General features: G+C 40.3%; 4 protein-coding genes and 1 long non-coding RNA gene across 9 annotated transcripts; 4 read left to right on the plus strand and 1 right to left on the minus strand.

The window, feature by feature from the left end:
- Window positions 1-9,586: 9,586 nt before the first annotated feature.
- LOC147309824 (uncharacterized) lies at window positions 9,587-129,445 on the plus strand. Its single transcript, XM_086269959.1, has 7 exons — window positions 9,587-10,381; window positions 29,159-29,345; window positions 92,641-92,754; window positions 95,204-95,278; window positions 119,182-119,313; window positions 126,985-127,177; window positions 128,719-129,445. Exons 1-7 carry the CDS (start codon window positions 9,587-9,589, stop codon window positions 128,924-128,926), a joined length of 1,704 nt encoding a protein of 567 aa, XP_086126085.1. The 3' UTR covers window positions 128,927-129,445.
- On the plus strand, window positions 53,034-56,398 carry LOC147309825 (uncharacterized). 3 transcript variants are annotated; one of them, XR_015125880.1, is made up of 5 exons: window positions 53,034-53,132; window positions 53,828-53,893; window positions 54,244-54,399; window positions 54,852-54,944; window positions 55,242-56,398. It is a non-coding gene; the product is annotated as an uncharacterized LOC147309825 (long non-coding RNA). The 3 variants fall into 3 exon arrangements; XR_015125881.1 differs by lacking the exon at window positions 53,034-53,132 and adding an exon at window positions 53,149-53,288; XR_015125879.1 differs by lacking the exon at window positions 53,034-53,132 and having other exon boundaries at window positions 53,145-53,893; window positions 55,242-56,397.
- Window positions 108,996-111,637, plus strand: LOC147309826 (uncharacterized). The gene is made up of 2 exons (XM_086269835.1): window positions 108,996-110,396; window positions 110,693-111,637. The coding sequence occupies exons 1-2, from the start codon at window positions 108,996-108,998 to the stop codon at window positions 111,209-111,211; spliced, it is 1,920 nt and encodes a 639-aa protein (XP_086125961.1). The 3' UTR covers window positions 111,212-111,637.
- A 60-nt stretch (window positions 129,446-129,505) lies between the features above and the next one.
- Window positions 129,506-227,990, plus strand: pik3r3b (phosphoinositide-3-kinase, regulatory subunit 3b (gamma)). Of its 3 annotated transcripts, none has more exons than XM_086270137.1 (9): window positions 129,506-129,573; window positions 213,389-213,524; window positions 214,605-214,703; window positions 217,058-217,238; window positions 217,717-217,842; window positions 217,959-218,278; window positions 218,832-218,906; window positions 219,042-219,212; window positions 220,524-227,990. In XM_086270137.1, the coding sequence occupies exons 2-9, from the start codon at window positions 213,436-213,438 to the stop codon at window positions 220,720-220,722; spliced, it is 1,260 nt and encodes a 419-aa protein (XP_086126263.1). In that variant the 5' UTR covers window positions 129,506-129,573; window positions 213,389-213,435; the 3' UTR covers window positions 220,723-227,990. The 3 variants fall into 3 exon arrangements, with proteins under 3 accessions (XP_086126263.1, XP_086126261.1, XP_086126262.1); XM_086270135.1 differs by lacking the exon at window positions 129,506-129,573 and adding an exon at window positions 204,240-204,773; XM_086270136.1 differs by lacking the exon at window positions 129,506-129,573 and adding an exon at window positions 207,866-207,922.
- LOC147309828 (uncharacterized) lies at window positions 155,759-156,449 on the minus strand. The gene has a single exon (XM_086270138.1). It carries the CDS (start codon window positions 156,374-156,376, stop codon window positions 155,759-155,761), a length of 618 nt encoding a protein of 205 aa, XP_086126264.1. The 5' UTR covers window positions 156,377-156,449.
- Window positions 227,991-252,658: the final 24,668 nt, after the last annotated feature.

Consider the following 252,658-nt stretch of genomic DNA (forward strand, 5'->3'; position numbering starts at 1 on the left):
TTTATGTTAAAATTTCACAGTTAGAGTCTTAAGGAAAACTGTCAAATTCAACAATGAATTTATAACAGATTATTAAATATGCTCTTGAAAAGGCTAACTGGAGCAAGGTCAAGACAAACCTGGAAAAGGGTTTCATATTGGAAGCATTTTTGCATCGGTAATTCTCTGGGAGTCTGTCAAAGATAGACATAATATTTAGTGGAGGACAGGTGGTTGAAAACGGTGGTCGAGAAAAGGCAATTTCCTTGCATTTAGCATAGGATATAAGTTGTGAATTTAAAATGCTTTGTGTGTGTGTGTGTGTGTGTGTGTGTGTGTGTGTGTGTGTGTGTGTGTGTGTGTGTGTGTGTGTGTGTGTGGGTGAAGACGGAAGACAACTAACTTAGGATGTATTTAAAGCCATGAGGCACTGTCTCTGTGTCAAGCAAGTGTCTATAGGACTGCGCAAAGAAAACTCCTCACAACTGATCAGAGACATTTGTATCCACACAATGAATATAAAGAAGCTTGTGTATACACACACACACACACACACACACACACACACACACACACACACACACACACACACACACACACACACACACACACAAATCCTATTTATATAAATTAATACCTTTGTAACATTTAGTACTTTAGTCATTTAATTTTCAAAATAAACACAAAAATTAGCACTTACTAATCAGGATTAGTTGGGAACACTGCCATGGTTGCAATGACGGATTAGAGTATGAGGAAGAAATGTACTGATGTGTAGTGGAATTATTTTTTGATACACACAAAGCAGGTTTATCTATTCAGGTACGCTAGAAGGTGGAAAACATGTTCCATCCATTGTTGTCAGCCATGCATACAGTTACTTGGGGGGCATACAGACTACTCAGTACAATTCTGAGTTGCTGCAAACATCAGAAAAATGGACTAGTCCACCACATAATTCTTTCACTTTTATTTTCAAAGTGTCTTTGAATTCAACTGTTGTAGGTTGATCATTTTCATTTCCATCAAACAATATGACATCCTTTTGTTCACACATTACCCTGTCCATATCAGTACAGATAGCCCGCATGATTTTTCCTATTGAGATCTGATGTGTTTTCAAAATGTTCCTTTAATTTTTTATTTTTTTGGTCTCCAGTTATTCAGACTTGGAATAAAACTTGTTAAAAACAACAATTGTATAGCACGGGCTGAGTTAGAATTAGAGCCTTAACTAATGATGATCTTTATCTGTGTGTGTGTGTGTGTATATATATATATATATATATATATATATATATATATATATATATATATATATATATATATATATTAGGGGTGCAACGATACACAAAATTCACGGTTCGGTTCGATACTTTGGTGTCACGGTTCGATATTTTTTCGATACAAAAAAAAATGTTCATGTCTTTTTAATTTGTCATTTATTAAAATTATAAATATATATTTTAACTCAAAAGTACAGTTTTTAAATTTAACCCTAACCCTTGTGGGTGCTTTTTATTTTGACAGCGAATGCGCACCTGCGGACCACTTATGTGCAGCCCTGGTTATTTAGCTCGTCATATTGCAGCCACAGAAATTCTTTTGTCCATGAAACCATAAAGCTGCACTTTCTTTTCGCCTTATAGTCTGATTTGTCATAACTTTTCCGTTTTGTGGTAAGCTTTTCTTTGGCTGTCACTTCTTCACCCTGACCTGTCTTATTTGGCTCAGCAGAACTAAAATATATATCCTGCTGCTTTTACACACGCACTCACATAAGCTCAGCGATTCTCTGCGCGATCAACCTCTCACATGTTTAAGCTGCGGGAGATTTCACTTGTCATGTTTGCATAGTAAGCTAACGATTAATAAGACGATGTCAGAGGAATTGGTGCACAAATTATCATCACTCACAGATCAGTGCTGTCGCTCTCTATACACAGTTCGCGCGATTGCAAAGTGAAAGCAAAAAAACAAGCGCAAATTCAAACGCGATTTCAATATGTCACATATTGACAGTGGCTCACCGATGCCAATGACATAATTACCCAGCTACATTTCTGAAAGAATGCAAAAGCATTGACATATATTTTTCCTTCCTACAATAGCCCGACGGGAAGGGAAGAGATAGATTTTGGTAGCCCGACTGAAAAAATCGCTAGCCCCGGGACGTCGGGCTAGCGATATTGCAAGCCCTGTATCTGATTGAGGAATCACTCATCTTTGGAAAAGAGAGTTTATTACAGAGAAATGTCTCTTTCCAAAATAAAAGCTATACTATCCGCTTCTTCTGGGCTATATTCTCAGCAGCATAAGGAGAATCATGTGCTAACAGCTGTCTAAATGACTCGACTAAAGTTAGTAGCATGCCCTTTTGTTTTTGTCTTTGCACTAGGATGATGTCGGCGTAAATGTGCAGTCATATTCGTTGTGTTCCCACTAGTGCTTTCAGGTTAATCTCGTTGAAATGACCTTAACGCCACAACACGGCAAATCTCCGTTAACGAGCTACCGCCGATCGCCCCGTGCATGGGGCTAGATGGCCAACACGTTAACGAGCTAACTGCGCTAGCACACTAGTTCCCACCCATGTAATTGAGCATTGCGTGGCACATCCAACATACTGTTTTACTTTAGTCCATGACTCGCTTACCTTCAGGGTCATACGTCACATGAAAACCAAAATAATTCCAAACGCCAGATCTGAATAAGGGTGGGGGAGGTCCATGTGTCTTGCTAGCTTGCCCTGCGCTCTTCCTTCTGACTATGCTGTCTGTGTTGAGCGCTCAGTGGATCTGCGCTCGACAGTGCAGCCTAGGCGGAGTAGTCGAACGCAGATTCACTGAGCGCTCAACACAGACAGCATCGTCAGAAGGAAAGTTGATAAAATAAATTGCAAATGTTGTATTGTTCGATACATATGCGTACCGAACCGAAAGCACTGTATCGAACGGTTCAATATCGATACGAATATCGTTGCACCCCTAATATATATATATATATATATTAGGGGTGCAACGATACACAAAATTCACGGTTCGGTTCGATACTTTGGTGTCACGGTTTGATATTTTTTCGATACAAAAAAATGTTCATGCCTTTTTAATTTGTCATTTATTAAAATTATACATTTATATTTTAACTCAAAAGTACAGTTTTTAAATTTAATGTTGCTGAAACAACTAAGTCATAAAAAAATAAATCTATCTGATCGAGAAATCACTCATCTTTGGAAAAAGAGAGTTTATTACAGAGAAATGTAGCATGCGTGCTTGTTGTTTTTGTCTGCTTCCACTTGTATTTGCACTAAGATGATGTCGGCGTAAATGTGCAGTCATATTTGTTATGTTCCCACTAGTGCTGTCAGCGTTAATCTCGTTGAAATGACTTTAACACCACAACTACCGTGGTTCGCCCCGTGCATGGGGCTAGACAGCGTCAACACGTTAACGAGCTAACTGCGCTAACGCACTAGTTCCCACCAATGTAATTGAGCATTGCGTGGCACATCCGACATACTGTTTTACTTTTGTCCATGACTCGCTTACCTTCAGGGTCATACGTCACATGAAGACCAAAATAGTTCTGAATGAGGGTGGGGGAGGTTCAATTTCGGGTAGCGTTGAGGCAGTTGCCATGTTGCAACGAGCTTAGCTTCTGTCTCGCTAGCTTGCGCTGCGCTCAGTGGATCTGCACTTGACAGTGCAGCCTAGGCGGATAAGTCGAATGCTTTTTCTTGGATAAAGTAAATCAGATTTTACCATTATTATTTCACCGGGTGTCCAAATTCAGAGGCTGCATCCACATGAGGACCCGGCCTTTGCGATCTAAGTGGGCCGGGTCCTCCAAAAGCCGGGTAGGCCGGAAGTGAGCGACTGTGAAATTGGACGGTCTAGCCTTCAGAATTACGTCAGGAGCTCTCTTGGTGGAGTGAAACTCTGCCGTCTGCTCCTCGCTATCTAAAGTATAACCAGACGCTGGCGTAAATTCTTGACCATCTCACACTTCTGTTTAATCAGTTCTCTGTTTTACGTTTATTCAGCTGTGTGAAAACCCTGGAGGAACCCTCCCGAGGGATTAATAAAGTTTTATTTAATCTAAAATAATCTAATAACTTTAATCTCAGCCAAACCGATGTACTCACGAACAAATAAAACGCTGAAAAAAGCCAAACAATAACATTTTTAGGTTATCTAAGTGCTTATCCCACATAACCTCTCCACTCTGCTATTTTAAATTTGTCTTATGCTTTTATGATTGTGTAAACTGTTTACTTTCATGTTGCTTTTATTATTCTACCTTGTGCAGTGTCCTTGAGTGTTCTGAAAGGTGCTTTAAAATAAAATGTATTATTATTATTATTATTATTATTATTATTATTATTATTATGTTTAACCTGAGTAGCGAAAGACAGCGGGGGTTTGAGAACGATGTGCCGGGAGTTTGCTGTTCTCGTCGGCTCAGATATTTGAAGTTTACACAGCTACATTCTTGCCTGAAAATATGTTAAACGTTTATTTTACAACTCAGAACGAGTAATAAGAGCAATATTAAAACTAAGTAGCTGCAGCCAATGTTGGAAACTGGAATTGGCTGGGCCACGCTATGCGTTCTGGGATATTGTTTTTCAATTTTGTTGTTCAGGTGGAAAATCAGGAGAAATTCTGGAGAATGTTGGCTCCGGAAGATGTTCGGGAGGGGCACTGAAATTCAGGATTCTCACGGAAAAATCAGGAGGATTCACATGTATGCAACCTAGTCTTGCTGTCTTGGTTGACTGCTCGGTCTACCAGTAGCTGGTGTTTTGCGTCTGTAGCATTCTTGCACCTTCTTTGTCGCACCTTTCTGCAGCTGTGATAGTTGGCTAACCTCCCTCTGTGCTACCTTGATTTTGGCCTCTAGTCTTGTTCACTGCATATAACAAACAAACAAACAAAAAGGAAGAAAACATGCTCCAGTGGCTGAATCAAATTGTTAATTTATTGTTTGGAAAAAAAATCTGATGCATTTTCTCTCAGCATTTCACCTCTGGGGTTCCACCTGTGATCTCTATTTTTTAATGAATAAGGGGGCTCTGCTTTCAACTAGAGAAAAACAACAACATGAAAATAAACATTTAGGTCAATGTTACCAGCTTTTTGTGTGTTCTAACGAGGTTTATTGTTGTTTACATCAACTCTATCATATTTCTTTTTATTTCAAGATTAATCTCAGTCTCTCTCCTCTTCTCTGTTACTCTTTGTAAATTACTATATGAGCCGATTTCAGTCAGTGTTTAGTTATTTTCACCCCCTCACCCTAATGTTCAGATGATGTTAGCTCTTTGTTGGGTGTAAAGGAGTGTGTTATTCATCCATATAGGATTCATATAAAGAACTGAATGTATAAGTCTGATGGTGCATGAATAATGTAAAATTTACACATTCATTATTGATTGAATGTTGCATCATTTTAGGCTTAAAGGCAGGGAGGGGGCAGCTGAAATGGGAGGCTGGTGAAAGGACCATGCAGTCCAGTTTCATGACATGTTTTTTGATGTGCAGCCTACTCTTCTTTAATCAATCCCTCCATACTGAGCTCCACTTTCATTTGATCGTTTTCCCTTGACCTCCTACTGTGCTCTCGCCTTGCCTCTCCTCCCTCCTCTCTCCATCTATTCAGCCTTTCATTGCCTCATCTTTCTATAGTTGCTCTATACCATCTAACTGGGTGAAGATGGAGGGGGTAAAGGGGAATGAGAGAAGCGATGGAGAATGTTTCTCAGTTGAGTGACTTGTCTGTCACATAAAATAGCTGAGATAAGTAGTGACCATATACACATATACGCAAACTCACAACAGCAGTAGTAGTAAACATTAGTTGGCTTGGTGTGTGTGTGTGTCCGTGTGTGCGTGCGTCCGTGTGCGTGAGAGAGAGAGAGAGTGTGTGAGAGAGTATATTTTAAAATGAAAAGATGAGGTCTTTCTTTTACAGACAACAGACATTGTATTACAGGAGCCCCTGTTCATAATCAGAAGTGTTAACACTTACAGCCTAGCCAATTGTGTCTCATGCATAAGGTGTCTTAAAACCAAAGCAGGCATTTCTATGAATACTTTGAACACACTGGTGTCCAAATCTAAAATTAATTTGCTTTAAAAGACTACAAAATCGGGTTTTATTATGGTGAGTACTTAATATGGACAACCTCTAGGATGTATGCGTCACACCAGCATCTATAAGAAATATAAACCAGCTGTCAAAACAAGAAGAGATGCCAGATGAAGACAACCAGCTAAAGGGGGAGTAGCATCCCTGAGGTTTTCCAGGACTTTATTAAAAGACATTTTCTGAGACAAACAATTATGATATGTTATGATGTGTTCACTATACCATACACTCAGACTGCATTCGTGACAGATAAACACCAAGAACACAGCCAGAACTTCATCCCACTATCTCAAAAACCATGACATTCATCACCAGGAAGAGGTGACCGTCCAGTTGTGCAAGAGAAGAATTTGATGCAAAAGCTATGGTGCTATTTCAGAAGTGTGAAAGGCTTAAAATCCAAAATTGTGGTCCTTTATCAGGTCAAGGACCACCTTGCCAAACAAAAGAACCATAAGTATATTACTTATAACTTATGCACAGGTTCAGTGAGGAAGAAATGTCATCACTCATCTGCCTGTTTTCCTGAATGCTAGGCAACTTTTTCCTTCTTTACATCACTACCGCTTTCCAGTTTCAGTACTGACATCATTACCATAGTACAATCAGCTTCCTGCAAGCCTCCTTTGAGCCAATAAGCCTCCACTTTACTTGGTTTAAATCTGTGCTCTGTGTCATTCTGCCTTTTAGACTCTCATTCGTGATACCCCCTCCTCCCCTTCATAGCCACCTGAGTCAGAGCTCCCTCTAACCCTGGGTCTTCATCTTCACCAACACAAATGTCTGGACTCCACATGACTCTGTCCTAAATCCCCCAATGCTGGGATTACATTCTGCCATGATGGATCATCAGAGTCTAATTGCCAAATATATTATTTCTCTATATATATCATGTTCAAGTGACCTCTCTTTATTGAATTGTCTGACAGTCTCAAAGAAAAGGCATGAAGCTACACAACAGGCAGCACTGCATATTTTATTTGGCAAGATTTACATCAGAAGCCCTTCCAGATGCAAAACAAAAGAAAATTTGTACTTTCTTCGGAATTTAATCAGCTACCTTTCACTTGCTAAGTGACCATGTAAACCATCACACTATGGAGTAATTTAAATAAGATGTAAAAATCTTAAAAGTTCAGTCAGGTCACACAGACCTGGCTGAACTATCAGTCAGCTCGTACCTTTACATGCATCCAGTTGCGAAACAGTTGCTGAACATCTGCCAGCCACGCAGCCTTTCATGCTGTGTCTGACTAAACCAATATCAGCTGTTTTATCACTGTTCTCCCAGCCGCCCATTTTCCATTTGTGTATTCACTTGAAAACGTTAGGAACCGAGCCAAACTGCCAAATATAAATGACTGAAAATATAAACATGATCTTTTTTTTTTTTTATCTTCTTTTGACTATAGTGTTCCTGGCAAAACTGCAGATGTCCCTTTATGTTCACTAGACAAGCACTACCAGCACAGCCTGGTAAAAATAAATACATTTTTTCTCTTCTTTTATAAATACTAATCCATTGTCGTGATTGTGTACGTGACGAATAAAGCGTGTTTGTTTGTTTTTGTTTGTTTGTAGCCACATAATTTGTTAACATGCAGTACGTAGATTGCAGCACTAGAGGATTGTCCAGCGACACTGAAAATGTGAGCCCTTTGTCACACAGTTCACAAAGATTTCATTCAGAACTTTAATGAATTCATGGAGATCACATGGCTGAAATGAGCACAATCTCCTCTTAACATTTGACTTCAAGATCAGGAGATGCCTACAAAAGAAACCTACTAGAATGCAGCTGTTCAAGTTACTGATTTCATTTTCAAAATGGTGCTCAATGAACATTTTGTTCCATCAATCTCTTGCATATTATATTAAAAAGCCTTAATATGTAGAATACAATAGTATAAAGCAATCCCACTGGGGGGAATGTAGACATGGATTTTGTTAACTAATGATAAGGTACTCTAAATGGCAGCATGAAAGGTCAAAAACTTCATATTTATGGGTATTACCATGTAGGTCTATAGAGACTCGTGTGTTTCAAATGAGATTTAATTCATGCTTGGCTTGTAATCTAAATGTCAAGCTCACATTTTACACTGCCATCCGCTAGGCTGGAAACTCATGAATCGCTATTTCTTAACATCTACAGATGTATGCATTTTTAGACTAAGATCTGGGCCAGCCTTGATTTGAATTGACACGCTCCACATTTGAAGGGAGAGGGAAAAAGGCAGGGGGGAAAGTGATGAGATATTAACTGAAAACCCCTTCACTTTTCACCAGTTTTGGAGTCCTGTGATTGAGTCCCGCACCTAACAATTCATGACAGTATCTAAGTTTCATGAGGTTGTTGGGGACTATTTGTAAATATAAAATAATAATTTCAAATCTTTTCCCAGAAAACCATGTAAGTAAGAGACAATCCACATGGACAGCAAAGGGAAAAAGCATTTTTTTAAATGCTGAGTCTAGTTCAAGAGATGGATTTTTTTTTTTTAAAGGGAAGATAACTGACTGACATTTTTATAAATGTGACAGTGAAGTATGTTGAAGTGAAATTGCATTTCGTTGCCCTGTACCTGTGCATGTGCAATGACAATAAAGTTGAATTCTATTCTATTCTATTCTAAATACATTGTGAAGTCAGTGCTGCTGCTGAACTTTAGGCTCACAGTCAGTTTTTGATTTGAACAACCTCTGCTCTGCCATCATCACAGTGTCTGTCCCTGAAACACCCTGCAGGACACAGCTATTCATCACAACTGACACAGACACATGCTCAGAGAGAGGGAGAGAGAAATACACACAAAGACTTCAGTCTCTCAGTCACATGACTACCAGCCTGGTACAGGATCAGTCTGTTACCAAAGCCTCTTCTTCAATCTCCTGTTCACAGGCAGCTTTATTTTCTTAGGCATGCTTGTTTTCTCAGTGGTTTTGTGAACCTGAACATGTTTCTGTGTTTAAACAGTAGCAGCATGGCCTCATAGAAATATGTTTACCACTTTGTTTCCAGACTGAATATTTCCACAACAACTGGACTGACTGCCTTACTAGTTTGTTTTAAGAAACATGTGTTTTCTTGATGATCAATACCTTTCAAATCAATTCAGTTTTATTTATACAGCACCAAATCACAACAACAGTCACCTCAAGGCTCTTTATATTGTAAGGTAGACCCTACAATAATACATACAGAGGAAAAAAGACAACAATCATATGGCCCCCTATGAGCAAGCACTTTGGCAACAGTGCGAAGGAAAAACTCCCTTTTAACAGGAAGAAACCTCCAGCAGAACCAAGCTCAAGGACTTCCGGTAATGGCGGCAAAGTGAGGAGACCCGTGCTTCGCGAGCTCAGTTGTTTTTTCTTCTTTAAATACTCTCTATAAATCCAAATAGAACTTACGTTTAATATAGCTAGCTTGGGATCATAAGAGAACGCTATCATGCCTAAAAAATTTAACAAAGACAAACAAAAAACTACGTTTGAGGCACAAGATGAAAGCGGGGTGGAGGAAGGGCAGATAGACGCTATGCATGAACACGAACAAGAAAAACAACCGGCAAATTCAGATATGCCTTCTACCTTGGACTTATTGAACGCTATTCGTTTGTTCAAGCAAGAGTTCCATACTGAAATGGGCGGAATTATGTCAGCAATAGGAGCTGTTCAAGTTGATATACAAAAATGTGGAGGGCGAATTGACGAGGCTGAAAAAAGAATCTCCAACGCGGAGGACGAAATCACCTTATTGAAAAATGATATGGAAAGTCTTGAAAGACAGGCTAAATTTCTTTCCAAAAAGGTGGAGGACTTGGAAGGAAGAAGTCGGCGTAATAATATTTGGATCCTCGGCATTCCTGAAAAAGAAGAAGGTACAGATCCACGGTCTTTCATGGAGAAGTTTATATCGGATACTTTGAAAATTCCCCCTCCTGTCCTGGAAAGAGCGCATAGGATAAATACAAGGCAAAGCTCCATTGCAAACCGATCGAGAGCCTTTATAATTAAGTGCTTAAGCTACAGAGATCGAGAAGGCATTATGAAAGCCGCTAGGACAATAAAGGAATTGTCGTATAAGGACAACAAGATAGCCTTCCTGCCGGACCTACCTGCAGAGACATATAGACAACAGCGCCAGTATGATGGTGTGAGGAAGAAGCTGCGGGAGATTGGATTATGGAAACACAGGATCATTTACCCGGCGAGGTTGCTTTTGACCAACGAGGAACGTACGCAGGTATTCGATACTCCAGCGGACGTGGACGTCTACATTAAGAGCCTTGAACAAGCACAAAATGCTTGATAAGGCATATGATGGTAGATCAATAACTCTGCTCTAACTATATTTACGCACTCTAATGGAAAGAACAATTTACTATATTGCCAAAGGATTACTACATAATGCTGGGCTAGACATTGGCTATTTTGTTTTCTTAATAAGAGTTACTAGTAGTTTCACTTACTGTGTTAAATATGGGAGAGTTAAAACTTGATAAGGTGGATTTATTTCTATTGTTAATATGTATATATATATTTTTCTTTTTTTTTTTCTTTTTTTTTAATGTAACAACTGTTGCTAAACGCGGGTAATTAGTTCCTCGGCCTAGAGTGGTCATGTTTCAAGAAGAGAACGGAAGTATTTTTGGGGTTAAGGGATACCTGTATGTTCGTATTCAGGCTGGGGTGTGGGAAGGGTTGCTCTCTCAAATCGATAAATGCTCAACATGGTATAATATCTTTCTTTTTTTTTTTTTCTTTGTGTATATATATATGTGTATTTAGTTAATAGTATAGGTTAATAGAAGTGAATATACATGACAGAAGTCTTGATTGACTGTGCTTCTTGGAATTGTAGAGGTTTGCGCACGTTAGTAAAAATAAAACAAGTCACTAGTAGGATTAAGAATTTAAAGGCCAAAATAGTGTTTCTACAAGAAACTCATATGCTAGATAGTGAGACAAATAGAATGAAACGTAGATGGCCAGGTCAAATATTTTCAGCGCCCTACTCCTCCAATTCCAGGGGCGTCATGATAATGATTCATAAATCTATACCTTTTCAAGTTGAGCACGTGCTTAAGGATAGTAATGGACGTTTTCTAATAATACAAGGTAATCTACTCTCCACTAGACTAAATTTAATTAATATTTATGGCCCAAATGAAGATAATCCAAACTTTTATAGCAATTTATTTCTTAAAATCTCAGACTTGCAAGGTAAATGTATAATTGCTGGGGACTTAAATTGTGCTCTGAATCCACAGAAGGATAAATCCTCAGGCATGGATAATACTCACAATAGAACACGAAAGGTGATCAAACAATTCATGAAGGAGTTAAATTTAAGTGATATATGGCGAGATCAAAATCCAACCAAGTTACAATATTCTTGCTGGTCAGGTACACATAAAGCGTACTCTAGAATAGATTACTTCTTGGTATCAAATGAGTTGGTTCATTTTATAAAAGATTGCCAGTATAAGGAAATAGTAATTTCGGACCATTCAGTCGTTACTTTGACTCTCATAGAACCAAAACTGATCAAGACTCGATTTGAATGGAGGTTTCAACTGAAGTGGATGCAGGATAAACAGTTTCTTGAGTTTTTAGGCAAGCAAATTAATGAATACTTTGAACATAACTCAGATCAAACATCGGCAAGTGTAAGATGGGAAGCCTTTAAAGCATACTTAAGAGGGCAAATTATAAGCTATACTAGTAATAAAACAAGAGAAAGAAATCAAAGGATAAAATATCTGGAAGTAAGAATAAAAAAGTTAGAAGAGATTAGCTTTCAATCAGGTCAAAACAATGAGTATATTGTAAAAGAATTATTACTATTGAGAACGCAATATAATGAAATGACAAGTGAAAAAGCAGCTGTTAATTTATTGAGATTAAAGCAACAATTCTATGACCAAGGTGAAAAACCCAGCAAACTCCTGGCATGGCGTATAAAAAAGATGGAATCTGAAAAGGCAATTACAAAATTAGAAAATTCAAATGGTAATACTATAGTAGACCCATTAGAGATAAATAATGCATTTAAAAGATTTTATGAAACGCTATATAACTCTGAACTCAATAATGTAACTAGAATGCAATCTTTATTTCTAGATAAACTTGAAATACCAAAAATTTCAGAAAAAGACAAAGTAAATGTTGATAGGCAAATTAGTATACATGAAATTATAGATGCAATAAACTCCTTAAATGCTGGCAAAACAGCTGGTCCAGATGGATTGCCAATTGACCTTTACAAATATTTTAAAGATAAATTAGCACAGCCCCTCTTAGATATGTATATAGAATGTTTTAATAATGGCAATCTTACTGACTCATTAAGGAAGTCCCTGATAATACTGCTTCCTAAACCTGGAAAACTAAATAATAAGTGTGAAAATATGCGTCCTATAAGCTTAATCAATACAGACACTAAAATTATTTGTAAAATTTTTGCTAAAAGATTAGAAAGTATTCTTCCAGTTATTATAGGGGATGATCAAAATGGATTTGTTAAACATAGACAGGGTTTTCATAATGTAAGACGAGTTTTAAACATTCTTCATAATCAAAGTGAGCAGGACGATACAGCCATTCTTTCGCTTGACGCGGAGAAGGCTTTTGATAGAATTGAGCGGTCATATCTTTTTGATGTCATTGTTAGATTTGGGTTTGGAAAGGTATTTCTGCATTGGATCAAGCTATTACATTGTCACTCTGTGGCTCAGGTTAAGACAAATGAGATAATCTCTGAACAATTTGATATTAAAAGAGGGTGCCCGCAGGGTTCACCCTTATCTCCACTTTTATTCCTTTTAGCTATTGAACCTCTGGCAATAGCTGTTAGAAACAGCGGACAGATACAAGGTGTTAGGATTGGTAGAAAGGAACATAGAATTGCTTTATTTGCTGATGATATCATAATATTTTTAAAGCAATTAAAAAATTCTGTGCCCGCTGTAAAGGATTTATTAGATCAGTTTGGGGTTTTCTCAGGGTATAAAGTTAATGTAACAAAATCATCATTAATGTTACTTAATCAAGGGTACAATCAAAACGTAAATCAGAATGTATCTGGCTTTACTGTTAACTCTGAATTCATCTATCTAGGTATTAAAATAGTTCCTTCATTAAAAGATGTGGTGGTACTTAACTATAATATAATACTACAGAAAATTTCCAAAGATTTGGAGCGTTGGATAAGTCTACCACTATCTATTATTGGAAGGATAAGTGTTCTTAAAATGAATGTATTACCTAGACTGTTGTATATGTTTCAAAATGTCCCACTGGCTCCTCCTGTTGGATTATTTACTAAATTAACATCACTAATCAGAGAGTTTATCTGGAACAAGAAGCAGCCTCGTATTCGTTTGTCTTTGTTGTACCTTCCCTTTGATACAGGGGGGTTGAAATGCCCCAACTTTTACTGGTACTATTTGGCTATTCAATTAAGGACAATAAGATTTTATTTTTCATCCCAAAATACCCCGTCATGGGTGGGGATGGAAGCAAATGCTCTTAAAATGCCATTAAATTTGTACTTATATTCTGCGAAATCCAAACAGTTAAAGAAAGAAACAAATAATCCTATAGTTCAAAACATGATTGAAGTCTGGTTTACAATAGAAGAAATGATGAATATTAAGAACAATCTCTCTCAGTTTAGCCCCATCTGGGGAAATGCCTTATTTGTACCAGGAAAGTTGGATGCAGGGTTTCAGGATTGGGCAGTAAAAGGTGTTAAGAAAGTGGGTGATCTGTTTTGTGATGGAGTAATGGTCTCATTTGAGGATTTAGTCTCAAAATTTCAAATCCCCCAAAAACACTTTTTTAAGTATTTACAAATTAGAAGCTTTATTTCATCTATGCAAAATAAATCCCTTAATTTTCCCCAGTTAAGTAAGCTAGAGGAGTTTATGGTGAAAAAAGGTGGTAATAAAGGCTTAATTTCAACATTTTATAATTGGATTGTTTCTGCCTCTTCAGAAACATCAGTTTCTAAGTTGGAAGCTTGGAGAAAGGACCTAAATATTAATATTTCTGAGGAGACATGGAAGTTAATTTGCTTAAAAGCACAAAAACAATCGATTAACAGTAACTTAAAATTACTACAATACAATTGGATCATGCAAACATATGTAACACCGGTGAAACTGAATAAATATAATAATAGAATACCAGATACATGTTTTAAATGTGGAGAAGCCCGTGGAACATTTTTTCATTGTATATGGGAATGTAGAATTGTTTGTGCCTTTTGGCAGGAGGTGATGAACAAAATAAACCAAATTTTAAATAAAAAGATCACTTTGGATGTAGAAATGATGCTACTACAAGTGTATCCTAAAAATATTAAATTAACAACCTATCAAATTAAGTTTATGGATTATTGTACATTACAGGCAAAACGTATGATTGCAATAAATTGGAAAACATCAGTTCCTCCTGCTATTGGCGCTTGGATAAACTCCTTGACACAGTGTATGGAAATGGAAAGGATTACGTACTTTCTGAAAAATAAGTTAATATATTTTGATGAAATTTGGAAGCCATTTAAAAAATTTTTAAAAGTAGTAAATATAGAACAACTTATGTAGGAGAGTGGAGTAGGAGGAAATTGTTTAGCATGTGCATGCTATTTTTTATTGTTTATTCCTATTGATTATATTTTCTTATTTCTTTTTTTTTTGTTTGTTTTTTTTTCTTGAATTATGTATAAATGCCACATATGGTACAATTGTATATATATTTCATGTGAGCTTGTTCTTTTTTTTCTTTGTTCGGAAGAGAGCAGAGTGGGAGGTGAGGGTGGGGGAAAAGGGTTTCTATTACAACAGCATATTATTGGAAACTACCTTTGTATGTTGTTGGAAAAGTAATAAAAATATTAAAAAAAAAAAAAAAAAAAAAAAAAAGAACCAAGCTCAAGGACAGGCGGCCGGTTGGGGTGAGAGAAGGAAGACAGGAGAAAAGACATCCTGTAGAAGAGAGCCCAAGATTACTCTGGTGGACTCTGGAGCTCTTTTGTCTAGGGCCATCAGCTGAATTCACACTCATCCAGTGAAACTTTTCAGTACTTTCTTGATGCTTAATGATTGCAGATTTTACTTCAAGCATGCGTGGTCCCACGAAATGAAAGCTGTTGATTTTAATAAATCATGAGGATAATATTTTAAGTTCAGGGTAGAAGTTAATCAGGGAATTGCTATGAAATTTCAAAAGCACTCAACGTTTAACACTGCACTCTTTTGGCATGTTATGAACTAAAACTTGATGATGCAGTGTGAGAATGTTGCAAATCTTGATATATTCTACTATTTAATTCCCTACATTATTTTTCCATGTTCCATGTTCACCTGGTCAGAAAGGTGTTCTTTCAGTTTTCAGGTTTCCTTGAGTGATGTGCAACCCACCTAACAGACTGTTTCCACCACCAGGTTCAATTGTGAGCTCTGAGGTTTTCCAAGTATAATTGGAGATAAAGTATTGGAATTTCAGGAGCGGGAACATGCCTCCAAACACTTAACTTCTTCACTTCTGTTTGGTACAAGGGCATCTGCTAGGCCCGGGTGCTGCCACCAGTCCCCTTCGAGGCCTTCCTCAAACCACAGCTCGATTCACGTCCAAGCCTTTCACCTTTATGTACTAATCCACTAGCTGGGCCCACATCCTAATTTTATGTTTGACAGCGTTTTAGTAGGTAAAGGTGAATGGCTTGGACATGAATTGAGCTGCGGTTTGAGGAAGGCCTTGAATGGGACTGGCGGCGGCTCCCAGGCCTGGCAGATCCCCATGTGGGCGATCGTGGCTCAAGAGTTAGGAGTTCGCCTTGTAATCGGAATGTTGCCAGTTCGAGCCCCGGCTTGGACAGTCTCGGTCGTTGTGTCCTTGGGCAAGACACTTCACCCGTTGCCTACTGGTGGTGGTCAGAGGGCCCGGTGGCGCCAGTGTCCGGCAGCCTCGCCTCTGTCAGTGCGCCCCAGGGTGGCTGTGGCTACAATGTAGCTTGCCATCACCAGTGTGTGAATGGGTGGATGACTGGATATGTAAAGCGCTTTGGGGTCCTTAGGGACTAGTAAAGCGCTATATAAATACAGGCCATTTACCATTTAAATAGAATTGAAAAGGGGAGGTAAGGTGGGGCACGTAAACGAGAATGAGCAGCTTGTAGGGCTGGGGGAACCTGTATAGATGAGAACCAGAAGGAGCATGTATGGAGGCGTGGTCCTGCTCCTGAAATTCCAATACTTAATCTCCAAAACGCTGCCAAACATAAAATGAGGACTTGGGCCCAGCTAGTGAAAAATGCTTCTTGGATTAAACATTTACTTACAATATAAAGTCAAAACACCGAACAACACTGTAAGTTACAAGGTACTGTAAGTTATCTGGACCCTGTGAGGCCCCTATGGAACAGACTTGCTATTGAAAATCTTTTGGATACCTAATAAGACTGGAATCTCGGGTGTGTGGAATCTGAGCTGTAGCTCTTTGTCATGTTGCTTAAACTGGTCATGAGCAGTTTTTGCAGAGTGGTGCATGTGCCACACTGCGCTGCTGGTAGAGTGCTTGCCTGACTAACAATGGGTAAACTGTGGGTAACTTCGAGCTTCAATTCATGCTGACTTGAGAGACATCGGTTATAAAGTTTTTTTAAAGCCATTAAGGGTATTTTATAGGAAAGTATTTAAAACTGGTAGATTCTTTAATAACTGTGGCGGGGCGTGGTTTGTAGCGAGGCTGCGGGGGAGGCTGACACACCTGAGCTCGATCAGCTCATCACACCTCCCCTATATTAAACATGCTGGGTCCTGAGGTTGATGTTGTTGTTGTGTGTAGGACACAGCTGAAAATCTAATGCCATCTCTAAGAAGTCATTGTCTATCTTTCCATATTAGCCCTGTGATGGACTAGAGACCTTTCCAGGGTGTTCCCTGTCCCATGCCTGTCTATGTCCTAAGTTGGAAGCAAGTAAGAAAATAGATGGATGTTCAGTGAGCGATATAGATGTACTTAACATGATATTGATGTGGATGCTTTTAATGCTGTATCAGGAATGTCATATTTTATACAGGCTTGAGTGGTTCTGTTATTATTTTTTACTGTATGCTGTAACTTTACAGTTGTTGCCCAGATTAGCTCTCCCGCTGAAACTGAGATGCACTAACACCCCCCACTACATGTACTGGATATACATCTGTATATGTAAACACATCCTTTCATTATAACTATACAATATTAATTGATTCACAGTACTAAACAAAATATATAATCACACAACTGTCTGGAAGGATCTATGCAGCACTGCAGCTGCTGTGTTCTTCTGGATGGATGCAAACTGCATTTCGTTGCCCTGTACCTGTGCATGTGCAATGACAATAAAGTTGAATTCTATTCTATTCTATTCTTTGCCATATTGAATGAAGATATGTAATGAAATTCAACACTGCAAATCAGTATCTTGTTCATCAACAACTAAAGTAAAAGTTAAAAAGAACACTGAGAGCTGAAAGCAGAGAAAGTTTGCCTTCAAAGTAAAAAGGCTTTTGGAAGCGTGTTGATAAATTGGTTGGTAAATTTATGGAGACCTTTATTGAATACATAAACCAAAAGCCTACACATTCAACAAACTTCGTCTTTCCTCCGTATTTTCCCTCTTCTCAAATTTAGTGTCATTCTAATCTTTCCATTTATCTCAGTTTAGTGTACCTAAGGCCATCTTCACTTTATTTATGGCTGTATTCACTGAAGTTATCGCTCAGCAACATGTGGCCTCTGATTTAATTTCTGTGCAGTGTAATGTGATTTAAGAGCTTTCTGAGGTGATACTTCTAATGCAAATGAAACAATAAAGCACAGCATGCAGATATTGAATGAAGTAGAGTGTTTTCTTGCAATAATGTACCTCTGTGATGACTGCAGCATCACAGTGCAGTGATCCACTGATCCATAGTGATGTCACTCCTCATCTTTTTCTTTCGTCTGCAGGTTTAATTTTTCTTTTGTTAGGGAGGTTTGTGGCACAGACTGGGGAAAGTGCTTGAATGATAAATGGGGGAGAGTAAAGGATAAAGAGAGAAAAAAATATTCTGGAAAATATTAGGCCAGCCTCTGTACGCAGCAACACTGTGCCAGCACTACACCTGTGCTCTATGACATCGACCTCCCTCTCCTCTCCTCTCCTGGCTTGCCTGTCATTAATTTCTCATGACTCTCACATCCTAAAAGCATGGTGAACATGTAGTACATGTAGGCATTCCAGTGTCATCTCTCATTTCGTATTTTAGTCAGAAGTCAGAGCCTAAGATGAGGAATACTGGAGGAGTATTTGTCATGCAGTCACCAGTGACGAGAGTCTCAAAAATTGGTCATAATGAGCATACGTACAAGAATTTGTGTATGTGTGTTTCTTCTTTTCTCCTCTTGTGTCAGTTATTGTTTTGTTCTATAAAAATACAAATTTGATTTAAAAAAAAATCCTAGTTTAGTGGAGCTGTCCAAGATTTCCCTTTCATCCCATGATCCCTGTGATAGGCTGCAGGGATAAGTTGGATAAATTGGATGGTTGAAAATTGGATGGTAAAAAAAAGAGGGGGGTGGGGGGGGGGATGTGTTATAAACAAATGTGTTACTACAAAATGTTAAAAACTAGGAATATATATCAAGATATAAACCGATTACTGACTACAAACTTAAGATGAAACTATAAACTATAAACTAAAGGTAAGCCAACACTGAGACTGTCACGGGCTGCGATGGCAGACCATGGAGTTGCAGTGAAAGTAGGGCCCAAACACGAGACTTTTAGTGAAGGACAGTGGATTTACTGACAGGGGGTGGAAAACACACAACTATATACAAAATCCAGGTACTGTGGTCCTGTGGCGATTCTCCCTGAATCCCACACAGTGCAGATGTCCGTGAAAGGTGAAAAGTGGCGACTCCAAAAAACTCCTATTCCCACACCGTGACTTCAAAACACACTCCGCTCCAGATTCCTGGTAACACAAACACATTAAGGTTAGCAGGAAATCTATTATCTCGAAGGTTTATACAGAAGTCCAGCGTCGGCCTCAGCTCAGCTGCAGTCTTTAATACCGCTCCCTTGACGAGCGTAATCTGCTGCAGCTGGCAGAGGAGGACGAGCGGCAGGTGTCTCTAGAGCAGAAACAGCCAGCGAACCAAAACATCCAGAAACTCACACGGAGAAACCAGGAGAAAAAAGGAGAGAAAACCAAAACACCACACGGAAAATATAAACATAAACATACACTAAAATATATGAGCCCTGGGTCCCTAGACCCAGGCAATGACAGAGACAAAGACTGAAAATACAGAAACACAAACAAACCAGACACGGGTACACAACTGGTGAAACAGACATGGATGGACTTGGGAGACTGAAGGTAAACAGACACAAAGATGCTGAAGACAGAACATGGAGATGAGACTAACAAACTAACTAACAAACTCAGAGGCACTGGAAAAATAATATACTCAGGATCTAGATCATAAATTATTTCATAATATTTATGTGAGTCTGTGTGTTAAGAAACCTTGGATTAAGCTGGACCACTTGGTCTGCACTCACAGCCTTCAGCAAAACTCACACACAATCCCACAAATTAAACTATGTAATCCTCGGTGGTTCATCTGAAATTGAACCAAAGCTTAGCCTGAGGTTTGCTACTAAGCCCATTGTTTCTATATATTTACATTCTTCCTGCTCCTGCCTTTAACTTTCTGCAAATTCAATGCACATGTTTGCTTGTGATAAGAAAACCAAACGTTCCCTGCAGCAATATGAGGAATAATTGGATTGACAAAAGAGTCTCCAAGCGTAGCAGAGGATGGATGTGCCGAGCAAATATGTGTGGTAAATGTTCCTGGCCTGCCAATGAGCTCTTGACCTGTATTGCTCACAGAAGCATATCCTAACATATGGCACAGAAAGGACTTGTATAAATTAGATATGTGTGCATGTGGCTTGAAGGGTCTGCCTGGAATTGCAGTGCCTGTTAAGGCATCTCATTACATTTACAAACGTGTGCTATGGCAAAGTCACAATGTGCGTTAACATTCACTTGTGAGGACACAATTCCAAATTCAGATCACTGGAATCACTGCAAGGGTCACGGCTAAGAAGCAAAGGCCACCTAACACATCAGTTGTCACACACACAATGAGTCTGTGTGAGTGAACTCTGACCCTGTCACATTGCTTTGGCAACAAAGGTTTGAACCCTGCTGCAGTTGTTGCTAAGCTAATTGTTGAGGTACTCATTAGGTTTTTGAGGGAGTGTTGATGAAGGAAGCAATGGAGCAGCGAAGTGATGTGAGTCACAACAACCTTTCACTAAAATTAGCATGATGTCTTTTTCTGCCATGCAGTTGTGAAAACTGTTTTTCATTCTTTATCATTTTCTGTTTGACAGAGTATATCTCAGTATATTACAGTTTCTTTAACCAATATGAAACATCATGTGCTGTAATATAGTGTCCCTTTATATAACATGTCATTTTTTCTTTTTTCTGTCCTTTTGCAATATTTTGTCGACATCAAAAAAGGAGTCTAGAAATTCTCTTACAAGACTAATCAAAAACATTTGTCACACAAGTTTTAGATCATTAACCAAATTTTTATATTAGACAAAGATAACCCAAATGCCATTTTATATCCAAAAACTGTCTCAACCTACCTGTCCCTGTGTGAAAAGTAGGGCTGAACGATTATGGAAAATAATCTAATTGCGATTTTTTGCCCCAATATTGCGATTGCGATTGGATATGCGATTATTTTTTAAGGTCTTTGTCTTCTGTATTATTAAACAAAGACAAGCAATACATCATATAGTATGGCCAATACTATATTACATTAATTTTAAACTGTTCTTTCCTGGAAGACAGACCTCTGTTATGATGACATGAGGTGATGCATGAATTGATGACTGACATTTTTATTTAACTTCTTCAATCACAACAGTATATTTGAACATACACAATAGTTTATTTTTAGCTTACAAACATCTGAGCATAAAGTGCTGACAAGGAACCCTGGTGTAAACATTAAAATGAAAGTCAGTACAATGTGCAGATTGCAGAAATATACATAAAAAAAATCAGTGGCTTTACCACACTCAGTTTTTCGACAAACTACTAGACAGTCATTCAATTAAAAAATAATATTAAATAAATAAAACTAATAAATAAAAAATACACACATCTTACTGATCTCTGCAGTCAGTAACATTACACATAAAGTGCAAACATAATAGCAATTGTATAAACACACACACAAACACGCCTTTAAAATTTAAAGGCGTGAAATTGGACGGTCTAGCCTTCTGAATCAGAAGGCTAGTTCTGATTAGCGTCACCGCTGTCTCGGTGGAGTTTAATAAACTCGGCCGTCTGCTTCTTGCTATCTAAAATATAACCAGACACTGGTGTAAATTCTCGACTGTCTCATACTTCTGTTTAATAAGTTTTCTGTTTGACGTTTAGTCAGCTGTGTGAAAACCAAGGAGGAACCCACCCGGGGGATTAATAAAGTTTTATTTTATCTAATCTAATAACTTTAATCTCAGCCAAACCGATTTACTCACGAACAAACAAAACACTGAAAAAAGCCCAACAATAACATTTTTAGGTTGTCTAAGTGACTTATATATCAACACGTTCTCACTCCCAAAGCGTAACATTTTACGCTACGTGACAAATCGTCACCATATTACGTTTTCGGCTACCCACCACGTTCCTAAATGACGACCTCGGAAAAAAGAGGAAATATGAGAACCATCTGGACTGAATCTACACATGTTCACTCTTTTTCTTCAAATCGCTTAGAAACACGCTATTTAACACCATTACAGTCCTGGTTAAGGTCAGGAATAAGGTTATGGTCAGGGCTAGGGATAAGGTTAGGTTTAGGGCTGGAATACAGGGCTGGAACGTCTATTACCGCGGGAGCGTCATTGCACTGGATTCCAGCCATAACCCGCCGCGTACCATAAGAACGCCGAAGGTCTCCTTTCGCGTTCCTCAGGAACGCCGCGGGATGTGACAAAACGTCGACATGTTACGCCTCGGGAGTGAGAACGCTCTGTATATATTACGTTTAACCCGAGCAGCGAAACTCCGCGGTGATCTGAAAATGATGTGCCGGGAGTTGTGCCGTTCTCGGCCGCATCAGTAACCCTCGAGCTCCCGGCTAGCTGTCGAGCTGGTGGGTAGCAGACGCCTCTGAAAACGTCGAAGCACTTTTGCAAATATGGGATATCTTGATAAACCGAGCAGATATTTGATGTTTACACAACTACTTTCTCGCCTGAAAATATGTTAAAAGTTTATTTTGTGACCCTGAAAGATTAGTATGAGTAATTTTAAAACTTAGTAGCGGCCGGCATTGCTGGAAACTGGAGTTTGGCTGGGCCGCGCTATGAATTCTGGGATATGGTAGTAATTTGGACAGCCTTCGGCGCGTCGCTGTGACGTAATCGGTCTACAAATGCGGCCTCAGGAGGATGCAGCCCATGAATTTGGACATGTCCAGAATATAATCGCAGCCTTTGCGGTTAGAAAATTGCACTTGATCATGTCGCGATATTATCGCAAATGCGATATATCGTTCAGCCCTAGTGAAAAGGTAATTAGACAATAATTAATTTAACTGGGACTGCCACAGCATCATACGTGACAGTGACAAATATGCAAAAAACTAACAAATTTTTACAGTATTTTTTGGGCAGGAGAGATACTTATATTCACTGTTTCTGGAGCACTGAAAAAAGTGACCCTAACATCCAGTCAGGATCTCATAAATGCCTCAGTTATTCTGCTCGCAAAAAGAGATGTGACATCCAGAGAGGCTGGATTTCAGTTAGAATATAGGGATGGGTGTGCTCTATCACCCACACCCAGGCGTGTTTAGAATGGATTATGAACAGACCTAAATACATGAGTTCTTTGCAAGAGACCCAGCACCTACCACATACAGACTGGTTGATCTCAGAGGCGAGTTAGTAAAACTCATATTTTATGAGCCAGAATTACAACATTGCTGACAAAAACAGTACTTTTAAAATTTTTAAAACATTTTCCAGAAAAAAAGTGAGATGGAAAATGTTAGTATGGTTAGGCTGGCCTTCCCAATTTAAATTGTGGATCCCTATCAAAGATTATATAAATATATGTCATAGGGTGTGGGTAGTGCCAGTTAATTTACTATAGACCCAAAGAAGAATTATTATTTTATTTTTATGTCAGATTGCCTTCTTCAACACATGTTCAGTTAAATACAATTTCTGGAATTATGTCACAAGTTCAGCAAAGACTGTTGTTCTGAACAAGCCATGGAATGTGAGAATTACTAAATGTCAGTACACTATATACTATATACACTTCCAATCAAAAGTTTAACACCACTTGAAAAATGGCAAAAAAAAAAAATCTTATTTTGCATGGTTGGATCTTAAGAAGGTCCTAAATAGAGCTTCAACATGTAACAAGAGGACATGGGAGTGAGAGAAAACATTTTTTGGGCATGCAATTTTTTTGATGTTTTCTACGCGCTACAGTGGAGGGGGCGCCATAATTGTCTGGGGTGCTTTTTCCTTCAATGGAACAATGGAGCTTCAGGAGGTGCAGGGGCATCAAATGGCCACTGGCTATGTCCAGATGTTGCAGAGAGCATCACTCACGACTGAGGGCCCTCGTCCATGTGGTAACGACTGGGTTTTTCAATAGACCAACGCTACAACACATAATGCCCACAGGACAAGGGACTTCTTCCAGGAGAATAACATCACTTGTCTGGACCATCCTGCGTGTTCCCCTGATCTGAATCCAATTGAGAACCTTTGGTGATGGATGGCAGGGGAAGTTTACAAAAATGGACAACAGTTCCAGACAGTAGATGCCCTTCGTGTGGCCGTCTTCACCACTTGGAGAAATGTTCCCACTCACCTCATGGAAATGCTTGCATCAAGCATGCTGCAACAAATTTTTGAAGTGATCCACAATAACGTTGGAGCTACGTTGGAGTTGACTGTGCTGTGATTTTGATCTGGTCAGTTAAGCAGTAGAGGGGGTTGTTAATCAATTTTATCTGCTTTAGTGTTAAAAAAATTAACACTAGGTGCACTAAAGGGGCAACAACAAGACAACCTCAAAATAGGTTTTTATATGTGGAGGCCATAGATATTTTTTTCTCCTCCTCATCTTTTCAAAATACTTGTTCCCACTAGTTTTGCATTTGGCAGGGTCCACGTCACTACTCCTAGCATGAGGTGATACCCAGACCACACAAAGGTTGCAAAGCTAGTCCAACGCCTCCTGAATGGTACATTAACACCATGGCCAGAAGATTTTCTGTGTCTCCCAGTACAGTTTCAAGAGCATGGAGGAGATTCCAAGAGATAGACAGTACGACTAGGAGAGTTGGACAGGGCTTTAGTAGATTCAAAAGCAGATACTGGTCCTGGTATCTGGACCAGTATCTGTTTTTTTATGCAAGGAAGAACAAAAACAACCAGTAGATACTGGAATTCAACAATTCCCACTTGACAGGGTTTGGTTTTCTTTTACTCAATAATTAAATGCTGTAGCTCTGGTTTTCTTCAGCAAATAAATCATTTGTGTTGGTTTGTTCATAACCCTTCTAAAAATGCCTCAGGGCGAAGGTGGTGCTGTGGTTTTTCTCTAATGTTTATTTATTGTTTCAAATCAAAGAATTTTACAATACTACTGAGTCTGGCGTCCACCATCCAGATGTTGTATGACCACAGAAAGAGCCAGATGGTAAGGATAAATTGATCGGTCTAGTATTGTCATTAGCTCATCACCCTGATCTGCTTAGAAAAATTTAGGGGAGCTCAAACTGCAGTTATTTTGTAACTCATTTGGATGATTTGTTTTAAAAGCCATAACATAATGCTTAGGATACTTCTGCCAAGCAATCCTCAGCAGATGGATAGTGGTGATTTTGATGTTGTTTACAGTTTCCTCAAAGAGCTCTTCAGCATAATTCACTTCTGCAGGTCTGGGTGCATCCTGTAAATCACATGGAGGTGGAGTCTCGAATAACAGTGCCAGAGAGGCGGGCTTGGGAGGAAATAAAGCTAAGTGTTCCATCTGCCCTGATTGCAAAATGAACCATACGCCCACAATTTTTGAAGTATGCTGTTGTCTATCTCTCCACTCAGTAGTCAGAGTGTTTAATGATTTCCAGCCTACACATGGCAGAAGGCAAGTCTTCACATCACAAATGAAATGAAACAAGATATTTTCCAATTCTCTCATTACATTGTCAACCTTGCTAAACAAGCAATGCATTACCCTCCAGCCTGCCCACTGAATAAGTTCTTAAACCTAGAAACATGTTTATCAAGGGTGAGAGATCATGGGCTTAACTCCATTTTTCAAGACCTTGGACTGCAATTACACTTTCCCTGTCTTTACACAGACTCAAAAACAAATTAATCACCAGACCAGTTAAAATAATCATCCTTCACTCAGTAAAGCTCAGCCGCCAATGGGCAAAAAAAACTTTCTTATTACATAAGCATGTAATATCATGCTTATATAATCTGTCAAATTTAATCCAGGGCAACTAGCCACTATCTTCACTCGGGGAATCCGGCTTTGTTCTCATAAAAATTATCTTCCTACTGATTGGCTTGTGTGTATGAGAAAGAAGAAAAAGAAGAAGGGATACGCTTAACAGCCACAAAAAGACCCTCATCCAAGCACTGAGATATAAGAGATTAAATGCTTGTATAATCTTGGGTTTTTCTCTGTGAGGGTATTAATCAGTTCTGTCGTTTTCCATTTTTAGTTCTGAATAAATGTCACAAATATGAATCAGATGATGCCATGAAATGAGTTTTCATGTTTTTATGAGTTTTGAATTTAGTCTTGATAGTCATCTGTCGATATGATGCATGTAACCCATCTGAAGGTATAACAGACACATTTATGTATACATTGAGTGTGTGTGTATATGGAGAGACGAGAACTGTCAAGATAGACAACCACTTCTGTAGCCCTCCACCGATCAGGCCTGTATATTAGAGTGACCAGAGAGAAGACACTCCTCAGTAAAAGGCGAAACGGCCCACCTGGAGTTTGTCAGCAGAGATTTTGCTGGAGATACTTCAAGGACAGAAGGACCATGACAAAAGAAACCATGTGTGAACATTAGGGATTGGAATTCCATTAACAATAATGCTTATCATTTCAATTCCTTATCGATTCTCTTATTGATTGTCATTGGGTTCTCATTGGCTCCGTTTTGAGAGAATTTATTGCCAAGCAGCAATAAATAAATTACATTCATGCAAATTAATTGCATACTGTGGGTCAAATGTTTTTGCATGTTTGTCGATATTTGTTGATATTTACCCTCTTATTTGTAATCAGTGTTGGAGTTGTTACTCAAAAAGTGCAAAAAGTCATTATTGAACATATTACAGAGAGCACTTTTCTCAAAAGTAATGCAGTACATTACTTAATTACTCACAGGAAAAGTAATTTGTTACACTACTCGTTAAATTACTTTTATGTTACTCTGTAAAATAGCTGAAACACTGTCTCATAACCACATTTTAACAATATAACCTAAGGCTACTACTCCACACACCAACACAAATCTCTAGTGAGGACATGCATTTCTAAAATCTTTCTCTTAGTAGAATACAAAGCTGACCATGCAAAGTAAAGTTGAAAACTACACTCCACACACACAAAAAAAAACCCCGATTGCCACAGTAATTCTACTTGAACAGGTAGAATCTGCTTGTTACCTGTTGAAGTTCAGAGTCTGGCTGCTGGGCGGCAACTCAGCCACTCGGCATTTACTCGGCGTTCACTCTGGGTTCTTGGCTATCTTAGTGTTAGCATGCTGTTTGGGCAGATGCTTGCAAAGAACCGAAGTTGTGTTAGCAGCATAATGCAATTGTTTCTGCCCTGGAAGCAGTTTTCAACTTTACCATTTATCTCGTCCTTTTGTGTAATACAGATAACTGTCCATATCCAAACTTTAGACTGCGTTACTATTTCGTCCTCTGACACGCGAACTGAAATCAGCAGGTTGTAATGCGAGTGCAAAAACTGATAAGAGGCAGGCAGGCTAACAATTCCAAGAAATTGGATTACTTGGTAGTCCAGTAGTCCAGTAGATTCCCATTCCTAGTGAACGCATCCACTTAACACACTGTTTGCTGCTACAACTACACATGTTTCTTTTCCAAATATTTATTTATAAGTGACTTATGTATGTATGTATGTATATATTGTACTATTCTTAGTTAGCGTATTGTCTGTCTTGTCTTAATGTTGGTTTAAAGTGGAGCACTGTAACAAAAAATAATTTCCCCCAGGGATCAATAAAGTATTCTGATTCTGATTCTGATGATTCTGATGAGCCATCTTCTATTGGCCAAAGCTCATTTAAATTGTAATCACAGAGGAAAGGAAGCATGGAGGAGGAGATGTTATGGTATAGGAGTGGTCACTTAATTAGCATATACATATGCAGCAACATTTCATTCCATCTTTCTACATGGCAATAAAACAAAAGCCACCTCCAGGGTTTTTCATAGACTGTTTTTGCCATATAATTCTTTGATTGTTTGTCCTGGGGCTTTTTTTTTGTTTGCTCGCCAGCACTTTCTGCTTGGAATGCTTCATCCACTTTAGACAACAGTATGCAGTAAAAACCATGGCGCAAATTATATATCATTTCTCTAGTTTTACTTGGCATAGTTTCAAGTCCGCACTTTAGAGTTGAAGTGAAGACTCATGAAGGCTGCATCTTGCTGCTACATCATCTTAAATCTGTCACGGACACGCTGGCCTGTCTGACGACTCCAGAAGGTTAAAGATATAAAGACCTGGATAAGCCCTAAATTTCCTGCGTCTAAATTTAGATAAAACTGTGGTTATTATTTTCAGCCCTAAAAATCTTAGCAGTATGGTCTAACCAGATGCTTACTCAAGATTTGTTTATATATATATTTATATTGTATTTATATAGAGTCATTTTTGACCAGGATGTGAACTTCAATGTGCATATTAAATAAATATGTAGTTTGGCTATGCCATGGAACAAGACTTTTGGACTGCCTCTCATTCTCATTCTTGTTCTGAATCTGGAAAACTATCAGGTGAAAAAGTAGGGAAAGGCAGTGGTGCACGTACTGATTGGACACGGTGAGGACATACTTGGTAGTGGAAGGAATACTTCAAGGTGTTCCGCCTCATGGTTAAACCGTTCTCATGGTTAAAGAATAGATTTACTTTATATCTCCTTTTAAACATCGTCTCAGAACGGGATAGAGGCAAGTAGAATATATCAAATGCACTATCCCACCCAAAACCAAACCCCAAGAACAAAGCAGGTAAAATGGCAAAACTAAACCAGTTTTTAAAATCAACCATACATATGTGCACGTGTGTTTGCATGTGTGCATAACATACATATACACACACACACACACGCACTTTTCTATCGTCCTATTTTGCTGACCTCTGCAGGAATAATCTGTCTTTTTGCAGTATGGAGTGCTCTCCATCTCTACCCTGGAAATGTGCGCACCTGATGACGCAGCAATCTCTGGCTCTCTGTTGCTGCGTCATTTGTGCATCAGACTACAAACAAAGCTGCGCTGCCGTTCTCCATCACGCATGCCTCTATCTTCTGTTTTACTTATTCATTCATTCCTAAAATGCGAACTCGGCATTCGGACACCTGCAGACTCGCACTGGACGTCCCACAGTTGTTACATAATTCATGCTTTTTGGCATCTCCACAATTCCCATCTAATCTTAACTCTCAGTAACATTATAATGACAGACGCAAAAAAAAACAAAAAACAAAAAAACAAAACAAAACCTATATGGGATTCGTTATTTTGCTGCAGTTGCTGCGTCTGTGCGCCGCACCGACCCGTCCCGTCTCGGCCGCTCACTGGCATATTTTACAAGGCGGAGGAGGGCTTTACTGACATCAGCACTGCCGCTCTCTACGACACAGAGCATGCTGCCTGTCTTCTGACCAGCCAACGCCATCAACTTATCCTTCAGTCGGGGCTTTGATTATTTGGGTCGCTCTGTGGGTTTTCAGGTACTGGCGAAGCTTAACAGTTCGCGCACCGAGCCATCAGTGGAAGGGGAGAGTTCCTCTGTGCAGTTTCAGTGGTGAGTTTGGGGCGTGTTTGTGGGAAGCCGACAGCAGGGCAGACTAGAGCATGGCGAACTTCATATTCGCCTAGTCATGCTTCTTGTAACTGGTAATATTTAGGGTTCATCAGCCTGCAAACAGAATGGTGTGAGATATGCGTTTTATTTAAAATATTATTACATTTTGATTATTTTTTATTTATTCAAACTGACCCTCAGGCAGATATTGTAATTTTTTTTATTATTATTTCTCTAGTGCAAAAAACATGTGTCAATATATTCTTGGTTTAAAATTCTAACATGCTGGATTAAAAACAATACATTTGTTGACAATCTAACTCCATTTTAAGTTTGTAGGAGTGTCAGTCTGCGTCAGATGGTTACGCAGACAAGAAAGTAGAGGCAGCAGGATCTCATATAGAAGAGTGTACACAGAGGCACTCTGTAAAGAAAGCCAAATTCTGCAGTGCAGTGGATTTCCTCAGGTGTGTGTGTATGTGTGTGAGTGTGTATATGTGTGTGGCTTCCAAGTAGACTGATTACCATCAGGAGAAAATATCTACACTCTGGGATTTCATCTAAAGGTCTGGCAAAAGTTGGACACCCTTCAGTTTCCAGACTGCCTGGTGTCCCGAAACAATCTTGTCTTTTGTCTTTTCAAATCACAGACACTGTGTGTTGGGTAATCTGCCTTTCTGAATATTTGGATTGTAAAAGCACGCAAGCCTCAGACTGGGTCCCTGTGACTGACAGGTGAATTACTGTGGATTTTTAAGGAACTGTGTGGATATCCAAATCAGGAAAGACCAGCCGACTGTTCAGTTCACCACAATTGAGGAAGTTTTGGATAAAGAACTTTGGACCTTTTCTTTAAGGGGTTATGGGTCTAATTGCACCTCAGGGATAGGATTTTGAACAGATGTATTTCAATTGGTTCATCTCAGTGAGCATGGCAGAGCAAATCTCAGGTGGCATCCCATGAATCCCAGGTTTAGAGCGAGAACCATTTTCACCTCAGGTATTCTGAATTAACTGAGTTTTCATTTAGTACTATTTAATTTCACTTTTAATACAAAAAAATCTCAGGTGACATCAATAGGTTTAGCTTTGTACCTTCCTGTGAACTCTTGTTGCTATGGCATCTCACAGCTTCCAGTACCGGGCGCTTTTTGAATATGAGCGTGAGCATGGGGATGATATCAGTCTCCAGCCAGGCGACCTGCTCACTGTTCTGAAGGCCACACTGATGACAGCAGTGGGGCTGGAGTACCAGGAGGGGGATGAGCGGAGTCCCAAAGGTTGGTTGCATGGGATTAATGAGAGGACCAAGGAGAAGGGAAACTTTCCAGGGACATTTGTAGAGTATGTTGGGGTGGTCACAGTTGGCCCTGCTGTGGATAAATCCTGGTCCTGACCTGTACCCCCAACTCCAGGGGGGAAACAGACAATGGTGGGACCTCAGCCTCCTGGAGGAGCTGCTGCTTTTGGTAAGTTCAGTTTGAGTTTGCATCGATGAGATCAACTTGATCCTTGGGTTTTCTGTTGAAATCTTTTTATTGGCTTATCAGTTCGAACGTAATATAACAGAGCTCAAGCAAAGAAAAAAACCAGACCACTTTCTCAGTTTTATTAACAAGGTTGCCAATGATACCACCACACATGGGTAGTGTTTGGATTTGGTTGACACTACAAGACCCAAAAGGGGCTAACCAGGGGTGAAAGTGGAGAGAGTGATCATTTATAGAAAAACATCAAGAGGGTTTTTGTTTGCTGCAGCTTGGTATTGCTTTAGGAGAAAACCAACGTATACTTTAAAACTCTACAGATATCGTTTATCCTGCTCATTCTTGTCCAGTTATAGCCTAAGTAGAATCTGCTTTTTTGTAGAATTCAACTGGCTAAATTGATAAAGAGAAGTCAAACTCAAAGCCACAGGAACAGTACAGGCCAGCTGATTATAGCCTGTCTTGTTTTTGAGTGAGTCATTTCAACCCTCTGCATCACTGCACCACACCAAATCCCACTTTAACCTGTAGCGCTAAATTGGCAATGAGGTTTTGGCAAACATTTTTAAAGAACAGATAAAGAAGAAAAATGTGGTACGAAATAGTAGATGTTGGACTGGTAAAGTATGTTTGGCATAGTGAAATTAGATGCCACAGTACAAACAAAGACAAAATATACAAAATCAAATACTACTGCAGCCATCAAAGTCTTGTGTTAAAGTCTTTCAAAAAAAATAAACCAAAAGAACCTCTATTTAAAACTCTGCATAGATTGGAAGACAATTTACAGTTGGGAATGATCTGAAAGTAATGTTGATTAAAATGCCTATCCTTTGTTTGGACTCATGTTCTTGATAATCCCTTGAGTAGGGAAAACTGGGTAGTTTTAGGTTCCTGCTGGTTCAATTTAAGGCCAGAAAAGCAACCATCAAACCATCAAATGGGAAGGTTACTTTCAGTTTTCACATCTTGTGTTTCTAAGGCTCAGGGTGAGAGGTTGCTAGTGGGTCATATATGATTCTTCAACAGTTTTACAAAACACTAAAACTTTCGTCCAGATAATTATAGTTGCATGATGTTACTGATGTTATTTGTTACTACTGCAAGCATGCGTCCTGCATGCATGCACATATAAGAATCGTGTAAGACCTAAACATTTATCAGCAGTTTGCAAAAAACAGTCATTTGTTAAGTGCTACTGTGTGTAAGCTTGCAAATCATTTGTTTGTAATGAACTGTAAAAATGGCATTGAGCAAGTGTAGGTCCAGACTGCATAGTGCAGTGGTGTTAATAACCTCTATTATTTCACAATGCATTGCATATGAGCAGGAAAATATATTTTGTATTTTTGTTAGCAGTAACCTCATTTTCAACTAATTCTATATATTCATTCCATTAGACTGGGTTGCATTTGTTCAGATTTTTTGCTGAACTTGATCCTTCAGCTGTAGTCCAGCTAGACTTGTCTTAAACCTGTTCTGTGTAAATTCTACCAGACCCAAGTAGCTTCTCTTTCTCTGTCAGCTATGTGAATACTTGATAAAGTGTGTTAGTCGTGATGGAATGCATTTTCTGGAAGCTAATATGATTTCATTGAAGTTTTCTGCATCTTTTATTTTGTTAGATAACCGATTAATTCCTATGAACATATTTTGGACAGTTACAACTGTTTTTAGTTTTCCATTAGTTGAGGCCTTATTTTAATGGTCATGCTATGTTATGCTACCTATGATTAATTATGATTACTTCTCCATCCTACATTCATCATTGCATACATGCACTACTTTGCATTTGGTGATTCATTCCCTGACTCTGATTCCAGATAGAAGACTGACTTAATACTTAGAACTAATGTGCTCGCTATGTGTATCCAGTATAAGTGGATTTTTTTTATGGTTTATTTAGGATTGAGCACAAACATGCAATAATGAGGACTACAGGGACTTGAGCCTAAAAATCTGAAAAGCACTGGGAAACAGATCTGCCCTACATAAAAAAGCTATTATGAGCCCTGCAGGCTTTGTTTTATAGAGGGTTGGGTGATTAGCTCCATTTTAGTCTTGGCTGTCTGATGCATAGTTTGTTCAGATCTGCTGTGTTTATGGCTTTTTATTTGCTAAACAGGTCAGATGCAAAACAATGGTTTCTCCTTGCCTTCCTCTGCTGACTCCTGGCTGCTTTTAATTGTCTGCTTGCTGATTCTTTTATGAGTCTTAGTCTTACAAAAGTAACATTCATGTTGTTCTCGTCTTGAGTACCTGTAAATGTGTTGGTCATGTCCATCTACCCCTGCTCTTTACAATGATCAATGATGATGATATGGTGCCTGTAACATCCTTCAGCATTACCTGAATGGTGGTGGGTTAGTGAAGGTCTGGGGAGGAATATCCATGAGCACAGACCTTTACAGGCTAGACAGTGGCACCCTGACGCTTGGGAATTGGGATGAAATTCTTGGACTCACTGTTAGACCCTATAGTGCACGGCGGTGTGCGACAGCTGTGAGAGTAAGGAGACACATCCCGGAGGATGAAGGAATTGATACCACCGATTGCCCACCACCCCTTCACACACACACACACACACACACACACACACACACACACACACACACACACACACATGCAAACACACGCAGAAACAATTGCTTGACCTAAATCCAATAGAACACCTCTAGGACATTATGTTTAGAACACAAGCAGTTTGGGGGGAGTGGCTATACAAATATACAGTTTTGATTTGATGCAATGAATTTTTGGCAAAAGAGACTAATCTGCTGCTTTATATTTCTTCACTTTGATTTTTGGGGTGTTTCTGAATTCATCGCTCTGTATGTTGGTCATTCTCATTCCCATCAAACATCCTTTTGTTCATAACATATTACGCAGTCCCTTATGAGTATAGATCTCCAGCATGATTTTTTTTCCCATTAAGAACTGATGTCTTTTTAAGAGGTGTGTGTACATTTTCCATTTTTCCTGAAGGGGAGGGATGGGAACATTATTATGACAAATAGAGACAAGAGATAAGAAAAAACCGTTGAGGTCATCAGAGTTCACTCTGGAGCTCACAGACGTAATCACATGCTGCACTCTCCTCTGCTGTGATAAGGCAGCTCATGTCTTATCTGTAGATGAGCCCTATAGCATCCTATGCTCTGTTCCTCTCTTATGTAAATGAGGGATGCAGTTAGATGCAAACTAGAAGATTAGATATCGTCAGTTTGTTCAGAGGCTTTGATCAGAAGAATTTGGTCAAGTAGAGCAAATTTGACACAACACCCTCACACCCTCAGTTTCATCACCACAGCAAGATCTAAGAAAAACTTTGAAGGTTCATAGAGAGAAACACCCCCACATAGCAAGCAGGTCTGGCCCGGTTCTGGTATCAAGCTGGCACTTCTGACTGACTGGTGTCATGGCAGGGTGTATGTCAACCAGATGTGGGCCAGGTCTGGCAATGATGGCACTATTTATGTCCCTATTTTCCTACTTTAGTTAGAAGACCCAAATGCCATGTTACAATACTATACTGCTATGGTGGCTAATGTTTCAAACGCAGGTTTGACAGGTTTGTGAGTGTACACTTTATCCAAAACCTAGTGAGGGTTTACTCAAGTTTACCACTAAGTGGCTGTGGCTCAGGAGGTAGAGCAGGTCACCTGCTGATCAGAAGGTTAGTGGTGTGATCCCTGGCTCCACCTGTCTGCATGTCAAGTATGAATGTAATTAGGAAGCACTCAGTTTAGAGAAAGTGTGTGATTGGGGGAATGTGGCATATTGTATTGAGTAATCTGGGAGAGTACAAAAGCCCTATGCAAGAATCAGTTAATTCTCTGTCTGAGCAGTTTTGTCATCTTACTTTTGCAGTATTATGCACATGTTCTTATTACATGGCTTGATTAAAGTACTCATTAGGCTGACATCTGGAGCCAGCTCAGGGCCAGCAGTGTGTCTGCAACTGGCCTGTGGCTGCACACACCTTACACATGGCCCACATACCACAAACAATGACGGCCCTTTGGTGGCCCAGATCTGGTTTGCCAGATGTGGACCACACATGGGCCAACACAAGGCCAGTTGCAGACACACCGGTGGTCCTTCGCACATCTGGCAAACCAGATCTGGGCCACCAAAGGGCCGTCATTTTTTGCGGTATGTGGCCATGTGTAATCACACTGCGTGGGCCAGATCCAGACCATACCAATTTTCCTATGTGGGACTGTATTTTCATAGTTCATTATCATTTGTTGTAGAGCACTGCATTCTCAAATTACTGGTTTACTTGTGGTTCCTAGTGTATTTATTGTTGGAGTCTCTCTGTATTACTGTAGGGTGTTTACCTTAGAATATAAAGTGCCTTGAGTCAGTTGTTGTGATTTGGTTATATAAAGCAAGTTGATTCCTATTGAATTGAAGTTTTGTATGCTGAAGCTGGCTGTTGTTCACAAAACTGGTTTCAGGAAACACATTTCAACAAATCTTTTTAAGAAGTATTTATTTTTACTGGCGAGGGAGCGAATTTATCTCAGCCTGTAACTCTTTAGTTTGAGAAAAAAAATACACCTTTTAGGCAACACAGTGATGCTTTGTTTGAATTTTTAATTTGTTGTAGTGCATTAGTTAGCTCCATCTCCATCCACCCATTGAATGGGATATGATGTAGTGCTGCATGAGAGTTGTGCTGAAATGATCAGCATCTTAACTCTTTGAGGAGTAGACAGTTTGAAAGTTACTATTGTCTTCTCCTTTGGCCCTTGGTCAGTATGTCAGAATGTGTAATGTCGGTGTGTATCTAGTCAGCCCCACTCAACTGCGACCATCGATTCAGATGTGGGTCTCATAAAAGGTTTTATTCACAGGGTTTGGCTTCCTTTTCATCTTGTCTTTTGATTTTCCAAGTAGATATGTAGAAGGCATCAGGTGAGCCATCAGCTAATGTGGGCTGGGACTGAGATCATTTGATCTTCTGATATTGTGCAAATAGACAATCAGCACGAGAGTCCAGTCTTCCAGGAGGTAGGTTGATTATTATACTGTACGTGCAGCTCCTGAAATTGTTCAACCAATATTTCTTTTCTTTTTTTTAGAGCAGAAGTACTGTGAGTACTTTAACTGTGGGTATTTTACTGAATGACAGAACAATGCTAAAATTTAAAGCACACAGAACAGGAGCAGGCTGGCTCATAAAAAGCTGGCAAGGAAATGATTGGAGTGGAATGATGATGTCAATGATTTTGACAGTGTGAGAAAGAGGAAGTGATATAAAGAATAAGAACTAACAGCCTGATCATACAGGAAAAGCAAACAGTTGAGTGATTGCAGATCTTCTTCCTACAACTTACACATAAGCTTCATGAAGCTACACAGAAGCAGTCTGCAAAGCCCTACAATCACAGAGATGGAGCTGCTCATGGCTCAGTGAGGCTAGGAAAATGGTGTCCCAGGGAAACTGTTGTCAATAAGCTTTTATTTTACTCGGTATCTAATTGGGCTTAGAATTACTTTGTTTGCTCAATAATCTTCTCTTCCCCAAGCAAAGAACCATGATAGACCAGAGGCTCTCCCTCCCATTCTACTTTAAATACTCTAGGAACAACAAGTAGGCCTGCAGAGCGAGAGCGAAGTGCTCTAATAGGGTGATATGGTACTACAAGGTCATTAAGATATGATGGGGTCTGATTATTTAAGACCTTGTATGTGAGGAGCAGGATTTTGAATTCAATTCTGGATTTAACAGGAAGCCAATGAAGGGAAGCCAAAACAGGAGAAATATGCTCTCTCTTTCTAGTCCCTGTCAGTACTCTTGCTGCAGCATTTTGGATTAGCTGAAGGCTTTTCAGTGAGTTTTTTGGACATCCTGATAATAATGAATTACAGTCGTCCAGCCTGGAAGTAATAAATGCATGAACTAGTTTTTCAGCGTCACTCTGAGACAGGATATTTCTAATTTTAAAGATGTTGCGCAAATGGAAGAAAGCAGTCTTATATATTTGTTTAATATGTGCGCTGAAGGACATGTCCTGGTCAAAAATGACTCCAAGGTTCCTCACAGTGTTACTGGAGGCCAAGGTAATGCCATCCAGAGTAAGAATCTGGTTAGATACCATATTTCTAAGATTTTCAGGGCCGAGTACAATAACCTCAGTTTTATCTGAATTAAGAAGCAGAAAGTTAGCGGTCATCCAGGTCTTTATGTCTTTAAGACATTCTTGCAGTTTAACTAATTGGTGTGTGTTATCTGGCTTCATGGACAGATAGAGCTGGGTGTCATCAGCATAGCAGTGAAAATGTATGCTATGTCTTCTAATGATGCTGCCTAAGGGAAGCATGTATAATGTAAACAGAATTGGTCCTAGCACTGAACCCTGTGGAACTCCATAATTAACCTTAGTGTGTGAAGAGGACTCTCCATTTACATGCACAAATTGGAGTCTATTAGATAGATATGATGCAAACCACTGCAATGCAGTACCTGTAATACCTACAGCATGTTCTAATCGCTCTAATAGGATATTATGGTCAACAGTATCGAATGCTGCTGAGAAGCTGGGAAGAAATACATTTGAAATAATTATTGTGAAAGTAGAACAGTCAAAGCCTGTTTCACAGCGCCACACTGCTTCAATTAAGTCCATAGCTTCACCTCCTCAGCTCTGCTTTTCAGGCCTTAAACTGTTCAACTGGCCTTTTCTACTCTGGATTTCACTCTTTATTGGCCCTGATTGGTTCTCCATAATCTGGACTCTGTCAGCTAGGTTTCCGTTGCTGCTCAGACAAGGCAGGTTTTGCTGGTTTTCCACGTATTCAGTCGCCAATTGAATTGAATTGAATTGAATTGAATCTTTATTTTAAACATGTTAAAAAATCATCAGTCTGACCTGCTGTGCTCTGGTTCAAAATCCCATTTCGTCCAAGGAGCAATTATTCATCTTTTATCTAACTACAGTCTTCAATGTTTATTTATCAGCTAGCTTTGGCATATGCTACAGCAGCCTTCATGTTAATGTTAATTTTTGGCTCTCTTCCACACGATGTCTTTTGTTCTCCCTTCGTCCCCTCACTCGAACAGGTCATAGCAGATGACCACCCCTTCCTGAGCCTAGTTTTTCCTGGAGGTTTCTTCCTGTTAAAGGGGAGTTTTTCCTTCCCACAGTCGCCAAAGCGCTTTTACATAGGGAGTCATATAATTGTTGGGGTTTTCTCTGTTGTATTATTGTAGGCTCTACCTTACAATATAAAGCACCTTGAGGCAACTGTTGTTGTGATGAGGCACTGTACAAATAAAATAAAATCGAAAATAATAAAATGAGGGGGAGGAGGCCCCGGGGCAGACCCAGGACACGCTGGAGAGATTATATCTCTCGGCTGGCCTGGGAACGCCTTGGTATTCCCCCGGAGAAGCTGGAGGAGGTGGCTGGGGAGAGGGAGGTCTGGGCCTCTTTGCTTAGGCTGCTGCCCTCGCAACCCGGCCCCGGATAAAGCGGATGAAGATGGATGGATGGATGGATAAAATGTTAAATTGTATGCAAACAATCCAGTGGGCCCCTGTATTGAGTTTACATTCATACATTTCTGTGGGTCAGAATGACGTCCTCTGTGGTTTTACGTAAAAGTGGTCAACTGTTTTTTTCTTTTGATCCCACACATCCCCAAATTTAGTATTTGATTAATAAGCCCCTAAATGTATATGGTTTTAATTTACAGAGCTGCAGGATTTTTAAAATGCAAATGAAAATTAAAAATAAATAAATAAAAATGAACCCCTTGGTGCTTCTAGTGTTTTAATCTCTTAAATTTAAGTAATAGTGCTTTCTTTAAATGCTGAATTCAATGACTTGCATATACATCGTCTAATGAAAATGTATCAACTTCTTTAGTTTTGCTGTCATTTTGAGGTTAATAGCTTTAATTACATTTTTATAAAGAAAAAAATGCCCTTCCAGTTTTCTATACAGGGTCAGTATTAGAGAGTGTATTCCATGCTGTCATGAGCCAAACCTTCACCTGTAAATCTTGCTCCTCCCTGAACCATGTGCAGCGACTCATGACCAGCTTTTATGTTTAAAACCCAATGAAGGCATGCAAATTGTTCTGACCTGCTTTCTCTCTTATATCCTCCCCATTCTCAGCATGTTTATGGAAGCCTATAAAATCACACACAATTTTATGGCCTTCTCTTCCTCTCTGCATTTGAATACCCCTAAAATGTCTTGATAAAATGGGGAACAGCTCATTTGACTGCTTCAATTTCAGTAACTGGGGGTGTTGTAAAAAATAATTTAAGCTGGGGCAGTAATGCATTTCAGCATTTGATGCATGGCATTAAAACAGCTCCAAGTTACAGCAGTAATATTAATGAGCAACTTCCAAAGGCTATTACAATGCATTATTCACACAGTGCATCTTTTCTTCATTTATTATTGATACTCAACGTTAGAATTTTATTAACATTCAGCAACAGAATATTTTAGAGCAGTCTGTGACTAATATCTGTTTTTCTACATTTGTCAGTGTGTATTGTTTATTTTGTCCTTTATTTTTCTTGAAACTTTAACAGTGAAAAAAGTGAATATGAGTGTGAATGCTTGTCTGTCTCTGTGTTAGCCCTGCATCAGATTGGCAATCTGTCCATTGTGAACCCTGCCTCTCGCCCTATGTAGCTGAGATAGCCTCCAGTCCCCCCATTACGACTCTGATAATCAAATAGGAACTTAACTGGCAACGCTGAAAAGGTTTTCTTAGCAGTCATTAGTCAGCAGGCAACAGCAGGACACCAAAAACTGCTCCCTGATCTTAAAGGTTAATGAGCAAAGTGAATACTTCACTCCCTCCTCACACTTCACTCCCATTAGTGAGATACAGAGTTAAATGGACAGTACAAAAAAAAGCCTTAAACAGCAAAATACTAGCATGACCTTCATACTATATCAGTTCACTTTGCAGCATCCAAGCTTAACTGTAATGCAATAAAGTTAATGAGTCACGCATTCAGTGGTTCATATCAGACAGTTAATCAGATCTAGGCTTGTTTTGTTTTTTGTTTTCAAATGACAGTCACACTAGGAAAAACTGCAGTTGAGACCAATCACCTCCACTCATGACCAAAATTACTATATGACCTACAATGAACCTGAGATTTGGTTGCCTTTGAAATAGTTACTCCAAAGATGGGGACTCGGTCTACAACCACTAGCAGTCAGCTGCCATCTTCAAAGTCACTTTATGCCCATTAAGATGGACATAAAGTGGCAGCAACATGGAGTCAGTCTGCTATCAGTAATTTTCTAACTGAATGTTGTCAAGCTGCCAGTTACATGCATCTGTTTTGTGATAACACAGTGATTAACTGTGAAAGTCAACAAAAGTAGGGAATTTTCTTTCCACAAATAGTGACATACACTATACTTTCAAAAGTATTCACTTATCTGCCTTCACATGAATATGAACTTAAGCGACATCCCATTCTTAACCCATAGGGATATAACAGTACATACAACATAAGGTTGGGGACACCTGCAATCAGCTGAGTCATGAAATGTTTCTCCCACTCAAAATGCTCCATCCAGATGAACAGAACCAACACTTTTGGGATTAAACTTCTAACAATTACTGAGTCACAGCAAACAAAGGTGTTTGAGTTGTTCTGTTTAAGCTACATGACAAATAGGGCAATTTTCAGAAGCAGTGAGATGTTACTTTTGAAACTGAGTCTTGTACATTTTGGAATTACACTTTTTTTTTTGTACCTTTGGGTAATCTAAACAGATAATATTCTAGAAAAAGTTGGATATGAAACCTCTTAGATCTAATTCTTTATTCATAGTTTTCATGTGACTTGAGAGGTACTGGGACATGACCACATGGGCAGCCAAACAGTACTGCACTATCTACTCTACTTTCTGCAGTCCATCCTATGTATGTTCATAGAAGTTAACAAAATCCAATATTTACCTTTGCTTTAAAGAGAAACTATTTGTTGTTCTCCATCTCCCACACCATTCAGATTGAAAAATACATGTAGCTGTACTTTCATTGCTGGCTTCAACCTGGCAGTACACTGTAAAAAAAAAGTGCTGTTTTTACAGGAAAACGCTGGCAGCTGGGGTTACCAGGGACTTCCTGTAAAAAATACAGCAGCACAGTATATCGCTTTACAGATGCAATATGTAAATTGATTTACAGTGAATGAAACTCACATTAAAACTGTTAAGTCTACAGAAAAAAGAAGTTAATTTCACACATTAATGCGTAATAAATAGACTATTTCCTGTATCTTTTACAAGTAATAAATGCTTATTGTGGATCCATAAATTGTAAAATTAACAGGGAAATATCGAACAAAAAACTAATTTAAAATGGTAGAACAACGGTGAAACTGTGCATATTAAATGGAGCTGCTCTGTATATTATACATAAAATCTATTACTATGCTGTATATTTTATGTTTTAATGTAAAATTTTAACCATAAACCAGCAAATTTATTACTGCTACGCCCACATCCAAACATGCAAAAATCTTGAGAAAACACAAGAGAGAAAAATATCACTTCTGGGAAATTTATTTTGCAGCCAGATTAGCCAAATGACAGCAAGTGGATGCATTTTTTCCAACTAACACAATATGCAAGGCACACAGCAACTACACAATTCAATCAAAATATAGGCTATAAAAGCTGTGGAATATTCCTGCAAAGCAAGAACCATGTTCATGAAACAAGCATTTGTTAGACCCTCCACCAGAAAAAGTTAAATAACCTGTTAAGCCTTTAAAACAAAAAACACATATTGTTCCAAAAATGATCATAATCACCATGCAACACAACACGCACCCTGCTGTCACCACAACCATGGCCTTGGTCAGAAAACACATCAGGAAAACCACGTGGTGAAACAAACCTACACATGTGGTCTAGAAACACTGCAGTAGCAGCATGTTTTGTTTTTTTTAATTTTTATAAAGAACATTCCTTCAAAGCAAGAACATCTTCATGAATTGGCTTCATGCATTCGACCAGTAAAAGGTTTCAGTACACATTGTGGAACAAAATTAACAAAGTAAAACTAACAGTCCACTAACAGAGAGTCAAGATTTAGGCGTAGCGCCACTCATGGTCGGCGAGATCCTGAATCAGGGTGAGGACTCGAGGGTTCACACTGAGACGACGCTTTGAGTTTTTGTTCTCTACTTTGGTTCCTTTTTCTGGGTTTATGGAGAAGAAACACCTGTAGAATAAAAATCATATAAAAGTTTATTAAGCATTTTTATAATTGATCAGTTAAAATACAAGTACAAAGTAAAAATTAAGTATATACACATATATATACACACAGTCATGGCCATGACCACGTTCAAGACGAAGTATAACCAAAATGCTGTGGGGAAGTGAACAATGCATGGTCAAAAGTATTGGCACCCTTCACGAGTGTCTTTTGCAGTGATATGTCACACTTTAGCATTTTTAAAATCCAAAACAAAGGTTACAGGTAGTCAGACGTCAGCTGACGCTTGGTCTAGCCCTGAGTCTCGGTCAGGCTTGGACCCGGATTCAGACTGTTATTTTATTTAACAAAACACACACACACACACACGCACACACACACAAAGAAAACAAAACAAAATCCTGCATGGCTGCTCTTTCTTCTAAAGGGATCTCGTCTGTGTGGTCTGAGTCAGTCTGATGTTTTCTTTTTCTTATTTTGGGTGTTGAAGTGCGCCTTACATTTTCAATTCTGTTCTGCAACTGTTTGACAAGTGAAAGGTAGCCTGCGCCAACAATATCACCCTCTATTAAATCTAGCAGAGAATTGGGATATTTTGCCACCATTTTTTTGCAACGTCAATTGAATGTTTTCTACCTACATGAGGGCATTTTTCCATCATCTCAGTCACAACAATCCGGACCATTTGCCTCCTCAGTTTTGGGCGAGGCCCTTTCACAGAAAATCACATACAGTTCATACACTTGATGGAGCAGGGTATGGATCAGGTAACACTTATATTAATGTTAAACTATTTACAGTGAGAAGTGAGCTATTAGTTGGACATTATTTTGCCACAATACTATGCTTTAGTGGAATGACTCTGTATCCTTCAAGAATGTATGATACCAAAGGATAGAAATCAGGCAGGTCATTAATGTTGATACACTGTAACCCAAGACTGTCCTTTGTCACAGAATACAGATGGTATTCTGAGAGGAAGATGCCTTTGTGGATATCCATTAGAACATACACAGATGTGTCATTTTGAATCAAGATGAGTAGAAGTTCACCAAACTCCATACACTCGTCATTTCTGTACACAAGAAACTGTTCCTTCTTATATGCAGTGCCCTTGTACTGAATGTCTGTGGTAACTGTGGTATTGCTTTCTGAAAAAGCTAACTCCCTGACTGCATGCTGAATAGTGTCATTGTAGAGGTTGGGATAAAACACACAGCTCTCCTTCACCTGCAGCAGTTCACGGCATTCTTGCCCTGCTAAAAGATAAGCCTGATACATCTGATGACGTGTTGACAAAGTTTGACAAATATTTTTGAAGCTTTTCAAGTGTCTGGCACATCTTTTTGTCATGGTCCTGGGTCGGTGACCCAGTGTTTTTGGTTATGTACTTTTACTTTTGATAGTTTTGTATTTTCTAGCATTTAGTGGTGTTCCCTCTGGTTGATGTCTTCCCTGCTTGTGCATTTCCTTAGTGTAGTAAGTCTCTGTGTTTAGTCCGCGTCTTTGAGTCTGTGTCATTACGTGTATGTGTTTCCTGTTTTACTTTGAAGGGCTCTGTCTTATGTCAGTGTGTTCTGTTTACGTTTCCCCTGCCTTGTCAGTTATCATGTATTCCAGGTGTGTTCCCCTCCTGTTTCCCATCCCCTGATTCCTGGCATGTGTATTTATAGTGTGTGTTACCGTGTCCTCGTTGCTGGTTCGTCTGTGTTGTTTCCCCTCGGTCTCCCTGCATGTATTTCCCCGGACCTCCCTGCACCGTCATTCCTGGTTTGTGTGTTAGTTTACCCAGTTTAGGTTTCAGTTTCATGTTCCTAGCGCCTTTGTTGTTTGCATTTTTGTTGTTAATAAACACTCACCTGCACCAGAGCTGCCGCCTTTTGGTCCTATATATATTCCACACGGCTTGCCCCCGCAAACCGTGACAGAACGAACCAGCCACCATGGACCCAGCGGCAGTCAATCCGTCCGAGGAGCTCCAGGATGACATCGGCTACAATGTGGAGATCCTCCTCGGGCTGTGGCTGGAGAATCCTCCGCACGAGCTTCGCCTCGCCGTGGAAGGTCGGCTACAACGGCTCTTTTCCGGCCTGCCATGGCTACTAAATTCACTTCCTCTGACCATACAGGCTTTTCTCCGGCACACACCCCACCTTCTCTCAGCCACTCCTGCCTCGCTGCCCGACTCGCCGGATGTGATCTTGCCCGGCCCGTCGGAGCCGTCTGCGGGGAGGAGACGCCGATCGCGCCGCAAGCGCGCCACCCCACAGCTGGATGTTCGGACATCTAATTCGCCGGCTGTGGTGAATGAGGACTGTTTTCCATTTGCGGACTGTATGACTGTTCATTCAGGGGCGGTGTTCTGTGCGGCAGATGACTTTGTGAACAGCATATCAGCTCCCCCGCAGCCAATCTTAGCCCAGTTAGCTCCCCCGCAGCCAGTGCCACCCTCAGCTCAGTCTCCAGTGCCACCCTCAGCTCAGTCTCCAGTGCCACTCTCAGCTCAGTCTCCAGTGCCACCCTCAGCTCAGTCTCCAGTGCCACCCTCAGCTCAGTCTCCAGTGCCACCCTCAGCTCAGTCTCCAGTGCCGCCTGTAGCGCAGGCCCCAGTAGCTCCAGTGCCGCCTGTAGCGCAGGCCCCAGTAGCTCCAGTGCCGCCTGTAGCGCAGGCCCCAGTAGCTCCAGTGCCGCCTGTAGCGCAGGCCCCAGTAGCTCCAGTGCCGCCTGTAGCGCAGGCCCCAGTAGCTCCAGTGCCGCCTGTAGCGCAGGCCCCAGTAGCTCCAGTGCCGCCTGTAGCGCAGGCCCCAGTAGCTCCAGTGCCGCCTGTAGCGCAGGCCCCAGTAGCTCCAGTGCCGCCTGTAGCGCAGGCCCCAGTAGCTCCAGTGCCGCCTGTAGCGCAGGCCCCAGTAGCTCCAGTGCCGCCTGTAGCGCAGGCCCCAGTAGCTCCAGTGCCGCCTGTAGCGCAGGCCCCAGTAGCTCCAGTGCCGCCTGTCGCGCAGGCCCCAGTAGCTCCAGTGCCGCCTGTCGCGCAGGCCCCAGTAGCTCCAGTGCCGCCTGTCGCGCAGGCCCCAGTAGCTCCAGTGCCGCCTGTCGCGCAGGCCCCAGTAGCTCCAGTGCCGCCTGTCGCGCAGGCCCCAGTAGCTCCAGTGCCGCCTGTCGCGCAGGCCCCAGTAGCTCTGGCTCCAGCATTACCGGTTCCACCCGTTCACTCCGTGCAGGGAGAAGGCCTAAGTCCTACTCAAGGTGCTTTTCATGATTCAGCCGCCATTGGCACTGTTTGCCGCTCCAGGGCTTCCCCAGAGGCTAGGTCCCAGTCCTCAGCTGATTCTGGACCCCTGGAGTTTAAGCAGCCACCTGGGAAGTGCCCCGTGTCAGTGCTGTCTGAGCAGGGCCAGTGCTCAGCACAGCACCCATTTCCTTCATGTCTGCCAGTGGACTCCATGCCTGCTGGCTTTGTGATGGCTTCCGCTGGAGGGTCCGAGGGACTGCTCCGGCCTTCGTCTCGTGTCTCCGCTGGAGGGTCCGACGGACCGCTCCGGTCTTTGTTTCCTGTTTCCGCTGGGGGGCCCGAGGAGCCCGTCCAGCAGCCTTCCTCGTCAGCTGGTGGTTCCGGAGAACCACACCAGCCTCATGCCTCGTCGGCTGGAGGGTCCGAGGGGCCCGTTCAGCCTCCTGTCTCCGCTGGAGGGTCCGAGGGGCCCGTTCAGCAACCTTCCTCGTCAGCTGGGGGTTCAGGAGAACCGCACCAGCACCATGCCACATCAGCTGGAGGGCCCGAGGAGCCCATCCAGCCACCATCTGCTACGCCAGCTCCAGCCTGTGCTTCGTCAGCTGCAGCTCCAGCCTGTGCTTCGTCAGCTGCAGCTCCAGCCTGTGCTTCGTCAGCTGCAGCTCCAGCCTGTGCTTCGTCAGCTGCAGCTCCAGCCTGTGCTTCGTCAGCTGCAGCTCCAGCCTGTGCTTCGTCAGCTGCAGCTCCAGCCTGTGCTTCGTCAGCTGCAGCTCCAGCCTGTGCTTCGTCAGCTGCGGCCTCAGAGCCTTCGTCAGCTGCGGCCTCAGAGCCTTCGTCAGCTGCGGCCTCAGAGCCTTCGTCAGCTGCGGCCTCAGAGCCTTCGTCAGCTGCGGCCTCAGAGCCTTCGTCAGCTGCGGCCTCATCAGAGCCTTCGTCCTCGTCTGGTCCGGCCTCATCAGAGCCTTCGTCCTCGTCTGGTCCGGCCTCATCAGAGCCTTCGTCCTCGTCTGGTCCGGCCTCATCAGAGCCTTCGTCCTCGTCTGGTCCGGCCTCATCAGAGCCTTCGTCCTCGTCTGGTCCGGCCTCATCAGAGCCTTCGTCCTCGTCTGGTCCGGCCTCATCAGAGCCTTCGTCCTCGTCTGGTCCGGCCTCATCAGAGTCTTCGTCCTCGTCTGGCCCACCTGCCTCTGCCTGTGCTTCTGCTACGCCTGGTCCAGCCTCTGCCTGTGCTTCTGCTACGCCTGGTCCAGCCTCTGCCTGTGCTCCTGTTACGCCTGGTCCTGCCTCTGCTTCAGCGTCGCCTGGTCCTGTGCCCTCCAAGCCTCGGCCGGTGCGCCTGACACTTGGGCGCCGCCGCTGCCTTCCGCGCGGCCAGCCCCCTGATCGCCATCGCCTGAGTGGCCGCCGCTGCCTTCCGCACGGCCGGCCCCCGGACCGCCATCGCCTGAGTGGCCGCCGCTGCCTTCCGCACGGCCGGCCCCCGGACCGCCATCGCCTGAGTGGCCGCCGCTGCCTTCCGCGCGGCCAGCCCCCTGATCGCCATCGCCTGAGTGGCCGCCGCTGCCTTCCGCACGGCCGGCCCCCGGACCGCCATCGCCTGAGTGGCCGCCGCTGCCTTCCGCACGGCCGGCCCCCGGACCGCCATCGCCTGAGTGGCCGCCGCTGCCTTCCGCACGGCCGGCCCCCGGACCGCCATCGCCTGAGTGGCTGCCTTCCGCACGGCCGGCCCCCGGACCGCCATCGCCTGAGTGGCTGCCTTCCGCACGGCCGGCCCCCGGACCGCCATCGCCTGAGTGGCCGCCGTTGCCGTCCGCACGGCCGGCCTCCCGAACTGTATCCACGTCGTTGCCGTCCGCACGGTCGGCCCCCCGAACTGTTTTGGACTCCTGTGCTGTCGGCCCCCTGGCCGGCCCCCCCGAACCGTTTTGGACTCCTGTGCTGTCGGCCCCCTGGCCGGCCCCCTGAACTGTTTTGGACTCCTGTGCTGTCGGCCCCCTGGACTCTTCTGTTTTGGACTGTTTTTTTTTTTTTTTCCTGTGTTTTGGTGTGCTTCGTTTCTTTTGGTTTTGGGCTCGTTTTTTGTTTTTGTCTTTTGGCCTTCTGGTGCTCCGGTTTTGTTTTGCTTCGAGCCCTCCTTCCTGGGCCCCCGCCGCCCGCCCTGGTCGGGTTGTTTTCTGTTTTTTCTGGCTGTTTTTTTTTTTTTCTTGTTGGGCTGTCTGGAGCCAGCCTTTGAGGGGGGGGTACTGTCATGGTCCTGGGTCGGTGACCCAGTGTTTTTGGTTATGTACTTTTACTTTTGATAGTTTTGTATTTTCTAGCATTTAGTGGTGTTCCCTCTGGTTGATGTCTTCCCTGCTTGTGCATTTCCTTAGTGTAGTAAGTCTCTGTGTTTAGTCCGCGTCTTTGAGTCTGTGTCATTACGTGTATGTGTTTCCTGTTTTACTTTGAAGGGCTCTGTCTTATGTCAGTGTGTTCTGTTTACGTTTCCCCTGCCTTGTCAGTTATCATGTATTCCAGGTGTGTTCCCCTCCTGTTTCCCATCCCCTGATTCCTGGCATGTGTATTTATAGTGTGTGTTACCGTGTCCTCGTTGCTGGTTCGTCTGTGTTGTTTCCCCTCGGTCTCCCTGCATGTATTTCCCCGGACCTCCCTGCACCGTCATTCCTGGTTTGTGTGTTAGTTTACCCAGTTTAGGTTTCAGTTTCATGTTCCTAGCGCCTTTGTTGTTTGCATTTTTGTTGTTAATAAACACTCACCTGCACCAGAGCTGCCGCCTTTTGGTCCTATATATATTCCACACGGCTTGCCCCCGCAAACCGTGACACTTTTAAAGTAACTGTGTTTACATTCAAAAGAGGGACATTTCTCCATGCCCTTAGCGGAAATGCAAATTATATTTCAGCACAATATGTATACACAGAACAACCCTAGGTCTCTGTAAGGTAGATGTGTTGTGTGTTTGTTACCTCTTACCATGCTCACCAAGTGTTTAAAGTCCTTCCAGCATCTAATACATGAGAACACACTAAGTGAGGGTGTTTGATTAGACAGAACAAATGTGTGTGTTTGGGGAGTTAGATGAGTTTAAGGACACAGGTCTGAGTTTACACAGTGTCCAAGTGTAGAGTGGACAGTTCTTTCTTCAGGGTGGAGAGGAAGGAGACTTCATTTCATGGCTAAAACTGACAGCCAGTTCATGGAGATATATTACATGCCTGAGGCTGATTTCTTCCTGCTTGAAATGTCTTCTCCTTCTTTTAGCCAGTCCCTTTAGTGGTCGGCATCATCTGCCTCTATCTCACCTTATCCCTAGTATCTTCCACTGTCGCATCAACACTGTATGTCCTCTTTGGCTACATTCATGAACCTTCTTTTTCTCACACTCAGCGTCCTTTATTGTCTACTATCCTCCCTCTGTATAGGTCCAAACCATCCAAAGCTTATCTCTCTAACTTATCTCCAAGGAGCTTAATCTAAGCTGTCCCTCTGATATACTAATTTCTAATCCTGCCCATTCTGGTCACTTTCAGTGAAAATCTGAGCATCTTTAATTCTATCACTTCCAGTTTGGTATCTTGTCTTTTTATCCCTTAGCCATAAAAGGCTGGTGTGGTGGCCGAAAACATTAGAGCACTTATGCAAATATGTGATGTCTTGACAAATCAAGCAGATATTTGAAGTTTACACAGCACCATTCTCGCATGAAAATATCTTAAAAGTTTATTTTGTGACCCAGAAAGAGTAATATTTCAAACTCCGCCACGCTGTGTTCCTCCGCCACTGCCTCGTTTGAGTTTTGGACAAAATGGATTCTGGGATATTGCATTTCGTCATTTTGAGCTGATTGGAGACCAAAGCAGCCAATCAGATTTTTTTGCATCCAAGTCTGTGATTGGCTGGTTTTGTGACACAAATATAACGGTGTACAGAAAGAGTTGAACGCGCACGGGCAGAAATGTTGAGAGCGCGAGCAACACATTGCGAGCAAGCGCAAATTCAAAAACTGAGCGAGAGGGGCTGCTATTGTGCGTGTGTGTGGATAATAGCAAACACTGAAATACATTTTTTGCACGCAGCAATGAATTTTGTTCACTCAAATGTAGCTTTTCTTCGCTCAAAATAAATTTCTCCTCAAAATGCAACACTTGCACCTACAAATTTTTTTTACATGGCTCAATTTGTTTTTACGTGCGCTCCGAATAGTGGCACAAAAATAACGCCATACTCAGAGATGATCCCTGATGTCATTCTACCACCACATTAACCTATCTGTCATTCCTACTACTTATCCCAGCACTGCTTCACTGTCCTCATATATGCCCTGCACCAGCAGCATACATTCATCACAAAAAATACAAATCTTTCTGACCTTTTCTATTTCTCCACCAAGACTCTCAAATCAGTCATTGCATCTGTAGTACTCTTTCTCAGCTGAAACACTATGGTTTCATCCAGTGTACGTTTCTGGACCATGTTGGTGAAGATGTCTGTACTTACTACTTACTTACTATACATTTCTCAGAGACCCTCTCACGCTCCAAAATTGTGTTAAACAGTCTGGTCAAAAAGTCCATTCTCCTTTCTCCTACACATCTCTATAACACCATATTTATGCAATCTGGATTACTTAACACTTCCTCCAAACTAATGCTCTGCTCTTCCGTTTTCCTTTCTCTCTCATTTTCATTATTCATCAGCTCCTCAAAGTACTCCTTCCACCTTTGCAAAACACTGCCTTCATTAGTTAGCACATTTCCATTTCTGTCATTAATCACCCTAACTTCCCGCCTTTGTCAGTTATATTTTCTTTCTTTCTATTTTTTTCAACCAGCAGGAGTTGTCGTAACAGCAAGGATAGATCCTAACTTCATATTTTTTACTTTGTGTGATTCAACAAATTAGATGATCCATATCCAGAAAAATTCTATGTAGGCAATAAACAGTAGATATGCACAAATTTATTTATGAACCATCTATATTAGTGTTTCACACACAAATCTGGTTATAAATACTTTTAGCTTTTTTGAAATAAAAATTAGAAGACTTCAAATAATCTGTATGAACAAATTATTAGATAACAAATTATTAATAATAATTTAATCTTAAATGAAAGGCTTTCTATAGAGAGTGGAGAGTAACATTCTGTAGAGACAGTCTAATGTTTTATTAATGAAAGAACTCACAGATGAGACATATTTACAGTCTAGGCACTAGTTTTAGTTATTCCACTTTCTTTCTTCTCCTGTGTTTCTGAGGAGTTTTTTTTCCCCCACAGACTTGGTTTAACATCGTTGGTTCTGTTGTACTCCAGGGTAAAGCTGAACTGCCCCTGAACTGCCCCTGCCTCATTATGCCAGCTTTGAAACACACACACACAGACACACAATAATGCTTAGCTCATGCAGCCAAGTGATGTGTGTCTCTTTCATATCACTGCTCTTCTATTCCACCATTTTACCCTCATCTTTACTACTTATTCTTTCTTGTGTTGGAGAGAGAAATGCGTCTGCCTGAGCAGATTCTCAGTATATTTTACTGATTTATGGTGAGATGTCCAAAAGTTTCTGGCAAGTTCTTTTATCTGGCAAATACACATTTTTATACAGTTGTGCCCGTGGATGATGATCTTTGCAACTGACAAGCATCAGCGTGAATGTACTGAATTTGATGTGAATCTCATTGACTGTCCTATTTTTTATTATTGAACAAATGAACATGATTCCACAGGGGAAGCAAAACTAAACACACTGAAAATGGAAACACGAGACTGTCAAAATAAAACAGGAAACATAATGACGCGAAGACTGTGACAACAGCTTTACAATATGACATAAAAAACGCAGACATGAAACACATAAGACTAAATTCAAACTCAAATTCAAATTTTATTTGTCACATACACAGTACAACATTTAGTGAAATGCTTGTGTCCGAGCTGTGGACAGGCTGCAGACGTATCTGCGCCATTCCAGGCCTTGGTGTTATCATGGAGGGTCTAGCCAGGACCCTGGGGAGACAGAATGATACACAAGGAGAGGGACATGGAAACGAGGGACAGACATAACTAAAAATCAGACATAGAGGACAAGCGACTTACACAGGAAACAGAAAATAACACATAAAAAGGGAGCATGGATGAAACTTTAAACAAAACCCAAGTAAGACAAACAAATAATAACACTAGAACTTACCATTACTCTAATGCATCATAAGAAGTCAGACATACGAAATAAACTCAAAATGCTATTGTGTGCACCCATTTTTCCATCTGTTGCAAAATTTGGTTAAAGTGGTCATTATCTCAAAATGGATCTCCTGAGTGTCAGTTAATCTGATTGAATAATTAGACAGATATAAAAAAAATACTAAAATAAAATAAAAAATACTAAATTGACAAATTTAAATAACATTAATATGTGCACATCCTGGCAAGAGATCTAGGTTAGAATTTCCCCCAAAAATCAAGATCTCTACTGTGAGTCCAGAGATATTCAGTGGTATTCTGCCCCTGACTGACAGAGCGATTGCCTTGTCTTTGTTAGCTTTCTGCTCCTTACTTGCACTGTTGCACACGTCCATTACAACCCTGGGGCGATCGTGGCTCAAGAGTTGGGAGTTCGCCTTGTAATCGGAAGGTTGCCGGTTCGAGCCCCGGCTTGGACAGTCTCGGTCGTTGTGTCCTTGGGCAAGACACTTCACCCGTTGCCTACTGGTGGTGGTCAGAGGGCCCGGTGGTGCCAGTGTCCGGCAGCCTCGCCTCTGTCAGTGCGCCCCAGGGTGGCTGTGGCTACATTGTAGCTTGCCATCACCAATGTGTGTGTGAATGGGTGGATGACAGGTTGTGTAAAGCGCTTTGGGGTCCTTAGGGACTAGAAAAGCGCTATACAAATACAGGCCATTTACCATTTGAGCAGTCTGACCCCATTTCTCACTTTTCCTCACTCATTACCTCCATCTTTCTGTGCAGCTGTCTCTTTCATTCTTCCCTCCTCTGCTCCATTATTCAGTTCTGCTGTGCTTTCTGTCTTTAACCCAGTTTTGTTGTTTTTCATCATTTAGCCTCGACCTTCCTCTCTGTCACTCTGTCTACTCATTTTCTCTTTACACAGGAAAATCATAAAAAATAGCATACAGTGCTCTCCACCTGTTATATAGATAACATTTAAAATCGAAAGATGCTTTTTGGGGTAGATACATGTTTGTTGCATGGGGTCTCTTTTTCTATATTTGGTTGCATTCATTTGTGAATTTGTCACCCTGCATTTGAAGACCCATGCATCTTGGGCTGTGTGCCTGCTCACTGAGTACATGAGAAATTCAATTACATGCTGTTTCAGAACACACACACACACACACACACACACACACACACACACACACACACACACAGAGTATAAACACTTTAAAGCTCTCTGGTTCACCTCCTTCTAGTTGAACTCCTCCTTACTTTTCTTGTTTAATAAAACACCATTCTACTATAGCACTGCCTCTAAAGGAACACTCAAAAAAATGAATGAGGTGGATTGTTCAGTGTATATTAATTATTTATTTTCATTTTACTTAAAATATATGTTTTTGTTAAGTTAACATATGTTTTTCTAATCAAGTCTACGTAATTGTGTCTATTATTCAACGTACATAATACTAATGTGTTACTTGATCGCATAACATTTAAGTCAATTAGGATCGATATACCTTGTATATCCACAAGGAGGCAGTAATGCAAAAACAGTTGTAATGAAACCGCGCAGAACAAGAAGGTTTCACGGCTTGTGCCTGCTCATGCGCAAGACTTCAAATTTAACTGAAAAAGGCTGTTTTGGCGCCAAGCTACTGTTTCTTTGAGAGGTAAGACCACTTTTTTTTTTGACTATGTTGTGTAGTATCTATATGTCCAGCATGGTTATATTTTGCGTTTGTCTTACAAGACATGTTTTATCGTTTGCGTGCGCTTGTTTTACATTAGTTTTACTGGGTCCTGGACATGCTTATTTTGTGGACTGTGTAAGAAACATTTTTATTGTTTTTTGTTTTATTAAGGGATTAGCTACAGGGGTTCATGGGGTTATTCTTTCAAGGGGTTATTTTTCCATTTGCTTTCTTGGGATTCCTTTTCTGTAATCCGAGAGTCGGAAATATCGAATAGGATAGCAAGGATAGCATAAAGTGACATTTAAAATCCAAAAAGTCAAGGGCGAAAGCCACTGTGACACCATTGTTCTGCTCTATCAGTAATCTGTATTATGTAAAAATGGTCTGTAAATACAGCATGTTTCCTAGCGGAGTTATACATATCAATGTAGTTATAAATTACAGTTTGTGAAAGTACACACTTAATTTTTTTAATAAAATTATTCAAGACATATGAGTGGACAGACAATGGAGGTCGACAGACCTGGTGATAATTGCTTCTATAGAAAGTTAGCACATGGCAGTGTCAATCTCTTGCTTTTCTTCTGAGTAGTATTTTATTTAGTTGTAATTCAAACAATAATTTGCTTTGCTTAAGTAATGAATTTCTTGTTTTACTTTATAAATCTCAGATCCTGCCTTTACCTGCTCCCTCCTATACTGATGTGGTGTATGTGGTATTGCTGAGCTTGTATGTGGTATGTGAACTGTTATACTTTTAAAAACAAAACTGTTTTATAAGTTAAGTTTTCTTTTGTGACCCATCCCATGCCCCTGTTATTTCTTCTCCACATCTGAACCATGGTAAAGGTTGCAGTTCAAGGGCCTGAGGCATGAAATTCTTTTCAGATCAGCTGTGATCAATATTTTTTGGAACTTGATAAATAACAATAAAAGCTGTAATGGCTCCATTAGCATTTTGTGTAAATGTTTGTGTTAAAATTATAGCTTTAATGAGGTCTTTCTACATTAGTTTTAGTTTGTATATGTGTACATATAGTATGTATATTTACAGTACAGTATGTTGTGTTTGTTGACATATTTTCAGGTGGAAGCAGAATATGTGAGGATTACTACTGCTGCACATGTTCCAAGGCTTTTTACACAACTTGACCAATACACTGACCAGCTCATAAAAGTCTTCAAGAAAAAAGGAGGCGTTGCAGGGAAGAAAATTAGACAAACTTTGGCCCCAGCCACACAGGTGCGTTATTCTGTTGGTAGCAAAATATTATGGCTAATAAGATCATTTTCAAATTTAAACAGCTAGTGTATGGTAGCTGCACAGTGCACTTACATTTATATTAAGCAAGACAAAGTTTGGTACTCAAAACGTTGGAAAATTTAAATTACCTAAACATATGTAAAATCTGATCCCTTGATTTAGGTTAAACCAGAAGTGAATGTTTTTATGTTATGTTTTGAATGCAAAAAAGATGATGTATTAGTTTGTCTTTACCTCCATTATGGACATATATAATGTGGTGGAAACCCTGCCCAACAGGTTAACTATTCATGTCCATGTGATGATTAGTTGGTCTTGTGTACATGTCTATCTGTGCAGTGGCTATGTCATTCATTTTGCGTATAATGTGAGTTTCTGTCATCCTAAAGTATTTCTGTTTTCTCTTCCTGTATCTCTGCCACTCTCTACAGAAGGAAACTATTGAAAAGGGGAGGGAGTGTGTCCTCAGGGCACTACCTTTTTACCTGAATGAAGACCCAAGCATCCTCTTCAAAGAATAATTGGTTGGTAATTTTAGTTTAGTTTTTTATCTGTATTAAACCAAATTTTGAATAACTAATGTTGTTGCATGTTGTAATGTTGTTGTTGTTGTAATTTGCATGGAACCTGTTTAAATGTTTTGGGAAATCTTTTTGTATACCCAAACTATTTATATTTATCGTTGAATCTGTAGTCTGAAATAGTGGCGCACTGGGGTGCATGTTCCTAATATTGTGTTTACGTCATTAAAGGGTAGCTTTGGCCCTTTTTCTTTCTTTTTTTAAAATTGGATGCCATTTTTCTATGTTTTTGTGTCTAAGCTACAGCTGTTCAGAGGGAGCTGGAACAAATTACCCTTGCTATCTTTACCATCGAAAGAGCTGATGCCAGCACTCCTCCAGCCGATGTGGGTATAACCATCTAGTGTGTCTTGCATGACCTGGAAGACCTGGCCTCTGCATGTGCACTCTTAATGGGTGGAATATATGCACTGAATCTCAGTTAACCTCAAGACTGAAAGCTTTCTTTGAAGTACTTCAGAAGCTCTTCCTTCATCTGTATGTCAGCAGACTCTTGACCAAGGTACAGTTGCTCAAGAATACACTGAATGAATAAGCCAACCTTTAATTTGGATGATGAATGTTCTGTCAGATGGACAGAAGTTTTTCGGAGGCTGAATGGGAATAAAATGGTAATTTGTAAATGACAGATAACGGGAAAATTACATTTAAGAGAAATTTAGAACATTTTGAAAAGTTTGTAAACTACTACAATTTGAGAGATTTTACTGTTGTGGGGGGGCTAGTAAGAGACAATCAAAAGTATTGAGATTTAAAGGATTCAATTGAGAGATGATCAGAATGTTGTGACGTCATACTTTTGCGACTTCGGGAAAAACCGGCGTAAAACAAAAAACTGTACTTAAGCTGCGTGAAACCGCCTCTGTCCGCCGATCAACTGACCCTAACCCTAACCGTAACCCTTTAATAAACAGTAAGCAGAATTGATATTGTCCTTGCAACATTGGAATTTCATAAATGCACGAATGGCTTGGCGCGCAAAAGAATAACGTCACAACAATGTGATTGGTCACTTGCAATGTTGAACCTGGAACAACATTTTCATGATGGTCTGGGAACAACACCAACACGAGGATATCAGATCATCCAAGTTGGGAATGCAGGATGAATGTATATTTTGTGGACTTTTAAAGACGAACAATTGTTTCCATGTTAAAATGTTTACATCTGAAGTTTTTTGCCCAAACACTGGTAAAATAAATGTTGACAGTGGCAAGTGTTAAATGGTTACTGCTGTGCTGTTGCAAAAAAACTGAACGCTGACAAGCTGTTTTATTGTTAGACCATAATGTTGGCATGTTTTGTTAAAGTTTTATTTGGGATGGTGATGTGATTTTCTTTGATTGCTAATATCAGTGGACTATTTATTATTATTATTATTATTATTATTGTTGTTGTTGTTGTTGTTGTTGTTGTTGTTGTTGTTGTTGTTACTTTTTTTTTTTTTTAATTGTGGCTGTTGAGGTGGACACTTCACTTTGCATTGTTAAAGGAAAGCACTTCATTGGCATTGTGTTACTGGACTGACCCTAAGCAATCATTGCAAATAGCAACTTTGCTATCCATTTTAGACACTAAAAGAAAAAAACACTCACAGACCTTACTAGCATCACATGTGCATAACTCAAGTGTCATCTTATCAATGTGTTATGTGATCTTCAATGCGTTTTTTTTTCCTTCTATTTCTGGTAGATACAGACATTTAATTTAAAGTCTTGATGTTGCATCTGTCTACATACTGTTAATTACTAACCCTAATGAGCTGTTGTGTTTTATTTTGGACTGGGTTTACACTAATGCTCACTGAATGTGTTGGCAATAAAAGAAATTTTAAAAAATAAGTTGGATGTACTTAATTCATTTGTGTGGAACCTGTTGACAAAATAGATTTATGTAAAACTAATTAATAAAGCACAAGGTGGCTGAAAATATAATATTTGAATTAATCTAACTTAAATTTAACATTTTACTGCCACAAATAAGAAATGTGTTGAAGTAACTAATCTAAACTATCTAACCTGAAAATATATCATCTATGTTCATACAACATAACTTGATTTAGTTAGTCTTAAATATGTCTTGTTAATCTTAAGTAGTTTTTTTTTAAATTAGATGAACTAAAGATTTTTGCTTTAAACTAACATAATTCAATTTCGTGGAACCTGTTGACAAAATAATTTTAAAGTCAACGTTTCATTTTTTTGAGTGAATCACTCTCTTTTGTATCCTTTTCTTCTTCAATTCTCCCTTGCCCTCTTATCTAATCTTACCTCCAAGTTGTTTTCTCTATGGGAAATTTTGTTATATATCCCACATATTATATATCTTTAGAGTATTTCGAAAGCCCCCTATGCTCACTTTTTCCTCTCTTCCTTCCAATGCTGCTGTTACTCATGATTGTATTTCTCATTTTCCCCTGTATTCAATTGTAGAAATAATAACCAGACTTGACTTGCTTTTAGAACTGAAAAAGGCAGCAGCAATAAATAAATAAAAACGCTTTGAACCCCATGAGAGCAGTGTCTTTGTGTCTCCCTCACTCACATATCATTCATTCCACGTCTTTCAGTGTTTTTGATCTGTGGGTAATTCCAAAATTAATGCTTGAGTGATTTTTTTTTTTTATCATGACCTTCATGGATCTGGGTGGAAACCATCACACTTCCATTCCAGTGAGAGGCTTGATGACAGTGCCGATAGCCCCGTGCTCATGGCAGACAGCAAATCTCCTCAAATCCAGAGTCAGTTAAGGGTGATGTTTCGCTCAAAAGAGTCCAGAAACACAGCTAAAACTCTAAAAACTTGACAGCAGAGAGACAAAGAAAATGAGAAAGATATTAGAAAGGGATTGACATGAGAGAAGATCTTCATGGACTAAAAATGCTCAACTCCTGCTCTCCACAACAGGGCCCATCACTATCAAATACTAGAGTAAGTAAGCGGGAGATGACAGGAGCGTGACGAGGACAGAGGAACTATCGCTTGCTGCAATCACTGTCACAGTGAGAGTCAGGAATAAAGAATAAAAGTGTCAGAGCCCACTAGATGCAGGGTTAAAATTGCTGTCTTTAAACAGTCACAGAGTGTCAGAGTAGTATTTGTCTTCTAAAGGCCTTTTTTCACTTCTTTTCTAGCTTCTGCCTTTTACTTCACAGTCTCAAAGTTGTGGAAATAACCACAATAAATTATAGTGTTTTAGGAGTAATTAGTATTCTTTTACTTTATTCTTTTTATATAATAGATGCTTCTTTTTAATACAGATTTATATTTTGGATATTATTTTTATTTTAATGTACTAAATATATTCTGTTATTAAATTCTGTTGTCACATCAAATGATTCTCATAGGAAAGACGTGTGGTTGTCTCAGCATGTTTGTTTTGTGTTTATTATTATTTTCAGAAATAAATGAACAAAAAAGTGAAACTCTAGTAGCTGAATGTTTTGTCAGAAACTGTTAACACAATATAACTTGCATCCATGCATTTTCTTTGCTTACTGCCTGTACACCATGGATCGATTGCCAGTCACTACCAATACAAGTTACACTTTCAAGGTACACACAGTGAGCCCACAGGTACAGAGATAACATACAAACTACAGAGAGGTCCAGGCATTTCTATAAACCATTCAGAACACAGTTTGTTTCCTTGGACTCTTTAGACAAAGAAATCTGCCCAATCCAGCATTAAAAAACAAGCAGGGCCCAACCAGACCAGCAGCTTGTCAAACTGGTGCATTGAATAAGCAAACTGTTAGACTTCATTTATCTTGTGTTAGTCTACACAGAACTTTATAGACTAATGTCTGTGGAGGTTCTCAGTCATCCAGGTCATTGTAGTCTAACGAGCTTGGAAAGAAAAGCGTCTGGACTTCTTTAAGTTGCTTAAAGACGTTTCGTGTCTCATCTAAGAAGCTTCTTCAGTTCTAAGGTCAAATGGTGAAGACTGCCAAATTTAAGCCCTGTGGGAGTGTCCCACAGAGGGACAATGTCAAGGTAGACTAATCTTCAAACTAATCTGTCTTCATGTCTAGAACTAGTGAGACTGGTCTATTACTCCAATCTCCAGTATAGCAACCAATTTGTTTTGAATCACTTTTTTGTCTTCAGGTAACCTGTAGGGCTGTGAATACACCGTCACACCTGGGAAAGTTTCAGTGTGGTGTCATAGAGGGTGGTATGGCCTGGCAGTGAAGAGAGCAAATTGCTCTCTGGGCTGGCGTTTCATAGCCACCTAAAAGGTGTGAGGCGGAGATATCAAAAATGTTTTGAATTTGGCACGTCAGGCCTCAACTTTGTGTAGCAATTCAATAAAATTTTATTTATTTAGTGCCAAATCACAACAGCAGTCACCTCAAGGTGCTTTATATTGTACAGTAGATACAGAGAAAAACCCAACAATCATATGACCCCCTATGAGGAAGCACTTTGGCGACAGTGGGAAGGAAAAAAATTCCTTTTAACAGGAAGAAACCTTTCGGCAGAACCAGGCTCAGGGAGGGGCGGGGCCATCTGCTGCGACCGGTTGGGGTGAGAGAAGGAAAACAGGATGAAAGACATGCTGTGGAAGAGAGACAGCACCACCTCATAATCCACATTTCCCACTTACCATACAACCACAAAGAGTCCTTGCCAATTGATGACTTTGAGTTAGAAGAAGGAAGTATTACAAGTCCTTTGGCTCCTGGTGTGAATTGTCTGTGTCTAACCCCTCTGTTAGGTACTGCTGATGTTCCAGGGCCTGGAGCAAATTCTCCTTTGATGATTTTACCAGTGTGTGAAATTTTGTGCTCTGGTCCAGTACACACTGAATATTGTTTTTACCTGGACTTGGACCTTCCTCCCAGCTGTCTTTAAGCACATCCCTCTTATGGTTTCCTGCCAGACAGCACTTTGAAGGGAGAAATCAACAATATTCAACATTTGGACACCACGGCTCCAGCTGCTAGGCCCAAGGCTGGAGCCCACCAAAACAACTCCCTGATAACGACTGTGTGATGACTATTCTTCCCGTCCCATGAAGGCCACCTGGGTTGGCTGGCAGACTGTTTACTTAGACTGATAGAGCGAAGGACACTGTCTCCGCTGAACTATGGACACGCACACACATACACATACACATACACCGATAGGCACTCACTCATCCCCCCTCCCTTTCCAACGCCTTCGATGCTTGTTTCCGGCGAGGGAACACGGCGGGTCTGTGTGCCGCGCTGGAATGATAACACCTGCGTGGTGTGCTTGGACCAAGTCAGCAGAGTCCAGCTGTTGCCAGTAAGGTTACACGGGGTTCTTTTTATGTACTTCTGAACTGCAAGCATCATGGTTTTCGTGGAGTATGAAGTAAATCATGGTCATTTATAGTGGCTTTTAGCTTAGAAGACTGTCCTCAATACATAACTACAAGGACTTGAGAATGACTCAACAATGAACTATAGCTTCATCTTACTTTACATTAAGGACTTTTGGCTATTTTTGCAATGTAACTCACTGAAGAATGATATCTCTTCATGCCTGCGATGCTGCTTGAAAAGTTATGTAATATCTTTCCCATTCCTTTCTCTATCCTAAAAGCTCTCTTCATGTAATCTCTTCCTCTCCAATACACGCACACACACACACACAGAGACAGACAAACAAACACTTTGTCAGTGCAGCTTTGGTGGCTGAAAGCTTTTTTCTGAATCTTGCTGCACCAGTAGCGCATTTTCCCTCTCAAAGAAGAACGTGGCTGCCACAAAAGATCAAACACACTGGCTCATTCCTGCAACGCTGGCAAGAAGCCAGTGGTGGGTGGTGGTGTGGTGGGGGTTTTGGAGGACACGAAACAGCCTGGTAGTATCCAGGCATAAGACTGGTATAAAAATGTGTGTCTGTGCAGTGTTGAGCTTTAAGCCTGCAGGAGAGAATGCCACAATGATTAGGATTGCAGTTTAAATTTAGAAATGTAGAAATGGGGAACCTGCTCCCTGGTGGTTCGTAGTTTTTTCATTCGGCTGAAACCAAAGCAGATAACTTCCAAAAATGGTACAGAGGGGCTGTGGCCCAGTTTCAGGGATTTAATCACAGACACAGCTATGCATGTTGCTGAATTCAACACAGGGATTTTGGGGGTGGGTTGGAAGAAGAATTATTGAAGTCTGGGAGCAATGAAAGTGAGAAAAAAAAATCAAAGACAAACTCAAGTGTGAGAAACCAGGGCAAAGCAACACAGAATCTTAATTGTCACAGTTAGTACTATCCCCACTTGTCTTCTTTGGATACGCTTTGCTGGGCTTTAGAATTGGGGAACCTATACATAAGCTTGTCTTTACTGTCTTTTATTTAGTTTTACTTCCCCCCTTTCTTAATAATAATATATTACTTTAATTTATATTGTAAAAGGTAAGAATTCTCCAATAATACAGAGAAAACAGAGACAACCCCAACAATCAGATGACCCCCTATAAGCAAGACAGTGGGAAGGAAAAGCTCCCTTTTAACAGGAAGAAACCTCTGTGATCAGAGTTATTTTCTAATAGTTTTTTATTTTTCATTTAATTCTAATTTTAGTTTGTTGTCAGTTTATTTTCTGTAAGTTACCCAGACAATATTTAGTTTTCAGTTAAAAAGTTTCAGTCTTGTTTTAATGTCAGTTTTAGTTTTTTTTTAGTTTAGTTTAGTTTTTTTTTATTGTTACCATATGGAGAGCTTATGCCATGTGTGGAGGTTTGGGAGAATTAGCACAGGTGTAAACAATAAAAACAAACACTTTTTGACATACTTTTTGAAAGCAGTTGACTCGTAGTCCTGTAGACATTCAGAGTCTCAGGCAGTTGTGGCAGTTGTCATTGTCACGGAGCAACAAACATGCATACATAGATACACAGGCAACACCTGAAGTTGGTAATTCCCATCTGTTCATTGTGATAGTATGGTATTAGCACAGAGCTAAACCTTAGAAAATCCTGGTTTATCGCATCCCACATTATCCTCAAGTGCACACAGATGTTTAGACAGACACAGCAGTCACTGCAATTGTCTTCAGTGGAGGTAAGATCTGGGGGTGGGGGATCAAGTCAGCTCGGTGGTTTATGTTTCTAACCACATAACATAGATATCAATAAATACTGGACGCTAATAAATAACATTAAAAAAAGGAAAGTAATAAAGGCTGTTGTAAAAACCACGGCACTCATCAAAATAGCAAAACAAACACACAAAAACATTTTCTTCTACTATATTTGGCAGATATTTCTCACGTAAAGCATACCAATGAAAAAAGGAGGATTATATCCTCAAATCCAAAATACAATTATAATTTGCAATATTTTTGCAGGAAATGTTATATATCGATACTAATACTTTTAGTCTTGGAAAATACATTCATTCACCAAAAGCAAATGATGCAGAAAAATATTTTAGTCTACAACCAAATTGTGATTATATCGCTGCAAAGACTCAACATTCTCGACATTGAGCAGCTGTTGCAGCAATGTTCACTAACAATGGAGGCATTAAATCAGTCAGCACAGGATTGTGTTTTTGTGTTCATCGGGAATTGCCAGACGGAGACGGTGAATGAGTTAAGCTTTTCAAAAGTAAACTAATCTGGTTTTTAATTAGCCAGGCACAACGTTAAGCTGAAGATAATTTCACTATCATTTCTTGAACCCCCCTCAATTAATTAGTTACCTGCCCCTCTTTTTAAATTTTCTAATCTAATAAATATTTGCAGTCTGTAGTTTTGCTTAGTGATGGCAGAAGCATTTAATCACACACACAGACACAGAGCTCAAAGGTGACATGATATTGTCCAGTTTTCTGTTTAATGCAGCTTAGCTCAGATCAGCTTTCTGCTGTTGCTTTTTAAATTGGATTAATGATTGAAAGAAGTTCTATTTATAAAAACTGCTGATGCAGGTCATGGGCTGACAGTGCAATGCTCAAATCCTACATTCCCACCTTCCCTGGAGTATGTCACAGTCTGATGGCTTCCTATACAGGTGGGGGTAGCACTGATTAGATACCATTAAGGTAACTACAGCTAACATCTATTGACCGCAGGCCAACTGTAATGCTAGGTTTTCTCCTCTATTTATGTGTGTGTGTGTGTGTTTGTATGATAGATGGGGGGATTAAATGTCTTCACATAGCCATATTGTTGGGACCCACCTCCATGTTTTGGTTTTGCTATAAAGACGCCAACTAAGGTTAAGACAAACTTTAAGATGTTTTGTAGCTAAATTTAGTAATAGTGAAATTCATGTTTATCAGGTGATTTAAATACACCACAATATATATCGGTCTGACAGAGACAAATCAGGAGAATATTATTATCATTATTATTCCATTTCTTTAACTAATTTATTAATTAATTGTAACGCCAGGCTGCACCTATTTTTCAACGTCTGCTCAATGTCTAGTGTAAACGTCCATAGGACCTCCGTGTATGGGCTATTTATAGTCTAAATGTGGTTGTTGTGGACGTCTTTTCAAAGTCAAACTTACACTCATTTTAGATGTCGTCTTTATAATGGTTTTACATCTATAGGCTCTGTAATCCCATGTCTTCAGAGGGTGGAGGGCGCATGTTTTCTTTACAGAAATAGTTATGTGTTAAAGAATAATGCACCCAGTCCAAACTTCAAATGTTGAACATTGCATTCAAAGAGAAGAATATGATGAGAGAAATAATAATAATGGATTGGATTTATATAGCGCTTTTCAAGGCACCCAAAGTGCTGTACAATACCACTATTCATTCACACACTGGTGGAGGCAAGCTACGGTTGTAGCCACAGCTGCCCTGGGGCAGACTGACAGAAGCGAGGCTGCCATATCGCGCCATCGGCCCCTCTGGCCAACACCAGTAGGCGGGAGGGTAAAGTGTCTTGCCCAAGGACACAACGACCAGGACAGAGAGCCCGGGGATCTAACCGGTGACCTTCCGGTTACAGATCCGCTTCCCAACCCCCTGAGCCATGGTCGCCCCGCTACGTTTATGTTAAATAACAATTTAACATAAACCAGTGACACACACAGTGATAATGGCCGAAACACCCGATGAATCCAAGGTCCACTACTGACGATGTGTCCCAAATTTTAAAATGATAATCTAGATCAGATCTCTAATCCCTAAACCTAACCAAGGAAGGAAAATGGCAGATTAGCCTGGGTAAAAGACCGAAAGTTGAGGCACACGACGCTGTGTGCTGCTGGCAATATTTCTGGGCTGCCTTTCCTCATAACAGCCATCCCTCAAGAGTCTCTCCATCTAAAGCAATGCATTATCAGGGACCATAACATGTAGTCCTTTTTACTGAATCGGATTGAAGTCTAGGTTGTGTCATGGTTGGACATCCAAATTGTGGACTAAGTTTGGACATCATGTAGGTGTCCAGAATTGGTCATGGACCACCTGACCCAATATAGATATGATCTGCATGTCTATCCGACATCCATTGTTTAGTGGGTATTCTCTTCGACAATACACACTGCCTGAATCAAACTGTGTGATTTGCCTTCAGTTGATGTAGATCAGATGTAGATAAAATCAGGCCTGATTCTGAGTTATCTACATCAGCGTGGAACACATTTGCATAATATACACATTGTGAAGCTTGTTGCTCTTTTTAGTTACTTTCCTTAAGGCCAAGTCTAAAAGGCCAAATCTAAAAGACTTGGCCTTGAATGAAGTACACAAATGCTGTATTTTTGGCATGAAGTTTAAACACCAGTTTTCATACACTCCTGGCATCTAAGGAACTGATGATCTAGTTGATTAGTATTAGTTTTGATGGCAACAACCTTACAATAACTGCACATTCCTTGGTGATGGCTTCTTAATAGGGTTATTTGGCTAATTAGTTTTGATCATTTGCCAAGGTTTCACAATAATCTCAAAACAGCAGTAGAACTACTTTTGACTGTCCTTTGCCACAACACATATCTCTGCATGTTTTGATTTTTACACCAGATGTCCTTCCTGATATAACCCCAAAGAGAGTTTTGTCTCCTGCTGGAATCTGAAACTAATATAATGTGCTTTTATGTTGCCATGTGTTCTATAGTTACACTTCATTAACAAAATGTGATTTTTCTTTTCTTTTTTTAAATTAATTTATTTTTTGATGGCATGGTGGGGCAGTGGTTAGCACTGTTGTCTCAAAGCAAGAATGTGCTTGATTCAAATCCACCATCTGGCACAGCCCTTTCTGTGTGGAGTTTGTATTTTCTCTGTGGGTACTGTGGCTTCCTCCCACAGTACAAAGAGACAGTAAGTGGGCTTAGATTAACTCATAAATTGCCCAAAGGTGGGAGTGTAATAGGTTGTCCATCTTTCTGTGTTAGCCCTGTGGTGGACTTGTGAGCTATACAAGGTATATCCCATCTATTCCCCTATACCTGTTGGGATAGCCTCCACTCCCTTTTTATTCTTAGACAATGAAAATTCCTGGTTCCTGGAATAGGACTTTCTTGCTGAGCCTAGACCCGAGCAGCTTAGCTGCTTACCAGAAGAGCCTGAATAGAAAACAACTGAACTTCCTTAAGTTTTTTAAACATATTTCATGTATCATCCAGGAGGCTTCTTCAGTTCTAAAATCAAAAGGTGGAGAACACCAGTTTATATTACTCTACATTATCAGCTCTTACTTGCATGAACAGCATTCTCATAATGCATGGCACTGGTGATGTCATGATCTCAAGCTGTATATAGTTAACTGCATTTTTTAACTGCCTACAAGGTATTGAACAAAAATCTGCTGTTGTCACATCTCTCTCTCTCTTATTGTTATTAAACCAGGTCTTTCCTATTAATATTCAGGAATGAATCAGTATGTCTCCTAAATGATTCTTCATCTTTGATGTTATTTTCTGACATTTAAAAGATGTGATGAGGGTATACCATGTGCAGTGTTGGGGAGTAACGGAATACATGTACCAGCATTACATATTTAAAATACAAAGTATGAGCAACTGTATTCCATTACAGTTACCGTTTAAAAAGGTGGTATTCAGAATACAGTTACTTTGTTGAAATAAATGGATTACATGGCGGTTATTTCCAGTTTCATATGTTAGGCTATGCCCTATTTTTGGTAATTCCACACCGGTGGAAACCCAAACAAAACATGCAATAAGAGGCTCTAATGCCTGTGTCTCAATCTCGCACCCCATGTCACCTCTACTTGCGGCACAATGACGTGAAGAAATATCTTTTTTTAATTATTCAAAAAATGATTTAATATGAAGGCAATAGGCAGAGTGTTACAGGTATAGCCCTGAATAATGTAGCCTCATGGGCAGTGCAGTCCGTACTGCTACGTTATGTGTCTGTGAGCGCGAGGGGAGGAGAAAAAGGAGAATCTAAAAGTACGACTTGTCATCAAGCAGAAACGGGAGATGGAAGCATGTAAATATAATAATAACCACTGCAGCCGAAAACAGTGCCTGACGAGCCCAGTTGTAAGTAAGCTATTAAGACTAGAGATGGACCGATCCGATATTACGTATCGGTATCGGTCCGATACTGACCTAAATTACTGGATCGGATATCGGAGAAAAATAAAAAATGTAATCCGATCCATTAAATATCACGAAAGCAGCTCACAAAACTTGCGACACGCTGTAACTCACCTCAGAACGTTAGCACGTCGGAGCAGTATGCATCACGTGATAGAGCGGCTGTGGCATGCAGGACCGGTCGGTGGTCTGGATAGCATTTGGAGCTTCGCTAGCAACCCGGCATTTCATCTCCGACAAAGTTATCCCGAGAGAAGTAAAGCAAGTGTGTAAGTCCATCTCTGAATGTTTGTAAAGCATTCCTGCATTAAGCTTAACAAGCGACTGCCTCTTCTTGCTGCTACTTCAATCATGAAACTGCTTAATGATCAGCTGATCGGCTTTTCTGTCACGAGTCCGTGTCTCTAGTTTGCTTTTGGCCCACTTTGCACCAGAAAGAGGAAACCAGCGGATAAACAACAGCAGCACGTTTAAGCTCTATAAGCTGTTGTTAGAATTTATTTAATATTACTTTCTACTCCAGGATCTTTTTCTACGTAGCTGACGCTGGTAACTGTGCAGGGGCGGATCTAGCAAAGTTTAGCCAGGGGGGCCGATAGGGCATTAACAGGGAAAAGGGGGCACAAAGACATACTTTTCTTTCTTATTCTCATTTAAAATGTCTAGCTTTTAATAAATAATTATCTGACACCCAAAGTTTTAATTTGATGCAAAATGAATAGAAGTCCATTACTGTATATAGTGACTATTAAGTCTAATATATATATACTGTATATACCCTAGTAAGCTATAGTACTTTTTCCTTTGGGAAGGTACCATCTGTGCAGTCTGCAATTTTGTTGAAGAAAGATGTTGAATCTATTTAATATTTCTTGAAAAATAATTGATTTCTGTGCATTTTTTTTCACACTGCATCAAATTAAGGTTGATTACGTCGATTAAGCATCATGAGGTGGAGCGTGAGGGGTGGTTCCCTATTTTTTATTTATTTATTTTTGTTGTTGCTGGGAGTTGGAACCCTATTAGTTAGGTTGCTTAATATTTATGCTAAGTACTCTTTAAAATACCAGAATAGGGAGGATGGTGCAGGTTTAAATTTATTAGATTGATCAGTATTGCTGAACTATGAAATATTTTTTTTTGCATACAGGTATAACAGAATAGCTTTAGTGTAGTTGTTGTTTTAAACTTGAGTATGAACTTATACAAAATGCAGCAAGATATTTAAAAAACAGCTTTGTTGATTAAAAAACACTATATCGGATTCATATCGGTATCGGCAGATATCCAAATTTATGATATCGGTATCGGTATCGGACATAAAAAAGTGGTATCGTGCCATCTCTAATTAAGACTCGACTGTACATTGTGTTTGTGTTTTCCTCTGAAACAATAAGTTCTTTGGAGCTTCTTTTCTTCTGTCTCTCGCTAGCAAAGTTGACCCAGAGAACAAAGTAAAGCTAGTTTTCAGCTACGAGCCCGACACGGAGCCCGACACGGAACCCGAGGTATTAGCCAGAGGTCCCTTTACTACGGTTCAGAGCCGCGGACCTGTTTTATACATGCATGGAATAGTTTTCTATACGAGATCGCTGCAAAAAGTGCAGCCTTACCTAATGTCCACCCTACTGTTACTCATTTTATATTAAGATTTAAAAATCTAGTTGCTATTGGTATGGTGAGTAACCTTCAGTAATAGTAATAAATCACACAGCAATAGTAAATTCATGTAGTTGTCAAAAGCATGATAATATATTAAGTAATCCAAAGTATTCAGAATACGTTACTCTCATTGAGTAACTTAACGGAATACGTTACAAAATACATTTTAGGGCATTTATTCTGTAATCTGTAGTGGAATACATTTTAAAAATAACCTTCCCTATACTGACCATGTGACGGCATATGGTGTTTATGTGATTTTCCTTTAGGTGGGAGGATTTGTTGTTTGGTTGTTTTTTTCTTTATTCTGAAAGGGCAGCAGTGTTTCTTGATATCTTATCAGTCAGTCAGCATGTGTCATGCTTTCATATATTGGAATTCACAGTATTTCCAAATAGATAAGCAATGCAGTCTGAGCTTTTGGTTTATCTCACATAGGTAACCCTGTCTGAGACACACACGCATACACATACACACACACACATACACATATGCAGGATAGAGCATGGAAATCAAATTACTGTTAAGTGTTTCCTGAAAAATACTTTGTGAATTTATATGCCTGTGGTAGCACTTCACGTTCCCCACATTACATGTATGTTTATGAATATGTGGGCGTGTTTCTATATATTTAATTTATATGTAAATAAGGAATGGCATCTGCAGTGGGCACACACATTAATTGCAGAGATGTCTGCTAGCATGCGATGTCTCAGTGGGTTTGACGTCACGGAAAAAGATTTGTGTGTGTGTGTGTGTGTGTGTCTGCGCGCTACACAGAGATAGAGGACAGAGCAAATAGGTTTGTGTTCACCAAGTCCAATTAATGTTATCAGTTATGCAGCACAGTCTTAACAAAAGGAACTGCTCTGGAATATTTAACCCTCTCAGGCTCAAATTGAGTTTTTGTTGCTAATGCACAAAAGAATACCTGCAGTGGTACTTCTGAGTAAAAAATACTCATAAAATATGTATGTGGGGTAATCAGGTTGTTAGCTTTTAACTGTTGCAAATCTGCAACGCCTGCCTTGAGAGGGTTAACAAGCTGGTTGACTAATGCCTATGTGTACCGAGACTTGTGCTTTATTGCAAAACCGGACAATGGCTGTTTTTAGTTGATATTTTTGGCTGATATTGGCCTACAACAGATATAGTTCTCAACAGCTGTACTGTTAAGAAAGAAAAAGCAAAAGCAATGACAAAATAAACAAATAAACAAATACTTTTTTATTGTTACCTTGTACAGGACATTACATAGAAAGATAGGGGGAACATGTCTGAACAGAGGCTGTCTTCGCAGTAAGATGGTAAATACAAGGATATCAGCAGACATTAAAGCTCCCTTGCACTCTGTATTCAAACCTGCCCCATCAGATGGCCTACTTTTGCTAAAGGATTAAAACATAAAGGAATTTGTAAGACTGTCTTATTTTAATACTTTGTGAAAATAAATAACTAATCAGTATAATCAGCTGCCTCTTCAGTGTTATGGAACCGAACCACTTCTCCACTTGCCACAGGATGTGGTTAGCTCATTTTTCTACTCATCTCTAGATCAGAAAAATTGCTATAAACTGTAGTCCAAGACTATGGAATTGGAGTTTGTAAAGAATGGTGACATTGATCACAGTTAGGGCTGCTCGATTATGGCAAAAATGATAATCACGATTATTTTCACTGAAATTGAGATCTCGATTATTTGACGATATTTATTTAACAATAACAATGTATTGAATAATGACTTTAAAGATTGTCAAAAAATAATATAAAATAGTGTGCAAATACTGATAACAGTGCAAATGCTTGCAATATAAAAAATAAATAAAAAATGTAAACATCTATGTTTAGTGAACTTTGCAGTGTTGCTCTGTGGTGCAGCTAAGACACCGTAGCAAAGTTTACACACTATGTCTACTTGATCCACGTCTGACTCCGCGAACCCATAATGTTTCCAAACCACTGAAGTTTTTTTTTTACCTCTGTTTTCAACCAACGGCAGTCACTCTCCTCTCCAAATAACTTCTGCTTAGCTTTCCGAGCTTCCCTCGGGTCCTCTTAATTGTTGTGACACATGTTCGAAATGCAGAGAGGTGCGCGAGAGTAAAGCATGAGGGAGGGGCTAATAATCGGCTCAGTCATTTTTAATGATCGTTGAAAGCCCAGATCGTAATCGAGATTAAAATTCGATTAATTGAGCAGCCCTAATCACAGTAATAGAAATGTGGACGGTGTGCCAGGAGACACAGCGGGGGGGAAAAGGCCAGAGTTAGCTGTTTAGCAGTGTCCTATCAGATTAGGACCAAAAGGTTTTACGGATCAGCCCGTGTTTCCATCATTTCCAAACAATACTGTGAGGTGTAAAGAGACCTACTTTATAAATCACATTTATTGATATTCGTACACATGCATGTGATCTGTATGAGATTCTACTGTATGTATGAATCACATATACAGTAAGCCACTATTTGGAAACTCAAACATGCAGGTCTCCATAGACAGTGCTGTCTGAGCATTTTTGATCATGCAAATATCCATGTAAGTGTCATAAGTAGTTGCATGTATATTTATGCAGACATTATGTGTGGGGAGGCTAGTTGGTGGGTCTGTGCGCATTTATCTTTTCCCCGCTGCCACTTAAGAGGCAACACAGAGACAAAGCTCTAACTCGAGTGCTTTGATAAGGTTTAAACAGAAATTATGACTAATATCAGGAGTGCACTTCCTTCTGACCCTTCACCATTGAGTTTGGCATGGGATGAAAATATGAAGCTGGGAGTAGAGGTCTGCGCGGGAATGTTTTTTTAGTCCCGCTCCCGCCCGCTCCCGCAAGGTTTTGTACCGCACCCGACCGCTCCCGCTGTATATTCAGTCTTTGTTCACCCGCTGCCCGCTTAGAATAATTTTCTACCCGACCCGACCGTTCCCGCTAAATTTAGATCTGGTTTCCAAAATCTCACATTTAAATGGGGTACCACCAAAAAATAGAGATAACAGATAAAACTGCAGGTTGTGCAATGATTGTATTTATTTTTCTTAAACAAGATGCATTTATCTGTCAACATGCAACATTTATCTTTTAACATGGAAAACGTGTTGCAAAAATAAAATAAATAAAAACGAATACAGCATTGTGGCCTACTTGTTATTTTTATGTAAAATACAAACGTAACATTTTTCTGTCAACACAGTAGGGAAAGTGTCGCGAAAAAAAAAAAAAGTCACTTAAAATTGTAAACAAAAGAACAAAATAGTTGGCCACTGCGAAATTAAATGGTTGTTTAAACTATCAGTTTAACGAAAAAATGTCCCAATGTCGAATTCAAGGTCTCTCCTACAAAAGAAAATATGCATATATAAATACAACAATAAACGACATCTCAAAATTATAAACTATTAATCAAATGAACGAAACTTACTTAAAAAATCCAAATTATTTTAAATTTCCATGCAGGAAAAGAATGTCACTGACTGATGAGGGTTTCAGTACTGAACGTCTCTCCTCCAAAATCCGACCACAAAGGCTGAATGCTCTCTCGGAAGGTGCACTCGTTGCCGGGATGCAGAGGACAAATCTTGCAAGGTTGCTCAGGGCAGGGAACTGGGAACTGTTGGAATTCCACCACTGCAAAATGTTTTGTTGACTTGATAATTCAAGTTTCATGGTCCTGTACTCCTGAATCTGAACATCTAGTGATTTTGATCCACATGATTCTTCCTCTTCCTCCCAATCTGAAAATTTATGAAGAACAGTAGGCCTTTTGGCAGGTGTTGGTTCAACATCCTCATCATGTGCATGATCAAACTTTAAATCTTCGATCATCTCCTTGACTCCCTGTATCACATTCTGTCGCCCTCTTTCATCTAACATTCTCAGACCTCGCAGATTTGGTGTCAGAAAGGTTGCTATTTTATAAAGCATGTGAACAGAATGGGATGAAGTGCTGTCTGCTGACAGTAATTCTTTCAGCCGTGTTACACAGACGGTTGCAATTTCAGAGAGCAGAGGGTCTTTTGTGGCTGATGTACAGTGCTCAATTAATCGCACAGACCACGGAAGAACAAGTGAGGCACTGGGAGCTGTGTTATCAGTTTCCAAGTCGTCAGTTGCCTCTTTGAAGGGTTTTAGGAATGATACTAGTAACTTAAGAGTACTGATGCTAATGCGTCCGATCTTGTCATAATTATTGCTCTCAGTCAGCACAGATGCAATGTCTTCGTACTGTTCCAAGACAGAATTTAACATGTCAAAGTTAGAGTTCCATCGTGTCTCTATGGATTGTTTCAGTGACTTTTTAAGCTTGCCCTGCTGTCCTGAGTGTTTGAAATATGTAACCAACTTTTTAACATCAGTCAGAAGGCTAGCGATCTCTGGAGACTTTTCGATTATGGCAGTACCAAACGCACTGGAGAGAGTCACGTTTAGTATGTGCGCTGTGCAGTTTAGCCTCGTGTATTCTCGTAAGGCACTGATCATGTTGGCTCCACGATCTGTGACAAAAATAATCTTTTTGCCCATGTCTGTCGCATCAATGCCAAACACTCTGAGATTCTGCAGCAGGTGCCTTCGAATGTTTTCACCTGTCTTTGAGGTGCTTGGGTCAAAAGGGGCAGCAAAAAGCACTCTTGAATGTAGCTCAGATTGCTCATTAACGTAATGGATGGTTGCAGACAAAAAGGACGTTTTTCGATATGTTTCTGTCCATATGTCTGCTGTAACAGCGCATCCAAACTTTGATATTGTTGCAGTGATTTCCTCCACAACATGTTTACGTAGACTCTGAGCCCTCATTTCAACATTTCTTGACACCGTTGTGGGGTGTGGTAGTATCTCACAGACATCGAATTTTCCTATTCTTGCTGCTGTGTCGACCAAATGTTGGGCCAGCTGTGTGAAGCCTTTTCCAGAGATGGTATCATACGGTCGAATGTCTTGGCAAACAAACTGAACACATTTGTCTCTGGTTTCTTTTTTAAACTTCTCTGGCACCAGCAAAGATTTAGTAAATGCCAGTTTTGTTTGCCCCTTTGTGATGGGACATGAGTGCCGCCTTAAACCTGAGGTTCCAGTCTTGTGACTGCAACTTTGAGGCATTTATCGCATTGTACAAAGGGTAATTTTTTTCCATTTGCGTCTATGACGCATGAAAAAGACTCCCATACATCAGACTTGCCTGATGTGGGTTTCCTTAAAGTAAACTGACCGTTGTCTAATCCCAGCTGAACGTCCTTCAAGGAAATTGCATCTTCAGTTTGCTCTGCCATGTTGGTAAAGCGCGCTCTGATGCAGGTGATGCGCGCACAGAGTCACAGACTGTGCAAGTAAAATGCACGTGCAAAAAGCACTGATCCATGCGCTCAGTGCGTGTAACAGGCGTGAGCACTGGCTGTACCAGTGCTCAATTAGAATGAGGAAATCACAGATATGCTGTTCCGAAAAAATGTCGGGCACGCTATATTTTCAGACCGCCCGCTCCCGTTCAAATTACACCAGAGTTACCGACCGCTACCGCATTTTATTTGGAAATTTATTCCCGCGCCGCAAGAAATCTGGTCGGGTCCCGCGGCTCACGCGGGACAGCCGCGGGAATGCAGACCTCTAGCTGGGAGTAACAGCTATATAATACAACAATTAAAAACGTTTTTTCCTTACTTATTCAAAATATTGTCTGAGCTTATTTGTTTGCTTGTGTTAATTAAATTAATTAATTAACTGGATGGGTGAAAAAACTTCTTGGAATTCTTGGGATCTGGAAATATCTTCATAACAATGTTGTGTTTCTTAAATTACTCCTCAGTTTTCTATATACATATCAAAAAGAAACATCTTATTATCCAAGAGCTTTAAGCCCACAGCTGTTCACCAGGGAGTTTCACATGGTTGCTTCTCTGTCCATTAACTTTTAACGAGTTCAGATCACACACTCTGCATATCTTCAATTATATTAAAGAGCTAATTGCATTTTCCCTCTAACTTTGTTTAAGGAGAACCTTGAAATTCTGCCCAAAAAAGGTTTTAGTATTAGCAATCCCACTGCAAGGCAGAGTTGATTATTGGTTTTATTTTAATCCACCCAGCCACAGGGGATCACAAGGCAAGTGTCATCATAATACAGTAAATTTTCAGGTCCCGGAATAGCAATGACCTCCTCCAGTTTTATTGGCCATTTGGGTGCTGGTGGAAATTGCTAGTGCTGGTTGAAGAGAAAGGAAGAGGAGAGCCCATATGGAAAAGAAATAGTAAAAACATATATGATTTACTCATGAAAGTGGCCACTTTCTCATTACTTTCATATATTTTTTTAGTAAGTATACAAAACATACAAGTTTCATTATATAATTTTTCAAGGGATCTTATATGTGTTTTCACTCTTGTATGCTTTTCATACAAGTTTCATAGAAGACAGATAAAAACTTTATAAGATTTATATATATCTTTTCCATATGGGGGGCAGACGTGTTAGGAGGCAGTATGAGACAAAGAAAAGCAAAAGTGTGGACATTTTAAGGAGTTTGGCTCGCCTCTTCAGTTGCAGTTGAAAGAAGCTCTAAATACTTCTTAACAAGACATTTTGGACAATTTCATGATCCCAATTTTGTGGGAACAGTTTGGGGATACCCCTTCCCTGTTCCAACACGACTGCCTACCAGTGCACAAAGGAAGCTCCATAAATGCATAGATGAGCAAGTTTGGTGAACTTAACTGACCTGCATAGAGTCTTGACCTCAACTGGTCAGAGTACCTTTGGAATGAATTAGAGTGGGTTGCCAATTAGAGTGCAAGTCAAGCCATCTCGTCCAACATCAGTGTCTGACCTCACAAATGTGCTTCTGCAAGAATGATCAAAATTTCCAATAAACACAATCCTGAACCATTTGAAAAGCCGTCCCAGAAGAACTGAAGCTTTTAGAGCTGCAAAGGTTGAGCTGACATCATATTAAACCCTATGGATTAATAATAAAATGTCACTCAAGTTAATATGCGTCTGTGTGAGCGAATATTTTCTGCTTGTCTCAGATCCATAATATATAACTTTGAAATGTCTGTCAAAATGATGCAAATAATGAATCTCAAAAATATCATCAGTCTCTGATTCTTCCAGTATATAACACTCACTTGAATAAATACCCAACATTAGATGGAATGCAGAAAAACAAGGGCACGTGCATTTGTGGATGTGACGCAGTTACTGTGTGACTTAAATACTCGGTAAAGATGGGTCAACTCTGCAGGAAAAGACCATATGTAAACCAGCAATATTACTGCTGCATTTTCTAGCCACCACTGTGCCATCCTACACAAATGTCACACATTTTAAGTATGATAGGTAGTAAATAATGTTTTTAGTGCAAGAATGATAGTAGACACATATTTTACATATATTAGAATATGAACAAAAATCCCCATTAAAGTTTTTTTTTAAGAAAGCCTGGTTGAGGAAATATGTTTTATAGTTTCTGTGCTTCTGTATCTGACCCTCATAGATACAGAAACTCTCCCTCCACCAACACTTTGATCTCACTGTGCAGCATTGTGCTCTGACTCTTAGTCTAACTCTCCCTAACAGTTCTCACTAAGGTAGAGGCAACTCGTCTTAGTCAGAGGTGCCTGCCATCACCTACTCCTGGCCTCCTTATTGCTGTCTCGGAAAAGATGGGCTCCTTTCTGATGAAGTTCATCCATTTTTCATGTTGCTCGCTTCCTGCCTATGTCGCATGCATGCTTCCCGACACATTGGCTAACCATTATAAAAATTAGATGTCTGGGGTCTTGTGCTTCCAGAAACATTACCAGACTTGGGCAAACATACAGTGATTCGATTTAAGTTGAACATATATCAGAGGAAAAATGGAGTGAAGATAATCAGTTAGCACAGTGGTTCCCAAACTGTTTTTGCTAGGCCCCCCTTTTGTTTTACAAGAAAAATGTTTCCCCCCCCGTATCGCGCATGCACAACCACATCCTCCAACCACACCCACCCATATTTTGCTCAATTGCGGTTTCTTTCACACCTCAAAAATGTAGTAAACAATTAAGCAAATACAAGTAACCTGCAATAAATTACAGGTAGTAAGAAAGTAAACTACTAACTCTATTACGTTACGTCCGCACCTACACGGGTATTTTTGAAAACGCAGCTGTTTCGTCCACACGTAAACGGCGTTTCAAATCACCAAAAACGGAGATTTTTTAAAACTCTTTTTTTTCCATTTACGTGTGGACGAGGAATAGAGTTTGTCAAGCAACATTAAAGGTATGTTCCTTTTTTCACGTCACGCTGTGCGCCACGTTGTTGTTTACATGAGATGAATTGCAGAATGGCAGATAGAGACAAAATACTGTTAATCTTACTGTCTTCAGGTTTTACACGCTTACATATAGACATGCAGTTACTGTCCCTCCATTTAGAAAGGCAGAGGCGTCACGGTGTGATTATTTTTACTGTATGTGTAATAATGTTCAACATTGCTATCAGTGCATTTTTCAAAAAATGTCTCTCTGTGCAAAATGGGTTTAAAAACATAAACAACTGTAGGATACTGTTTGCCCGTGATTTGAACAGCCCAGCGCTGCTCCCCACACAGGGAAAACCAGTTCTGCAGGGGAGACCTACTTTCACACTTGTGCAGGTGAAGCCAAAGGGAAGATATGCTTCACCATATTTTCTAGTCTTTGGCTTAGAATGAAGTGGGTTTGGAAACATATTCAGCGATGCTTCATCTCCTGCTTTGCATTTCTATGGGCACCCTGTGCTAGCAGTGTCCAAGCGTTTTGTTTTTTCTTCCCCCCCTTTTCATACCGCGCCCCCCCCTGGGGGTGGGCCCCACACTTTGGGAAGGTCTGAGTTAGCATATTGTTGAATATAGAGCATGTTATAGATTTTCTTTAACATGAATTAAAGCCTAAGTAAATTCAACATGTGTTTGGCTTGTTTAAGTAACCTTTTGACTCAGATAGAAAAACAATACATTAGTGAATTTTTAAAGCTTGACAGATGATTCACTTCCTGGTCTATTTTCTTGTAACTAATATATTGTGAACCTTCCTTTGTCTTAACTTGCCGAGTCATGAACTCTTGTAGCTAAATAATTTGAAACAGCAGCGCTTTGGTGAGAATTATATGCAAATACAAAAACTGTTATGGTGTTTGGAGACAGACAAAGAGATGAAGAATTCACTTAATTAACATAAACATTAAAATTAGCTATGGTAAGTGTTTCACTTTAGAAGAATACTAACATGGTGATTTGCACTGTACTCAGACATCTATGCTTTGGTTGCGCGCACTGGACACTGGGCCTCAAGTGTTTCTTAATCTGTGTGTAATTCATGTGTACAAACACGTCATGCACAAATCTGTTATTTATCAATATTTATTAAAAATGCATTTAAAGAAATAAAAGTACTAAATCGAAAGGTGCAGGTTTTAACCGCTATCCATCCTCCCCTTATCTGAGGCCAGGTTGTGGGGGAAGCCTGATAATCTGAGAAGTCCAGACCTCCCTCTCTCCAGCTACCTCCTCATCTTATCCAGGGGAACACCGAGGCATTCCAAGGTCAGCTGAGAGATATAATCTCTCCAGCGTGTCCTGGGTCTGCCCTGCAGCCTCCTCTCAGTAAGACATGCCAGGATCACCTCACCCAGGAAGCAAAACCTCAACTTGCTCCTTTTGATGTGGAATAGTAGCGGCTCTACTCTGAGTTACTCTCAAACTCTTTGCCCTATTTCTAAGGGAGAGGCCAGCCACTCTTTGGAGAAAGCTTATTTCCACCACTATTTTTAAATAGTTCTCACTCCTAGAAACACTTTGGAATGCTGCACCTCTTCCTTGTTGGACCTCAGACAATTGTATTTATTTTTCTACACTCAGACTTTCTCCTTTTCGCTTGCCTTTGCAGTGCAGGTTTCTTTATTACAGTATTGTCACCAATTTCTCTACTTTAGCTGGAGATAAATGCATTTCCTATAGAAATAATGGGGGTGTGGAATGTAGATCTTATGGCTTAGGCTCGTACACACATTTCATGAATCCAATGGGAATCCTGTGCAAAAACTCAGTTTTTGAGCAGGTTAAGAACATTAGTCAATGTGGCCCATTGGACCAGAAGTCTTGTAGTTTGTTAAGATTCTACTTTGTAACTAAAGTCAGGCTGCAGTGTACTTTTTCATAAAGAAAAGGATAGCAAGCCATATTTTTTTCAGTCATTTTCTAATTGTGATGTGACGAAGAGCAATATGTTAACAGAACCCTGTAGAGACTAAAATGCATTAATACATGGAAATGCTCTAGACCAGCAAACTGCCAGAATCTCTGCTTTAATAGGTTTGCTGATGATCGATTAATTAAGTGCACTTGATTAGCAGCTATTTTCTCTCTTAATTTCCATAGAAGCTGGAACGATGCACATATTTTTTTACAGGATTGCATAGATTCATGTGAACATATTCCCTTTCATGTGGCTGTATATTCATGTCATCAGAGTATGTTTTTGAAGTTGTTGGACCCTTAGTTGATATATTTGTAGAAATGACATGGGAGGTGAGGAGGAAACATGGGATGGGGCATTTTATATATCATGCACATGTTTTTAACTATTTCTAGCCTCTTGCAGATGCAGTACCTTGTTGTCATTCATAGTATGATGACTAAATCATCATAGGTGGCAACCCTAACTCTATGTTTTCAAGAACGGCAACATTTTATTCTTTGTTGCCTGTTAGATAAACATCAGAATTACATATTATGATTACTTAGTGTTAGAGTCAAAGGTTTAAGGTCAATATTCGCTTGATGTGGTAAACTTTGTTAAACTAGTACTGAATTTAATTTATAATGAACACTGACCAAAAATTAAAGCAACATAATAACATAAACAATGTGAACTTCAGTTCAATTCAGTTTTACTTGTATAGCATTAATCACAATAGTCACCCCAAGGTGCTCTATTTTGTAAGGTAAAGACCCTCCAATAATACATAATGTTAAAAATGTGATGACATAAGTGAAAAGGGCAAATGTTAAACATCTGTCATAGGTGACAGCTGAGAGGACTAACCTCTTAAAGTCCATCAGTGATCATCATTGAAGTCTATTCATTTATGAAATGTTCATCTTCTACTGTTGTTTATTGGGTGGACAACATTGGGTGTGTGTGTGTTCGATGGACACTGACCCCAGAATTGCAAAGGATGCCGTCCATCAGTTCATAAGAAAGCCATATGTTGTGTGCCTCTGTGTGCTGGTGTGATTGTGGTCTTCCTGTGTATACAGAGGCTTTCCAGGAACCCAGAGGTGCTCAGGGTTAATGGATGGACCCCCATGCTTCCATGCTTCCTGCTGACAGCAAGTTAATAACCATAGAATCACAGTCACAAACACACAGTTATACATAGGCAGGTAAGTGGGTAGGCTGAAGGATAGTGGGACACTGTGGCTGCTGATGGGAGAGAGAAATCAAGTAAAAGGAAGGGAGAGTGGTGAGTGACAGTGGTAGCAACACTATTGTTGTTACTCTTTTTGTCTCCATTACCATATATGTCAATATAGGTAGGCAATGAAACTTGGCTGAATTACTTATGAACATGAAATGCTCAAATGAATTGCATTTATTCCATTATATGCTACATTTACTGCAAGTTTTGTAAATAGCGTGATTTTGGTGCATAACATGATGCAGGTTCAGGATTTTTTTACACTAAATAATGACTGATACTGCAGATGACTAATACTTGACCACTGGTGCATTAAGTAGATATTTTGTTTTTGAATTTATTATCAGGATATTGCATTTTTATACCATGGGGAATATGCAATAATATATGATAAATTATATAATATCAAAACCAATGATAGATAACTAGGGGGACAAAGCCACCTGGATCTCACCCATTGGTTACTGACCATTGCTAAACTGTATGGATACAAACTCATACAGAACTATAGACTGATAAAAACAAAAAAACACTCCCAAAACTGAAGCAGAACTTGAGTACAAGACCTCTGAAGTGTATCAGAAGCTACATAGTTGAGCAGATGTCTGACAGAAAGATCGGTGCTAATGGTTTTAATTATCAGACATCACCCCATTGACACAGATACTCAAACACCCATTCTCGTAAGACAGAGACATTTCAATGGTGTGCTGTAATCTGTTTCTCCGTGTCTTTCTTCCTCTCTTTCACTTAAATGTCATTTGCACTATGTCAGCATTAAAATCAGGTCTTAGGGAATGTGACATTAGTGATGATAAATGAGTTACATGTATCATTAATCACTCAGCTGAAAGGTGTGAAGAGAGACTGAGAAAGAGGCAGCGAGAAAGATGAACGAGAGCGACAGTTCTTTCTTGTGTTCCTTTGTCCTAGGTTTGATTTTCAAGCCAGGGTGGGGATGATTTACGCTTGGACATACTGAAAAACCTACAATCAAAATGACAAAGTCAAATTAGTGTGAAGCTTCCAGCACCCAGGGAATAATTGCATTCAATCATGAATTCCATTGTGTTGTCTGTTGAAAATCACTGGCAGTAATTATGCTCTCAGCATCAGCACACTGAGCCAATTAGTCATTTCAGCATCAACGGCCTACATGTGCGTCTACATCTGCCTTTGGCTTATACTACATTGCGTCTTGCTGCTGAGTGTCTTTGATGGAGTGGTTAGCATTTTTATCTCTGATTGCTCAGACACTCAGCAAAACAGTATTAACTACAGAGCTTTATGTCATGACTACATTTCCAGTTTGTCTACTTATATCTTTTTTTTTTTGTCTGCTTATATCGAGAATTTATATTGTGATTAAAATACTCTCAAAAATCATGTGTTTCGATGGACATCATGATTGTGCTCTTTAGTGATGGTCATCTTGTCATTTTACGTCACATTTACTGTCTAAGGACAGCGCTACCTAGCAGTCTCTGCTTATGAGAGTGATTGATAGGGCTTAAAAAAATGCCCTTTTATGTTGGTGGAATCAAAAATGATATGGAGACATGACATTTGGTTGTTTAAGAAGAGAGGGACGTTTTAGGAGAGAGAGAGAGAAAGACAGCAGAAAAAGAGAGAGAGCGAGTTTTGAGATGTGAGAGATTTGTGACGTTTAGCATGTTTGAAGTGTGTAGTTAATGTGTTGTCTTGTGTAGTTAGTGTGTAGTGTTGTGGACAGTGTTGTGTGTCAGAACAATGAGGTGACTGCTGTCTCCAGGTAGAAACAGGAGTGATACACCTGCCGCTGTCAGACCTGCAGGGATCAGGCTGTGATGTTCTCCTTTATAGTGGACAGAAATATTTGGAGTGGCACGAATAATTTGTGTGGCATCTTATTGAATGCAGAACAGCTGATTGTTCTGTAAATAGTTTGCAATGGTTATTTTAAAAAAGGGGTAAAAGGTAAATGGCTGCAAATAACTTTGTTGTTTGCAAAACTTGTGCATATGATTTTAAAATTGACAATTTATATTTGCATTTAAAGTTATGAAATATGATTCATTAAACATGTTTGTGGTTGTTACAGTACAAAATAAAACTTTTTTTACTCAGATTTTATTTTTTTTGTCTGATTTTAGATCAATTGTGTCAATACAGTATGTCAAAATGAAAACATAACTTTAAATCCAGACACGTGAGGTTGTGCTGAAAAGGATGATACCAGACAAGGCAAATAAACAGTTTTTAAAGGTGAAATGTGGAGGGAAAATCAAAAGTAGTTAAAAATGGCCAATTATAACCTGGACCCCAGAGGGTTAAACATTATTTAAAGTAACGCAATAGTTAATAGGAGTTGAAAATAGGAGATGAAAATAAAAAGAAGTGATAACAGAAGTCTTTCAGCCGTATTTGAATTCTAAATATGATGACTCAGCTGTGCTGCTCATAATGTAGGAGGGGGTTGACGGTGACCACAGACATACATCGGCACAGACCTAAACCTATCTGACACCTAATTAGCTCATTCTTCCACAGGGACTGTGTGTGTATAAAATGAAAAACACAATAAACACCACATACAGTATGTCACCCAGGTGTGCTTTAGAACAGTAACCTGTTAAACCTTTATTGATTTACCTTTTCAAAACTTGCGTTCAGATTTTATGGCATGAGTGCAGGAGGATTACATAAACATCATGTTATATCAGAGTAATAATGTGACTATTGATCCCTGAAGGAAAATGCTATTTCCACTCAGTCTCCTATAGTGAGAACATGAGATTGGCTCAAAGGTCATACTGTTGTCAGTGGAAGAAATTCAGTGATAAATTCAGTTTGTCATAGATACATACATACAAAATCATTTATACATCTGTGAAATTCTGTTAAAGTACCATTCAACATATGTAAAACTGAAATTGTTCAGTGAAAAATGTAATAAATACGTGAAAACTGCTACTCTCTATAAAAGAAATGCTCCTTTCCCCGAGAAGCAGGAGTCTATTACAACTTCGCCAGTTTGTCGCTGACTTGCCTTATATACACCTTCCCTTCAATTCAATTTTTCAATTTAATTTAATTTATATAGTGCCAAATCACCAAGGAAGAAGACCTTACATTAAGTTCCAACTCCAACCAGTTAAGAGTTTCAGCAGGGTTCTTGTGGACTCCTCCAGGCTGAGCTGTGGATTATTTTTTCAGGCTTCTTCTAGCTGGCCAATGGGCCAGTAAATGAAATTAAGAAAAGCATGTAGACGAAGGAAACGCGTCATTGTCCTCTCAGTAGGGAAGCAGCAAACGGCTAAATGAGGAACTGAGATAAGCAGTGTTATATTTATCACTTATATTAGATATTCATAAATGCTTGCAGGCATATAGTATGATCAAGAACGATACCATTAACAAAAAAGTAACCATTTCAAAACTTGCTTCAAAATGCTGATGGCTCAACTAGTGCCCTTTTACACCTAATTGGAAAATTTACTGAACACTGCATTATTATTTAAGTTGCTTTAGTCTACCCACAATGCATACCTGCAAGCCACTTTAGATGACAGAATGACACTGCTCACATCCACAGGGTACAAGGGCTCACTTTGATTCTGACAGATGTCCCAACAAAACCTAAAACCTGCAAAGTGACTGAGTTCTTTAAGTGACCTTTCAGCATAGCAGAGTCAAGACGGGGTAAGCTGCTCTCCACCTCAGGTGCCACAGTATGAGGGACAGAAACCATTGGTATGTGGACCTAAAGGGTGAGTTTTCCATGGGCAGTAGTCCCAACACGGTAAATGCTTGGCACACAGCATATAATACATTACACTGTAACTCTTTACACCCAACGCTGTTCACAGGGCATCAGTCTCCATCTTTCCCAGCTGTCACTTCTCCCAGCAGATCACTTCACCAGGTAATTTTACCACTGTAGTTGCAACTGAATGTAATTACCCCTTAATTGTAGATTAGAGCACATGCTCCCTCTCCCTCCATCCACCACTAACCTTGAAGATCAGAAATATGCTGAGAGTGCCTCCTGGCACTCCAGGTCTCATTAGCTAATTGAAATGGCCCTGCCTAGGAGGGGAGCAATATGTTGGCTTAACAAGAAAGCCATTTAGGAGTGATCTGAAGACAGTGACCATCACTCAGAGGAACTAAGGTGAATGTATAAGACTTTTGTCTCTGGAAAAATATTGCAGATGCAGCTGATGGTATTCATCTTCCATTCATATACCACTACCGACACATTCAAAGTTTTAGCAATTTGAAAGTGATGGTGGACTGCTGTTTCTCTTTACTTAGAATTCAAAAAAAGAAGGCAAGAAATTCCACAAATGAACCCTTACAAGACACACCTGTGAAGTGAAAACCATTTTAGGTGAGAGAAGGCAAAAGGTTTGCAGCACTGTCAAAAAAGCAAAAAGGGTGGCTACTTTCAGGAACCTAAAACATAAGATGGCAGCATGGTGGCCAGTGTTGGGAAGGTTACTTTTAAAATGTATTCCATTACAGAATACAGAATACATGCCCCAAAATGTATTCTGTAACGTATTCCGTTACGTTACTCAATGACAGTAACGTATTCTGAATACTTTGGATTACTTAATATATTATCATGCTTTTTACAACAACGTGAATGTACTATTGCTGTGTGATTTATTACTGTTACTGAAGGTCCGCGGCTCCGAACCCGTAGTAAAGGGACCTCTGACTAATACGGCGGGTTCCGTGTCGGGCTCGTAGCCGAAAAATAGCTTTACTTTGTTGTGTGGGTCAACTTTGCTTGCGAGAGACAAAGAGAGGCGTTGAAAGGCTGCTCCAACGGAACTTATTGTTTTCAGAGGAAAACACGAACACGGTGTACAGTCGAGTCTTAATAGCTTACTTACAACTGGGCTCGTCAGGCACTCTTCTTGGCTGCAGTGGTTATTATTATATTTAGGAGAGTGACGAAGAATTAGAGGCACAAGAAGACAAGGTTAAGCATGAGGAATAATCACAAGGAACAAGGAACATGGAGGCCTAGTTACCACCAGAAGGTAGCTGACTAACTGGCGAAAAGTGAAGGTCTGTACTGGTCTTAGTGGCTAAGTTGATTAGCCGCCTATGGATTATTGGTGAGGAACCCACAAGGGTGGACACAGGACAACACAGTTTCCAGATGGAAAACCACCAGACACTCGCTCGGACCATCACAGTCACTGCTACCTGTTACGCTTATCACTAATTCTAATGTTTTAACCAGGTCATATTGTGGAAACCATTACCACCCACTGACATAAGAGAAAGTACTCTACTGGTCGTTGCATTAAAAGCATGATGTTCAATTTGAAGTTACTCTTCAAGACCAGTTAAGTGAAATGAAATAATTTCTCACAACACACTAGTGTTCCGTCTTATGTATTCAACTGTCTCTGATTTGCATAAAAATGTAATGGTGACTATTCGGACTTATCTGTTAAACTTCTTACTGTTGCTTTTTTAAATGTGCTTCTTATTACTGAATAATAATAATAATAATAATAATAATAATAATAATAAGATAATATTTTGTACAACCACAATAGATTGGAAACAAAACCATCAAGCTGAACTAAAGGTCAGTTAAAATATAACATAAAATTCACATTCACAGGCATTGCAGTATCCATTCAGCCATCTTTGCTTAGCCTCTCGATTTTCATGAATTTAAAACAACTAAACGAGTGACCAATAAGGATTTTAGCCAGTTGTATCATGAGTGTTTGTTAGCTAAGCAAAGGTTTGGATTTGGTTCCAAGTGTTGAATTTGGTTCGCTTGAACCATTTTCTGTTCTGTGACTGTAATTTGTGTTTTTGAAGATCAAAACCTTTTTTTTTACTCAGAAGATATCAGTGAATGCTGTTTTGTTAATGCCACTAATAATAAAACTCATTTATTTATAATATGTCCTTTGGTAATGGAGCTTGATGCTCCATGGTAAGGCATTAGTGAGAGACAGATTTTTCAGTGTGAAAACTTCCTGTTGCAAAAGTATCGATTTTTCCCAAACCATGATTCAAAAACAATTTTCTTAAACCTCATAGTAGACATGTGTGACTAAATCTTATTAGCAACTTCAAAGATCCCAACAGAACACAGACTATTGATAATTTCTGCAAACCTGTGGCATGTCCACACAATTATCATTAAAAATGGATGTTTTTTTTCTGAAATCCTGTCAAGCACAGTGTGATGGTGGCAACATGCTACTAACCTGATGATGAGAAACAGGGGGTGGTGGATTTTTCAAAGATGATAAATGAGAGGAAGGAGAAAGACAAGATTGAGGAGGATGGATTAAAGGGGATTCTCTGTGGGTCCTCTGTTCAGTGTAAGATATCATCTTTAGCTCACTTTTAATCAAACCAATTACCAGTGGAATATTAGCATTCTATAGTTTTGCATTGTGCAGAAGAAATATTAATGGAAAAACAGATTAAATAGCAGAGGGATTTAATTAGTGATATTTTCAGCATTATGCACACCAAAACAACTCTAACTCAAGGATACTCAGAATTTTGAACTTTCATTATGCAAAAATCTAAAGTCTACAAGGAAAAAGATTTATAAACAATGCTGCTATTTACCATTTGCTGCATATGTAAGCAAACTTTTAATGGTCTGAATAGAAAAGCATTATATAAGAACCAGTCCATTTATATTGTTTCAATGTGCTAAACACAGACACCTAGACCATCTTTTCCTACATAGAAGCTTTAATTGTGACAAAACAGTTTTGTCTGATTAATTATCTGCATGTCCAACTTGCCTTTCATGGCACTCTAAAATGATTTTATCCAAGTGCCTGCTGGATTGGGAAATCCACGGGGGAAATACAGCACAATTACAGTCTTGCAGTTTAAGAGAAGCTTCCTCTCATCTGGTCATTCACACACACATATTTAACACATTTTATAAATGTCTGTGTAAATGAGTTCAGTTTAAAATGTGTGTCACTATGCCTCACACCTTGTGGATGTCAGTGAGACGCCACTAATTTTCAAAATTTGATGTCCTTAAATGAGACTGGGTTGGAACATGTCAACTTTATGTGAAGAGAAAAAGCAGACAAGACACAAAGACTTGTGGTAGTAGTAAACTTAATTTAAATTAGGTAGGAAAAGGTCGGCACTTGATGAAAAAAATATGTATAAAGTACGACAGTGCTCGTCACCATTTTCACTGGCGTTTTCCAATTCATTCCAGGCCAGCTGTTAATGTGTCTTTATCGATCATCCAACCATTTCCAAAACATCACATCATGATTTCATGTCTTTTATTGAAATTAAATTCAATATTTGAAACTATAGTACACTTTCATGTTAATAGTTTACAGACAACAGATAATGTCTCCAGCCAAATGTGGATGTAAGTTATGCTTAGGAGGACTAAAATGGACTGGGAATGTTGCCTGGAGGGAAATACTGAATGTAACTGTGTTTGTTTTTATAAACACTTCGGTGTGGGCAATGATGACAACAACAACAAAAAAAATACAGACTTGATATTTAAGTTTCTACAAATACATTTTGTTCAAATGAATTGAAACTACGGCTGCCTTGAGGGGAAGTAGATACATCACGAAGGAAGGATTTAATAACTGGTAAACACAGTGGCTTGTCTGCATTCTTTTAGCATTTCTTTACCATGTGGCTTCTTCTAGTCTAGAAGCTTGTGCTTAAAGTGCTGCTTTATAGTATTTTTCTGGAATTTATGACACTGATTCCCCAGACGTTTAGCATAGAATGATATCTATAGCCTCCATTTATTAGATTTTGTAAGTCAAAGTTCTGGAAACTGAAACAGCATCAGCACATTACAGTATGAATAAGTCCTCGGGCAAAAATTGTATATGCAGACCAGAAGACAGATTCAGATTTAATGTGCATTTAAGATACATATTAATGTAAATGTTACAATGTTAAACATCCTGTGGATGTGGTCATAATGCAAGACAAATGGCTTGCAAATAGCTTTGTTTGCGTGGGAGACATCATTTAGCATTTAGCTTTGTGTCTGTTTGTGCATGTATGAATTGAAATCAATGTTTGGTTTATCCCTACACAGCTTTACTCTGAAAGTTACATTTTTAAGCAAATGCAATGGCTATGTTTGCTCGATAAGGGTGTCTGTATGCATTTATGCTAATGTATGCATATGCATAAATGTTTTTCTGAGTTTGCTCATATAATAAGTCATCATACGCTAACCTCATAGCATGTTTAGCTGAGTCCCCGGGGTGGGGGGAGGTTTCCTCTGACTAACATGCTGCCATGGTGGATTGGTCAGGAGGAGACAGAGGATGAATATTTCACTTTGCTTAGCTGTTAATATTGCTAAAGACAAGTCCCTTTCCTGTGTACTATTTAAGATTCAGCACATGTGAGGAGATGCATTGAATATTATCAGCGGCTATTGTCATAATTTGTGAGTTTCATATTTTGAATTCATTCCATAGCCTTCCCCACTACTCCTTAATGTCAAGATGCTATGTGTCTGTGGTATTTGTCACTCTATAAGTGCTTCTTTCTTGCATCTTGTCTTTAGTTTTGCTTTCTATTTGTCATTTTCCCTGATTGCATTCACTTGTGCCTCATTTTCCCAGCTGTGTTCATTTAACGGATTGCTGTGTGTGTATAAATATTTCTTTGTTGCATTATCTGTTATCCTTTACAGCGTGTTTCCCTTTTTTATGGTCTCCTGCATTCTGCTGGATTTTCCACATGCTGTGTCATTATTTCTGTACACATGCTGTGTAGATCACATATTGCACATTATAGTTTGCCTCATCTCATGTGAGTTTTACCTGAAGACTTACATTGAATGGTAAATGGCCTGTATTTATATAGCGCTTTACTAGTCCCTAAGGACCCCAAAGCGCTTTACATATCCAGTCATCCACCCATTCACACACACATTCACACACTGGTGATGGCAAGCTACGTTGTAACCACAGCCACCCTGTACATTAAACTTGTCTTCCTGAGATGAAACAAAACAGCCTTTCCAAACCAAATGTGGCTTCCCTCTGCTGTAGCTCCGATTAAAGGAACAGGACTGTCCAGTCAGGTCTGGAGTCAGCTGCCCCCTGGTGTCACTGTATATTATTGCAGAACTGAACACAGCACCTCCATCTGAGAGGGACAAAGATCTGAGATGTTGCACAGGGACTTAGGATGAAAACGTAAACATATTGGGATGTGAACATCAAATATGAGTGAATTTCATACTCATCGTGCAAGTGTTTGACCTAAACATGATTTATTATACATCAAGAGAGCCAATCCTGGTATATGAGTTATCAGAAGCTCCCACAGGCACAGAACAGCTTCTCTGATATATAAGCATCTTGCTCTATAACTCCACTCTCTTATCTTGATCAGATTTTCTATCTGTACGTGTGTGTGTGTGTGTGTGCGTGTGTGTGCGTGTGTGTGTGTGTGTGTGGTGGTGGTGGTGGGAGGGGGCATACTAAATTTGAATGTAAACGCGAAATAGTGATTCTGGTCCTACTTCATAATGCCAGCTTCACCGATCAATAAATCATTTTCAGATACTGCTGATCGGGACCACAGCTGTTGGTAGCTCTGAGGGTATGACCACATCTGTATGTGTGTACCATAGTATCAGATTTATACAGTATAGTACGGTGGAAAATGTTTTAATGAGAGAACATCTTTGTGGACAGACCGCGCACGCGTGTGTGTGTGTGTGTGTGTGTGTGTGTGTGTGTGTGTGTGTGTGTGTGTGTGTGTGTCTCCCCTTCCATCTGTCTTTCTGTCTCATTGTACGATGTGCATACTATACTGGTGCATACAGTCACGTTAATCTTCTCTTGGGGTTCATCTCTATCTGTTTATCTGACTTTGAACTGTGTCTCTGTGTGTCTGTAGGTTTGTGTATGTCTTTGTTTGTAGCACCCTACCCTCTGTCTAATGGGGGCTGGGGGTGGGGTGATCTGCTGCAGAGCTGAAGGAATGGAGTCAGCTTCACTGTTCTCCTCTCTTCTCCTTTTGTCTTTATTTTCATCCACCAGTCTCTTCTTCTTTGTCCTCTTCTTTTATCATTTTCTTCTGTTCTTCTTCCTTTCTTCTTTTTTCTACTCTTTTGTGTTTTCATTTGTCCATTTACTTTTCAGTTCTTCACTTTTTCCTTTCTTGTTTGTCCTCTTCTGATTTTTCCTCTCATCTCTCACTATCCCCGCCGTGTAATATCCACCCTGATCTGTCCTCTTGTCTTTATTATATATTCACTCTTTTTGTCCTCTTTGCTTTTGTCCTTATGTTTGTTATTTAATCCCTGATTCTCCTCTTCTTGGGGTTGCCCTCTTTTGTTTTTTGCTCTTTTTATCCATGTTGAATTCAGTTTTTTCCAATGCTCTCTTCTTATTCACTTTCCCCTCATCCTCCTATTGAGACCCCTCTTACCTTCTTCTTACTTCTACTTTCTCCCTTCTTCTCCTCTTTTCCATCTCGCTCTGATTTTTCTCTTTACTATGCTCTTTACATATCTCCTCTTTTTTTTCTTTTACCTCTGTTATCACTTTTCTTTTCTCTCCTCTCCTCTATTGTCCTCTCCTCTCCTCTCCTGTCCTCTGGCTGAGCTATTGTCTTTGTAATACATTTCGACAGTGACATTAATGAAAGCACTGTGCATTTAACGACCGATATCTCCGGAAATTCCTCAGCATTCTTTGTCATTGCTCACACTGACAGCCACACATGCATACACATCTGAAATAATACACTCAACTGGCCGCTCACATAAACATAATCAGTGCAGGAAATAGCAGGTCTGTAAACCTGCAAACATGGTGACTAAGTGTGTGTTAAGTTTTTAAATATGATTTTTTTGTGCAAGTGTGTTTGACATCATTAAAAGACAAGTGTCATTTACAGGTGTAATTTAATTCAGCGTGACCAATCCTTGGCTGTGTGTGTGCTATGATAGGACACAAGTGTGACCATCACAACAAAGGAGGGTGGGAACTGCTAAGCTAAAACGATATGGTGAGAAAGAGTATGTGGGCAGAAGAGAGCAACTAGGTATGAATTGTTAGGTGAAGGAAAAGTTTATTAAGAGGATGAAATAGAGGGAGGGATAGGGACAAGTTGAGGAGCAGCTTGGGAAAAAGAAAGTGAGAGGGTACACAAAAAAAACAAAGTAAAGATGGAATAAAGGAGAAAAGACATTAACAGAATATTAGCAGTGTTGTGGTAGAGACGAGCCATGGGATGACCCTGACTTCATTAGCTACACATTAAAATATTAGATATAGAGAAAATAAAATAAAACACAAAGTTACCATCATTTTATAAAATCCGCATGGTCCTGTCATTTGGAATGCTTCAGTGACCTATATTTAAATTTCAAGTAGTGAAATAACAGACTATATCTGTATGCTATAAGTTCTAATTCCACTTTTATTACCCTTAATAAATAAAAGGTTTCTTTCCAAACCCATTAGTTGGTGGCTTCCTAAAAACTAACATCATGTTGTACTTAGGAAGTCTCAAAACTCGTGACTAAGACCAACAACTCATCAGGGATCTGTTTACTGAGATCAAAGAAGCTGAAATAGGTTTGTTCATAGACTTCTGGCCATGCACGTTGACTTCTGTAAACCATTAGAGGAGCCCCCCACTAGCCATTAGAAAGACTGCAGGCTTAAGGAAAGTCTACATTGGCTGCACTTTTCACACCCAGAAGCTCCCTCCATCTTTTCTATACACAGCATGGAGGAAACCATAGCTTCCTTTCTTGTGCGGTAAAGGTGAAATATTTGTAGAAACCACGTCATTAACAAAGATCTGGTGAATGACCAATAAAAACTCACCAAACTGGTGAATAAAAACAATACAAAGGGAACTTGGAGCCATTAAGATTTTTTTAAAATGTATTGTACCCATGTACAGTATACTACAGCATACTCCCCAAAAAATTTGTGCAAGCTGCTATTATTAACTATAGTTTTATTTTCAAGTTAGGTGATCTCTGTGGGAATAAGTGTTTGAAAAAAAAATGGACTGGTGTTTTCAACACTCACAGTGGATGCACTTGAGGTTCAGTATCTTGCACAAAAATACTCTGACACACGCACAGAAGAATCGATGCATTAATCATCCGATTTGTAGGTGGACTGCTCTACCAGCACATCCCTGGATGCCCCAAACGTTGCCAATAATTTTAAAAGAATGTTCAGTTAGTTGAAAGATTTATTGGCTGCATAATAATGGATAGTATAAGAGCAGCTCCTTAAAGCTAATTTGTTCATACTCTGCTTTAGAGTACCAACACGTCTTCAGTGTTTTAATTCTACTTCACCAAGATCTCAGTAAGAAGCCCTGTTTATAGACGATACCATGTTTTCTTGCTCTTTCTTCAGTAATGTTAGTCATCTTTTTCATGCATATGTGCAGCATGATAAACCAACCTTTTAAAAATGCTCAGAGGTTGTCTGTACAGTGCATGCATACGCTCTGCTGTAGCTATTTATGCTGTAGCTACACATTGATATGTTCATGTGTCGTGTACGTGTTTAGTTTTCTTTAGTGTTTTGTATGCTAGCACTAAAAGACTACAACTTAACATGTATGTATTTATGTGCCTTAAGAAGCAGCTATTTTTCTGTGTGTGTGTATGTGTCACACGGTGGCATGTGAAGTTTTGACCCAAGTATGAACTCATCACTGACATTTACAAGGCCTTTATGCTGCTGTCTGTGTTTGTTTCTCTGTGTATGTGTGTGTGTACACATTCCCTGGAGGGCACACACATGAAAGCACACATACGCACTTGGATCCATCAGTCTAGATGGGTGGATTGCAGAAATTGAAAAGAAAAACCATGCCTCTTGTTGTCGGGCTCAGCAAGTCTTCAGAAATGTTGGTTGTAGTCTTATAACAATGTTTTTCTCTTTTTTCAGTTTTTTGGCAGTAGTAAATTATTTTCCAAATTATAATCACTATGCAAATGAAAAATTAGAACTAAAATTATCCTTATGTTGATGTCTGATTGTTTCCAGGCAAGAACAATGATAAAGGCTTTTATTTCTCTGTCTCAGGTGTGGAGGCAGAACTTCTCTCTGAAGCAGCACCTGTGATTGTTTGGAGACTCATCGAGACCGTCGAGAAACATGGTGAGAGAAAAAGCAACATCACTGTGTACTAAGTATATTTATTACCAGGTAACTACACACAATGCCATCATTATTTTGATATTTTTTATATATATATATATATATATATATTAGGGGTGCAACGATACACAAAATTCACGGTTCGGTTCGATACTTTGGTGTCACGGTTCGATATTTTTTCGATACAAAAAAAAATGTTCATGCCTTTTTAATTTGTCATTTATTAAAATTATAAATATATATTTTAACTCAAAAGTACAGTTTTGAGTTGCGTGTTTTTTATTTTGACAGCGAATGCGCACCTGCGGACCACTTATGTGCAGCCCTGGTTATATAGCTCGTCATATTGCAGCCACAGAAATTATTTTGTCCATGAAACCATAAAGCTGCACTTTCTTTTTGCCTTATAGTCTGATTTGTCATAACTTTTCCGTTTTGTGGTAAGCTTTTCTTTGGCTGTCACTTCTTCACCCTGACCTGTCTTATTTGGCTCAGCAGAACTAAAATATATATCCTGCTGCTTTTACACACGCACTCACATAAGCTCAGCGATTCTCTGCGCAATCAACCTCTCACATGTTTAAGCTTGCTGCGGGAGATTTCACTTGTCATGTTTGCATAGTAAGCTAACGATTAATAAGACGATGGCAGAGGAATTGGTGCACAAATTATCATCACTCACAGATCAGTGCTGTCGCTCTCTATACACAGTTCGCACGATTGCAAAGTGAAAGCAAAAAAACAAGCGCAAATTCAAACGCGATTTCAATATGTCACATATTGACAGTGGCTCACCGATGCCAATGACATAATTACCCAGCTACATTTCTGAAAGAATGCAAAAGCATTGACATATATTTTTCCTTCCTACAATAGCCCGACGGGCAGGGCAGAGATAGATTTTGGTAGCCCGACTGAAAAAAATCGCTAGCTCCAGGACGTCGGGCTAGCGATATTGCAAGCCCTGTATCTGATTGAGGAATCACTCATCTTTGGAAAAGAGAGTTTATTACAGAGAAATGTCTCTTTCCAAAATAAAAGCTATACTATCCGCTTCTTCTGGGCTATATTCTCAGCAGCATAAGGAGAATCATGTGCTAACAGCTGTCTAAATGACTCGGCTAACGTTAGTAGCATGCTTGTTGTTTTGGTCTTTGCACTAGGATGATGTCGGCGTAAATGTGCAGTCATATTCGTTGTGTTCCTGCTAGTGCTTTCAGGTTAATCTCGTTGAAATGACCTTAACGCCACAACACGGCAAATCTCCGTTAACGAGCTACCGCCGATCGCCCCGTGTGTGGGGCTAGACGGCCAACACGTTAACGAGCTAACTGCGCTAACACACTAGTTCCCACCCATGTAATTGAGCATTGCATGGCACATCCAACATACTGTTTTACTTTAGTCCATGACTCGCTTACCTTCAGGGTCATACGTCACATGAAAACCAAAATAATTCCAAACGCCAGATCTGAATGAGGGTGGGGGAGGTCCATCTTGCAAGGAGAGCTTAACTTCTGTCTCGCTAGCTTGCCCTGCGCTCTTCCTCCTGACTATGCTGTCTGTGTTGAGCGCTCAGTGGATCTGCGCTCGACAGTGCAGCCTAGGCGGAGTAGTCGAACGCAGATTCACTGAGCGCTCAACACAGACAGCATCGTCGGAAGGAAAGTTGATAAAATAAATTACAAATGTTGTATTGTTCGATACATATGCGTACCGAACCGAAAGCACTGTATCGAACGGTTCAATATCGATACGAATATCGTTGCACCCCTAATATATATATATATATATATAATTATTATGGTAATTGCTCTTTCTTAATTATATATATTAAATAAAGAAGAAAGTACAATAAGTCTAATAAGTCTAATTTTTACAGAGGAGTTCACATTTTGCAAAATGTACACCTAACTAAGACTCACTGCTGCACAAATTCATAACTCAGCATGTGACCACTGAGTACATTTCTGCATGTGTACATTTCTGCTTCTGGGCTACAAATCCAACATGATGATTAGTGAGCTTTAAATATGCTCCGAGCCTTATTTTCAAATGAGAGCCAGGCTGGTTTTACTTTTCATGAGTCTAACCATGTCCTGACTCCTGCTCTGTGGTTAGAGATGTGAGATTAATCTCCATCTTTTCATTCCGTCACTTATTTAAAAATAAATCCACCTTCTCCCACATGAGAAATAATAAATATGTGTGGTATGGTTCTGTCTTCTGAGGGCAGCAGGTGAAGAATTTTATAATTCAACAGGGCTGCATGAAAAATATAACACAATTCACCACATTTAGCCTGGAGCCTGAATAGCAGACTTGATCATTTGTATAATATAATGTATATCACTGTTTCTTAGCCCAGAGGAACATCATATTTTCTGTCTGACACAGTCATTTCTCGACTGACTTCGTTCCTCTTCGTCCGCTTGTGTGTGCTGTCCAGATCTTAATGATTCTCTGTACCAAGCCCCACCAGCATCCAGTGGACCTGTAGAGCTCCGCCAGTCTCTAGAATCAGGTACGGACCCCTTCAAAATAAGTTAAATGTTGGAGCAAAAATAATGTATAATAATGTATTCAGTAAATATTTACTGAAAGGTTTTTTATGAGGTGCCAGTTCAATCAAACGTCCAAGATAAGGCGGTAATGAGCTGAGTCTCAGACTCTGAATGTGACTGATTTGTCTGAGTATTTAAGGAAAATATTGCTTGACCATTCATATCTAAATGATAGAAATATTTTAAATCATATCACAATGAAAGTGATCATTCTCTTTACATCTCAGTGTCATGAGCTGTGTACAGGCAGAAACTGTGGACCCAAGGTGCAGACACTTTGAGCAGGCAGGCAGGGCAGACAGCATAGGATGAGGGAGACCACAACACAGATCAAAGAAAACACAGGGCTTAAATACACAGAGGGAGCAATCAGGGAATGGGAGACGGGGGGGAAACACAGCTGGGACAAATCAGGGCTAAGACATGGGAAGCAAAACCAAACACATTAACATGAGACACGAACCTTTAAAGTAAAACAGGAAACATAACACAGAGACGTGGACTTGACAAGGGGACACAGCTGACAGGGGAGACAGAGCAACTATGGAACACAGAGACATAAACTATAAGACAGAGAACTCTAAGAAACCAAAAAACTAGAAATGATAAATAATATCAAAATCAAAGTTCAATAATGATGTAAAACTGAAAACCCCTAACACTCAGAACCTGCAAAGATTCTCATATTGCCTCTTTGCATCCTCTAACTTACTCCCATCTTTGGCCAAAATTAACTATTGTCTCTGGGAATGGGCTTGACTACCAGTATGTCAGTGTCAAGTTGACAACTGCTGATCATATTTGGTGATGTGATGTGTGGTGATCACCAGCTGGAACCAGAAACATGTCACCAAACAGCTGATTAGTATGAGGTTGACATGAAAAAGGTTATTGTAACCAGTGTGTCAAAGGTAGCCCTTAAAACATTTTCCATTATGTTAAAAAGGGACAGTGCTCTTGATAAAAGTATCACTAAGTATCAGTATCAATAATGTTACGACCCGTCTAGGACCAGGCAATAACATGAGTGAGGCACTCGCTCCCCCCCCCCCCCAAGACCCAAGCAGCCACAGGAAACAAATCCGTTCTTTATAATGCCATTTATTTATAAAGTGAAAAAGAGGAACAACAAAAACGGGAGTGTCAACACTTCAGGGTGAGCCAAGGCCAAAGTAATAAATAAAAACAAATCTACACAAATCCCGCACCCCTGACCTTACCAAAACAAAGTCAAAAATAAAGACAGAGTCTGACCTCCTTAACTAATTCAAAACAGGAGAAAACGGGTGATCAAAAGAAACGGCTGCTCACCCCTACCCACTCCACTTCCACAACTTTCAAGCCACACTGCAGCCAGTGGCTGCCACAGTTACACTGCTGGGTCATGAGGAGAAACACGAGGACCTCTCCCGCCATAACACTCCAGCCTCCTTTTAATGGGCGGGTCCTCCAGCTGGAACCAGTCACGTCGGGGCGGTGTATCCACGCCCCAATCGGAGCAGGGCCCTGGCACAGCTGAATTAACATAAAAAGATGCATCACCTGCACAAAACAAAACACATGAACATGCAAGTTCGGAACACTAAGAATATAAATACCAGTATTTGTATTTATAAAATCCTGACACTACCTATGACTTATTTTTTGACTCTTGGTGTCGGCATGGTAACTACTGCTGTACTCCCTGTCTGTCATGGAAACTTATCAGCACACTGTAAACCTGAGGAAATTTAAAATTTAAAGTTAATAAACGTAAAAGTTCAAGCATACAAATCTCACCTTTGTGTTCTTTTTTAATTAAGCAAAAGTCAAACAGGACCTTTGATAAATCAAAACTGTAATAAGTCAAAAGTGCCTCATTCAGCCATTTACACTAGCACCTTTTTCGACACTGCAGTGGTTTCTATCTTATATTCACATATCGGTGAACACATCAGAGAGCAACTTGGGTTTCAGTATCTTGCTCAAGGATACTTGACCAACTGAATTAGCTGATGACCTGCTCTAGAGTATTGTCTTTTATAACATCAAACACAAAGGAGCTATTCATTTATTTATTTTGTAGAAGGAAAATCTGCCCTTTACACTTGATAGCATTTAGTACCATTTTAACATTGCTGATGATTGTGGGTATTTCTTAAGAGTTCCTAATAGAAAAAAATGACCAGACGTTTCTTGCCTGTGTTCAATGAGCACAGAGTAGCCTAATACACGTCCATGATCAGTGATCCAAACACTGTGAGTGTAATATTCACAGGCTCTGGTCATGCAGAAAAGCTCACTTGCACGCATGTGGTGTGAGTAAACAGTAAATACATGGCTTTAATCTGCACCAACTACTTACAGTGTAGATATTTAGCATTTAGATTCACAGCAACAACAACATCTTTGATTTTAAGGAAAATTTCATGGAAGATGTTCACACATTAAATATTCTGTTGTAGGAATACTAAACTGAGGGAAATGAAATAATTGAATTATCGATAACTGGGGATCCTCCAAGCGCTTCTATCACAGACCCAATGGTTGGTAAAAAGATACCTATTTTATCTTTTAAGTACTTTATTGTGCCTTTAGGGGTACAAAAGCTTGTCTCATGGGTTGTATCTTTTAAAGTATTGATGTTGTGTCCTTAGGCTGGAGTCTAATCTAGCTGTCATAGAAAGAAGACAGGGTACACCCTGGATACACTCTGACATTATTAAGTCATTAATTAATTTATCATGCAGTTATTAAACGTGGGAGGAAATCCATGCAGATACAAGGAGAAGATGCGAAGTCCACACAGGAACATGGCAGCCAAACAGGAGAATTAAATCAAATTAAATAAGGGACTCTGACCCGAAGGATGGAGAGCCAGTCCAGACCAGGGGTATCTGGGATCTAACAAAGTGCAAACCAGAAAATATCCTGGGCATATACAAACTGTGGCACAGTGGTTCAGTAGTTAGCACTCCTGTCTCACAGGAAGAAGGCTCCTGGTTCCAATCACAGCAGGGGCCTTTTTAAATGGAGTACATGTCCTTGCATGGGTTTCTTCCAGATGGTACCTTTGCTTGAATCGCATAAAAGAATGTTAAAATAGTGTGCTTTTTACTGCTTGATAATATATTGTATATCTACCATTCTGTATACATAAATAGCTGGTGTTCCAGTAATTATTCTTATTGATTAGATTTCTCTATATTGTAACAGCATGGGCGAAAACTGTTTTTTAAACTCTATCACTATTACCAGTTCTTTCAGGTCAGATAATTATTGAATTATTGACTTACAGGCACCTCTTTTGTTTCACTTAACACTGACTTCACACAGGTCCCTTTTCTCTTCTTGTTCCACACCTCGTAGCAATAACTGCACAAACATGGTTGCTCTATTCAGAATTGTCCTGAATGCATTCAAACTGGTAAACGTACAATGACATGAAAAAGCATTTTGCCCCTTCCAGATTTCTTTGGTTTTTACATATTTGTCACACTTTCAGGTCATCAAACAAATGTTATTGTTACAGAAATATAACTTAAGTAAATATAAAATGCAATTTATTATGGGTAAGCATTGGCAGGAGTACCAAAATTACTCCAGAGTAGAAACACATCTAATCCGGGAGATAAAAAGAGAGGAAGAGACTGAGCAAAAATGTGATCCATCTTTGACTTCTGTGGCAAAAACCTATGCCGACCAAAAAAAGAACATAAAGGCTTTTATTAGGTTTAGGGGCAATTGTCTGCTAACTATAGCTCAGTGGAGCAGATCATCTACTAGTTGGAAGGTTGGTGATTTGATCACTGGCTGCTGTAGTCTGTATGCCAACATATCCTTGCTGAACCCCAAGTAGCTGCCCTATTTGTTCATCAGAGTGTGAATGTTAGATAGAAAAAGCATAGAAAAAAGTGCTTGTGTGAATGAGGGATGTTGTATGAAGTGCTTTGACTGCTTAAGTAGAGTAGAAGAGTACAAAATAAAAACCATCCCATACTACACAGGGGCCATGGAGGTTTGCAAAGTCCTATTCTTTTGATAAATGAAATCATCATTTTAAAAATATTTTTTATTTATCGAGGCTACCTTCATCTAACATAAAAATGTGTTTGATGTCATGCAAGTGTGTGCAAAATGTGCTAAAATATGCCACAAATGCTTTTTCACTGTACTGTATATGTAACTGTCTAAAAGCTATTCGGTTAGCAGACAAATAAGATTACAAGTGAAGCCTTCTTGTGTACTAAAATAGCAACATCAAACATTTGTTTTAGCTTGTGCACTCAATTGAAACTGAAATTATGTTTCTTATCTTTTCAAACAAAGTGACTCTTGCTAAAATTAAATGGGCTCTTCCTTTTGCTGTGTTGGTTAATTTGTAATCATCTGCAAGCAACAAGTGGATCATCAGAAAACACAGCTCCAAAACCAGGCAAAGTAGATAGTCAGGAAAAAAGACAAAACTTGGCCAAATTGTAGTATTTGAAGTTCAGTTTTGGCACCACCAGGGAGTGCTCTGGCTCTGTACTTTAATTTTGGGAGAAAGGGGAGGGGAGCTCACAAAATTACACTCTAGACTCCACTCTCAGTTGGAGCATGGTAAGCAGGTAGCTGGCCAGGAGGATATGAGACATTTATTCTTAGTTTTTGTTATTTATGCTTATGATAGTGGGTCAAAAACAGATATTTCATTAGTTCTTACCAGTATGGTGTGATGTTATATAAAGCTTATATAAAACTGAACTTTGCCCTAACACATGTCCACTCTCTGGCACATTTACATGGAATTATTATTGTTAAAATATTATTTTTATTGTAATAGCAAGAAGAATATTAAGATAATGGTTAATCGAGTGCACTCCCTCTAATTTTATATATTAGTAATATAATTTACAAAGTAAATCTTGAATGAAGATAATTCTAAAACTATTTAGAAATGTATTTTATGGACTGATGCAGAACTAATTTCGGTGTTTCAGTAGTTATGCTACCTGGAATCCTAAGAGGTTAGCACTAATGATGCTACATCACTATTATGTATTTTTCATCATTTATGTTATATGTTATTGTCTTTCTAAGTCTTAAAAGAAATACTAAACACACACACACACACACACACAGCTATAAACATAGGCTTAGGTAATACATCATACTTTCAAAAGGTTTTAAAAAGACTGAAGACATTGGATGCTGAGCCACACAACATAGTAAATGGACTGATTCTTATATAGTACTTTTGTTATTTATCCGAGCAACACTCAAAACACTTTACACAGCTTGCCAGATACATGTGTATAGATACATGCGCACACACCTGAAACCTGACCCTTTTTAGACCATTACCATTGGGCCAAGATATGCACATATTATTGAATTAAAGAAGCTGACATATAGGCAGAGAAATATATAACAAAGCCCTGACATGCACACCCAGATATATGTTAAAGCATAAAGGGGCTGAATGACAGAAATTGCATGCACTCTATAACTGTGTTCTGTATGATATGTGATCTAATAGAGGTGGACAGAGTTTATAAATGGCCTGTATTTATATAGCGCTTTACTAGTCCCTAAGGACCCCAAAGCGCTTTACATATCCAGTCATCCACCCATACATTCACACACTGGTGATGGCAGCTACATTGTAGCCACAGCCACCCTGGGGCGCACTGCCAGAGGCGAGGCTGCTGGACACTGGCGCCACCGGGCCCTCTGACCACCACCAGTAGGTGAAGTGTCTTGCCCAAGGACACAACGACCGAGACTGTCCAAGCCGGGGCTCGAACCGGCAACCTTCCGATTACAAGACAAATTCCCAACTCTTGAGCCACGATCGCCCGCATTTATATGGAATATAAATATATCAAAAGGTAACTTGTGGGGAGATTTGTGTTGACGTCTGAGTATGAGGTCATGTGAATAGTCATAAAGGAAGGGTTTGGATGGAATACTGAAGGGCACGTAGGGGTGGTATATGTGAGAAACAATGGAGAGAGAGTGGGAGGGAAACAAGAAAGGAAACACTGTCTTCCTCCGTGCCTCAGCATCACACACAGGAATATTTTTCTCTTTCAATCATGGTTTTGAATTACACACTCAGAAGAAATACAAGGCAAAGATAAAGAAATATAATGAATGAGTGTTTTTCTTTAAGTATAGACTGTCTATACTGCAATCACTGTGGCTGATGTAATATCACCTGTTGGCTTGTGGAATCCACATTTTGAAGCCTTAATGTTTAACTTTTGGCCACCACCATGTTAGCGTTTCACAGACCATATTGACAATATTTGGATGATGGAGTGGAGTACTAAGTTATCAGCTAATGCAAGTTTGTTCCACAAGCTGCACCAACAAAAACTGTAGGGGGCACAGATATACGTGCCTACTAATTGGTATTACCTAAAAGAATAATAAAGTACTAGAATTTCACTAAACAAAACTAAAGAACAAACTTCTTGGATGGCCTGTACAACAAAGATTTGTTACATAGTTCTGTGAAGCAGGGTCCAAAAAGCAGAAACTATAATACCATTTTGAACATTCAGCAAAGAGCTAAGTTATGAAAAAATCTCATTATTAGCCACAGTGCCTTTGTTATGAAGATGTGACTATTAATAGAGCCCCAAATTGTATTTTGTACTACAAAGGCTGTAAAGATACGTTTTACCCCTGAGCCTTAATGCTGTATCGTCAACAAGAGCAGCCCAGCTGTATAGGGCAAAATATAAGGTGCACCCTGGACAGGTCCCCACCAATAAACCTAAACCCACCAACTGCATGTCTTTGGACTGTGGAGAAAGCTATCAGAGCGAACCCATCCAGACATGGGGAGAGCATGCAAACTACATACAGAAAGGCCTTGGCCAGATAGTGGATTGAAACCCAGGACCTTTTTACTATGAGGCAACAATGCTAACCACTGCAACACCCTGCTGCCCTATTAAAAAAAAAAAAAAAATTGACAAAGAATAGGCAACAAAGTCATGTTTGCTCTCATGGCAATCCAGTGTTCCACAGCCAGGAAGAAAACTGCATTTTTCCTCCTGTATCTGAGGTTTGACTTACGGACAAACTGTGGTTTGCACAGAAGTCCAAGAATAAAAACCCGCTCAGGGTCAGATCCTTGAACCCGTTCCTCTCAATCACGCCCCTCCAGGTCTCATTGTTGTTGCCCAATGAGCGTTGAAGTCTCGGTCGGTCCGCCAGGGCCTCAGCTCCTGGTCGCAGCCCGGCACACATTGCACCCGACCTCTACTGCCTGTGGGGCCTGGCGCCTCCTGCAAGTGGTGGGCCTATTGCTACAAAGTCAAAGGTTAACCAGGAAATATGCAAGTCTTGAAGGTCATATCCAAATCCTCTATCCATGTTTGTATACTGTGTATGGTAGTACATTTATATACTGCAATAGACTTAGATTGCCATGATGTACTGAGCGTTTCTCCTTCTCTCACTCCTTTTTCACTGACCATGTGTTTATACACTCAATTTAATTATGAGTTATTATTAATCTCTGGCTCCCTTCCAGAGTGTGTCTACCTCTTGTTGCGGCTTCTCTGAATTATTTTAGGGTCTTTAATTTAGAACATTAAGTGGCTTTAGGAGACTTTTGTTCTGATGTGGCACTTTGAAAACTAAACTGAATTGAATAACTGATAATAGTAAATAAAACCTTTGTTGGAATGGTGTTCTGATCAGTACGTTGCAGAGGCAGTGAAACATCAGTCTGCAGGAAGTATATCCAGGCTGCTTAAGTACTCTGCCTTCTCTGTTCTGCATTTGTGTTGCATGTTATGGAATAATATTATGTAACAGGGAGTTGTATATTGTACAGAAATTCTCACATTATTCCACAGCCTCAGATCCTGCCAACTGACATGATTGGCTGTGTGTGCTTTATTTGGTATGTTGCACGTGTACAGTATTTTCTTAGAAGAGTCAAAGTGAGCGTATAAGTGTCTGAGTTACTCTGAAAGGGTTTAGGAACATTACCTCATCAAATTGACCTGTGATTGGTACATGGCCTGAGAGTTGCCATGGTAACAGCTAGCCTTTTTTAGCAGACTGGTTCTGCCGTGCCCACACAGCGCTCAGTGAGTTGGCCCAGTAACACTGTGTGTGTGCTGGAACTTCTGTATCTGTGAGTACCAGCATGTGTTTCACACCTGAAGAGTGACAACATCCATCCATCCATCTATCTATCTATCTATCTATCTATCTATCTATCTATCTATCTATCTATCTATCTATCTATCTATCTATCTATCTATCTATCTATCTATCTATCTATCTATCTATCTACCTGCCATTGCCACCCTGGCAAATGGTACACACCAAGAGTGATGCTTGGTTGTTGGTGTACCCTGCAGTTTATTTCCTCCTGCAGCTAAAACATCTTGTTTGAGATAGTGGATCAACTGAGGATTTCACTAAAAGCTATTATAAGCTGTGCAAAAGTACTTTAGAGTTTAAGAATGTTCTTTCTGTGAAAAGTATAAAAGTAGTAGTGTTTTTTTTGATTTTATTACAATGGGAAACATCTTTATTTTGTATGTGTACTAGTATCTCTGGTGTGAGGCCTCTGAGTATGTGTGTTTTATGCTTTTAACTGAGTTTGAAGTAGTTGCTTGTGATGATTACATGGACGTGCTCAGATATATGCAAACACACAAACACTGTGCAATGGCACAGAGTGGGCAGTGTCTGTTTTGGAAATGATGACTCATGTTCACTTAAACTGTTACAGAATATTCTGCTACACAGAATATAAAACAGTGTGCATGGAAGCATAGAGAGACACTGCAGATAGATGAGGACATACTACTTTGTTATCTTTGCTCACATTTTCCCATGAAATTATTTGGTTGCCTCTCACAGCAACAAGCAATCTACAACACCGGAACTCTTAAATAATATTATTTCTTTTTGCATTTTTTTAGTGCTCTTCAGTCTCTCTCTGTCTTCCCTTTTGAACTTTTATGTCCTTTTTTATTCACTCATTCATCGCCATTCCTTTTCTTCTCCCTTGTGCTTCAGTGACAGTGGCTGCTGAGTTCAGCAAAACAGAAATTAAAATCGCTCCTCTACTCCATCTTTTTCTTCCATCTGCATCCTTCTATTCTTTCTGTCTCTGCTACCAGTTGTCTCCCAGTCTCTGTCCTGCTATTGGTTGGAAGTGATGTCATCATCTTCCTCTGGGGTCCGTCAGTAACCTATTGGAATCCAGTAATTTTACAGTCAGCAGCTGCACATACTCATAAACAGCTGATCAGACATTCGTTCACAGTGGATGTGTGGTGGAAACAGTCAGTCAGTTTGTCGCAAAGCATTTGGTAAAAATTGAGAAAATGGTTCTTTGGCTCCAAATACAGCAAGTATTTTTAAGAACTTGCTAGAGGAACATTTTATTCCACTAACACTAATTGCATTATATATTTATTATTTTTCACCCAAGAGGGAAAACAAAGTGTAGAAATATACATTCATATTTTCTTGCAGGTGTATTACTGACACTATTTTACAGCGGAAGAAATGTAAGAAATATTGTGTTCTTGAGAAATAAAGTAAGAGCCTAGAGGTGTGGTGTGCTTTTATAGGAAAGAAGAACCCGTCAGAGACATCTAATTACCCTTCATTCTGTCATTAACCACCCCTCACTCCCATCTTAAAAGGTATTATTGATTGGCCCACCAAAACAAACAGAATTTATAGAGTAATTTCTCTTGTCACTTCATCTTATGGTGGCAGCAGCATCTGAGCTGATCTCTGTGTTCCAACCAATGACTGTATAAAGGTTTTTTACACTCATTGGTTGTAACAAGCTGTGGCTAATGCCATGACACCTCTGAAAAAGAGATACTGAAGGCTAGACCTTTACTCAAAAAATAACTATTTCAATGAACATAAAAAATAATGAAAAGGATTTTCATGTGATTAAATTAAATTTATTTTAGCATTATGCAATTCTGTTATTCAAATTTAATGTACTTGAGTTGGACCAACGTAATTAAATAATGATGAATCAACTTATTTACTCCAGTTGAGTCCAACTTAATTTAGCTGAGTTGACCCAACCCATGCAAATGAAGTTAGTCTAACAAAAATACTTAATGCTAATAGAAAGTAATAGATTAATCTGAAAATCCTTCCCATTATTATTTTAAGTTCATTTGAAGAGTTATTTTTGGAGTGTCCAATAAAATCTAGAGTCTGTTTAACATAAAACTTGAATGGCTTTATAACAACTTTCACGTAGCTGTCACTCCATCCATCCTCTTATCTTTATCAGAGTTGCAGGGGGGGCTAAAATATAACGACCACCCAATTTCATCTTTTTGAGTGTTCCAGGAGAGATGGAAATTGCAATGCTGTACGTTTTCACAGACAATCAAAACAATTGTGTTTGCGTAATTTGCAGAGTAAGAAAAAAAGGAATTGAATGTCAAGAGACACTATCAGACAAAACATGCTAATTCACATTTCCTATCAGAGAGCAACCATGCTGAAAAACCTTTCACAGAGAGTGTTTATCAAAGACTGTGTTATGAAATATGTGAATGAAAAGTACATTTATTTTGTTCAGGCTTGAACACACCTAATCACCATAATAATACAAACGGTTGTATTATTAAATATAAAATGTGTTTTTTTTTTAAAAAACAAAAAAAACAAACCCCCACAGTTTTTATGTTTCGAAAAAGGAATGAATGATTATTGGCCCCTGAATGATTTTCCATTAATAAATCTGGCACACTTGAAAAAAAGTCTGGATACCCCTGATATAAGCCATGACAGCATGATTTCCCAAACTTTAACCTTTATTGGCACCATATATTAATACTGTAGAAATTAGTTAGTTTCTAAATATAAATCTTTAGTGGTAGAAAGTCAGAGACAGGTAAAATTCATATTATTCATAGTTATATGATATAGTTTATATTCAACCTGAACAGACTTTGACTTTTAGGGCTGATACTGATACCAAAAACTCTGATATTACTATGGCAGCCAGTTTTCTTTATACATTTATATTTATTTCAGGAATATGTTTTGCAAACTGTTTAGCAACTTACTGTAAAGACAGTGACCCTGTTCCACTGTCTGCTCAGCTGTTATGCTATTCTGCTACGTGCTGCAGACTGTGCTTTGCTTGATATACTAGTGTCATACATCAATATCTACTATTTTCGAAAAAATGCATCCATGTCCTCTGTACTGAAATCTTTTCATGTTTTCCAGTGTAACCAGTGGGGCTTTTGGGGAGCTGACACTCACAGGGGATTGATGTTTTTGTCAGTGTTAGCTGAAATCATACTGAAATGTGTTCTTCTCAGCAAATATAAATCCTAAACCAAAATGCTGCATAGCAGTTATGAGGGGAATTTTACAGTTCTGAAAAGTTAATTGGATCAATCTGTGTTTCAGCGATGGACTGTTAAGCAGCTGTCAAATCATTTTAGCAAATAGTCTACAAAGAGTTTGCACAAATTAGACTGACCATAGCTGTGGCTTTCTGATCGCGTACTCCTATGGGAGAGCTTGTTCTTGGATCCACTTTTTTTTTTGCTCTTCTCATACTGGAGATTCCAATGCAAAGGGCTCATTGTATTTTTTCCCCAGACTGCCACTGGCAATCACATTAATGTTAGTATTTGGAAAACAAAGGAAAAGGAAAATGTGCAATAGGCAAAGTAAACTGTGTTAATGAAAAAATTCTGAAAGTGAGATGAGTAGAGTCCAGAACCAAATCATTGTAAATGTGGTAAAAGCTTAAGCATTTACTGAAACGTTGAATATTTCAAGTACTTTCCCAGTTATCCCATGGTGGAATACCCTATTAACCATATATAACATCATTTAACATCATATAAGGTAATCAGAAAACTGATCTGGATGTGATAATTATTTCCATTGTAAAAAGACAAATGTTTTTAACTCAGTATGCTGAAATGATGATGGGGTAATGCTTCTCTTCTCTTCTCTTCTCTTCTGCTCACTTCTTCTCTCAGATGCTTATCTCTACCATATGTTGCCCTGTAACATGAATGACTAAAGAGATACCTGTGGCTCCACCGTCTGTTGGAAACACTTACACATACAGATTTCAGTTTTCTGATCTCGGATGTTTTGGGGCAAATTAAAACCTTAAATTCTTTGCAATCTTTTTCTAAACAATTCTGAACAATTCTGTGATCACAAGAGTGCTCTTGCCGTGTTCAGGCAGGTATCAAAATAACCACCACATCTGTTCTGTATGCCAGTGTGATAGTTTTTCTACTTCTCTCTTTCTCGCTCATCCCTGTGTTTTATTCTCTGTGTCCTCCTGTTCCATCTATCTGAGCTCATGTTGTGATATCAGAGTGTGTGTGAGCAGAATTCCAAGGACACATGGGTTGACACAGAGGTGACTTGGGGACCTAGCGGTAGTCATGGGAACTATATGATTATAAGCAAAAACACAAATTAAAATGGTTTAGACTAACATTATCACCCGAGGCACCAAACACACAACCATGTAACATACTGAAAGGGTTCCACCCAGACTGCAATCCTAAATTGGATGAGCAGAAGAAAATGAGAATTTTTTTTTCAGTTCTCTGTTTATATAGAATAAAATATATATATTTTCACAAATTTAAGAACAACACAACCCAATATATACTATTAAATAAACTAATGTTTATTTTGTGTCATATCAACACTATTTCACGCCATAAAACTGTAGACGGCTGGCTGTATTTGTTTAAAATGGATGGCCAAAAAGTTGAATATAGGAGGAATACGAGACAATAGTAAGAATAACAGTGACATAAGTTGTCTGCTTTAGGATGTTCCACCAACATTTGAGTTTAATGCTTCAGACTTGGAGTGTGAACATCTTGACATATTTCCTCACATTTGGTGTTGTTTTTCACAACAGCAGCAGAGCTTTTTGACTGCAGATGTTTACATCTGTAGCTGCATCTGGTTGTGGCGGATACTGTGGCTTCAAAGCAACAAGGTTCTTTGTTCCAACCTTCTAGTTGATTGTGGTCAATGACCACAACCAAACAGATTGTTTGCGACATGCAGACTACACACGATATAAGACCTATGTCATTGACCTGGAGGGTTTACACTTATAGGTCAGTGATATGGGTATTAGGGTAACTGGGGATTCTAATAGAGTTGAGGAAGACTGTGATACTGTGCGATTCTTTTTTTATGTTGATGATCAGTTTTGATTTTATATTCATTTTGTATATGCCACATTTACAGTGTTGGGACTAACGCGTTATTAAGTAACGCGTTACAGTAACTACGTTATTATTGCGGTAACGAGCACGGTAACTAGTTATTATGCCAAAATCAGGAACGCGTTACTCGTTACTGGGATTTAGATAGGGTCGTTACTCGTTACTTCGTGTGTTGCGTTTAACTTACCTCGGAAATCGGAACACGAACTTGGGAATAATGTCACACTCGAGTAAACGGTGTTCTGGTTAGCCTCGTTGGAGAAGTCTGGATTCCAATATGGCGACGCCCTCGAAAACGCTTGTTTTGCTAGCTCTCTACAAAAACAAATTACTACTACACATATGCAGGTCATCTGCAGTCCCGAATTTCTGAGTCCCGAGTACAAAGGAAAGCACCACGACTGCAGTTTCCGTGCTGGACGTAAAAAGGGCACGTGACACTGTGACGTAAGCTACAATCATGGCGGCAGTCGAAGATGGTCCAGGCATGTGTTTTCTCTCCTGGAAATATTCACATTATTTCTCCTTTGTGTTGGAAAAAGACAGGAATATTGTCGTGAACTGTACTCTCTGTGGAGGTTCTAAAACTCTTTCGACATCAAAGACTAGCAATTCTAATCTGATGAAACATCTTCAGAAACAGCATGCATCTACCAACTTAGTTGAAAAAGAACCTGAAGGCAACGTCGGTGACTCTAGCTCCGTTGATGCTATTCCAGCAAAACAACGAAAGCTTGATTTCGGACAGCCTGCTGCACAGTCCATCACCCAGCCCCAGCTACACAGGCTGATTGCCAGGTATGTTGTGGAAGACATGAAACCCATCTCAACGGTTGAGTCCCATGCTTTCAGACAACTGATTAGTCATATACCTGTGCGAGGGAGAGCTGGGAAGGCACCATCCAGAAAGACATTTTCCAGTTTCCTAGACCAAGAATATGCCAACATGGAGTCAGAGCTCAAAAATACACTTGACATGGTAGAATACATCTCCACAACAGCAGACATTTGGACTGTGCATAATAAAAGTTTTCTTGGTGTGACCGCGCATTGGATAAATGCACAAAACATGAAACGTGAGAAAGCAGCGCTGGCATGCAGGCGATTTATGGGTCGACATACGTATGACAGTATTGCATCTGAGCTGGACAACATTAACTCATCTCATGGCCTATCGTTTAAAATCACATCAACTGTAACGGATAATGGCTCCAATTTTGTCAAGGCTTTTAAAGTGTACCAGCCAGCACCTGAGTCAGATGACTCTGAATATGAGGAGGATGAGGTGACTTTTGTTTCAATTGGGGATGTGCTGCAGAATGCTGCTGATGATGCTGATGATGCAATTTCTTTACCGCCACATCAGAGATGTGCATCGCACACAATGAATCTTATCTCTTGCACTGATGTGGAGAAGTGGCTATTGTCTGAAGCTGCAACAAAAACCATCTACAGAAGTGCCACCACAAAATGTGCAGGGCTGTGGAACAAGGCCAGTCGTTCCACAGTGGCTGCTGAGATTGTGGACGACATTATTGCAAAGAAGCTACTAGTACCTTGCACAACAAGGTGGAACTCGTTCTATTATGCTCTGGAGAGAATTTCAAAGATACCTGTGGTGGAGCTGAACACAATCTCATCCACATTACAGTTGAAATGTTTCAATGAGAGGGAGCATCAGTGTATCAGAGAGTACTGTGCAGTCATGAAACCACTTACTGTGGCACTGGACATTCTTCAAGGAGAAGACCATTGTTTTTATGGCACACTCCTACCCACACTGGAATCGCTAATGACCAAGACTCTGGCTATAAAAAATGGTCTGCAAATTCTTGTTGGGCTACCAGATACAGTTGTCCAGGTAAGAGATGATATTTTCATTTGTGTTTATCTTTAATGAAATGTTTTACTCAATTGCTTTTTATATTGTGCTGTGCTGTTCACATGCAAGTGAATGCTGTTACAGTTACAGATACTTAACCCCAATAAATAAATAAAATAAATACAACGTAGTAAAATACACACTATTTACAAATTAAAATACATTCTATATAAAACTACAGCATGCTGTTAATATTTAATTAATTTAATGTTGAAACAATGCATACTTTCTCATGCAAAAATGTTTTTTGCACTTTTACTGTGTCGTTATTACAGGCAGTCAAAACAAGGTTTGCACATGTCCTTGGAAGTGAAGATGCTTTGCTGGCTGCTGTGACACTACCAAAATTTAAGCTTCGTTGGCTACATGACCAGGCGCGGAAGGACCTCGCAAAGGCACGTCTGCTGGTAGAGTGTCGAAAACTTCTCCCTGAGCAAGATCAGCTACAACCAGGTACCAGCGCCACCAACACAACACAGCACGCGGGTTCTAGCAAAGAGGATGAGTTCTTCTCCTTTGAAGAGAATGAGGACATATATGCCACTGCTGAAGGTGAGGTAGCCGAGTACCTCAAATCAGGAGCAACAGGGTTAGACTCTCTGAATCATTTCCCAATGATAAAGAAACTCTCTCTTAAACTTAATGCAGCTACTCCTTCAAGTGCCCCAGTTGAAAGGCTTTTCAGCCTGGGAAACCTGATTCTCACTCCAAAGAGGAACAAGTTGTCTGATCATAAGTTTGAGAAGCTTCTCCTCTTGAGGTACAATCGTTGGTTTGATGGAAACCAAAGTTGAGTAGTGCTCATATGATGATGATGTGTTGCCTTCAGTGGTGCTCTACAAGGTAAAGTAGGGTTATTTCCAAGTGAAACTTGGGCTTCTGAAGCACTTAAAATACCATTATATTTTATTTATCTACATGGCCTGTATGGAGGCAATATTATTTTGGTTTGACTGTTTATGAAGCTGAAAATAGTTATTATTTATTTTATTTCTGTTTGTGGGGCTGAACATACTTGTAATTAATTTTATTTCTCTTCTCTTTCTCTGAAAATACTTTTATTACTGAACATGAGGTCTCCAGTTGGTGGAATTCAGCAGTTAAGTTTACAAAGTTAAGTTCAGTTAACCTCACCGTGTTTGTGTTAAATCATTTTTTGCACTACATGTTTTTGCACTTTGATACCTACTTTGATACCTACAGGTCCTAAATTGTCTGAGGTACAGTTTAATGTTGGCACTGCTAAAAGCATACTTTCTGTCCATTTAAATGGCAAAAATAAATATCTTTCAAAAGTTTCAACACACTGTATGTTGTGTTTTGTGATCCACTGCTTCTTCCTAGTGATTCTACGTACAATGATTAGACACTGCTGTAACAACCCGAGAATGATGAGTTTGCATTTGTAGAGGGTTGAAACATTAGAAATAAACACACAGATAAAAAAGTGACACATAAAACAAACTTTGTTAATTTCTAATTTAGTTTCATTCATTTCATCATTGACTTGCACTCGCACTACTACACTGCCATTTTAACTATTTTAGGTTCAGGCCATTAGGTGGCACAGTGTACTTGTGGCTGGATAGTGCTAACATGTAAGCAAGCTAGAAGACTGGCATCCTTGCTGGGTATCCAGTTAGGGAAGCAACACATTAATAAGAGAATTCTGGGTAAAACCAAAGTTACTTTCCCTAGTAACTAGTTACTTCGAAAGTAACGAGTAACTTGAAGTAACTGAGTTACTTTTGAGAGAAGTAACTAGTAATGTAACTGAGTTACTATTTTAAAGTAACTTACCCAACACTGCACATTTATAACTGGAGTATATAAGGAATTGATAAATCAGGTAATCGGAGCAGTAGGTGCAGTAACTCACAAACTAGGCAAGTGGCTCCAGCAGATCCCAGGATATATATATATATGTGTGTGTGTGTGTGTGTGTGTGTGTGTGTGTGTGTGTGTGTGTGTGTGTGTAGTGTACATATATAAGCATATGTACCATGTGCGGAAGGTAGGAAGCACATGGTAAACTTGTACTCTAAATAAAAAGCACTTTTTACTTGAATACAAATTACTTTGAGGAGGAAAAATTTAGTTTATAGGCTGTAAAGGCAAGTATACATTAAAAAATAAAAAGTCATGGATCTTTTTATGTACATAAACCCAAGTGATCTGCAAGTCCATTAAAATAAGCAATAAAGTTTAAAGCAGGAATATTTCAGCAGCAGCAGTTACAGTCTCTTTAATGGCTTTTTTAAATATTCTGTTTTTCCGCAGTGATCTTGCAGTACTTTCATGTATTTAGTGGCATTAAATCTGTCATCTGAAAATTAAACTTGTAAAAACATACAATGCAATACACTTTATAACAAATACAACTCATACTATAGAGATATTACTTTCTGTAATACATACAGTACCAGCAAGCTGGGAACATTGTTGGCCCTGATGTCTAAAAGAAATTCATTCCATAGCTCTTTAACTCCTGGAAGTTACACTGTAAGCATCAGGGCAGTTTAGGCCTCCAGAACATCCTGGGGCATAAATAAGATCTGGGTCCGTGTAGATCGCTCTCACTTTTTGTGTCACAGAAAATGCAACATTAATATTTCCCCACAGCCAACAAATCCACTGAAAAGACACAAACCAGCTACAATGTTAACTGCTCCCACAAACCAGTCAGTGGTTGTAGGCATGGTTTGTGCCTGGTATGTTTATGCTATAGAGGTCAGTTGTTAGTTGTCACACATGCACTGGATGAAATTATGCCTCATTACCACGCACTGGATATACTGCTGCCAAAAGCTTTCAGGGATACATACAGTGTATATTAATTGGTTACTGAACATAGTGCCTTACAGATGTATGTTTGTGTATTATTTGCTGACTATATATGTTAAAGCTCTTTTTTCACTGTGCACCAAAGCATTTAGTGGAGCAGAACAGTCTATTAGTCTACTAGAATACCTAACTATTGGTCGTCAAACTAACACTTTGTTATTCTTCGCTCCACTTTAAAATTGATCTAAAACCAAGACTCTTCTGTAATCAATGAAACTGGCTACATAGGTGCTTTCTGCCATAAATAAACCAACAAATCAATAAGTCAAATGGACAAAAAACTACAAGATGAAAATATTAACAGATATAAAAGCTAGAACATATTTTCTTCATGTCAGATACAAAAATTAAAGAGAAATATATTACACACAATGTGTAATATGTATAGCTATTGCATCCACATAGACAATATAATTTAATATAACATATAATAATATAATATAAGGGTGATGAGTGAGTAGTGATAAGTAATATTGTAAGGAAAACCACAATATATATTTCCACCATATAAGTGTTAGTAACCAGAAAACAAATAATTTATACAAACAGGATGGGGCAAGCTAGCTTCTTTTTCAAAAGCTGGCTTACATAGCTTTCAAAAACTTCAAAATAAAAGAAAGGGGATTGTTCACTAGTAACGTATGACAGATGATTTTGCTCTCTTTGATCAATAAAATCAATTAAATAAGATTTAAAATAAAAATGCTAAAAAAAAGAGCTCTCAGCTATACCCAGAGGCACATGTAGCCTCCTTACCTGCTTACCTTCGTAACTATAGGGAATGGGATACATATTGTCATATTATCTCTGAAACTGATACATTAACTTATGTAAATAGTGTAATCTGTATCAGTTATATTAGGTGTGAGAAGAAGTGCTGACTGTTGCAATGGTAATCTGTAAATATTTGAATGCTTTGCCACATTTCTAGTTTCTCAAGAACTGTACTGTTTTGAGTGGCAGCCCTCTTTCATAATGGCATCGACTTAAATGAGAATCTTTTTTGCACTTCAATTGTTTGACAGCTAATTCTACCTTGCTTTGTCTCTAAGTCTCTGCTCTTACACCACAGTGCCTTCTATCTCTCATTCTGACACATTCACACTCCAATCAGTGTATCCAGTTAGTAGATGACCTGCTGTACTTCCTGAGCTACAGCCACCAAATGAATACTTTTCTTGTCCATGACATTAAAGCAAAGCTTTACCTAATTAACTTATACTGCTGTAAGCTTGCATGAGTCTGAGATTGTTTTTGGCCTTCAAATTTCCTTTGACTCTGCTGCAAGTTCAGAGTGTATCTTTGTTCTCTGTCAGTTCTAAATGTTACAACCTTGGACATCAAGTTCCTCTTTTATGTCTACATATACAGCTTCTGTACCTATACGTACTGATTCCAGCTTACACAAAATTCACTAAGTGTTCTGTTTTCAAACACCTTGCTGTTCTGACCTCAAGAATAATCTGGAAAACTTAAACAAGCCTTGAAGTTTATCCTGTTTGGTTTCTGTAAAGGACTCTGCAGTACTCAGCAAGTTCACTTCACCTTTATTTGTGTACCACCAAACAAGCACATCTCCTCTCAAGGTGAAATGTTTTATAGTTAAATAAAACTAAACTAAAAAATATAAATACATATTTAAGTAAAATTTTCTTTTAAAAAATCCCTTGTTTTTGTGTTTTAATTGGTGTGTTTCCTGGGACTTTGAATGTCTTTAAACTAATAAAAACTGGACTAAACCTTAAGATTTTCAAACAGTAAAAACTGAACTGAAACAGGAACACTCACTCAGGAAATTAAATGAAACTAAACTAAAGTCTGGTTATTTCTGGTATTTCTGCGTATTCAAACCCAGATCTGGATCATCAGACTAATTAGTGTGGATGCTGATTAAGCATTAAGTATTGTTCTTCTATTCTTTCTTCTATTTTATTATTATCTATTCCGTACATTTTTCGCCGACTATCTCCTTCAACACCATTCAGCTTAGAAAAACCATTCAACCACCATTCAATTCCTCTTCTTTTGGACATTACTGCTTCTACTTTTCTAACTTTTAACTTTTATATCTTTTTAATTATTCAACTTTATTGAACAAAAAATTATAATGTATTTTACGGGGGGGACCCTTCAAATTCTCATTCAAAATGTAGCCATCGCTGTCCTCTTTGATCCAATGTTATTATTATTGTAGTATATATTATGGGGTTCTTTCATAAATGTCATCATGTCCATATAATAAACTCCACATGCATGAAAACTCGGTATACTAGACATTGCTGTCGCTCACGGTGAAAGAATTTTGTCAATACGACTTGTAGTTTTTTCTTGGGAAGCATTTGTTTCACAATAACTTTTGTCCAATGGGGGGGGGGGGGGGGGGCAACCAGGCTCACACCTGCCTGCTTAATGAGCTCTGTCTGTCACTCTGCCAAGATTCAACTTCTTTCAACTGTTGCTGTGTCCCCAATGTTTGCTCTACAGCCATCATTTTACCCTCAAAACGTAGTCATTGTTCTTCTCTTCCAACATTGTGTTTTTCAAAGCTCAGAGATTTAAACTTTTTGATTTGTGTGGCTCTAAGTAGGGGGATAACCTTCTAACTGACCCATAGAAATACATTGTATTTTTAGTCAGGAATTTGTCTCAACAGCAGGAAAGACCCCACTTTTTAAATTGCTTCTGTCATCACATTTTTGACACCACGAGGATAAAAGAGACACTGTTGTGCAGAACAATTCCTTGGGATCCTCACAGTTCAAAAGCTGTTTTGATGGAAGTTAGGGTCTAGGATTTAGATGCAGTCTTTCAACAGGTGCACCAAGGCAGATTTGACAGGGTTTTGCCACAGAATAACAGTATGCCAGTAGTTAGTGCAGGACAACTAAATAGGGTATTCTGATTGGCCTGTTAAATTCAAGCTTATTGTTCATTGGTGGCTTTTTCTTCCGCACACAGGTGGTTCAGATCTGGGCATTTGGAGTCAGATGATGACTTTTAGAGTCATCTTTTCTAACTGAATGATTAAAACTTACGGCATTCAGCTGTCTGTAGTGGATTTTCTCACATTTCAGTCATTCAGTGATTAAAATAATGAGGTTTCAAGTTTTTTTTATGCAGATGTTTTCTTTTGTCATTACTCGGCTTTTTCTAATTTACAAACATGTTAAACATGTTCGCTTACTGTTTAACTTCTTCTGTTTGAATCTCTGCTTTCAATAGTTCTGAACTTTTGTTTTCAGATGAAAATTTCTGTATTTTTCATCTCATTCAACATTTTTAACTTAACATGCAGCAATTATTTCATTTCAGCTCAAAACATTCAGCTATCAGCATCCACACTGCAGTTTCTTCAGAAAATGCATTTTCTAGTTTGTATCTGCTGTTGCTTTGTTCTTTGTGTAAATGCATGTATATAATTTCTTCTGCCTTAATATATGTTGTAACTTCAGGTCTCGTTGTGTAGCTTTAATAAAAATCAGTTCACCTGACCTAAAAATAGTGTGTATACATAGTATTATTCATAAACATCTTACATTTCACCTACTCCAATCAAGTCAGTCAACCAACCCTACCAAATAGATCCTCTATAACATGTAGTAATAGCTAAACACTGCACTTGACTGTTAACCCCCCTCTCCTCATTTCAGTCATTCATTAATTAATCTGTCCATTTATCTGTCCTTTTGTTCCTTTGCCTAGCCGATGACTGATCCATAGCGAGGGTCAGACCTTGATGAATTGATGGAGTGATCAGGTGTAAAGAGGAAATTTGTGTGTGTTTGTGTGTATGTGTCAGCTTAAATCCAGAAATAGCTAAAATGTTCTTGACATTTGATTCGTTTTTAATGATTTAACAATTTAATTTCTTCAGTGACCAACCAGACAGATAACTGCATCACTAAAATTCTGGTTTGAAGTTGTTCAATTAGAATTTCATCAATTAATACTTCTGTGGTGTTTCATATAAATCTGCCTACATATTTTGAGTTTGTGACACAAATTCATTACAAAAAACATTCTTACACAGACTGATTATGCTTCACCTAAATCAGTTCAGACCTGGAGCGCTAATGCTAATACTTATTAGCAAGCTTGATTAGCATTGGACAGTTATAATGTAATGAACCTGCATTTATAAAGTACTTTTTTAGTCTAACTTGACCACTCTAAGCACTTTCAAGTAAAGACCACACAACAATACTTTACCTGATATAATTCAATTCAAAACAGTTTCACTTATATACCACCAAATTACAACAGTTGCCTTAAGATGCTTTAAGAATAAAATACTTCTTAGAATAAAATACTTTATGCTTTCACAAGCCACCCCCACCCCCCCACTCTCACACACACACACACACACACACACACACACACACACACACACACACACACACACACACACACACACACACAAGAAAAACTGTGTTAGTATCTTCCTGTGGGCTTGGCTTTCATGGTGACACCAAATTTAAGCTGTCTCGGCACTGAGATGATCAAATTCCCTAGACAAATCACTGCACAATAACGCAAGTCCCAGCACAGCAATGTGAAGAGGTCATGCGTAGATATTAATGGCCTGCTGGTTTACTGGTCTGTGAATGGTTAAGTTTATTCAGGCATTATTTAGGGAATGAAATCAATGGCTTTTAACAAGCATTTTAACCCTAGAGAGGCTGATGCATACAGGGGAAAAGGTGGTTTGGGTGACACTGGGATGAGAAAAACAAGAAGGGAAAGGAAATGAAAAAAGGCTAAAAGAAAAGCAAACGAGGCTGATACAGGAATTTTTTAAAAAGACAAACAGAAGAAAGGTCAAGAAGGAAGAAGTCGAAAGGGAGCTGGGGGGAGGGGGGTTAAATGGGGAAGGATGAATGGAGGTAGAAAAGAGGAGGAAGGTTGGGGTGAAAGATGGAGGACAGCAAAAACGTCCTCTGACGCCATGTGGTTTGTCCTTTGCTAATCTGCTGAAGTACTCGCGTAAGCACAAAGCAGGGTCATAACGGGGGTGTTATCTATTATTTTGTCTAGAGGAAGATAGATTTGTAAATTCTTGTGGACTGGGCAGTTGTGTTTTTTTATTGTTATCTATGGGTAACTAAAGTCCTTTCTCGCTTTCCCAGAAGCAACTGACCATGAGAGTTGATAAACCCTGATCAAGCAGATCACCAATCTCGCACTTTGCTAATATGGCATTTTGACCAGAACTAAAAGTCCATTACTCTGCCACGTTTCACTTTCCAATTTAATCCATCTGAACGAGGATGCAGAACTACACATGAGTTTGAATATCCTACTCATTGGTTTCTACACCATTTTTTATGCCTTTGCCTTATTCTTGGTCCCCTGCTACTTCAAATGCTAATAGATCTACTATGATGGTGATGACCTGGATAAATTTGCTAAATAAATATGACTTTTGCATAAAAAAATGAACAAATCAGTGTCCAAAACCTATCACCGTGACATGTGTTTTATTAAAATTCCACAAGAGTAACAATGTGAGCTATTGTGAACCATGGACATTTATTATGTAGGGGGAATTTGGTGCTTAGATTTTGAAATGACATTATGATAATCCAATAATAAGAGGATTTTTTTTGCATGATTCCTTATCTGTGAGTTACTTCCCACATCTAGTTTGATTTTTATTCCAGCCAGTGTCTTTTAGCAAGCAATTAACGTGAGGGTTTTCCTTCCCTGATCCCCCTCACACATTTTTGTGACTTTTCTGTGTCTTTTTTCTCCTCAAGTAGCGAATGCTAACAACACTCACGTTCACAAAGGTGGTCTGGTCTCTGGTCCTGCACCCTCAGTGACCTTGTTCTTTATTCCATCCATGGTTGGATCTGAGGTCATGAACACAGTAGCGCTTCTTGCTTCTCTGGGCTATGTCTGTTTTTTCTTGTCTTCCCAGATCTGCTCTCTGTGAATTTGAACCGATATGATGTGGTTGCTCTGACTGATGCTCTAAAAGGTTTCCTGCAGGACCTGCCTGCCCCCATCATACCTGCCACCATCTACAGTGAGCTGGTCTATACTGCTCAAGGTACAGTGTGCTACACAGTACAAACAACAGGTGCTCTGAGGTACGCAGATACTTTTGGGTTTACACTGTTTTGGGCACTATGGACTGTGTTTCTAAGGCCTTATGAAATTGGACAGCAATTTTATTGCTTGTGCCTTTCAAGCCCCCAGTGGTAGTAGTCTTTGTATGTTTAGAAAGACATTCTGTGGATGCCTGTTCATAAACATCTGCTAACCATATTGTCATTGCTAAAAGAATCAAAGACAAACGGATTTAATTCATTCTTTGCCTTTCAGTTTCTAAGACACATTCTGATGCAACCTCTATTCTGCATGGAAACAATTTTGACATCCATCTGCCTATAATTCAGTTTCTGCCACTGTACCAAGGTACTTGTTTTGACCAGAGACAAGATGTCAAGGTTTTGAGCATGTTTGCTGTATCGTCACATCCGCCAGAATTTTGCCATGGATAAAAACAAGAAGAATATAATCCTCTGTCAGCTTTCAACATAAACTGTACTGAATTATGGTCTAGTGTCAGTCTCTGTCTCTGTCCCTCTATCTTTCTTTCATTTTTCATTTTCCATACACCTGACCTTCTTGCCCCCCCCCCTCCCTTTTACCTGCTGTCCACTCCACCCAGCAGGTCCTCTTCTCCCTGGCTTTTAGGGACTCTTGAAACTCTAATCCATTTGTCATCAAGCCTCCCTTGATATCCTCCTTTTTTTTGCTTAATGTGTGCACTGTGCATGGTGGAAATAAAAGACCTGTCAGAGACAGACTCACATTAACAGTGTCCGGCAGCCTCGCCTCTGTTTGTCTGCCCCAGGGCAGCTGTGGCTGCAATGTAGCTCCACCCATCACCAGTGTGTGAATGGGTAGATGACTGAATGTAGTGTAAAGCGCTTTGGGGTTCATAGGGACTCCGTAAAGCGCATTAAAATTTACTTATTTTCCATTAACAGATGTCATCCTCAAAATATCTATAATTAATAATGACAAAACAGTAAATCAGTAAACTATTCACCCTGCATTTTATGTTGCAGGTTTTTATACTCACATACATAGAATTAGTAAAAAGCCTTATTGTTCTGTCTTCATCTGTTGCTTGAAATTTGTTGATGTTGTAACACTTAAAATCCCCTCTCGTTAAATACTTTTCCTCTGACTGTTCTTTTCTCCGGGAGTCATTTTCTCATCTGATCTGAATCCTTTTTTCCAGTCAGTGGCACATCATGGGAAATTCCCCTACATTATTAGAAACAAAGATAAAATGTTTGGAAAACTGAAGGGATTTTTTTCAGAAACCTTCTGTACTCTATATGAAGCAACCAGTGGGACGTGTTTTTTATTTTTTGCCAAAGCTATCTATTAAAGAAATTAAAATTTCTCTGACATTGCCTGAGTAAGATCTGTGTAAGATGTAACATGACTGTTTAATTTAATCTATAATGCTTTTGTACATCACCTCAAACTTTATTTGAGCCTTATATTAGTCCAGTCATATTTCTATTTTTCCTATTTTAAAACTTTTTTGAATACTGAAAAATAACCTGTCATGAGAAGATGGTAATCCTGTATTCCTTCTCTCATTCGTTCCTGCAACATCCTGATCACAGTTGACCTTTTGTTATCATGCCTGAGCCACTTTTCTTTCATAGCAACAGAAAGATCTAAGAAGTTGCTTTCTCATGTGTACAAATGCTCCTTAGTCCCTTAAAGTAACAATGTCTGCAGAGCTAAAGTCATTAGATTTGTATCTGAACATTTGTATTTTTTTTACTTCAGAAGTTTCCCATTCTACTTAAATATGTGGTCTGTGAATCACTTATCTTCTTTAATCAGAGGGCTTCGTTTTCCTCCAGCTTGTGTCTTCCTTATCCTTTCCCAGTCCTTCCCCCAGCGTTATTTTTTATGCTTCCAAGACTCATTCATTGCTTTTGTCAGCATTAGTTAACCTTAATGCTCTCACAGAGGTTATTATCTATGAGGATAAAGGCCAGCTGCCTGAGTCAGCCTGATCACTGTCCATCTGGACCTAAACGTGTGAGAGGGGAAAAAAGAAACGGCTTTTCAGTTGGAGGGGTTGATGCATTCAAGGGCATTAATGTGCTGTTGTAACAGGCTCCAGCCTTCTGGCGTCATTATGTTCCCATTGAGACATGAGAGCATCAATGAGGGTCACCACTGATGTTGGCTGATTAGGCATAGGTCTCAATTTACATTCCAGATCATCTTAAAGGTGTAAAATAGATTCAAGCTACATCCATACTGGAAGCAATCAGCAGCAATGTCGTAACCAGGAACTCAAAAAATTTAATGAGATTCTACAGATCCTTATGTTCTTTTTGAACTCTATTTACCCGTACAGCGTTTCAAGTCCTTTGTCTACACACACACACACTAAATCAGTCAAAACTGCAATTTCAACTGAAATAAAAATGCATCTTATCTCCATGAAAACCCAGGAGATAAGAGGCATTTTTATCTCCAACTATGCTGGTCTGGTCCTAACCACCATAATGTCAGCATGTCTCACACACACTCTTTGGCACACCAAGGACTCTAATGTCCAGTTGTCCAGTCTCTCAGAGCCCCAGGGGGTCAAACAGGCAACCCAAGTTCTCGCTTCAGCCTTGACCTCCATTGATTAGTTGGGTCAACAATAATCAATAACGACAGACGTGAGGGGGGCTGAATGTGCCAGTTGTCTGTGATCAGTAGAGATCACACAGAGCTAGGGCTGACCTAGGTAACATGACCTTCATTTAAACAAACCAAACACACATATACACACCACAAGTGTCCCCTGAACCCCCATGAGCCACCTCTCTGGGCAGGAAAACACACTCAATGTTTGTATGTTTTAAATGTATTTTTACATTTTATACAAATGTCTCAGTTTTAAACTTCAGTTTTACAGCACCAGGCTTTAAATTTAATTAAATTTTATAAAAACCTCTCCTCAGTAGCTTACATTGTTTCATTGTAACAAAATCCTTACTGGAGTCAAAACAACATAGTTACATTCACTGAAAATGATACATGGATGTACTAGAAATTATACAAAGGTATTTCACACATTGCAACATTTTTATCTGCCTCTTTCTGGCCTACTAAATATGTGTAAAGGTGTAAAATGGCACACTATTCTGAGATGTTGAGAAGAAAAAAAAGCAGACATAACACTTTAGGATGAATTTAGAGTATATTCCAGTTAATTTTACAAGCTTGGGTGTGATTTTAAAATGAGACTTTATTATTAAAAGGAATCAAATAAACTGAATCAGTAAAAAACAAACAAAATTAAACAGAAAAATTAAACTCCATGAGCAGCCAAATAGACTCAGCCATAGATAAAAAGACACGTTGTGTGGAGTGCAGTTAGGAGTCTGTTTGTCCATGGAAGATCAGCACTCTCCCACTGTGTCCTCCAGTCAACACACAGCAGTCTCGGGCACAGATGTTTTTTTTTATTTGCAGCTTCTTAGCCATGATAAAGGGCCTGTGCTGAGAGAGCTTGTCAATATGTCTGGTCCTTCTTGAACACAGCCCATTGTCTAAACCCTGGCTAGTACAAGAAAGGAATTGGTATATACCCTGCACAGCCTCCCATGGTGTCATTTTTATAACCATCCATTTATAGAGGCCATGCGATTTTCTCCTTACTATATATTAGGCTAGCTTACACGTTACTGGCTGTTGGACTAGGACTCAATGCAAATAACAATATCCTGCCAAGGCTTTACATCTCCTCAAAGTCAGCAAGCAGTTAGCTACGTGCTTAAATTGATATTGATGGTGCTGTTTCTCACCCGGCAGCACATCTATACTTCTGTTTAAAAGGAAAGCTGGAATGTTTCTAATGTGAGAAATGTTTGTGCATGTGCCATCCAGGGTGTCTGCTGAGCTGCACAGCATATCCTAGAATGCTCAAATGCATAAATTTTCACAATACTTTGTCTGATTACCACTGGCATTGAGTAACAGCAGGTTTGAAGTGCTTCTGTAAAACATTTAGTTTAAACGTAACGTGATGCTGGAACAGGAAGAAACCACTTGCCTATGAGACTTACCTTAGATAAAGGGCCGGTGATCAGCCCTCTATCTGTAATCTTTAAATGAAAATCAAATGTGTGGTTGACACACCTACTCATCACTGAGTCTAAAACAACAAGGAAAAGTGTCAGATGTCTTAACTTAGCCTTAAACTTGGACAAATGTCACTGCAGCAGATCCAGTGACCAAAAGACTCTAAATGTTTCTGTCAACATAATAATAATGGATTGGATTTATATAGCGCTTTTCTAGGCACCCAAAGCACTTTACAATTCCACTATTCATTCACAGACTGGAGGCAAGTTACAGTTGTAGCCACAGCTGCCCTGACAGACGCAAGGCTGCCATATCGCACCATCGGCCCCTCTGGCCATCACCAGTAGGGTAAAGTGTCTTGCCCAAGGACACAACAACCAGGACAGAGAGAGTAGGGGGATTGAACCGGCAACCTTCCAGTTACAGATGAGCTTCCCAATCCCCTGAGCTACGGTCAAATATGAGTTTGCAAGGCTGTATTACAAACTCAGATTCACCATCCAAAGTAGTGGCTGGTGAACCACTGCTTAGTATGAGCACAGTATGAGAACCTTCCAGTCATGTGACTGTGACTGGCGACCTGTCTCAGGTGCACATTGTCTCTTAACTTTTGATAGATTGAATTAATATGACCTTTACCAACCTTTATTTAAGGAGATTAGACTGGAAGTGGGTTGTGGTCTTATTTGCAAGAGTCCTTCCTGCAAATAAAGACACGACATGAACAGGGTCAATTAATCAAATTGAATTTGTCTGCAATTATGACTTCCATACAGACTAGGTGACATTTTATCAGTAGGGCTGAGTGTAGCTAAGCTTGTAGAGCAGAGCAGTTACTAATCAGAAGGTTGGTGGTTCAATCCCTAGCTGCTCTATTCTACATAGCAAATATATCCTTGGGCAAGGTTGCTCTCTGACTCATCCATCAGAGTGTGAATGTTAAATAGACAACATGTATGTGGGGAAACACAGTTAAATTGTTTTCGCCTGCACTAGTTGGTGCATGCTTCTTGTATTGTGCACAGGTCATGCTAGCCTTTGAATTATTCATGGTGGGAATGCTCCAGGAAAATCCTCCTTCAACTCAGCTTTCTCCTGTTCCAGTCCTTTTTAAATTTCATACCATATATAACAAATGCATTGTACGCACTCACTGTCCACCCCTCCCTTTGTCTCATAGTCCAGGACCATTTGTGTTTTTTTTATCTCTCCTGGTGCTTAGAGCAGCATCTTTGTGTATTGTGCTGTGCAACAGGAGATTTTTCCCTTTCTTGGAGCAATAGGAAACCAGAGTTGCTTTTTCAGTAAAGTCAAAAACTGAAAATGGTACGTTCATGTTCTTGACAGCAAGAAGTTCAGAAGGAAGCTCAGGCTTGTTCTTTCTCCCTGTCTCCAACATGTTGACCTCCCTATTGAGCAATTCCTCACCCAAGGCATAAGACATGAAAAAAAAATATCACGTGTGATATTATGCCCATGCAGTCCTTCGGCCATGTCAGCCACCACTCTTTTGCCCTGAGTTTGCTTCACCAGTGGACTTGGCTGTGTAAACTTGCATATTCCAGGCAAAGCTGGACTGTGCATCACATGCTGCCCATATTTTGATGGCATTGTGGTGGGGCATGGTCTGTGGTTCTGCTGCAGGGGAGGCAGACGCACCTGAGTGGCATCTGCAATCATGCCTCGCTGGCTTTAAGGCTGAACTAGGTCCTGTAGTGTTGTGGTTGTGGAAGTGTTCAGCTGCAAGCTGAAAAGCTGCAGCTGTGTGTGAGATCAGCAACCGAGTAAAGTATGCTGAAAAGCACTGAAATATGGACAGGTCTGCCGTGTGTTCGTCACAAACATATTATTTAGGTTTGCTTGTCATATATTGCTGAAATAGACAGCAGCCACAAAATGCAACCAAGCACTCGTCAACAGTCACACGGGGACCTGGATTGCACAGCAGGGGTAAACACTGTACCCACCTTTCAGTCTCAGCATTCCAAAGGCTTGCTGTTGCTTCAACGTTTGACCTGTAAACTCTTGCCAAAATGAGCAGCCCAATGTCAGCTTTCAAGTCAGTTACACCCAAGTCTTTCCAGCTGTCCCCTCTAAATTTGTCATCTGAAGCACAATATTTTCAATTGATGGTGTCACGAAGAGCTCAAATGATGGCTCGATGTCCTCAACATGGCTGACTGCGTATCTGGTGGGGCCTGGAACCATTTTGATAATATTATCAGTACTAAGTCTACCCTGTTGTTGGAGTTGGGAAAGGGACCATGTTATCTTTCCATTTTTGGAAGGGTTTCTGTCTGCTGGTGGTTGAGAGACAGCAGGAGGGTTAACACTCAGTCTCATCAGATGAGAATTCCTCAAAACCAAGGTCCTCCTCAACACAATACTCTGTCTCTGACACATTCTCCTCCATCGCACTTTCACTGTCAAAGACTTGTGCCAAAAACTCATTGACAGTAACGTTTTCCCAAAGGACATTTTTAGAGAGCATACAGATTGCAGAGTACACAGTGCACCAATGATTTAGATAGAAGGCAGTCATGAAAGCTTTTATATGTTTGCTCCTCCCTTATTTTCCATGTCCTGTCATGTCCTTGCAGGAGATTCCCACCCACCACCACACAAGAAATATCAGTTGTAATTCAGCAGGTGTGAGGATAGTAGGTCACACACAGAAAGACATGCTTTACAAAGCTAAAATAACTCGGGGTAAAACTGACCCCAGAGGAGTGTCGATGTATGCAAAATGTGTACATCCCAAATTTCATCATAAAAATGTTATGCTTACTTAGTTGCCCCCATCACATAAGGAAAAGTCATTGTGACCCCATGCAATGCTTTACATTTAGCTGTGAATAGCTCCAGTGCAAGCTGGAGGCCACCACCTGATGAAGCCAACTGAACCACATAATCAGCAAAAAGCAGAGACAAGATTTTGAGACCACCCAAGTCAAAGCCTTCTGCCATTTGGTTACATTATGAACAGAATCAGTGACAAAGCGCATGGTTGAATGCTGTCAAAGCTCTGCCAGAGGTGGGAGTTGAAGATCTGTCGGACTAGGCCTCTGCCAGGCATTCCCAGCGCACCCTCACTAGATTTAGGCACACCAGGACAGTCCATTCAGACAATGAACATTCAGTGTCATTAACTAAATAAAAGCAGGAAAACTGAAGCAGTCGCTTGTATCTATTCTTGGTAATTATAAGGCTCAGAAGGTAGAGCTCGTTATCCACTGATCAAAAGGTTGGTGACTCCTCGAGTCATCATGTTGCAGTGTTTGGGGCAAGCCCAGAATTGCCCCAGCCAAGCTCTTTACATGAGTGTTTCAGCCCTGTAGTGTTTCTTTGACAGTTGGTGAATATGTATTGTAATATGAAACATTGTGGTCTATAAAAATAAGAATGCACTGCAGTCTATTTACAAGAAAGGTAAGACCTGATGCTACAGTATATCTGTTATAGTTAAAATATAGTGTAAATACTATGTATTGTCTACTGCCAAAATCAACATAGGCTGAAAAAGGACATTTGATGAATCATTTTTATACCTAGTTTAATGCTCCAAAGAATTCAGGTGTTATGTCTTTTCTTTCAGAGAGTCAGAGTGTGGAGGAGTGTGGGGATAGGCTGAAAAGGATCCTTGAGTCTCCCAGCATCCCTCAAGTCAACCACCAGCTCCTGGTCCACCTCACTGGAAACCTGAATCGAATCAGCCAGCAGAGTCAAGCCTCCCCCCGGCTGCTAGGACAGGCCTTCACTGACATTATCTTCAAGCACCTTTCTCTTAGGTACAGATATAAAAACTATCAGGACCTTCAACACTTTCCTCTTGGAAATATCCATGCAGAGTTTTTGGAGGAAACACTTTATTTCATGTGAATTTTCTTTTCTTTTTTTACTGCTGTGAATTTATTTGATGATTATGATGCACTGAGCCACATATCCTTTGGTTGATTTCAAGTTATGTTTGTGGCTGTTAACTTAACTATAATATAAGAGCCCGTGAAGGACAGGAAAGCAATGCTGTTGTCTCTGCCCTATATCATCATTGATAATGACCTGTACCTTAACTCTATGTTTTTGAAGAAAACTAAAAAGCACTGTAGTAAACGGATAGAAAGGCAGACAGACAAGTAGAAATATTTTCTTTTCATTCTCCATTAAGAAATTTTTTTGCTGTTTATTGAACAGGTAATTGAAATGGCACAGAGGAAAGAGATAGTATATTAGGCTTTGGAGACTCAGACAAAAATATGAGAAACATTTATTTATTTTGGTCTTGTTCACGTCAAGAAAAATACTAAATGATGCCTTACCTCATATTTTCTTTAGTATCTAGCACTTTTTGGTAAGGCTCAGACAAGAAAAGATGTGTAATTGTTTAAATGCTTACAGACTGCAGAACAATTTAGGATTAATCAGAGATTCCATACACATGAAATGAGCTATTATGGCATCTGGTGCAAATAACATGGCACAATGTGAAATACCACCCCACTCTTTTTCCACCCGTTGTTCACGTCAAAGGTAAACTTGCCTGACCATGCTACACAAACAACCCTCATTTCTGACTCACTGACTGCCCTCCCCAAATCCAGCACATCTCCACAGTACACAGTGCCAGGAGAAGAAATTCCTTGGTAAATTCTGGAAAAACAGTCACAGATGAACGTAAGCAGGTCACAGATGAACAAAACAATTTCGGAAGCCTTGTTAAATGCCATTCTCCTGGATCTCTCTCTAGGATGTTGATTTTAAAGATGAGCCAAATATCACACTTGGTTTTCTGTTAGCAAGAGCATTTTTTAAATATAAAAGTATCAGCTGTTTTAGTTGGATGAAGGTAATCTTGTCACGTTTTTATTTGAGCTTGGCTAATACAAATAATCTTGGCCCAAACAAATCTCTTCTGTTTGTTGCTTTTCCTTAGTAGTGGTTTCTTAGCAGTTATTTGACCATAAAGGCCAGATTTGCACAATCCCCTCTGAACAGTTGATGTATAGGTGTGTCGTGGCACTTGATGGTTTTTGAGACTGCACTTGGGGACAAATTCAAAGTTTTAGCAATTTTCCAGACTGACTGACCTTCAGTTCTTAAAGTAATGATAGACTGTCATTTCTCTTTACTTAGCTGGTTGGTTCTTGTCATAATATGAATTCTAACAGTTGTCAAATAGGGCTGTCAGCTGTGTATCAACCTGACTTCTACACAGCACAATTGAAATTGTACCTGAAAGTACATCATGAACTATATTTACTTTTTTATGCAAAACTTAGTTCAATGGTGTCCCTTACTACAATTTGTTTTCACTTTGGTGCTTTGTTTACAGTGCAGATGTAAATCCAGAGCATCACATCAGGATTTTGGAGGCGCTCATCACAACTGCAGGTCGAATGGAGATGCAAGCAGCACCAGGTAGGAAAATAACTATGGAGATGCACAAAATATGTTTGTTTTTTTTCTTTTGCCTGAACAATACATTCACTGCACTGATGCATTCTTTCAATATTTTATTTAATAATTTAAAAATGTTCTGACACATGTATAATTGAATTATAAATAAATTTAATTATAAAGGAGCAATAATAGCTTATCAGCAGTTTTGCTGCTCAGGGAAAAGGCTTTTTTGTTATTTTTGTTATTTACCAAGAGAAAAAAGTTTACCTGCCCATATTTGAAAAAAGTATCTTGAATTAATTGTGATTAACCACATTTTTTAAAAGCTGAGTTGAATTTCACTAGCCACACTCAAATCTGATTGATGTCAGGCCTGAATCAACAAATCTTTATGATGAAAATTAAAGCTGTACAGCTACATAAAAAGTCACAGTCAAAGATTATGTCTCAATAGTGACATATTAGATGGAATTACTACAATCAAATTCTAACCTATAAAAATGCCCCATTGCTGTCACATTGATGCACTCCATTTGGAGTCCATTTATATATTGCAGTCAACATTTGAATTGTTGGCCCAAGGATAAAGAACATTAGCTTTGGGGTCTGCCATTCAATTATTCAGTTTTGCCAGTTGATAGTGTTCCTCTGCACTTTCTTTGAGGTCTTCAATCATTTGAAGTTAAGGTGCATGTTTTGCTTTTTCATTGGCAGGGCAAGGTGATATCATATCTGACAGAGCATCTCTTTGTTTGATGTGTACAAAGAAAAAGAGAGGCAGAGAGAGGTAGGCTGAAACAGGGAGCTCAAACTCATGTGTGAGCATTTTTCTCACCCATTACCTCCACTAGTAGCCTTCAAATAGCATCAGTGGAGGTCAAAGGTTAGCACTGTGCCTGTTGGCTGTGTGTTAAGACCTCTATGTAGCTGTGTGTGTGTGTGTGTGTGTGTGTGTGTGTGTGTGTGTGTGTGTGTGTGTGTGTGTGTGTGTGGGTGGCACCTGTCTCAGCAGAGCTGCACTCTAAGTCTGTTTTTTAAAATGAAGTCTGAATTCACTGAATTCATGACTGTTTCTCTGCTACCTGAGTACTGTGGCTCACCATCTCTGCTCAGTGTGACTGGTATCTGTACATGTGGGTTTATCCTACAGTTGCATGTGAAACCTTAGTCTCGTCCAGCTCGTGTGTCGGTTAGCATGCTAAAATAATGTGAGGGGGGAAAAAAGGGAGAATTGTAAACACCCATATAAAGCCATTCACATTCTGGCCCTTTCTCTGTGCTTTTGTTATGAGACATTTTGCTTCTCAGGCATGCCCATAACTTGGCAAGAATGTAATATACACAAAACACACTTTAAATGCACACACATGTTCTCTGTGTGGGCTGTCTGTGGTCATTTATTTGACTGGTTATGCATCCCATCTGGGTTTGAAATTGACTTTTTGGAGAGTTTATCACAGCGATAGCTAGTGTTACCATGGTGCTTCCTTTGGTCCCATTTAAAGGAAAATTCTGGTTTATTGGATGTTGGGTCTTGGCCATCATGTTTCCACCTTAAGTTGGGTGCACGTTATGTGATGCATAGGTTCAGTGTTGCCTGTTATATTAGTCTCAGATGCAAACATAGCTGGGCCAACATTAGCGTTACTGTAATCCGATTACTTTTTTCAAGTAACGAGTAAAGTAAGGGATTACTATTGCAAAAACGGTAATTACATTACCGTTACTTTCCCGTAGGAACGCTGCATTACTGCGTTACTAAAACCGTGAGTTTTTGTTTTTTTTTACAGCATAATCCTGATGTACAGGGTCAGCTGCAGGGCACACAGACACACACAAACCTAAATACAAACACATGCTAGTGTGATGAATTTCTGTAGGCCATCATGGTTGTATGATGTGATTAAGGTCAAACGAATGCTCAGCTTTTAGCTGCTGTATTTATTAGTATTTTGCATGTTTCTGTTTGTGGTTCTGTGTCCAGCTCAGTAGCACACGATTACATGGCTCGACTAATGACACACACACACACACACACACACACACACACACACACACACACACACACACACACACACACACACACACACACACACAGTTAAAGTCATCCAGTCCGTCCATTTTTTTTTTTTTTCATTTTGCTGTCATGACAAGTTTATTTAAAATGAAGTTTGGATGATGAGGTTACGATGAGACTCAATTTGTAAAATTTTGTAACCCAGTCAGTTATTAAAGCATGCATTGAGGACTTGTTAGTGTTTCTCATAGATTATGTTTCTATTTGTGCTGATAACGCCTTATTTTTTAACTGCTTTGTGACAAATAAATAATAATCAGTGTAATCAGCTACCACTCTAGTAGGTCATTTGTCCAGTGATAGACTGCAAGTCCAGTGTGTACATCACTTTGCAGGTGATAGTTGATCACTAGTTAACATTCTAGGCTAACCAGTATGTTAGCTTCTATCACCGAAAGGTTAGTATAAATTTAGCTAATACACCTGGCTAATTGGGCCACAGTGTTATTAATTACATGAATGATGACATTTTTTTACAGTTTACCTCTGTAGTTAGAAATTATGTTACTCTAATCTGTGTTTATTATATGTATTTATTGCATTGTTTTATTTCAGCATGTTTGCTTTCTTCACCATTGCACCATAAATATGGTATACATGTTATTGTCTGTGTCATGCTGTCTGTGTGTTGATGTCATGTTGTCAGTATTTTATGTTGTCTACTCTGCTATGTACACTGAGAGCAAAGCAATAGCTGGAGCCCAGGTCCTTGTATGTGTACACATACTTGGTCAATAAAGCCGAATCTGATTCTAAACAAACATTCTGTAATTGTTCTTCAGTCTTCAGAGTTATTAAAAATGTACCTTTGACCCCAATATTTCATTCAGGCTTCCCTCAGAGTATAGTCAGTTATATTTAAAAGTTAATATTCAGGGATGTCCTCTTCCCGACAGCACAGCACTCTCCCTCAGCCCTGTACAGTTTTATCCTTAGGCTCTTTTAGAAGATTATCTTATAATGCCCATCATCCAGCACACTGCTCCCTGGTTGAGTTGTTTTATGATGTATTCTGGAAGGAAGCTCACCCATGGTTAATGTCCATATTTTGCTGTAATTCAATTCAATTCAATTCAATTTTATTTATATAGCGCCAAATCACAACAAAAGTCGCCTCAAGGCGCTTCATAGATACAGAGAAAAACCCAACAATCATATGACCCCCTATGAGCAAGCACTTTGGCGACAGTGGGAAGGAAAAACTCCCTTTTAACAGGAAGAAACCTCCGGCAGAACCAGGCTCATGAGGGGCGGGGCCATCTGCTGCGACCGGTTGGGGTGAGAGAAGGAAGACAGGATAAAGACATGCTGTGGAAGAGAGACAGAGGTTAATAACAGATATGATTCAATGCAGAGAGGTCTATTAATACATAGTGAGTGAGAAAGGTGACTGGAAAGGAAAAACTCAGTGCATCATGGGAATCCCCCGGCAGCCTATGTCTATTGCAGCATAACTAAGGGAGGATTCAGGGTCACCTGGTCCAGCCCTAACTATATGCTTTAGCAAAAAGGAAAGTTTTAAGCCTAATCTTAAAAGTGGAGATAGTGTCTGTCTCCCGAATCCAAACTGGAAGCTGGTTCCACAGAAGAGGGGCCTGAAAACTGAAGGCTCTGCCTCCCATTCTACTTTTAAATACTCTAGGAACAACAAGTAGGCCTGCAGAGCGAGAGCGAAGTGCTCTAATAGGGTGATATGGTACTACAAGGTCATTAAGATATGATGGGGCCTGATTATTTAAGACCTTGTATGTGAGGAGCAGGATTTTGAATTCAATTCTGGATTTAACAGGAAGCCAATAAAGGGAAGCCAAAACAGGAGAAATATGCTCTCTCTTTCTAGTCCCTGTCAGTACTCTTGCTGCAGCATTTTGGATTAGCTGAAGGCTTTTCAGTGAGTTTTTTGGACATCCTGATAATAATGAATTACAGTAGTCCAGCCTGGAAGTAATAAAAGCATGAACTAGCTTTTCAGCGTCACTCTGAGACAGGATATTTCTAATTTTAGAGATGTTGCGCAAATGGAAGAACGCAGTCTTACATATTTGTTTAATATGTGCGTTGAAGGACATATCCTGGTCAAAAATGACTCCAAGGTTCCTCACAGCGTTACTGGAGGCCAAGGTAATGCCATCCAGAGTAAGAATCTGGTTAGATACCATATTTCTAAGCTTTTCAGGGCTGAGTAGAATAACCTCAGTTTTATCTGAATTAAGAAGCAAAAAGTTAGCGGCCATCCAGGTCTTTATGTCTTTAAGACATTCCTGCAGTTTAACTAATTGGTGTGTGTTATCTGGCTTCATGGACAGATAGAGCTGGGTGTCATCTGCATAGCAGTGAAAATGTATGCTATGTCTTCTAATGATGCTGCCTAAGGGAAGCATGTATAATGTAAACAGAATTGGTCCTAGCACTGAACCCTGTGGAACTCCATAATTAACCTCAGTGTGTGAAGAGGACTCTCCATTTCCATGAACAAATTGGAGTCTATTAGATAGATATGATACAAACCACTGCAGTGCAGTACCTGTAATACCTACAGCATGTTCTAATCGCTCTAATAGGATATTATGGTCAACAGTATCGAATGCTGCACTAAGGTCTAGCAGGACAAGCACAGAGATGAGTCCACTGTCAGAGGCCATAAGAAGATCATTTGTAACCTTCACTAAAGCTGTTTCTGTGCTGTGATGAGCTCTGAAACCTGACTGAAACTCTTCAAATAAACCATTCCTCTGCAGATGATCTGTGCTCATGTAAAGCTTGAATTAACATCAAATAGCCCCTGGCTACCATGTTTATCCCTTCATATGTAATTTTAAGGATCATGAGATCATGGAAACTACAGTTCCTGTCATGTACCACACTTCACTTACTCTGTTCACTTTCTTCTCTCTTTTTCCATTGTCTTGTAATAGTATGTTTCATTCCTGGTCTTGAAAAGAAAAAAAAAATCAGGTGACTTTGCACAGTTTTGTAACCACTCGTCTTTTACAGTGTTTTGCACTCGTAAACATAAACATGTTGGCTCATAGCTCATAGTGGTTCTTCCCTAGTGTTAACTTTTCTTTCTCAAAAAGATAACTTGGTAATACTAATGAGATACTTGTAACATCTTGTAATATGATATCACACTCATTTTTTTTTCATTGTGTAAATTTGTGTTTCCATGTTAAATGCAAATAAAACTGAAAAAATTAATCAATGATGTTTTGTTACACATCAGAAACAATGGTCTTTTGTGATGTTTTTTTTAATTTACTGGATCCACTGATTTATTAAATGAAGATTTAAGACTAAACATTTAACTTAATTTTTATTTACTGTTAATGTGACAAAGTGTTAGAAAGTATCCTCATTATCTTGCCACGAGATATCTTTAGGGTTTTATTTGCATTAAGTGCTAGGTTACATACACTACAATCCTTTCTTCATTAACAAATATTTGACGGTTTAGTGAGAAACAGTTTTATACAGTACAGTTAAACATACATATTACTAATGCAATGTCTAATTTAATGGTTTCCTAACTTTACTAATTACATCATAACTACTAATGAAACTGGATGTTGTATTTATACAGTTAGTTGTACAGTTACTGTATGCTGATTCTCATGTAAGTTCTTCTGTTATTTGGGTAAATGCTTCGATTTTTAAAGATACTTTTCAATGTATCTTATTGTTTGGTTAAAAGAACTCCGACATCAAGGTACTCTACCCAGTAGAGCAGGGGTGGGCAATTCCAGGCCTCGAGGGCCGGTGTCCTGCAGGTTTTAGATCTCACATTGGGTCAACACACCTGAATCACATGATTAGTTCGTTACCAGCCTCTGGAGAACTTCAGGACATGCTGAGGAGCTAATTTAGCCATTTAAATCAGCTGTGTTGGTTCAAGGACACATCTAAAACCTGCAGGGACACCGGCCCTCGAGGCCTGGAGTTGCCCACCCTTGCAGTAGAGAATTAAAGAGTAATATGGAAGACCCCTAAAAATGTTCAAGAATTAGCAGTAATTGTATGACACAGTTTATGGTCAAATTATTTTATTCTTCTCGTAATCCATCAATAATGCATTGGACTTCTGACCTAAAGTTCTAATGATGCACATAACTACATGGTAAAATAAAAATAAAACATCTGATTCTCCCATGTAGCAATTAAAAAAGGCTTGTTTTTATCTCAGCTGGGGGAGACGGCATGTGATTGCACTCACTCAGAGACATGTGCATGTGATGGACTGTGCCAGCTACCCTTCAAGCACGCATGTAGTTTCTACCAGCTGTGTGTGACATATTTGCTGCGCTGAAGGGCAAATGTGATGTAAAGAATATGAGACGGGGATGGATGGGTGAGCTGAAGCCAGCCGTGAATACCAATGTGCTTCTTCTCATCTATGTCTCTGTCTGCCACCACCTGTACTACCACACTGTCTTTCGAGCTCTCTTTGTTCCCCTTCTGTTCTTTCTCGCTGACATCACCTGAAGGAGCCAGAGGCAGATTGACCAACAGTGTTATCACTTCTCTAAAATACGATTCAAGCACTGATGGATCACTCTGTGTCAAATTAAGCTGGAAAAATACCTTCTGCAAAATAGCAGCTGAATGTCTAAACATTTTAACAGTTCTGTAGGGGTGGAGTGGGGGGGCGCTAACAGTGCCATACATTGGTGGCTAAAAATCCAGGCATGCCAGACATTAAAGCTGCTCATCTGGTAACAACACGCTTCCACCTCTAATGAAAAAACTAAAGGTAGAGTACACCCATCAGCAGTCAAATGATTTTATTTAAACATAAGAAAAGAAGGAACATGAAACTCACATGACTTTACTTCTGATGGTCATACTAAAATGTTTTGCCAAATTATGTTTTTGGGAAGATCGTTCAGCTTCAGATTTGCAGAGGGTACAAATAAGGTCAAGGTTGTTTTTATTGTCCTTTCTTTTAAATACTATTAAGGAAAAATAAGACTTGGATAGAAGAAACAGAAGAAACTGCATTAAGACTTGTAATTGTCCAACAAATACTCTATAGTTTTCCCACACTGATAAATCCACTAGATATCTTATATGAATATTTTCACATAACCACTCGAGTCCTCTTAATTTTAACCACCAGCAGTTATAAGTTTGGCCAAAAAACCATAAATATGGAGCTATAGAGGTAGGTTGTATGCTTAATTAACTATTTGTTTCAGCTAACTCATTAGCTAAGGCCATTGTTTCAATACTGCATATTTAATTTTAGTGTTAGCTAAGTTTGGCTAATGTTTTCTTCAGAGGTAGTGTAGTATACTTGCTTTCTACATGTCCAGCTTGACAACAGATTTTATTCTTGAGAGTCTAGTTGCCTGTATACATTCTTCATGTTTCTTTATTTGTTGTTTGTTTTAAATCAAATGGTATTGTTGGTAGACCTGCGCAGGGTGTACCCTGCGTCTCGCCCTATGGTAGCAGGGATAGCTACCCCCACCGCCCGCGACCCTGACAAGGATATGCTGAAGAGAATGAATGGATGGATGGTATTGTTTTACAGACCCAGGTTGCTGAATAACACATTTTTTTCTAAAAGTAAGTCTATAATTCCCAAATACTGGATACAATAAAAAAAAAAATCCATCCATCCATCTTCATCCGCTTTGTCCGGGGCCGGGTCGCGCGGGGGCAGCAGCCTAAGCAAAGAGGCCCAGACCTCCCTCTCCCCAGCCACCTCCTCCAGCTTGTCCGGGGGAATACCAAGGCGTTCCCAGGCCAGCCGAGAGATATAATCTCTCCAGCGTGTCCTGGGTCTGCCCCGGGGCCTCCTCCCGGTGGGACATGCCTGGAACACCTCACCCAGGAGGTGCCCAGGGGGCATCCTTGTCAGATGCCCGAACCACCTCAGCTGGCTCCTTTCGATGTGGAGCAGCAGCTGCTCTACTCTGAGCCCCTCCCGGATGGCCGAACTTCTCACCCTATCTCTAAGGGAGAGGCCAGCCACCCTTCGGAGGAAGCTCATTTCTGCCGCTTGTATCCGCGATCTCGTTCTTTCGGTCACTACCCACAGCTCGTGGCCATAGGTGAGGGTAGGGACGTAGATCGACCAGTAAATTGAGAGCTTCGCTTTTACACTCAGCTCCCTCTTCACCACGACGGACCGGTGCAGCGTCCGCATTACTGCAGCTGCAGCCCCAATCCGTCTGTCGATCTCCGGCTCCCTTCTCCCATCACTCGCGAACAAGACCCCGAGATACTTGAACTCCTCCACTTGGGGCAGGAACTCATCCCCGACCCGGAGTGGGCACTCCACCCTTTTCCGGCTGAGAACCATGGCCTCAGATTTGGAGGTGCTGATCCTCATTCCCGCTGCTTCACACTCGGCTGCAAACCATTCCAGTGCGAGCTGGAGGCCTTCACCCGATGAAGCCAACAGAACCACATCATCTGCAAAAATCAGAGATGAGATTCTGAGGCCACCAAACCGAAAGCCCTCCGCCACTTGGCTGTGCCTAGAAATCCTGTCCATAAAAATTATGAACAGAACCGGAGACAAAGGGCAGCCCTGGCGAAGCCCATCACCCACCGGGAACGAGTCCGACTTATTGCCGGCAATGCGAACCAAGCTCTTGCAACGGTTGTATAGGGATCGAATGGCCCGTAGCAATGGGCCAGACACCCCATATTCCCGCAACACCTCCCACAGGACACCCCGAGGGACACGGTCGAATGCCTTCTCCAAGTCCACAAAACACATGTAGACTGGTTGGGCAAACTCCCATGCACCCTCAAGTATCCTGGAGAGGATAAAGAGCTGGTCCAGTGTTCCGCGACCAGGACGAAAACCGCATTGTTCCTCCTGTATCCGAGGTTCGACTAACGGACGAACTCTCCTTTCCAGCACCCTGGCATAGACTTTCCCAGGGAGGCTGAGGAGTGTGATCCCCCTGTAGTTGGAACACACCCTCCGGTCCCCTTTCTTAAAGATGGGGACCACCACCCCGGTCTGCCAGTCCACAGGTACTGCCCCTGATCTCCACGCAACATTGCAGAGGCGTGTCAACCAGGACAGCCCTACAACGTCCAGAGCCTTCAGGAACTCAGGGCGGACCTCGTCAACACCAGGGGCTCTGCCACCAAGGAGTTGTTTAACTGCCTCAGTGACCTCGCCCCCGGAAATTGGCGGGTCATTCCCCTCATCCCCAGACTCTGCTTCCTCCTCGGAAGACGTGTCAGTGGGATTAAGGAGGTCCTCGAAGTATTCCTTCCACCGCCTGACAATTTTCTCAGTCGACGTCAGCAGCGCTCCGCCAGCACTATACACAGTGCAGGTAGAGCACCGCTTTCCCCTCCTGAGACGTCTGACGGTTTGCCAGAATCTCTTCGAGGCAGTCTGAAAGTCTTTTTCCATGGCCTCTCCGAACTCCTCCCACACCTGAGTTTTTGCTTCAGCCACTGCCCGAGCCGCATTCCGCTTGGCCTGTCGATACCTGTCGGCTGCCTCCGGAGTCCCACAGGCTAACCAAGCCCGATAGGACTCCTTCTTCAGCCTGGTGGCTCCCTTCACCTCTGGTGTCCACCATTTGGTTCGGGGATTACCACCACGGCAGGCACCCACCACCTTGCGGCCGCAGCTCAATGCAGCAGCTTCGGCAATGGAGACGCTGAACATGGTCCATTCGGACTCAATGTCCCCAGTCTCCCTCGGAATGCTGTTGAAGCTCTGCCGGAGGTGTGCGTTGAAGATCTCGCGGACTGGGGCCTCTGCTAAAAAATCCATATTTCAATATTCTGATAATAATCTCACTTTCCCTTAAGTAACCCAATACATAAGAGACAACTATGAGAAACTATGTGCAGTATATTGATTGTACTGTATTTATTCTTATGTCTTTAACAGGATTTCAGCAAAGAAATCATCATCACCAGTAGCACTATACTCACTCTGTCTTGAAGACCTTTGTCATCTATGTAAATGCAGCCTAAGTCCTTTGTCCTTTCTATGCTTCAGTCACACTCTGAGAGCAACTTGGAGTTAGTATGTTGCCCAAGAACATTTGGCATGCATACTGGAGCAGCCAGAGATCGAATCATATAGATGAAATTATACAAGCCTAAAACAACAGCGTGAGCAAGGAGTTCACGCACCACATGATCTGGAGCCCACAGTCCTAATCTCAGCATCACAGTCAGACTGGGAACTACAGAACAGCAGTAACAAATACTCTAGGTATTTGTTAGTAGGTGCTGTTTTAATGGTGGTCTCATGGAATTCATTGATTTATACAATTTCCACAACATCCACACTTACTTTCAAAAACATGTATTAACACAACCTTGAGGTTTTTTTCTCCATTTTTTCTGTTGTTTGTTTCTTAGTATTCCACACAGGACATTTTTTGGAGGTTGCTTTTTTAGCCTCGAGCACCTAGCCTGCTGTGGTTCATGTGGTTTACAGAGTAGGCGATGGTAGTAGTTATGGTAAGAAACTTTAACACCTAATCTGTTGTAAGGCACCATCCTAGCCTGAGGTGCGCCACTTGTTCAACCACACCAAAAGTTACAGAGTCCCAATATGACGCTCTATCAAACCCCTCGGGGTGGCTGTAGCTCAGGTGGCAGAGCAGGTCAGCCACTAATCAGAAGGTTGGTGGTTCGATCCCAGGCTGCCTCCTGGCTGCATGCCAAATATCCTTGGGCAAGATACTAACCCCATGTTTGCCTACTGGTGGTGGTCAGAGGGCCCGGTGGCGCCTGTGTCCGGCAGCCTCGCCTCTGTCAGTGCGCCCCAGGGCAGCTGTGGCTACAATGTAGCTTGCCATCGCCAGTGTGTGAATGTGTGTGTGGATGGGTGAATGACTGAATGTAGTGTAAAGTGCTTTGGGGTCCTATGGACTAGAAAAGCGCTATACAAATGGCCTGCTATACAAATGCAGGCCATTTACCATTTATATCACTTGAAGGTCAAATGAAACCTGCCTGATATTATAAGGCCTGGGATGGATAAAAGTGGGAGAGAATGAGAAAGATTCATTTCTCTCATTGGCTCCCTATAAAGAAACAATCTCTACTTGTCCTTTTATGCTGGGAGGTTTATGGGTAACCAGGGAGTTGTAATTGGTGGCAGACAGCGCTTTAAGGCAGCAGAACCACAGGTGACGATAATCTGATGGATCTCATGGCACACATATAGAGCCACACATGTGTACTTGAGATTCACATGTACACAGCCAGACCATATGGCTTTATGTGCTTGTGGTGCCTTAGAGGGATTAAGTGTAACGACTTTTATATTGTCAGTGGAATGCTAAAAAAATATGTCTCTAATTTTCTTTGTCTCAGACAAAGTGTTACGCATTGGTGATAAAAAAAAAAAAAAATGGAACATTGTCTCTAGGAACTGGTTTGTGCCAACATACAACACCAGTACAGCTTCAATTAGCTGTGTTTATCAAGCATTACATATACAAGTCTGTGGCACTTTTTAAAATTCTTCATTCTGCATTTTGTGGAGATTCAAACTAAATTCTGTCACTGATACAAATTTTGGTGACTGTCAAGTTAAATATGGACGTACGTTGAGCATGACACATGAAAGAAATGCAAACAGAGAACATAACATCACATTTGCAGGGTGATGATAAACATGAAAATCACTTGGGAAATCTTTTCTTTAACAGATAGATGACATGCAGATGTTAATATTTCTGTGATGATGTGTGTGAAGTTTCATTCAGACTGACCAGCGTGTGAAAAAAACATAAAGCATTTTAATCATTATACATTGTTATAGTGAAGCAGGGACACAGCAGATGTCATTATTTCTCCTAAAATATTATTTTCCTTCACATGTATGTATTCTTATACAACTGGGTAAATACATAATTTTAAATATGAGAATTGTTTGTAATACATGGATGAAAATGCTTTGCAATGAGTGACAGCCTGAAGCGACCACCAAATGCTGTGCTTCTTATGTTTAGATGCTTTGTTAGGGGCATTACAGCCCAGTTGCTGTTTATTTGTGGTCTTTTGTGGCACTTAGGGTCTGAAAAGCATGCTCTGCTGGAGTGAGCTCACTGATTGATTTAACCACTGAAGAATATCCCATTTCTTTGCCTTGAGACTCTTGGGTTGCTTTTGCAGCTTGCTTTGGGTCATTATTCATTTGCACTGTGTATAGTATATTTGTATAGTCTTGTACACTTCCAACTTCATTCTGCTTCTTCTACCAGCAGTCACATTATCAGTAATCACACGTGGCCCAGTTCCACTTGGAGCCATACATGCCCGATAACACTGACTGAATGTTTTTGGCTAGATGATGCTTCAGAACTACTGCTCCACACTCTCCTCCCATTCTGGTACAAGTAAATCTTGGTTTTATCCAGCCAAAGAATTTTAAATATTTTTGTGCTTTAGTCTAATCAGGCTTTCCTGTTGTTAAATAGAATTAAAAAATTCTGTATTTACATCCATGAAGGTTTATTTTGATTGTAGACCTTGACAATGAGCACCTGCCTCCCAGCCTGTTCTTGACATGATTAGATATTTTAAGAGTTTTTGTCTTTACCAGTTTAAACAATTCTATCCTCCATTTGAGTTGTATTTTATGGCGTTTGGGTGTTTTTGCATATATTGTTGATAACTTCTAACTGGGGTTTTTTGGCACTCGTATTCATATTTATAGAAAAAAGCTATATAAAATACAAATTTATTACTACAAATCAACTTCTGTCTACTTCATTTGTCATTAAATAACAAATATACAACCCTCATCTTGTCACAAAACTGCTTGTCAGTCAGTCAGTCAACTGTCCAATTAATTTCAAGTGTCTGTATTAAAATTCCTTAATGTAATTCCTAGTTAATGGAAACATTTGTTAAAATTAATTTTAAAAAGGTTCAAATTTGCATTTCAATCACTTTCTGATTAATTTAAAATCTACTGTGGTAGTGTACGGTGGCAAAACTGTAATTCGGGAGGAATTTGGCAAAGATTATGGTTTTGGACAAATGCAGGAATTGTCAGGTTAGGGCTGTGTGCAGGCAGGAGTGGTGGTATGGAGGACCCAAAGTGCAGACGCTCAGAGGCAAGAGTGTACTTCAAAACAGCTTTAATGCTAAACTCAAAAAGTAACAAAACTGAGAATCCAAAATAAACTTACACAGACAGACAGAACACACAGCAAGATGAGGGTAGATCGCAACACAGACACACAGAAACACAGGGCTAAAATACACAGAGGGAGCAATCAGGGAATGGGTAACAGGAGGGAAACACAGCTGGGGCAAATCAGGCCTAACGAGACAAAGGAAGCAAAACCAGACGCATATGAGACAGACAGTAAAACAGGAAACATAACACAGAGTCACGAACTTGACAAGGGGATACAGCTGACAGGGGAGACAGCGCAACTAGAGAACACAGAAACATAAACCATGAGACAGAACTCTAACAAAGAAACCAAAGACTAGAAATGATAAATAATATAATAAACTCAAAACTCTGGGTCAACGACCCAGGCATCCTAACAGGAATTCTGATAATAAACAAGTATTATGTATGACTGAAAAAAAAATCTTGTGCTATTGGACCTCAGAATAGAAATGTAAAGAAAGACATCAGCTTTGACACAGTACCATTGTTGAAGATGTCCTTTTTCAACAAAATACAGCCTTTTAAAGTAGCAACCCCTTTACAAATACACTGGACTTGTGCCGCATGCATTGTGCTGCATTCCTGTTTATTAAAGCATATTTGCAGATAAATAGGGTTTTTGTTTATCTCCATGTATTCATTTGAAGCAAAGTCCTCCACAATTTCGAGATCCCTCTATATTTTCCCTGCAGTGTTATTGCCGCTTTTAAAAATAATTATGCAAGAGGGTAACTAATAATGTTTTGAACAGTATGTTTATCATTTGTCTGCCTTCATTATCCTTATTGGTCTGTGATTTAGTATTGATACATATGCTGACTCACTATTTTTGTGAATGTGTAAGTTGACTTTGAACAATTCACCTTACCAACAGCGGCATTCTTTTACTTTATCTTTATATATTCATTATGCTGCAGTTTGTGATATGTTTTCAGGTAGTTGACTAAGTTAACGTCTTTGTTACACAGAAACAATTCTACAGCACAATGTACAAAGATCCACTTTGAGAGATAAGTGTTTCACCTTCTGCTGTGCCGTTTGATTTTTGTTTTGACAGTCTTATCTGTGGTATATTGCTGCTGTCAAGTGCAATGAAACTTCACACTGCATGGTGCAGAGAACAGCTGTTATTGGCATACGCAGGTATGTCGTTAGGTGCTCATTTACGGATCACTTGATTTGCTTTGCGCTACTAATATTAATTGAAAATGGTCTCAGTTATCACTTAAATGAAAGTGAATTAATTGCACTGACCTAAAATCAATGTCATTAAAAGGACATCTTAAAGAGACACATTTCTAGATCTAGAAAATCCACATGTTGTTCCCTTATTGATCACTTATTCACAGCATCATCGTGGTATGGAAGCTCTGTCAGTGAATAGTTTGAATTATTTAAAAAAGCAAAGGCTCTGTATCCCTTTAGCAAGATATACTAAAGAATAACGATTCCTTTTCTTACACCAGTTTGACTTCTTCCACAAAACACATCATTGCCATTTACACCACAAATACAAAAGGCTCTGATAACATTCAGGTTACCGTGCGTGCAGGGTATAGCAGTGTACAGTGGTCAGTTTGCAGATTGTGTCCAACTTATTACCCCTATACTCCTCCAGTGCCCTTGGAAAAATAGTCTCTAATGTCACATTCCAGAGCCAGGGTTTGTCAGTTCTGAGCTGAAAGAGGATCTGATCCTACTACAGATACAAAGTTCTAAAATAAGAAAAATGGAATCTTACTTTCACGTGATTATTCAGAACTATGTTTTTGTTGTTGAAGAAATTCATCAAGAATCGTCAAGAATTGACTTCTGGCATTTACAACAAACAAAGGTAAAAGCAGTTTTGTTGTGAATCTGCACAGCAGCCTCAACTTTTTAGCGGAACTTCGGTTCTTGCAAGTGAGATAAAAAGTGGGTATCTTAAAAGTCACAGCTAAGATGGAGGAAATGCAGCATGTAATGCATGTAATGCATCATTAACTCAAGTCATAATACCAGGATTTGTGTACATGTGTGCATGTGATAGAGAAAGGTTCTGTCAAGTACTGTATGATGGGTGCGATGGAGTGTTTTTCTGTGATAATGCTGTGAATTTGTTTTCAGTTGCAGAGCTGAGAGTCTGTAAATCTTCACTGTTTTCTGTTTATGTCTTCAGTTTTTCTGCAGCACAATTTTTTTTTTTACATCATTTGTTAGAAACAAAAGCTATATGGGAACTAGGACAAATTTCTATTTCAATTCCATTCTGAATGCGTCTCTGTTAAAATGTTTAAATCTGCTGAAATGCATCGTCCTGCTGTAACATGGTCAGTGTTTGTATCCAGCAGGCTGCTCTGACCTCATTGTTGGCATTGACTCAGACCCTGCAGCTAATGACAGATGTCCTCTATTTCGCCTCTTTTTGTCTTTATGTTTCTGTTTCTTTTCTTTCTTCATCCAACTTGCTTTCTTTTATTTTCTATCGCTCTCTTTGTCCTCCTACCTGATTTTTTGCACACTTCAGCATCTTCAGTCAAGTGTAAATGCAAATCTTCTATCCATTCCTCCTGTCACTTTCATTCCTTCTTGTCATGTGAGGATGACTGATGGCTCAAATGAGACTCAATCAGGCATTCAATGAAAGGCTCACCTTTAATGAAAGGCAGTCAAAAAAAATCCAGAAAAGAACAAAACAAACTACAACAACATATAAAACAACAGAATCTAACTCCCAGCAAAAACACAAAGAATAGAAGACGGCACTACAAAGAAATAAGGCAAACTGAGGCTTTCAATACATAGACACACTGAAGGCTCATGGGAAATGATACGGCTGGGGGAACTAAACACACCTGAACTAAAGGTAGGTAGCGAGACAAGGGAAGTAAAATAAATGACCCAGAACCATGAAACATCGTTTCATCTTTTCTGTAGCACTGTCAATTGTCAACTAAAACTAAAATTCTCAGAAGACCTGGATAAATGTGGCTATCCCAGCTGGACAAAGCTGAAAATCTGGAAAGGTGCCAGAAGACTGCTCCAGGTGATCCGGGAAAGAAGGACAAGCGCTGCCAGTGCAAAAACCTGTGATGATCTCTTATGTGTCAGGATTATCAGATCACCTGAGATCAAATTACAATGCTGCAATTGCAACTGTCTGTGAATGGTACTCATGGCCAATAAAACCAACAAGATAAGCTCAAAACACATATCATATACATTTAGTAGTGTGCTTAAAAACAAAACTACAGGAATTATCTATACAATCATACTCTGATCATCTTTGTGGAATTAAGAGAAATAATATGGTTTTCCTTGTCTGAAAGGTTGTTAATCAGTATTTACTTAGGTGAATAAAAACTAAGTAATATGCAAAAAAGGCAATGGCAAGAATCAGGCTGGTAATGGCTCCAATCCTGCCTGCTGGATAGCTTTGGAAAATATGAAAGAGGGTAAAAATCATTAGACTTAACTGTATTTTTATAGGTTTTACAGCTTTTACTGATAAAGACTTCCCCCATAGCCGTTCATACTACACTATATAATATGTTAAGTAATAAATCAACAATTAAATGAGAGAAACAATTAAAGACCAAAGTATTGAGCTGGTAAAGGCTTTAATAGAAATTGTTTTGCTTTTCTGACATGTGATCAGCACATGTCATTACCTGGCATTCAGTCAGTTGTACTGCAACTTCTTTATTAAGCACCTGAGACAGGCTGATTTATCCAGGGCTCAACATTGCTTCCAAGGACCTCTGATTAAATTAGCTTCCCAATGAGCTCAGTGAGCACACTTTAATTCCAGACTAATTTCATTAGCTTCATTCTAGCTACCCGCTTCCCGACCTAAAGAAATTCCCACTGATGTCCACACAAACACACAGACATGCTTTTTAATAAAAGTTGCCCTTGCACGCTTTTATTAAAATAGTCAAAAAGTAGGAGAGGTTCCTGTCAACAGTATTGATTCTGTAGTGTTCTCCCTTGTATATATCCTTGAGGGTAGCATTCTTGCTCTGACTGCTGACTTCAGGCTGTTTGGGTCAACACTGAGCCCACTGTATTGAGAATTCAGGTGTAGGTGCAATATGTGAATCCTTCTATGCACAGAACAATGTGGGTAAAAAGGATATTAAATAAGTTGATTCTGCAAAACAAGAGTGAGTCAGTGATAGTATTTTTAAACTGATTTCATACAATGGATGTTCAGCTAAAAAAAAAAATAGATACAAATAATTACATGTTATGGTCCACATTTTTCGGCTAGCTAATGTTTTCGATATATTTGTATGGTATTATTAATATTTTGGCAAACTTAAAACTAAATCTAACATAAAAGACAAACACCTTCTGAATTTTGTTCAGATGGATGATATTTTGAATATATGCAGTGTTTCTTTTTGAACTTGAATGCTTTCTTCACACCAAAACTGCTGGATGTTGTTATATATCTTTTTTTAGAAAGAAAAAAACTAATGCAAGGGTACCCTTCATTACCAAAGAGATCATTGTTCAAAGCAATAATAGGCAAAAAAAAATGACTAAAGCACTTCTGGATGGATGCAAACTGCATTTCGTTGCCCTGTACCTGTGCATGTGCAATGACAATAAAGTTGAATTCTATTCTAATTCTATTCTAAAAGCATAATGTCGTTATGCTAAAAGGTTTTCATAGTTTTGGAGGTTTACACACAACAAGCAATTAATCTGTGGAAATAAATACTGCATGTAAAGTAGCTCAAGGCTGTTTACAGGCAGAGGGCTGCAGAATCGATTCTGGAGTAGACTTACTGACAAAATGAGAGATATAAGAACTGGTTTCTTCCAGTGAAGTTGCAATGATGTTTGTTGCCAATGTTTGATACACGCCACAAAGACAGAGCAACATTATTTTATTCCCTCTGACATTGTTTAAAATTAACATAACACAGTATTTATTTATGTATTTTGTAGGGGTGCAACGATATTCGTATCGATATTGAACCGTTCGATACAGTGCTTTCGGTTCGGTACGCATATGTATCGAACAATACAACATTTGTAATTTATTTTATCAACTTTCCTTCTGACGATGCTGTCTGTGTTGAGCGCTCAGTGAATCTGCGTTCGACTACTCCGCCTAGGCTGCACTGTCGAGCGCAGATCCACTGAGCACTCAACACAGACAGCATAGTCAGAAGGAAGAGCGCAGGGCAAGCTAGCAAGACAGAAGTTAAGCTCTCCTTGCAACATGGACCTCCCCCACCCTCATTCAGATCTGGCGTTTGGAATTATTTTGGTTTTCATGTGACGTATGACCCTGAAGGTAAGCGAGTCATGGACTAAAGTAAAACAGTATGTTGGATGTGCCACGCAATGCTCAATTACATGGGTGGGAGCTAGTGTGTTAGCGCAGTTAGCTCGTTAACGTGTTGGCCGTCTAGCCCCATGCACGGGCGATCGGCGGTAGCTCGTTAACGGAGATTTGCCGTGTTGTGGCGTTAAGGTCATTTCAACGAGATTAACCTGAAAGCACTAGTGGGAACACAACGAATATGACTGCACATTTACGCCGACATCATCCTAGTGCAAAGACAAGTGGAAGCAGACAAAAACAAGTAAGCATGCTACTAACTTTAGCCGAGTCATTTAGACAGCTGTTAGCACATGATTCTCCTTATACTGCTGAGAATATAGCCCAGAAGAAGCGGATAGTATAGCTTTTATTTTGGAAAGAGACATTTCTCTGTAATAAACTCTCTTTTCCAAAGATGAGTGATTCCTCAATCAGATACAGGGCTTGCAATATCGCTAGCCCGACGTCCTGGGGCTAGCGATTTTTTTCAGTCGGGCTACCAAAATCTATCTCTTCCCTGCCCGTCGGGCTATTGTAGGAAGGAAAAATATATGTCAATGCTTTTGCATTCTTTCAGAAATGTAGCTGGGTAATTATGTCATTGGCATCGGTGAGCCACTGTCAATATGTGACATATTGAAATCTCGTTTGAATTTGCGCTTGTTTTTTTGCTTTCACTTTGCAATTGCACGAACTGTGTATAGAGAGCGACAGCACTGATCTGTGAGTGATGATAATTTGTGCACCAATTCCTCTGACATCGTCTTATTAATCGTTAGCTTACTATGCAAACATGACAAGTGAAATCCCCCGCAGCAAGCTTAAACATGTGAGAGGTTGATCGCGCAGAGAATCGCTGAGCTTATGTGAGTGCGTGTGTAAAAGCAGCAGGATATATATTTGACTACGATGACCTGGATGACTGAGAACCTTCACAGACAGATATATATTTTAGTTCTGCTGAGCCAAATAAGACAGGTCAGGGTGAAGAAGTGACAGCCAAAGAAAAGCTTACCACAAAACGGAGAAGTTATGACAAATCAGACTATAAGGCAAAAAGAAAGTGCAGCTTTATGGTTTCATGGACAAAAGAATTTCTGTGGCTGCAATATGACGAGCTAAATAACCAGGGCTGCACATAAGTGGTCCGCAGGTGCGCATTCGCTGTCAAAATAAAAAACACGCACAAGGGTTAGGGTTAAATTTAAAAACTGTACTTTTGAGTTAAAATATATATTTATAATTTTAATAAATGACAAATTAAAAAGGCATGAACATTTTTTTTGTATCGAAATAATATCGAACCGTGACACCAAAGTATCGAACCGAACCGAACCGTGAATTTTGTGTATCGTTGCACCCCTAGTATTTTGTGGCCTATTATAGTAGGGACTAAAGAAAAGAACATTTCAATTTTGACTTCCTGTCTTAAGGTACAACAAGGATTAGATAGAGGCCATTTGTAATGTTAATAAATTCTTGACCAGCCTATTCAAAAAAAGTTTACACACCTGATAAGGATACTTTAAATGGGAAGCAACCAAATACAAGTAAAAGTAAGAATTTTAGACGTAGGCGAAAAGCATGAAAACTGGGGTACGTCCACTGTCCCCTCTATCCTATGCTTGACCCAAGCAACAACCAACCAAGGAACAACCTTCAGGGCTTAGAAATAACATAAGACTCAGTCCTTACAGAAGTTCATGTTTACAACCTGGTACAAAAATGGTACAGTTGTCTACGGATAGTTTCCCCCTTTATAAGAAGTATATGATGTTAGAATTAACTGGATAGTTTTGAGGCTTAAAGTTAAGGGTGTTGGTGTCCTGACTGATAACACACTGTAGCCATTAGCTGACCTTTGCTAATGTGAGTTACTGAAATAGATCTCTCCATTGTTTTTGGTGCCTTTTGGAGTAAGTTAATGTCAAATGCAATCAATAATAATATGACTTACTGTGCAGTACAGGTTGTTCCAAATGTTTTGGCTACAGTTTTGATGAGTTAAATTCTAGCATTTAGAATATACACACTCATTGACGTGTCATATGGCAAATGGTCTCCCTCTCTCTTGTGAAGGATGGGTTCTTTGGTTTTGGGGTTTTTTTTGCTCTTCCAAATCTTAAATGCTCTTTTGTGGTTCAAAAAAAAAAAGAATGCTAAATGCCAGAATGCTAAAGTTGAGGCTCCATAATGTGCCATCGAGAAACCAATGGAATTCTTAATGTGGCTTAAACTTTTTATTTATTTATTTATTTATTTATTTATTTTATATATACAGTGTAAAGTTTAAATTCACCTTTCCTTTGGTATAAAACTACATACACACCTGTTTTATGTTTTATGGCTACATCTAGGGTTATACATACATTTAGATAGACACCTACCAAAGTACTCCAAACTGTGGTCATTTGTGCCAAAGTAAATGTCTTCAGGACTACATCGTGTAACAGAAAAATACACAAATGGCAGTGACCCAAGGTCATATCTTTTGCAGAAAAGGGGCTTCTTTTTGGCTGACAACAGAACCTGTAGTAAATCTGTCGAAAACTCTGAGTGTATGACACGTCTCCAGGTCATCTGATAATACAATTAAATGTGTGCCTATTGGTTTAAAAGTAACAAAAGGACAACTGCCAAAGAGGCTTTTGAATATCAGGAAAAGGTCTAAAGTTTTTAGCCAAGCCACAACTTTTGCATGTCAATAACAGTGAGGTTGATGAGGTCACTACTCAAAGAAAGCTAAGTTTCTTTCTTCCACTCTTTCAGACGAGCTGTAAAGATTCACAGGGTCATCGTTCTAGTTTCAGTGTTCAGACAGCATTTATGTATTATTTAAACCTGGTACCCAAACTGTATCTGTATTCATTATTCAGAAAGAGGAGTGAAGGCATAAAAAGATGAGTATGAATATGAAGCAGGTCTCACTTTAGGACATGAGCACTAGGGCTCCTCCCAGGCCAAAACTTTGCTCTCTTCTCTTGGCATTTGCTTTGTTGACTCTTTCAGCATCAATACCCGCTATTGAATTGTACTTGAGTCAAAAGTTGAAGAACTTTTCTATTGATTCAAGATGAGCAGTGAATGAGCCAGCTGCAGCTGAGTCTCTGAGGTTGTCTGCTTTCATCTCAGAGATCAGCAGTGAAACTGTTTAATAAGTGATGAAGCAGCCGCTGGCTGTGGCTAGGTCTCCTTATAGAAATAAGCATCTTCATTTGTAGATGCACAGCAAGGTGTTCATTAGGGCAGAACTTTTTGAATACATGTGTACATCTCAGCAAGTTTTTGTTAAATCTTGAGATCAGGAGAAGTGGCCTTTACTTTGGGGACCAAAAATATGTAACAATGTGGCGAATGCATTAAGTGAAATGGAATGCCAGAGGCTTAAAATAAGATGAGACAACGTGCAATTTTTCACCATATGATTAAAATGGCAGGTTTTGTGTTGGTAATGAAGCAGAAATGCTAGCTGTCTTACTGAGGCATTGACTCTCAGGAGACAGTGAATCTGTCAATGAGGATACTCGCTGTTGATCGCAGACTGGCTCACATGACTATTTATTAGGATTCGGGACTTTGAAAACAAAAGTCAAACTATGTATCCTGACTTTTTCTTTTTAACCAAATGGAGCAAAGCCTGAAATCTTCTTTGGGCGGGAAGCTCATACCTCTCCTCACATTCTGTTTCATGCACATCCTCTGAATTAGTTTAAGTTGCAGAATTCTCCATCTCTCCCTCATCAGTGCAGTTGCTCTTTTATCTCCATTCACAACCTCAGCATCCACCTGTAGGCTTAGGGTGGATGTTTATGCATCCCTCCTCAATGCATATGTTTAAGATATCTGCAGGGAGCGATTCAATAGTCTGCTTCTACCATAAATGTTTTCAAATGTGAGCTGTCTGAGTCATTCAGTGTACAAAAACTTTCTTACACAGAGATATTATGACTAACAACCAAGTTAAACCTGTTACATCATGTGTTGTGGAATGTTTAATGTTTGGATAGTATGTATGTTTATGTTTACCAGCAGTCTTCACTGCGTTTATTATCACATGCAGCATATTTTGGGACGTCATCAACACTTGTAAATCAGTGGAACATTTTGAAACCCCCTGGCAGGAATATGAGTCATGTAACTTATGTACACCTGGACCATTCATGAAAAAACTCAGAAGTACTGTTACAGTCCATGAATTTTACAATCTTTGATAGCATATTGGATCGAAACACTTGTACTGTATCTTACTTGAAAAGGTAATCCTATACTGACATTGTTACCTGCTATTCTGGTGCAGGGTGATGGAAAATAGCAGAGATGAGGACCAAATTAAAAATGTTGACAATAATAATAATGTGACAAAACAATAAATTAGAAACCAAGATTAACTGTGAAGATGACAGTGATAATGTTACATTGAAGATGATAATACAGTATGGTAATTGTGATGATGATGATGATGATGATGATTTAGTGGCTGTGGTGACACTGTTTATCATTTTGTTGTTCAAGGTGATAATGTTTATGAAGCTGACAATGCTGATAATAAAAGCTGTCATAATGACAATGATGACTATAATTACAACCATGCTGAAGGTGATGATTTTGAAAACAACCAAAGATGATGGAGACGTGATAATGATTCCTCTAAATCTGATGGCAAAAGTGGTGCTTATGCCAGTTTAGAAAATGTTAATGATGATAATAACGAGGAAGGTACTCATGAGGAGCTTAGTGGTTGGCTATGTTTTTTCAGATCTAAATGAATTATCATTTCTTGTCATAACTTACAGCAGTCCTGTGTTCAAATATGATTAATTACTCATAATGAGGACCAGGAGAGTGCAATTATGGGGTGATAAAATAAGAGCTTAGTTTTGATTAAAAGGGTTAATTATCATGACCTGCCTATGCCATGCTGTTTGTATGTGTGGGCTATTAAGTGCATATTTTCTTATTAGAGGTCTGCCACCACCTTTTCCTTAATGTCAATTATGTGACTGACTTTTTAAATGTCACTTAGAAATGTCATATCTTAAAATAATCAAATGAAGGCTCACCTGGCTCTGCTCTGTCCTTTATAATTAAAAAAAAAGCTGTGAAAAACAATCAAAAGCAGCAGTGTGTACTTCTCACTATAGCAAATTAGTTTTTTATTATTGTTATTTTATTATTTATTATATTACCTCAGTTTTAATGAAAAGCTAAAAACTAAAGACACATTATACCCGAAATGAGATACAACATCCAATATGCAATATGTACAAGGCAAAAATTCCAACTGCCACAACATCAGTAAGTAAGAATGTAATTCCAACAAAGATCAGAATCATCATGGATTCAAGTCTGGGATGTGACCTTCACCCAGGAAACTAAGGGTTGTGTACTGTGTGGGACTGGTTATTCTTTGATTACATTTAGAAAATTAATCTTCTTAGTTACTTTAGGTAAAGGCCATGTTTAGGGTTAAGCTACAGCCTTTCGCAACTTTACTTCCAACATTGTAGAAAGCTAAAATCCATCTATCCATCAATTTTCTTCTGCTTATCCAAAGTAGGGTCGTTGGCTGGAGCCTGACCTATCTGTAGGAAAAGGTTTAAGTTCCAACACATTTGAAACCTATTCTCCTCCATAGAAGTTTGGCAGCTAAGTAACTCTGCAAGGCTTGCATAATTAACTGAACCATATCAGTCTTTTTAAATGAGTTGTATGGGAAAGTAGGATATTTTTTTTGGTGGATAACTACCTGGAAAAGATTATATAAAATTAGGGTAAACTAGTAAACTGTCTGTCTTATTCTAAGATGTCTAACCAAAACCACATGAGTCATACATGACTGTCAAACTTTGGTCTTTGTTAATTCAGTATTCTGGTTTTCTGAGGGAACAGTTACAATCCGAATGTTTGCCTTACTTTATTTGTGTCATGATATCAGGTTTTGGACCCAGCATTTTCAGTTTGGGACTTTCACTTCTGTTATTCTCTGTTTGACTTGATTTGTTGTAGTTTCAGTTTCAGTTTTGAGTTTATCTGATATTATACTTTTGCTTAGATTGTGTTTCCATTAGTATTTGATATATCTAGTTTTTCCATAGATTACCAATGTGTGTTTTCTCTCTGTTCTTAATATCATGATTATCTAGTTGATGTGCTTGACTTTTGTTGATTTGTATTAATTCCTTTATGTCACCATTCCGTGTTTTGCTGCTTCCTGATTTATTTTGTTAGTCTTTTCCCTGTGTTTGTTGTTTAGTTTTGTTTCCATCTCTCCCGGTGTGTTCCATCTCCCTGATTACCTCATGTGTGTATTTTTAAGCAATCAGTTTTCTTTTATTCTATGCCAGTGTGATCATGCTGTATAATCCTGGTTGGTTTGTTTAATTCAGTTTTCTCTGTCATCTCGAATGACAATTTGTCTCACACATAACATGATCATTTATCAGAATAACCATTTTGTTTAACTTCAATATGTAGTTAACATCGTTTAAACAAATAACAACCAAAACAATAAAATTAAATTCATAAAATTAACTATAGTAACTTGCTATGCTGTAGTCAAAGTTTTAAAACATTTTCATTATACAGTATTGGTCCAACTGTGTGTGAATGTTGCCTTTGTGAGCACTGGCGGCACTATGGGTCACAACCAATGGAAGTACCAGTTCTGTAACACATGTCCAACCCCTCTTCACTCAGGCCAGCAGGCAAAAAAGATCCTTTCAAAGAAGCAGCATTGTTGATGTCAGACTCTTTCAGGCTGCCCTCTGGCTGACACCCACACACCAGCATGTCCCCTTTCATCCTGTAACCATGAATATGCAAGATTTGTATTATTTATTGAGTGGAATTGTTCATGAACCTGATTCTTTTCCTTCCCTGCTTTATGTCTTTCTTTGTCTCTTTTGTAAAAAGGAAATCTGCCAGTACAGTTTTTCCCACACACAAACGCATTACTGCATTGGGAAACCCGGCTTTTTTTCCCATCAGGATCATGAGGTCCGATGCTGATCTATGATTATCCCCAAAGACTGTCTTCTTCTTCTGTGAATCCATTTCCCCTGGAGTTTTCACCTGTAAAAAAATATGGATTAATTGTCATTTTCCGTCAGGTAGTCACACTGTCATGATGTTCTGATGGCAAAGGCAAAAAAAAAAACGTTCCCTTTTTAAGTGTGGTCGGGTTGTTGAACTGCATAAGCAGGGTCTCTCGCAGTGTTGAGGTGAGATGCAGTAAGACAGTTCTGCTGCCCTCAGTTGAATGTATGGCTATTCAACCTATGCAGCGAGCTAAAGATAAGAGGAGATGGTTCCAGGAACGACAGGACGCATCGCTTTGCCTTTGTGTCTTTTTGTCTTTTAATTTGTAAGACTGTGAACATACAGTAAAATAATACGTAAGCATCAGTATCGACATATTTTGTAAACAAAAACAGAAGTTAGCAACATAGCTTTCCTTGTGCTTTACATTCACCATAAACATCTTTCCTTATACGTTCAAATACCCTTTTAAGTAACAGGAAAGTAACAAATCTTACAGAAAATAAAGCTACACATTGATTACTTACAGATTATGGCTGAACAAACTCCCCAACGATGTAAACTGGGCTTAAAATTGTGCAGCTTGTTTTCTGCTCCAGGCATTTTCTCACACTGCCTGCATGATCTTTTCCTGCTGCTTACAACACATCACCAAAGGGGGCAGTTAGTGCACACAAAATAACTAAAGAAGAAGCCACAAACTGAATCAGAATCAGAATACTTTATTAATCCCGAAGGAAATTAGGGTTACAGTAGGCAGCGCGCTAATGGCGCATGCGCACTTAAAAAGGAACCTTCTGACCAAACTAAACACAAACAACACATTGAGAAAACATGTCAGAGAGGTAGGCTGATAGGGAAAAAAAAAAAAATACATAACATGAGGTGAGAGGAGGAGAAAAAACTCCACTCAGACTGAGCTCCTAGTGGGAGAACAGTTTGATAACAGAAAAAAACACCTCAGCACAAAAAGCACATGACTATCAATACACCATGAAACACAAGACAAGCAACAGGGGCGGGTAAAGGGTAAGAGAAAGCCGGTGTAGACAGCGCACCGGTCCTGCAGCATGTCTGCGCTGCACCAGTCGACCGCCATCTTCCCTGGGAGGGGACAAGCATCGAAGGCATTTGGAAAGGGAGGGGGGGATGAGTGTGTATCAGTGTGTGTGTGTGTGTCCACAGTCCAGCTGAGACAGTGTCCTTCGCCCTGCCAGGCTAAGTAAACAGTCTACCAGCCAACCCAGGTGGCCTTGAGTGGGAAGGAACAGTCTAAACACAGTCGGTATCAGGGAGTTTTTGTTCGACTCCAGCCTTGAGCCCACAGCTGGCGCCGAAGGGGTAGCCGCAATAAATGGTGATTTTTGTTTTATGCAAGCAACTCATGAGAATTTCAGAGCTGTTCTTTAACACTCCAACACTGGCCTCTCAATCTCCCGTTGGAGAGCCGCGAGCTTTTCCATGATGTTATCAAACTTGCGATCTGTGGTCTTGTCATTCTTGTGCTCAGAGAGCCGATTCTGAGAACTCACAACTGCAGTGAGCTGTTCCACAATGTAATCCAACTTTCGCCCAGAGGTGTTGTTCTTGATGTAATCCAATATATGCTCAGAGGTGTTATCCTGAGCATTCACGGCAGCCGTTAGCTTCCCCAAGGTCTTAACCATGCTACATTCAATGAGCCCATTCGGAGAAGTTGCGCCTCGTCCCATCGATTCAATTCCAGCGGGCAGCCTTGGGGGGGGGGTTTGAACAGCCGGTTCCACTTTCTTAATTCTCCGATAAGCCAGGGCGAAGCCAGCTCCGATCAGCAAGAACCCTGTTATCATGGTTCCAAATAGGTAGATATCTTCAGCGTCCTCGATCAACAGTCCCGCCAGGCATACAACCCTCCATGTCTGCCACCCGTCCATCGTGTATCCGGCAGGGAAAGTACCTCCAGGGCACTCGGGCTCTCCCGAGCCCAGGCTTCTCGTTGAGAAAAGGGTGTCAATAGCATTCAGAGACCAGTTGATCAAATCCATAATTCTCTTTTAGGCTTAGAAACAGACTGCGAGAGAGTGTTCCAGGGAAAGTAATACACACGAGACAAGACAAGGACACAAGAGGCTAAGCAGGGAAGATAAGGGGAAGGAGGAGAGGAGAAAGGTACGACTGCCTTCACCAAGAGCTAAGGAAAGAAGGGGTAATACTGCCTACTATTGGGAAACCTGAGAAATGCGCCAGCCTAAGAAACCCAATAAAGCAGTAACAGAGGGGCAGAATAACAGTTCTTTAGAATTTCTTACATGATCCCGAGGATTATGGAACAAAAAAGTCAAGTGGAAGACCCCCAACAATTTCACCAACACTGATCCAGAGGATCCATTTGGCTGTCTGTCAAGACACTGGACTATCCTCCACCCAAATTAAGGCAGTTACTGGCGCCGACTGCAGCCCCATAACTATCAGATGGCATCTGAGACTGAAGGGCTTCAAAAACAAACCAACATCTTCAAAGGCTTCCAAACGGTCACAGAACTGACCGTTTGGACTTTGCAAGAGAGCACCAAACATGGGACATTGAAAGGTGGAAGAAAGTTTTATTCTCTGATGAGAAAAAAATTCACCTTGATGGTCCTGATGGTTTCCAACGTTACTGGCATGACAAGCAGATCCCACCTCAGATGTTTTCTACGCGCCACAGTGGAGGGGGCGCCATAATGGTCTGGGGGGCTTTTTCCTTCAATGGAACAATGAAGCTTCAGGAGATGCAGGGGCATCAAACGGCCACTGGCTATGCCCAGATGTTGCAGAGAGGATCACTCATGACTGAGGGCCCTCATCTGTCTGGTAATATCTGGGTTTTTCAACAGGACAACGCTACAGTACACAATGCTCGCCGGACAAGGGACTTCTTCCAGGAGAATAACATCACTATTTTGGACCAAAAGGGGTCTGGAGGTGTAGTCCAAAACTTTTGATCAGCTGTAAAACAGCCTGTTTGAGTTTAAGCTTAGTTTTCAATAATACATTCTCCAAAAAATGTTTTGTCTCACTACCATTTCTTTGTCTTTCATTTTTTGAAGCTCTACTTGGAACCTTGTAAAAACCCAACCATGCAAAATATGATTTTTTTTGCCATTTTTCAAGTAGTCTTTTGATTGTGACTTCACCATCCTCCACCTCTCCAGAGTCTCTTCCACCTGCTCCCTACTTTTACTATGGCTCACAATATTGTATGCAAAACTCATATTCCACAAAGACTCCTGCCTGACCTCATCTGTCAACCTGTCTATCACTATTGCAAGCAATGGTGTAATCCCTCCCCTACCATGAACCCATCTGCCACTCCTATCACAAGCCTCGCCACTGTTTCACTGTCCTTGTATATGTTCTGTGCAATCCTCACATACTTCTCTGCAACTCCTGACTTCTTCGTGCAGTACCACAGTATCTCTCTTGGCACCTTATTATATGGTTTCTCTAGATCCACATCCACAAAGACACAGTTCAGCTCTATCTGGTCTTTATATTTCTCCATCAACACTCTCAAAGGAAACATTGCATTGATAGTGCATGCAATGTGCATGAATCCATACTGCTGCTCACCGATCATCACCTCTCTTCTTTATTTAGCTTCCACAACCTTTCTCATACAGTGGCTTTATGGCTTATCCCTCTGTACTTACTACAGTTTTGCAAATGACCCTTGTTCTTGAAAGTCTCTACACTTGTCCATTCCTCGGGCATCCTGTCACACTCCACTATTGTGTTAAAGAGTCTTATCAAAAAGTCTCCTTCTCTTCCTAGACATGTCCATACCTTCAGAGGTATGGTACATAAAGGTACCAACTGCCTTTCCATTCTTCATCCTGTCCTCACTTCCTCCTAATTAATCCTCCAGATTTCCTTATCTACTAACTGTCCTCCATCCCTCTCTTTCATTTTCTTCATCCATCAGCTCCTCAGAGTAGGGTAGACTGGGGTTGTTTGTATACTCCTGGATTGCAAAGGGTACAATCTTTGTGAGATATGGAAGCCATACTTCATTGGTCTGGTTATTAGTGTGTGGCTCAATACAAACCATGCTGCCAACAAAGAAACAAAAAATATCTCTGTCTTTACATACCCAGCTGCATAAATATTTTGTCTTTTGCACAAACTGCCTTCACTTGCTAGTGCATTTTCATCTTTATCCTTAATTATCCTAACTTACTGCACATAATTTCCAGCTTGATCTCTCTTGATCAGCTTGCCTACTCAATCAATACACATCCTCTTCTCTGTCCATCCTCATACACAATTCACTATCAGCCCTTTTCTTCAGTTTTTCCACCTCTTTGCTGCACACCTTGCTTTCCTGTCTACTTTCTTCTTTATCTTTCACCATTTAATGTTTGCACATGCCTTCACTTCCTCCTGTTGATGTCCAAAGCATCCCAAAGACTACCATCTAGTGCTGCTTTGCTACATTCTCTAGAGCCACCTTGCAAGCACCTATCTTTCAGATTGCCTCTTTTGTATAAGATGTCCACATATGTGCTCATTCCTCCATTCTCACCCTATGTTCTTTCACCTTCTTGAAGTGTGTTTACCACAGCCATTTTCATCCTTTTTGCAAAATGCACTACCATCTGCTCTTGTCCTTAATGCCATACCTGTCTAACTACTATCACGTGATCACCTTTGTTCAATTCAATTCAATTCAATTTTATTTATCCATCCATCCATCAATCCATCCATTTTCTTCCGCTTATCCGAGGCCGGGATGCGGGGGCAGCAGCCCAAGCAGAGAATCCCAGACCTCCACCTCCCCAGCCACCTCCTCCAGCTTATCTGGAGGAACACCAAGGCGTTCCCAGGCCAGCTGAGAAATATAATCTCTCCAGTGTGTCCTGAGTCTGCCCCGGAGCCTCCTCCCGGTGGGACATGCCCAGAAAACCTCGCCTAGGAGGCGCCCAGGAGGCATCCTTGTCAGGTACCCGAACCACCTCAACTGGCTCCTTTTGATGTGGAGGAGCAGCGGCTCTACTCTGAGCCCCTCCCGAATTGGCCAACTTCTCACCCTATCTCTAAGGGAGAGGCCATCCACCCTTCGGAGGAAGCCCATTTCCACCGCTTGTATTCGCGATCTCGTTCTTTCGGTCACTACCCACAGCTCGTGACCATGGGTGAGGGTAGGGGTGTAGATCAATTTTATTTATTTAATGCCAAATCACAGCAGAAATTGCCTCAAGGCACCTCCCTCTCTTCATTATATCAGCCAACTCTTTTCGTTTACTAGTCATAGTCCCTGTTTTTAAATCTTTACTCTGTTACAGTTTTAACTTCTCTGCTGACAGTTTTACTGCAACTGACAGCTCATTAAATTATATATACAATTATATATACAATAGCAAACATCATTCTGTAACTCCTACTGTTAATGCGTTAGCTGGACTAATATTTAGCACATATAATGTGTTAGAAGCTCTTTGTTAGCTTGTTAGCAATTCTACTAACCAATTGCTCCAATAGTCATCGATAGATCTGATAACTAGTTAGAACGCCACCAAACTCTTGTTTTAGGTAATGTTAGTACTCAGATAAAGCACAGAGGCTCTGAACGTATGTTATATTCAGCCCTATAGAAAGTTCTATATCTGACAGTGGGGCAAAAAGTATTTAGTCAGCCACCGATTGTGCAAGTTCCCCCACTTAAAATGATGACAGAGGTCAGTAATTTGCACCAGAGGTACACTTCAACTGTGAGAGACAGAATGTGAAAAAAAAATCCATGAATTCACATGGTAGGATTTGTAAAGAATTTATTCGTAAATTAGGGTGGAAAATAAGTATTTGGTCACCTCAAACATGGAAAATCTCTGGCTCTCACAGACCTGTAACGTCTTCTGTAAGACGCTTTTCTGTCCCCCACTCGTTACCTGTATGAATGGCACCTGTTTGAACTCATCATCTGTATAAAAGACAGCTGTCCACAGCCTCAAACAGTCAGACTCCAAACTCCGCCATGGCCAAGACCAAAGAGCTTTCGAAGGACACCAGGAAAAGTATTGTAGACCTGCACCAGACTGGGAAGAGTGAATCTACAATAGGCAAGCAGCTTGGTGTGAAAAAATCAACTGTGGGAGCAATCATCAGAAAATGGAAGACATACAAGACCACTGATAATCTCCCTCGATCTGGGGCTCCACGCAAGATCTCATCCCGTGGGGTCAAAATGATCATGAGAACGGTGAGCAAAGATCCCAGAACCACACGGGGGGACCTGGTGAATGACCTGCAGAGAGCTGGGACCAAAGTAACAAAGGTCACCATCAGTAACACACTACAACGGCAGGGAATCAAATCCCGCAGTGCCAGACGTGTTCCGCTGCTGAAGCCAGTGCATGTCCAGGCCCGTCTGAAGTTTGCCAGAGAGCACATGGATGATACAGCAGAGGATTGGGAGAATGTCATGTGGTCAGATGAAACCAAAGTAGAACTTTTTGGTATAAACTCAACTCGTCGTGTTTGGAGGAAGAAGAATACTGAGTTGCATCCCAAGAACACCATACCTACTGTGAAGCATGGGGGTGGAAACATCATGCTATGGGGCTGTTTTTCTGCCAAGGGGATAGGACGACTGATCCGTGTTAAGGACAGAATGAATGGGGCCATGTATCGTGAGATTTTGAGCCAAAACCTCCTTCCATCAGTGAGAACTTTGAAGATGAAACGAGGCTGGGTCTTCCAACATGACAATGATCCAAAACACACTGCCCGGGCAACAAAGGAGTGGCTCCGTAAGAAGCATTTGAAAGTCCTGGAGTGGCCTAGCCAGTCTCCAGACCTCAACCCCATAGAAAATCTGTGGCGGGAGTTGAAAGTCCGTGTTGCTCGGCGACAGCCCCAAAACATCACTGCTCTCGAGAAGATCTGCATGGAGGAATGGGCCAAAATACCAGCTACTGTGTGTGCAAACCTGGTAAAGACCTATAGTAAACGTTTGACCTCTGTTATTGCCAACAAAGGTTATATATATATATATATATATATATATATATATACACACACACACACACACACACACACACACACACACACACACACACACACACACACACACATAAAGTATAAAACAGCTGTGGAGTTCTAGCTAATCTTAGCGCTTTGACCTGATTCTAAACTAAACTGGTCAATTCCTGATTATTCTCCAATGTTGAAGTAGTTCTTCAAAAAACATTCCACATAATTTACTGAGATGAAATAGATCATGAATATGAGATAAAGATGGTGACATATGGTTGTATGTAAAGTATGCAGTATGTAAACTAGTGCAGTATCACACATTTAACACAATAACCACCACACCAGCTCGAGGCAACAGGGTCTCCTTCGAGCGATAAACTAAGGCACGCAATCCATCATAGACATGTCATTTTCCATCCTAGCAAAGTGTTGGGTCATGTCACACAGTCCCCCGACCCACCACCATCCACACAAACACACGCACACATACAGTAATCCCATGTATTGCAGCCCTGTTGCGTGATAGAACCTGACAAGTTCCAACTCTCTCGCTACAGTAGTTCACTTATTCCAGGAAAAGCAAGTATGTGTTTGTGAATAAAACACTGAATAAAAGAGCACTTTGGTGTTGCTTATGCATCATGGATCTGATGCTCCATAGACTGGCTCTCTCGCGCACTTTCCACTTCCATCCTCGATGCCTCATGCAGCATCTCTTGTAGCTTTTCTTACACATTTTTCTTACTTCCTTCATCTGGGCCAATGGAAGCTCTGAAATCTCCCTCAGAGCTCCCAGGGGGCTAGGAAGGAAAAATCTTTAAGAACTCCAACAGAGAAAAAGTGAGGTTGATTTAGCGTTCATGTGTATGTCAGTTTGTGTGAAAAACAGAACACAAACACACAGACACACAAAGGGTGGACTGGGATTGCGTGCCCTCTCCATCTCCCAGTCACGCTAACTGTCCCTCTCGTCCTCTTCTCAACATGTCAGGTGGAGGAATCAGCGAATGCAGCAATGGCTTTTGACATCACTCTTTGCATGCCACAGGATGTAAATTGATAGCCTCTGCCTGGGTGCACAGCAGCATAAACCGCTAGTAAACAAAAAACCAAGAAGACAGGTCAACAAATCCAAGCTCAGCTTTCTACTAAAGGCATCATCTTTCTATGCTTTCTTTAATGAAAAAATACCAGGCCAGACACAAGAAAGAAGCTCAGTCACTGACCCTAAAATTTTACTGTAAGTACAAACTGAGGAAAAGGTATGATTGTTGCCGCAAAACATTGGCCTCTAGATTCATGTTTTTCTCTGTCAGGACATCTTGTGTATTTGTAATCAGATATTTTACTCATTACTCATATTTCACTTTCATAAAATAAACATTTAAAGCTTTTTCTGGTATATTGCATTATGTTGCTTGATTAAAATGATTTGAGTTTATTTGACTACCTTGTGGCCCCAAATGCTCCTTAAGAAGTATTACCAAATAAGTGAATATTCTGGGCATTTTCCATTTTCTTGTATCCACACAGATGCTTCCTAGAGCTTTAATCCAATAATACACGCTCTCTCTCTCACACACACACACACACACACACACACACACACACACACACACACACACACACACACACACACACACACACACACACACACAGAGAGAGAGAGAGAGAGACAATTACTTGAATTAATATACCTGCTTCTCTCTTTGTGGACTTATGTTTCCTCTGAATTGCTTTGATCTAATACACTTTAACCTAAGCTCAGTTTCATAATGTCGCCTAAGCTCCCACAGTGCTGCATGTACTCCTGCTTTTACTTGAACTCTTGTGCACTTTAAATTACTAAAAGCATCAGCTAAATGGGATGGCAATGGCATGTCTGGTATGTTTTCTGGCCCTATAAGTTTTGCAGGCTTTCAGCTGTGTCAGCTGTCTGCACACGTGTAATTGTGTGTGTATGTGTTTGCTTCTGTTTAGATTTATTGCATACAGTATGTTTTAAAGTTCATCATTGCGGGTGAGTGTAAACAGCTGGAGTGCAAGAAGAGATCAGAGAGATGAGTGTGGCCTTATAGTTACTATGTATGGGTGTGCCATGATAAGCCAATTAAAGATTCACACTAAGGGTTGAATCGAACAGTCCGCCACAGTCCCATATGCCAGCACTTAAAAGATTTCTGTGATTGAAGCGGCAGCCAGTGAGTGTAGAAATTATTAATGTTGTTAACATATTAATTATGTTATGTTATGTTCATAACTACATAACTTCATACTACAAGGTGTTATGTTCACCTCAATTTCCTCACCCACATTAGACATTCTCATTGTTCTTATACACACTGCTATTCTTTGTGATCTTTCTACTACACTACCAATTAAAATACCAAGTATTTAGTGTGTATCAAGTATTTCAAGTATGTTTCACGTATTTGTTTCAAGTAAACAAGAGGTTTGCATACTTGCTGACCCACTATTAATCATGTGACTCATCACATGAGCCAAGGTGTGAAAAAAAGGCATGTGTCATTATCACCAGAGGTTTTGGGTGAAACAATTGTGAGACCTTGCCTCACCCTATCATGTAACCTATTAAGATTACATGATGTTTATGCTCCTTTTTGAGCATAAACATTGTGTAGACATAGAGATATTCATGAAAACTTGATGTTTTTCTTTTTGCTTTGCTTTTTCTTTGTTTAGTTATATTCACATGTTCGAAATAAAAACTATTTTAAAAAAGGATTTTGTCAAAGCTATCAAGAAAAACTGTAACTGTCTATCTACAGTTGAAATTAATGAAAATGATGGTGGAGTGTTGGCAACACCAAAGTAAAAAGTTTATCCACAATGCGAATATGCAAACTATCAGAAAAAAGGTCCTGGCCCCATATTTCATATTTTTAAGCCTGGATACGATGAAATGCTCTTTGCATCCTTCCTGCCTTCTGTGCCTCTCGTCCATTTTGACTCAAGGTTTTTATCTTCTTCTTCTCATGTTTTTTTTTCCTCCTCGACTTTTTAAATGTTTTTTTTTTTCTTTCTTTCTAAGTGTTTCCTTACTGGCGTGCTTTTTCTTCCTTTATACCTTCTTTTTTTAACCTTTGTTTTATCTTTGCATTCACATGAGCCCTCCGCTGCAGACCTTTGGTTTGGTTTGGCTGCAGATCACAATCTCAGTTTAGGTTGGATTTTTTTTTTTTTTTTTTTTTGGTCTTTTTATAGATAATTTGGTCTGTCTTTGAGGCAGACAGGGTAATGACTCTCTCTAACAGGGCTTAGTTCAGCTGCCCACATATTGCCATCTGGCCTTTGTCTAATCTGTGCACCACTGCCAGGCTAGATCCCCTGGCTTCGATCAGCAAGGGGTTAACCTACAAAGAGAAAGGTCAGGGGAGTTGAGGGGTAAATAAGAGAGAATAAGATGAAGAAGAAATATCAGGAAAAAAGAGAGAGACAAGCAAAGGGTTGGGGCTGTCATCTAGTCAGACAGATCCACATCACTGTGGAAGTAAGTCATCTGGATGAAGAGGCTACAGTTAATAACCATTCAGCATTGACCCCGAGCAGAGGTAATGATGCACCAATACACGCAAAGCAAATTAGCTGTAGAGGACAAGAAGGACAAGAGGGTATGAAGAGGTATAAAAAGAAAAGAGAAAAGAAGAAACAGTATTGTTGTTCAACTTCAATGCTACAGAGGTAATGATACATTTAGTTGGGCCTCAGCTAACAATTTAGAAGCGAGAATTAAAGAATAGCTAATGGAAGAAAAAGTGGATGTAAAAAGAAGGAAATAAATAATAAAAGGAAAAGAATACACAAAAACAATGGAATAACAAATAAAAGCAAGGGGGTAAAGGAAATAATGGAGCAAAGAAAAATTAAAAAAAAGTTTGTCTTCTCCTTTTTAGAGAGCATCTTTGGGTGATGGCCTTGACCTTTTGCTGCAATGCTAAATGAAGACTATCCCACATAAAGAAGGAAAGAAAGGACAGTTGTGTTGATGAAATGCGTGCAAATAAAGAATAGCAAGTCACCCTATCTTTACTGTACGCAAGGTGTCCCCCAGGGTTCAATTCTAGGCCCCCTGTTATTTTCACTTTATGGAAATGACTTACCTAATGTGTGCAAAAATGTGGACACGATTATGTATGCGGATGATACGGTAATTTTTACGCAAGCCAAAACTGCTGATGATGCAGCCCATCAGCTTTCACTGGCATTACATGATTTACAAAAATGGCTGAATGACTCATGCTTGTGCCTTAATTTTAAAAAGACCGTATCAATGTTTTTTAGTAAACCTAAAACAACCGTGGCTGCAGTAAAAGTCTGCTTGGGTGCACAAGAATTAATTAATGTTGAGGAATTTAAGTATTTGGTAGTGCTACTAGACTCTAAATTATCCTTTAAAAAACACATTAAAAAAGTAGTGAAAACTGTAAATGTTAATATACAGAACTTTAGACATATCCGCACTGTACTAGCTAGCAAAATATAAGCCAGTAGGGAGTCATCTGGTCTGGAAACATGAATCTTATACATGTGTGGAGGGAAAGGACAAAGTAGGAGTGAGGGTCGTTAGATTGAATGCCCATTATTTTTGTCATGGTGGCCCTGGGTCTTCATACTACAAGGTCAAGCTCTCATTCTAATGATATGTGTGCATGTATGTGTACGCTCCATATCTTGAAAACACTGTTAGCAGGTCAGGGATGTGATTTTCTATGCAGAAATTAATGTCACATTTACAACTACAACTACATTCCAAATCGCCAATAATCTTGTGTGCATTAATAACGATAACTTAAGATGAATTTATTGTTATTAATGGCCTATATACCAGAGACTTATGGTGGCAGTAATTAGCCACTACTCAAAATTCCCTTACAGATCCAGCCAATCAAAATTGTCACTTTTAGCCAGAGGTCAGCCGGCTGACTGTTAGCTGTCAGCTAACAGCTAGCTGTTAGCGTGCAAAGTCAGAATCATGTTCTTGATCTCTCATTTTAACACCAATGAGCCTGCAGTGTTGAGGAAGAATGGTTGTCATCTAAGTGGAGGTCATTAGTTGTTTCAGCTTCCTAAGAAAGAAACCAAGCTTAAGTCTTCTCATTTTTTAACAGTCTGCTAATTTTTTAGTTATTAATACACTACAATGAGGTAGAACAGTGGTGTGGTGATTAGCACTGTTGAGGATCAAGAGGATCCTGGGTTTGACTGCACCAGCTGGCAGTACGCTTCCGAGTAGAGCCTGTAGGCTCTGCCTATACATGTGTGAGTTCCCCCCAATACCACCTTTTTTTCTCTGCACATTGATGCTTTGTTATTTGTAGTAGATGTCATACCTTTCTATAGCCCTGATTCCTAAAATATGAATTTTATGTCTGTATTTTCATGTGTTGAGTTTTAACACCAAGAAGTAGAACTAATTGAAGCAATTAGATGCAAAGAGTTATCTTTATATCCTCCATTAACTGGGTAAGCTTCTGCAATCAATACTTCTCCTATTGACGTTTCTGGCTTCTCCTTTGGCAACGAGTCCTGTGCATTTGATTAAGATCCAGTTGAAACACACAACAACACAAACTGAAAATCCAAGGTTCCCACAGGTATTTCATGGGAACAGGTAATAGGCTTTGGTCCCCCTCACGTCTTCCCCTATAAATGAATATAAACATCTACGATTCTGATGACAAATTACGTGCTTGGGGTTCATAGTTAAACAGACAGGACATTTTTTGACAACTTAGCTCAAACATATCCGTAATCGTAATCAAGCTTGGGTTTTTTTGTTTTTGTTGTTTGTTTTAAACATCTTATTTCTTTCAGTTTGGCGTGTATATTTATCCACTTATGGAGTACCAACAAGGATGGACTGGGCATACAGTCATGTGGTATAAGGTCACGTGATCAGAGTCAAACCTGAGCTATTTTTGTTACTAAAAAGGAACAGTATAAAATCTGGGGTGGTGTTTTAAATTTCTCCTCATTCAGTGTTACAAACAACCACTATGAAGGACATATTTATTTATATAATTTAGGCAGTTTATTGTCATGGTTCAATTACAGTAATATGTTACATTAATGACCACATGACCTCGCTTTGCTCCATTGGTGGGTAAACATGCTGGATGCATGTAAGCGAAAATATATTAACTGTCACCTGCAATAGAATTCGTCACCCTATAATGCCCTTTGTATCATATTTGACACATGAGTTTCTGAGACCTCTATCTCATCAACATGATCAATACTTGCCATATTCTTTTTTTGTCTAAAATTAACATTGTTGTTAACAAAAAGTTACCAAAAACGCCCAATGTATCGAATGTGACACAAAAATATATATAATAAAATTATATCATACACAACATGATATAGCAAAAAACAACAAAACAAAATATGGATTTTGTTATAAGGGTTAATAAACATCTCAGTTCCAAAAAATCATAATTTTCGGGCTATTTTTCAGATGGGGTGAGTCTTACAGGGTTCATAACCCCCATGAAGGGCACATGCTGAAACATGCTGGGAGATTTTTCTTACCAAAGAAAGTACATATATCCAGGTTCTCCAAAGCTTTGAAATGTAAAATTGAATTCACACTAACATCCTCTGTACTGAGAATATGTATGTGGCACTTTTGACCCTTTCAGTTTGTATTGACAAGTTTCTCTGGAGACAATAGAAAACTCCTCTACCTCAGAGTCAATTTGTCCTTACCACCATCTTTTTCTTTCTCTAATAGGATTTCTATCCGTTAGATCTTTTCTCATTGACCTCCATGCATGGTAAGAAGGAAGAGATGAGCTGAGGTGTATTGGTGTGGGGAGGTGATAGGGAATCAATAGACTTGTAAAATGGACAATCAGGTAGTGATGCAGTTGGTTATAGGCCCGATTGCAAGCTGAAGACCTAAAGGTGGGAATATTAGCATTGTCTGTCTGTATGTGTGTCTGTCTATCTTAGCTAAGTGTCTCTAGTTAAAATATCTTCTTCTACGTATCCTGATAAGATGTATGCCTGTCTTTGTGTCTAAGTAATTAGATATTTTGCACTGAGTAGCAGGATTGTCAGAGAATCCTAAAAGGAAAATTTCACCAACAAAGAAAAGAGAGATAAATGTCTAAGCAGAAAAGCTAACTGATAAACGATCTTATTTTAGACATTAATTTTACTCTGCTACGTGGGATAATTAGGCCAAAATTTTAAAGAAAATACGAAAAGAAATGAGTAAAACAGACATTTTAAATTCTATCTATCTAAAACACCTTCTTCACCCAGTAATTTCATCTTCATTGTTGCTGTTGTTTTAGTCATTAGTCAGTCGTGCTTTTCTGAATTTATCTTCACACAGAAACTGTCATCATCAGTAAGACTTTGTGTTCTTTGATGTTGTGGTTGGTTTCTTCAGGTGACTTTAACCTTGTCAGTTTGCTTATACTGTAAAGGAGAAAGATGAAATTTACAGCATTAATTTTGTTAATTGTTTTTGGTGATTTTTTTTTTAGCTATTATTATAACTGAAAATCAGAATAATTGACATCATCATCTCTGACATGTACTTGAGGTATCGGTTCTATTCTAATGCTGTTTTCCAACCTGTGTCAGGCAATTAACCACTTAACATCCACCAGGTCACCAGTGACCCACCATGCAGCTCCCACCACGATGTCCATCATCCATCTTTATAGAATTTCCATCATTTCAGCAAGCACCTGTGGAAAAGCTTAACGTCAGTGCACAATAGCACCACTGAAAGGGAACACTTTCTACTTTTTGACCTCCAACCGATCAGAATATATAATTTCATTTTGTTTTAATTGTTCTCCCAAGACTCTCCCAAGGCAATCAGAGACCCCAAAAAAGGTTAATGTGGTCACAAGGTAAAAGGTTAAGGTTACGATTAAGAAAAAGGAAAGTAGCAACAAAAAACAACATTGAAATCTTGATAAAAGGTGAAAAGCCATCTTCTCCGTTTGTTGAAAAACATTCAGAAACGGTCTGGAGTGTGGGGCCTTCCTGCTGCTGCGGAGTCGGGGCGGTCTGCCTCCCCCCACCGCAGGGAAAAGGGAAACACCACCTAGGTCTGGGTGCAGTTCCCCCCTCCAGGGGCGGGGGTACCTAGACCCGGTTTGTAGAGTACGCTTGGGGAGTGTGATCGTGTGTACAGCGTCTCTTTATGTCTATCTCCACGTTGGTTGAGTGTGGAGTAAGTGCATATGAGAGCATGAGGGTGGGAATGGATGTTTGTATCTGTGTGTGCCTGTATGTCTGTGTCTATATGTCAGGTTGGGTGTCAGGCGCCACCTCTCTGGGGACATCTCAGGCCCTCCAAGGTTTGGAGGCCTATCTCCCCCTACCACCACTTCCCCTACCAGTGGCGGACCCCCTCAAACATCGGTGCGTTGGTGGTTCTTTGTGTCCGGGGATGGGCGTCCAGGTACACACCGGCTCACTCCTTGGCGGCCGGTTATCGGGGCCTGGAGCCTGGGGCTCGCTCGGGCCACTTCGGAGGTGGGGTGCCCCCGGCCTCTCGGCCTGGGGCTCGGTCACTCAGGCGCGGCTGGCTGCCGGCGGAGCTCACGGGCGCGTCACTGCAACTCCCCCTGGCTTCTGCTCCGCGGCTGCTGAGTGAGCCCTCATCTGGGACTCTCCTCAGCTCTTTCTGGGACAGTGGCGCGGCTGCCCCTCTGTTGGTCTTCCTTGGTCTCTTGTGTTCTGGGAGCCTCTGGATGTCTGGAGTTTTGATCTCCTCCACACCTGCTTCATGCCCTGGAGGACGGGGCTGTGGCCCCCCCACACCCTCTAGCAGATTATTACATGAAGGAACCTTTTAAAAAACAAAAAACAAGCGCGTCCATGCTCACAGGTGTACACACGGGTGATCACACCCACAAACTACACCCTTTTTGGCTCCTACCTCAAAGCACACTGCGTTCTGTTGATCTTATGTGCTGCACAATAATGTTTAACATTTAGTATTTACTGTCATATTCCCATATATCATTGTGATGTTGTTTATTCTATTACTCTTGTTCTCTTCTGCTTGTTTTCTTTTTTCTTTCTCAGCAGGTGATCCAGGTGATTGATATATGCATTTTTTTTTCTCTGCCCGTTCTGTTGGTTTTTGTCTTTTGAAAAAAAAAAAAAAAAAAAAAAAAAACATTCAGAAAAAAGATATAATTTTTGTTGGTATGGCTGGAAGTGAAAATACACTTGGGTTTAAGAGTTCCTCTGAAGCTCCCCCAAGTGAATTGAATCCCAAAACCTTTCTGTGAGGTAGTACAGTAGGGTTTATTTTGACCGTGCAGAGGCCAATACAAATAAACTCACCATGCGTCAGACAATGAGACAATAATCCTATTAAAACTCTTATTAAAGATGTAGTGTGGCTGGCTGATCAAAACTATTTTACAGACAAATAAAATATCAACCAGATGTTAAATATATTAAATATTTTAAAACAAATGAAAGACACATGCTTGAATTTTATTTGAGTTTGCTTTGTGACTGGATTTGACCCTTTGTTTTTTGAATGCATTTCTACTTCTTGATCTCTGCAGGGTCTCTGTTACACAGCATTCCCACTTACATTCCTCCTTTGGCCCACCAAAATCAAACCTGCCTTTGTTTTTTCTTGGCAGGATTGCAAAGACTAATCTTGGTAATCGAACTGCAGCCCACCGAGCTCTGAATGTGTTTGTGCCCTTGTAGAGTGGAGTGTTCAGATTTACATTATTGACCTCCACAATGTCTCCCTGGGAGAGTGCAGAAGGATGCACTGACGGAAATTACAGAGGCTGTTATACTGACAGTAGACAAGTGTGCATATCAGTCTACACAGATATGCAGACAGAAACCCAAACACATTGCACAGAAACACAGAAAAGACACGACAGACCTTCAAACAACTACATTTTTGGAATTTATACTCCTTTAGATTCACAGGCTACCACTGCCAATGCTGCTATTTAACTGAAGTCAATACATTTTCAGCTCGCCACTGGTAATGCCAAAATGTACATATATAACATGCATAAATCTTTTTCAACACTGATATTAATTATAGCATCTGTTACAATAGGTAAAAAAAATCCCCACACTGAATAGTTTACAAGGATATTATGAATTTGTCTCTGATGAAAAACAAAAGTCAGTATAAAAGAGCATTTAAAAATAATGTAAGGATCAATCTTATTTATTGCACAAAGACATTCAGGAATTACAGAATTAAAGCATCAGTTGTTCGCCTCATGTTTACAACATGCTGTTAAGTAGTAAAAACCTGAGGTGTTTGTGTTATTGCGTGCAATACAACATTCACAATGACTAATATTTGACTGTTTTGTGATAGTTTTACCTTTTTATCTTCACATCTTAATAAATGCATATATTTAACTAGTATTACTTGCTTTATCAGTCACAGTTTCTACATTTAAAGTCCTTGCTCTCACCTCCGCCAAGAGTAGCATCATTTCTACTGGCACCCTGTTGGCCAACAGGTGATCATTATTAACCTGGGCCTCAAGTGATCAAGTAATGGAAATGTAATTCTTTACAGCACGCATTTTGCTTGAATTGGCTAACATAACATGCTCCCATCCAGGTGACATCTTTTTCAGAACAATCTTTTATTTATTTCAGCAGCACAATACTAAGTACTAATACTGCATCTATTGCAAAAACATGGCTTAGCAACAGAAGAGTCTAGGTCCTTAACTAGCCTGCCTGCATCCAGTCCTTTCCTGCTGCTAGTAGGTTTCCCTGCCTGTCCTCCAGTCATTCCTGGATGGCACTGCAGTTCACAGTCACAGTAATCAATGGTTCATTGCTGTTTGTGGCTTGTCCTGAGATCCTTAATTTCTCCACTTCAGATCATTTCTTCTGGGTCACAGCCAGAAGCGCCCTTTCTTGAGTGATCCTTGAGTGTCTTTTTTGCTCGGACCCAGGGACTCTGAGAGGTTTCGGTAGCTGTGGCGTGGATTCTCTAACAAAGTCCATCCATCTGACTTCAACAGGATAGATTTGTGCCTTCCACCCTGCTTCAGCACATGTTACAGTGGCCTCTCTGTACTTCTTTATCTCTCAAAGACTGCCGTTGTTTTTTTTCCATGGAATTGCTATAATCATTCCATTGGCTGAGGTGGACCACAGGACAATATCTGGCCTTAGAGAAGTTGTAGTTATTTCTATTTTCACATGTCAACACATCAGAGGCATTACAAAAGGCCATTTCAAAATTAAACCCTAATATGCATGTCCTCTAAATAATATTCTGCTTTATGTATATTTTTACTTCACTTGGACTCAGAAATACAAAAAAACAACTTAAGAAGTTAGACTGAGATGTGCTTGCTATGAGACTCACAGCAAACCATTTAACAGCCTATTTTAGCCTCATGCAGGAAGAGTTATGTGACAACACTTACTGCTGTCAGGGTTCCTGGGTCGGTGACCCAGTATTTTCAGTTCACGTTCTCTGTTTATCTTCTGCCTGTTCCACTTCCTGTTTTATTGTGTTAGCCTTGGTCCATGTGCATTATGTTCCGTCCTCTTCCCGTTTATCATTAGTTCATTATGTTCAGCTGTGTACTCACCAGGTTCTAATCTCTCATCACTCAGCCTGTGTATTTATGTCCCTCAGTTCAACCAGTCCAATGTCGTGTCATTGATGTTATTGTGATGTTGTCTCTCCGTCTGTATGTTCAGTTAGTCAGTCAGTGCTTCAGTCAGTCGTCCAGCCAGCCATTTTCTCCCTTTGTTCTGTTCATCCACTCCTTATAATAAATCGTCACCTACCTGCGAGTCCTGCGTTTGGGTTCCTTCTTCCTCGCCTCCACCCAACCGCTGACAACTGCACTGAAAGGCAAATTATCCCAATGCTCTATCATTGAAATTTTTCTTTCCAAGTCAACTCCACAATCTGAAAGATTTACTAACTATATAAAAAAAACTATTTGTGAAAAATTATCTATTATCAACTAAATTGACAAGTTATTTAATATAAGAAACATGAAAAACGTCTTTTAAATATAAGTTTTATTACAATGCTTTAAAACCAAGGTGCCTTTCCAATTATGGAGTGAAACTTTGGAAGGCTTTACACTGCACCATGAACATTAGACAATTTAAATCATAAAGAAAATCCTTTCACAATATGAGTCAGATAAGCTGTATTTTTAATCATTTGTAAATAAAATTGCCATTTCAGCAGCTCCATTCGAGTCGTCATCTAAATCTACTTAGTATTAAAAAAGGCCCTTTTACAATATTAAGCACTTGTTCGGAAAATACATTTTCTATGGTCTGCTTGGGTTCTTATATTTAAGAGGTCACATCCTTAATTAAAAAATGCTAAGTACCAGTCCTTCATTTTCTTTGTACACCCCAGCCTGCCCCACAGCCAACCTTAAAAACCTCACCTCACTCTCCAGTAAAGCTTCAGTGTGGATCTTTGTACCACTCTCTGTCACCAGCCTATTGTTAGTAGTGGTGCTCACCCCATACACCCCCAATCCCTCCACACAGAGACTTTAGGAGGCTTCCCATGGACAAAGAGGGCACAAGGTCAAGACACAGACAGGCATAAATCTGTGGCCTCACCATCCATCCCTAATCCCCCTAACGCCATTGTCACCTCACTCCCCCATGCTGCCTGCAACACACACACTTACACACCCAGTAGACCCTCTCCATCTGGATGTAAATAATGATGATATTGTGGTGGTGAATGGTGCTCTGTGTCCAGGCGATAAGCCCAATATAGTCAGAGCAGCACAGGGGTGTGTGGGGTGTGTGGGTGATAGTTGGTAAGCAATGACACAGATAAAGAATAATGCCCTGTGTATGTGCTTGTGTGTTTGAGTCAATCTCTTAATTATTAATGCCTGAGCCCTTACCATTTTCCTCATCCATCTCTTCTTAGTCAGTTCCCCCTCCCTCAGACAGACCCCCAACTCCCCCTTAGCTAACGCTTTGCCTCATTCTCTATATTTCTTTTGTTCTGTTTCCTCTGTCACCTGATGTTGCATATGCTCAGGGGTTCCCATTGTTCTTTATTACCCCTCCTCCTCTTTGTCATTAATTATCCTCACACCACCACAATTGGTTATTTAGCTTCATTTGTATATTGTTTTTCATGATGTCCACAATTAAGTTATTGATAATAACACTGGTAATGGTAAACGGACTGCTATTTATATAGTGCCTATTTAATCAGTTTAAGCTCTCAAAGCTTTCTTACTGTTACCTTTACCTAATCACAGTGACCTCACCCCTGGTGATGCCCAGATCGTCCCCCTCATCTATAGACTCTGCTTCCTCTACAGAAGACACTCTGTAAAATTATGGAGGTATTCCAATTTTTCTTTCCATCACTTGATAATATCCTCAGTTGAAGTCAGCAGCCTCCCACCCAGACTATACACCTTATACACCATGTGGGTAGAGCACCACTTTGTCCTCTGACGGTTTGTCAGGATCGCTAACCAGTTATTAGGTTTACAGGACAATTACTTTTCCAGACAGGGCCAGACAGGTTTCAGTAACTTTTTTCATATATTAAAATCAATTCTGTATTTAAAAACAAAGAAATCCGGAAATGGGCAAATTTTTTTTTTCTAGGCAGAGCTGACAGCTGATAACATGAGGAAATGACAGTTGGCTCCACTGGCAGGTTAATGCCTATGGAATCATGATCAGATCACTTCAATAAATTCCAACCCTCAACTACAGTCACAAAGTCTTTTGGTGACTTAAAGAACTAGGCTGCATATAGAAGCAAATAAGTTTTCTTCATGGGTGACTGAGCTGAGATGTGTTGAGGAGTTTAGACAGCTAGATGGATTCAGACTTTTAATTACATTAAAAAAAAACCTTTGGCTACAAAAAAATGTCCAGTTGCATAGGATTCACTGGGAAAATAGCCCTCAGTTTCTTTGATCTGATGATTCACTAGTTTCAGGTTTTACTAAATATAACTACAGACCGTATAAAAGATGGATGTACCTTTAAGAGCTAAAAAGTGAAGCAATAGCGCCAGTCCATTTGACCTGCTTCTATAGGCAGTGTTGGGAAGGTTACTTTTAAAATGTATTCCATTACAGATTACAGAATACATGCCCCAAAATGTATTCTGTAACGTATTCCGTTACGTTACTCGATGAGAGTAACGTATTCTGAATACTTTGGATTACTTAATACATGCTGTTTACAACTACGTGAATGTACTATTGCTGTGATTTATTACTGTTACTGACAGTCCGCGGCTCCGAACCGTAGTAAAGGGACCTCTGGCTAAGACGATGGGTTCCATGTCGGGCTCGTAGCCGAAAACTAGCTTTACTTTGTTGTGTGGGTCAACTTTGCTTGCGAGAGACAAAGAGAGGCGTTGAAAGGCTGCTCCATTGTATTGTTTTGGGGAAAAACACGAACACAGTCGAGTCTTAATAGCTTACTTACAACTGGGCTCGTCAGGCACTCTTCTTGGTTATTATTATATTTGTATGCTTCCAGCTCCCGTTTTTGCTCGATGACAACTCGTACTTTTCCTTTTTCTCCCTCCCTCGCTCACAGACACATAAAGGGTATGGCAGTCCATTCTCCCTGCAGCACGGACTACACTGCCTGTGATGCTACATTCTTTGTAGCATTCTGCCTATTAGCTTAGCGCAACAACAACAACAAAAAGGCGCTCTCTCACCAAGGAAACACGAAGAGAGAGAGTGTCACCCTGTAACCATGGCAACTATAACGCTGCCGCCAGGAACAACAGAACATAGCTGTCAAACAAAACCCAAACAGTCCTGACCTGCGACAATATGAAACAGGAAAGTACGGCCGTGTAATCCATTTATTTCAACAAAGTAACTGTATTCTAAATACCACCTTTTTAAATGGTAACTGTAACAGAATACAGTTACTCATATTTTGTATTTTAAATACCTAACGGCGGTACATGTATTCTGTTACTCCCCAACACTGTCTATAGGCCACCAGGGAGCAATACCTATGGTTGCAAAAAGACTTCCAATCATGTGAAACAGTTTCCTGCTCAGTCCATGGTCTGAGTCATTCTTTTCATGTTATTCTCAGGGGTTGAAGTGGGATTTAGTAGATGGGAGAACTCTAACATCAAGTATAGCGTGGGAAAAATAATTACTTAACAGTAACTCCCATAACAATTTGTATTGTGAGTTGTTGCTAGGTAGGGATGGGTACCGGTATCCGGTTCTGACATAAACGGTAGTAACCAGACCGAAAAGCAGCGCACATTTCGGTGCTTTATTTCGGTGATTTTTTTTTCCTGAGCTGTGATACACTTTAGATTCTAGCCAATCATTTTACGTTTCCGAGCATGGTAGGCGGGGCCAGGTACGTACGTTCTTTTAGAGCGGAGCTACAGATTAATAATGCTCAAGGCGAAGCGGTCAAAGTCTGGCTGTACTTCACAGCAAAATATGCAAACTCAGCAGCCTGCAACAAGTGCTTTAAGCTGATACTGTGATACTGTCAAAGGAAGTAAAAGGAAGTAATTTACGTTGAGTAGGCTAACCACGTTATTAAATTAATGCATGTAAAGTGAACTAGCAAACATCATCATAGCTACATGCGGCTGTCTTCTTGTTTGATGGCCGATACTCCCTTCACCCTGGCCAAAAGGGCTAAAATGACCAAAGAAAAAGTGGAAAACGGTTAAACATGAGAGGTTTTTGGACAAATTTTGTGTTGTTTTTTTTCCATTGTTTAAGCACTGCTTCCAGCCAAGAGTGATGCCATAAATCCCCTATAGCTGCAGAAAAGGCTAACATTGTTATCTTTTTACAAAAAAACAGCTGAACATGAGAGGTTTTTGGACCAATTTTCTGTTCTCCATTCTTTAAGCACCGGTTTGAGCACCGTTTAAGCACCGGCACTGTTTCAAAAGTACCGGTTTGGCACCCGTATCAGATAAAACCTAAACGATACCCATCCCTATTGCTAGGTTTCAAAACTGGTGGTTTTGATTTTTGTGAAGGAGACGCTCTCATGCCAAGTGACACCACTGACTAGCCAGTCGCTTGAATGCAGTCTGATGATGTCACGTTTTTGGATTGCCTCAGATTATCTGGAACGCCAGTTGAGTACTAAAAATGTACCTGGTATCAGTTTCTACTACCTAATGGAAAACCCTAAAAACTTGAGTCAAGCCAAGCCAAGTAGGCACTAGTGGAAAAGGGCTATTAGATGGTTCTGGTAACATCTAATCTGGCATTCACATTCTTCAGTGCAACCAATTGTTTGCATCTTCTAAATTATTTGCATATACATTCACAAAGGTGTAAGTTTATTATAGACTTTTGCCTACTTGAAAGTGTCCTTGGCTTGGTTAGAAGTTGTGAACAGGTTTTTGTGGACCAAGGAAAGATTTCTGCGACCAGGTTTCATGGCCAGGTCAGTCCTGTTCAATCATTACTTTTGAACCTCTGAAAATGAGTGACTGTGTATATAAAAGTTGTTGTAATTGACCTGTTAAAAACCTTGAATTAAAGCCTGTACTAACCACTTTTTGATTATTTCATATAAAATCCACTGTGATACTGTACAGAGGTCAAATTACAACAATTTCATCATTGTGCAAATACAAACAAGGTTGATTTTAAGTATGTTTGAGAGCTTCCATGATTTTTCAAGATTATTTTTATACTAAAGGGACAGTTCTTCTGAATACACAGATGCCTCAATAAGCCATATACATGTCACCATGGCAACATGCATGTCCCACCAATTGACAGTTGCATCGCTGCCTGAGGGCAGAGCTTTAATGCTACATTTCCATCAGCGCTCCAAATCTCCGCTACTAATCCATCATTTTGGGCATATCTGTACTCTGTATAAACGCTCACACCTATCTATACATTCACTTACATTCAAGGCTTTCAATCTTTTAAACACAAAAGCTGAAATATGATCTCCTCTTTGCTTCTTCAAACAAACAGTGTTGAATCCGGCCTGTGGCCAGTCAGTGGTCCAGTGGTGCTGGACACCTGCTCAACCTAATATGACACACACACATGTAAAGAGTTGTCCACCATGTGAGTCAACATTTACACATTTGGAGCTCTAAGGCAAGTCTTTGGTGGGATGAATGCATATCACGCTTTGTAACAGGTTAAGGCAAAGAGCAAAAATCCTGCACAAGTGCCAACTCATTTAGCTGGAACCTATGAAAGCAGAGAAGAAACTGCTTTGGAATTTATAACCTATCTCATTATGATATGACCTAAGACCAATTTAGAAATCACTGGTAGGCAAACTAACCACCTGAACTAGAAATTACTGTAACAAATTAAAGGCTAAACTACAGTTATGGGGGGGGAATTGCAAATACGTAATAAAGAAAAAGAAAATCCCATGGAGGAAATTATAATCTGAATATTTGTGTCCCAACCACCACAATTACCTCCCATCCAGTCTACACACAGACACACAGAGTGGCAAAGCCTGATTATTATATGTTACAGCTGACCTCTTTTTTTTTGCACAATCTGCTCACAGAGAGCACTAAAGCACCACTTTAATCATCAGCACACAAACACTAAAAATGACCAAGCAAATGAACAACACGTTTTGTTAATTTTGTGCAGGAATGAATGAGAATAAAAGAGAAGTTTACCTCCGACTGCAACACAAGCCGCGCCTCACCACCTTGAAGACGTTTATTTGACTTCAGAAAGTTTTCCGTTTTTTCTGGGTATTTTCCCATTGTTCCCATTGTTGCACTTCTGCAAGTGCAACAATGGGAGGTTGCTACAGTTTGAAATAACATATATGCTAACATGTATGCCATTTTCATCTTAGTTTGGCATTGAAGAAATCCAGTTGTGAATATTGGGAAGCTAGTGACACATCATGCAACAACTGCAGTTTGTTTTTAATAGTCTTAATGGTTTGCTGTCATCTTACTCAACTGAAATTTAACACAACCTACCTTTTTACATAAAGGTTGCCCAGTCTCTCAGTCATTTTAAAAGATTGTTAAAAACACCGTCGTTTTCTCACTTGCTTTCAGTTTTAGTTCAGCAACATGGTCTGGCTTTTGTTATGCAAATAGAGTTATTACTTTGTTTCATTTTATGATTCTTAGTATATATTTATTGTTGTTTTGATGACTGTTATATAGAGTGTGTATATTGTATAACCTCCATAGCACTTTAGTGTACAGGTGACTTGACTACCAAGTTTGGCACTGCTTTTTTGTTGTGTTTTTTTTTTAACCTTTCTAACGAGAGGGTAGTTGAAGAGAAAGCTGAGAGGGAGCTCAGGGAAAGGACAGACAGCAAATGGGCCAGAGTAGATTTGATCCCAGGCCCTCTGCAATAACCTTAGAGCAGATAGCCTGTTGAATTTCTTGAGATAAAACAGCCTAACATACATACCAACACATACATGCATACTTTGTTGACATTTGTGATAAGTTGGCTCAATTTTTAAGCTACTGTTAGTTGGAGGTACCCAATTTGCTTTTGTCATAAAATATTTAGTTGTTTTTTTTTAAATGTTTTGAATTTTTTAAACAAAATATTTAACATATTTTTGCAGTTATAATATACATCTTAAACCATATTAATTTATACTTTTATTAATACATTTATACATTTTTCTGCGTCTACTTTGTCTCTTTATTGATATTTAGACTTGTTTTGGGGGTCACAATAAATAATGAGACTCAGGTAACAGCTAGGCCGTAGTGTAGAAAGATAAAATGTGTCTTCCTTGTATGTGCGAGATACACACTTACAGAAACTGTCTTCTAGGTCACTGAATTTCATCTACAAACACGGGTTTATCTGCAAAGTTGTGCAATTTGTGTTTTCATTCAACTTATAATTTAAAAAGTAGCCCTTAAGAGAGATGTATATTTCATAGTAAACAAATTTAAAGTTGATCAAAAGTTATATTATGTTAGCATTTTTTAATACAGGTTCAAGGCTTTATGCTGTCTAACATCATATTAAACAAGGTGCTTTTCAAGGTGCGTTCTTGTGGTAATTAGATTTCTCTGGTGGAGTTAAACTGATTTCAAATCCATGATAAGGTTCTAATGCAAAACAATGAAATTAGACCACCTGGTGTTTACTCCATACATAAATAAAATTTGTTTTCCAGCCAAGCTGCAGTATGCAATGTTCCACTGAAAACCAGGTCTCCTTGTGCACAGTTGGAGCATCATTATTAATTGAAGATTGGCTGTAAACTTTTGAAAGCAAAAGCTGTTTTATTTCCAAGAGCATAAACCTTTACCTTAGACTGATTTTTAGGGGTAAGAAAATCCTCCATCCATTCTCTTCTGTCAGGGTCGCGGGGGGCTGGGGCATATCCCAGCTACCATAGGGCAAGAGGCAGGGTACACCATGGACAGGTGGCCAGTCAGGCAGACTAATCACTGTAGAAGGAAGCTGGAATGCCCGGAGAAAACCCACACAAACACGTGGAGAACATCCAAACTCCACCACCAGGCCTTGGATAGGTGGTGGAATCAAACTCACCTTCTTGCTGCTGCTGTAACAAAAATCCTGATTATTATTAAATGGGGCAATCAGGAGGTTTTTACCTTTACAGTAACGTATATGATAAAACTAGTAACTAAGTTAAAGTCAAGACAAGGCATTACCCTTTACCACTCCATGCTGAGTTTAATATCTAAATGAGAACTGTCCTGCTGATCAGACTATGTGATGACACAGCCTGTCATTCTCAGTGTGTCCTTTGGGACCTGTGCATCATGCACTGTTTAGAGATGGGACCAATTGTCAAATATGTGCACACAACGACACTCTTTGGTGTCACATTTAAACACACTAGGGTATACTTCATTTTTCAATTCACGAAAATAATGCTGCAGGTGACTAATAGTTTAATCCAGACTATAAAAGTATTTTATGTTTTGATGTCTAAACATAAGCAGCAAGAAAATGAAACTGTTTATTTTGCATTGACTTTGCAAATATCACAAAAGGGAAATGAAACCTCCTTCTCCTGAGAAACTTGCCTTGTCTTATCCCTTCAACATCCTAATATGGACAAAATAAAGAAGAAAAAGATCATGATACAGATGCTAAATGTGTGGCTGTTGTCAGTGTCCTTTAACCAATACATATGTTATTGCATTCATTTACAAACCCATCACCATTTTTGAGGTGTATTACCAATTGTATTTTGTTTTTGTTTTTTTATTTAAATTTTATGCCAACAATGTTTTACTGAGTTAAAATAAATTCAACGGCGCAGAAGACCCTGCAGAAAAAAAGAGATCTTTACCAAAAGGTCTTAATCAGACAGAGTGAGAAGACACTTAAAATCCAATTAGACTTAAATGCTCACTGAAGGAGCTCTCATTACTCCAACTCACTGTGTTTGTGAATTTGTTTATGTTTGGTGTTCACATTCATTGCTTAATGGACGAGATAGCCTATTAAATGTCCATTAAACCGAAGCTTGATTACCTCTGCTGTCGTCCCATGATGAACTCTTATCTGTCTCTGTTGTCTGGACTGAATCAGGGTGAAAATCAGGTAAGCTGAGGTACAAATTACTTTCCTTCATGCACCACCCAGGATACAATTTCCTTACCTGGCTTCACTTAACCTAACATCAGCAATCAACCTAAGCAGTCACGCAAAAGTAAAGTTTTTAAGGCAACCTGGGGATGATGTTTCCGAATCTACACTATTGTCATGAACCGAAGTTCCGAGCGCAGGCAGGACCCAGTAGCAGAACACACACACTAGGGTAGGAGCGAATAAAGAAAGTAATTTTTATTGCAACTAAAGGTGTCCCGTGAGGGTAGCCAGAAAAACAACGTATGGAACCAGAAGAAACCGAGGGACCGCGCAGGGAACGCCAAGAGCGGGGCTGTGAGAGGCTGTAAAACAAAAAGAGAGACAGATTACTGGGGTGCGGAAAAAAGGCAGCATACGAGGGAAGGTGGAGTGTGCGTCTCACGGTGATAGCCGGGCCGAGTGAACCAGAGGGGGGTGGAGCTCCAAAAGGGGTCGAGACGGCGAAGCTGATGGTGAACCAAATCTCAGGCGGACAGGTGGACAGGCAGGTGGCTCGAAAACAAAAACACGCCGAGTTGTGATCTGGGTACACAGGGAAAAAACAGTGTTAGGTCCGATGGAGAGTTTGTCATAAGAGTTCTTTTCCCGCAGGCGTACGTTACCGCTGAGAGGCGACTACGGACTGGCGTGGAGCAGCAGGTAGGGCAGGATTAAATAGTCCACCTGGTGATCGCCTGGGATGGGATGCAGGTGTGGGGTTAGCAGCCACGCTCGTGGGCGTGGACATCCCAGCAGCACCCCGGACGCCGGGCCGCGGACCATGACAACTATATTGCCAAAAGTACTCACTCACCCATCCAAATCACCAAATTCAGACATTCCAATCACTTTCATGACCACTGGTGTATAAAATGAAGCACCTAGGGATGCAAACTGCTTCTACAAACACTTGTCTAAAACTGAGTCTCTCAGGAACTCAGTGAATTTCACCCGTACTGTAATAGGATGTACACCGCCGGTATAAAAAGTCCAGTCATGAAATTTCCTTGCTACTTAATATTCCACAATCAACTAGTCTGGATTTGGCGGTTGCCAGAATGGTACTTGTGTGACTGCATTGTTCAATGTGCAAAGTCTGGTGGAGGGGGATTGTGGTGTGGGGTTGTTTTTCATGAGTTGGGCACACCACCTAGTTTTAATGAAAGGAAGTCTTAATGCTTCAGCATACCAAGACATTTTGGAAAAAATAATGCTCCCAACTTTGTGGAAACAGTCAGTAGATGGCTCCTTTCTATTCCAGCATGACTGCACACCAGTGCACAAAGAAAGGTCCATAAAGACATGGATGAGCAAGTATGATGTGGAAGAACTTGACTAGACTGCACAGAGTCCTGACCTCAACCCAATGGAACACCTATTCTGGTGTGTGTGAAGGCAGAATACTTTTGGTAATATAGTCTATGTACATGTAAAGGCATGGAGGTCTCAAAATAAAGCATTTTGCTAATGATAAATGACTAGGGAAGGAAAATGACTATTGTGGTCCAGTGTGTCTGACTATTTTACTGGCATTGTGTAATATCTTGTAACCCTCTGTAACTTAAGAGGAGTATTTTAACTTAATGTTGTTAAAACAATTTCTCTCAATTTCATTTGAGGTATTTTTTACTCAAATCCATATTTTATGTGTTAAAAACGCCTCAGATGAAGCTCAGAAAACTACTAAGTGAGCATAGATTATTTTTGACACCATTACAGTTGAAAATATATATCCTAATTTATTGTCACAAGGAATCTCAGTTCTCTATGACTCAGTTCAATTCAGTTTTATTCATATAGCGCCAAATCTACAGTCGCTTCAAGGCGTGTTTTATATAACAAGTAAATACAGTAATGAAGAGAAAATCACAACAATCAGATTAGAAGGCATCATCAGTTGTTCAGTATCAAGAGCCAAAAACACACACTCACACATCTGCTGACAGTGCACAAGTTGTCAGAAATAACCCTCGTGTTGTGTTCCAGTCAAATTTCACTGATTTAAAGGTTTTATCTCTGAAAAATGTAATTAATGTGATCAGACTGACCTAAGATTACATGACTTTGTCTACAAAAAGGATTTCAACACACAAAAAAATGTAAATGTTGTGGGTTTTATTGAATATTTGTACACTCCGAATGTTTCTGGTCAACAATGACGGATTGTTAGAAATTAATGGAAGAGATAACAATTAGTGTAAATAACTGAATTCAGGTACATCCCCACTGGTCAGATGGACATATGCGCACACGCAAGAATGGATGCATGTGCACCCACATATGTGCACATACACACATATAGACACCTTGGGTTCCCTGGCAACCACTGCAGAAGTCTATGCCCACTAGATGCTATCTTCTATTAGAACAACTCCTGTATTGGCAGTTCTCATATACAGTTGCAACATTGTTTCAATAGCATTGAACTTTTCTCGTAGCCTTAGTGTATAATGCTTTTTTGAGGCCTTGCTCACTTGTACTGTGCGGCTGCATCATGGCAGAACAATATACCCTAAACGAGGCTCTTGAATCCACATTTGATCACCACATTAGTTAGGAGCAGAGAAGCCAGGAAACTGATAGTGAGGATGAATTAGAAGAGAAAGAATCAGTAGCTGAAGACTGCGAGGAATATAATCCAGGCCACGAAATGACTGATGAGAATGGATCCAGAGATGAAGAGGATGGCCACGCTAAGCCTGCTGTCACATTCAAGTCAAAGAATGGGAACTTATCCCCACCTGAGACTCAAGGTTTTCAGCTGAAAATGTCATAAGGATGACCACAAAATCGAAAACTATTGGCCAATATTCTTGAAAGAAACCAAGAAAACTTTGTGGTTCTGAAATCATCATCTTCTATCTGTTAAGACGGACAGAAGGTTCAAGGTTCAAGGTTCTTTATTTGTCACATGCATAGTTATACAAGTATAACACACAGTGAAATGTAGCCTGACACGCTCCTCGACATGTGCAAAAATTGGGGGTGTAGAGGAAGAACATTATATATATATATACATACATATAGTATATACACTGGGTGAATGTGCAGTAGTAGCAGCAAGCAGGTGAATTCTGTACATTAATATGAATAGACATCTGACTATTTTACAGGATAGACAATATAAACATATTTAAAATTAAAGGAATTGAAATGTACATTGTGCCTTGGTTTAGAGTGTCTGGAAGAGAGTCCTGTCTCAGTCAATTATAGATGATGTGAGAGGGCGGGTGTGTGTGTTTAGGGCACGGATGGCTTGGGGATAGAAGCTCCTCTTGAGTCTCTCTGTCCTTGCCCAGAAGATGCGGAACCTTCTACCAGATTGCAGAAGTTGGAACAGTTTGTTGCCAGGATGGGACGGGTCCTTCAGTATCTGCGCTGCTCTAGTCCGGCATCTCCTGGTGTAGGTGTCCTGAAGCGGGGGGAGAGCAATCCTGCAGCAGCGTTCTGCTGTACGGATCACTCTCTGGAGAGCTTTTTGGTCCTTCACACAGCTGTTCCCAAACCACGATGTCATGTTCTGTGTGAGGATGCTCTCCACAGCGCCTGTATAGAAAATCCTGAGGATCTTTGGAGAGACCCTGAACTTCCTCAGTTGTCGTAGGTGATACAGGCGCTGCCTAGCCTTTTTGGTCTGGACCTGAATGTGGGCAGCCCATGTCAGGTCTGAGGAGATGTGGACACCAAGATACTTGAAGGACTGCACCCTCTCCACTGGAGCTCCATTGATGATGATGGGCTTGTAGTCTCTGTGCTGACCCCTTCTGAAGTCCACCACCAGCTCCTTGGTCTTGCTGACGTTCAGCTGGAGGTGGTTGTCCTGGCACCACGATGCCAGATTCTTCACTTCATCCATGTAGGCCGCCTCATCGTTGTTGGAGATGGCACCCAACACCACTGTGTCGTCAGCAAACTTCACAATGGTGTTGGAGCCATGGGTGGCCACACAGTCTGAAGTGTAGAGGGAGTAGAGCAGTGGCGAGAGGACACATCCCTGAGGTGCTCCTGTGTTGATGGTGATGCTGTTGGAGAAGCACCTGCCCACCCTCACCACCTGAGTTCTGCCAGTGAGGAAGTCCAACACCTATGCACACAGACGGCTGTTAAGTCCCAGATCCCTCAGCTTTGTGAACAGTCTGCAGGGCACTATTGTGTTAAACGCTGAACTGTAATCAACAAACAGCATTCGCACATAGTTACCCTGTTTCTTGTCCACGTGGCTGAGAGTGGTGTGTAGGACGTGGGCGATGGCATCCTCTGTGGATCTGTTGGATCTGTAGGCGAACTGCAGCGGATCTGTGGTGTCTGGGATGGAGGAGGAGATGATGTTCTTCAGCAGCCTCTCAAACACCTTCATTACTACCGAGGTCAGTGCAACTGGCCGGTAATCGTTCAGGGATGAGGGTTTGCTGTTCTTGGGCACAGGGAGGCGGTCCTGGCGTTTACTGCAGTGCGGATCGATCTGTCCATCCACGGTTTCTGGTTTGGGAATGTGGTGACTCTCGCAGTGGGGATAATCTCCTCCGCTAGCATATTGACGAAGCATACTGCTACTTCCGTAAACTCGTTGATGTCGACTACGCATGCTCTGAACATGTCCCAGTCTACGTCGTTGAGTGCGTCCTGTAGCGTAGCTTCTGATTGGGCAGTCCACTGTTTTACCTCCCTCTTGGTCACGTCTTCCCTCCGTATGCTTTGTTTATACTGGGGAATGAGGAAGATGGCGTTGTGGTCAGACTTCCCAAAAGCCGGGTGTGAGACAGCTTTGTAGCCCTGCTTGTATGGCGTGTAGCAGTGGTCCAAAATTCGATCCCCTCTCGTTGGACACGAGACATGCTGGTAAAAGTTTGGCATGACTTGTCTGAGGTTCGCTTTGTTAAAGTCTCCTGCTACAATGAGGGCTGCGCCCGGGTCCTTGTTTTGAAGCGAGCTCAGCACATCATGTAATTCGGACAAAGCCATACCTGTGTCCGCTTGGGGTGGGATGTAGACCGCCGTGGCGATGACTGAGGTGAACTCACGGGGCAGATAGAAAGGGCAGTCCACTGTTTTACCACTTAATGCTCAGGAACTCCAGATGTGGCGAGCAGCCGCTGGAGAGAGTAGAAATGCTCCTGGCATCACAACACTTTCTGTTTATCATGAAACACACTCCCCCACCTTTGGTTTTGTTCGACTCTGCCGTTCTGTCCGCGCGGAGCACAAAGAATGAATCCGACGGAGTTACGGCCTGGTCCGGCACGGTGGGGGTCAGCCATGTCTGATGTTCAAGTTCAAAGACTGTAATATTCTAACATAACAAGTAGTGATAATATAGCTATAAGTATAGTTTTTATGGTGAGTCTTAATGGAACAATCTTTTTTCTGGGAACACAAAATTCGTTAATACAAGCTTAATACAACATGAATGTTGTTTTTGTCAGCCGGTGATCAGCTGTGATCAGCTGATCACGGGGCCGGGGTTAAAAGAGAGACACCACCCACCTGATCGCCGCTCAGACATCATTCTCTTCGTGTCAGGAGCTCCGAAACTCTGCCGACGTCAGTCTCCGCCTGATTCAGCAACCGTGAGTGTTTTTCCCTTCAATCCTTTTTCTCTTCCTGGCTCCGCTCGCTCTCTGTCTGTAACGACAGTTCCGAAGCCACGCTTCGTGCACTGATCGTTACTAGAATAACTGCGTGTCTGCTCCAAACCCACCGCTAGCCGTAGCCGCGCTTGGGTCTAGTCAGCACGCTACACAGGCACGCCGAGCTACTGTGCGTAGCTCGCCCCGCCGTGACAGGATGTCTGAGCCTGCTATAGACCCAGCGGAATTCGAACGGCTGAGAGCCGAAGTTCTATATCTTCGCGGTGTGGTAGATCGGATGTGCACAAAAGTGGAGTCCCTCACCGAAACTGTCCTCCAACTTTCCACTTCCGTCACCTCGCTGCAACGTCAGCCGGCGCCGGTGAGCGTGGAACCCCGGATCGGACTACCAGACAAGTGGAACGGAGTTGATGGCCGGCCTGATGGTTTGCTTGCCACTTTAGACATGCTGTTCGAGTGTCAGCCCACTAAATACGCCACCGCCCGTGCAAAGGTTGCACTGCTAACCTCTCTCTTGTCTGGCCAGGCTCAGGAATGGGCCGCGGCTCTCTACTACAATAAATCGGCAGCTTGCAATGACTATGCCCTGTTTGTGGAGGAATTAAAAAAGACGTTTGTAAGGTTCACTTTGCCTCTCAATTCCGCACCCTGGCCGCTAAGCTACAGTGGGGAGACGCTTCTCTGCGCTCTATTTTTCTGGAGGGACTGGCTGACTACATCCGAGACGAGATGACCGGCCGTGAGGCCCCTAAAACCCTGGATGAGGCCGTGGACCTCGCACTGAAGATTGACCAACGTGTGATGTCGCGGCCTCGCCATACCCCTCGGGCCTTCAAACCCTTCCAGCCTCAGAGGACCACGTCTTCGCAACCTCCACCCCCCTCTGATGGAGCCACGGCTAGCCCAAGCAGCACATCCAGCGAGGAGCCCATGCAGCTGGGTGGACTCCCCAAAGAGGAGAAAGAGAGACGCTGGCGTGAGGGCCTCTGCGCCTACTGTGGATCAGCTCGACACCGTCGTCCCCAGTGCCCGCTACGGCCGGGAAACGACGACGCCAGGTAGACTGCGGGGGTGTCCCACCTGGCCCTTCCCACTCCTCTGACCCCTCTCGTTTTCTGTTACCGGTAACATTTCACCTGAAACACCAACGGCTCTCATCTGAAGCCCTCCTGGACACCGGAGCCGCTGAGAACTTCATCGATCAAAAACTGGCCTCTCGGCTTCGCATTCCGTTGACTTCCGTCGACCGATTCCTCCCGGTGACCTCAGTAGACGGGCGACCACTCCAACCCTACCCGATCCAGTTCCAGACCCAGCCAGTCCGCATGTCTGTCGGGGATCATCAGGAGGAGATCCGGTTTTTAGTAGTCTCGGCCACTTCCTCTCCTCTCATCCTCGGATACCCCTGGTTCGGACAACATGACCCCCACGTCTCCTGGTCTTCCTGCCAGATCCTGGACTGGGGTCCCCAGTGTTCACGCCGCTGCCTTCTCTTCCGCACTGGAAAGGACTCAAAGTCAGAAGAGGCGTCACCCCCGGAGCCCATTGATCTGGATAAGATCCCTCCGGCTTACCATGACCTATCTGAGGTCTTCAGTAAGAGGCGAGCCTCTGCTCTCCCTCCTCATCGCTCCTACGACATGGCCATCGAGCTCCTCCCGGGAGCGGTCCCTCCTCGTGGTCGCCTGTTCTCGCTGTCACCCGCAGAGAACAAAGCCATGGAGGAGTACGTCACTGAGGCTCTCCAACAGGGCTTCATTCGCCCTTCTACCTCCCCTGCAGCTGCGGGATTCTTCTTTGTCAAGAAGAAAGACGGCGGGCTTCGCCCCTGTATAGACTACCGGGGCTTGAATAAAATCACTGTTAAGAACCGCCATCCTCTTCCTCTACTATCCACCGCACTCGATTCCCTCTCCCAGGCCTGCATCTTCACCAAACTAGACCTACGCAGCGCCTACAATTTGGTGCGGATTAGGGAAGGGGACGAATGGAAGACGGCCTTCATCACCCCTAACGGGCACTGGGAGTATCTGGTGATGCCCTTCGGCTTCTGCAACAGCCCTGCTGTCTTCCAACATCTGATCAACGATGTCTTGCGGGACATGCTGGGCCGGTGGGTGTTTGCCTATCTGGATGACATCTTGATCTACTCCCGCACCGAAGTGGACCATATTCGCCATGTGCGGGCCGTGCTGAGCAGGCTGCTCGAGTACCAGCTGTTCTGCAAACTGGAAAAGTGTGCCTTCCATCAGCGGTCCACCACCTTCCTGGGCTTCACCATCTCCTCCAATGGCCTGACCATGGACCCGCAAAAGGTCCAAGCCGTGACCCAGTGGCCTCAGCCCTCCAGCCTTAAGCAGCTACAGAGCTTCCTGGGCTTTGCCAATTTCTATCGGCGCTTTATCCGCGATTTCAGCACCATTGTCGCCCCACTGACATCCCTCACCAAACCAGCTAACCTGCCCAAGCCCTTCTGCCTCCCCCCTGGTGCGAAACAGGCATTCCGAGACCTTATCCGCCGGTTTGCTACGGCTCCCGTCCTGCTCCACTCCCGTCCTGCTCCACCCTGATCCTGCCGGAGATTTTGTGGTGGAGATGGATGCCTCCGATGTTGGCGCTGGCTCTGTCCTCTCTCAACACGGCCCGGATGGGAAACTTCACCCGTGCTGCTATTTCTCGAGGAAATTCTCTGACACGCAGCGACGGTACGGTGTCGGCGACCGGGAACTCCTGGCCATCAAGTGGGCCTTGGAAGAGTGGCGGCATTGGCTCCTGGGAGCGAAAGAACCGTTTCTGATCTGGACTGATCACCAGAACCTGATCCATATTCGTTCTGCCAAGCAGCTCAACCCAAGGCAGGCCCGTTGGGCCTTATTCTTCGAACCTTACAACTTCCACCTCGCCTACCGCCCTGGCTCCAAGAACACCAAGGCAGACGCTCTCTCCAGGCAGTTCGCCCAGGACGGCCTCACGTCAGACCCTGGACCTATCCTACCGTCTCATTGTTTCACTGCCCCCCTTCGGTGGCCCTTGGAGGACTGTATCCGGGATGCCCTGACCGCCGAACCGCCTCCGCCTGACACCCCGGCTGGGAGGCTCTATGTACCATCCCGGTGCCGTCAGGAGGCCTTGCTCTGGGCTCACTCCTCCCCGCTCTCTGGTCACCCAGGGCCCGACAGGACCCTCCAGCTCCTCCGTCGTGCCTTCTGGTGGCCCTCCATGACTCGGGACGTCCATGACTTCGTTTCCGCCTGTGACACCTGTGCTCGGGCCAAGTCCTCCACCCAGCCGCCCGCTGGCGACCTTCGCCCTCTCCCTGTGCCGAGACGGCCCTGGTCCCATGTCGGTCTTGACTTTGTTACCGGCCTCCCATCTGTGGACGGTCTTGACACCATCCTCACCTTTGTGGACCGGTTTTCTAAGGCGGTGCACCTGGTCGCCCTGGCCGGCCTCCCCTCCGCCAAATGGACGGCCGAGCTCCTCCTGGACCATGTCGTCCGGCTTCACGGATTCCCCAAGGACATAGTCTCCGATCGGGGGCCCCAGTTCACCGCCAGGTTCTGGAAAGCCTTTTGCCGCCTGATAGGAGCATCTCCCAGCCTCTCGTCCAGTTATCACCCTCAGACCAATGGGCAGGTTGAACGGACCAATCAACAGTTGGGGCACTTCTTACGGTGCTTCGTCTCCGCCCAACCGTCGCTTTGGCCTCGTTACCTGGTGTGGGCTGAGTTGTCTCATAACCTTCACGTCTCTTCCGCCACCGGTCTCTCGCCCTTTGAGGTCTGTCATGGTTTTCATCCTCCTATCTTCAGCCATCAGGAAGCGGGGGTCGACGTGCCTGCTGCTGAACGGATGGTCCGCCGCTGTCGTCAGGCCTGGATCAAGGCGCGGGCTGCCATGACCCGGGCCAACGCTCTGTACACCCGGCAGCATCGTCGCCGCCACCGCCCGGGTCACCCCTTCCAGCCGGGGGACCGCGTCTGGCTCTCCACAAGGCACCTGCGGCTGCGCGGTCAATCCAAGAAGCTCACTCCCTGGTTCGTCGGCCCGTACGAAGTCACTGCCCGGCTCAACCCCGTGGCTTACCGTCTCCGGCTTCCACCCGCCATGAAGGTCCATCCGGTTTTCCACGTCTCGCAGCTTAAGCGGCGCGTCACTTCCTCGCTGGCGCCCCCCTCCCGGGCCCCGCCCCCGCCCAGGATCGTCGATGGGGGTCCTGTCTACACTGTCCGACGGATCTTAGATGCCCGTCCCCGGGGCCGGGGGGTCCAGTATTTGGTGGACTGGGCTGGCTACGGCCCTGATGAGCGCTCCTGGGTGCCGTCCCGCTTCGTCTTGGATCCTTCCCTCATCTCGGATTTCCGTCGCCGCCGTCCTGGCCCGTCGGGTGCCGGTGCTCGGGGGGGGGTCCTGTCAGCCGGTGATCAGCTGTGATCAGCTGATCACGGGGCCGGGGTTAAAAGAGAGACGCCACCCACCTGTTCGCCGCTCAGACATCATTCTCTTCATGTCAGGAGCTCCGAAACTCTGCCGACGTCAGTCTCCGCCTGATTCAGCAACCGTGAGTGTTTTTCCCTTCAATCCTTTTTCTCTTCCCGGGTCCGCTCGCTCTCTGTCTGTAACGACAGTTCCGAAGCCACGCTTCGTGCACTGATCGTTACTAGAATAACTGCGTGTCTGCTCCAAACCCACCGCTAGCCGTAGCCGCGCTTGGGTCTAGTCAGCACGCTACACAGGCACGCCGAGCTACTGTGCGTAGCTCGCCCCGCCGTGACAGTTTTACATTATGCCCTGTACAAATTTGTTATCACTAGTTGCCTGTAATGAACTCCTGCAAGTGGCTACTGGACAGGTAGGTATGCTACTCCATACAGTCTCAAATTGTGATTAAGTAAAAATAGCTTAGCTTTTTTATGGTGCTCAAATTTTAATTGGAATTTCTTTCTTTCCAAGCTTTTCAAGCTTCTTCGAACCAGTGCATTTACCACTGTCATTGTGATATTTAGAGGCTCTGTTACCCATTGTTACCCATTAGTTACATTTTTTCCCAGGTAGAGTATTATAGATGAATCATGAATTATTAGCCTGTTGCTACCTGTTGTTTTATATTCAATGCAAACAACTACAAACTGTTTATATAGATTGTAAAGCAGAGAACTTGTGAGCATTTGACAATTTAATGACAGCCTTTTATGGTTCGCTTTTTAAATAGCTGGGCAAGCAGGATTAATTGGGACTATGTCATCTCTCTCAGTGAGAATGATGAAAGTTCAAATACGAACTTCTATTAAAAGCTAACAGCAGGAACTGCAATCAGTGCATTTCAAAAGAAATGAATGTATGATCTTAGAAATATAGATTTCAATTACTCTAAATACAAGAAGCTGCCATCTAAAGTAAAACAAAAAGAATTGCATATCAGTGTCCTCAAAAAATCTGAATGATATTCTGGACTGTCTCAACATCAACCTGGCCAGTAAGACAGCACAACATTAGACTTGAGATGGCAAAGGCCTTGGTTATTTGGTAACGATGACTGTGGAGAGAAAAACAATTCTAGCACTTGACATCATTCATTCAGAATGATTAAAATGTTAAAAGTGAGTGAAATCCATATGTAGAAAATGCTGCAATGGACTGAACGATTCCCTACATTCAACTATGCAGACAAAACACACCTTCTGCTGTTTGGCTGACTTACACTCAACTTAAAGAGCAAAACTACTGACTTTAAATGAACTAGAAGGAGGTGAAGATTGGTAACAACACAGGGCAGTGCTTCTCACAGCAAAGGTGGGGGAAATGTTTGCACTCCCTGGTGCATGTCTCCACGTGAAGTGTTTACGCATACACTAGTGCAAAATCACTAAAGTATGAAACGTATAATAGAACTGGGACACAGTACAAATGTTTCCTGCTTTTCTTAGAGTATCAGCACTGTTGATATTCACAATCATAATGCCTGTTAATGATCTTCAACACCCACTGTTCAGCACTTCCAGCTCTGAGCTTGTTGGCATTGTCACTGAATCCACTGCAGGGCCTTGATGTTTGCCCCCACATGCTCCTCTTCAAGTCTTCCTCTTATTCCTTTCCCCGTTTACAGCAAATCCTTCATTTCTGACCAGTGGGTGTTGGAATTCTTCTCATGTCAGGCAGCGTGGGTCAGCTTGGCTCGCTCTAACGTGTTTCATTTACAGTAGTTTAATGTAATCTGTGGGTGTCAGGGAAATGCTGTAAATGTGCATGTGTGCTTTATGATCCTCCACCTTTGTCTCCAGCAGCAGGCAGAGTGTGGCAAACAAAGAAGCTGCCTGTTCCTTTCGGCTGTCTGGGTGAATCTGTTTGTACACCTGACACAGATTTCCCCTCATTACCCCAGCGTACACACAAACATCTTTTCAGTGCTCCAGGGGGTCACTGCTGGTGATTCTCTCACTGTCAGTTCAAATGAACGGCTATTTTGCTTTTACACCTCCAGTTTATGAGACCTTGGCAGCAACACTATTTAACTGTGCCACTTCTGTCATACACTGGTTTTTAAAGGGTCTCTGCACTTTATGTTTTGGGAAAGGATATGTCTTATCTGTTCTGCATGCAAAGCAAGTGCTATAACAAGAGCCATACACAAATGAGGCAGAGACAGATGAGAGTGAGAGTCACAGAAGAGGTCTGGGTGTAGCACCCAAAGATGGGAGGTTGTCCTTGTGACTGTTTTAGAACTCAGATAAGGAGTATTTGCTCTCTGCTGTAATCTCGTCGAGGACTGCTCTATTGGTTTGAGTTCTGGTGACTGTGAAGGCTATTTGACTACAGTGAACTCAGACGTGTTTAACAAACCACTTTGAGGTCGTTTGAGCTTTGTGACACTTCATGTTGCTACAGAAGCAGAAGTAGCCATCACAAGATTGGTACAAAGTGGTAATTAAAGGATAGTCACTGTCAACAACATTTAGGTAGCGTGTGGCATTTATTTGAATGATTCTTACCTTGGAATTAAGGACCCTAAGTAAATATCCTATAAGTAAATATATAAGATAAGTAAATATCTATAACGATGAACTTGTCTATTAAAATTTGATGGGATGTGTGTGAGGTCCAAATGACTTAGACTCAGGTGGAGCGCAGGATCTATCCAGAGGAGAACTTTGTTATTACAAACTATTCTACCATGTAAACCTGAAATCATTGTCTAACACCTCATCATTGTGATGTGTAGAGCTCCAAACATTACTTCACAGAAGATACTGAGCCACTGGTGTGTTAAAGAAGATACTGTTGTGTCAAATGTGTTATCGCTGTTGTTTTTTTTCTGCTGTGTGTGGCCACAGGTACATACTAAAGTCTAAGACAATACATTCACTTAAGTAGCTGCAGTTTTATGGGTATTGCAAAATGGAATGTATGGAACTACATGAAAATTACTCTCTGTGCACTGCTGAGAAAAGACCCTGACAGACGTTGTAATTATGATACAGTCTTCATATATTGAAACTGGCATGCAACTTGATGTCATCCATGTTTTGGCGGTGGCTGATGGTCATTCCATTCCTGAATGTAAATTCATGTCTGCTCTTTGTGATGACCTGGCTAAGGGGGTTGAGTTTTTGACACCTACATCATGAGTGCATTTTTCCTCCCCAGTAACATAAAAAAAAATTGCACAATGCATTTTAAGCAATAAACTGGAAAAAAATTTGAAAATATGATACAAATTAAAATTCATATATGTAAATTCATATTTAATTTTTTTTTAATTGCCAAAAGGTTCAACAGGCATTCCATTTTCATAACTTTGAATTTTCTGCAAATTAATTCATGGTTGAGGCTTTAAAAGGTTAAGAAAATTGATGAATGGATAAAGTGGAAAAATATATTTTAGCAGCTGAGGTTAATTTCTATGTTGGGAGTGTATTTAAGTAACTTTAGTCATGATTTGGTTATGATACTTTTCTAAATCATCTGACTGGTGCTTCTTGAACTGACTGGTATCTTTATAGCGAGGTCTGCCTGCCTCTGCTGGACCACTTGATGCTCAGGCAGCCTGCCTGCTTGACTCTCTGCTTAGCTGTTTACCTGCCTGTCCTGCTGTAAGTCTGTCTGTCGGCAGAACTGTCTGACTACGGCATGAATAATGCTGAGCCATGGTGCCCTGCTGCCTTGACAACCAATGGAGAGTGGGGAGAGGACAAGAAGAAGGGGGTCTGTGTGGGTAGAGAGCAAATATAGAAGGGAGAGGGGGGTGTGACGGTGTGTGTGGGCACGAGACGGGGGCCGGGCATATGCTGGAGGGATCTGATCAAGGAAAGAGAAAGCAATAGAAAGATTTGAAGAAAAGCCAGAAAATGAGCTGCAAAGCAAAAACTAACAAAATGTTGAAAAAGGAGAATAAGACTGAGAAACAAGTAAGAAAGGTAGCTCAGCAGTTTTGGATGCAGACTACAGGAGCAGATGCAGCCTGTTTCATACTGTCACCAGAGTGTTGCATCATGGGATCAGGACCATGGGGACATTTACACTGTGGGATGACATCACCCGTTGCCGAGTCAGACCTCGTCTGCTTGGCTCTGTCTGACTACCTTAAAAGATGCTGCTTCTTTCAGTTTTTGCTCTCCTCTATCAGACGGTCTGCTTTTCTGTCTGACCGCCCATCGCAAAGGAAGTGAAAAGACAAAGAGCCAGATCGACAGATGAACAGAGCGCCATACAGGGAGAGAGGGAAAAAGACGCAGATGCTAGTGGAGAGTTTCGGCCTTGTCTGCCAGCATGATATAGCAATCTGAAAAAGGAATAAGGGAGGAGGAAGGGTGGAAAGATTTGGGTTTAGTTCAGTCAAAAAGTGTGTATTAGTGTGTGTGTCTGCCATCTATGTCCTACCTTCTCTTTTCTGATCTGCTGTTTCTCTTGGCACACTGACTGGCTGGTTACACAAAAAATAGATACCAAGCAAGAAGAGTATTGTACCGTCATCTCCATTTTTACTAAAATAGCATCCTTGATGTATTCTTTAAACATGCAAAATCGACACCAGAGGGTGACAATCGTCCTTCTTAACTTGGTTATTTCTATGTATGTGGTTACATTCTTATGGCTTTTGTCTTTTCTAATCTTGCCTTCACCTGATCCTGTTACTGATGCACTCAGTGCTATAATCACTCATTGCATTATATTATGTAGAGCCTCTGTCCAAAGCAGCTCTACCGCTCAGTTCTGTGCTATAAATGTGTTTTATTTATTGAATTTAAGCCAAGCAAATCAACATGATGTTCAGTCAGAAAGGCTTCTTAAATTTCCAAATCAACTGCTCCCCCATGATATTATGAACCTGTAATTATTCAACACCGCTTTTAAAATCCCTGGATAGGTGTTAATATAATTTTAGCCACTTAAATTGAGAAAATAATCAGGTATCATCATCTGTGCTCATATGGCATTTATCATTTCAGTCTTTTGTTTACGCAATCCACTAGTTTTGCTTCCCACCCTTAATTTCCCATGTGAATATTCCAGAAATTCTATCAGTGCACCATGCTTATTTAAATACATCACACAACTTTATGCTAAACTGATTTCATCGTTTTTTTATTTAGCTTACACACAGCCCTACTTCTGCTGAATATGTAATGACTGCACAAATACAATTTCAAATGAATAAATATTAATATCAATATAAATCTGGCCTGTGCTGGAATTGGCGATTATTCATTTCTATTGTTTCTATAGTCCTGTTACCTTCACTCTATTGTGTCTATCCTAATATTCTGAATATTCTAATATTCATTCTCCTGATCAGCTCCAGTTTAACTACTATGGAGGATTTATCCACTGTAGGCAAAATAAAAGCAGAGTTATGATTTGTAGCCAGAGCCTGTTACTCAACCCTACTTGGATAACAGATTTCAACGGTTTGGAACTAACGACATAATTTCAAAGTTACCAAGGGTTTAGGACTTAAGCCACCTTAGACGTGTTAAAAACTGTGGTTCCTCTAATGGCCACAAACAATAAAATAAACTTTCATCATTCATACAAAAATCTATAGGTGTGTTGAGTCAGGCTGCCAGGTTTCATCTCAGCTAATGTTTTTTGCTTTAAATGATGGACACATGGTCTCAGTAGGGTGTTGTCAATAACTGATGAAAATCGGGCTAATTGCTACTGCTACTTCTGCTTGACTGATGCAGTGTGCAACAAACTGAGTTCACACAGGTGGAGCAATGCTTTGATTTTGCGATACAGGCTCAGGGAGTCAATCCTCTCCAAATAGTAATGACTTCACTGGTTCATTGGTGAATCAGACAGTAAATAACTGAGCTGGAAAGTCTGGAACAGGGAAACCAAGCTTGAGTTGGAGTTCACATGACTCACAGCACACAGCACTAAGACCAAGACAGTCGATGTAAATCCAATGTGCAAGATCCTTCAAAGCCCTGATCAAACCAGTATCTGTGATGTTAACTACAGCACGGTGTCTAGTCAATGGTGTTTAAGCTTGGTCTTACCCCTGGAGATGCTTGTTCACTTAGAAGAAATGTACTTAGCAGGGGTCTCCTGAACTTCTTTTGTTCTAGATACATAACTTATCTGGGAATCTGCTTTTCTCAACTGGGAACTGCATAAATGTTTCTAAAATGAGTTCTCGTGTGTTAACTGGTAATGCATTCTAGACTTTACAGGACTTTTTATAAAAGTTTTTTTCTTCTGGTTGACCTGGTTTGATGAAAAAGAATGTTTCTCAAAACGGGGCCTGAATTTAAACATTACAAGATTATAGAAATGTATAGAACTGGACTTTTTGCTATTAAAAAGCAGCTGAATTATTTTGGCTGAAAATTCATATAGATATTAAAGTTTTAGAAAGTGATTTTTTTATAATAAGGTAGATTCTTTAATGTCTTAGGACCTGGCATCCACATATGTGGACATCACATTTTGGGTTGTCTAGACCAAAATACTAAATTTTGCTCTACAAGGGCCTGATATCCACTTATGAGGACATTATACAGGGATATTATACTGCCACTGTTCTATCGAAGTTTAAAACGAACGTCCTCATATGTGGATCTCATTTTAGTCAAAAGCAAAAATCAGGTAAAAAATAAAAATCAGGTAATTCTTTGTTTTTACATGAGGTCCAAATCAGCCCAAATAGCAAAGAGAAATTAAGAATGCATGCCATGAAGGAGTTCAGGTCTTAGGAGGTTAAATCTATAAAGGCAGCTTATGTAGAGGATTTAAAAGAATCGTCTTCAGTTTGCAAATTCTGAACACATTTTAATGACCTTTTTTAAAAAAAAATTTGGTACAATTGTTTGTTGAAGCCAAAGGTAAACAACATTGTGATCTCACAGCCTTTCCATTTTTGTAAATGTGATGTCTTAGGAACATCTAGAGGGAATTTCATCACATCTGGTGCAAATTTGCACATGAATGTAAAGATGATGAGAAGACGACAACATTTTGGCAGATGGTGGTCAAAGGTTTAGGTCATTGACATCACAGACAACACTTTTTTGAGCCATAAGTCAAGAATTCATTATATACTTGAGCCAAGACACTATATTCAAAAGAAGAATGCTATTTACATCTGCAGACATTTATATTTGGTGGCATAGATTTGTTCTTCTTCTGACATCTTCAGCCTTCCATATTCATACATGGAAAATGGAAGATAATGAGAACATCTGTAAGACCCAGTACATAACACCAGGCATCGATGACAGAAGATATGAAACAAAAAAGCTGGACACAAAAGGATCTTTCCTTTTGGGACCTGTGATGGAGATGGGTTACAAATCAGTTTTCAGATGCACAGCAAGAAAAAAAACCTGTATGAGCATCTTACATAATTTGCCAAATGTATACAGAGGATATCAGCTGAGCCGTCAGCTTATGTGGACTGCCAATAAGATCAGTTGATCTACCAGGATTAGAGCTGGACTTGACTCGATTAATGTCAGAATTTTACTTAAATTACTAATAGAATGACACTTTACAGCTGTATTGTAAATGTTGCCATATTTTCAGAAAACCCAATGTTGAAAAAGTAAGGGAACAAAAGGATTACTGCTTTGCTACGTTGTGCATTCTAATGATAGTTGTTGCAGTGATGTGGGGGATGACACACTGTGTGCGTCTTCCCTGCGCCCTCAGAAAAGGCTTATGCATAATATATACAAAAGTGTCGTGCCATATTACGCAACCACCGTGTGTGTGTGTGTGTTTGTGTAAAAGTGTGTGTGCTCTCACGGACCCCACTCAGCCAACATCTATGTTTAGCAATCTATTCATGTCTACAGTTAAATTGTGCTCTCCACTCTAGTTATTACAGTGTCAGACAAAATGTGAAAGCACCAATAGCCATGGATGATAAGCACAGAAATAGAGCAAGTAGTCAGAAAATTGTCAGACACACACACACACACACACACACACACACACACACATTAATAAACTACATATGACAAAGCCTAAATCCCAACAAAATATTTTAGGCACATGGACCAACGCCCCAATCTTTCTCTCCTGTCTTGTCTCTTAATTTCTTTATTTCTTGCTTCAGTTGCTTTGCACTGAAACCTGGCAGATTAGATCTCATCCATCTTTGTCTCAGGTTGCTCCTACAGTTTCTATCTTGACAGCAAATGTGCACGTTGCTACCTTTTCCTTTAAAAGAAAAGTCTAACCATGTGCTCAGTCTGTGATAGATTGTACAGTAGTAACACTCTGACACCAGGAAACGTGTCAGGGAGATATACAATACTCTTCTGTCTCTTTCTAAATCGGTACACACACAATCTCACACAGAAGACCAATTAAATCTGTAAAACACAAGATTGAACACTGCACATTTACAGCACAAGCAAGCAGAAGAAAACACAGTTCGAATCCACCACCATCCTCCACCGTCTGGGGAGCACAGCTGGACATAATCACAGACAGACGAGACAGGAGAAGCAAAACTGAATATGATGAGACTGAAACTAAGACACATAAAGCCAAAGAGCGTGGAAAGAAAATCGTCTGGACTTCTTTAAGTTTCTTGAAGATGTTTCACCTTCAAGAAAAGCTCCTTAGACTACAGCGACCTGGATGACTGAGAACCTTCACAGACACAAGACACATGAACTTAACAGGCAAAAGTAAACCACAAAGACAGAACTGACTAAACACAGGAGGTAACACAGAAACACAGGCTAGGCATGGAAATATAGGAGGACAGGAAAAACTAAAAACCTAACAAGATCAAAATCAAAAGACCAAAATGAGAACATAACCTAAGTAACAGTATATCCAAACTGAAAACTACAACAATGTCGAACTGAAAATTATCGAACTGAAAACTGAGCAGAATGGTGGGTGCAAACCAAGGATCATGAGTACTATCCCATTGGTAGTGGCAACTGTTTCTCACTCTCACAGCTAGGGAGAACAAGAGACAGCTCAACTAAATCAGAGGGAAAAGAGACAAGGGAAGTCCACGGATTCAATAACACAGGATCAAACAAATCAGGACTGTTGCAGTTGCAGATCATTTGCTCTGTGCTTTTTTGTGTGTGTGCTGGACACAGTGATTTAAGAGTAAACCATTGCAGCTTTCTATTCATGTTAACACTTACGACTGAAGATATAATATTGTCTGACATATCAGTCCTTCCTTCATTTTTATTTTTTGTCTTTTTAACATGATAACAGTGAAAGGCAGTGGAAAATTCTGCAAAACTAAAGGTTAAAGTAAGCGTTTTCAAAATCAGCAATTCTTTCAATCATCAGCCATTAATGGGTTTTTACATTGTCTGCCAAGCTTAAAAATGTTTTCTGTTACTTTGGGAATTTGTTTTCATTTTTGCATCTGATTGTAAATGTGCTTGAACAAGTGCCTGAAAACATAACTGTATATGTTTTGTGTATATGGAGCCATCGGAGAGGTATGCTATGCAAATAGGCCACTTGGTGCTCCTGCGATTGGTGGTTGGGAAATTAAATGGGGAGCTGTGTGCTGATGGTTGGGGACAGTGCAACCATCAGCGCACATCTCCCATCATCGTCCTCCCTTCCTGTGCTGTCTGCCCATCCTTCGTCCCTCTTCGTTTCTCCTTTGTTTGTCGAGAGGCAGTTTTAGCTCCTGTATCATTAATAGTGATCCATCTGCCAGGCTGTAAACACACACACAGTACAGAGAAGAACATTGTGCTGTGTGTATCCAGCATAAGTCATCTGTAACACAACCACCCACCCATACACACACACACACACACACACACACACAAACACACATTAATGATATATATGTGCGTACTGCATTACGGAGAATCCATTCAATTCCCTCAATTCACACAAGGTCCCTTCATCCTCCTTCATTTCTACCTCTCTTGTGATGGACAGATGAGACAGACAAGTTTATGGAAATATAGATGACTGGGTCAGTGATAGTAGATGGGAGTTGCTTGCCTCGTCAAGTAGGACACTGGGCCAGACAAAGCAGCTGTCATTCCTGGCAGAGATTACTGTGGGATGATGGGGGTCTGGATCAAAATAATGGTCACCCATCATGGTGTTAATAAAATTATAATTATTATAAATTTAAAAAATGGAAACAAAGTTCTAAGAAAAATGATGTAAGCATTTTTTTTTTCAGTGAAAGGACTTTGGGCAGTAGGTCAGCATCAGATGGTACTAGTCGAGGAATATGTCCATTTAGGTTCTGCTATAAAGCATGATAGCCTAATGGTGTGATTAGACCGAAAGAAAATGTTGTTTTCTCACAACACATAGCTAAGTAAGTCATACAAAATCTGTGCACACACTGTCTGACATAAAAAAGGAAGTCTTCTGTCCTGTTTTTTTTGTTTTTTGTTTTTTGTTTTTTTTTTATTGATTAGCATTCAAATATCTCAGTGAAAACAGAACAAAGATCTACCACAAAGCAAGAAAGCATGTTTTCTGCATATGGTGTCTCTATTCTCCTCTTTTGTGTCTTCTTTCCCTCCTCTTTTGGGATTTCTGTGGTTCTCCCTGATATCACATTTGCTTTATATTGAGACAGAAAAAAAAGAGAGAGTGTGAATATTTGAATGAATCAAAACTTTTACTTAACTCCAGCTATTGGAACTATACTGGAATAAAGTAGTTCTCCATTTCTATGTTGGGTAATATTTTTGGGCTGCAAGTGTTCCAGAAACGCTCTATCACCTGTACATGCACATATAATGAGGGGTAAAACTTCACTAATGTTTGGTCTAAACACAGCATTAATACTCTGTTTCGCTTTCAGAGACCCCTTTCCCACAACATATTGCCATTCATTGTTAATATAAAAATACCAAGCATTTTTAGAATCTTAAAATATGAACAAAAGGATCCCTAGAGATTGTGCTTGAACTAATAATCATGGAAATCCATACTATCCTTCTTGGTGGGTGGGTGTTTTGGGGTGTGTGTGTGTGTGTGTGTGTGTGTGTGTGTGTGTGTGTGTGTGTGTGTGTGTGTGTGTGTGTGTGTGGTAATGTAATTATTACAGGCCTCATGCATGTTTGCATATCTCTAGCATTCCCTAATTCATGGTTAAGCTTCCATATTATCTGTAACTGTACTTACCTCACCATAGGAGGTTTTCTTCACATCGCAAATAGCAGTTAAACAGGCTAGTTAAACAAGCCCAGTGATCAAATAAACTAAAGCTCTATCACTGCAGCAGAAAAGACCCTTATGATGAAAAAGGGTGTACTTGCCACTATTTGGGAAAGGGAATTACCAAAAATTCAAAAAAGCTAGTGTAAAGAGACTTTAAAGGAGTTTATGAAGATGTGTGGACTTAGTCAGCTAGTACCTTTGGAGAGGACAAGCATTGTTGCCTATCCTACAAGAGGATAGTTGCTAATGTGGATACATAATCTTTAGGTATGTTATGCAAACATACAATCTCCCACATTGTAATCTCTGTTGCAATGTATTTCCATCTTATTCACACTGCTACTGACAATTTCCAAAACCATGCATAAGTGATTTTAATTTGTTTTGGGGGGGTTGTCCTTATATTTGGTGCCTGTTTGAATTAACCTCATAATGCTATAAACATGAACTAGAAACAAAACTTACTTGATATGTATATTTCACCAAGGTCATTATTTAATCTTCCTGTTTCTAGTTAATTTGCAGAAATTAATAAAGCAAGCACTGGCTCTCAGTCCTGGTTTGACTGGTAGTTATCATGCAGCATGTTATGTCATACCAAACAGCTGTCGGTGCTGTATGTACCAACCGAAGCTGGTAACATGTAGTCACACAGACTCAGGCGAAGGTTAGAAACTTAGTGGAAAACCACCGTATTTGTAACTTGCTCTTCATAGGCTGAGGTAATTTTCCTACTGGCTTTGAAATTCGGCTTCTGAGCTTGCGCAGAGCGCTTTGTCAGCGGCGTATAGAGGACAGAAACGGGCTAACCACTCTTCGAGTAATAAAGGGACGATTAATTATTCGTCAAATCGGCAGGGACGATAAAAAATTGGATTTCCTACATGGATTAGATAATGGCAATGAATAAATGAGGGATATTATTATATGTAACATTAAAGAGCAGTTTATTTACACTAAGTTTTATGTGAATATTTGGTGATATTTTTGTCCTCCCCTGCATGTCGTGTAGGAGTGGGTTTTCCCAGCCGTTGTCTGGCTCTGCCTCCGCCAGCCGCCTCCTGTCAGTGCGTTTCTTAAAATGAAACTAGCGAGACGGTGGCACCTGCGGAGGAGAGGCAGAGGGGGTTGTATGTAGAGCTGGCATCTACCTACCCACCGTTTAAAGGAAGTCTTTATGTGCATATATATGTAGACAGATAGATGCACACACATACATACAGGAGCCTTCATGAAGTTCCCCGAGTTGTTAACAATATTAACATGTCCGAGGGAGCAGTCGCAGCCCGGTGCTTGCTGTATACGTTTCGTCTATTCATTTAATCCTGAAGCAGGAATTCAGATAGAAGACTTAGAAGTAAACAGATAGATTAACATGGAGGCATATGACAGGAGCACACGATGATTGTTTCTTTTTTTCTTTTTTAAGTACGCCGGTCATTTTTACTTTGTTTAATAGCGTTTTTCTAATACAAAGACTGCCTGGTTAAGCTACAAGAAAGCAATGTATAACACAGTCTGGACGACCAAAAAAGCCGGCGAGGAAGGAGACTGGAGGGACGTGATGATGCCCTACTCCACAGAGCTGATATTTTATCTGGAAATGGACCAACCACCAGGTAAGCTTCAAGCCGGTGATAGCGGGGAAATGGTTAGTTGGACTGGAGTTAATTAGCTGGAGTGATGTGTGTTTAGGAGCTGTGTGCTTTGGTGTCTGGTGAAATTTGCAGAGAAGCTTTCAGATTTCACGTTTTGCTCCTGTTCGTACCGGTCACGCAGTTATGGCTTTGTTTTATTAGGGCTTCGCGGGCTTCTGGGCAGTCGTGATGTTTTAGGCACACTCGCTACATTTGTGACAGCGTACATAAACTTAGCGCTGTCTGTAGCTGAGAAGCAGGTAATTCGGGGACGAAGGAAATAAAATGGCAGTTTACAGCAGCAGTGACAGCGCTTTAAACGCCTTGGACTCTTTGTTTCTCGCTGTCCGGTGCACTCGCCACAGCTGATCTTTTGTACATTAAGATACAGATTTGCGTGATGACACAGTAGCTGCAGTCTCACTGTGGAGACAATAAGTCCCGTGTAGTCCGTGCACTGAAGCATCCCCACTTCTTCTCTGCGTCTGATGGCTTTGCAAGAGGCCTATGAGATGATAGAATAGGAGCCAAGGTGACTGTATCTGCTGCTTAACCCATTTTAATTTAACTGTTGGAGAATTTGGCTTATGAGACCACCGGGTAAATGTTGTACAATACCGAGATTTGGTATTATTCCGCACTTGAAGTTTGCATTAAACCATTCCGACTGAATCATTCCAAAATCAGCTGTGCCGTGAGCGGGGAAGGGGGAGAGGGGGGATGGGACAAGCAGGAAACCAAGAAAATGAATAAAACCTGGAATAAAACCGTCCTGAATATCTCCGAATAAAAACGATCTTCACTTGGACACATATAGAAGTCTTTGTGCCCTTTTCTAGCCAACTGTCACCCACAATTGAATAAGTTTCATTCATTCATTCCTCGGCAATTGTGCCAGTGTCATTCGACTCGCTCCTCTTCCTCCCTGCTTTTCTCCCCTCCTCAATGGATCATGGCGCAGATGTGGGACGTTGTGTTGTTTCCAGGAGGCGCTGTTGAATTGCCTTGTAGCTCTTTCGGGGTTTTTTTCCGTCTCCTTTCTTTTCCCTCCATGTATCTATTAAGATGCACTATACTCCGCAGCAACCTCACAGTGCCGTGTTGTGTCTATCTGTAGCATGCTGCAGAGTATTTGGGCTTAGAGCTCACTACCATTTTACCACGGGATGCTTGACTATGCAACATATTTTACGCTTGTGCTGGGTAAAAGTATTGTTTCAGCTACGTTTTCTCTTTAGACCTTGTATTTTGAAGTGCAGTCGGTAATCCTTTGTTGCTGCTGCTCAGTGCATTAGGGATGCAGATGCAAAATTCTGGCCATTTAATGGTGATTCACACATTTAACTGGCCACTGGACGGCTTTTATCGTGCCTAGTGCCATTTCTTTAGGGGTTTGTCATGGCACAAAAAATAACAGATTTTTGCTTTGCTCAGCAGACTGTTTCTATCTGACAAAATGTAGTGAACAAGAATGTTTTGGACCATAACAAACATTGTGTTGGCAATGTGAAACCTTCAGAACAGCATTTGTGTATATATGAGTGTTTTTGTAGACTGATTTGGTGTTTATAGAGGACAAATAATCCTCTGTTCCTATGCGAGTAGCTTCGCTGTTTCTGTTGGTTTTAGGTTGTACAGTACTCAGATTCTTACAGCTCTTTTGTCCAAATGAGCACATCCTGTCATTAGCTAAACCTCTAAGTCCACAGATGTTCATTACATGTGTATGTTTATTACACTGGAATTGAAATGTGAACACCTCACTGATATCTACAGTGTGTGAATTCCTGTGTGTGTACAGTGGTACTTGTGGTGTGATTAGCACAGGTGGAGTGTCACTGCCACCCCCAGGGGAGGGCAAGGCCTCCGTATCCACTGGCAACTTGGTGTGTGTGAAGCGACACTCTGTGGATGTGGGGTGAATGATGAGTCTCGTGTTTCAATGGAAAATCACCGGGACATTGTTGCCAAAGGACCATACCAGAGTGCTTTTTGCATGTCTAGGTTCATTTGCAGTACAATGCAGTGTTATACATTCCAGCTCCTCTTTCTTCTCCGTAGTTTTTATTCATGTGTACACAGAATAAAAGAAAAAGACCCCTTTGCCAAGACGACAAATCATTTTTTTCATTCATATTGTTCCTTTTCTTTATTTGTGCAGTCTGGATGCTTCCTTGCACGTGTTAAGAACAAGTTCTTCCTCCCCACTTTTACCAAGTGCTGCACATAGGGGGATTGTCTGATTGTTGTTCTCACTCTGATATTGTGGCCTCTTTACTTCATATAAAGCATAATTAGATTTCTGTCAGCTGGTGCTGTATAAATAAAATTAATTTGTTTTGTGTTGAAATGTGAGTCAGCGGAAAGATGCAAAATTGTTTTTCAAGTAAATAAATTGCAGCGTTGTCATGAAACTAAACGTCAGTATGAGGACCTGTTCTGTAATAGGACAGAGGTGTCTTCTGCTAATTTTCCACCAGTGTAACTTTCCAGGCATAGCCCAGTAGAATGTGTGGAGATGTAGAATGTCTAGCACCTATGGTTTTGTCTGCATTTTAAGCCTTTTTTGAAACTAATTCTGGTTGGAGAAGCTGGAAGCTCATTCTGGTTCCAGCTTTTCCCTGTAGGAGAAGCTGGAACAAGAATCAGTTTTCAACAAGGCTTGAATTTACTGGAAGGTTGGGTAAGTTTTGTTTTTATTCTTAGTTTAGGGTTAGTGAATGAATATACAAATTCAGTTGGCAGTCACAGTAGAAACTTGTTGATTTAGAGGTGCTGCATTGTTGTGTGTGTGATTGCGTGGTGTGATGGACTTGGTCTACCACAAGCCTACTCAACCTTCCTCCCTGCCTCCCTCATTTCTTTCTTTCTTTGAGCTTTACACGCCTTCCCTCCGGGCTGTCCTCTGATTGGATGAGGGGGCGTGCCTCCGTGCAGGGATTAGCTGGGGCATCTTCTGTCTTTTAGAATGAGCTGTGCTCCCTCTTTTCTTCAGTCTGACGGAGAGGAGAACAGGAGGAGGAGGAGGTGGTGGTAGAGGAGGGAGGAGGGGGAGTGACAGAAAAAAGGGAGGAGGGAAACAGCTGAGAGAACTGGAAACATGCATCTAACAGAGAGTGTGATGGAGAACGGTAAGAGAGGGAATGAGATTTCTTGTTTTCATGTATTTCACTTTTTAGTCTCTTCAGCCTTCTTAGTTTTGCATTTTTAAATGTAACCGTAGCTTTCTTTGTATCCATGTCTACTGATTTGCATTTTTATGCTGCCCTTTCTTTAGTGTTTTTCAGCTTTTCCCCTATACACAGAGCTCCTCCTTCTCTTTTATTGCTCCTGCAGCACCCATAACTTGCAGAGGATGTGAGCGAGCACTGGCATTCATTCATTATTTTGCTCTGTGTGCATTTGTATTTTAAAACTGGGTCACAAACAGTCGTCCAAATGAAAGTCCAACAACAGAATGTCACTTAAAGCAGATTTTTTTTCTGTGGTTCTTTAAAAAGTTATAATATTTTAATATTTAGAAACAGCCTTATCAAATTTAAATTTCTGTCAATGTGTCAACTTAAATGTTAATCAGCTTTACTACATCAGAAATCTGGATCCTCTTTAGATAGTCTGAAAGACTCCATTCATATAACAGATGCGTACACTCACACTTACCTCATCCAGATGTAGAGCTGTGAAAATAAAGCAGATTGCTTCAGAACAACACATTCATGCTTCCTGCTTTGAGTTTTTAACTGTAGGCTGTGCATTAATTCCATTGTCGTGTATGAATTCCTGTGTCGGTACACATCTGTCAAACCTCAATTTTGCTGCCCTGTTTCCCTGATCAGCTGGCGTGTGCACTCCTGAACATGCCCCAAGACCCATGTTCTCTGAGTTCTCTTTGTCTCAAGTGAATTTATCATGTGTCTGTCCACTCTGACAGTTATTGTTTAGGAGAGCTGCAGGCTTCTGTCAGCATGTACAATGACAACTGATATGGAAGTGTCTGTGCATATGTGAATGTGTGAGCACTGGTCCTTTGTTTGGTGAGGGGGAGGCTGCACCTACGGTCCCCTTTGTTCACCGTCCCTCTGGCTTCCTCTCAGGGACCTATGCAGTAGTTGTGACTAAGGGCTCAGCAGTTTCTGTTATATTAGTCATATTTTTTTAAGTCGTGTTTTTTGCAGTTTTGAACGTTTTCCAAATATGTCCATGTGGTTAAGACTGTTCTCCGATTAGTATAATTCTTCTTTATTTAGGACATAAGATCACATTTCCCACAAATTCTGATCATTGTCAGAAGGTTTGGATTTTCTACAGGTCTCTGGTCTTAATTTTTCTTATAGAACTTTGCAATCTGGAGCTTGTGTACTGCTTATTTTCTGTTGTGTCCATTGTCCTAAGAAACTACCAGATACAGTATTGGAGTAATGAGAGACTTAAAGGTGCAGAAATTGTTTTAGTCATTAATTTGGTAGAAATGCATTTTGTAGTTGGTGTATTAAGACAGAAATTCGATTATCTCATTGTAACTTCAGTGTTTGAGGTGTTCAAGTAACATATGAAAAGTGGACACACGTAATGAAGTCAAGAAAAGACTAATTTTATTGGTAATGAGATTGCCTAACTGCAGCTGTGGTGATCCTTCTGTGCTTTTTACACGCTACCCTCTGTGTGGTCCACAACTGCAAGCACACATAGACTCTGATTTTCATGCTTTTTAAAATCAGTTACTTTTTTCTGTTTTTGCGATCTATTTCACTTGTGCATGTGTTTTTCAATGTAAACATAACATGAATTTCCACCCCATCTATCCTTGGAAGTGCACACGTGTAGCATTAGTCTGTAAAGTGCTGACTGAGGGGAACAGTGCAGCTGCAGGACGACAGTTTTGGCAACACTAACCGACTGCCATGGTGACATGAGAGAGAGGAGGGAGAAGAGTTGAATAGTCAGTGAGAAGGGAACAAAGAACAGGAGAGGAAGAGAGGCTACCAGTCTCTATTTAAGTGGTCTTACAATAAAGAGTGAAGAAAAAGTTTGTAGGATGTAAACTGTTCCTACTTTTTTTTTGTTCTTTGAAATGTAGTGTGTTAGTTTATTGGCATCCAAGCATTTGCATAGATAAGCACAAGCTGTCACTTCCCCTCTTTTGCCCCCCCACACACACACACTTTGTAGTGAATTCTCACTACTATCATGTGACAATTAAAATATAACTCCAAAGTATTGTTTTCATTGTTTCATTGGTGGCTGTGGCTTTTTTTTTTTTGTACTTGTCAGTTAGATATACTAGCATGTCTGTAATTAGCATCAAATCAATTATTGTGCATTTTGCTTGCTCTGCTCCCCCCAGTGGGCAAATGTTGTAGGTTTAAGTCGTCATAGCACTGGGAAAAATGTCTTCTGTTTTTCCATAGAAGATATGAATTAAACACATTAGTCACCCTCAACCTAGTGGTGAGTGATATCATTTTGAGGGTATATCACAATATTTCAAGAAAATTTGTGATGAACAATAGTTCTAATAATATTGGAAAAAATGCTGAACAACGATTGTTGCAGCATTTATAAGCCCAAGTAAATTCAGAACATACCCAATGGTTCTTTTCCAGTGAGCTGCTGTCATTGATGTAATACCTAATTTGAAGTGTGATTGTAGTCCTGCAATGTTCCAGCAGCAACCTTATTGTGGAATAGTAGTGACACAGCACCAGTCGAACCTAAGGACAAAAGTTACCTATGTAGTATTTAGCATAAACATTTTAACTATAGATTGCTTAAAAATAACAGAAATAACTTAACAATGTAACTATTTGCTGCTGTGAGTGTTAGCATTCAACGGACAGTGAGTGGTGATGTGCACGTGCACACAGAAGTCCAGGTTTTATTCAGCCCTTCCTCACATTCAAGCGTCTGTTTCTGCTGTCTGTGCGTGCGTGTCTTGTGGTAATTTGTGAGGCCACAGTGTTCCCAAATGCTGCTGACTCTGGCACGTGAGCACTCTGCAGGAGGAGCCCACTCCATTTCAGTACATTCATCAGGTTACTTTGTTTTTAAATGACACCTCCCACATCAGTACTCTGTTGAGAGCGAGAGAGAGATATTACACTGCTGGTCCTTAAATTGTGTCCAGATGTGCTTGGATACTTGCAAACTTTTGCATGTGTTTGTTTGTTTTTCATATTATGTGTCATAGTCAGGTTAACTCTGTTTAGCATGCAGCATGGCACCAAACAGGTCTTTACAATATGCGCTGGTTTATAACATCAGTGTTCAAAAACCAAAAGCTCTGAAACTACCATCAATCCCGTTTGACTGACTGGTCAGTGTGTGAGCAGACTGTCATACTGTTTTACTTGACTTGACATGCAAGGTGAAATGTTTTCTCTATAATACATTTTTTCACACTTAGCAATCAAATATAGATTTGAATCCCAGTCTTGCATAGAAGTTGCATGTTAGCGCCACAAGTTGCAACGCAGAAGTTGAAACAGACTCAGTAATGTTAACCTTTATTTCATGCATTCAGTCTTTGTTTATTTTTTTGTTAGACTGCATAGTATTTCACAAAATCAGTTAAATATATTGACTTTTCTTCAGTTTGTATTTCCATTTGATACTTAAATTTGTTTAATGACTAAACCTTGTGAAACATTATAGATTGATCCCGTTGACCAAAGGCACTCCTGTTATGTTAGTTTTACTCAAACTGAACTAAGCTCTTTAAGTGACGTAAAAGTGAACATTTATGAGGGTGGCTGTAGCTCCTGAGGTAGAGCAGGCCATCTACTGATCGAAAGGTTGGTGATTCGATCCCTGGCTCCCCCAGTCTGCATATGTTGGGCAAGACACTAACCCCAAGTTGGTCTCCAATGCATCCATCAGAGTATGAATGTGTGTGAATGGGTGATTGTGACATGTTGTATAAGAGGCTTTGAGAGCTCTGGGAAAGTAGAAAAGTAAAAAATGTATAAGAATCGGTCCATTTATAAAGAAGCACTTAATAACAAGACAACAACCTATTTTTATAGCAAAACCTTTAAGTTATGGGTTTATACAGCTTGATTTTCATAACCGTCGAAAACCAAAACACAATGGGAAGAATGCAAGTCAGAGTTTCTGTTAGAGTTCTCAGTCAAATTTAACACTCTGATGATGCAATGACAATGGCTACAAACAAACGAGCGGAAGGACCAGAGTTCCCCATTACAAACCTAACAGGAGAATGAATTTAATGACAGGAGAAGATATGAAAACATGAGGATTTCCACATTTAACAAACCTCAGCATTCCTGCTGAGCCCCGGGAACACTCACGTGAAAGTTGACCTGCGTGTGTGGTTTCTGACATAAGGCATAATTACTATGATATATGGGCGCTTCACTTGTGATTAATAACCATACAGTCACCAGCTGCACTGCTACAGTGTTTATGTGGTGTGGTTATGAGTACAGTTCCTGTGCATCATCTGCATAAAAAGAATGTGTACATATTAAGGATTTAATCAAAAATTCAATGCGAATCTGGTGACTTTTGAACGTGGAGATGTAGGAATTTCAAATTGATACCATTGGTGGATCTTCTACAAATATCAGCTGATTTTGAATCTCACAGGTCAAGTTTTTGGAAAATCTTATGAATGCAATAACTCGAACACAGTGATGTCAGATTTTGAAATTGATACAATAGGTGTGTCTACTAGGGCTACGTTCACACTGCAGGTCTTAATGCTCAATTCCGATTTTTGGATCAAATCCGATTTTTCTGTCTGCTTGTTCACACTACAAATAAAATGTGACAGTAAACGCGCTCTAGTGTGAACGCTCAAACGGCCCGCATGCGCAAAAGAAGACGTCACACACAACGCGCTCTGTTTAGACCCAGACCAAACAGTATTGTTTGACTGATGGTTTCCCAATTTTGCTTTAAGTTATAAAGTTATTTTGTTATTTACTTATGGCCTAATAATTATCCTTATTGCTGTTTAAGAGAGGAGCGGTGCTTCAAAGGATAGTTGGAAATGTCTGTCAGAATCTGCAGATTATACAGTACAAATAAAATGTTCACGTTTCTCCAACGTTACACTAACATCTACACTGGATGGCCAGGAAGGGTTCATGATGTCTTCTCCGGCGCTGATAATTGGCATCTGTCTTGTGTCAGTGACATAGAAGACGGATTTAATGCGACATGATCGTTCAAACAGCAGTCGCTTTCTAAAATATCAGATATGTATCGGATCCAGTACCACATACGAAAGTGACCCAGATCGGATTTGAAAATATCAGATTTGTGCCGTTCACACTGTCATACCATGATCGGATATGGGTCGCATAGGGTCAAAAAAAGTTGGATTTGATGCGATTTCACCTGCAGTGTGAACGTAGCCTAGGAGGCTGCGAGGTACCATACATTTTTGTGTATGGTTGTGCAAAGTAGTATTTCTAAATGATAAAGTGATCAACACTCTGTCTGCAGCTGTAGACTGATGGTTGAACTTTGCTGCAGGGCTGAGGGCAAGTTATACTGTATGCAAATATCATGTACATATGAACTGTTATACACACAGTAATTGTAATACTTGTTTGTTTTGTTTTTTTTCCTAGCCCTTCCTCCAAAGCCAACCAAGCCTCAGCAGCCCTCCTCGGTCGCAATGGCAGGGGGCAGCAGCAATGTCGCCAAGGATGGAGGAGCGGGAGGCTCCTTACAAGAGGCCGAATGGTACTGGGGTGACATATCCAGGTAGCAAACACTGTGTTACTGACAGAAAAATCAGTGAGAGCTTAACAGTGACATTGTTAGGTTACATGAAATGCAGATGTGGGAGGCTTGGCCCCTCCCCCAGCAACACAAGACCTGCACTGACAGAAACTAAAGGCGTGTTCTATGTGCAGACATGGTCAGCACATTTTAGACATCTTAAAAAAGCAAATATGGGTATTATCAGTGCTTTACCTGTTGTCAGACCACAAAATAATAGGAGTTATAGTTGGTCAGTTGTCTGACATTGATGTTTGTGTGGTTCTAAGCTACCAACATGTTAAAGAGTCTCAAAATGACCAGTAACACTTATTATTCATTAGGGTAAATATTATATTTGTCATTGTTGTCTGGTGGCTTTGAAATTAGCATTTCCTGTTTAGCATGTTGTTTAGCATCAATTGAATCTTAACTCAGAGTATCAGGTTATTATTCTTTGTTAGATATCACAGCACTGTCTGTCCATCTATGCTGCAGGAGAACTTTGACAGTGAGCTTAAAGTCTATAGCGACAGTAGGGGTAGGGCTCCAGCAGTTAAAGACTGCAGGATAGAGTAGTTTTTTTTATATGCTTTATGTTATACACCATCATATTAGTAAACTATATAGTGTAATTCTATGTTTCTTTGGTTTGCTTGTTAGTTTGTTTTGTATGTCAATATATTTTGAAACTTCGATATACTCTAACCTCCAGAGATAACTGACAAGTTTATTTCTCAGCTCAGTAAATTGTCTTTACTGTTAAGGTCACTGCTTTACTTTAAGTGCAGGTTAGCTGTTCCACAAACAGTGATAACCACACCTACAGTGCAGACAGTCAGTCTGCCACTCACGTACTTATCCTCAGCTGAGACACTGCTGGCTAGGATCACCCCTCCCTGCACTGCTAATTGACGGATTGTTTACTTTGAGGTGTGTGGTTATAAAGAAAGTTCTACTCGCCTGCCACTGATGATTGAAGGCAGACTTTTCCAAATGAACACCATCTGTGCATGGATCACTCAACCAAGTCAAACACCCTTTTTTTCCTTCCTCTGTTTCTCTTTTCTATTTTGTCTTCAGGGAGGAGGTGAATGATAAGCTCAGAGACATGCCTGATGGGACTTTCCTGGTTCGGGACGCGTCTACTAAGATGCAAGGCGACTACACGCTAACGCTAAGGTAAGGCCACTGCACACAGACGTTTATGTCTATATCAGAGCATCTGAATGATGTGTTTTAAACCACACAAGGATTTCTACAAACTTGAGAGTAGTGCAGCACTTCTGATCCACTTTAATGCTGTTATCCTTTAGTTAACTGCAAGAATGTAGACTTGAGATGGTTCCTATAAGTGCTTTGTAGATAATAAAGAATAATAGAGCGTTGCCTGCCTTCTGGACATATTTTAAACTTGTATTGCCATAGTCGGAGCATGCTGATGTTGTTATTATTATTTTGTTTTTTGTTGTTTTTTAGCATTGCATAGTAATAGTGGACAATTTTAGGTTTGGGTTTTTTTTGTGGGGGGGGTTGGTCATACACTGTTCAAAAAATGAAAGGAACACTCTTTAATCAGAGTATAAGGTCAAGGCAGTTAAGCTTCTGGGAAATTGATTTGGTCATTTAAGTAGCAGAGGGGGTTGTTTGTCAATTTCAGCTGCGTTGATTTGAATGAAATTAACTACAGGGGCACTAGAGAGGCAACAATGAGGAAATGCCCAAAAAGAAGAATGGTTTTATAGGCATATTTTCCCACCTCATCTTTTCTAATCATTGTTTTTGTTTGGCTAGTGTCAGTGTGACTACTGGTAGCACGAGATGATACCAAGTCCCCTATAGAGGGTTAGGGTTAGAGTCCAACTCCTCCAGGATGACACATCATTGTGTACAATTGCTAGGTTTGCGGCCTCTCCCAACATCTTAAGAGCATGGAGGACATTAGTGTGAATGTCTCTGGCCAAACAATCAGAAATGGACTTCACTGCTTGGCACTGTGGAGTCTGAGCTGGGCTTTTCATAGATAAGAGCAGGTTCACCCTGAGTGACTGTAACATCAGCATGACTAGTTTAGTGGTGGGTCAGTGATGGTCTGAAGAGCCAAACCTAAGGAGAGATTGACAGACCTTCACTGGGTGGGCAACAGCACACTGAGTGCCGTTTGGCATCAGGATGAAATCCTCGGACCGCTTGTCCAAGCCCCCAGGACCCTGTGCTGGTGCAGTGGGTCCTGGGACCCTCCTGGTGCTGGACAACACCCAGCCTCATGTGGCAAGAGCTTGGTGGCAATTCCTGAAGGATATCATTCAATTCAGTTTTAGTTATATAGGACGAAACCACAACAGTAGCCACCTGAAGTCATTTTATAGGATGAAGGAATTGATGCCATAGTCATGCTAGCCTGACCTAAATCCAGCGTGGCTGGGTTTCACCTCAGACTGTCCAGGAGCTTAATGATGCCCTGCTCCAGATCTAGGAGGAGAGTTCCCATCCAACACCATCTGTCAACTCATTTCGGAACATGCCCTGATGTTATCAGGCATGCATACAAGCACGTGGAAGCCATAAAAACTGGGTATCATTTTTAGTTGCTGCAAAAAAGCTGACTGCGTTATTTTGTTACTTTCATCCTCTGAAAGCTGAGAATTTTCATTTTCATCAAAGTGCATGGTATCCTTTTGTTCCCAGCAGATTACCCAGCCTATAACAGAATAGAAATTAGCGTAATTTTTTTTTTCCCCCACTGAGCTCTGATGTGTGTTTTGATGGAATAGAATACATGCTTAAAACGAATTCTCTTCTACCTCTGTGTATTTTTTGTTTTGTTTTGTTTCACTGTGTGTCCCTTGATAACTCGGACTGAATGTAATCTTAATAACTAGTTCATCTTTTGACTTTCAGACAGAAATGAATAAAACCTATTAATGATGTCAACTGACAGCAGAACAATTCATTACACTAGCATAGGATAAGTATGTTTGTTTAGGAAATACTAAATAATTCAAGTTAAAAATGTATAATTCTCTGTTTAGACTTTGTTTGATTATTTCTTTTCAAACCTGGTGACATATTTTAGCCTTGTGTTTCAGTTCCACCTTCTTTCTGCTTTTACCATCAGCTGAACTTTAACATTTCAGGGTAATGGTCAATAATAAGAGTTTTAAAATAGACTCTTCTGAAGTGTGGTTTTTTTTTGTTTGTTTGTTTTTGTTTGGGTTTTTTTTGTTAGGGGCAGGGTGGCAGGAAATATGAAGCCATTCTCTGATGCATAGTTTAGCAAAGAGTGTTTGGTGGCTAAGATGTGATTTATTTATTTTTTTCTTCTTCTTCATTAACCTGACACGGGCAGGTCAGGAAAAACCAAAGATCCCGCCTTGGAGTCATACCATGCCCAGGTGTTATAGAAGCTATGGTGTATAAATATTTGTACGCCACATCTTCAAATGTTTGAAGGCGTGTATATAAATTGACAACCTGTCTGTTTTAGAATGCATTGCCTGTCTCTTTAAGCCTTTGTTTGTTATTCTGTTATTCAGGAAAGGGGGCAATAACAAGCTGATAAAGATCTACCACAGAGATGGGAAGTACGGCTTCTCTGACCCCCTGACTTTCAGCTCAGTGGTGGAGCTCATCAGCCATTACAGACATGAGTCACTGGCTCAATACAACACCAAGCTAGATGTCAAGCTCATGTACCCCATCTCCCGCTTCCAGCAGGTAAACTCCCTCCTCATAATCTTTAAACAGTATCCTCTTGAATACCACCAACAATCTTCCCTCTATACCCAATGACTTGCTCTTAGTGTTTCCCCTTTAAACTGCAGCAGCAGCTACATGATACCTGCACGCTGAAATGTTGCCCTTTCGGCCGGCTCCTATGACATACTCAATTGCACGCACCAGTGATGAAAGGGCAGGTTTAGCCAGTCATTACTCAGAACTATGCAAGATTAGCCAGAATGCCCACCTGGGCTTACACCTGGGGCATTGTGGGTGGTTTATTAACGAGCCTGTTCAGGAGTCACCCTCAGTAAGGAGAACGGGGGTAATGGGAATAAGTGTGTGTGCGTGCATTTTTGTTTTTCCTTTTGGCCTTTTATTACAAATGGCTTTTGATTTTACTCTCCAGCTTTTTCCTTGTCAGTTTCTGAAAGTCACTCTGTCTCTAATGCTCCTTTCTCCGACTGACTCTCAGGACCAGCTGGTGAAGGAGGACAACATCGATGCAGTGGGGAAGAAGTTGCAGGAATACCACAATCAGTACCAGGAGAAAAGCAAAGAATATGACAGACTATATGAAGAGTATACCAAGACATCACAGGTATATTCATACTCTAGTCTAACAAATGCATTGCTTTTTTTGCATGTCTGTTTTTTGTTTGTTTGTTTGTTTTTTGGGGCTTTTTTTGTGTGTCAACTATTCATCTTGTCCTGCAGGAGATCCAGATGAAGCGAACAGCTATTGAAGCCTTCAATGAAACCATCAAGATTTTCGAGGAGCAATGCCACACGCAGGAGCGCTACAGCAAGGACTACATTGAGCGTTTTAGGCGTGAGAGCAATGATAAAGAGATTGAGCGCATCATGATGAACTATGAAAAGCTTAAATCTCGCCTCGGAGAGATCCACGACAGCAAGGTGCGGCTGGAGCAGGACCTAAAGACGCAAGCCATGGACAACCGGGAGACAGACAAAAAGATGAACAGCCTAAAGCCTGATCTCATACAGCTCCGCAAAATCAGGGATCAGTATCTAGTGTAAGCATACAAAGACGAGAGAAAAACATGAGCAATGGCATTAGTACAGAAAGCAGGTCAAAGCAGGTCAGCATTAAAAACCTACTGACCTGGAACAGGATCCTGTTTTCATGTGTTTATATTGTTCATGCTGTACATCTGTGGGGTAGCTACACACACTTGAAAGTCAAATGGGGAGTTATTAGATGTGGTCAAAAAAACTCAAACATCAGTGGAATCATTTCCGATGAAATAATTGGTTTTTTTATTGATTGTCATATGGACATCAAAGAAAATCTGACTCATCATAGTTCTAGAGCCAAAAGCACATCAAGTGGCTCAATCAGAAACTTGCTTTAGTTTAGGGAAGGTCCAGTTCAACTCGATATCAGAGCGCCTGCTTTATTTCCAGGAACAAGTTAAGCAGTTTCTCAGCAGAACATCCCAAATTATTCTGTGAGGACATTTGCCAATTTCAGTCTTGTGCCAGTTCACTCTAACATAAACAAATTTCAAAGTTTCAAACCGATTCCTAGCAGTAACAATGCTTCTCTCTCTCTCTACTTCTCTTTAGCTGGCTCAATCATAAAGGAGTTCGTCAGAAACGAATTAATGATTGGCTGGGAATCAAGAATGAGAACACAGACGAGTGAGTCTCTACTTGCTTTGCTGCAACCCAAACACTGTTACTTTACTTACTTAGAGCAACTGTTAATTTAAAGAGCAGAATATATTATTTCTTTGGTGCAATTTCTCAATGTATTGCATATGTATGTGGTTGCAGAGGTTACTTTGTGAGTGAGGAAGATGAGAACTTGCCTCACTATGATGAGAAGAACTGGTTTGTGGGGGATCTGAACAGGACACAGGCAGAGGAGCTGCTCCTGGGGAAGCCAGATGGAGCTTTTCTTATCCGAGAAAGCAGCAAAAAAGGGTGCTATGCCTGCTCTGTAGTGTGAGTACATGCAACACATGACTGAAGTGATGTGCGTCTTACTTTACATACCCATACTTTATGAAGTCAAGAGTGACATTTTTGTCCTCCTTGTTTGTACACAAGGACAAAATGTTGGGACACCTTTCAAAATATTGCACATTGAGACGAACACCAGTGCCAACAACAACATTAGGCATTTGTATTATATACATAAAAAGTTGTTAAAATAGAATCGAAGTTACAAAAAAGCTACAACTTTTAATTGTATTTACTCTCAGGCTTTTCAATAGCACCATGCTTTTGCAGTACATCTTTAAGCCACGAAATATTTGAAAGCTTCAGAAAAGAAGCTGATTATTTTATTGAAGATGATGGTAGGGCTTTTTTAAGTCTGCAGCACACTGTGATTCACAGTGTGCGTTTGAGGGAACCGAAAAAACATTTTTGGACACAAAACTGTGGTAGAGGTGGGCGATATGAGGAAAATGTAATGCACAATATTTTTTAGCTATATTGCGATACACGATATACATTGTGATATGTCTTGACCCCCATTGGTACTGTGGGCAAAGTGTGCCGCGTAGAAAATCTTCCAGTTCAGACAGGGGATTAATGATGCATTCACAGCATGTGGGAGGGGAAAAAAACTCAGTGATTTACATGCTGATTGCTTTCTATTTCCATGGCAACCTATAGTCAATGGTTACAATAAAGCCACTTATGTGTCCATGTCTATATATTTAGACTGAACCCAATAACATGGTAGCTTTGTAAAAGCCAGTTTAAAAGCATGCTATAACAAGATGATAGAAGAGCCAGAGGCAGGAGGATGTTAAAGTACAAAATGTGTTTTAAAATGCAGAGATTTGATCTTCTAAAGTAGTGTTGTTGTTATCTGTTGTCTTCCCCCAACCCAAACTTTGGTTAGACACTGAGTGAACCCTGAGAGCAGGAAGGTTTGATTCCAAAATGTTTATTTTTCTTAATGTCAGTATTGAATAAGATGCTTCCTCTTGGGAAGTAGCAGTTTGAGAGAATTAATGAAAAAGGTCATTTTTTCACAGAACCAACAAGTTCACTGACTCAAAACTCTTAAATCACTACACTAAATTAACATTTGAAAAAATACTGAATGTAACCAAAATAATAAAACTGATATGATTTCCATTATTTATTTATTTATTTATTTTTTTATCCCTGGGAGTTTACTTTAGTAGTAGAACAAAGCTAGCTGGAAGAAACTGGAAATGCAGAAAGAAAGCATTGAATGACAAATTTTTAACCTTAAAACAGTCTTAACTAAAGTACCTCTCCTGTGTGTCTCCTAAGTGTGGAAGGGGAGGTGAAGCACTGTGTCATCTACAGTACACCACGTGGCTTTGGCTTTGCTGAGCCATACAACCTCTACAGCAGCCTGAAGGACCTGGTGCTCCACTACCACCAGACTTCCCTGGTGCAGCACAATGACTCACTCAATGTGCGCCTTGCCTACCCTGTCTACGCACAGATGCCCTCTGGACGAAGATGAACCCCAACCAACGATGCTAAACAACTACCCCCAGAAGGACAACACATTTTACCGTCTTCAGGATAAAGGAGAAAAGGGGGTGTTATGAAGCTTAATGGGTGGTGGTGGTATTGGTTGAATTACAAAACAACCCTGTGTCCAGACCTGATGAACATCGATACAATTTTAACATTTGCTGCAACACACACATCAGCCACCTTGGAGTTATATATTTTTACAAGAACAATTTTGGAGGGCATTCTTTCTAAAGACTGCTTGATTTGCACAAGGAAGTTTTAAATGTTTGTGAATGTGAAAACAAAAGTGACCGAAGGAAGGAAATGGAGTAGGAGACGTCAGAGTTTCAGGTTGATCCCGCTGCTACCTAAACTCCAGCTCAGACTTTATACCAGAAACTCTAAAGTACAAGAATGACAACAAAACATTCCCATCAGACTTTTTCTGTGTTCCCATCATTTTTTCCTCCCTTTTCTTTTCATCAGATGGTGTAACTTTGAAATATATTTTTGGAGATTTTTTTTTTTTTTTTTTTTTTTAAGAGGTTTCCTTTTTGTTTTCACTTACTTTGAAATGATGTCAAGTGTCTGTTCTCTGTCCCTCGCCATACAAAAATATAAAACGATGTAGCATAAAAGACAAAGCACTAGGTGCTATAGAGAGAGTAGACTGCTGCTGCTGAGGGATCTGGGGGGAGGGAGGTGCACAAGTGACACAGAAGTTTTTTGTTTTTTGTCTCAAAGACTGAAGCCTTGCTTGTATAAACTAATTATTTTGTTTTTATTATTGTTTTTTTTAACATTGCTTTTTATTATAGTCCTGTGAAAAAGTATTTGTACCACCCTTTTTCTTGGGGGGGACACAACATGTCACACGTCACACTTAAATGTTTCAGATTATCAAACAAATATTACTAAATATCCAAGTAAGTGCAAAATGAAGTTCATTTATTAAAGGAAAAAAACAATTATAACCTACACGTCTCTATGTAAAAGAGAAAAGGAATTGCCCTCCACCCTTGATAATTCATGAGTTTACTGCCAGATATGGAAGTTGTGAATTAAAGTATATTAGAAAAAATAAAAGCGAAACTTCATGCTACAATCTAAAGAAACTTGAACAGATGAAAAACAAAGTCATTGACGTCTGTCTGTCTGGAAAGGGCTACAAAGATATTTCTATGGGAATCCAGCGAACCATGGTGAAAGGTTGGAATAGTGAACCTTCTCATGAGTAGCCATCCTGCCAAAATTACTCCAAGAGCACATCAACGACTTATTCAGGGGTTCATAAAAGAACTGCATGTAAACAACTACAGACGTCACTTGCCTCAGTTCAGGTCAGCATGCATGATTCACCAATAAGACAGGGCAAAAATGGCATCTATGGGCACGATCCAGGCCAGGAAGGTTTGGATAGCTGCTTTTTGTCCTTAAAAATTGAAATATTTTAGAACCTGCATTTTGTATTTCCTCAGGCTGTCCTTATCTAAGATTAAAACTCGAGGCTCTGAAACATGAAAGCGTGACAAATGTGTTTTTGAAAGAAGAAAAAAATCAGGAATGGGAAGAATACTTTTTCACACCACAGTATGTGTAAATGGTAACAAATCACAACCAGAGACCAAAGTTGGTGTGAAGGGGGAGGATAAAGCATCTGTTGGGTTTTTCTTTCTTTATTTAATTTTCCCATCTTTGGTGAATGCAAATGGGTGAAGATAAGCAATGATGTGTTTAAGGCCACACATAAAAATGAGTTTCAGGCCGTGTGCTTTAGCGACAAATATACTTCTTTTTTTTTTTTTTATATAAACCAAAGGGTACATGAACCCCACAACCTTCAAAGCACTCAAACAAGCTCCATTTGTAATCTCAGCGCTTACAAAATTTTGGCTGTGTACGCCAAAGTGGATGAGTCAAAGGAGGTGTAATTAGCAGCTAAAGCTACATGGCATCTTTTGGCTAATTTCAAAACCCCCAAAATTTCTTTCTCCTCCTGAGACAAACTGACAGCTGAAATTAATGGGAACATTTTTGCTTAGTTTCCTCCAAGCTCTTTCTTTTTTTTTTCATGCATCAGTATAAAGGTTAACCGAAATCATCTGGCCTAGCTGCTTACAAACTGTGATAATGGTGACACTAAATCCACAGCACATTAGTGTGAATTTACCCTATGCAAAAATGATTTCATTTGCATTACCTGTCATAAATTTGTGCCAATTTGCTTCTTTGATTTTATCTTTCTATATAATTGGGACGTGAAAATTTCACTTTGAATTTGGTCTGAAGAAAACATAAGGCACATTAAGGTAAACTGGTAAAGGGTTCCTTTTCCAGCCTTTGAAAGGCTAAGCTTGGTGAAAAATGTTGCCATAAAAGCCGAAACCCATTTTATGTGTGGTTTAAACAAAGAAAAGAGCTAATGCAATGTGACTGCAGGCTGAAAAACTGGGGTGTTTTTGTTTGAACGCCTTCAGAAAAAATAAGCTTTTACTAAATGTTTATGTATAAGGAGCACAGGCACACAAAGTCCATGTCCTGAGCTGAAGATACAGGCTTTAGAAGAAAATCTGAAAACTTGAACGTGCAATCTAGCTTTGTGTTTAATGTAGTTCAGCAGTTAGTGTGAGATGCACTAAAGTTGGAGATAATCACAGTTAAGCTGTTGGAGTGAAATTCCCTTTCTGTCTGATTGCTGATAGTGTTTGGCTTTTATTTGAACCCAAACGACATGCTCTCTGCGTGACTTTCTAACCAGTGGATCCATTTTCTGTCAACGACTCAATAAAAAGAAAAATATCTTCAAACACTGAGAGCTACAATACACGACCAAGTTAGATTCTATTCCCCCCAGAAAATGAATACACAGCACAGTAAAGCATCTTCTCATAGTGATCAAGTTGACTTATCGCTGCCTGACTGATAATATGGAGCTTTTAAAAGGTCCTAATGAAATCAAAGGTTATGAGAATGCTTAAGAAAAAGCAGAGATGTGATTCTCAACTCACTCTAATCCTCGTCTTAAAACTAATCACACTGGTTAGGCATTAGCCTTTTTTTTTAAACTGGAAAGAGCATCTAATAATAAAAAAAAAGTTAGATAAAGCACCCCTCTCTCTTATTGTCATCTTTAAGATTTTCCCAGTTTTGATAAGCTTGGCCACAAACGCACAGAGAGAAAGTGTCCAGTTTTAGAAAGAGTGCTATTGTTTGGAAAGTGCAAAGGAATCATTGTGAAGAAATCATAAAGCCTTGTTTGTGCCCACTGTGTGTTTATCTCCAGTCATCTCTATGTCTTCTACAACCTATTGGAGTCTGCTCACTGTTATCTACCATAACCCTCCCTCCATTACAGCCCACTAGTCTGCTGACAATAGGTAGATGAACTGGGAGAAGTGAGGTTTGTGGAGCTGAAAGCCATGGGTAGTGAAAGTTTCTCTTTCTTCTTTGTAAACTACAGGATGAATCGGTGTGGCAGTATTAAATCTAAATTGACCTGTTCTAAGGCTTATCAAGAAGGTGTAAACCTGCTTCAGTAAATCTCTTAAGACTGCAAGTCTGTTTAGTTTCCACACAAATTCACAAGTAGTCCTAATAGAATAAAATGGAAGTGTATATAGAACTCACTTCTCTAGACCTGTAGAAGTGTAGCTCAAAAGTTACACAAAAACTGGCTCAACTGCTAAATCGTATGTCATGTCTGACAGACCACTTCAAAAAATTGGTGCCAAATTTACTTGATCTATCAGCCCGAGTTTTCCAGTTCAGTTAAGAATAGCAGCCATAAGTAGAAACCCAACGTAACTTTTGCAGCATGAAGAATTTAGGGAGATTAGCTGTGTCCTGTTTCAGGGGCTTCTTGTAATATACAAGTTTTAAGACACTGCTGCAGTGGGAAGGAGTTTCTCAGGCTTATATGTGCGTTTCTGTAGATCTTTGGATTGTTGGGCTTCCAGTTCTATTGCAAACTATGTATTTTGCAGTTTTGCAACTGTATCAATTTAATGAGATTTTAGATTTTTTTTTTTTTTTTTTTTTTTTTTTTTGCATCTTATTGTTTTTGTTTGGTATCAGTGTTTTTGTTTACTGTCCGTAAGTATACACAAGCTAATTTTCTAATCTTATTATGGCCATATTGTGAGAATTTACAATGACACTGTGGTGAATCATCTGCAAATGCTTTTTTGCAGAGGTGCAGGTTTAGCCTTCCCTTTTTCAAATGAGCCTCTGAACTGGACACGGCCTCAGAGCTTTGCTTTCTTGGATTAAGTCACAGGTTATCTTTGCTTTTTCATGGGGTTTGTCAGTATAATCTTGAATGTACAGCGAGGTTGGTCCAGTGTGTTTTTTTAATCCGAAGCACCTCAGTCACGTTTATCTAAAATCAACACATACTATTGCTAACTCTCAAGGTGCTATCGGGAATGCAGGCCCATTTAATTCGGACGACTTTTTTGATCATAGTTTCTGGTCATTAACCCTCAGGTCTTTTTTCCAAGTTTACCGTAGAAGCTACCACACAACAAAGCCAGCGTTTTGAGGGGAAAAAATCAGGTTAAATCAGGGTTTTTGTGCATGGATACTTCAGTCACTCATCAATTAATGTAGGCCCATGACATTGACTTTTTAAAATGTCCTACCTTTAACAGTCTTGTACGTCATCGGTTCCCATAATTAGATGCAGCATCGTCACCAAATGGATGTCATGGTCTTTCTTTCCCCTCAGTCAACATACGGTCTAGGTTTTTGTTTCTTTAGTTTTTTTCCCTGTTACCAGACTTTTGTGTTTTGCATAGGGAACTCAAACATCCCTAAGTCTATTACTTGAACTGTATTGCATTGCTCACTGTTGAATGTCTTTATATAAAATGATACATTTATTAAAGAAAAAATTTAAAAAGCAAATAGTTCCCTTTTGTTTTCTGGTGAGCAGGGATGAGGTTTGTAGTGTATGTACAGTATTTGTTACAGGCAAATGTAGAGCTACTTTGGGAGGGAAGAAGGTGCCATTTGAAACTTTTCTCAGATGTGTTTCGATTGTCACATAGGGCTTGACTGAAATTGCACACATTTACTGGTGATGTCTGCGTATGCATCCAGAGTAACATTTACAGAGCTGTCATATATATGATATATCTTTATATGTATATAGAGCTTAAAGGAGTTACAGTTTGAAGGGTTGTTTTAGTTGCCGTTTGACCATCCCCCCCCCCCCCCCCCCCCCACCCTTCAAAACACATTAACGCCAAAGATTTAAGTTCTTGATGTTTGTTGATGATTGGAAAATGAATGTTTCAGTAATAGAAACAATTTTTTACGTCCATTGAAATGATGGTATCACGACTCACAAAATAAAATCATAGTGTGAATGACCATCCCATACTGCTTGGTGAGATTGTTGGATTGTCCATCAGTTCAGTTCTTGTGAGTCGAAACGTGTCTTTTTGTTTGTTTGTTTGTTTTTGTGGCATATCAGGAAAGATCCATCTTTAGTCCATGTTCATTGATCTTCCGATTGTAAATGAATCAAAATTATTGTAATCTGTGTTTGCCAGTTTATGAAGTTCAGTCTTGTTTGAAGTTTTTTTTCTTTCTTTATTTGGAAAGTGTCCTGCAGAAATCCAGAACAAATGTTCCTAATGGAACACAAGAAATTGATCCCAAAAAGACCGAACTCATGAAATTTACTTTTTAGCACTACAAGCATTTGACTTAACTTAAGAGTGGGATGTCTTGTCTCGCTATAACCCCTCTCCTGGCCACCGTCCAGATGTCTTTTTTTTTTTTAAAACATCACAAATAATTAAATTATTTCTGCAGGATTGTTCTCACTTTTTGTATCACTAAACAATTACATGCAATATTCCCTTTTTTGTCAGTCAGGGGTTCACGATGGAAGGAAATGTATTTGTGCAGTTACAGACCCAAAATACAGGCCTTTCTGTACACCTGGGGTTACAGTGACATCAGTTATGAGGGTTAATGGGACAAACCAAATATTGTCAAGTTTACTTTTAATGACTGTTTGGTTGAGTTTACTTCAGAAAACTCAGCATCAACTTATACAACTCCAGGGAACAGATTTTAAGATCACCTCTCAGAAAAGGAAGGTACATTTTGATTCTAACAAAGGTGCAGGCTCAGTAACAAAAAGGAACAATAACTCCACTGTTACCTTTTTCTGAGTGTTTATACTCACTATCATTGCAGGACTGTTAAAATAGCAACTGTCTATTATTCCTCTACTACTATTATTAATACCACTAGTACTGCTACTACTCATCCTTAAGCAGTTCTGCAAAGTTTTATTTGCAGCCAGGTTTTAATATGTTTTGTTCTTACAGAGGAGTTGTGTTGTCTTCTGACGAATGCTTATCTGATCACAGCGCCCAGCACAGCTTTGGGGAGTATCAGTTTCTTTAAAAAGAAAAAAAAAAACTTTAAAAAAAACTTTAAAAAAAATCAGTTTTCAAAAAAGGTTATACAACATCCCCTCCTCCCTTCTATGCCTTTTACCCCTTTTTGGCATACGTACAGATCCAGCATGCATATTTGGTACTATTGACTGTTTTCTCTTGTGTGTAAAAGAAAAATGGTTTAAAAAGATGTCTTTAAAATCGAATGTTATTTGTCTGTTTATGGTGTATTGAGATCTGAATTTAATATAGCAAATTTAACATCACTGCTTACAGCTGTAACAAGTTATAGTCCTTTTGTGTTGGTTGTTTAATGGTATAACAAAACTGAGAAAGAGAACCAAAAATGTATGCCAACCATTGGTACATCACATGAATAAATAATAAGCTTTGAGTATTTTCAGTCCAAATTACAGCATTAACTATAGCCCAGTGTTCTTTTACAATAAATGATCAAAGATTTAAAACATCCAGTATGTGTCATTCATAAGAATTTTGCACAATAAACAATAAAAGAAAAAATGACAAAGTGCTGATTTACATAACATCAGAGAACCACAAACTTGTACCTTGACTGAATGAAATCTCTCCCATTCAGTATTTTCGGTTGACTCAAGCTGGTCTCTTTCTCAGCGTTACCCTCAGCCATACCTGCTTTTGGCTTCTCTTGGTATTCTCTTTGAAATGGTTTTTGGTCCTTCACCATTACACTACTTTCTTGTGTCCGTTGGAAGAGTTTGTTGAGTTGTTTATGAGCCGTTTGTTTTATGAGCAAAACCCACGTATGATTATCAGTGGAGTTACAACATATTTGATTCTCTTGCAGAATAAAGGAAATATTTTGTTCACTTACAAATATGTGATTGTCTTTTTTGTAAATGCTTCCATCTCAGGGTGTACTAAAATTCATTTGATTAGTGTGATCACTACATGCCATATCTAGTTCAGTTTGACCCTTGCACATAACACGTGCAATGCGGCCAGTGTCATTGCTAGTCATGGATTTGCAACCCTTACTCAATAATAGCTACCTCTGTAAAAGTTGTTTTAAGTAATTAAGACGGAGACACCTTTCCTAATATATCATCCAGATGATACCGCAGCCACCCGAGCCGGGTTGCCTAACAGTTCATATTGGCTTCATCAGGTCATGGCATCCAGTTCGCACTGGAACAGTTTACAGTCAAGTGTGAAGTGGCAGGAATGAGAATCAGCACCTCAAAGTCTCAGCCGGAAAAGGGTGGAGTGCCCACTCTGGGTCGGGGACAAGTTGCTACTCCCAAGTGGAGGAGTTCCCAGGAGCAGGACACTGACAGATGGATTAGGACTGCAGCTGCAGTTATGTTTTTGCACAGTTTATGTTTTGGTAAAAGGGGACCTGAGCATAAAAGTGAAGCTCTCAGTTTACCATGTGATCTACGTCCCTTCCCTCACCTATGGTCATGAGCTCTGGGTAGTCATCAAAAGAACAGGTTCACAGCAGACATGAGCTTTCTCAGAAGGGTGGCTTGCCTCTCCCTTCAAGATAGGGTGAGGGGCTCAGAGTAAAGCCGCTACTCCTCCGCATCAAAAGGAGCCACTTGAGGTGGTTTGGGCATCTGACAGGATGCCTTCAGGATGAGGTAGTCCGGGCATGTCCCACCAGAAGGAGGCACAGGTCGTGCTGGAGAAATTATAACTCCCTGCTGGCCAGAGAACACCTTGGTGTTCCCCCAGAAAAGCTGGAGGAGGTTGTCTAGGGAGGAGGTCTGCGCTTCTCTCCTAAGGCTGCTGCCCCTGCAACCTCGCCTCAGAGAAGCTAAATAAAATAAATGGATGGATGCCATGTTGCTCCTCTGCCTAGGAAACCTACTCTGAAAAAGGACTAAACCTTCTCCAGCTTAAAAACTAATCAGTTACCGTTCTTTCCATAACTTTACACAGTATATCTTGGCCTGTAAGACCATGCAAGCAATCCAGCCTCCTCTGATTTTAGTGCTTTAATGAGTATTGCTTGCTTCTATGAACTGGGGAGAAATCTCTCTTTCCATATATTATTCATAAAAACCAATATTTAGTCCAACACTGGTTCAATTATAATCTCTTCAGATAATAATTATTAATGCCATGTTTTCCAGGGGCTGGCTTCCTTGCTTTTTTAAATAGCCCTTTTCATTTCTTCTAGCGATATTATAGTTTATATATGTGTTCTCTTAGTGTTTCTTTTCTTTTTCTTAGTTATTCCTCACCCATGTTACCACCTCTGAGAGCAGATTTAAATTTATTGTTAAATAGTTTTGTACCCCCTAAGTATGGAATTGTGTGGACTGCAACAAAGACTCTCTGACACCAGCTGGTGTTGGTTCTGCCCAGCAAAATAAACTTGCACACAGTGTTGAGGGTTCCCAGTTCTTTAATTACCATTTAGCCTTTCCAGCCTGTAACTGCCAGTGGTCTCTCATAGCTGAAGATGCACGCTCACTCACAGCGTGGACCTTCTCTCTTTTCCCAGCATGCTACTTAAATAGGGGAGGCATGAAAAGATTGTGGCTGCCAGTCGGGCCTGAACCCAGTGGACCACTCCTCCCCTGCAGTTCCACTACAGACCGGACTCCCCCCCCTCCCCCCCCCCCCCCCCCCCCCCACACACACACACCCCACACACACACACACGCACACAGAGACTATTGACTTGCTCAATATCCAGCAGCTTTTTTATTTTGATCGGGTCTGAATTTTCATTGCCTAGGAACTCAAAATCTTAAGCCAAGGTTCTTCAATGACTCGTTAGCAGATCTTTAAATACATCATTACATCTTTTAAATGCCTGTAAATTTGCAATCAAACTTTTGTATTCCATTGCAACAGGTAAAACAGAATCTGTCATCCTCATGGATTTCCAAGCCTGCAATTTCAGTGTATTCTTCACTTCTCTCTGTAAACCTCCTTCCCCTCCTTCTCTCATGAATCTTCACTTTTCGCTTCATGAACTTGTGTAACTGCTCTGGACCTAGATTAATTCATTCAAGGAATCTTTCTGCAACATCAGCTACTACTTTGATTATATCTGTCCTGTTGGATTGATTTCAAGCAGCTGACACCACATCGACCATAAATGCAAAAAAATAATTGAGTTTCTATGACTTGCTGAGCTGCCAGTGGCTGTGAAGAGGAGAAGAAGGGGGAGACATATCACACTACTTTCCCAGTTGCCTATTGCACTCCTTTAACTTTCCTCTGTTCATCTGCACATGTTATTGACTTTTAGGTTGAAGCTTTTCCTCTTGAACAGCTCATATTCTCTTGATGAAGGCATATGGTTTCTTCCACAGTTACGTCATCTAATTTCTTCGTAATCACAATCAGGATCAAAAAAGGAAGAGTGCAGGAATAATTGGCAATTTTTGACTTCATATTTCACCTTTTAAAAACTGTTTACCTTCCCTCCCACTGCACAAAGTCATATAGGAGTAGCATCTTTTAGGTGCAGGTTTTCTCAGTTCTCAGTGCAGGTTTTTTCTTTGTTGAGAAAAAGGACAAAACTCTCCATCCCTGCATTGACTTCTGAGGATCAACACAATCACTGTTAAGAATAGGTACCTCCTGCCTCTGCTTTTGTCAGCCTTCGAGTGTCTTGTAATGCCCAACACCAACACTCCCGCAGTGTTTCAGAGAGTGTTGGTGTTAGAGAGACTTTATTAACCAATTTGTGATTGTCTACCTGGACGACATTCTGTTTTTTTCCAAAAGTCATGGTGATCGTGTGAAACAGGTCCGGCTCATCCTGCAAAGACTGCTAGAGAATCGTCTGTTTGTAAAGGGAGAGAAATGAGAGTTCCCCGTGCAGACTGTAACACAGACTGTAAAAACGAGAAATTGATTTTTGTAACGCATAACTTTGTAACCTCAGGTTGGTAGCTTGATTTATTGGAGCCATTTAAGCTTAAGTGTTTTGCTCACTTGACACTTTCACTGTGTGAGCCATAAAGCCTTTTTTTAAATTTATTTATTTTTTTAGTCAATAGTTCTACAGCCACTTCTGGAATCAGTTACCACTCTCACTTGTGGCAACTAACACATTTCAATTCCATTTTTCATTTCAATTTTATTTATATAGAAACAAATCATAACAACAGTTGGGAAGGGCAATTTGTATTGCAAGTTAAATACCGTAAAATAATATAAAGATAGTGAAAAACCCCAATAATCATCAGATTGAGTATAACGTGACTCACTAGTGCTTCTAAAGTGTGCAGTGGCTCCGATGTCGGTTTCTATTTCAGCTGCAGTTTCCTGAGCAAAGTTGACCTTTCAATTTGTGTGAATGTTTCTCTGGAAAAATACTGAACAGTACAGTAGCAGAGTACATGTTGTCCTGAAAAAGCCAGTGACAATTTTATATCTTTCCTGCTATTAAGTATGTTATATTTAGCAACATTTGTATATGCCTTATTTGGAAGTACACCTTACATGGCTACCAACTGAGTTAAATAAGAGGTTCAGATTTGGTCATACACAGTCAAGAATACGTATTTATTGTCCTAATATAAAACTGCAAAACAAACATCTGATCTTATTTTTACAGGTACAACATTGTCACTGACTTCTTTTTTTTTTTAATTAATCAGTTATGGTTTATAATAGCAAGTGTGGCAACAGTCGCTATTTTCAAACTTTTTCCAGAATGGGACTAAGTAGAGTGTGTGTTTATATTTGACTAAGGCAAATAGTCCTTGAGGTAGGTCAAGAGGTTGTAAGTAAATGACAGGATGTGTGGTCGGGCTGATTCATGAAATCTTAGTAACATTGGGAAAGAGAACTGACCCAGTCATCACCAACAATGCCCCTTCTGTTAACCACCACACACACAAACACACACCTGAATGGACGCCAGTGTACTGCAGAGGGGAGATGTGCACCATTGCATAACAAAGAGAGAGAGAGATAAATGCAGAATGAGCGAGAGGCAGAATAAATGCTTTTATATCTACTGGAAATTCTATTTTATGACAGAACAACAAACAACAGTCTTTTGCTGACGCACAGTGCTACACTGGTGAGCATTGTAAGCTGGTGCAACTCAAACAGAAGTTTTCTGCTGCATTTAAAGTGTGTTAACAGAACTTATGTTGGATACTTACACTACTGGTCAAAAGTCCATCTTTTATTGCAATTCAAGTCCAATGAATAGCTTGTAAGTGGCGAACTGCCAGAGATTTAAAAAAGGTAAGGTTACCCAACACTGAAAAATAATGTAGATTTCAGAATTATACAAAAAGCCTTTTACAGGGAACACAAAATGGGCTAACAATTTAATGCTGTTCTGCCACAATGGAGGTTGGTCCAGTCTTGAAAGCTGGTGCTACTAATTCCTACAGGTGTTCTAACCGTTCTGGATTACTTACAGTCCCATCTGTCTGCATAAAAGCAGTGTTGGAACACACTGTGGTACCATACCCTCGTGAGCATCAGTTGAACAGTATTGTACTGTAGAAAATAGTGTGTTGCTACAAAAATGGCGGGAAAAAGGCAATTAACAGTGCAAGAGAGATAGACCATCACAACAGTCAAGGTGTCAGTGAGTACAGTTTCCTTCACCATCAAAAGGCACTTAGAAACTGGGGCAAACGCTGACAGGAAGAGGTCTGGCAACCCAAAGCCACAGCTGAATCAGAAGACAAGTTTCCGAGAGTTAACATCTTGCATGATAAGCGGTCACAGGACAAGAGATTGAAACACAGCTTAATGACCCTACACATGTGCACAGACACACACTGGACTAGGGATGGGTATCGTTTAAGTTTTATCCGATACCGGTGCCAAACCGGTACTTTTGAAACGGTGCTGGTGCTTAAACGGTGCTCAAACCGGTGCTTAAAGAATGGAGAACACAAAATTGGTCCAAAAACCTCTCATGTTCAGCTGTTTTTTTTGTAAAAAGATAACAATGTTAGCCTTTTCTGCAGCTATAGGGGATTTATGGCATCACTCTTGGCTGGAAGCAGTGCTTAAACAATGGAAAAAACACAAACTTTGTCCAGAAACCTCTCATGTTTAACTGTTTTCCACTTTTTCTTTGGTCGTTTTAGCCTTTTTGGCCAGGGTGAAGGGAGTATCTGCCATCAAACAAGAAGACAGCCGCATGTAACTACGACGGTGTTTGCTAGTTCACTTTACATGCATTAATTTAATAACGTGGTTAGCCTACTCAACGTAAATTATACACGAACAACATTAAGCTACTCACGCAGAGAAGAACGGCTGCTGCTGCCATCATCATCCGTCATCATTTCTGCTACACTGGCAGGGCTAGGGGCCAGGACTCTACTCTTCGGGTTTTTGGGGGATGATGCTAACTCCGGGTCCAATAACAGGCACCACGCCCGCAGTAGATGCGCTCGGTGTGAGGTCTCGCAGCAAGCTATCAAATACGGCGCATTTTTCGGCTTTTAAAAAAAACGCTATGTGTCGCCAGGTGTTTCATCGGATTTGAGGTGTTACCTCCTTTGACAGTATCACAGTATCAGCTTAAAGCACTTGTTGCAGGCTGCTGAGTTTGCATATTTTGCTGTGAAGTACAGCCAGACTTTTGACCGCTTCGCCTTGGGCATTTTTAATCTGTAGCTCTGCTCTAAAAGAACGTACGTACCGGAACCCGCCTACTATCCTCGGAAACGGAAAATGATTGGCTAGAATTCAAAGTGTATGACATCTCAGGAAAAAAAAAAAAGCACCGAAATGTGCGCTGCTTTTCGGTCTGGTTACTACCGTTTATGTCAGAACCGGTGCCATCATGGCACCGGATACCAGTACCCATCCCTACACTGGACCTTTCTTTCATATGGTCTGCCTGTCACTAACCTGGAGATCTGTGACTGTGCACTCTCAGATCATATGCCTGCGTTATTCACTGTTGTTTTTACACATACTGCAGTTAAATCTCGTAGGGTTATTAACCCCTCCACTGCCGTGCAGTTTCTGCTGCTTTTAAACCAGCTCTGTGGCTCCATTAAAAACCAGGCGCCCTAAGGCTAAACCTGAGCTTTGGTTTAATGTTATCGAGCAGAAAGCAGATGGAATTGTGGATCACTGGAATCCATTGATTCTGGTAACCACGTTGTTCTGATCTTGCTTGATTTAACTGCTGCCTTTGACACAGTAGACCAGAATATTCTCATATCTCAATTAAATGATCTAGTGGGTATTGGTGGCACTGCACTTAATTGGTTTAAGTCTTATTTGGCAAACAGAACGTTCTCTGTCAGCCTTCTCACTTCTGCATCATCTTCTGCTTCTCTGTCATGTGGCGTCCCACAGGGCTCAATTTTAGGGTCACTGCTCTTTTTACTGTATTTATTGTCTCTGGATTCCACCCTTAGAAGGCATGGGATCTCTTTTCATGGATTTGCTGATGACTGCCAAATTTATTTGCTACTAAAGCAGAAGGATGGTATCTCCGTAAAACCTCTCTTCACATGTCTAGATGACAGTCAATCTTGGTTGGCTTTAAACTGGTTTGTGTGAGTCCTCCTCTGTTATTACTAGCGTTGGTTTTAAGTTGACAGCGATTTTGAATTGGACAACCAAATTAGAGCAGTGGTGATGTTCAGTTTTTACATTTAAGGTGACTGGCAAGAGTGAAACCTTTTCTTTCTAGGCAGCACTTTGAAACAGTGATCCATGCTTTTATTTCATATTGTCTGGACCACTGTAACTCGCTTTATGTGCAGATCAGTCAGTCATTGCTCTCACGTCTGCAGCTGGTTCAAAATGCCTCTGCACGATTGCTAGAAGGAACTCGTAAAAGAGAGCACATAACCCCTGTCCTGGCCTCACTGCACTGGCTGCCTGTGTCTTTTAGAGTTCATTTTAAAATTCTTATGTTTGTTTTGAAATGCTTTCACAATCTTGCCCCACCTTACATCGCTGAGCTTCTTCATCCCCACACACCCTGTCGGTCTCTTAGGTCAGCTGACCATCTGCTCCTGGGCATACTGAGATCCAGGACGAAGCTCAGAGGGGACAGAGCCTTTTCTGTCGTGGCTCCTAAATTCTGGAATAACTTGCCCTTGCGCATTAGAGAGGCCGCTTCACTGTCCACTTTTAAAACATGTCTTAAAGCCCATTTTTATTCTTTGGCTTTTGGCCTCAGCACGAAGTAGTTTTTCTTGTAATTAAATTAGTTATTAACTAATTCATTAATTATTTTACTTTTTTCTTATATTTGGATTTTATTTATAGATTATGTAATTTTATTATTTATTTCCAATGTACTTTGTGTTAGCTGTGGTTGTTTTAAAGTGCTTTATAAAAGATGATGATGATGATGATGTAGAAAGAATGCCACGGGTGTGTTCAGCTGTTATATCTCTCAAAGGTGGCTACTTTGATCAGTCAAAAGTTTAGAATACACTTTGGTCTATAAAATGATTCCATGATTTCTTTTCTAACTCCAATTGGTTATTTGTACGAACGACCAAAACCAACTTTTGGCCGGTGGTGTAAATTCTGAAAATGTAAAAAGCTCATGTCAGTAAGTATGCTGCTATTACGTTACAAGAGAGAAAAATTAACTCTTGCATTGATAACTTTCAGAGTACCCAGAGAGCGCCAATATATACTACCAGTTGAAAGTTTGGCACACATTCTCATTTAATCCAAAACATTTTCCCAGAGATGCTGAGCACTTGTTGGCCCTTTGGGCTTCACTCTGCGGTCCATCTCATCCCAGTCTATCTCGATTGGGTTTAGGTCAGGTGACTGTAGAGCCCAGGTCATCTGGTGCAGCACTCCATCGCTCTCCTTCTTGGTCAAATAGGCTCTTACACAGCCTGGAGGTGTGTTTGGGGTCATTGTCCTGTTGAAAAATAAATGATGGTCCAACTAAACTTGATGGGATGGCATGTCACTGGAGGATGCTATGGGAGCCTTGCTGGTTCAATGCGCGTTCAATTTTGAATAATTCCCCAACAACAAAGACATGGTGGGTGGAACCAAAGATCTCAAATCATCATACCAAAGCACAGATTTCCATTGGTCCAATGTCCATTACTTGTTTTTCTTGTCCCAAACAAATCTCTTCTGCTTGTTGCTTTTCCTTAGTCGTGGTTTCTTAGGAGCTATTTGACCATAAAGGCCTGATTCACGGAGTCTCTTCTGAACAGTTGAGCTAGTGATGTGTCTGCATTTATCTGGCCTCTAATCTGATGTGCTGTTAACTTGCGATTTCTGAGGCTGGTGACTCGAATGAATTTATCCTCAGTGGCAGAGATGACTATTGGCGATGATGGACTGTCGTTTCTCTTTACTTAGCTGATCTGTTCTTGCCATAATATGAGTTCAAACAGTTGTCAAATAGGGCTGTCAGCTGTGTACCAACCTGACTTTTGCACAACACAACTGATGGTTCCTCGTGTGCTGAGAGACAAAGAAGAAAACTTCAGAGAAATACATTTTCTTTTATACAACGTAGAATTGTGACCACTTGTCAGTTATGTTAAAAGTCAGTCAATAATTAAAGTGATCGCTGGGAAGCAGGATCAAGATAACAGCCAAAGAGCTAGAAATTGTGTCTGGCCAAACACTAGTTGCCCCTATGCATCATTGCATCTTACTGACACCACAAATCTCAACAAACATACCCAGATTGTTTGGGTGATAGCATCAACTGACAGAGACAAAGACGGAAACATCCTGAGAAATAACTGCACAAAGCCAAATGTCTTTCTTTTCGTACAAAGAAATGTAACTATTCTGAAGGTGGTCAGGTGAGAGAACAACACTGATTACATCCATTCTCTTTCAGTTATAGGCCAGAGGCCATCCCAGCTACCATAGGGTGAGAGGTGGGGTACACCCTGGACCGATCACCAGTCTGTCACAAGGCTTACACAGAGACAGACACTTACATTCACACCTATTGGTGGCAATTTAGAATTAACAATTAACCTAACCCCACTAACTATGAAGCCAGAGCACCCAGAGAGCACAAACACAGGGAGAACATGCAAACCACACAGAAAGGCCCCGAGCAGGTGGTGGAATCGAACTCAGGACCTTTTTGCTGTGAGGTAACAGTGCTAATCACTGCATCGCCAGTTTTTTTGTCTAGTTTGTGGATAGTTGATCATTTAGTCCGTTTATACATCATGGAACGTCATACAGGAGAAGAAAACTTGATCTGATTTTAATGTATAGCTGCTGCTGCTCAAGCCTCCTATAGTGAAGTTAACATTATATAACATCAGATGTGGCCTGAATCCTCTCCTCACTGACTCGCCTCCATCAACTTTTCATTTTACTTTTAGCTCTTAACTCTAATCACTTATATACTCCCACAGCCTGGCTGCAAGATTCACACTGGCACACACAAACACATATATTCATCCTGCTCTTGATGAAATCTGAACACAGTTTTTGCCCATATATGCCCACAGACAGTGTTGGGGAGTAATGGATTACATGAGTAACTGTATTCCGTTACAGTTACCGTTTAAAAAGGTGGTATTCAGAATACAGTTATTTTGTTGAAATAAAGGGATTACACAGCGGTCTTTTCCTGTTTCATATGTTAGGGTATGCCCTCTTTTGGTAATTCCACGCCGGTGGAAACCCAAACAAAACATGCATTAGGAGGCTCAAATGCCTGTGTCTCAATCTCGTGTCTTATAATGACGTGAGGAAATATTTTTGATGATTTAATATGAAGGCAATAGGCAGAGTGCTACAGGCATAGCCCTAAAGAATGTAGCCTCATGGGCAGTGTAGTGCGTGCTGCAGGGACTGCCATACCCGTTATGTGTCTGTGAGCGAGGGAGGGAGGGAGAAAAAGGAGAGTGGAAAAGTACGAGTCGTCACCGAGCAGAAACGGGAGCTGGAAGCATGTAAATATAATAATAACCACTGCAGCCAAAAAGAGTGCCTGACGAGCCCAGTTGTAAGTAAGCTATTAAGACTCGACTGTACACTGTGTTGCGTTGGAGCAGCCTTTCAACGCCTCTCTCTGTCTCTCGCTAGCAAAGTTGACCCAGACAACAAAGTAAAGCTAGTTTGGAGGTGTGCACCCAATCCTGAAATTCAGATAAATTTCCTTCAATTAAGAAAACTTCATGCTTCGCTGTGCTTCAGTCTCTTAAATAGTAAGTTCAATAACAGCAGTGAAAAGAGACTTTAACAGCAGGCAATGAAATGAGCCTATAAGTGCAGAAATCTGTGTGTCCTCATTTTCTTTTCTTGTTTTCTCTGTTTGATTTTTGGTCTTTGATTATGCTTATTTGAAGCAAGTTTTAAACAAAGAATGAGAGGCATGTACAAGAGACTGCTGTTTGACATTCACTTTCCTGTTCTCTTCTTGTTACAACTGCTGTAGAAGGAAGGAGAACATTTCTCTCACTGTCTTACTTTCTCCTAGAGTTCATCGCTCTGCAGGGAGCTACAGGTGTGCGCCCAGTGTCCTTGTGTGTCACACCATGAATGTCTGAGGGATGAAACACAACATCACAGCAGGATTTCTGCCTTTGCATTCTGGTTTAGTTCTGCACACAGCACACAAGTGCTTTAAATTCTACTTGGTAAACAAGAACAATGTACAGTGAGACAGTATGTTGCAAAACCATATGTTAATAAAGGATGAGCATTGTTCTTATAACTAAAAATTTTAAAACAAAGTAAAGGTGCCTTAAACTTTCAAATAGCCGTTAGGGAGTTTTATATGCTTTAATGGAAAAATGCTTCTAAGACCTTTTGATCCACGCATACAATAAAAGTTTTCTTTATAAATTTCTGGGCTTGATTGCTTTCACCAAGGGATGATATAAATCTAAAAGACAACACAGTGGTAACGTCTTTAAAAATGCCTTAGATTGGCTGTAGGTATTGTGACACATATGCATATGACTATTACCAGAGTCTGAATCTACTAGGGGTGGGGGAAAAAATCGATACTGTGTAGTATCGTGATATTTTTGTTGTAATAATGTATCGATACAGGGACAGCAGAAATCGATATTTTTGTTACAAAAAAGTTTTTGTGGACTGGAACATGCTCTGACTTCAGAGCATGTTGATCAGCTCCTTTTTCTGAGCAAGAATCCTGACATTCCTTCACTGTCCAAATGTGTTTAACTTTTTTTTGGCAGCAATAAACTAAATTTAAGACATGTTTTATTTTAATTAAGTTAAACTTTTTTATTTAATGTAAAATTATATTTTGTTTTAATTTACTTTCAAATTCTTCAGTTGCTGAATGGGCTGCATAGTTTTCATAAATTGCATAGTTCAGAATAGCTATAATTGTACCAGATGGTTGCATTCAGTTAAGTTGGACTAGACTGTAATCAGAGATGGGCAGTAACGCATTACTTGTAACGCGTTACTGTAATCGGATTACTTTTTTCAAGTAACGAGTAATGTAAGGGATTACTATTGCAAAAACGGTAATTAGATTACCTTTACTTTCCCGTAGGAACGCTGCATTACTGCGTTACTAAAACCGTGAACTTTTTGCGAGAATGTCTCATGACAATGACGCAAGCGAGTGCGACGGCTATGGTAGCTCGTGTGTCAACAATAGAAAACATGGAGCGAGGGATAGAGTACGATCGTGCAGCATTTAATACTTGGAAATACCAACATTATTTTGAATTTGACTCTTTAAAAAGCGACAAAAACATAAGCGTACGTTGTACACTCTGCATCGGAAGAAAACTTCTTTCTACGTCGAAAAATTCCACTTCCAACCTGAGCAAGCACCTAGCACGCTGCCACAAGAATGTTAAATTGACAGAAAACCCCCAGGATCCCCTCACTGACGTGACCGCTGTGGCTACCACATCTACTTCCACCGGGCAAACCTCAGATGGACCCACTCCTGCTAAACAGGTTAAACTAGACGTAAGAGCGACAGGACTTAGTGCCGCTGAACTGAAGAAGCTTGTCGCTGCCTATATCGTCGAGGACATGTTGCCGATTTCCACTGTTGACTCTGAATCATTCCGACGCATCGTAGAAAAAATACCAACTAAAAGTGGTGTCAAGCTGCCCCAGAGAAAGTCATTTGTAGGATACCTTGAGAGAGAATATGACAAAATGAACTCTAACTTGAAGGCTACACTCGAAGAGGCAGAGTTTGTTTCCACCACTGCTGACATCTGGACGGTAAATAATAAAAGTTTTATGGGTGTAACAGTTCACTGGATTAATTCCACATTACAACACAACAAGGCCGCTCTAGCATGCAAGAGAATTAGAGGCAGCCATACCTATGATGTAATTGGAGCAGAGATTGAAGAAATCCATTCATCATATGGACTACAAGGCAAAGTTATTGCCACTGTAACGGATAATGCATCCAATTTTGCCAAAGCTTTCAGAGTATGTCAGCCCTGTCATTTGGAGTCTGAATCTGAAAATGAAGAAGGTGATGACGAGGAACCGACCTTTACTGATGTCATAGAAGCTCTTTCAGCTGCATCTGGTGATGCACAGTTCAGCCTCCCTCCACACTACAGATGTGCATCGCACACAATTAACTTGATTTCAACAAGCGATGTTGACAAACATCTAAATTCCTGTGCAGACACCAAGGCTGTATATAGGAGTAGCATTGCAAAATGTTCTGCTCTTTGGACTAAAGCAAGTCGATCAACATTAGCCTCTGAACAGGTGGAGGAAGTCAGTCGGAGGAAACTAATGGTACCGACATCCACAAGGTGGAATTCCCTGTATGAGGCCATTTCTAGAATCATCACAATTCCCTTGAATGAACTTAATCCCCTGTGTGTAAAACTGGGAATCAAGTGCCTTAATGAAAGGGAGTACCAGTTCTTGAAAGAGTACTGTACTGTGATGAAGCCCCTGACAGTGGCTCTGGACATCTTACAAGGGGATGAGTGCACCTACGGGGCTTTACTGCCAACACTCACAAGCCTGATGTCAAAGACCCTTGCCCTGAAAGATGACCTCTCTAGAATGACAGCCAGCCTTCCAGATGTCATTGTAAAGGTAAGATTATTATTAATTGCTTTGGGTGGATTTGTTAAATTTATTATACCATTCACAGTGGGTGGATGTTATACTTTGTTTTAAGCAGTGGGTACAATTATTAAAATGATAGAATAAAAGACCAAGTATTCACCCCTTGTTAAATATCAGGGACATTGATCATCATTAATCATGAATATTAATCATAATATCAACAAAAGCCTCAGCCAAAATTAAATCTCATACAGTATTGATAATAGAAAATATAGATGGTTTAGAGCTGTAAAGCCCACAAAATATTGACAATAGGTAATTATACAGTAAAATAATTTTATTCTTAGTTGCATCATATTGTATGTTACAGGCCATCAAGACTCGTTTTGATGCTGTTCTGGACAGCCAAGAAGGACTTCTCGCAGCGGCCACTTGTCCCAAGTTTAAACTTCGTTGGCTGAGAGATGAGCGTAGGAGAGAGTATGTGAAGGAGCTCCTGATAACAGAGTGTCGTAAAGCTGCTCCTGCAACTGAGAACACTAATGTGTCCCAAATCCCAGCCAGCCCAGCCGAAATGGACTTTTTTGAATTTCAGAATCAGCCCACAGAAAGCTTCTCAGCAGAAAAAGAAATAACTGACTTTTTAAGGTCAGGCTATGAGCTTGAGATTCTGAATCAGTTCCCAAATCTCAAAAAGATGTACATGAAATACAACAGTCCAACTCCATCCAGTGCACCAGTGGAACGGCTGTTCGGTTTAGGTGGATTGGTGCTTTCCCCAAAAAGGAACAGAATGTCTGATAGAAGGTTTGAGAAGCTTCTGCTGATGCGATATAACCACTGTTTCAGTCCAAAAGAAAACAATAAAACATAGGTCTTTTTCAGGGTTGCCACAAACTGAGACTGGATTAACAGCCTGAATGTAGCATGCAATAGCATTTTCTGTTTTTGTAATCTCAATATTATGCCTCTCTGCACTGCACTGTTAAAAGATGTTTTTGTTAATTTTATTTATTTTATTTATTTATTTTTTGCTTTATTTATATGAAAAGATGTGTGTATACACAAAAATAATTTATGTTATATGCTGGAGTATGCAGAAATACAGTTTAAGCCTTTATTTTCTTAAAATATGGTGTAATGTGCAGAAATATGTTCAAATGTTAAACAAATTTATTAAAGTCAAAGACTGTTGAATTTAATTTAATTTTTGTTTGATGCACTGTTTATAAAGTTAAGATTAAAAGTAATAAACAATTTTTTAAAAAGACACTTTTCCATTTGATTCACTTTTATATGATGGATTATGCAGAAAAAATAGCATTGGCCCAAAAGGTCTATTGCTTTATCAAGCATTCAGGTAGTGTATCATGTTTTTTAAAAGTAACTAAGTAACTAAGTAATCAGTAAAGTAACGGGATTACTTTTTTGAGAAGTAATCAGTAATCAGTAACTAATTACTTTTTCCAAGTAACTTGACCAACACTGACTGTAATACAAACCGTTCAGTTTGTCAACAATAAAACTGACTGAAATGAGAGAAAGACTGAGTGCGAGACTTTGATATTAGATAAAATGAATACTGATAAAGTTTACCTTTATGTACAGAATCTGAATATCGCAAAATATTTTTAAAAATTGCAATAATATCGTATCGTGCATTAAGTATTGTGATAATATCGTATCGTGGGATGTATGGTGATTCCCACCTCTAGAATCTACCCCGATCTATTTGCTCTGTGTCTTCAAGGAAGATGATAAGGGAAAACGTAAAGTGGGTAAAATGTTGTTTTCCTGGTATGTAAGCCCACCTCCATGAGTATATCATCAAAAATACCAAAAACACATGTTGTAAATTTATTGCACAGTGCATTAAAAACTTCACTATCAATTCCATTTACAGGACTTTTATTGAGGAAAAAAAATCAGTGTGCAGATAGTTGATTTAAAACATTGACCAGATCCATAACTGCCTTTTGTGCCAGCTTGACAAAGCAAAGTAGCAGAGCAGCAACACTAGTCTCCCCTTCATTTGCAGAAAAATAAAGCATGAATGTCTCAATTATGGATTATGTATGTGTGTGCACCTACACTGTCTTATGTGGCAAAGTTTACCACTGTCATTTTTGTTGACATCTGCAGCTCCGCTCAGTTTATGCCGTGTTGTTCCTTGTCTTAGCTGTATTAAACACAGGATTCATGTGTTTGCAGTTAAATGTAGAAATGTGCTAAAGGTCTGAATGTGTGGCTGTGATGCAGTTGATTAAGTAGTCTGAGCTGACAGAAATCCAATACAGTACATCCAGAAGTCACAGCACATAGAGCTGTGGTTTATTTTAATAATGTTGTTTTCAATTATTAAAATACTCATATTGCAGCACATAGAGATACATAGAGAGTACATATTCTGAACATGTGTGTTATGCAGAGATGAGTGGAGTGGAAAACAGCAGACATCACTCTGACTTGACTGAACAGTATGTCTCCACACCTCTCTACATAACAGTGTGGATGACCATAGTGTGTAAAAGCTGACCATTTATCATTTTAACAGCAGAGGGAGATATTTTATATCAAGCCAACATCATGTCATGACTGTCTTTATGCAGATGCCCTGTCACTCACAGTGACAGATAAAGAGATCTTCACTGCAACCGCCAGCAGTGTCACTGCCGCAGTGCATTGACTGCTGTCACATCTTGATGACACCAAAACATCAGAAATATTTTGCAGCAAGTGATGTGTCATGCAGCTTTTTAGCCACCTTTGCCTCAGATATGCCTCATAGAGCTAAGAGTTGAATGCCTAGCCAGTGTGTCCAGTATTTTGCGACTGTGTGCTCAGAAGTCCTATTCAATCTGGGTCTTTTGGTGAAGAGAAGGATGTTTTTTTTCTGTTCACAGAAAAAGTAGAGCCAGTGGCCCAACACTGACAGCCTCTTGCCTTTGAGAGCCCCCGAGCTTTGGTCTGGTCTTCTGTCTGTGAGGGGTTTATTGTCAAAGAGTGAGGCCTTTCATGTCTCCATCTATCCAAGGAGAACCAGCTTCGGCACTGCTCTGGATTTATTTCCTGTGATAGGGGAGCAGCCTTGCACCCAGCTGATTAGGTCCGTCAGCAGGGAGGAGCAATACCCTGCATTAACCCCTGCCATGTACGTTCCAAACTAGTGTCCTCATCCTTTCTATTGTAGCGCCCATCTCTGTCACTTGGCTGTCTCTTTCAGCATTCTCTGTCTTAGTCAACCATCTCAGGATTTCCCATTGTCACTCTTGAGATTCCAGCATTCCCAGGCATTGCCTGTGAAATAAGCCAGAGCAAACAAGGTTCATGTGATGAAGCTACGGCCCCAAAATGTATGTGTTGTTTTTGATAGAAGAAGTCCAAAAACTAGATACAGTTTCATTTTTGACTGTTTTATGTGTTCTGATTGTAATAAAGGACCTTTCTGTAAGTGTTAGAGATATCATAGTTGTTTTAGGAATTAAAAGCAACAGCAGTAGAGACTTATATATTTTTACTTGCTGTGTATGATGTGAAGACATTGTTTGGTTTTGAACACAGGATAACTGATTTTGAGGAGATAGTTTGTTTTGTGAAGTCTGGGGTTTTGTGAATGTAGTTCAGAATTTTGGATTTGTGTTTAAGGTTTTCAGAAAATGAGTGGAGATTTCAAGACGTGTTTCATCAATTCAGAAAAACTGTAATTTAATAGATGTCTTGGGATATATTTTTTATACTCAAGATTTTATTTTCACATTATAGAGCAACAGAAAAGAAAGTGTGTAATGTAACACTTTCTTTTCTTTTCTTTTTGAAGAAAAGCTAAAATATTTTAGATCCTTCTATATATTCAATCTGTGTATAAAGTACCTCGTTTTCCTTATGCATATGAAATATTAATTTTTCATTTTTACAACATTGTTGAAATTAAATGAATAGAAAGATCACTGCTTTTTTTAAAGTCACATTAATTATTTAGAATTTCAATTTTCTCAAATGAAATGACTTGTATTCCAATCAGATTACTTCAAGAATTATTAGAAATAGAAAAAGACAGAAGAGCTTTTATCGTAATGAAATGTCTTGTACACTGTCTTGTTCTGCAGCTCTCATCTTTTCCTTCTCTTTGTAAGAAGCAGTTATTTTCAGGATTTGACAAATGCAGAAGTCAAACTCCGGTCACCAGCTCCATGGCTGTGGGAGCCTGGGAGTGCTGCAAGAGCAAATCCAATTCACTGCATTTCATTTCATTTCTCCACACACTGCGAGAAATTTCTGACACCAGGCAAGAAAAAAAAAACACTTTTCATCGTGAATGCTGTGTATGTGGGTTCATCCTGAGGCCAGTGAGATAACGAGAGGAGAGAGACTGGTAGCGACTTGTTGATTATAAGCTCTCTCTGCTGCTCAGTTTTGTTTTTCCTGATAGTCTGTAACTCTGAAGTCTGAGTAAAGTCTGACAGGGGAGAGCCTGGAATAGCAATTAGAGAGGAAACATTGCTGTTGTTGTCAGCGATTCACAGTAAAATAATACAATTTTTCAGGTTATTAAACAGGCCTTGCTTTTCATTGTAAAAACCCATTGGCGCCAATCAATGCAGAGCGCTCCAGACATTGCTCTCCATGATTAAATTACTCCTCTATCAATCAATAGAAAACATATTCTTTTTACGAAAGCCAATCATTAAGAAGATAGAACTGACAACAGGGATTGTTATCTGATCGACTCTCAGATGTACTGAATGACAGATGCTGTAATGAAAATGGCTGTATTTATGGTAATAGATATTAGTGTGCCGGGATGCAGGACAAATTTTCCAAACATAGACCTTTTCTAGTTTCTTTGATGCTTCTCTTTGCAGATAACCATCCTTAAATATTACATCTCTTCTATTTGAATTGATCACTTGTTGTAGAAGATATAGGAGTAAATTTCACAAACATGGTCAGGCAAAAATCATTCACAGTGAACGTCTACTTCAATCCCTCTAACCCAAAGCAGACCTCAAATTACCTTTAAACTCTACAAAGTCCACAAGATTTTGTAGGAGTGGCTTTTTTATTGTATTCACTACAGGTTCTGATCCACCAAGCTTTGTCTCAGCTAGGTACATGGCATGAATAATAAAGAGTCCTTTTAGTAAGGCTTGTTCCTGCAGTCAAACAACTTATTTGGTTCTTGAACTGAAGAAGTTTAAGAACTCTGGCATCAAATCCTCTCTGATATCACTGATACACATTTATAAAGTTATTTTACTTTTACAGGACAGCAGAAAAATACCCAAACTTTATTCACTATTTCTCTAGTTAAGGTCTCAACATTAATAAAATCCCCTTGACAGGTTCCCTTGTAAGGAAACTGATACTTTTTTTATATAGGCAGAAAATTCTGAGTATGTGTATTTGATCTCAGTATGAGCATGTGTTGCTCCAAGGTAAAAGAGTCATTCAGGCTTAACATAAGAAAGTAGAGAAGAGTAGTTAATTTTCAGAAGAAGACTATCATTTAAAACACACTCAGAGTTTGAGCTACTCATTTACCACTTTCATGAAACTGAGCTGACAGCTGTAACTCAGAGAAATCCCTGATTTTCAGAAGAAATTTGACACTTTCTTCAGTGCAGACAGGAGAGTGAAATAACTGTCAAAAGATACAAGATACTACCTGACATGTTTCTCAGTGAATCTCCCTATCAGGTTAATTCAATTCAATTCAATTCAATTTTATTTATATACCGCCAAATGACAACAAAAGTCGCCTCAAGGTGCTTCATAGATACAGAGAAAAACCCAACAATCATATGACCCCCTATGAGCAAGCACTTTGGCGACAGTGGGAAGGAAAAACTCCCTTTTAACAGGAAGAAACCTCCGGCAGAACCAGGCTCAGGGAGGGGTGGCCATCTGCTGCGACCGGTTGGGGTGAGAGAAGGACGACAGGATAAAGACATGCTGTGGAAGAGAGACAGAGGTTAATAACAGATATGATTCAATGCAGAGAGGTCTATTAATACATAGTGAGTGAGAAAGGTGACTGGAAAGGAAAAACTCAATGCATCATGGGAATCCCCCGGCAGCCTACATCTATTGCAGCATAACTAAGGGAGGATTCAGGGTCACCTGGTCCAGCCCTAACTATATGCTTTAGCAAAAAGGAAAGTTTTAAACCTAATCTTAAAAGTAGAGATAGTGTCTGTCTCCCGAATCCAAACTGGAAGCTGGTTCCACAGAAGAGGGGCCTGAAAACTGAAGGCTCTCCCTCCCATTCTACTTTTAAATACTCTAGGAACAACAAGTAGGCCTGCAGAGCGAGAGCGAAGTGCTCTAATAGGGTGATATGGTACTACAAGGTCATTAAGATAAGATGGGGCCTGATTATTTAAGACCTTGTATGTGAGGAGCAGGATTTTGAATTCAATTCTGGATTTAACAGGAAGCCAATGAAGGGAAGCCAAAACAGGAGAAATCTGCTCTCTCTTTCTAGTCCCTGTCAGTACTCTTGCTGCAGCATTTTGGATTAGCTGAAGGCTTTTCAGTGAGTTTTTTGGACATCCTGATAATAATGAATTACAGTAGTCCAGCCTGGAAGTAATAAAAGCATGAACTAGTTTTTCAGCGTCACTCTGAGACAGGATATTTCTAATTTTAGAGATGTTGCGCAAATGGAAGAAAGCAGTCTTACATATTTGTTTAATATGTGCGTTGAAGGACATGTCCTGGTCAAAAATGACTCCAAGGTTCCTCACCGCGTTACTGGAGGCCAAGGTAATGCCATCCAGAGTAAGAATCTGGTTAGATACCATATTTCTAAGATTTTCAGGGCCGAGTACAATAACCTCAGTTTTATCTGAATTAAGAAGCAGAAAGTTAGCGGCCATCCAGGTCTTTATGTCTTTAAGACATTCCTGCAGTTTAACTAATTGGTGTGTGTTATCTGGCTTCATGGACAGATAGAGCTGGGTGTCATCAGCATAGCAGTGAAAATGTATGCTATGTCTTCTAATGATACTGCCTAAGGGAAGCATGTATAATGTAAACAGAATTGGTCCTAGCACTGAACCCTGTGGAACTCCATAATTAACCTCAGTGTGTGAAGAGGACTCTCCATTTACATGCACAAACTGGAGTCTATTAGATAGATATGATACAAACCACTGCAGCGCAGTACCTGTAATACCTACAGCATGTTCTAATCGCTCTAATAGGATATTATGGTCGACAGTATCGAATGCTGCACTAAGGTCTAGCAGGACAAGCACAGAGATGAGTCCACTGTCAGAGGCCATAAGAAGATCATTTGTAACCTTCACTAAAGCTGTTTCTGTGCTGTGATGAGCTCTGAAACCTGACTGAAACTCTTCAAATAAATATCCCTCAGTGTACATGCCTCTGTTTACTAAAGGCCAGTAGTTTATGCAAAAATACATTTCTAGATTATTTGAAAAAAGAGCCAATTAACTGACTCATTGATTGGCAGATTCAAAAAAATTTAATCCAGAAGTCTGTAAAGGGAGAATGGTGAACGTGCATTTTATCCTGTAAACTGCTAAAGTGAACAACAACTAAGTTGAGCTGAGTACTGCAGGTATACAGTGTATACATGTTGCGCTGTAAAATCCACTTCAATAAACAAAAACAATAAAACACATGATGTTAATAAGTGATAGAACAGTGTATGTTTAAAGCCAAGTGAGGTGAAGTCACTTGGTGAACACTGGGGGAGGTAATTCTTTGATCAGCGGAATATGTAAGTTTGCTCACAAAGGGACTTAAATCAAAATGCAAGCTTTAATTCTTATACTAGTTTCATTTTAATGGAGAGCAATAGTAAAGTCATGTGGCTTTATTGTCATTTGAACCACGTGCAGTGGTACGGTACACAGTGACAACGTTCCTCCAAGACCATGGTGCCACATATAACAGACAATCAACACGGGACTACATAAATTGTAAGTATGCAAAAATTGCACACAAAAAAACTGTGCAACAGTAGATAGAACAAAACGATACAGACGCAAGACAGTGCAAACATAACAGTGCAACAGAAGTGCAACAATGACCGTGGATTGTGCAAAAAGACTGAGCACTGTGCAAAAAGTAACTTGATGTATGAGGGTGTGCACGCAAGTGTGTATGTGTATGAGACTGTGCAGATAAGTGCTTGGTAGTGACATGTATGAAGGTGTGTGTGCGTGTGTGTGTGTGTGTGTGTGTGTGTGTGTGTGTGTGTGTGTGTGTGTGTGTGTGTGTGTGTGTGTGTGTGTGTGTGTGTGAGAGTGTGTGTGCGTGATACTGTTTTGCAGTCTGGCTGTGAGGGCCTGAATACTCCAGTACCTCTTGCCAGAAGGCAGCAGGGTCAAGAGTCTGTGTGAGGGGTGCATTGGGTCCTCCACAATGCTGGTAGCTTTGCAGATGCAGCGGGTGTCATAAGTGTCTGTGATGGAAGGAAGAGAAGCTCCAATGATCTTCTCAGCTGTTCTCACTACCTGTTGTAGGGTATTGCGATCCTATACGGCACAGTTACCATTCCAGACAGTGATGCAGGCGCTCTCGATAGTCCCTCTGTAGAAGGTGAGAGATGGGCTTTTCTCAACTTCCTCAGGAAATACAGACGCTGTTGGGCTTTCTTAGTTACGGAGCTGGTGTTAATGGACCTTGAGAGGTTCACCGCCATGTGGACACCAAAGAATTTGGCGCTCTTGACGACCTCCACAGAGGATCCATCGGTGTTAAGTGGACAGTGATCTCTCTGTGCTCTCCTGAAGTCAGGAGATGCTGTTACATATTCAGGCTGTTGGAGGTCTTTCCGTCCGGTTCCAGAGGGAGGGGTTCAAGTCCAGCAGGCTCAGTTTTCCAATGAGGTGCTGAGGAATGATTGTGTTGAATGCTGAATTGAATGACGAGCCTTTTGAAGCACTTCATCATGATGAGTGTGAGTGCAACAGGACGGTAGTCATTGAGGCAGGACACTGAGGACGTCTTTGGCACAGGAACAATGGTGGTGGCTTTGAGGCACATTGGAACGACAGCAGTGCTCAGGGAAAGGTTGAAAATGTCAGTGAGGACATCTGCCAGCTGGTCTGCACATTCTCTGAGCACTCTCCCAGGGACGTTGGACCAGCAGCCTTCCGTGGGTTCACTGTGCAAAGAGTTTTTTCTCACATCAGCCGAGGTCAGACACAGATTCTGGTCGTTGTGTCTGGGTCCACTCCTTAATGAACCTCAAGTTCATGACAGATGTAGTGTCTTTTGCACAGGTTTCTCTGTGTTATTTCGAGAGAGTTGGGACTGAAAGAGATCGAAGTTTATCCTTCTAACCTCTAATTAAATCTAAGAAAAAAAAAAAAGGGAAAACACAGAAAACCACACTTCAGTTGCCCACAGGCTTACACTAGTATCAAGCAAACTGGTCCCGCAAGCAAAACTCCAAAACACACCAACAGGCTCTCCTTTTCCTTGACCTCAGTTTCACACAGTGAGCATGGTTCCACGGGTTATAATAAAACTATCTTTTAATAATTTTCTAAATAATTCCTAAAGTATAAAATTTGACTCGATAACTCTAAATGTGCAATTGCATTTGACAGTTTGCATTTGTTTGTGTTGTTAAAAGATATCACAGGGGTAAGACCACGGGAGCAGATGAGTTTTTGTTATATTATTTACTATTTTATTTATTTTACATTGGTAAACATGAGCTAACAGACAGATTTGACAATAAACGCATAACTCATATGAAAGTTATCTTGAATAAACTCCTGATACCCTAGGCCTGTGTAGCTCTGATTGATTCAACAGGAGCAGAACATACCTGGGCAGGAATGTTCGCTCTTTTCTGTGCTTGCTGTAAGGAAGGACAGTGGTAAAAGCATCTTCATTGTATTTGTGCTGTGGAGCAGGGATGAACTCAAGGACTCCATACACTCTGTTAACAATGGAAATATTTTCAGGCACACATCAAACACTACAGAACAATCATGCACAGAGCACCTTTTATTTAACACAAAGCATTGAAGTTATCATAAAATCCAGCTTTGCAGACTTCTGTTCAACATGTGAAGGAAAATGAGAACTGAAAACATGTCTCAGGGTCTTATGATGCAACACAAATAATTGGTAAACACTTGTTACCTTTGAAATGCAGCACAATAACAGCTGCTGGAGTTTGCCGCACTCTGTCCATCCGAGACACAGTATTAAATAATAAAAATGGCTTTTATCTGTACTGCACTTTCAAAGAATTTCCAAGGAGTAAAATACAAGGACTCTATATCTCGCATCACAGACGAGCTGACCAGAGAGTGAGCAAGTACTTGTGAACTCTCAGAGTTCAGCACATCAAAATCAACTCCACAGCCAAGCACCTAGAAGAACAACACCTCCACACACACACCTACACAAAGACACGTACACAGACAAGTATCGACAAGTGCAATCTCAATCTCACTGCCTCCACACCGGCACCGCAGAGATCCAACCTCCCTCACATGCCCTCAATCTACAGATTAACTGTGTTAAGTACATGTGAGAACATTTTGGTCTTCTTTTTAAAGTGTGGAAAGTTGCTTTAAAAACACTGCTAATGGCTTGAAAAACTGTGTGTCAGTATGCTGATGAGAACTAACACAATTTGAAATTATTTTTCTGTCAACTGCACAAAACTATTCTTGGCATTACATCTAAAAGCAGTTTACTTTCCTTTTAGAGCATTTGCGGAGGAATGTGCATCACCAGCGTTTTAGCATTTCAACTGCCTACTTATTAACTGTGAGACGATTTCTAAAATATTAAATACATTCACAAAACCTCCTTTTTTCCCTTTTTTAACAGATTGTTGGGGTTTTCTCTGTATTATTGAAGGGTCTTTCCCTTTACAATATAAAACATGAGGTGACTGTTGTTGTTGTGCTATAAATAAGACTGAATACACACAGGCATAGTTTCATATGTACTTATTGAAGGTAAATGGACTGGTTCTTACATAATGCTTTTATACTCTGAGCTCCTTATACAGCTTGCCTTACTCATTCAAGCACTTTATTCCTCTGCAAGTGCTTTCTATCTAATATTCAGGCAACAGACACATCAGAGAGCAACTTGGGGTTAGTATTTTTCATGCAGACAATAGCAACCAGGGATTGAGCCACCAAACTTCCAATTAGCAGATGACTTGCTCTACCCTCTGAGCTACAGCCACCCCATCTAGCCATTCATAAATCAGTCAGTACCTACAGGTAGTGGCCATAACCGAGTGTGTAAACTCAGGTAGAATGTTAAATTAACAGCTTTCTTTTCATACTCAGCTTTCTCTCAATCCAATTTAACTCTGTTTAATTTAATTTATTTTATTCTATAGCACCAAATCACAACAACAGTCATCTCAAGACACTGATGTTGTAAGGTAAAGACCCTGCAATACTACAAGGAAACCCCCAAAATCAGAAACCCCCCTATGAGCAAGCACTTTGATGACAGTGAGAAGAAAAAAAGAAACAATTTTAACAGGAAGAAACCTCAGAACCAAGTTCAGGGAGGGGCAGCCATCTGACGTGACCAGAGAGGGGAGGAAGA

Source organism: Aulonocara sp. 'chitande type north' Nkhata Bay, linkage group LG17, assembly GCF_057382095.1.
Source record: "Aulonocara sp. 'chitande type north' Nkhata Bay isolate Kocher_YH1m ecotype deep benthic linkage group LG17, A_spYH_male_GT1.1, whole genome shotgun sequence".
NCBI classification, from domain to species: Eukaryota; Metazoa; Chordata; class Actinopteri; order Cichliformes; family Cichlidae; genus Aulonocara; species Aulonocara sp. 'chitande type north' Nkhata Bay.

Coding starts and splice junctions, on each gene's coding strand:
- LOC147309824 (XM_086269959.1), top strand. CDS start 9,587: ATGCCTAAAAAATTTAACAAAGACAAACAAAAAACTACGTTTGAGGCA. Junction 29,346..92,640: donor TCCTCTGTGCAGTTTCAGTG/GTGAGTTTGGGG, acceptor GATTGTTTCCAG/GCAAGAACAATGATAAAGGC. Junction 127,178..128,718: donor TTCAAGCACCTTTCTCTTAG/GTACAGATATAA, acceptor CTTTGTTTACAG/TGCAGATGTAAATCCAGAGC.
- pik3r3b (XM_086270135.1), top strand. CDS start 204,659: ATGTATAACACAGTCTGGACGACCAAAAAAGCCGGCGAGGAAGGAGAC. Junction 217,843..217,958: donor AGTATACCAAGACATCACAG/GTATATTCATAC, acceptor CTTGTCCTGCAG/GAGATCCAGATGAAGCGAAC. Junction 218,279..218,831: donor ATCAGGGATCAGTATCTAGT/GTAAGCATACAA, acceptor ACTTCTCTTTAG/CTGGCTCAATCATAAAGGAG.
- LOC147309828 (XM_086270138.1), bottom strand. CDS start 156,376: ATGGATTTGATCAACTGGTCTCTGAATGCTATTGACACCCTTTTCTCA.
- LOC147309826 (XM_086269835.1), top strand. CDS start 108,996: ATGGCGGCAGTCGAAGATGGTCCAGGCATGTGTTTTCTCTCCTGGAAA. Junction 110,397..110,692: donor TACCAGATACAGTTGTCCAG/GTAAGAGATGAT, acceptor TCGTTATTACAG/GCAGTCAAAACAAGGTTTGC.